Raw genomic sequence first — 245,648 nt, 5'->3', positions numbered from 1 at the left:
TGTTTATTTTAAAAATTAAGAAACAACACCCCACCCCCACCCCCTAAAAACAACAAAGAATGTGAAATCGTAGATGCTTCTAGAAACCATTTGACAGTTCCTCCCAGTGTTAGACCATATGGCCAAAAACTCCACCGGAAACTACAGTTTGTCCCTTCTGTCCTAGAAGCGTTATTCAAAGTAGTCAACGAATGGAAACAACCCAAATGTTCAACAGTAGATGAACTGATAGGCCCATCCTGGTATTTATATAAAAAAGAATATTATTCATGATGAATGAGGTTCTGATACCTGCTGCAATGTGGATGAGCCTTGAAAATACACTTAAGAGTAAAAGATGCAGGACACAAAAGGTCGCATATGGTGGATTCCATTTAAATGAACTGTTCAGAATGGGTAAAGAAAAAGTTGGTGAGTGGTTGTCAGGGGCTGGGGTTGGGGAATATAGTGGATGGGGTTGGGGAATATAGTGGATGGGGTTGGGAAATATAGTGGAGGTGGAGGGTGGGGGACCAGGAATGGGGCGTATTGATGGGTATTGGGTTTCTTTTGAGGTGGTGAAACTGTTCTAAAATTGAGTTAGTGATAGCTGCACAACTCGGAGAAAGCAATGGCAACCCGTTCCAGTACTCTTGCCTGGAAACTCCCATGGATGGAGGAGCCTGGTAGGCTGCAGTCCATGGGGTCGCGAACAGTCTGACACGACTGAGAGACTTCACTTTCACTTTTCACTTTCATGCATTGGAGAAGGAAATGGCAACCCACTCCAGTATTCTTGCCTGGAAAATCCCAGGGATGGAGGAGCCTGGTAGGCTGCTGTCTATGGGGTCGCACAGAGTCTGACACGACTGAAGCAACTTAGCAGCAGCAACAGCAGCACAACTCTGACTATACTAAAAACTACTGAATTGTATACTTTAAGTGAATATCATGATATGAGAATTTCATCTCAATAATAAATAAGGAAGAATGTTTTGGCGTTGTCCACTTTTAGTAAAGTCAGTGGGCTTGTTTTGAACGGTGTTAGGCCATTGAGAGGAGAAGGCAATGGCACCCCACTCCAGTACTCTTGCCTGGAAAATCCCATGGATGGAGGAGCCTGGTAGGCTGCAGTTTATGGGGTCGCTGCTCAACGTTCAGAAAACGAAGATCATGGCATCCGGTCCCACCACTTCATGGGAAATAGATGGGGAAACAGTGGAAACAGTGTCAGACTTTATTTTTTTGGGCTCCAAAATCACTGCAGATGGTGACTGCAGCCATGAAATTAAAAGACCCTTACTCCTTGGAAGGAAAGTTATGACCAACCTAGATAGCATATTCAAAAGCAGAGACATTACTTTGCCAACAAAGGTCCATCTGGTCAAGGCTATGGTTTTCCCTGTGGTCATGTATGGATGTGAGAGTTGGACTGTGAAGAAGGCTGAGCGCCGAAGAATTGATGCTTTTGAACTGTGGTGTTGGAGAAGACTCTTGAGAGTCCCTTGGACTGCAAGGAGATCCAACCAGTCCATTGTGAAGGAGATCAGCCCTGGGATTTCTTTGGAAGGAATGATGCTGAAGCTGAAACTCCAGTACTTTAGCCACCTCAGGTGAAGAGTTGACTCATTGGAAAAGACTCTTGATGCTGGGAGGGATTGGGGGCAGGAGGAGAAGGGGACGACAGAGGATGAGATAGCTGGATGGCATCACTGACTCAATGGACGTGAGTCTGAGTGAACTCCGGGAGTTGGTGATGGACAGGGAGGCCTGGCGTGCTGCGATTCATGGGGTCACAAAGAGTTGGATACGACTGAGTGACTGATCTGATCTGATCTGATGAGTTGGACATGACTGAGCGACTTCACTTTCACTTTTCACTTTCATGCATTGGAGAAGGAAATGGCAACCCACTCCAGTGTTCTTGCCTGGAGAATCCCAGGGGCGGGGGAGCCTGGTGGGCTGCCGTCTATGGGGTCGCACAGAGTCGGACACGACTGAAGCGACTTAGCAGCAGCAGCAGCAGGCCATTGAGAACTTGACAAAGATGGTGTCTTCATTAATGTTCTGAAGAATCCTTTGACTCTCTCTTCAGACTCGTACTAAGTGCTTTGCCAAGTCTTTCCTATATTCAAATTGAGGTAGAGTTACCAAATTTAGCAATAAATATATAGGACACTCACATCTGAATTTCAGATAAATACCTGTTTAGTATAAGTATGACCATGCAATATTTGAGACACACTTTTACTTTAAAAAAGTATTCTTTGCTTATCTGAAAGTCAGACTCAACTGGGTGTCTTTTTTTTTTTTTTTTAACTTTTTCTTTTGTGTTGGAGTATAGCTGATTAACAGTGATGTGAACTAGTTTCAGATGCACAGCAAAGGGACTCAGCCGTACATATACATGTGTCCATTCTCTTCCAAACTCCCCTCCCATCCAGGCTGCCACATAACATTGAGCAGAGTTCCCTGTGTTCTACAGTAGGTCTTTGTTGTTATCCACTGTAAATAAAGCAGTGTGTACATGTCCACCCCCAACTCCCTAACTATCCCCCCCGTCCCCACCCACCGTAACCATAAGTTCTTTCTCTAAGTCTGTGAGAAAGTGTCTTCTATTTTATCCGACAACTTCAAATTGAGGAACAATAAAAATAGAAAAGCAGAATCATCTCCATCAAATCTGTGTAACACTTCAGAGGAACTAAAGCAGGTCAGTTCCTCCAAAGTAAATGCCACCTAACAGGTCATGACGTGGGGTTGCCTGGCGTGCTGCAGTCCATGGGCTTATGAGGTGAGGTCTGCCCAGCCGGGACTGTATTCCAGGTAGTCGTAGAGACTCCAGCCACATCCTCTCTGACAGTTAGGGGAGCGCAAGTCTGTGCTCCTGCAGGTTCTCCTCTTCCCTCACCTACTACCCCTTTGGTCTGAGTCCCTTTGCACCTCCTTCTAGCCTCCTCTTCAGCACCCAGTAAAGCCTGAGTCCTCGTCCCCAGCTACCCCCTTGCCCTGCTAAGCCCCCTTTTTGGAGTGGAGCTGCCATTCTTCCAGATTAGTCCTTTGTCACTCTCCCTGCATCCCGGCTGACAATTGCCAGCCCCTCAGGAAGGAGGACTAAAGACCTTTTGAGCCAGGTAGTGAAAATTTGAACACTCCCAGGGAAGTAGTGTGTACACCAGATTCAGGAGAGTGATTTTCTATAGGGAGGGAGAGAGGAACTAGATGGAGAAGGTCTTGGGGTGGTTAGTTGCATATTTAACTTTTTTTTTTTTTCGGCCGTTCCAGGTCTTAGTTGCAGTATGTGGGATATAGTTCCCCAACCAGGGATCGAACCTGGGCCCCCTGCATTGAGAGCGTGGAGTCTTAGCCATTGGACCACCAGGGAAGTCCCCAGATACAACTTTTAAAGAGATGGAGCAAATATATGAAATCTCTTGGTGGAGGTACAGTGTATTGTTTCCTTCATATTTCTGTATGTTTGAAATATTACACAGTTAGAATAGGACTTTAAATTTAAAAAAACTATAAACACTTTAGAAAGTGTGGAAATATGTTAAATTATTTACTAAAAACTTAATTTATAAAAACAAACCTCAGGAGACTTCCCTGGAAGTCCAGTGGTTAAGACCGCACCTTCCAATGCAGGGGATGTGGTCCAATCCCTGGTTGGGAAGCTAGGATCACACATGTCTTGAGGCCCAAAACACCAGAACTTAAAACAGGAGCAATATTGGAACAAATTCAGTAACAGTGGTCCACATCCAGAATTTGCTGTATGACTCAGGGAACTCATGGAGAAGGAAATGGCAGCCCACTCCAGTATTATTGGCTGGAGAATTCCGTGGACAGAGTCTGTAGCCTGGTGGGCTGCAGTTCATGGGGTCGCAAAGAGTTGAACACGACTGAGGCAACTTAGCACACAGGGAACTCAAACTGGGGCTCTGTAACACCTAGAAGCATGGGATAGGGTTGGCGGTGGGAGGAGGCTCAAGAGAGAGCAGACGTGTATATCTATGGCCGATGCGTATTCGTGTATGGCAGAAACCAACACAATACTGTAATTATCCTTCAGTTTACAATAAATTTTTTTAAAAAAAGAATAAAGATGAAAAAAAGGTCCACATCAAAAAAATCTTTTTAAAAAACTCTGAATTGTATCATAAGATAAGACTTGGTAAAGAGAATAATACTTTGGCCACCTAATGTGAGTAGCCAACTCATTTCGAAGAGACCCTGCCTGATGCTAGGAAAGACTGAAGGCAGAAGAGGGCGACAGAGGATGAGATGGTTAGATGGCATCACTGATTCAGTGGACATGAACGTGGGCAAACTCTGGGAGATGGTAAGGGACAGGGAAGCCTGGCATGCTGCAGTCCATGGGGTCGCAAAGAGTTGGACATGACTGAGCGACTGAACAATAAAGGGAATAAAATCTTACGAAGGAGTGCTGTGTTAAAATATGTTAATCATTTGCTGAGAAATACCCAGAATTGGTAACAAAGAGGTGAGAAAGGACAAAAGAAGGTATTTGCTTCTGTACATTTTAATCCTCAAGGAGTCTATAATCCAGGAAGGAGAAAGTCACACACACACAGGAGACTAGGAACAACCACTGAACGGTACAGTCCGAGTTTAATGTCTCTGTGTTAAGTGGTTCAGAGTGGGTAGGGAGAGCCAAGCATCAGGCTGATTCAGAGGAAAGGAAAAGTGAACCGAACACTTTTTTTTTTTTAAGGAGTGGGAGGAAGCTTAGATGAAGACTCATATCTCAGGGTCCTGCATATTTTATATCCATGCTTTGCAGTCTTTTTGTCCTATATTGCCTTCTCAAAGAGAACCTGTTTAAGCATGCAATTCCTTTAAAACATGCATATAATTTTCTCCTCCCTGCCCTCCCCATCCCTCCCTCCCCAGCACACACACACACTGCCAGGCTTTTCATGTACTCTCAGAAAAGTGAAAGTGAAAGTCACTCAGTCATGTCCGACTCTTTGTGACTCCATGGACAGTCCATGGAATTCTCCAGGCCAGAATACAGGAGTGGGTTCTCCAGGGGATCTTCCCAACCCAGGGATCAAACCTAGGTCTCCTGCATTGCAAGCAGATTCTTTACCATGTGAGCCATCAGGGAGGCCCATCAGACAATCCACATAGAGGCACTGATGGCCTGTGGTGTATTTTCTCTGCTGCTGCTGGGGAGTTCCTTGTAGTGAATTCCTAAGCACCATGGCACACACCCACTCCCACTCGATCTGCATGCCTTCCATGCCCTCATCTCTCTCTTTCTCCTGTTCCCATTACTGCTTGGCTAAAAGAGCACAGGTGTCCAAACAGAGTCAAGATGATCTTGTTACTCCCTGGGCCACATGGGCCTGCTTGGCACATAGCCCCTGGGGAACGTCAGAGAGAAAGGAAGCTCATTAAAATAGCTTGTTGGCCTCCAACTGGCTTTCGATTAAGTTTGACACATGAGTCTAAGAATTTAAAAATTCTCCAGCCCTTTCCTAACGTTCAGTGGAAATAAAAATTGGTTGATTCAATTCTGGCATGCAAATTGGTGCTAGACCCATTTCCAATCTAGAAATAGTAATAATGAACAAGAAAACCTGCCAAGAAAGAAGGAAAGGTGTTTGTGAAATCTACCATGGTAACCTCTGACCCACCTTAAGACACACCATACATTTGGGGAAGTAGGTATCCTGGAGTCACCCCAGAAGTGACCCGTCATTACTTCTCTGTCCCTGGCCTTTCTTTTCAAAGAGTTGTTTGTCTGTGGCTGAGTGATCAAGATTTTCAAAATGCAGCAGAGTTATATGGTGAATTTGTGGATAGTCGCAAATATGACACAGAGACCCAGAAAGAAAAGGAGGAAAACTATTCAAAGAAAAAACAAAACAAAACCACTGATTGAAGAGAGGCAGGGGGTGGCATGAGATTAAGTGAGGAGGGTAAAGGAACAAAAATTAACCTCATTTAGAAACCACAAACAAGGGTAACAGTACGATATTCTGCACTCAGGAATGCCATGGCTACGTGGATATGTAAATATGGCACTAGAACAACAGAGCGTTATTGCCGCTGATATGGTACTCTTCAGAGGTACAGAGAAAAAGTGGGTGGGTCATGTGAAATTCATGAAATGCTTGAGGTGAACTCACTGTTGAAGTATTAGTCCTCTGTTTTGTTTGGTGTGTGGTTTTCTTTTTCCCCAATGTATTTTATAGATAAGTATTCCTCTGTGCTTTTTGTTTCTGAAAAGTTTGACTTTATTGTCATGAAGCTATAAAATATTCCATCTCAAAAGTTTGGTTTTGTTCTAAAGGCATTTTGCGAAATGCCCCTCCCCCTTTTGCCCACACGGACAAATATGCCTACATTTGCATACAGCACAGTACCTACTTACTCTCTGCACTGGTTAGAAAGTCCAGAAGTAAGAGCCTAAAGGAACATTTTCAGAATGAGTACATAATTCAGCTTCTAGCTTGTTAGCAGGAGCAAAAGAAATAAGGCCAAGAAGGACTAAAAAGTCTGTTGATGAGGAAGGAAAAAAAGCTCTGATCAGCATAAAAATAAGGAAGAGAAAATGAAGCTCAAGGAACCAAAACCTTCCCTGCTCAAACTTTCCCTTACCTCTTCCCCTTCACCAACGTACTGAAACTGTCACCTCCAACTCAACAACTTTTCTCAGTGTCATCCCAACTACCGTTTCTACTGAAAATAACTAAGTCTTATAAAACTCTCAGGCGGGAAAGAATAAAGTGTACCCATGTTTGCAGAAAAAAATGGAAAATATACTTATTTGGCCAATAAGCAGCTCTTTAAGACTAAGCTACCCCTTCTAAGAGATGACTTGCTAAGCATCGCTATTAGTCATTGACACTTTAGTATGAATGTGGTGGTGCTTTTTTTTTTTGGCCTCATACTTGCCACCTAAAGATTAGGTTTAGGTTTGGGAGTAAAGAGGAGTATATATACAGTTCTGAAGGATAGGCGTTCTAAGAAGGGGAGAGATCTGGGTAGACCTGATTGCTATGCTATGGCTTTGAGCTTTTAAAGAGCAGCCAAGTAGACCCTGGATGCCTGTGGAGGTTAGGACAGAGACAGATGAAGAGCCAACAGTTAATGACCAGGTACCTTCTTTCACAAATCTCCTGAGGATTTACCCAACAGACACACATAAGACAAGCACATTTTATTCTACCGACTCAAACCTGAAGATGCTTAAACTTACCATGGCACTTGTGATAGAGTAAGTAAAAAACAAAACAAAAGAAACTCAGCCTGCGTTTTTGCTTAGAAACTTAAAACAAAAAAAACCCACCTTCCATCAAAGTTCACTTTTGAGGTTGTTTCCAGTATAAGTTTTAGTAAACCCCGAGTTGTTTGCTGAATGGAAATCTGACAGGGCTCCTCTTCCAGGTCTTGCATTTTTAAGGAAAAAAAGATTGGAATCCTGGTTAATCCAGGAGGAAGCTTGGTTTTAGTACCTGTGACTTCAGAAGGTCAGCAGGGGACCCATTTCTTATTTTACGAAGTGACTTCTCCAAATTTTGCTTCAGTTTTCTCCATTTCTAAGAGAGAGGAAAAAAAAAAAAAGCAGTCAAATTTACCCCGGGGCCCTATCAGACTTACTTTAAAAAAATATAGAATTTCAAAATAATTTATTTCTTTTCGGCTGTGCTGGATCGTCATTGCTGCGTGCGGGCTTTCTCTAGCAAGCAGGGGTTACTCGGTAGTGTGTGAGCTTCTCGTTTCGCTGGCTTCTCTCGTAGAGCACAGGCTCTGTAGCGCAAGCTCAGTAGTTGTGGCACGCAAGCTCAGTTGCCCCGCAGCATGTGGGATCTTCCCCGACAAGTGATCAACCCAGCGTCCCTTGTATTGCACGCTGGACCATGAGGGAAGCCTCCAGACTTATGGCCCGCCAGATGTTTTTAAAAGCCACGAACTATTTATGAGGACTTAAGTATTAATATTTCCTATCTCTCAGTATTATCTACTGCTGGAAGTAAATACCTTTGACTCTTTCTGTCATTACTTCTAACATTACAGATATTGTAATTTTTCTATTTGGTATCACATATCTTTCCTTTGGGCTTCCCAGGTGGCACTAGTGGTAAAGAACCCGCCTGCCAATGCAGGAGACACAAGAGATGTGGGTTTGATCCCTGGGTCAGGAAGATCCCCTGGAGGAGGGCATGGCAACCCACTCCAGTGTTCTTGCCTGAGAATCCCCTGGACAGAGGAGTCTGGTGGGCTACAGTCCATGGGGTCCCAAAGAGTCAGACAGGACTGAAGCAACTTAGCATCATGCATCTTCATTTATTTTTGACTCGTTTACATGTTTAAGAATTTTTTACAGCATACTTTCAATTCCTTTAAAGCCTTCCTTATCTACACAAGAAGTCTTCCATTCCAGGATATATCTTTAAACCTTTTCACTTGTGATAGGGTTGTTTCCAAAAACATTTTAGCCTGAATATGGTTAATGTCAATCTTCTTTGGTCAATACAGTGTTACTTGAATGGGACAGCACCTAATTTTGTGAGAATATTAGGGGACTTTCCTGGTGGTCCAGTGGCTAAGACTCCGAGCTCCCAATGCAAGGGACACAGGTTCGATCCCTGTTCCGGGAACCAAGGTCCAGCATGCCACATGGCACAGCCAAAACAAAACGAAAAACCACAAACACAAAATGAAGGTAGCGTGCAATGTAGGCATGTAAGAGTCTTAAAAGGGTTTGGCGCTGTCCCTCTCCTGACACTCCTGCTGTTCTCACAGTGATGAGAGTCAAGGCATGAACAGCAGCCCCCCTCCTTCCACTTGTTACCAGCAGTCCATATGTGTCATTTCAGATTTTACAGATTTACTTTACATTTTGGCTCTCGCCTCTAGCTGTTTCTCTACAGGAGAAGAGAAAGTACTTTTGTCCTAAGTGACGCTGCCTTAGACCAGCCTGCCACGCTGTAGCGAGGCCAGCAAGATGGCCTCGCCCGGGCAGGCGCACACGCCGTCGGGGGCTGTGCACGGAATGCCCGTCGTCTGCCGCAGTGTCCGGCGCCTCTGGCCTCAGCGTGGACTCTGACCCTCTCCTCTGTGCCTCACCCTTGCCCCTTTCTCACACAGTTCCTGCCTGGTGTTCTGTTGTTCTTGCTGTTTCATGTTTTCAGACAGCGAGTCCTGAGAAGGAGTTATCCGTTCCCTACACCTGTAGGATTGTCTCAGGTTTGTTTTGTCTTGGAAAACTCCAGGCCTTCTGCTGTGTTGCCCTCCGATTGCCTCCTTTCCCGCTCAGCTCGGAAGGTGTCTGTTGATCAGCTCTGTTCTGGCTGCTGCAGGTAAGACTCAAATACAGGTGGCTCTGTTCCTGCCCGGTCACAGCTTCCAGACAGGGTCACACCTCCTTCATAGTAACCGCTACCCTCCCAACCCTCCCAACCCTCCCATATATCCACCTCAGAGGCCTGGAGGTAAGATGGGAGTGGTCCTGGCTGCTCTGCCCAACAGTTGCATTTCCTCCCCACCTCCCATCCCTTCGCTCATTCACACTTCTTTTCTCCCTAGTTTCTACCCCTACATCAAGATCCACTTCTGTCCTGGCCACCGAAGCAGCCCTTGACACCCAGTCCAGCTCTGCCTTCCTTCAGGTTGGGGAAGAGCTAACTGGGCATCTCTCCAGGTGCCGGCAGAGCAGCTCAGGCAATCAAAGTGCTAAGGTACCCGAGTTGCCAAGCTTTGAAGAGGCAGTTTGTTGGGGGCAGGGTTGGGGGGTGGGGATGGGGGATGAAGCTGGTGATGGAACTTCTCAAGGGAGCTGCCTGCCCAGATTTCCCTCTTGAATGTTTCTAGCTAACAGGTGGTCCCTCCACTGGAAGTAAATTCCTGGGTATTTTTACCCAACACCTCATAAACAAAATGGCAATGCTATTGGCTATGTCATACAACCAGGCGTATTGAATCATGTCCCCATTCATCAATTTGCCAAACAAAGCAGGTTGCTATCTGAGCTTGTTTGGAGAGAGGCTAACTATGGGAAGGAAGAAAAACTCAGGCATCTGCCTACACGTACACTGTCAAGATTTAAATGATAGATGTGCTCAGTGGTATCCAACTCTTTGTGACCCCATGAACTACAGCCCACCAAGTTCCTCTGTCCATGGGATTTTCCAGGCAAGAATACTGGAGTGGGTTGCCATTTCCTTCTCTAGGGAAATGATACATACAGGATGACTTGGTGCATTTTTAAGTGACCCTTTCCCTACATAAGACTGCACTGGCAGCATGGTTGACACTCTAGTCATTGTTATGAGAACCGCACTATAATGCCTCGGGGAGGCCTGTTGCACTGGAACTGAGGTAGGGAGGAGATGGAACCCAAGAGAGATGCAGAATGTATCCAGAGGATAACTGATTTATTTTTTTTAAAGGCATTTTATTTTTTAAAGTCTTTATTGAATTTGTTAAAATACTGCTTCTGTTTTATATTTCAGTGTTTCTTTTGGCATGTGGAATCTTAGCTCCCTGACCAGGGATCGCACTCGTATCCCCTGCATTGGAAGGTTAAAGTTTTAACCACTGGACCATCCATGTTTTATAAATCCATCCATTCATTTAAAAACACATTGAGCAGTTCTCATTAGGCCTTGTGCTGTATGCTAGACACACCAAGATTCACGAGGCTTACACGCTGATGGGGGATTCTCTATGTATGTGCAGGATAGTGTGTTAAGTGTGATAATAAAGGTACACATAAAATATAGAGGGGATCTAGGGGGTGTCTTTCCTGAAGAGCTCATTTCTGAGCCAGGTCTCAAAGGATGAGTATAAAGCAAGAAAAGATACATTTTCAAAGGCATCCTGGTGTGAAATTTACAATGGGGAACCCACACATAATTTGGTTTGAGTGTAATTCAGGCTTCTCAGGAGCTGGGAAGAGCAGTGTCAAGAGCTCGGGCCAAATGTATACAGGAGCTAGATGATGAAGCACATTGAATGTCTAGCTTGGGAGTAGGGACTTAATTTGAAGGTGCTTGGGAGCCACTGGACTTCCCAGGTGGCGCTAGTGGTAAAGAAAGTGAAGTTGCTCAGTCGTGTCTGACTCTGTGACCCCATGGACTGTAGCCCACCAGACTCCTCTGTCCATGGGATCTTCCAGGCAAGAATACTCGAGTGGGTTGCCATTTCCTTTTCCAGGAGACCTTCCTGACCCAGGGATTGAACTCAGGTCTCCCACATTGCAGGCAGATGCTTTACCGTCTGAGCCACCAAGGAAGTCCTAGTGGTAAAGAAGCTGCCTACCAATACCAGAGACATAAGAGACTCTGGTGGGGAAGATCCCCTGGAGGAGAATATGGCAACCCACTCCAGTATTCTTGCCTGGAGAATCCCATGGACAAAGGAGCCTGGCAGGCTACAGTCCATGAAGTCACAAAGGCTAAAGCAGTTTAGCACAGGAGCCACTGAGAGTTTAAGCAGGAGAGTGACAAATCTGGGGGAAATTGACTGTTTCACATGCAGTTGGCAGCTCCTCAGTATCTGTTATTTTATGATATTAAAAAAAGTAATTTTATTTACTTTTGGCTGTGCTGGGTCTTTGTTGCTGTGCAGGCTTCTCTCTAGCTATAGTGAGTGGGGACTATTCTTCATTGTAGTACACGGGCTCTTCATTCCAGTGGCTTCTCTTGTGGAGCACGGGCTCTAGGCATGTGGGCTTCAGTAGTTGCGGTTCCTGGGCTCTAGAGCACAGGCTCAGTAGTTGTGGTTCGTGGGCTTAGTTGCTCCGAAGCCTGTGGGATCTTCCCAGATCAGAAATCTGACTCATGTCTCCTGCATTGGCAGGCGGATTCTTTACCACTGAGCCACCAGAGAAGCCCCCGTACTTTTTTTTTAATATTGATTTATTTGGCTGCACCAGGTTTTACTTGCTGCACACAAGATCTTTGATTTTTGTTGTGGCATGAGGGGTATTTAGTTGCGGCTTGCAAACTCTTAGTTGTGGCAGGTGGGATCTAGTTCCCTTCCCAGTTAGATCAAATTTGGGGTCCCCTGCATTGTTGTAATATATGTATTACAGCAGATGTATATCACCAGGAAGAAATGGATGGGCAGATAGAATGCTAGACAGAGAAACTGAATTTAGAATCTTTCATTTATTCAATAGAGTTGAAAATATATTATTTAAGAGAGGTGGAAAACTAAAACTCTGTGTTTTCCACAGAAACTTTCCTTAAACAGATGGTATTTCTCTTTTTCATTTGTAAAAGTAAAAAAAAAAAAAAAAAGTAGCTTTTTATTTCAAAGTTAGTATTTGCCCATGGTTAAAATATCCCAATAGCAAAGAAGATTATAAGGTAAAAAGTAAAATTTCCAGACACACTTTCTAGAGTTAACCATTGTCTAGCCTTCCAGAAATGTTGAACACACTACAAAGAGTAGAAGTACCTCCCTCTCATTTTTACATGCTGCTGCTGCTGCTGCTAAGTCTCTTCAGTCGTGTCTGACTCTGTGCGACCCCATAGACGGCAGCCCACCAGGCTCCTCCGTCCCTGGGATTCTCCAGGCAAGAACACTGGAGTGGGTTGCCATTTCCTTCTCCAATGCATGAAATTGAAAAGTGAAAGCGAAGTCACTCAGTCATGTCCGACTCCTAGCGACCCCATGAACTGCAGCCTATTAGGCTCCTCCGTCCATGGGATTTTCCAGGCAAGAGTACTGGAGTGGGGTGCCATTACCTTCTCTGTCATTTTTACATAGATGGTATTAAATTACACTGTTGTGCACATTTTTCAATTAACAATATGTACTGGACATGACTCCATTGTCATTGAATGTGGAACTCTCTCCTTCCTTCAGTCTTGGTTTTCTTTCCTTTCTTTCAGAATGTACTTTTTGTTTTCCTCTTTATTTTTACTGCTGCTGCTGCTGCTAAGTCACTTCAGTCATGTCTGACTCTGTGCGACCCCATAGGCGTCAGCCCACCAGGCTCCCCCATCCCTGGGATTCTCAAGGCAAGAACACTGGAGTGGCTTGCCATTTCCCTCTCCAATGCATGAAAGTGAAAAGTGAAAGTGAAGTCACTCAGTCGTGTGCAACTAAACAATAAAAAAATACACAACTTTGATTATACATCTTTCTGTTCCTGTGTGACTGTTATCTGTAGGACAGATTCCTAGAAGAAGAACCTCTAGGTTAAGTATTTAAACCCTTGAATTTTGGCAGGTTACTGCCAAGGTTTCCTCAGAAAGAGTTACAAAGTATTTATTTCCACCAGAAATTTCCATTTCGTGTATGTTTCCTCACCAGACAACATGGTTTGTTATCACACTTTTAAAGCTTTGCCAACTCAATATATTAAAAATTGGTATCTTGCTGATACCTTAATTTGCACTTACTGAATTAGCAATGAGATTGGATATTCTTTGTGTATGTGGTGGGGCTTTCATATTTTGTTTTTTGAACTACCAGTTCATATTCTTTTATAGGTGGTTGGTCTTTTTCTTCAGATTTCTAAAAACTCCATATGTATATTCAAGAAATTATTGCTGATATCACATATGCTAATCATTTTTTTTTGCCCAGATTGTTGTCTCTGACTTTGTTGGTTGTATTTTTAATTCCATTTTTCAGTAGTCATATTTATTAATCATTTCTTTATGACTTCTGGATTTTATGTCATAGTTAGGAAAGGCTTTGACAAGCCTTTCCTTGTCAAGAAAGGCTTGTCATGACATGATTATACAGAAATTCATTGTTTTATTCTAGTACTTTTTACAATTTCATTTTTATATTTAAACCTTTTCTCCACCTTGGATTTATTTTTTATGTACAGAGAAAAATGGAGTCTGCTTTTATTATTTTTCTAAAAGACTGACCATTTATCCCAATGGTGATTATTGAATATTTTCCCTACTCATTTGGAATGCTCCCTTTATCATAAAGTTATTTCATTTGCACTTGGGTTCGTATCTGGACCGTCTACCTTTTTCCATTGACCTGCCTATTTCAGCACTGTACTGTTCACTGATGTGGTTTAGAATGCATTTTTAAAATGTCTAGTGGCTTTAAGGCAGTAAAAGCATTTTATATGATAATATTATTATGGCTGTGTGTCATTATATATTTGTCCAAACTTGTATGATGTGCACCACCAAGAGTGAACCCTAAGGTAAAGTATGGATGTTGAGTGATTATGGTGTGTCAAGGTAGGTTCATTCCTGGTTAAAAAAAAGAGAAAGAACCATTACAGTGAGCAATGTGGATAATGGGGGAGGCTATGCATGTGTGGGGTGGTAATAAATGGTAAGTCTGCATCTCCCTTCAAGTTATACACTTAAAGTTGCTCTAGAAAAACAAAGTCTTCTAAAAAATAAAATCAAAGAATTTAAAAACGAACAGCACTAACTTCCTTTCATTACTCTAGTCTCATCCTTTTAAAAAAATTTTTTTGTTGAAGTACAGTTTTACAATATTGTGTTAATTTCTTCTGTACTATGTATTCTTTTTCCTGTTCTTTTCCATTTTGATTCGTCACAGGACATTGAAGACAGTTCCCTGTGTTATAGAGCAGGGCCTTGTTGTTTTTCATCCTGTATATAGTAGTTTGCCTCTGCTAATCCCGAACTGCCAATCCTTCCCTCCCCTCCTCCGCTCCTCTTCGGTGACCACAAGTCTATTCTCTATATCTGTGAATCTGTTTTTGTTTCACAATATGTTGATTTGTATTGTGTTTTAGACTTCACATTTAAGTGGTACCATGGGGTATTTGTGGAAACTTCTAAAAGAGATGGGAATACCAGACCACCTGACCTGCCTCTTGAGAAACCTATATGCAGGTCAGGAAGCAACAGTTAGAACTGGACATGGAAAAACAAACTGGTTCCAAATAGGAAAAGGAGTACATCAAGACTGTATATTGTCACCCGGCTTATTTAACTTATATGAAGAGTACAGCATGAGAAACTCTGGGCTGGAAGAAGCACAAGCTGGAATCAAGATTGCCGGGAGAAATATCAGTAACCTCAGGTATGCAGATGACACCACCCTTATGGCAGAAAGTGAAGAGGAACTCAAAAGCCTCTTGATGAAAGTGAAAGAGAAGAGTGAAAAAGTTGGCTTAAAGCTCAACATTCAGAAAATGAAGATCATGGCATCTGGTCCCATCACTTCATGGGAAATAGATGGGGAAACAGTGGAAATAGTGTCAGACTTCATTTTTTTGGGCTCCAAAATCACTGCAGATGGTGACTGCAGCCATGAAATTAAGAGATGCTTAATCCTTGGAAGGAAAGTTATGACCAACCTAGATAGCATATTCAAAAGCAGAGACATTACTTTGCCAACGAAGGTCCGTCTAGTCAAGGCTATGGTTTTTCCTGTGGTCATGTATGGATGTGAGAGTTGGACTGTGAAGAAGGCTGAGTGCTGAAGAATTGACGCTTTTGAACTGTGGTGTTGGAGAAGACTCTTGAGTGTCCCTTGGTCTGCAAGGAGATCCAACCAGTCCATTCTAAAGGAGATCAGCCCTGGGTGTTCTTTGGAAGGAATGATGCTAAAGCTGAAACTCCAGTACTTTGGCCACCTCATGGGAAGAGTTGACTCATTGGAAAAGACTCTGATACTGGGAGGGATTGGGGGCAGAAGGAGAAGGGGACGACAGAGGATGAGGTGGCTGGATGGCTACACCGACTCGATGGATGTGAGTGTGAGTGAACTCCGGGAGATGGTGATGGACAGGGAGGCCTGGCGTGCTGCGATTGATTCATGGGATCGCAAAGAGTCAGACACGACTGAGCGACTGAACTGAACTGAACTGATGGGGTATTTGTCTCTCTTTTTTTGACATACTTCACTTAGTATGATAAGTGCTAGGACCATCCGTATTGCTGCAAATGGCATTATTTCATTCTTTTTGATGGGTGAGTGATATTTCATTGTATATGCACCACATCTTCTTTATCCATTCATCTGTCAATGGACATTTAGGTTGCTTCCATGTCTTGGCCATTGTAAACAGTGCTGTGATGAACATACGGGTACATTTTCAAATGTATCTTTTTGAATTATAGTTTTGTTTGTCTGTATGCCCAGGAATGGGATTGCTGGATCATATAGCAACTCTACTTTTAATTTTTTGAGGAACCTCCACCCTGTTCTCCACAGTGGCTGTACCAATTTACATTCCCACCAACAGTGTAGGAGGGTTCCCTTTTCTCTGTACCCTCTCCAGCACTTGTTATTTGTAGACTTCTTAATGATGGTCATTCTGACTCATATGAAGTGGTACCTCACTGTGGTTTTGATTTGCATTTCTCTAATAAGTAGCAAAGTTGAGCATCTTTCACATGCTTTTTGACCATCTGTATATCTTCTTTGGAGAAATGTCTGTTTAAGTCTCCTGCCCATTTTTCGATTGGGCTGTTTGTTTTTTTGGTGTGTGAGCTGCTTGTATATTTTGTAAATTAAGCCCTTGTTGGTTGTATCGTTTATTAATACAAATATTTTCTCCCATCCCATAGGTTGTCTTTTTGTTTTGTTTATGGTTTCCTTTGCTGTGCAAACACTTGTTAGTTTGATTAGGTCCTGTTTGTTTATTTTTGTTTTTATTTCTACTGCCTTGGGAGACTGACCTAAGAAAACATTGGTATGATTTATGTTAGAGAATGTTTTGTGTCTGTTCTCATTCTTATATTTCCAGATGTTCTATTCTCAAGTGCCAATAAAAGATGTAATTGTATGCTCTGTTTGTGTACAGTAACAATGGATGGTAAGATAATTTAATGAGTCAATAACCACTATGATTTTTTATTGTTGTTTTCATTTCCAGTATTGCAGTGTGAACAACATTGATTTCATATCTGATGTGTTTGTATGTACTATAATTTCTTCTCATGCTTCCCCAAATAAACTTTTGGCTCGAGACTGTTTACCAATGTCCCGGTGTTCACTCAGTCACTATGCTGAACTTTTTTAAATGCACAAAAACAAGCAGTGCCTGTTGAAAGGTGAAAACCCAAGGCATGTGCTAGAATGTGGGTAAAGAAAGCTCATGGCCATCCTGCCTCTCTGCCCACAGCCCCAAGTGAATGTGGGGTCCCAGAATTAGCCTTTGCTATCTTTTGCTCCAAGCCAGGTATCTCCCATCTGTGTAATATTTAAAGATGTATCATTTCATTCTTAGAAAAAAGAGAGTTACCAAGATCATTAAGGAAACCTTTGGATCTTAGTAGCTGTAGCCATGGTAGCTGAATTCTAACTCTTGTGTGGTTTACCGGCCCATCCTCTCTCTCCCCATGCCTTTCCCTTCTTGAAGTCCTTCAGCACTCAGAAGGTCTCTTGAAACCTCTATGAATCACAGGTGGAGGGTTTATAAGTGAAAAGCCAGAAAATTCAGAAATTACAGGCAGAGGCAAATGACGCAGTGGCTTATTGGCAAGCTCTGTCCTTCCCCATCATCATTTTCACCACCACCCCCTCTCCCCGACAGGATTTGAAAGTTCAGTGCTAGACATCCCCTTTATAGGGACCTGCCAAGGAATTTCTCAGTTAGGCTCCCAACTTGTAACTCTCCATCTTGAAGTTGCAGGTGAGTACTAGAAAACCTGGGGAAACAGGAACTGATAGACTCCCTCATAAAACATAATGAGAAGAGGTTTTGACTGGTTTACATGATCATAGTCCAGTGGTGCAGTGGTAAAGAATCCGCCTGCAATGCAGGAGACTCAAGAGACACAGGTTTGAACCCTGGATGGAGAAGATCCCCTAGAGAAGGAAATGGCAACTCACTCCAGTATTCTGGCCTGAAAAATTCCATGAACAGAGAAGCCTGCCAGGCTACAGTCCATGGGGTTGCAAAGAGTCTGACACGACTGAGTGATTGAGCATGCACGCACGCAAGAGAACAGTCCAGAGCCCATTACCCTATGAAGACTTAGACTCTTCCTTTGATGACCTTCTACGTGGTGACCTCAGATAGACCTCCTGTATAGGGGTAGAGATTGAATTAAATGATCTTCGAGTTGGGCTGTGTACGAGTCATGGAAAGCTTCCCCGAGAAAGCTGAGCCAAATCTAAAATGAGATGCAGTGAGGCACAACAGCGAGAGGAGAAGAGAAAACGGCATTCCAGGTGGAGGGAAGTGTATAAGCAAAGGCATGGTGATATGACGATACTGCGTAGCAGGAGCTACAGATAATTTAGTACCATATTTTCACAGTATCAAATGCCAGGTAAGACATAGGAGGGGTGATGTTGGGAAAGAAGTAGGGACTAGCCAAATTCTAGAGGTCCTGGTGTACCATGATCAGAAGCTTAGGTTTTAGCTTACAAATGTTTGAAGGGCTTTTAAACAAATGAATGACCTATAGTAACTGGGATAACTCTCTATATAAATATACTGATGAGCTTAGCAAAAAAGTATACAATGCAATTTTGTACTTGGCCTAATTAGTGAATGCTGGTGAGATTGTTGTCATTTATATGCTATGAGATCATCATATTTATTCTTTCTTAAAATTTGTATTTATTCATGGATGTCCTGGGTCTTTGTTGCTGTGCAAGGGGTTTCTCTAGCTGTAGTGCGTGGGATCCTCATTGCGGTGGCTTCTTGTTGCAGGACATGGACTCTAAGGTGTGTGGGCTCAGTGGTTGTGACACATAGGCTTAATTGCCCCGAGGTATGTGGAATCTTTCCAGACCAGGGATTGAACCCTTGTCCCCTGCACTGCCAGGCAGATTCTTTACCACTGGACCACCAAGGAAGTCCCATACCTATTCTTAGATTGACAAAATGTAGTCTCCACCTTAGCTTCTTAACCTGGATTATGACATAATTGGACTTATGTTTTGGAAAGATCTTCCTGCTAGTGTTGCAAGAGATCGTTTTAGGAATGTCGAGACTGAAAGGAGAGAAATAAGTTAAAGTACTGTTGGAATTGTCTAGGTAAGCCATGTCTAGGCTTAAACTAGGGCTGTAGTTAGAGACAACTATTGACAGAATCAACAGATTTGCTGAAAAAGTTGTTTTCTATAATGTGACAGGGCTTCTCTAGTGGTTCAGACAGTAAAAGCGTCTGCCTGCAATGAAAGGAGACTCGGGTTCAATCCCTGGGTCGGGAAGATCCCTGGAGAAGGGATTGGCAACCCACTCCAGTAGTCTTCCCTGGAGAATCCCATGGAAATGGAGCCTGGCGGGCCACAGTCCAGGGGATTGCAAGAGTCAGACATGACTTAGCAACTAACACACATACAATGTGGCAGCAATGAAAAATGTACTTCTCACGAACAGTCACAATTGACTGATAACCTCAGCTTCTCTGCTCTGAAATCCATGTCTGCTTCTTACTGAGGTCATGCTTCTCAAAGGCTGCTTCACGACTGAATGTGGTGGGGCCGGGAGGTGGGTGCAGGGGGTGGCAATGCTGAGAAAGACCCATTCCTGGGAAATGTGGGACTTCTCTCATGGGCAGTGTCAGTTCCAGGATGTTTCATCAGCTTTGCTAGACTTTCTTAGAACTGCACTGCAGTCTAAGATTCTTCCACTCCACCAACTTTCTCCTCTCCACTCCCCTGCCTTCTCTTCCTTCCTTCCTCCCTCTGCCCCTCTCTTCTTTCCTCCTCCTTCCATGACTCATAAGGGTCAGACCTGCATCACGGTCTGATGGCTCTCCCAGAGAATCTGAACTAAGTGGGGAAACTTCTGGGCTCTGGACCCACAATAACCTGGGTGTGACCCCACCATCCCTAGATACATGAGTTCAAGTGAGTAATTAATCTCTTGAAAGTGTCAGTCTTCTCATCTGTAAAATCATGATACTTATTGTAAGGATTAAATCAGTCGGGCTTATAAATTACTTACCACAGTATCTGGCACATGATAAGTACTTGGTAAATGTTAGCTATTCTTATTATTAGATATGGGGGATGAAAGAGAGAAGGAAATCAGGGGCAATTCTTAGGTTCTGTTTACAACATATACCCCAGTGGCTCAGTGGTAAAAGAATCTGCCAGCAATGCAAGAGTTGCAGAAGACCTGGGTTTGATCCCTGGGTCGGGAAGATCCCCTAGAGGAGGGCATGGCAACCCATTCCAGTATTCTTGCCTGGAGAATCCCATGGACAGAGGAGCCTGGCAGGCTACGGTCCATGGGGTCACAAAGAGTAGGACACCACTGAGCGACTAAGCATGCATGCATATCAAATGAAATGCTTTTTGTACAACAATTTAGCTGTTAAGTATGAGACAGCAAGCCCACTGCAAAATGTGACTTCACACGTGATCCTCCCCATTCCCAAACACGCTTACAGAGCTTAAGACAGAACCAAAATCCAAATCATAGACTGGAATATGGAGATAAAACTAACAAAACCAAATGGAAAGAGAACATGTAAATGCCTGAACAAGATTTTAGGAAATCTGGGCTATAAACCCGGGACAAGGAAAATTGCACTGAACAGTGGTTTATATGAAAAATACCATGGATTTTAGGTGAACTGCCAGCTCTCTGGAGCCAACAGTGCAGTTTTTTGGCTTGTAGAGAAATGGGTGTGATCTCAGGCTGCATAGTAGAAGTACAATACCCAATAGTGGGTAACCTCAGGTTCCTCATCTGCAAATTTAGGGGCCTGGATGAGATGACTTGAGAGTCCCATACAACTCATGATTTATGAGTCTGTGACTTAATGTCCTAAACTTGAATTCCTGCATTTTCGGGAAGTGACTACAGAAAAGATATATAGGCTTGATGAAAACAAATAATTCATTTCTCTGCTTAACTCTACAGCCCCAGTGCTCTCCAGTGGGAAAAAATCTTTTTTGCGTGCCGATGTCCCCCACAGAGCGCTCCTGAAGCACACGTGGCCGTGGAACAAAATTGCATACGTCTGTTTCACACCAGGTCAAGCTTTGCACAAAACTCTTTCTCTTGAGGTGGCAGGCTTGAGCAACCAGTTTTTCCTGAAGTTTGCCTGATAAATATGCTTATGATGAGCTGGGCTGTCGTTCTTCTATCTTGCCATAGCCTTGAAGGGCCCCTCCCAAGCTGACTGGCTGCTTATTGACATGGGTAATCAGGGATTTCAGACTCAGAGATCAAGGTCAACATGAAACCATGGCAAAAAGGACTGGAGATCCCTAGGACACAGGCCCCCTTACTAGGCTCTGCTGCCTTGGGGCTGAGGGAGGGCGGGGGGCCCAGCCCCCCAACAGGACAACCAGCGAGCTTGTTCCCTCTGTCCCTTGCTGCCATTCTCTTCTGAGTCCCCTCATCTTACATTTTCCAGCATTTTAAACATCTCTGGAGACAAAGACAGCAAAAGACAGCAATCATGGGAAAAGCAAAGCTTTAATAAAAATAGAATTCCAAATATTTCAGCAGGGCTCTCTTTGTCTAACTACAAGAGATTTAGAGAGTGGATCGAACAACCTGCATCTCCTTGTTCTGCAGTTGCCCAGGTGTATGCACCCCTGGGTCCCTGTCTACTCACTTGTAAAATGAGACGGAATCCCACCTGGCTACTTTGGAGAGTGGAGGAGTCATTTTAAGCAGACCTAGTTCACAGAGGACCCCTGACTGAGGCCTAGGATATATACTGAGTGGGGAAGGAATTGTGTATAGGCTTGGGGGTGAACCTTGTGAAGCCTGTTAGAAGGACCCTAGAACTTGAGTGTTTGAAGGACAATAACCAAGAATCGAAATCCCCAGACTGCAGGGTTCCTGCATCACATAAGTCCCTCCCAGGTATGGGCTGAGTTGCTCCAAGTCTCACTTTCTTCATTCTGTCAGGAAGAAGAGGTCACTGAGAGTGGGGCTGTGGCCAGAAAGATCAAGGTTTGGAAACAGAGGTAGCAGAAAGGCCAGAAGAGGAGTAGCCCCCGAAAATAGTAACAACTGACCACCCTGTTCTCTTTCCAGATCGGAGGGGACCAAGGGGCCAGGTAGCTACAGCATCTCTGGCTGCCTGAGAACCTTCCTCCCATCAGCAGCACAGCCACCAACTTGGGCAAGGAAAGAAAACCTTGGACAAAAAGAGGTAAGTCCAGGAAATGCCAAATTAGTTGGACTTTGGCAGATCTTTGTGGGATCCTTAGACCTTTATATTCTTAGGGGAGAGACCTTCCTTTTTTATTCTTGTATAATAGACAAAACCTAACACTTACCTTTGTAACCATCTTTGAATGTGTAATTCAGTGGGGAGACATATTTGATGACTTCAGTTCTATGCTGATGTACAATAGATTGTGTACTCTTTGCTGTCAAAGGTCCTTATTGGCCTGTGGAGTCAGACAGTAGGGTTCTATTGGTTAAGGTAGGTTTGTCTCCTGCAATAGGGAAACACCCTCAATATACCACATACCCAATGGAAAATTATCCAGAGGTCGTTTTTCATTGATATAGGTAAGATCTCACTTGCCGTTATGTCCCTTTAATTTGTATCTCTGTCTTGGCCCTAAGAACTTGTCCAGACCCGCAGCTTTGCTCTTGGGCCTGTTTTCTTTTCTTCTGCTACATTTTTGTTCTCAGCAGACTCCTGGCTTATTCTGACTATGAAAATCCTATTCTCCCTGGGATCTGACTTGTCTGCTCCTTCTTGGGTCCTGCATAGCTTTGGCATCAGATGCAATGCTCAGCCTCAGCTCTCTACCTGAGCTCCAATCCCACATCGCTGACTGCCTACTGGTCATTTCCTGTGGAATGTACCACTCATCATCCTGCCAAACAGATTGCGACAGATTGTCCAAAGCAGCCTTCATTTTTTGCCACAAACCAGCTGTTCCCGTAACCTCTCAGCCCTTGTCAACAATAGGCTAAGTCATTCAAGCAAGAAGCAAAGTCCTCTTTGATCTAATCTCCTTTCATTGCCCTCAGTCATTCAGTCCCCAAGAACAATCAGATATTCTTCCAAATATTGATCATCATTTCTATTCTTCTCTTCCTCCCCTGCCCCATGCCCATTTCTAGGTCATCACCACCTCTAATATCATCTACCACTCATGTCCACTCTTTCCTAATTCAGTTCCCTGTGCCAGGCCAATGCCAGACCTGTATTTATTCATTAAGTCACAGCTGTTAACCTTGAAACTCTTCCCTATTCCTATGCTATAGGCTTGCCCTTATCAGGCTGTTGTGTGTGTGTGTGTGTGCGCTCAGTTGTGTCTGACTCTTTTGTGACCCTATGGCTACATTTTGTCGGAGAAGGCAATGGCACCCACTCCAGTACTCTTGCCTGGAAAATTCCATGGATGGAGGAGCCTGGAAGGCTGCAGTCTATGGGGTCGCTGAGGGTCGGACACAACTGAGCGACTTCACTTTCACTTTTCACTTTCATGCACTGGAGAAGGAAATGGCAACCCACTCCAGTATTCTTGCCTGGGGAATCCCAGGGATGGGGGAGCCCGGTGGGCTGCCATCTGTGGGGTCGCACAGAGTCGGACACGACTGAAGCGACTTAGCAGCAGCAGCAGCAGGCAACATTTTGTAGCCCGTCAGGCTCCTCTGTCCATGGAATTCTCGAGGCAAGAAGCCATTTCCTCATCCAGGGGATCTTCCCGACTCAGGTATCGAATTGGCGGGTGGATTCTTTACCACTGAGCCACCTGGGAAGCCCCTGTCTGCATGCTAAATCACTTCAGTTGCATCTGACTCTTTGCAACCTTATGGACTGTAGCCCACCAGGCTCTTCCGTCCATTGATTCTCCAGGCAAGAGTACTGGCGTGGGTTGCCATGCCCTCCTCCATGGGATCTTCCCAATCTAGGGATTGAACTCACGTCTTCTGCAGCTCCTGCATTACAGACAGATTCTTTACCTCTGACTCACCGGGGAAGCCCTGGGAAGCCCCTTTCAGGTTGTTAAAATTTCTTTTAATTTGACCCCATTCTAGATAATTGCTTTGCCAGGCAGTTATATATTGTAATGGAAAGTTTGATGGATTTGGGATTAGTGGATCCGCTTTCAAACCCCAGCTCTGTACTCAGCAGAACCACTTGGAGGAATTCACTAACTCCTGGAGCCTTGGGTCCCCATTTGCAGAGTGGGGATAACTGTGCCCATGCCCTACGGAATTTCACAAGGATTTAATGAGATGGTGTGTGTAGAAGCAGGTTTGCATTGTGCTCAGAAACCACGTTTGAGCTGACTGCCTTGATTCAAATCCAGGCTTTATCACACAGTAACTATGTGACCTGGAGCAAGTTCCTTCACCTGTCTGCGCTTCATCTTTTTCATCTGTAAAATGAAGATACAACCAGTGCAATACTTCATAAAACTATAGTGACAATTCAGTGAGATAATGAATGTAAAGTGCTTAACATAGTGCCTGACACAACATAAGCTCTAATGGGTATAAGCTGTTATTATGTGCCAGAGACCTTGCACAGAGCTTGACACCTGATCAGCACTTAATAAACGTTTGCTAGATTTGTTGATGAATTCATCTTATGCCTGTGATCTCATTTCCTACTGATTCTTGCTATGGATGTTCTTGTGCACCTTGTCCTCCAGACAGGCTGACTACCTTGGCTTTTCATGAATATGTCTCCCACTTTTCTTGCCTTTGGTTATGGTACATCTCTTTTCTAGATTGTCATCATTTCTCTTCCCTGCCTATCCAAAGTCTTCCTATTCTCTAAAGTCCATCCTAAATCCTGCCTCCATGAAACTTGCCCTCATCGCTTCTGTACAAATTGATTTCTCACTTTTCTAAACCAGTGACCCTCAATTTAGTATCTGGTACACTTGGCCACCTCATGCGAAGAGTTGATTCATTGGAAAAGACTCTGATGCTGGGAGGGATTGGGGCAGGAGGAGAAGGGGACGAAAGAGGATGAGATGGCTGGATGGCATCACTGACTGGATGGACGTGAGTCTGAGTGAACTCCAGGAGATGGTGATGGATAGGGAGGCCTGGCATGCTGCAATTCATGGGGTCGCAAAGAGCTGGACATGACTGAGCGACTGAACTGAACTGAACTGAACTGAATACTCTTAGATGGGCTTCCAAGATGGCTTAGTGGTAAAGAACCCACCTGCCAATGCAGGAGATGTGGGTTCGATCCCTGGGTTGGGAAGGTCCCCTGGAGAAGGAAATGACAACATGCTCCCGTATTCTTGCCCGGAGAATCCATGAGTAGAGGAGCCTGGCGGTCTACAGTCCATGGGCTGGCAAAAGAGTCGGACATGCTTTAGCAACTACACAACAACAACAGTACTCTTAGGGGCTATTTTTTGTGTATTTGCTTTATGACTTCAACTAGTTTGGAAAATATTCCTCGGTCTAGCATTGTTTCAGAATACAGAGTAAGTGTAGTGAATATTTGAACTACTAGATGACCTTATCAACTCAGACTATCTCTTCGGATAATACACTTTTTCAGATTGTATTGAGGGTGGAATTTGGAGAATGGGACACATACTTAGTTGTCTGAGGGTAAGAAAGGATCTGGAATTCTGAAAAAGTTTCTCTTATCAACAGAGTGGCACATGAGGGTGGACAGATGAATGAGGGTAGAGTTAAGAGGCTCCTAGTAGATGAGATGGGCCTATGGCCTCTGGGCCAAAGCATTGGGGAAATTCTTGAGCCCAGGTGAGGCAGACCATGGCTGACACAGACAAGAAAGTGTCCCCATTCAAATCTGGTTCTTGCTGTGACAGGTTTTGCCTTGAACCAGTTTCTCAAGCCTCTTACATCTTTGTACAACATTTGCCCTATTGAGAAACTGGTTTTGCATGAAACCTCCCATGGCTCGGAGCAAGTCTCCATGACGGTGTTTGCATACCGTGGGGGTTTTACTCCTCCCCTATGTGCCAATAAGGGTGAAGCGGCCTTCAGATGACGTGATATGTAGTCCATCACCGCGTACTCCAAAACCAAGAATCTTTGAACTATGTGAAAGGTTCATACCAGGATTTCACAAGCCAGGAAAGACTAGTCTAGAAGGCAAGGTTAAGAACATTGTCTTTGCCCAAGTTCTCATGAAGCCTTCTCTGAGTACTACAGCCACATTGATCTCCCCTGTCTCCGGTTCCTGTTCTACTGGGTTGCCCAAAAAAAGTTACTACAGGTTTTTCCATATGATGGTATAGAAAAACCTGAGCGAACCTTTTGGCCAACCCAATACATATTGTCTAGACTACACAGTTCAGTCCTGGTTGTCTATTGTCTTCTAGAAATTGCTTTGTGTGTTAACAGTGAATTCCCTGAGAATGCAGACTACCTCTTGTACTTTTTTGCTGGCCAGTTTTCGATACAATTTAACCCAGTATGGGCAAGAGAAGATTCTCGACAATAAGTGTTGATGAATTTGTTTTGGGAAATGCAAATTCATTATAAAAAAAAAAAAAGTGGTTTCACCGAGGAAAATTAGAAGACCTGTTTTTTCTTCTTTTTTTTGGATGCCACGGCATGTGAAATCTTAGTTCTCCAACCAGAGATTGAACCCACATCCCCTGCATTGGAAGCATAGAGTCTTAAGCACTGGACTGCCAGGGAAGTCCTGAGCTGTTTCTTTTAATAGTGGTGGGTATTAGAGTCCTGTCACTGTTGGTGCCATTGTCAGTAGCAGCCTCCTTTCACAGGTAGAGAGTCAGGATGGTACAGGCAGGACTCAAGTTTTTAGTGCTTTCCCAGTTAGGAGAGAAAGATGCTCCCCCCCACCCCTCCCCAGTGCCTGAGACCCCTTCCTGATTGCCCTTTCCCTTCCCAACCATGAAGGTCATCCAGTGAGAGAGGGGAAGGGCATCAGACACTGGGGGACTCAGATCCTTTATTTTGTAGATGAGAAAACTTGGGGCTCAGTGAAGGGCACCTAAGGGTGGTGGAGAGAGGATGTGTAAGCTTTGGAGGCAGGCAGAACTGGATTCAAATCCCAGTGCTGTGCCTCTTTAGCTGTGATTGTGAGTGTCTCCTCATATCTTAGAGACTCAATTCCTCATCTTTAAAATGGGGATAACAAGGCCTCCCTATGGTGTGAGAATTAAGTGAGATAGTGTATGTAAACACAGTGCTTGGGAATAGAGATGCTCAGGACTTGTCGGCACTCTCTTGAATGTCCTGCCCAAAGTCATCAAACAGTTCAGTGCTGGCCTCTTCTGATAGTCAAGCTTAATATCCTTTCGGTTACATACTAAGACTAGCCTCTTCCCCCCTAGAAAATTAAGATCAATTATTAAAATTTTTAAAAATTACTTTCACTGTAGATTTGGACCCATTTATTTTGAGGTCATTTATATGCCGACAATACTTTGGCCACCTTACTCATTGTAAAAGACCCTGATGCTGGGAAAAATTGAAGGCAGGAGGAGAAGGGGATGACAGAGGATGAGATGGTTGGATGGCATCACCGACTTGATGGATAAGAGTTTGAGCAAGCTCTGGGAGTTGATGATGGACAGGGAAGCCTGGCATGCTGCAGTCTACGGGGTCACAAAGAGTCGGACATAACTGATAGACTGAACTGAAATGATAAGCCCACAAAAGTCCATATAGTCAAAGCTATGGTTTTTCGAGTAGTCATGTATGGATGTGAGAGTTGGACCATAAAGAAGGATGAGCACCAAAGAATTAATACTTTCGAACTGTGATGCTGGGGAAGACTCTTGAGAGTCCCTTGGACAGTAAAAAGATCAAACCAGTCCATCCTAGAGGAAATCAGCTCTGAATATTCATTCGAAGGACTGATGCTGAAGCTCCAATACTTTGGCCACCTAACACAAAGAGTCGACTCATTGGAAAAGACCCTGATGCTGGGAAAGATTGAGGGCATAAGGAGAAGGGGCCGATAGAGGACGAGATGGTTGGGTGATATCACCGACTCAAAGGACGTAAATTTGAGCAAACTCTGGGAGATAGTGAAGGACAGGGAAGCCTGGCATGCTGCAGTCCACGGGGTCGCCAAGAGTGGGACAAGACTTAGCAAATGAACAACAACAACATATACACTAGAGACGGAAGAACTTAAAAGACAGGGGTACTCAATTTCAGAGTGAAATTCAAAGGTATTGAGGTTTTAGCCATTTCCAACTATAGTGTTTGAACTCCTGGTGCTCCTAAAATAGGACTGATGGCCTTTTACCCCTTTAAACAAAAAAATTCCAGTCTCTGATATATTTACATGCTTTGCTTTGCAACTTGATATTTTTCACCTGTCTTTCTTAAGCCATAGTCTGCTGTCCATTCATCATCAATTGGAGCTAAAGTGAAACACTTTAGCTCAACACTGCTGTTGAAGTTCTTCTAGAGAAATAAAAAATGTGTCAGAAATGAAATGGATATCACTTATGAAAATTAAAGATTGGGACTTCTCTGGTGGTCCAGTTGTTAAGACCTCACCTTCCAATGCAAGTGGTGTGGGTTTGATCCCTGGTTGGGGAGTTAAGATCCCACTTAACTCATGGCCAAAAAAACTAAGACATAAAACAGAAGCAATATTATAGCAAATTCAATAAAGACTTTAAAAAAAGGATCCACATTAAAAAAAAAAAAAATCTCCAAAAAATAAAGGATTGAGCATAAACCTTTTTTTCCATGCTGGAGAATATTCGCTGCGATCAGTATTTCTTTGAAAAATTTTAGTTAGCTACTATTTATTGTGTTTGGCTGCAAATATATCTTTCAGTATGAAGCTGAATCAGGAGTAGACCAGAAGAAAAATCTTAGTGTGGAATACCTCCTAACTGTGACTATTACAATCTCCAGTTGTGGTTGCCAGCCCATCATTTGATGAATCAAATAGGTCCTGCAAGGCAGAGGGAAAAAGCAGGGGCAAACCTCCCTGACAGAGAAGGCAATGGCACCCCACTCCAGTACTCTTGCCTGGAAAATCCCATGGATGGAGGAGCCTGGTAGGCTGTAGTCCATGGGGTCGCTAAGAGTCGGACATGACTGAGCGACTTCACTCTTACTTCTCACTCTCATGCACTGGAGAAGGAAATGGCAACCCACTCCAGTGTTCTTGCCTGGAGAATCCCAGGGACGGCAAAGCCTTGGTGGGCTGCCATCTATGGGGTCGCACAGAGTCGGACACAACTGAAGTGATTTAGCAGCAGCAAACCTCCCTGAAGTTTCCTTTCTGTAGTCAGCAGAATAATGGCCTCTCAAAGTCGTGTCCTAATGCTCAGAACCTGTGACTATGAGGCCACATAGCAAGGGAGAATTCCAGTTGCTAATGAGCAGATTTAACAACGCAGGAGTATGCTGGGTTGTCCAGGCGAGCCCAGTGTAATCACAAGACTCCTTAGTGGGGGAAGAGCAGGAAGAGGAGAACCAGGGGAGAAGGCTGGGGATGTGAGAGGAACTCAATCTACTGCTGCTGCTTTTAAAGATGGAAGAACGGACCAGGAGCCAAGGAATGCAGGCACCTCCAGGAGCTGGAAAGGACAAGAAAATGCATTTCCCCTGGAATCTCCAGATGGGAACGCAGCCCTGTCGACACCTTGACTTTGGCCTACTGACACCCACTTTAGAATTCCAGCACTATAAGATAATAAAAAGGCTTCCCCCGTAGGTCAGTTGGTAAAGAGTCTGCCTGCAATGCAGGGAGACGTGGGTTTGATCCCTGGGTGGGGAAGTCCCCTGGAGAAGGAAATGACAACCCACTCCATTTTTCTTGTCTGGAGAATCCCATGGACAGAGGAGCCCAGCAGGCTACAGTCTTATGAGGTTGCAAGAGTCGGACTTGACTGAGCGATTGAGCGAGCAAAGATATTAAATCTGTGTTGTTTTCAGACAGTTTGTGGTTATTTGTTTACAGCAGCAATAGAAAACTAACAGTCTCTCCAAACAAAGGCCAACTGACCACCTTGCCCCAAAGATCCTGCCTTGCTGTTGTTCAGTCGCTAAGTCATGTCTGACTCTTTGTGTCCCCATGGACTGCAGCACTCCAGGCCTCCCCGTCCTCCACTATCTCCCGGAGTTTGCTCAAGTTCATGTCAGATCCTGCCCGGCATTCTGGAATTTCTCACAATCACGGGCAACAAAATTCCAAAGAGACTGAGACAGAGGGAGAGGCTGAAGACCAAGGTCAAGGGGGCGAAGGGGTCAGCAGTTGGTAGAGCATGCTTCTCATGTTTGGCATCATAAAGGAAGGAGAAGACATATAAATACAACTTATAACCTACAGGAAAGATGGGACTAAGAGCCATACTTGGTATTTATGTCACATCTTATAATGTGTAAAGAGTTTCACTTAATATTTCCATTTAATCCTCCCATCAGTTCTATGAAGTGGAAATTTTTATTTTATGTTTTGTAAACAAAGCTGAAGCTTAGGAAACTAATTTTTCTTTTTTCTTTTTTTGACCACACCACATGGCTTCTGGAATCTTAGTTCCTCAACCAGGGGTCAAACCCGGGCCCTCGCCAGTGGAAGTATGGACTCCTAGCCACTGGACTGCCAGCGGATTTCCTAGAGTTAATTTTTATAAAATCAGATAATAGTTAAGTAGAAGAGTCAAGAGTCACACAGATGTGATTCCAAAATCCAAATGTGTCACTACTTTGACATGTCTTACCTGGAGAGACATTCAACAAGGAAGTCAATTCTTACAGAGATCGCTCATTAGTCAAGGTAATTTCTCTAATAAATGGAGGCCATGGGGAGAGGGGCAGATAAAACTTTGCAGTGGGTCTCCACTCTTCATAGCTCCGCTTCTTATAAATATAATCTTCCTAGAACGTACCTGTTGTCAAAAACATCACTGGGCAGTGGTGACTACTCGCTGAATGTTTTTGCTTCACTGTCCACCATGAACCTAAATTTCACACGTCTAGACTATAGCTCAACCTCACCTCCCCCACCTCAATCCGACCTCCACCCTGACTTTCCTATTTCTTTTAAGGGTTTCATCATTAACCCAGTCATCTAGATTCAACAGCTATAAAAACAGTCACAGCTAACCCTTACTGGGAATACATTCCAGTGATTGTGCTAAGCATTTAGATGTCATCCACTGAGTCCTCCCAACAATCCTATGAGGAAGGTACAATTGTTAACCCTATTTTACAGACAAGGAAATTGAAGTTTATATAAATTGCCGAAGGTGACACCTTCCCATCATCTTTAATGACTTATCTTCTTCACCGTCCAGAGCTCATGAGTCACCAAGTCCTCCTAATCCTCCCTCTGAACTATTTCTTGTATTTGTTGCTTGCTTTCCACGTCCATTGCCCCGGTACCAGCCTTGGTTCTTTTTGACTTATGTCTGACTTGTCACTATAGCTCAATATGGTCTCTCTTGTTCTATGGTCCCTTTGCTCAGATCTTTCTAATATGCTTTGGTCAAATTAAGCCACCTAAAATCCAATTTTTATCCCACCCATTTCTCAGTTCAAACTTTTAAATTGGAGAAGATACATCCAAATGTTCCCAAAGGTTATCCTTGGACAGTGTGATGGTGACAATATTTTTTTGAAAAATTAAATAACGTCATTGTATTAAAGTTAAAAGAAAAAATGGTTAAAAACTATAGGTTGAAATCATAGGGCAAGATACATAATAAAGATAAGCAAACATTGTACCCTTTAAATGTGTAGGTCAAACTTCATTTGTTCCAGCATTGAAGAGTTCTCACTGATCATCTGACCATTCCAAATACACAATTCCATTTTTTACAGGCAAATCTTTGCATTTAAAAAAGTTACTGAAACCTACTTACTGTTTCCATAATTTATAAACTTCATTTCTACTGGCAAAACAACAAATGGATATGGTAAAAGAAAAGCTGAATCAAAATATCAACAAAGGATATAACAATAAAAAACTGTCTGAGACTAAATGACTAGAATGAGATGTTTATAGAAATTAACTAGTACAATGACTGGGCTGAGCAGGCACTCAGTAAATATTTGTTACCATTCCCTGGTAAAGGGAGCAAATGAGTACTGCTTAACTAGTAAGTTTAAGATAAGTTAACTAGTTCAATAACCAAGGAGCAGTGAAAGGCACTTCAGATTACTTATATATATTTGCAACTCATCTTCTTTATTAAGTGGCAATCTGTGTCATAACTTATAATGCCATTATAAGCTTTGAGGGAAGTTTTTTCAAGGAATCAGAGACCTTTAATGCTTTGCTTTTCAAAATAAAATTATGATATTTGTATTGTTGTTAATAATGAAAAGTGAGAAATCTAACACCTGTGTGTGCGTGCGTGCTCAGTCATGTCTGACTCTTTGTGACTCCACAGACAGTAGCCTGCCAGCCTCCTCTGTCCATGGGATTTTCCAGGCAAGAACACTGGAGTGGGTTGTCATTTCCTCCACCAGGGGATCTTCCCAACCAGGAATCGAACTTGACTCTTCTAAGTCTCCTGCACTGGCAGGCAGATTCTTCACCACTGTGCCACCTGGGAAGCCCGAAATAGTTGACCTCAGAATATTTTAGCATTCTATATAATAAAAAGAAAAAAGCTTACACAATGCTGAAATTGTATGTCAACATCTTGAGCAGTGTTTGCTCAAGTTCCATACTTGAAGTAAAATCTTAAGGATCAAACTCTCCAAATGTTAAGGCATAATGTGACCCAACCCACAGCAGTGAATATATTTTTCTATGTCAGTTAAATTGTTCTCAGTTAAATGTCAACCCCCACCCACCCCCACCGAAAAAAAACCCAAAAAACCCAACAACAACAACTTTTGTCTCTCTCCCAAGCATAGCCATTGAATAAGGTGATTTACATTTTCTTCTTTACACTTTTCTGTAATTGACAGACTTTTAGCAATGGACATATATTGCTTTATAATAGAAAATAAGGCCAATAAATGGAGAAGGCAATGGCACCCCACTCCAGTACTCCTGCCTGGAAAATCCCATGGACGGAGGAGCTTGGTAGACTGCAGTTCATGGGGTCACTAAGAGTCAGACATGACTAAGCGACTTCACTTTCACCTTTCACTTTCATGCATTGGAGAAGGAAATGGCAACCCATGCCAGTGTTCTTGCCTGGAGAATCCCAGGGGCGGGGAAGCCTGGTGGGCTGCCGTCTATGGGGTCACACAGAGTCGGACACGACTGAAGTGACTTAGCAGCAGCAGCAGCAAGGCCAATAAAGCATAATTTTGACTCTTGAGAGTCCCTTAAACAGCAAGGAGATCAAACAAGTTAATCTTAAAGGAAATCAACCTTGAATACTCATTGGAAGGACTGATGCTGAAGCTGAAGCTCCAATATTTTGGCCACCTGATGTGAACAACCAACTCACTGGAAAAGACCCTAATGCTGGGAAAGATTGAGGGTATGAGGAGAATGGGGCGACAGAGGATGAGATGGTTGGATGGCATCACTGACTCAATGGACATGAGCTTTGGCAATCTCCAGGAGATGGTGAGGGACAGGGAAGCCTGGTGTGCTCCAGTCCGTGGGGTTGCAAAGCGTCAGACTTGACTAGGCAACCGAACAATGACAATGAAGCATAATTTTAGAAAAGGAACCAAATTATCAATCATTCCCTGCCACTTAAAATAGAAAATCTAATTTTTTTGACCGAGGCCCTGTTGTAATCTGGCCCCCAAATGCTTTCCAGGCTTATTATTTATGTACTGTCGAATACAAATGTTCTGCTTCAGTTAAACTATTTCAAACACCTTTTCCCTGCTGTGTCTCCAACTGCATGTTTTCTCTTCCTGGAATGGGCTTCCCCTTCTCTTTTAATATCCCAGTTAACACTATTGTTCAAGATCTAAGTCTGTTCAATGTACAGCCTTTCCTAAAAAGGAAGGAGTCAGTCTGTAGTGAGTACCTGCCCTGTGGATTATGCAGTATGCTTGGTGTCTTCCTTGGTATTCATTTGAACCTCACAACAGCTCTGGAGAGTTGGTATGAATAACCGATGGTATCTGAATAAGCGATTTTTAGATGGGTTTTTCCATTTTCCAAGTAAGCGAGCGTAGGTCTCAATGTGCTCACTGGTTTTCTGGACTAAAAAATGACAATGTTCAATAATAATTCATTTTTATAAATGTAAGCAACACCTTTAGGAATAGTCTTTAGTAATTGAACCTCTTGTTCAACAGTGGTTAAATAGCAAGATAGAATATTCTGCTTGTGTTGTCATGTCCAGCTCTTTTGTGACCCCATGGACTGCAGCCCACCAGACTCCTCTATCCATGGGACTTGCCAGGCAAGAATACTGGAGTAGGTTGCCATTTCCTCCTCCAGGGGATCTTCCCCACCCAGGGGTCAAACCCATGTCTCCTGTATCTCCCGTGTTGCTAGGCAGATTCTTTATCACTGAGCCACCTGGGAAGCTCAAGGATATTCTGATTAAATAGCCAAATACCATTTTGATTAAAAAGTACTTTTTAAAATTTGTGTAAAGCCAGAGTTTAATGTATTGAAGAAAAAGGTCGAGTTCTCTTTAGATCACTGAGTTTTAGGACCATCTCAAATCATGACTATAAAGAAAGTAGAAATTAAATGGAATGTGAAAATAAACTAGTATCACCATGTTAATCCAGTATGGAAACAACCAGCTCCTTTGTACAAGGTATATACTGGGTTTTTAACCCTCATAACAACAGTGGAGGAAATTGAGGCGGTCAGTAGGATCTTTGTGGGATTAAAATGGTCTCCATCTGCCTGAAGCTGGGAAGGATGCTTTTCACTTCCTTTTAACAGTTTCTATTGCCCAAGAATGCACAGCTAGTTAGGGACAAAACTGGGATTAGAAGTTTCTGAAACGATAATTTCTATTTCACTGTTTCCACTTCCTTCCTTCCTTCTCTTTCCCTGGTGAACTCACTGCCATCTTGCCTCTGCAAGATTGTCTTTGGTGAAGCCATCCTCTTCAGAGTCACTTATTTGCTAAGTCAAAGGAAGACTTTTTTTTTTTTAACCTTATCTTTTTAAACTATTAACTCACTGGAAGCACACTCTTTCCTTTCTTGAAATGCTCTCTTCTTCTTAGCTTTCTGTAACAGCCACATCCACTGCTTTTCTTTCTACTTTTCTGTGTCTCTGCAATCTTGACTCAATCCTGGGATTACTCATTTTAAAAATCCTTGCCAAATTGATAAATGAAAAATCATCCAGTTTTTGTAACTTGCTGTGTCTGTTTACATATCTGCTACACAAAGATCAGATATACACTGATAACAGTGTTGTTGCTATTTGTTGGTTAGATGTCTTAATTTGACATTGAGGTTTTTCATCTCTTTCAGAGCTGGGACTGTATGATTTTGAACTCCTTCACCTCCCTCCTTTCTTCCATTTCCTTAAGAATGAGCATGTATTGGGTTGGCCAAACAGTTCACTCAGGTTTTTCTGTAGTCTCTTGTTTAATTTATTTATTTTTATTTTTTTAGTTAACAGGTTTTTAATAGGCAGTGATGCAATTCTTTTTTTTTTAATTTTATTTTATTTTTAAACTTTACATAATTGTATTAGTTTTGCCAAATATCAAAATGAATCCACCACAGGTATACATGTGTTCCCCATCCTGAACCCTCCTCCCTCCTCCCTCCCCATACCATCCCTCTGGGTCGTCCCAGTGCACTAGCCCCAAGCATCCAGTATCGTGCATCGAACCTGGACGGGCATCTCGTTTCATACATGATATTTTACATGTTTCATTGTTTAATTTAATTGAGTGAGATTGAACACTTAATTCCCATTGGACTTTTTTAAGTACAATATGTGGTCTGGATTTTCTGATGAGGAGCACAGAGCTCTGTACTGAATGACAGTAAACCTGTTTCTAATCCCAGTTTCATCCCTAACTAGCTGTGCATTCTTGGGCATGCCACTTAACCTCTCTGGACCTTCGATTTCTTATATATAAAGGGAGTGGGATGGTATCATGTAATGACCTAGGTATCTACTAGCTTTCACATCACATAGGTACAATTTTCTTCCCAGAACTTCCTTCAGAGGCAAACTCAGAATATTCTCTCCTAATTCTGACGGAATAGTGTCTCCTCCAACATAACATCACCTCTTTGAGGCAGAACCTGCTTCCATCCAGAACTGTAATTCGTTGTGTGGGGCACCGAGCCCTAGGACAATAGCAGCAGCTACTGTCCAAGAAGACACAGCCAAGACTTAAAGGTAAAGTAGGTCTTATTTGTGTGTATACTGATAAAACACTTTGAAAATCTGTTGAAAGTTAGGGATCACAGGAAAACATACATACGAATATAGTACACAATTTTAGGGGGCTCCTAGACCTTCTGAAGTCCATCCATGTACTTTGTAAGAATCCATGAACCCTAAGCTAAGAATATTTGATCTGGGAACATTAAAGGGATCCCTGCAGATTAAAAAAATTATCAAAAATGCTGACTTCCCATTGGAAAAGGAGCTGTAAAATGAAAAAAAATATGTACAGAATAATGCACTTTTTGTGCATTAGAAAGGCCTATGTGGTCTGGGTCCCAGTTTTGTACTTTTGAGCTCCACTGGCCTCCCTTTTGCTCTGGAAACATTACCGGCTCTCTACAAGTCACACTGTTTTTGCTGAACAGTCTCAGAGTGACCTGCTGCCTCTGCTCAGACCACAATCCCTGGTGGCTATCCTTCAGGCTTCAGTTCAAGTGTCCCCTCCTCCTAAATGCCTCTGCCAATTACCTTCAACTCCTCTTCAACATGCGCTATCACAACACCCAATTTCTCCTGTAGAACGGATCTTGTTACAGCCTTGGCTGTTTTTGTCTTCTTTTCCCATTAGAATGTTAGTTCCTTGAGAGATGGGACCTTGCCTCTCTTATTTATTCCCCGGGCCAGGGACAGATTAAAGCCCACAGGGGGTCTAAGCACTAAAGATTATGGTGCTCCTCTTCCATCTTTAATTCTAGCTAAAATATTTGGTGCACCTCCCTCATATTAAACTAACTAGAACCAATACTAAACTGTACATTTACATGTACTGCAACAAAGACAGCTTCTTCCCAAATGATCTGCTTCTAAGACCTCAGAGCCTCTGCTTTGCTGGTGTCCTAAGTACATGAGACCTTTGCCTGCCTTGGGAAATTAGCACTCACTCAACCCTTTAAACATACTGGACGAAGTTTTAGGTTAAGTTGGCTATGCCTACCAAAAAAACCTTGCTGGGATTCTGATAGAAACTGTGAAATCTATGTTAATTTTGGAAGAACTGACATATTTACTCTATTGGGTCTTCCAAGCCATGGATATAGCAAGTCACTCCAATTATTTAGGTCTTCTTTAATGTTGTTCATCAATATTTTATAATTCTCAGCATACAGATCCTGCACATGGTTTGTTAGATTTGAACCTAAGTAGTTTACATTCTTTGGAGCAATTGCAAATGGTATTATTTAAAATATCTTTGTTCTTGGCATGCATAGAAGCTGTCTTAGTAGAACAAGAAGGCAAATACTCTTTAGTGAAGTAAACTTGTTCAGTGTTAATTGCTGGACTAGTAACAAGCTATGTATTGAACCATTCATATACCTCTTTAATGTGCTTCTACATTTCAAATTTGGCCTAATTCTTAATTGCTACACCCCAATCCCTACTCTTATTAGAGGGGTCTACTCATCCCTCACCTGAATACCCTTTATGCAATCCATCTCCTTGTCTGCCCCGCAATTTCCTATCTATAATAGTCCCTCTGCTGAACCCTCTTGCACCAAACTAAATCTTAACGATCCTTCAAGCATGAAATCAAAGAGCTTCAGAAGATGCTTTCCCTGACAACCCAGCCAACATCACTCCTTTTCTCTGCTGGACTCTACTTTTTTTTTTTAATTAAAAAAAATTTTTATTTAATTTGAGGATAATATCTTTACAATATTGTGGTGGTTTTTTGCCATACAACGACATGAAGAGTTCACTGGACTCTTTAAACCAATATTGTATGCCACTCAATCATTAATTTGGTTTTTAATTGGTTTTAATTTGTGTTGTTTCCCTAATTAGATGATATACAGTGGGAGACTCCCATAATAGCACACACATGGAAGGTGCTCCAATTTAATTGCGTCAATGAAGAAAGAGGAGAGAGAGGTTTCAAGATGTGTCAGAATAAGGCGACTGGAGCTGCATGTAAAGAGGTCTTTCATCCAGGCAGGATCCAACTTTTCATCCAATAGATCCAGGATCTAGTCTAGGACAAGGATTCTCTCTCTTTTCCTTCCTTCTTTCGAATCTCAACTCCTCCAACCAAGCAGACTAGAGATGCAGATCCTCTCCAACTCTCTCTTGGGTAACTGTTGTGAAAACAGCAGGTCTACAGGCAGTCGAATTTTACGTTTCCTGTAAGAGCGTAGGTAGTAATAACTTTGGAGCTGCAGTAACATCCCCCGGCCACCAGAGGACAGCGTGCCGCGGAAGAGATCGTCTCGCCCCTGCAGAAGGCTTAACGAGGTCAAAGGCAGAGGCAGAAAGTCGGCTCTGCATCTATGGCCTTCAGCTTCAACTGCCTCAAGGGCTCCCTCGCGCTCCCCTCTCTAGATGGACTCCTTTTCCTCTTAAAAAAGATGGGCCGGAAGTTCCTAGAGGCTTACTCTAATACTGACCTTAAATGATTATAGAAACGAATGGGCTTTAGCTGCAGGATTTAAAGGCAAAAAAGAAGTATAGACAAAGTTCACTTTTCTAACAATCCTCACCCCCCAAACATGCTTCTCAGTTATTTTGGCAAAAAACAAACAAACAAACAACAAAAACAAAACAAAACAAAACCAACACACACACACAGAAAACAAGACGACAAAAAGCCTCAGGCAATGTCCAAACGGACATTTCCCAACAAAGATGTCTTCGGGGAACCAACGTCCCAAATCTAGTACATTGCAAATGGAATATTTTATTCCTACACACAAATTTTGGCTCATGAAGCAGTCCACTCGGAGTGTGCTTTTCCGTCATTAATCACATCTCTGTTATGTGATATCCACGTGAGTACTTCTCAGTAGAAGCAGCTTCATGCTCAAATGCTCAAAGAACACTAGAATAAAGCTCCGATTGTCCTCCTCAGTGATTCCAAGTCCTGGTGTGTCACCAGCTCAGGTCTCTCTTTCCCAAAGTGTGTAATGCCGTTTCAAAACAAAGCTATTTCAATCCAAAATTTAAAATGCACGAAGTGTGTAAAGTAAAATCAACTGGGGTCTTGCACCTCCCAAAAGGTGGTGAACCTCTGGTCTGACTTTCAGACGATTCTGTGCTGCCCAAGTACAGGGCACACAGTGCTTGAAAAGGACACACTTTTCAAGAGCATGTTAGGCTACTCGTGCTCGTTACATTTACAAATGTAAATAGAAATAAGTAAATAGAAGCACAGTAAAATCATAAATGTTAGGAGCATTCTGGTGGGGGCTTTCTATGACAAACGGAGAGCTGACTGCCTGACCACCTGAGCGTGATTTTTCTTAATTTACCTGTAACTTCTCTCTCCTAGAGCCCGCAGTGCCCTGCATTTTGGACTTTTCACTTTTAAAAGATTGCAATTCTCTCAAATCATTGTTTGCGTTTCTTCACCCTGGGGAGGCAGCTGGAAACAGCCCAAAGAGGAGGAAAAGGCTCTGTGCCTCGCTGGGGCAGGAACCCTGAAATACCTGTTGGGGCGCAGCCCTACGCGGCCGAGACCCGGCCCGAGGGTCGGGGATCCGGGGCCCCGGGGGCAGCCGGCGTGAGGGCGCGGAAGGAGGAGGCCGCGGGGCCGCCTCCCCCGGCCACCCGGCTCCTCCCAGCGGCGCCCGCGGAACCTGCCCCGGAGTCGCCGGGCCCCGGAACGGAACGTGACCCGACCCCTCCCCGAGCGGCCGCGACCAGGCGCCGAGCCGCGCTCCGGGTTCGGGCGGGCGCACGGCCCCGCCCGTCGCCCACCGCCCTGCCCTCTCCTGTCTCCTCCTTTCCCCGGGGCTCCGCTGAGTTCATTCACTGGGATTGGTTTCAAGTGACGCCATCTCTTTATTTTTAAACCAATGACCTCATCCGCGCTTGAAGTTTCCTGACCAGCGACTCTTTCTCTTTCCCCCCAACCCCCCACCCCACCCCACCCCCCGCCTTTCCCCCTCTTTCTGGGTATCTCTGTTTGGGGCGGGGGGGCTCTGGTCAGTTTTCCAAACGACTATCATCACCTCTCCCGACCCCCTTCGCGTCCCCCCCCCCCCCCACCTCCACCTCCCCAGGTTCCTCGCCCCTTTCAACAGTGTTTTTTCAAGGCTGATCGGGGGGTTGGTGTGGGGGGTAGAGAAAGAGTGAAGAAAAGTTGCAAACGTCTCCTCGCTTCCTAAGCCTCCCGCCCCCACCCGCCCCTCCGAGCAGGAGAAGATAATATAGTGAAAAGAAGAGGAGGCGGAGGAGAGCGCGACGGGACGGACGCGGGCGGGAGCGCAGCAAGCCCTCCCGGCTCCGCCGCGGCGCCTCGCGGGTCCGGGAGGCGAGGGGGCCCCGCGGGGAGACGCCGTGACAACTTTCGTTTCCCCCCGCCCCCCCGAGGGAGCCGCGAGGTCTGCGGCCCCGAAAGTAAGTGGGCGCGCGGACGGCGGGGCGGGTGGGCGCCGGGTAGGTAGGGCTCCCGCCGCGCCGGCAGCATGGACGCCGGTCCGCGCGTCCCGCCGGCGCTGCCCTCCGGGCGTCCGGGCCCGGGGTCGAGGGCGGGGTGGGGGCGATCGCGGCCCCGAGCGGCGAGCGCGTGGGAAGCGGAGGCGCGAGGGGTGTGTGGAGGAGGGGGGCCCGGCCCGGCCCGGCCCGCGCGGGGTCGGGGCGGCGGCGGCGGGTGCGCGGGCTCGGGCCGAGCGGGCCGGGCGGCCGGCTGCCGCCTCCAGGAGCCGCCGCCGGACGCGGTCCCTTCGCGGGCCAAGCTGCTCACTTCCAGGCGCGACTGTTACACAACTCGCCTGCCAAGAGGGGCCCCGGCCTGACTGTCCCCATTATCCCCAGCTCGCCTTCCGTGAGAGCGTCTGGGCCACCTGAGTGGTGACCGGGCTGCGCTCTTCAACCCACTCGCTTTTCCTCCGGGGACACCCCCCCCCCCCCGAGGCCGGGTGTTGGGGGGCCTTGTGCGCCAGGGACTTTTTCTTTATTTACACCAACCGTAAAACGTGAGAAAGGAAGAAGCCCCGGGAGACAAGCGAAGGTCTGTGTATATCATGTGCAGTTTCATGGAATGAAACACAGGGGAGGAAAATATTTGTGCAAAACGGAAGTTTTCAGGTGCAGCTGCGTTTATTTCCTTGAAATTACAACAGCAACTACACGGTTATTGTGTTTTCTCACTTGAGAAAACTACAAACAGATATTTAAATGAATGGATCCTGCAAAATCCTAAGGAAATGTATCAAACCTCAATTTCAGCCGTCCTAAATAAATCCTAGGAGTCTCAACTCGTTTGGAGAAAGCACACCTCCAATCAGACCGTGATGAATAAAGTGGAGAGAGGAAAAACCTGTTACATAATCTCATTTACCATGGGGTTGCAGTACCAGCCCCTGAAATCAAGGGGAAGTGAGTTAAGATGCAGGGTTTTTAAACCTCTCTGAAGGTTTTATTTACCCACTCTCCTGGCTGCCACTTGTGCTTTAAAAGATTATAAGTAAATACTCCGCTCTTACAAGGGAACCAAACCTATCAAACCTGTTTAGAAAATGACCAGGTATGTTTCTTTCCTTTCTTTCCTGTGTGTGTGTGTGAAATTTACCATCCATGAAATACCTTATGACTAGTATTTGGGGAACTTAGACTGTCAGAAAATGCCTCTTTAAGCCACTCATCTTTTGAGCGCACATAGGTGACAACTGTTTTCCTCAGAGGATTTATACCATTCTGAACTCCATCAAGAAAAGAGATTTTTGAAATTAAGGTAAATTTTTAAAAGAAGGAAAGAATTCTTACCAGTTGAATCAGTCACTTGTGAATTATTTATTTTTCCTTGAGAAATGATGTGTATGGGTGGACAAACAGCTTGGGAGGCCGTGGTTAATTGAGACTTGTGCTGCAGCCTGGAGAAGGTACATTAAAAAATTAAGAATTTGGGGCTTTGTTGGGGTATATTAGTCAAAGTGTGACTAGGCATCCTGAGTTTGTTTTTGTATTTTAAGTAAAGTTCTGGAACTTAACTGAGTTTGATGACTGTGAAATCTTGTTTAAAAAAGTTTTGGGGGGTTAACATTTAACATCCTATATAAAAACTTGGCCTAAAAGACACCAGCCCCAAAGTTGGCTTTTAGGTAAAATAATTTGTACTTCCCAAAGTTCTTTATGAGGGGCAACTGCAAAAATGAGTTTATTCTCAATTCTGCTGGTAATATGATGATTAGCATGAAAAAGAGTAGGTTCAAGCTCTATATAAATGTGCGTTTGAATGTAAAATAATTGAATACCTGTAAAGTGAAAACAGTCATGTAAAATTGAGGATTAGGGATCTCTTTGGCCAAGAGCTCAATGGCAGAAGCTGAAAAGGGGGAAAAGGAGAAGAATCTGTTAACCTAGTTCTTTTCCTTTTTCTTAAACATTAGAAAATCATTTGTGGAAGTGAGGCAGCAGCAATCAAGTGTGAGATTGTGTAGAATTTAGGCTGGGGTCAGAAAAAGGGGCAAGGTTGATGTATGAGTTTGTTTTGATGCTCTTTTCTATAAATGCCCGTATTGAGAATTTAATTTCATAGTTTTTGGCCTATGGGATTATATATTGACAAAGCTGACTTGCATAGCTGTTTAATGTTTTTCTATTTTTCAGCCAATCATAATAACCCACTAAATATAAATTTGCTAGAATTACCAGTGTAATTTATCCTAGAAACCCAACTTTTCCTGGAGTAGCTTTTAAAAAAAAAAAAGATTCTTCTATTCAGTGTTATTTGGACTGAAAACTTCATTAGACATTTTGTGTTATTACAATGCTTTTCATTCTTAAGCAAATGGTACTTTAAATTAAAGAAGTAAATTAATATAGGCTAAGCTGATTTGGATCAGAAGCCCAGGAACAGGGAGGAAATAAATCAGAGGAAACAGAAACCAGATTTTATGATAGTTTTCAACAGATTGAAAAAACGAGTTAAAGACTTCATAGGAAAAACCTCAGTTGGTATTTGATTGGCTTGTTGAAAAAACTGCATCAGAATTTAAAATTGAGACAGATATTCCACCATTGTAAAAGAAAATGTTACTAACAGTGATGGCTTAAGCAAAAACTTTAAAAAAGTAAATCTTGCCCAAAGCCACATGGTGTATTCCAAAGCCAGATGTCAAATTTTTTTCTGATTTTCTTGTGTTGTGGATAATCTGATATTTTTGTACATTTCATTTAGCCCAGATAACCGGGGTTTGGTTGGCTTTGTGAAGGGATGACCAGATTTAAAGAAGCAGGCTCAAGCTTTAAGAAGAGGCCAGTCTCATAAACAAGCTGACTGCAAAGTTTGAAATCTGATCAAATAAGTGACTAGAGGAAACAGGAGTGGCTCAGAAAGGAGGATCTAAGGCAGATTACCAAGGACAGGTACAAAGCAATAAGAAAAGCTTGCCAGGGCTATGATCAGGAAAGAAGGAAATGGGATCCATCTTGACATGAAAGGAAAAAGGCATAAAAAGAAAAAATACCCTTCAGTACCTCAGCAACAGGAAGAAAGTAATGAAACTCCAATTTCTTGATTGGGGTTAGATACTTCATTTGAAGGTATCACCAAAAAAGTCACAAGATTTTTTTTTTTGGTAATTACATACAAAAATTAATCTTGGAGGAGGGATGGATAAAGTGAATTATGAGCAGTTATAATTACATATATGAGAATGTAAAGCTTGAAGTTGCCAAAAATAAATTTAAACTAGAGGGGATCCACTGAAATTACAGTTGAGTTATTGGAAAGGGAGGGTTAGGTTATAAAAAGGTGAAACCATTAACTCAATTGATTTCTGGATTAATTATAGGTATGAGTCAGTCAAGCAGAACATTTATTAGTGGTAGACTGTGTATAGGTCCCGAGGTGGATACCGAAACTTAGGGGCACGAGTCCATGCCCTTAATGAGGATTATGAGAATTTTAAGGGAGCTATATACATATGCAAAGATAAACAGTTATCAGACAGCAGACAAGGGTGGCATTCATGGTATGAAGGAGAAGGAGATTGGAGGAATGGGAGATCTTTTTCATAGAGGAGGTAGAATTTGACCCTGACCTCAAAGGATGGTTAACCTGTGTATGGAGTAAAGGAAGGGGAGGGGTAGGGGGTGGCCATTCAGCTATCCCTTCATTCAGCAGATCTGTTTGGAACCTCTCCTGTGTGCTTGGCACTGTTCTCTGAACCCGGCAAAGAGTGGAAAGTAAGATAAGGTTTTTGCCCTTATGGAATTTACATTCTAGTGGGAGAAGGGCAATAAACAAGTAAACACTTCATGGAAAATCTGATGTCAGAGAGTGATGTCTTGTGAAAATAGGAATGATCAGAGACAAGGAAATTACAGAGTGCTAGTTACAGCCCTACTTATTCTGTGAATGACCTGTTTTGCCTGTAATATGCCTGGTGAAATGTTAATGATTTAACTTTTTAATATTTATTTGCAGCCCGAACCAATTTGAATAGACATCTACACAGTCATTGACTCCATCTTTAACCAATTTTTAAAAAGAAACCTACTTAATATTTTGTAGATTGAAGCATGCAGGCTTTGTGTTTTCAACTCCTTGTTAACAATTTTTATGCAATTCTGCTGCTGTTGTCTGCTAAGAACCTCATGTTTTTGCAGTGAGGTTAATGTCATTCTTTCCAGTTTACTTAGAGTTGTGATGTATTGGGCTGTATACTTAGATATATTCTCCATTAGGAACAGTAATCACAACAGTGCTATAAAGGGAAGCTAAACTCCCAGGACAGTTTGTTTTGATGACACCTTGTATGAGAGCACACAAAACTGAAGGTGGACAGAAAGCATAAGTCGGCTCTTCAGCGTAGTTAGCAGAAAATGAGGTCAAGGGTGACATTCCCTCCAGGTCTCGTCTGCATGGTACGTTTGGGCTGCGTTCGTTGCGCTCTGTGAACTTAATCATTCTCCTTACAGGTTGGTAGGGGCCTTAGTGGTCTCACTGGAAATATTATCTTAAACTTCTGCAGATAGTGGACCTGATACAAAAGTGTCGGTTTTGAAATGGGGAAGTCTGGACTCTGCAGTTGTCTGACTGCCAGGTTTTGTTGTTATTGACAAGATGTCCTTTATAGCATCAGCTAAAAAATTCCTTAGTGACTCTTGCATGTTTTGGAACACATTTATGAAGTACTTTTTAAGCATTCTTTAAGAAATGTGTTCTCTCCTTCTCCACTTTTTCTGTAGTTTTAAACTTCAAACAAACACAACAACAAAAAAACCTTATAGGTGGAATTGAGGTAAAGGATCCCAAAAAGGATTTATGTGCCTATGGAACCACATCTCTTAAAATTTTCTATATGCATCTGACCAGTTTTCATCTGCAATTCATTCTGACACACTTGGGATTAGCCTATGGAAAAGAAAACGATTTTCAGAGGAGGTGGGAGATTCTTTAGCCTTTCCTTGATTTCCTTCTGAATACGCCATTTATTTTTATTTTTTTTCACTTTCTCTTTTATGTTGGAGTATAGCTGACTAACAATGTTGTGGTAGTTTCAGGTGAACCCTGAAAGGACTCCGCCATACATATACATGTATCCATTCTCCCACAAACTCCCCTCCCATCCAGGCTGCCACGTAACACTGAGCAGAGTTCCCTGTGCTCTACACTAGGTCCTTGTTGATTATCCATTTAAAATATAGCAGTGTGTACATGTCGATCTTCAACTAAATACTCCATTTCGAAAAGAATTGTAGATGTAAGTGCTCTGAGTCTGTGATGTATATGATAAAAGCTAATGTGATGTGTAATCTTGAAAAGTATTTGGGAAGGACAGTAGAATTCCTATGTTTTAATGTCTGGGTGAGGAGTGGGCCAAATTGCAGGTTTTGCACTATAAATTACACTATAAATTGTCATGTATGTGGCAAGGTATTCATATTAAATTTGTCCATTCTTCCCCTTAAAATTAATGGGGAAAGTAATATGTAGAGACGTATATGTTGCTTATTATTTCACTGAATAATTATACACAAAAATACTACAGCTCATATCCTAAGATGTGCCTAGTAGAATTGACTTTTTTGACAAATGTTTGCTGAATAAATTGAATTGTCACAGGTAGTTTATTTTGATGATATTTGCATTGTATTTCTAGCTTAGAGCACTGTGTTTTTTTTTTGTTTACAATTATCTTTTTGTGTTTAATTAATTTATTTTGGATGTGCCATGTGACATGGGGGATCTTAGTTCCCTGACCATGGATCAAACCTCGGCCCCCAGTGTTGGGAGCACAGAGTATTAAAACCACTGGATCACCGGGGAAGTCCCGGAGCCCTGATTTTTGAGCTCTGAGTTGAAACCCGCAGGTGGTTGCCATTCAGCCTTTTGGTTACTGGGCCTGTTTGAGCGGTACTGTCACTCTGGAACCCAGGCCCTGACCTTAAACCTCCAGCCTGCCTGACCACGGGGCTGGCCCGACCCCACCTTTTCCGAAGGGGCAGGTGGTGGCTTCCTACAGTTCCTGCCCTTCCTGATCAGCTGAGTGTGTCCCCTTCTGGTCACTTCTCAGAGTACTGAGGTGTCCCCAGTTTGGCCTTTTTTGTGGTGGGTGTCTCTTGTCATTTTTGTCTGTTGTTTTGTTGGAGAAGAAGCACATTTCCCTGGAGAATAGTTCTTGACTTGATTTTGTAAACCGTACATGTATATGGAGCATTGTGTTATTTCTACTTCCTTCTTATCTTTAGCTGAAAATCTTGTATTACTTGTAACTGAATTGTTGAGAATATTTTGATCCTACAAAACAACTAAAAACTAATGAAGACTCTCTTTTTGGGAGACAATCGGGAAATTAGAACATGGAGTATGTTTTATGTTGAAGGGGGCATGGCAACCCTCTCCAGTATTCTTGCCTGGAGAACCCCATGGACAGAGGAGCCTGGTGAGCTACCGTCCATGGGGTCGCAAAGAGTCAGACATGACTGAAGCGATTTAGCATCGCATGTTTTAGGTGATATTTAAGAACTATAAAGTTCATTTCTATGTTAATGGTATTGGGGTTATGTTAAATTCTCATCTGTTAAAAAGATACATATGGGAGTATTTATAGACAAAATGAAATGATGCCTAATACTTGTTTTTAAAAACATCAGAATAGGCATACACACACATAGGAAATGAAATAATAATAGCAATTTTTTGGTAATTTTTAAGAGTACATGGGCGTTTGTTACAATTTTCTGTACTTCTATGTGTATTTGGAAATATCTGTAATAATTAGAATATACACATTACTGATTATAACTGTCAAATACTAAATTTAAATCAGTAAAGTTATGTGGTTAGACATTTGAGCTAATTGACTAATCAAAAAATCTCCACTTTGCATTTTCTGTGAGTTCTGCATTTAGCAAAAAAATTTAAGAATAGAGAATGTTTTAGAAATACAGTCACAAGGTTAAAACTCTTAACTTTGAGATCTTGTAACAATAACAGTATACCTGTACTGTATCAACTGTTTTGACATATTTTGTCTTTTATCTTCAGAACAAGACATGAATAACCCATTTCACAGATGAAGAAACTAAGACCTTAGATTAATTTATCCAAATCCCAAAGCGAGTGGACCTGGAGCAAAGACCTTCTGACTCATTCTCAGGTGCCTATTCTTTTATATACACACGCATATAAGCACTTTTTTTGTGGTGTTGAAAACCTAAGGTTTTCTAACATTTTGGCGTTGGGACACTTTTACATTATTGATGCCCCAAAGATCTTTTGTTTATGTGGACTATATCAATATTTAACATATTAGAAATTAAAAGTCTGAAATGTTTTAAAATACTTTTTCACTTAAAAATGATAAACTCATGAAAGGTTAACATGAATAACATATTTTAATGAAAAAAGTATTCCAAAACAAAAATACAGTGATAAGTGTGAGATGGTTTTATGTTTTGCCACTCTCTAATGCATTGCTTAATAGAAGACCACTGGAGTTTCATAACTGCTTTTGCATTCAGCCTGTTGTGATATGTTGCTTTGTTTGAAATATATGAAGAAACCCTGTTGATTTACAGATTCATAGTAGAGAAAAGGTGGGGTATTTTAGTGTCTTTTTCATGTAATTGTGTATATTCTTTAATATTCTAAGACTCAGCAAATGGTAGATTCTTTTTTTTCTCCCTTTGCCTCTTTTTTTTTTAGAAAGATGTTCTTAAGAGTTAGTTGTGTTGAATCTGAACATTGTCAATGAATTTTTTGTGCTACTCCGTAACAGAAAAATCTACTGGTCCATCTTGCACTTTGGACGGATCTTTGACCAGCTTGTGATTTTATAACATTGTACATTGGTCATTTAAGAAATAATCATTGAGTTCTACAGATCTTTCAAATATTGACACATCGGTTACACAATATTCATCAAATCACATTCATTAATGCAACCATTAATCTCATCCAAAAAGTCTTTAGAATTGAGGCGCAGTCAAGATTTTGGTATCCAGTTCAAGTTTTCCAAAATTCTAATTTTTTCTTGAAAACTCAAATTTTATCATCAGCAACAGGTATTGTCAGTTTTTTCCTTGAAGCCTCAGGCTCACTGTATCTACTTCAGAGAAAATGTCTGCCAAGTACCTAAGTCTGAATAACTATATATAATAATAAGTTGTCTCCCAGCCATTCTTTCAGCAGAAATGTATTCTATGGAAAAGTGTATAGTTCAGCTGACCACTCAATTGCATAAATGCTTTTTCTTAAGATGGCCATTGTATTAGGTATGTAGAAATGCTTTTTGTACATATTAGATATGATGAAATGCTCCCATTTCATCACACAGATTATTAAAAAGATCAAGTTCTCAAGAGTGAGATTTAATAATTAATAACTTTTACTATTTTATCAAGGACATTGTTAAGTGAAACTGGCTTTTTTAAAATGACTGATAGGAGAAAGAGTAACGTGGAAATGTATATTACCATTTGTAAAATGGATAGCCAATGGGAATTTGCCATATGGCTAAGAAAACACAAACAGGGGCTCTGTATCAACCTAGACGCATGGGATGGGGAAGGAGATGGGAGGGAGGTTCAAAAGGAGAGGATATATGTATACCTACGGCTGATTCATGTTGAGGTTTGACAGAAAACAACAAAATTCTGTAAAGCAATTATCCTTCAATAAAAAATAAATTATTAAAAAAAAAAGATTGATAGGGACTTTGCTGGTGGTCCAGTGGCTCAGATTCTGTGCTCCCAATTCAGGGAGCCCAAGTTTGATCCCAGGTCAGAGAACTAGATTGCATATGCCGTTCCTGCATGCCGAAACTAAGACCCTGGTGCAGCCAAATAAATAATATAAAATCAGTATTTAAAAAAGTGATTGACAGACAGTGAAGAATGTAATTCCTGCTAGTACAGTTTGGATCCTTGCCATAATTGATGCGAAAGTGCCAGCAGTTTTGCCCTTCATTGCTTTTGTGCCATCAGAGGAAATATCAGTATCGTAGTTTCAGGGTAAATCATGAGAATTTGAAATTGCTGATATAAACTGGTGCCTTGTTCTAACATATTTTTAGAGTAGTCTAACACAGACAATCTGTAGCAATAAAATAATGTTTCCATCTTAGCTGATTAACTTGTTGGGAAGAAGGAAATATGCTATTGTGTGGGATGAGCCATGTGGTCCTGAAACCACAAGGGCAGAAGATTAAGTAACCTCGGAGAGTGGTGGGTAAAGGGTAGACACAAAGGAGGAGTCGATAAAAGTGCTTTTGTGTGTGTGCTCAATTGTGTCTGACTCTTTACAGTCTTATGGACTGTAGCCTGCCGGACTCCTCTGTCCATGGGATTCTCCAGGCAAGAATACTGGAATATGTTGCCATTTTCTCCTCCAGGAATCGCCCGACCCAGGGATCGAACCAGCATCTCCCGTGTCTCCTGCATTGGCAGCAGAGTCTTTACTACCCAGCCACCTGGGGAGCCCAAAAGCGCTTTATAGCTTACCAAAAAAAAAAGAAAAAAAGAGCATTGGTTCTGTTGTTTTTTTTAAGTTATGAAAGCACTGAGCCCACATGTATCATTCATATAAATCTGTATATTCATACTTATTTTTATCTGTGCTCAAACTCAAGGTACTCAGCCATTTTATTCCTTGAATGACAGTAGGGGAGAGAGGGTGGCACACTTGAGAGAAGAGATGTTTGTGGCTGTTGTCTGTTTCTTTCAACCAGGGAGGCTGTGAGTGGAGGAGATGTTAGTGATCACAGAGCTGGTATAGGCAGAACAGAACTGGCTGTGGGCAGAGTGCAGATGAGTGTTGGGAGCCAGAGGAATATTGTGGGGTGAATACGGAAAAATGGGACCTAGGAAAGTACAGAGGTGGGTGCAACTGGGGTCATGGAGGTAAACATATATTTGACAGAGTTCTATCAAAATACAGTTAAAATAACTATTGAAATAGCTGTACTGGGTAGTCTGACTTTTAATGTCTTATCAGTATTCAAAGTCTATTATTATAACCTCTAAAGGAGAAAAGAGCAATGCCATGAATTTGGTGTAGTGCTGGTAAGTCTCCAGGCTTCTGTTATAAGCATCCGAATGTGAAAATATTGACTCGGCCACTTTGGGGGCTGTAAATTCAAGAATGAAATTTTATTATTTAATTTTTTACTAACAGTTATGATTAAGGGCTTTCCTGGTGGCTCAGTGATGGAGAAGGCAATGGTAACCCACTCCAGTACTCTTGCCTGGAAAATCCCATGGACGGAGGAGCCTGATAGGCTGCAGTCCATGGGGTCATGAGGAGTCGGACACGACTGAGTGATTTCACTTTCACTTTTCACTTTCATGCATTGGAGAAGGAAATGGCAATCCACTCCAGTGTTCTTGCCTGGAGAATCCCAGGGATGGGGGAGCCTGGTGGGCTGCTGTCTATGGGGTCGCACAGAGTTGGACACGACTGAAGCGACGTAGCAGCAGCAGCAGCAGCAGTGGTAAAGAATCTGCCTGTGATGCAGGAGACCTGGGTTTGATCGCTGGGTTGGGAAGATTCACTGGAGGAAGGCATGGCAACCCACACCAGTATTCTTGCCTGGAGAATCCCATGGACAGAGGAGCCTGGCAGGCTACAGTCCATGGGGTCACAAAGAGTTGGATACAACTGAAGCAACTGAAGCAGCAGTTATGATTAAAGGAGCAGAAGAGTTTAGTTCAGATAGATCTTATTCATTAGTTTGTTATTTATGTGATACTCATTTCCAAAAAGGATTTGAGATGGCACAAAGAAGGATCAAAGTCACAATCAAGAAAAAATATGATTCAAAGTCATGTTTCTTTCCCTTACATTTTGTCTACTGATGACGTTTATTTTAATAGGGTCATTGTTGAGATGTGCTGTAACTATAAAGTAATTGAACTGGTCTCTATTAATTATGTGTGGCTTCTCAGGTGGTGCTAGTGGTAAAGAACCCTTTTGCCAATGCAGGAGACAAAATGAGATGTGAGTTCGATCCCTGGGTCAGGAAGATCCCCTGGAGAGACCACTGGCAACCCACTCCAGTATTCTTGCCCGGAGAATCCCATGGACAGAAGAGCCTGGCGGGCAACTCATAGGGTCGCAAGGAGTTGGACATGTCTGAAGTGACTTAGTATGCATGCGTGTTGTTAATTATGAATATAATACTGTCTTTTTTTAGGGGCATGTATATGAGCAGAATACACACTTTTAATGGGAGTGATGTGGCAGGAAAATTACAACAGGGCACAAAAGATTTTGTTTCATAATTTCTTTTTTTTTTTAAATTTTGGCTGTGCCATGCTGCTTGTTGGATCTTTGTTGCCTGACTGGGAATCAAACCCAGGGCCCCTGGCAGTGAAAGCGCTCATCCTAACCACTGGAACACCAGGGAACTACCCAGAAAAAAGTTTTGTTTTTTTTTTAAATTCAGTACTGCTTTCAGCGGTAGTTAATAGAAAGACATAGAAGAGGCTTAAACCGTAAGCCATTTATTACTGTGTGGTTCAGAAAAGTTCAGGGAATTTCAGAGGTAGGTGTTCTCAGGCAATTCAGCTGCTCCGCAGTGCCCTTGGCCAGGTGGTCAGCCATCTTTTGCGTGTTTACTTACATCACGTCACAAAATGGCTGCCTCAGTTGTCGGCATCACTTGTCTTTCCGAGGTAAGAAGGAGGAAGTAGACAAGAGCCAGCAGTTCCTACTCCAGTGCTTGCCTGAGGGAGAACAAAATCTTTCCTAGAAGCTTCCACTCCCTTTATCTGTGGTGTCTCGTTTGCTTGAATTGTTGTCCGTGTCTGTCCAACAGGAGTGGGTACCGGGGGTGGTGTAACGCACGTCGTGTATCGTTTCCTAGGCTTAGATACGCTGCTCGCTGTCCAGGAGGAACCGGGACTCTTAGCAAGTCTGAGGGGAGATGTCTCTTGGATGGTTGGCTGTGTGTCTGCCTCAGATAAGCAGAAAAGAAAGCACAGAGAGTAGGCAGCAGCCTGCTACAGCAGCTTTCCTGGAGTCCAGAGACTGTCCTGTATGTGTTTCCTTCTTGCTCACAGATTCCCTTTTCTTTCTTATTCTAGTGGAAGGCTACACAGACTTGAATCCCAGTTCGTTGTGGAGCTAATTTAGAGATAGTTAGGTCTTAGCTTCCTGGGCTGTGAAATAATATCGTATTCGATGATCTTGGAGGTGTCTTCTGGTTCAGACATTCTTGTCTCTCCTTGTGTTCCTGTCTTTTGATCATTTCACCTTTATATCTTTTTTTTTTAAATCAAAAAAGTGGACAGGATTAGAAGATATAAAAGTGTATGATGTTTTATAGTCATCTCGATAGCTGGGCGGTGTGTCTAATAACAGTCTTGATGGAATAGAAGGTTAAAGCTAAAATTAGGTTTTGGCTTTTGGGCAGTTAAGTAATGTGATATTACTTATGCCCCAAATTTCCATCAAAGGTGGAAAACTAATTGCATTTTTATTTTAGTAGGGGATATATCCATATAATGTACAGAATCTGTACTCAACATAGCCCCAGTACCATGTCCTAAATTTAAGCACTAGTGGTTAAAACCTGGTAGAATACCCCCTTTTGCTTGTTGGGCATTTGTTCTTATTTGTTAATCATGTTTGCACTGCATATTTGCCTTAGATAAAATTAGAGGACAACTAAAGGAGAACGATTCCCTTCATTCATGGCAGCAGCTTGACTTGAATGAGGCACAACCTTTGTCTCATCTTGAGATAGATTCTACTGTGTTTCAGAGAGAGTGACAGTCTGGCTCTTCCTATAGAATTCCTTCAAGATTATATAAATTTGAATATACTGTGAGTTGAAAATCACATTCTCAGCTCTAGAAACTTGCAAAGCAATTAAACACTGCTTATAGAATAGGCTCTTGAAATGTTAACCTAAAAATGTATTAATCTTCTGTCCAACAGAAGTCTTATAGAAGGATCACAATGTTGTTTATTGTGGTTTATCAGTATTGGGAGACCCTGAAGATAAACATTATTAACTCTGGCATTTAAAGGGGCCAGAAGTCATTTGCAGTTTGGAATGTATTTTTAAGAATAAAATGGGTGTATGCATATGTATTTAACAGCTGCTTTAAACAACTTTAGGGACAGACAGCATCTAATTTTATTACTTTAGAATATCCAAATATCAGAAACCTTTCCTTCCATTGAAACCCTTTTAACTATGTAATTAAAGCAATTGTTTTCGTTTTTCATTTTGTGGATGACTAAGAGCCTCGTTAATGTAAATATTCAGGAAGCTTGATTTTATAGCTTCTTGGCTTTATAACCAACAATAAAAATCACGTACAGTGGAAAACCCCTTCTTCTCTTGACTGCAATCCCAACTGAAAGACAAACTCAAGCAATTTTTTCTGGCAGTGAAGTGACCTGTGTGACTGGCTCTTTAGATGTTGCCAGTGGCCATCTCATTAGAGGATGTAATTAACAGGACATTAATTTAAGGCAGTACAGTATTTGCTGGTGGGGTGGATTTCCAGTTACCAAGTGTTAATCAGTGTGGTATCCACTACCAGGAAGTAGTAGTTGTATACAAGTTCTTAGTAAAAATTATTGTGAGGTCATTGGAGGTATTTTATTATACAAATGACCTTGGTTCATGTATGGAGATGAGCACTTTGACTTCTGAGTCCAGTAGGCTTTTTTTGGTGGACAAAAGATTCATTCTTTTAAAATGCCAGTGGTCGTTGGCATGTTTCTGTCATTGGCATGAACAAGTCTTAGTGAGCAACTTCTGAGAGTGAGGTATTAGAAGAGATGCAAAGAAATATATGTAGCCTGTGGCCTTCGTCATCAAGGAGTTTATATCAATACTTGTTGCCAGGATCTCTTGAAAAGAAAGACAGCCATTTTCTTTTTGTTGTTGTTTTCTTTTTTAAAAAATTGTAGTAAAGGCAATGTAAAATTTACCATTGTAACCATTTTCAGATGTATAGTTCAATATTGTTTTGTGTATACACACTGTGGTGAAACAGATCTTTAGAACTTCTTAAATCTTTAGCATCTGAAACTCTACACAGTAGAGTATTTGAAATCTCCTTTCTCCCTCCCTCAGCCTCCGGTGAGCCCCATTCTGTGCTCTGTTTCCGTGAATTTGACTATCTTGGATAACCTCATATGAATGGAATCATCAGCGTTTAGCTTTTTATGACATATTTTGCTTAGTGTGCTGTCATCAGGGTCCATCCATGTTGTTGCATGTGACAGGATCCCCTTCCTTTTTAAAGCTGAATCTTATTACCATTGTACGTGTAATCATGTTTTGTTTATTCATCTGTTGATAGACATTTGGGTTACTCTTGGCTATTGTGAATAAGTCTGCTGGGAACACGTGTGTACAAATATCTCCTGGAGACTGTCTTCAGTTCTGTTGGATAAATACCCAGAAGTGGAGTTCCTGGGTCATATGGTAGTTCTGTTTTTTAATTTTTTGAATAAGTGCCATACTGTGCTATATAGCATTTATACCATTTCATGGGCTTCCCTGGTGGCTCAGCTGGTAAAGAATCTGCCTGCAATGCGGGAGACCTGGGTTCAGTCCCTGGGTTGGGAAGATCCCCTGGAGAAGGGAAAGACTACCCACTCCAGTACTCTGGTCTGGAGAATTCCATGGACTGTATATCCATGGGGTCACAAAGAGTTGGACATGACTAAGCGACTTTCACTATATCATTTCATAATCCTACTAACAGTACCCAAAGGTGGTACTTTCTCCACATCCTTGCCAGCACTTATTTTCTGTTTGTTTTTTTTTAAATAATGGCTTTTCTAAAGGTGTGAGGTGATAGCTCATTGTGGTTTTGATTTGCATTTCTTAGATGATTGGTAATGATGGGCATCTTTTCATCTACTTGTTGACCATTTGTGTATCATCTTTGGGGAAATGTCTCAGTCCTTTGCCCATTTTTTGGTCAGTTATTTAATTTTTTATTGTTGACTTGTAAAGTGCCATTTTCTGTTTAAAATATGAATTAGCAGAGTAGAACTGCTCATAGATCCAGGTGGTAATTAGTGCAGGGTGCAGAAATGCAGTGAATGGAGTGGGGTCACAGCAGAGAGATTCACCTATCTCTAACCATTATTAGTGCAGTCTGTTCTTTTTTTTTAATATTTAGTTTTTTTTGGCTGTACCAGTTATTAGTTGTGGCACATGGAACGTGGCATGTGGGATCTAGTTTCCTGATTAGGGATTGAACTCCGGCTCTCTGCATTGGGAGCAAGGAGTCTTAGCTACTGAACCACCAGGGAAGTCCCAGTGCAGCTTGTTTAATTGAGAGCTTTTACTCCCAACGAGGATTTGAGGTCTCAGATTCATCCTCCTCTTCCTCTTCATCCTCCTCATTACCTGTAAAACTAGGGGATGGACAAGATGATTACTGAGGTATCTTCCAGCTCTAAAATACTGAGTTTTGAGAGTACTGCCTTTTACCAACTGACCTCTAGAGAGAGATCTCCAATCTCCTTGGAACCTCATTAACGTCTGACTTCTAGACTAAGAAATCTTTGATGGCTAGTAAGCAGCTGTCCTCCAAAGGCCCATTGGATCTTGGCTAACTTTTAATCTCACTCCTTCGGGTCTTTATAGTGGTGTCACCCCCAGATTCTGAGCCTACAGGTCAGTTCATTGCCTGCTGCCGCACACGTCCTTCTGTGGGCATGCGGCAGGGTGCTCAGGCTTGGACTTTGCCCTGAGATATACAGTGTTGTTGTTTTTTAAGCCTGTTCACAGGCATGAGGAAATAGAAGCCAAAGTTCATTGGACAGTGTATTTGTTGTTGTTTTGAGCACATAGAGCAGGCAGAACTAGTCCAAATCTGGTGAATTCTCATTTTGGTAAAACTAACAATATTTCTGTGTTAAGTGCTAGGTTTAAAGAAATATTACCCAACTGATATGTTTATTCTTTGTCTGTGGTTTTCACAGTGATACTTTGGTAATAGTTTAAAAAAAAAAAAAAGGCAATGTTGATTGTGGTGGTTGATGTTGAAGATTACCATAGACTCTGCTATGACTTGCTTAGGATTACTTTTAGATTTCAAGTACTTGGTATTTTAAAAATATTCTGTATCTAATAGATACTGTCTGATAGATATCCAGTCTTCAGGGAGCTGATCTTAGTTATTAATATATGGAGTTATGTTATTGCCACAAGACACTGTGACTTAAAATGCTAATGGCAGCAGTAGCCTATGAGGTGATAAGGCAAACGGGCAGAGTTCAGTAAACCACACAGGAATGGGTGAGGAACAAGCGTGGTGACTCGGGAAGAGTGAGGTGCTGATAGTGCTCGTAGTAGAACCCAGGATATCTAGCCCAGCAGTGTCTTTGTCCTCGAACACCTGTGGCATCGCCTTTGCCTTCTGGCTTGTTGTCAGGTCTTGGTGGAATATTACCAGCCCCTTCTTTTGCCCAAAATACTAAATAAAGGTGTGTGAGCGGGCGAGGTAACGCAGGGACTGAGGCAGCTTCAGAGAGCTATGTTGTGAGAAGCTACAGAAATGTTCCGAGCCACCCAGTGTCCTTCTTCTTCTTTTTTTTAATGTTTATTATTTATTTATTTGGCTGCATCAGGTTTTAGTTGTGGCGTGCGTGCTAAGTTGCTTCAGTTGTATCCAACTCTCCCCCCTATGGACTGTAGCCCACCAGGCTCCTCTGTCCATGAGATTCTCCAGGCAAGAATACTGGAGTGGGTTGCCATGCCCTCCTCCAGGGGATCTTCCCGGCTCAGGGATTAAACTCATATCTTTTATGTCTGCTGCATTGGCAGGGTTCTTTAACACCAGTACCATCTGGGAAGCCCTTATTTGTGGCACGTGGCATCTTTAGTTGCGGCATTCAAGCTCTTAGTTGAGACATGTGGGATCCAGTTCCCTGAGCAGGGATCAAACCTAGACTGCACTGGGAGCACAGAGGTTAGCCACTGGACCATCAGGGAAGTATGCTGGTGTTAGTCTTAATCCCGATTATACAGTCCGCTCAAGGGTTGAAAATGCATTTTGTAACATTATGATGATTTCATGGCAAAAGTTTATCGAGGCCCTGAGGGGCTTGTCATCACCATCCCTCTGATCATGTCATTTAATTATGAAAAAACATAACCACCAGAAAATAGGTAAAGTGAAAAGACAAAACTAACGTGGTTTTTAATTAGTAGGCCAGAATCCATTAACATATTCATTTTCAAAAGGGTGTAAGGCTTTCCCTCCACATAGTAGCATTTCATGAATTTTATAATATATAAAACTATCACATGTTTTCATTATTCATCCATTTATTTCTGTTGCATGGGACATGTAACTTATTTCTATATACTTTGATTTCTGGTTTCTTAAAGTATAAAATGTTACTACCACATCAATATCATTTATTTAAAAAAGCATTTGATGGTAAATCTGTTTTTTTTGTTGTTTTTTTTTTGGAGCGTAGTTGCTTTACAGTGTTGTTAGTTTCTGCTGTGCACTGAAGTGAGTCAGCCACAGGTATACATATATCCCCTCTTTTTTGGATTTCCTTCCCATATAGGTCACCACAGAGCACTGAGTTCCCTGTGCTATGCAGTCAGTTCTCATCATTATCTTTTGTAACGGAAGTTCTTTTTCCTTCTAGATGTTTCAGAATCCACATACTAAACATCAGAGTGATGCATGTGGCTCTAGGACTGTGATTTGGTCTCCCATTTCTCTGATCTGCTTTTATTTGGTGGGGAAAGGCTTATTCGGAAGTGTGACTGAAGGGATCATACAGTTTTGGCTAGATGGTAGCATTTAGGCTATCATCAGACTTCATTTATCCATGTAACTTCTAATCTATTATTAGAGTAATGATTTGATCATTAAGTAAACTTTTCTAATAGGGAATATATGTATAAAAATGTTTTGATAGCTTTAAATCAGTTAATATAATTCATCTCATTAATTGTAAAAAGGTAGAAAAATCATGACTATGTTAGTCGATTCAGACAAACCATTTGTTAAAACCCATTTCATCATAAAAGAACTCTTAACAAACAAGAATAGGGACTTCCTAAACATGAGCCAAATTCTGTTGAGGATGCAGAGTGAATGGAACTTTCCTATGTTGCTGGTGGGGGTACAAAATGGTAGGCTTCTCCGGTGGCTCAGTAGGGTAAAGAATCTGCCTGAAATGTGGGAGTTCTGGGTTCAGTCCCTGGGTGGGGAAAATTGCCTGGGAGAAGGAAATAGCTACCCAAATCAGTATTTTTGCCTGGAAAATCCCATGGACAGAGGAGCCTGGTGGGCTGTGGGGTCGTAAGAGTTGGACAGGACTTGGTGGCTAAACCACCTCCACCACAAATGGTCCGCTATTGCAGAAAGCAGTTGAGTAGTTTCTCATAAAGATAAGCACACACTTACCATGTGACTCATCAGTCCTTCTTCTAGGTATTTACTTAAGAAAAATGAAAACTTAGGTTCACACAAAAACCTGTACACAAATGTTTATACAGCTTTAGGAATAATCACCCCAAACTAGAAAGAACCCAGATATCCTACAACTAGTGAATGAATATATACTTGGTGGTATATTCCTGCAAACAAACTGTTGATAAATGCAACAACAGGCATAAATTTTATAGGCAGCATGTTGAGTAAGAGAAGCCACCGTCAAAAGGTAATAAGCTATATGATTCAATTTAAGTCATATTCTAGGAAGGAAAGCTATAGGCATTGGAGAACAAGTCAGTTGTGGCCAGGGTTTAGGGTGGGGAGAAGGTGCTGATTACAAAGGAGTGGCATGAGGAGCTTATCTGGGCAAATGAAAGCATTGTGTCTTGGTTGTGGTGAGGGTTACATTATACAACTGGTCAAAAACTCACAGAACTATATACCAAAAAACCATGAATTTTGCTTTTTATAAATTAAAAGTAATATTTTTAAAAAAGTAAGTTTAGATACTAGGTCAATCTATGAAATCTGTATTTCTGTGTAACAGTAGTAACCAGAAAATGAAATTTTAAGAAAGATGACATGTATAGTAAGAGCAAAAAAATATCAAAACCTAGCACTAAATCTAATGAAAGATGTCTAAATCATTATATAAGCTGATTCTAAAATTTATATGGAAACACAAATGTCAGGAACAGTCAAAGTAGTAATGTTGATGATAAACAAAACTGCTGAATTTATACTGTTGGATAGTGGCTCAGACGGTAAAGCGTCTGCCTACAGTGCGGGAGACCTGGGTTCGATCTCTGGGTCAGGAAGATGCTCTGGAGAAGGAAATGGCAACCCACTCCAGTACTCTTGCCTGGAAAATCCCATGGACGGAGGAGCGTGGTAGTAGCTACAGTGCATGGGGTCGCAAAGAGTCGGACACGACTGAGCGACTTCACTTCACTATGCAGTGTAGAATAAACAAATGGATCAATGGAATAGAGGAGAAACCAGAAGCAGATCCACGTGTTTTGTTTTTTTTTTTTTTACACATGTATATAAAAGTATTTGTGTGCATTTGTGAAACTGAAAGTGATAGTTGCGCAACTCTTTGCAACCCAATGGACTATAGCCCACCAGGTTCCTCTATACATGGAATTCTCTAGGCAAGAATACTGGAGTGGGTTGCCTTTTCCTCCTCCAGGGGATCTTCCCAACCCAGGGATCGAACTCTGGGTCTCTTGCATTGCAGGCACATTCTTTACCGTCTGAGCCACCAGGGAAGCCCTTGTAAGTAATGTGTGTGTGTATGTGTGTATACATGTACATGCACATAGACACAATTTATGATTAAGATGACATTATACAGCATCATAAATGTATATGAGAGAAAAATCTTTTCAGTAAATGATCCTAAACTGTTTATCCATATTAAAAACAACCGATTTTAACCCCTACCTCATATCATACACACAGAAAAACTCCAACTGAATTGTAGATCTAAATACAGGAGGTCAAATAAAAAGGTTCTCAAGGTGCTCAACACGATAGTCACCAAAGAATGCTGAATAAAACTATAGTTACCACTACACAGTGACCAAAATAGCTAAAATTTAAAAACAAATAACCAGCACAGTATTGTAAAGCAATTATCCTTCAATTAAAAATAAATAAAATAAAACAAACATAGCAACAAAAAGCTTGAAAATATCAAGTGTCAGCAAGGATATAGAACAAGAACTCTCAAACACTGATGGCGGGAATCATGAATTAGTACAACTGTTTTGAAAATTGGTGGTACTGTGTTACAGCTGAAACTTGCACTGTGCCTCTGACCCAACAAATCCAGTCCTAGTTGTATACCCAACAAACATGTGCTTATGTTCACCAAAAGCCATGTACAAGGATGTTCATAGCGTAATTCATAATTACTCCAAACTGGAAATGACCCAAATAGTCCATCAGTATAAGAATGGAGAAATACATTGTTGTATACTCAATGAAATAACATAAAATAGGAAAAGCTATTGCTATTGACAACACCAAGGGCTCAAATACAATGTTGAAGAAAAGAGTTCAGACACAAAAGAGTTCAAAAACGAGCAAAACTAATGTATTGATAGGGGTCAGGATAGTGGTTACCTTTAGGATGGGAGATTAGTTGATTGGATGGGATATGAGGCCAACTTCTAGAGTTTTCTACTTGATCAGGATGGTAGTTCCAAGAGTATGCTAACTTTTTAAAAGTTCTTTGTACATTCATGATTTTTATGCTTTATGAAAATATGTTATATTTGAACTTAAAAAGTTTATGAAAAGAAATATTTTGAGTTAACCGTAGGAGTGAATGGCATCCAAGATTGTATTAGATTTTTTTTGCATTGTAAAGTTCATATTATCAGTGTTGTAAGATAGAAAATTATGTGTATCTACAGATACAAATAAATAAAGAGAGCTCCATAAATAAATATAGAGAACAGGCTTAAATTCTTTCCTAACTATATCAAGACATTCCTAGGCTTCTTGAGCTTTTTTTTTGTTGCTTTTATTGGTAGGGATAAATCTATTCTTCCTGTATCCCTGGTTTTTTTTCTCTTCAGAAAAGAATACACTGTTGGAAACTGTTCTGTATCAGTGCCTATAGATAGACATTTTTCTTTTTTAGAGCCCTGTGAAATATAATATATTTAGCCTGTCTATCACTCATTGACATTGAGGTTGTTTCTGACTTTTTATAATCACAGACACATTTCAATGAACAATATTTCACATAAAATGTACTTGAGCAAGTATATTTATCTTGGATAATTTATTGAAAGTAGAAGTTTTGGATCTTACAGTATGTATGCGTGCATTCTCAGTTGCTTCAGTCATGTCCAACTCTTGGCAACCCTGTGGACTGCAGCCCGCCAGGCTCATCTGTCCTTGGATTCTCCAGGCAAGAATGCTGGAGTGGGCTGCCATGCCCTCCTCTAGGGGATCTTCCCAACCCAGGGATTGAACCCGAGTCTCTTGTGTCTCCTGCATTGGCAGGTGGGTTTTTCACCACTAGTGCTGCCTAAATTATTTTAAACTTTTTGTTTGGAAATAATTTTACACTTAAAAGATCATCATCTACTGGTAACAGTTTGCTCTCTCTGTTTTATCACTTGCTGTTTCTCTTTACATATATACATGATACATTTTTCCATTTGCAAACAACTTGCACACATCTTGGCCCTCTGTCCCCAAGCACGTCCCTGGGTCTCCAAAGAACAAGGACATTCTTCTACCCCCAGTAGAGCTGTCAAGCCCAGTAAACTAGCGTGGACTTCATGCCTCTGTTCAGTCCATTTCTGTTCCCGTTGTGTCCATCAACCCAGCAAGGTTTTCATAGCACGGTCTCCCTCTAGTACAGGATGCAGTTGAGCATCAGATGCTATATTTACTTGTCACTTATCTTTTTAGTTTCCTTTTATTTGGTATAGTCCCTTGGCCTTTCTTTGTCTTTAAAAAAAAATAACTTTATTGGGATATAATTCACATGCCATAAAATTTACATTTCCAAAGAATTTGAGATAAAGCTCACAACTACAAAATTTATACTTTTCAAGTATACAAATCAGTGTTTTAGTATATTGACAGAACTGTGTGACCATCACCACTATCTAACCCTAGAATGTTTTTATCATCCTCAAATAATCCCTTCCCATATTAGCAGTCACTCGCTATCACCCTCCTCCCTGCCTTTTGTGCCTTGCTCCCTTCTCTTAGCTTAATGTTTTGCAAGTGTATCCATGTTGCTGCTGCTGCCGCTAAATCAATTCAGCCGTGTCTGACTCTGTGCGACCCCATAGATGGCAGTTCACCAGGCTCCCCCGTCCCTGGGATTCTCCAGGCAAGAACACTGGAGTGGGTTGCCATTTCCTTCTCCATGCATGAAAGTGAAAAGTGAAAGTGAAGTCGCTCAGTTGTGTCTGACTCTTTGTGACCCCATGGACTCCAGCCTTCCAGACTCCTCCATCCACGGGATTTTCCAGGCAAGAGTACTGGAGTGGGGTGCCATCACCTTCTCCGATTCATGTTGCAGTTGATATCAGATCCATTCCTTTCAATGACCGAGTCATATTCCACTGTGTGGATATAGACATATAGACTATATTTTGCATATCCATTCTAGCCCATGGGGTCACAGGGAGTTAGACATGATGGCGTGACTAAAACACATACACATTCATCAGCTGAAGCACTGTGGGGCCATTATAAATATGCTGCCATAAACATTCTTGTACAGGATTGTGCATACTCTCATATCTAAATTCTGACCTAGGCTTCATATGTCACTGTAGACTCTCTATATCTTTCTTGGCCATTGTTTTCTCTAGAGTTTAAGATGGATTACGAGTAGTTTCCACATCAAAAACCTGCCGATAAGGAGGGCTGACTGTATCTGTTTTACAGCATCATTTTGTTTAAGGGACTTGAGCATCCTAGGATTTTGGTATCCACAGGGGCTCCTGGAACCACTCCCTGTGTTTACCGAGGGATGCCTGTAGTCAGAGGAACAATTGCTAAGGGGACGTGGACTGGGCAGTTTGTTTTTTTCAAGTGTCTATAGACTGAAAAGCCTGAGGACCGTAGGTCTAGACAGCTAACTTCTCTTGTCTGTGACTATTTAGATTGCCCAGCTCCTGAGTGCTTATGGCCTTTAGTCTACCTTACTGGACCTTCCAGTAAAATGGACTAATTTTAATAAATTCCTCTTTTTTATTCTTCCTGCTTACACTTTGCGGGTGGACAGAATGCTGCTGGACTGAAGTCAAGTCAGTGTAATCTTGTCAGATAACTGTCAGAGTTGTAAAGCGGGTACCTCCCGTTCATTCTTCTCTGTGTTTGTATTTGTGTTGGGGAAGGGGACTATTCGCACCTGGGGTCTGAAGGAAGATGAACCGCCTCTTCCCTCCCCGCTTCCGTCTCTGCTAGGTCAGTACCACAGTGAGAACCAGCAGCCTGTCTGCCTCCTAAAGGTGAGTTTGTTTATATTTCCGGCAGGAAGCAGCCAGTCTTAGGGACCAGCTGAAAAGAAGTTGCCTCCAGAATTCGTAGAAGGGTCTTCTCGCTAGTAACGTCCCTGCTTCCCCCATACTTCCTGGGGCCACAGGTTGTTCGTGAATACAGCTTGTGTAGCATCATCAGAACTGGGGTAGGAGAGCGTCCAGAGTAAATATGTGCTGGTGGGATCCATCGCTGCCTCCTCGCTGACCACTAGACGTCATCCATGCAAGTCCTCCCATTTCCTCCTCTTGGAGCACCCCCATCCTGCTGAGCCTGGCAGATATTAATACCCGTGTACAAATTTTCTTTCTATGGCATTGCGTTTAATTGTGTCCTCCCAAGGTACCTGAGCAAAGAGGCTCACACAGACTGGGTGTTCAAAAACGTGTTCTGTGAATGAGCCCTGGGGAGACCCGAGGTTCAAAGGAGACAGTCCGTGAGCGCTTCCTCATCTAGTTTCTTCTATTGTTTGTTAATCAGCTATATCATGAACAAAAACGCTGGACTCTTGGTTGAATGCCACTTTTTTTTTTTTTTTTTAAAGAAACTGCTGGCAAACCTTGAGATGGGTGGGGATATCCTTTATTTAATGTAATATGGATGGTTTGGCTGGAGGCCCAATTCTTGGTGTCCATCATCAGCGTATTTAATGAAGTTTTTCAGGATTGGACTAGAGGGAGGAGTTACAGAAGACTGTCTGCGCTTGTAGTGGTGACTTGCCCTTAGTCATGGGAAATTCCTGGGCAGAGATGTTTAACCTGCGCTCACTCATTTGCAGGTGAACACTGAATTTACCTTGTCTCCTCCCAAACTTTTAAAACCTTTTTTGGATATATCTACATCTGAAAAAACGGGAAAAGATTGGAAACTGGGTTGCTTCAGCTATAAGCTGTTTGATTAAGCCACGGTGGGATTCTGTTTCTCAGCACACCCTCAGGGCCTTTTGCTGGGACTCCTAGTGACGTGTGCTCCTTTATTATTACTGGAATTCAAGACTCTGTGGCACTGACAGCTTGATCTATTACTGATAATATATCCAGAACATCATGCCTCCAGCAGATGTTATAAAACACATACCTCAGGAAATAGGTCAGACGAGTGACAGCGCTGTGTGCAGCGCCGTGTTTCTCCTTTGTTCCCTTTTAAACTCTGCCTTCCAAGTGGTCTGTCTTTTGTGACCCCTAGGAGGAGGTCAAGAATTCACCTTTAAGTGTTTGTGCAAAAAATACTGATGCCCACGCCCTTCTCCCTAGAGGTTCTGATTTATTGGTCTGAGGTACTTTGGGATAATTAAGAGTTGCCCAGGTAGCTTGGAGAAGGAAGTAGCAACCCACTCCAGTATTCTTGCCTGGAGAATCCCATGGACAGAGAAGCCTGGCGGGCTGCAGTTCATGGGGTTGCAAAGAGCCGTACATGACTGAGCACGCACACACACACACAGGTGACTTCATGTGCAGCCAAGGTTCAAAATTACTGTATTAACCAAAATACTCCTCTCATTGATCCTGTTTTAAGTTACTAGCTTTTTAGTGAATGTTCCAATGTACAAATATGGTTCTTCTGCATACTGTGTTCTCACAGTGACTCCATGACGCAGACAGACTTCCGCTTCCAGGGTTCCTCTTTCTTCCCTAGTGTTCTGTGAGGGCTTGTTGCCTCACTGTCTTGTTCTCCACTCTGTACATGGCTGCTTGTGTGACAGGCTGTCCCTGTGGTGAGACCACTTCTCTTCACAACCACACACGTCAAGCGTTGAAATGGGGCGTGTTGTTCTTCATCTTTTGAAATCTGTTCCCTTTCTTCTTTCTTTTGGTTGCACCATGAGGCATTCAGGATTTTAGTTCCCCTCCCAGGGATCAAACCCATGTACCCCTCCGTTGGGAGTGTGGAATCTTAACCACTGGGCCATGAGAGAAACCTCTGAAATCTGTTGCTTTCTGTGCCTAAGGAGCCCATTAAAATTTGCAAAATGTTTGGTAAGCTCTGTAGTGTTGTGGAAGGCTCTGTCATAGAAACTCAGGTTTCAGTTCTACCGTTGATGAATTGTGTGACTTTGGGCAAAATACTTCTCATTTTGTAAAAGGGATATTATTAACCTAACGGAAGTCCCACGTCAGATTAAATGGAGGTCCTGCTTCACCTGTGAGAGTGGAATGGTCTGGCTGACTGCTTGTTCCTCCTTTATCAGCTGCTACTGTTGCCATTATGTGCACTTTGAACACAGCTTTCACACCTTTATGCCATACAGGTGCTGCTGCTGCTGCTGCTAAGTCACTTCAGTCATGTCCGACTCTGTGCGACCTCATAGATGGCAGCCCACCAGGCTCTGCCGTCCCTGGGATTCTCCAGGCAAGAACACTGGACTGGGTTGCCATTGCCCTCTCCACCATCCAAGTGAGAGAGACTGAAAATCAGTTCACTCAGTCTTGTCCAACTCTTGGTGACCCCACGGGCTGCAACATCCCAGGCTTCCCTGTCCATCACCAACTCCCAGAGCTTGTTCAAACTCATGTCCATCGAGAGTCAGTGATGCCATCTTATCCTCTGTTGTCCCCTTCTCCTCCTGCCTTCAGTCTTTTCCAGCATCAGGGTCTTTTCCAATGAGTCAGTTCTTTGCATCAGGTGGCCAAAGTATTGGAGTTCAGCTTCAGCATCAGTCCTTCCAATGAATATTCAGGACTGATTTCCTTTAGGATGGACTGGTTGGATCTCCTTGCAGTCCAAGGGACTCTAAAGAGTCTTCTCCAACACCACAGTTCAAAAGCATCAGTTTTTCGGCACTCAGTAGGGCTTGACAGCTCATTGAATGTGAACATTGAGAGACACGAATGTGTCTTGAGAACAATGTTTTTCAAACTTAATAATGTATTTTAAAACAATCCTAAGAACCTTCTGGGGCATTTGTCAAAAATGCAAATTCCCAGTCTCCATTCCAGACTCTTGAGAATCAGCTTCAGGGGTGGGGTCTGAGTGATTATTTTTATCTTTTTTTTTTTTTTTTAAATCAAGCTCCTAAGTAATTCTTGTGATAAAACTGAGCAGTGAGCAGTTACTCTGTTAGGAAATTGAATATGGTAGGCGGTCAACAAATGAACACATCTATTCCACTAACCCATTTAATTTTTCTTCCGATAGTTTTACAGATCAGTCCTCAATCCTAGAATTTGAAACAAGCACTTTTTGCAGGAGAAAAAAATGAACATTAACTGCACTGTTCTTAGTCCTCTGTGATGCTTACAGGTGTTAATAGCAGTTGTGATAGGTTTCTCTAAACTCATTTAGGAATCTGGACAATGGGATAAAACAGTAGAGCTTTATGAACATTATCCTTAGGATATATGCCATGGACTGCATTTCAGAGGAGATGATGAAATTGGATATTTTGGTTTTTAAGTCATTGAACTACTTAATAGAGAATCCTGTAGTCTGCTTTATATTAAAATCACTTGTGGCAAGTCTACTGCATTTGTAATCATTTTGCTTTTAATTTTAGTTTTGAACATGCGGTCTTTGATACTGAAGGTCATTTGGAAAAGGAGCATGGCCCTGTACTATAACATATATACTTAGGTTGCTTTGTCTGCAATACATTTGAATGCCATTTGCCTTGAAACACAGTTGTCATAGAGATAGGTAATTACATTTTGAAAATCTCTTTCATTTTTTCATACTAATAAGTTGCTGTTGGATATATCCCATGATTCTGTTAATTATTTTGGTTAATGATGCCTACAAAATAATTTTCACTTAGCTAATATATAGAATGGCTTCCCTGGTGGCTCAGTGGTAAAGATTCAGGATCCCTAGATCAGGAAGATCCCCTGGAGAAGGAAGTGGCAACTCACGCCAGTATTCTTGCCTGGAGAATCTCATGGACAGAGAAGCCTGGTGGGCTACAGTCCATGGGGTTGCAGAGTCAGACACGACTTACTAACTGAACAGCAACAACAGTCTAAATCATAAGGGCATTTAAGGGCTAATGAAAATGTAAGATCCCAGAGTAATCATCTCTACTCAGGATGACCACGTATGAAATACCACACTGGAAATGTTTTCCCTCTCTCCTCCAAAATAAAACTGTTTTACAGTAGTAAATAATCAAAAGATTTTAAAGGTTGACCAGACACCCGAGTCCACGGATGACTACCTCGAAGCAGTCTTAAGCACTTAGGTTTACTCATTATAACAGCAACACACACACACGGCCTTGGCAGATCCTCCTGAAAAAAGAAAATGGATTAATGATAATGGGTAAACTTTAGAAAGGAAGAGGCTTCGTTTTAATCAGGAAGAGAGAAAGGAAGGTGACTAAGAAGAAGAGAGGGAGAGAGGGAAACGTCAAGGCTTCTGAGAACATGTAAGGGCACAGATGATGCTGTGAGGTGATGATGTAAGAGTCGAATAATAGGGAAGAGCTAGAAGGAGGAAAGGACGAAGTGGAGAAAGGAACTATGGGATGAGGATAGGCTCAGTCTGACTCCCATCTGGGGAGCATCTGGGCTGCTCTGCGGTCTCCTTCTGGGCTGTGATTCTTCAGCCCAGGTCCTGGCCCTGTCACCCTCTTTGTCCTGCAGTGCAGGAGACACGAGCTCAATCCCTGGGTCGGGAAGATCCCCTAGAGGAGGAAATGACAACCCACTCCAGTGTTCTTGCTTGGGAAATCCAATGCGCAGAGGAGTCTGGCAGGCTACAGTCCATGGGCGCAAAGAGTTGGACTTGACTGAGGAACTGAGCACAAGCAGCTTCCTAATACTGTTACTCCCCCGGCCTCAGGAGAGGAAGCAAGAAGACAGATTCAGTGACTCAGATTAGCCCAGGAGCCTGGCGGGATGCTGCTGCCCCTTCCCCAGCCTCCTTCCCTCTCATTCTTCCTTACCTGGTAGCCTAACTGCCCCAGAGGGGAATCTTGCACACTCCGGGGTTGGCAGAGAAGCGGGAGTCATTGTCTCGGAACCAACCCTGGAAATCCCCCACCACAGAGGAAATTCTCTGCTCACCATGCTGTTTGTGGAACCATTGTCCAGGGGTTCCCCGTTGTAACTTCTGTGTTGTGGGATGTAAAGTAGCTCCTCAACACGACTGCTTAGGGATCACATCAACCCTTATGCTGTGTCCTTGTCAGGGCTGCTTACTTAAGGCCTGAGATGCACTGATGGTGAGCTCATCATTTTGTTGCTCAGTTGCGTCGAACTCTGCCACCCCATGGACTATATAGCCCACCAGGCTCCTCTGTCTATGGAATTTCTCAGGCAAGAATACTGGAGCAGGTTGCCATTCTCTTCTCCAGGGGATCTTCCTGACCCAGGGATTGAACCCACATCTCCTGCTTTGGCAGCAGATTCTTTATCACTGAGCCACTTGGGAATCCTCGATCTTATCATGTTCTTAGTGAAATAATCCTTCGGTGTTACATGATCACAGATGAGGAAACAATGTGGTGGAGGATCTCTCTCTCTCCCTCTTTTTTTGGAGGATATGTCTCTTGTTATGACATTTTTGCATCTATGTAAAGGAGCTGAAATTAGGAACAAGGTATCCTGAGTTCTGGTCCACAGGTTTGTTTGTTTGTTTTAATAATAAAAAAAAAAATCAGTGCACCCTAAAGCCCACTTGTTTCTGAGCTCCTAGGGTTAGTTTTGGCATCCAGGGGAAAAGAGACTGAGCTGGCCTAGAATGGAGATGGTTGGCACGGAGAGACAGACTGGAGCCTGTGATGGAGGGTCTTGTGATTGTCCAGCTTTGCAGCTCCGGCTTTCACTGTCGGTGGAGCTGAGCCGGGGGCCGGCAGCTCCCCCCGGCCTGGCCAGTGTCCCGTTCTTGAGGCCCCAGGGTTATTTTTAGCTTTGGGGCCTTGGAAGCAGGTGTGGTCCAGGCTTGAAGGCCGCGTCTGGAATCTGTTCACGTCTTGTGCACGTCTGTTTTGGAGCTGAGGACAGTGGCGGGGCAGCTCAGAGACTTTGTTAGGAGAATCTGTGCTTTTCCACCGAGAGGAGTAAAAGTCACGTTGTGTTTCATTCGTGATGCTTTAAGTAGATTTGTTTTGGAAACTTTATAAATTAAAATACAGGTTAAGAGTGTTAGGGAATATATTAATTTTAAAGAGAAAGCTAGCTATGAGTCGTTTGCATACAGAAAAAACCTGTATTGAAAGAGTCATACCACAGCTGATTTCTTTTTTTTTTTTTTTAATATTGTTGGGCTTTTGAAAAACTCTTTGTATTGGAGTATATCTGACTATACTCCAGTAATATTTATACATGATGTTACAACAGTGTTGTGATAGTTCCGGTGGACAGCAGAGGGATCAGCCCTAGATATGTTGCTTTTGTTCTGTTGTAAAGTCATGTCTGACTCTTTGTGACCCCATGGATTGCAGCATGGCAGGCGCCTCTGTCCTTCACTGTCTCTCAGGGTTTGCTCAAATTCATGTTCATTGAATTGGTGATGCCATCCACCCATCTCATCCTCTGTTGCCCCCTTCTCCTCTTGCCCTCAGTCTTTCCCAGCATCAGGGTCTTTTCCAGTGAGTCGGCTCTTTGCATCAGGTGGCCTAAGTATTGGTGCTTTAGCATCAGTCCTTCTAATTGAATATGCAGGGTTGATTTCCTTTAGGATTGACTGGTTTGATTTCCTTGCTGTCCAGGGGACTGTCAAGAGTCTTCTCCAGCACCACAGTTCAAAAGCACAGACGTACGTATTTGTGTATCCATTCTCCCCCAGACTTCCCTCCCATCCAGGCTGCTGCATAACGTTGAGCAGAGTTCTGTGCTCTACAGTAGGACCTTGTTGGTTATCCATTTTAAATATATCAGCTGACCTCTTTTAAAAGTCCAGTTTTATAGTCACAAGTTTGTGATTTAAAATTTAATTTTATTCACCCCCCCAGCATTATTATTATTAAATAATCCTTTGTAAGTCCTTTTGTGAAGTAGAGATTCAGCTTTTTACCTTGAGGGTGAACCTCAGTTTTCCTGTATTGTTTATTCATCTTCTGTTTCTCCCAGGCTGCCAGTTTTCTTGACAGTGCTGTTAAGGAGGACTAGATCCACTGAGGACCCAGGTCTGCATGGATGTCATGCCTTTTTTCTAATTTTTTTCATGCATTTTCCAGAAAGAAAGAATGGGAAAGAAAAGAATGTAATACATATTACATTTACTTCACCCAAGCAAAACTGTTATGACGTTTTTAATATATGTTTGCGTGTTTGTATATATATGGGTGTTTGAGGTTTTGCTTTATCTACTGTTCTATACTTTTATTTTACTCTCTTTACATATCACGATCTTCTCTCATTGTTGGTTGTTTACTTTGATCATAACGGTGGTAATTTAGTCACTAAGCCGTGTCCGACTCTTGCGACGCTATGGACTGTAGCCCACTAGTCTCCTCTGTCCCTGAGATTTCCCAGGCAAGAATACTGCAGTTGCCATTTCCTTCTCCAGGGATCGTCCCAATCCAGGAATTGAACATGGGTCTCCTGTATCACAGATAGATTCTTTACCGACTGAGCTATGAGGGCTCTTTGTCAGGAAAGTATACCTTTTATATAGTGGAATTTTGTTGTTGAGGGGAGGGTGAGCTAACTGGTGCATGAAATAAAGATGATAAGTTTGTATTAGTATCACCAACCCTCTGCCTACAGCAGTCTGGCTTACAAAGGTCTTGTGGTGCGTATTGATACACCTTCTGACAAGGAGAGCTCCTTCAAAACATTTTCCTTTATTTTAATGTGAAGCTCCTTTAAATGATTTCCTTGTTGTATAGCTGTATTCAAACATGCATCTTGTTTAACGTCTTGATTTTTTTACTACATTCTGTGCTACAAAGCCAAGATTCTCTTACTAGATACTATATATTTGTGGAGCTGGAGAATTGTATTAAATTAGCATTAAGAGTCGGAGAAGGCAATGGCACCCCACTCCAGTACTCTTGCCTGGAAAATCCCATGGACGAGGAGCCTGGTGGGCCGCAGTCTATGGGGTCGCACAGAGTCGGACACGACTGAAACGACTTACCAGCAGCAGCAGCATTAAGAGTAATCTTTCTTGTTTAGTCACTCAGTTGTGTCCGACTCTTTGTGACCCCATGGACTGCAGCATGCCAGGCTTCCCTGTCCATGACCAACTCCCGGAGCTTGCTCAAACTCATGTTCATAGAGCCGGTGTTGCCATCCAGCCATCTTATCTTCTGTTATCCCCTTGTCCTACTGCCTTCAATCTTTCCCAGCATCAGGGTCTTTTCCAATGAGTCATTTCTTCACATTGCTTGGCCAGAGTATTGGGGCTTCAGCTTCAGCATCAGTTCTTCCAATGAATATTCAGGACTAATTTCCTTTAGGATGGACTGGTTGGACCTCTTTGCAGTCCAAGGGACTCTCAAGAGGCTTCTCCAACACCACAGTTCAAAAGCATCAATTGTTCGGTGCTCAGCTTTCTTTATAGTCCAACTCTCACATCCATACATGACCACTGGAAAAACCACAGCCTTGACTAGATGGACCTACGGAAAGTAGTGTCTCTGCTTTTTAATATGCTGTTTGAGTTGGTCATAACTTTTCTTCCAAGGAGCAAGCATCTTTTAATTTCATGGCTGCAATCACCATCTGCAGTGATTTTGGAGCCCAAGAAAATAAAAGTCTGTCACTGTTTCCATTGTTTCCCCATCTGTTTGCCATGAAGTGATGGGACTGGATGCCATGATCTTTCTTATTACAGTGTTTCTTTTCATTTCTTTGCCAGATAATGCACTAATACAGGAACCACAGCTTCTTCCTTTGTAGTTTTAAAGAAGGAACTATACTAAACTTTTTGTATATAAACTTCATATATATATATATATCTTAAATACATATATCTTTTAATATATGTGTCTTCTGTATCCATGTGTGTATATATATCTTCTTGTGTATATATATATATTTTTTTTTAATGCTTAAGTTAGAAGTTCAAGTGGCTAAAAATGCTTCATTTCTGAAAGATATAGTTCTGAAGAAAGACTGAACACCTGCCACATCTTTTTCTGGTGTTTAGCCCATTCAGCATTACTCTGATCAACATACATTCACTACCCTCAAGCCCTGACATAGAGAACTAGTCTCCCAGGCATCCATGTAGCCATCACTCACTTCCTCATGGTCTTTACTCAACCATCAGAGCAAGGCCTTCTCTGACTACTCTGTTTAAACTTTAACCGCACCCCCTTCCTTCCCTACTTAATTTTTTCTCCATAGCATTGATCACCGTCTTTCATATGATGTTTTGTTGTTGTGGTTTATTATGCATTTCTCATAATTAAATTAGAAGCTCCAGGAGGATAAGAGTTTTTGCCTCATTCATTTTTGCTGCATTTCCACACCAGTGCCTGGCACCTGTTCGGTGCCCAGTAACCATTTGTGAATTGACTGAATGAGTTGCAGTAGGCCTGACAGATGCTCAAGAAAACCAGGATGTACTAATTACTCCCCATCTTATTTTCTGAGTCTCCTTTCCTGGCTGCAGCCCACCTTTATTGCAAATATCCTTCCAAAACGAGTTCTCCTTAGCTCTCAGATTAAATCAACCTCTGGAGGCTTCATTGGTGGCTCAGTGGTAAAGAATCTGCCTGCTAATGCAAGGGACATGGCTTCTATCCCTGGTCCAGGAGGATCCCACACGCCTCAGGGCAGCTAAGCCCATGTGCCACAATTATTGAGCCTGTGCTCCAGAGGCCAGGAGCTGCATCTGCTGAGTCCTGAAACTCTAGAGCTTGTGCTCTGCAAAAACAGAAGCCGTCACAATGAGAGGCCAGCACACTGCAACTGGAGAGTAGCCCGAGAGCAGCAATGAAGACCCAGCACAGCCAAAAATAAACAAACAATAAAGCAGCCTCAGGCCACATTTCTCTTGCTCAGCCAGTCCATCAGGCATCCTTCATTCTCACTCCCTCAGGACCATCACTTCCAGTGGGGGACAGTCCTCGTTTTCAGGCAGGGCCCCGGAAGGAAGCATTAAATGCAGAGGGTGAATAGGGAGCCCTGTGGCAGGAGTGTGTCTGGGATGGATACCTGGTGTGGCCGCAGGAGAGAGGAGGGGAGCTCAGGTGGTCAGGGAAGGGGGAAGCTGGTGGAACAGGTGGCCGTGAACAGGAGGCTTCCATTGAGCCAGTGCCAGGAGCACAGTGGTCTTCATCAGTAGGACCTAGGTGAAGGCTTGTCACAGATCTGGACTCTGCCTGGGGGGGCCCACATCTGAAGCAGAGGCCTTGGATTTAGTCTTGGCAGGATGGCTACTCTTTCAGCCTGTATCTGTGGATCCTTGTTGTTCAGTCGCTCAGTCATGTCCAACTTTCTGCGACCTCATAGACTGCAGCCCACCAGGCCTCTCTGTCCTCCCCTGTCTCCTGGAGTTTGCTCAAACTCATGTCCATTGAGTCGGTGATGCCTGTAAACATCCTTGAGATACGTATAGACAGCTTGAGCCTCTCCAAGCATGGGTTCTTCCTTCTGCGCCGGGAGTTGCTACAAGGTGGTTGGATTTTACAGTGCTGACAAGTGTGGTCTCCATGCCTAGTTCTGTCTAGACAGTGATTCAGGTGACCTTTAACCCATTGCAGCCACCGCTAGTCAGGTTGCCACCTCTGCTTTGGGGTAAGAAAATACGATCAAGGCAGGAATAGGTGACTGAAAGACACGTTAAGCTCATACTGCCTTCTTGGTTTTGCTGAGCACAGTTTTTTGGTTTATTTTTGTTTCTCTGTTGAATGTATTTCACTAAATACTAGACCTCAGAATTTCTATCAGGGTTAACCCACAGCACATGAGGCAGAGTAGCTTTAACCAGTGTAGAACTAAGATGGCTGGAGTCCAGGACGGTCTTGCTTCCAGACATCATGGGCTGCTTTTTCCCCTTTTGAGTTTTTTCACTTTTTTTTTTTTTTTTTTTATGAGGGGTGGGATGGCATGGGAGGTGGGAAGGAGGTTTAAGAGGGATGGGACATATGTATACCTATGGCTAATTCATGTTGTTGTATGGCAGAAACCAACAATATTGTAAAGCAATTATCCTCAGATTAAAAATAAATAAATTTAAAAGAAAGGTCTATGTGAGGACTTTCCTGGTGGCTTGTTGGCTAAGACTCCAAGCTTCCAACACAGGGGGCCTGGGTTTGATCCCTGCTTAGGCAAGTAGATCCCACATCCTGCAAGAACCCACATGCCACAACGAAGACCCAGTGCAGCCAAATAAATAAATAAAAATAATTTTTTTTTTAAAAAAGAGGAAGGTGAAATTCTTTAAAAAAAAAATTATATTTGTAAACCGCTGCTGAAAGCCTATTTGGTGTATCTTGTTGCCTATTTCTTTAGTTTTATTGGAGGAAAAAAAAAATTAAGACCAGTTTGTAGTTTAATAACAATAAACTTCTCACCTGATTTTATCCTTTCCATAATTTCTCTGAGAATCTGAACTTGAGCACAAGTCCACCGAGCAAGGCTCAGTCTGGGGTTTGCTGTACGCACTTGGGCTGCTTTGTTCCATCTGAAAATTTTTATTCCTGTTGACGTCTTGAAGAGATTTAGGATAAGATGAACTTTTCGGTGTTGCAACAATCAAATACTGTCTTACCATCTTTTATTTTATTCATTTTTTAAAGAGGTTTTTCTTCTTAATGATGTATTTTTCTTTTATTATTTGGCTGCATCTGCTCTTAGTTGGGCGTGTGGGATCTTTGACCTTCATGTGGGATCTTTTAGCTGTGGTATGTGGGATCCAGTTCCCTGACCAGGGATCAAATGAGCCCCCTGCATTGGGGCACAGTCGTAGCCACTGGCCCACCAGTGAAGTCCCGTGTGTTATCTTTTAAATCCTCAGTCGCTTGGTGCTCAGTTGCTCAGTCGTGGCCAACTCTTTGCGTCCCTTTGGACTGTAGCCCGCCAGGCTCCTCTGTCCATGCAGTTTCCCAGGCAAGAACACTGGAGTGGGTGGCCATTTCCTTCTTCAGGGGATCTTCCCGACCCAGGGATCAAACTAGTGTCTCCAGTGTCTCCTTCATTGCAGGCAGATTCTTTACCTGCTGAGCCATCAGGGAAGCCCTTTTAAATCCTAATTGACACCAAAGATTTTGAGAGCAAACCTGTCACAGATGTGTTCCTGATCTCAGAGTGTTGACATTCTTCAGAAAGAGCAGCAAATGCAATATTGTTGGTTTCTGCCATACATCAACGTTTAGCCATAGGCATACATATGTCCCCTCCCTCCTGAACGTCCCTCTCATCTCCCACCCCATCCCACCCCTCATAAAAATTTTGAACTTAGAGTTGTAGCACAGGGTAAAGACTTGCCCAGAATCCTCTAGCTGCCAGTAAACGAGGTTGACAGCTATTGTTACCCCTCCCTCCACACCCCCTTGGCAGCCTCGGCCACTCCTTAGTCACCTGGGATCACAGAAAATCAGACGTGCCCGTAAAGGTGCCGTCAGAGAGCTCCAACTGGCTGCGGTACAGCATGAAAGGTGTAACTTATCCTCAATTCACCTTCATTCTTTGTTTCTTTGTTTCTCATGTCAGGGCTACTTTGACTAGACCTCTTCCTGGTAAGGAAAAGGGTCTTTTTCTGTCTGGGACTATAGACTGTGGTCATTGTGTCTGGAGTGACTGTTTTCTTCCTGGTGGACCGGTTGGCCGCAAGCTGCCTTCAGCTTCAGTGATTTGGGCTTTTGGCTGAAGGGAAACAAAGACAAGAGCTTTCTAACTCCGTTTTCACATTTTTGCCATCTTCTCTCTCCTTCGTGCCTGGATCTGCTAACCCAGATACTGCTCTGTCCCAAGTGTTGCACCATTGAGAGGAGCCAGCCCGGCTCCAAGGCTCAGACCATTGTCGGTGTCCGTTTGCTCCCTTTCTCGGGTTTCCACCTCCTGTGCTGCCTGGGCTACCACGTGGACCAGACGCATCACTGTCTCTGTGCAGCTTCGTTGCGGGAACGGATTCTTAGGAAAATGGGGTAACCCAGGAGTAGGAGCCCTGGGGAGGGCAGGAGTCAGGCCGTCTGAGCAGAGAACCTGCCATGGCTGTGAACTGTGTCCCCAGCCAGGCAGGACGCTATTCAGAAACTCCCTGGGTAGGTGCTTTGCAAACAGACGTTAGTTGGTCGACAAGGACAAATGCTCTGCTCTGATGTCTTTGCTTGTAGTAGACATGACTTTTGTGCTTGACTGCCATTTAGGCTGTACTAAAAGCAATGCATTCCTGTAATGAAGATGAGAAACGGAGAAACCGTGTGTTACGTGAAGCTGATTTGTAAGATGTGAGGGTGGACGAGGTGGTTCCTCAGGTGCCTTCTGACTCCATGTGTGTCTGGCTCTTGTGAGAAGGGGCACAGCCTGGCTGAAGCTGGACGAGAGGAGGATGGAGTTTCTCTGTCTTCATCTGCTGAGGGATGTCTTTCAGATTCCAGCTCCAAGGCAGCTGTGTTCACCGTTGGCATCTTTGTAGCATTCTCCCTCCTTCCTCTATGTGATGATGGGTTGCTTTCTGACTTAATCACTTGGGATTACTGAGATAATTTCATCCTCAAAGCAAACTCTGTGGGGTGACAGAGCCAATGTTATATATCTGTATTTTGTATATGAGGAGAATGTGGTTGAGAGGTTAATATGATTTGTCTGAAGTTAAGGGCAAGACCACTCCTCTCTCCATCCCACCTCTTCCTGCTTCTCCAGGCTTCAGCTCCTATTGGGTTGGCTAAAAAGTTTGTCGATCTTTTTAAGATCTTATGGGAAAACCCGAACGATCCTTTTGGCCAACCCAATAATTTGTAAGTCTGAGATTGGGGAACAGGACTCAGTGATGATTGAGAGGTTCTCAGTGCTCTCAGGACCCTTCGTCGTGTCGTCCTCTTTGCAACCGCATGGACTGTAGCCTGCTAGACTCCTCGTCCATGGAATTCTCCAGGCAAGAACACTGGGGTGGGTTACCATTTCTTCTTCCAGGGGATCTTTGCAACACAGGGATTGAATCCATGTCTGTTAAGTCTCTGGCATTGGCAGGTGGATTCTTTACCACAAGCCCCACCTGGGAAGCCCTGAGGGGTTCTACTATCAGTTAATCAAATATGAATTATTCAGTATCTTAAGTCATTTTTGGAACAGAATTTTACTTACTTGTAACAGTGTTAATTGAATATCTTATGTGCACAGCACTGTGGAGGTGAGAAATATAATACAAAACATCTGCTGTCAGATAGTTTATCCTCTAGAAGTTGAATGCCAACAGTGGATATCTCGTTTAGCGTAGCAGAGCATTTCCTATAAGCAGAGATGGACTGGGGAGATAGGAACAGGAGAATAGTGATGGTCAGGGTGAGGTCTAAGCGGTGGGCACAAAACTCCAATTAGTGTTAATAGGAAAAGGTCCATCTTAGGAATTTAGGAAGAGTAGGCAGACAGTCAAGGACAGGGAAACCATGGGTTCACAGAGTCGGACACGACTGAGTGACTGAATGCCAAAAGGATAGGAGGTGTCAGGGCCACTGTTTAGAACTCTGTCTGCTGGGTTGTTAGGTTCAGAGTCCACAGCGAAGGTGTGAAGTTTCCTGAGGCTGGGAGTCCATGAGACTCTTAAAAACAAGGGACAAGAAAAGGAGAACTGCGAGGTGCTGGGAGGGCACCAGGCCAGGGTCTTAGCTGTGGGTCTGCCGGGAGAGGAGCGAGAACATCACAGACCCCCGGCAACAAGTTCAACACTTGGTGTGACAAGCATATCGGTCATTCTGTCCCTCGTGTTCCTTAAAAGGTGGCCAAAATCTACAGAACCTCCTGGGTTACTGCCTTTTCTCCCAGAGGGCAGTTTAAAGGAATCTTCACAGCACACACACGCCCATTATCAGAAAAGACTTTTTGTCCTGATAACACGGGATTGCTAACCTGATCCCTGGCTGCTCTTCTTTGTGCTCTTTTCAAGAAATAAGCAAATAAAATGAAGGAAACCCATCTGGAATAAAGATACCCGAAGTGGCTTTTTATAGCTCTTTTTAATTTCGTAGCATAAGTCCATGAGTTCTGGGCCCCCAGGTGGTTATAATTCATGACTATGTCTTCTTTTGTCATCTCTGAGTTTTTATATTTTGAGGTGAAAGTGAGTTATCGTTAGTGTGTTTTCTGGAGCCATACCTGCTTGTCCTTTGTTTGTTTGTTCACATGAAACAGTGCGTCAAGTATGGAATTAGATTAATGGAGTAAATATTATGAATCATACAGTCCCTCTAATCCGCTGCTCTTTCTCTCCCTGACCCCCGTGTTTTGTTTTCCGTCTGTCATTCTCTCTCGGTGTAGGCTTTTCAGCCCCGTGGCAAGCTGTTGGAGCGAGGGAACAGAGGTAAAGAATGATGTAATGCACTGGCCGCCCCAAAGCATCTTTTGTTGGAATGGTTATTCCAGTCATCTCTTTATGAATCAAATGTGAGGGGCTGCTTTGTGGACGGAGGCCTTTGCGAGAACACATCAACGGGAAAGAGAAAGAGACATTCACTTGGAGGGCTCTCGCCGAAAATGGGTTTAACTCTGCTCTCGCCAGTCACCACCAGCCTGACCTCATACACTTCAGTACAATGGAGTGGCTGAGCCTTTGAGCACACCACCATTACATCATCGTGGCAAATTAAAGGAAGAGGTGGGAAAAGAGGACTTATTGTTGTCATGGCCCATGAGATGATTGGAACTCAAATTGTTACTGAGAGGCTGGTGGCTCTGCTGGAAAGTGGAACGGAAAAAGTGCTGCTAATTGATAGCCGGCCATTCGTGGAATACAATACGTCGCACATTTTGGAAGCCATTAATATCAACTGCTCCAAGCTTATGAAGCGAAGGTTGCAACAGGACAAAGTGTTAATTACGGAGCTCATCCAGCACTCAGCCAAACATAAGGTACATGCTTGCTTTTTTTTTTTCCCTTTTGAAAATAAATGGACATATTGAATGGGGATCTATTTTAAATGAAGCCCCCTTTTTAAGGGGAGAACGTAATTTGGGGAAGTTTTGGTTGCTTTTTTTAAACTTTGGTACTTTATGATATCTCGAAATAATTCACTAATTCTAAATAGTGTCCCTGCTCAGAATTTTTCTGAACTGTACAGAAAGGTGTAACCTGTTTTAATTTGATCACGTGCTGTGTTTTCCTGTTAATGCTAAAAAATTGTTTTATTAATTCAGTCACAAGTTATTTTTAATACATTTTATTAATACTCAATTAGTAATTATGTATAAATTATAATATTACATATGTGTTATTAATAATCAATACCTGAGCAATTGAGCATGCACAGCGCATTGTTTTTTGTTGTTTACAAACATAATGAAAGGGGGTCATTGTTTTCAAGTGCCCTGGGAAACGAAGTAGAAACTAATTATTTTAGAAGTACTTTTCATTTGTGGGAAGGTAATGATCAGAAGTTAAGGCTCTTCAAGGCAAGTTTTTCTTAGGATACCAGAATTTCACGTTGTGATAGGTAAGGCAGTTTCTTTTGTTCAGGAATAAAAATGAGTTCATGCTTTAGTTTTACTAAACAACTGGTATGTAACTATGTAGAAATCACTTTGAGGTGTTTCTTCCGCTCAAGAACCATTATGTTGCATACTGTTGTGTTGTACATGCTTTTCATTCCCTTTTTATAGTGTTATGGATTTAAAACTGAGGAGTTGTGAGCACAGTTACACACAAACAACATCAAGTTTGCCTTATAAAAGTTGATTTTCACAAGCATTTAAACCATTTGTATGCCTGGTTTATCCAGTACATTGACCAGGTCTCATTTTTATTCAAATATTTTTTAATATATTTAAAAAGCTTTTTTTATTTGGAGGATAATTGCTTTACAATGTTGTGTTTCTGCTGAACACACCAACATGAATCAGCTATAAATATACCTATATCCCCTCCCTCTGATATTCAGTTATGAATGAAAACAGGAGGCAGTTCACTTGCCCCAGTGGCAGCGGTTTGGAGACTATGTTCCTGGCCTTCCTTCCTCACAGCCTCACGTTTACGTTGTAGGTCGACCTTGACTGCAGTCAGAAGGTTGTCGTGTATGATCAGAGCTCCCAGGATGTGGCCTCTCTGGCTTCAGACTGTTTTCTCACTGTCCTCCTGGGTAAACTGGAGAAGAGCTTCAGCTCTGTGCACCTGCTCGCAGGTAAGGCTTGGGGTAGGAGTAAGAAGACTCAGGATCTCATGAATCCTGTAAGCGGGCAGGATTCCACAGTGAGCTCAAAGCTCTGCCCTTGATGGATGAAGCTTTGAGGTCATCATATTGAATGATTTATTTGTAGCTTTTGACTGATGAGACTGTTCTGCCTAACAGGAATACGGTTGTTCTTCCCCATTGGCCAGTGTATTTTTGATTTTGCTCAAATGCCTCTTCATTTGGTATTTATTAGCCAGAAAGCCACGTAGATCTGTGTGCCCGTACAGATGGCTCAAAGCCAGCTGCTTCTATCTGGGACTTTTCCTTTCACCTGCAATCTGTGAACACAGCGTAATCTGCAACTCAGCTCCCACCCCAAGGCAAGAACCCGACCAGTGCTCAATGTGAACCTTGGTTAAACTGGACTCTTGGCAATAAGATCGCCTGTCCTGGACATTTTGTACAACAAGATAGGAAGAAAATGTGCGTAGAATATTTCTTCTAATAATTAGGGGGAATATTTTCAAACTAACTTACATATTTTTGTGTGGTTTGTTTTCACAACTAAGTCTCAACTTGCAAATGCTAAGCAACCAGATGACTTTATAATGTACATGGTAAAGGCTGTTTTATATCTGCCCTCAAGGAGGGTGGTGTGGGAGTTCTGTCTCATTGAATTCCAAAGCCGACTGTTCATCCTTGGCTTCCCCTGTTTGGCAGATGGTCCTAAAGCCCTTCCACTCGCATGGTCTCCCAGAGCGGGGAATACAGTTTGACAGTGCGTGGTAACCTCTGCCACAGAGCTGCTGTGTGTACAGTGGGTTCTACCACGGTGATCAGCAAGCGTACCTTCAAAAATCTGACCCAAGGAAAACGAAATATTGACAGAAACGATCACTTTCACACCTTTTGTCTTTTGTTGGAAGGAGGTTCCGTTGACCTTGATCATGTTGGCAATTATGTGTTAGACATACAGGTATTTCAGTTGTCAGAGGAATCATCAGTTACGGGTGTGTTATCACTTTTAAACTCTCTGAAGGCTTAAATAAGATTTCTGTGTCTCCAGTTCCCTCTCACCAGCTTTTGCTGCTGTTCTTAAGAACAAGCGTAGTTTACCTGTCACTTTCAGGTCATCTGTTGCCATGTGTTTCCTCTGTGCTGTGGTTCTTTCCTTAAGTGAAGCCAGCGTGTCTCAGAATGTAGCTCTCAGAACTCTGTAGTGGAGAATTCATAGCACTATGAATGGTAGGTGCGCTCTTTTACTGGGAGTGTAATTGTGTTAAATCTGACAACTGTTACTTGTTGTTCAGTCACTAAGTCATGTCTGACTCTGTAGCCCCCATGAACTGCAGCACACCAGGCTTCTGTGTCCTTCACTATCTCCCACAGTTTGCACAAACTCATGTCCATTGAGTCAGTGATGCCATCCAACCATCTCATTCTCTGTTGCCCCTTCTCCTCCTGCCTTCAGTCTTTCCCAGCATCAGGGTTTTTTCCAGTGAGTCGGCTCTTCACATCAAGTGGCCAAATTATTGGAGCTTCAGTACTCTTGCTTGGAAAATCCCATGGACAGAGGAGCTGTTAGGCTGCAGTCCATGGGGTCGCTAAGAGTCGGACACGACTGAGGGACTTCACTTTCACTTTTCATCTTCATGCATTGGAGAAGGAAATGGCAACCCATTCCAGTGTTCTTGCCTGGAGAATCCCAGGGATGGGGGAGCCTAGTGGGCTGCCGTCTATGGGGTCGCACAGAGTCGGACACGGCTGAAGCGACTTAGCAGCAGCAGCAGCAACTTAAGCATCAGTCCTTCCAGTGACTATTCAGGGTTGATTTCCTTTAGGATTGACTGGTTTGATCTCCTTGCTGTCCAAGGGACTCTCAAGAGTCTTCTCTAGCACCACAGTTGGAAAGCATCAGTTCTTCAGCGCTCAGCCTTCTTACTGTTATAGAGTTCCACTGACCTCAGTTGCTGAGTTTAGGACTGCAGTTCATGCTTCCTGGGGCCACTATGTGGGACTTTACCTCGGAATCATATCGTCAGTACCAAGGTTTTTCTTAACCAGGGCACACCTGAAAAGTGATTATCCCACCTGGCTCTTGTTTCAGATGTTTTTCCCTGCGGGCCTCTGACCTGAAAACTTGGCTGGGCAGATGCTCCTGGAGGAATGAGCTCATGTCAAGTTTTAGTTACTCCAGTAACTTCCTCCCCTTTCTCCAGGAATATGCCCTTGTTACCTGGAAGGTTCTTATGAGCCACGTTCTTACCAGCTTTGGGAGGGGCATTTGTTGGAAAGCAGGAAGTGAAAGGACTCATTCTGATCATCTAGATCAGCCCTAGGGAGCTGTGGGCCTGTGCTGGGTCAGAACCCTCAGCATCTCCCCTTTGCACAGGAGATGTGTCCTGGGCCTAAACGGAGGCTCACTGAGGCAGCTTCAGGAACCACGCATGTGTATCTCCATGTCACCATCCACACCCCAGAATCCGGTATTTATCCTAGCTTCAAAGGTGGCTTCAAGGACTGAATGGCCTTGTCTGGGAGTTTCTGAGCAGCCAGATTTCTTAGGACACCTCAGAGAGGGTTCTGGATGATTAAAGGCCTCCCCAGCCATCCAAAAGCCTGGACATTCTCTTGGTTAGTGCATCTGTTCCTCAGAGTAGACAGAAGAATGTAGTTAGTGGAAGAGTGGTGGGGAAGGCAGGGCTGTCAGTTCTTGGCTCTTTTTTTTTTTTTTTTTGCCAAGGTCCAGATGGTCAGAGGACATCCCAGGGGTATGGGGTAGAAGGACACATCGACACGTGTTTCTTAAATAATTTTGTTTGGAAGGGAAATAACTGACAAGCACACTAGTGCCCCACAGGTGCTGCGGGAAATGACAGGGTCGCTGGAGACAGCTCTCACTACAGACTGCCCCGTGGTGCTTTCAGCAGTTAGATACGCTCGTTGGCTCCATGGCGATTTGATAATGGAAAGACAAAGTGGCTTCTTGTAGTAATCTCTCCATCACGTTAGAGCTTTTAGCTATTCTGAGATTGTTCAGAAAGAAAGTATCAGACCCGTGAGATGGCTTTTTATAGTCATTATATGTGAGGGGAGGAATTGTGGCCATTCACAATTGCTCCATTCTCCTTTTTGGGGCCACCTTACCCAGAGAGTCATGACTCTGGAGAAAGGGAACAAGAGGACCGCCCCAAGGAGCTGGTAGAAGTATCTTAACAAGCTTTTTCCCTCAAGCAAGAGGAGACCCAGACTTACCTATGGGACCTAGTTACATGGACATTAACAGTGAGGGCTTCCTGATGGTGGAAGCTGTACTGGAGCTCTGGGCTTAATTTTTCCGGATGGAACAGCAGGTCTGGCCCTGGGATGGGCTAGCTTGGTAAACTTTAGCTTCTCTGCCAGGGAAAGGGGTTCTGTTAAGCCACTTTGACAGCTGATTATCAGTAAGACTTTCCAATCCTGAAACTTTGACCTGATTCTGCAATGAACTCAGCCTGTATTGACTACATCTGTGGGCCTGATTGGCCAGGGACCTTGACCCTGGCCTGATCAACTTTCCCTCTTTTTAAGCCCAGCCAGTATTCTAAACCAGGTGATTAATATTTGATAGACATCCGCCATATGCACATCTTTGATTATTATCTTAAAATCTCATTTAAACCTGTGTTGTCTTTTTTATTTGTTAGCCTAACTCCCCTACCGGATTCTCTTTTTCAAGCTAAGGACCTTTCCTTGTTCATCTTGTGTTCCCCACAAGGCTAAGCACTTTTTCAGTTTTCAATAAATATCTGATATATAAATTAGCTCACAGCTCACAGGTAGGTTTAGACTGTTTGTATTCCATACGACTTATTTTTTTAGTTTAGAATAAGTGATTATGTTAAACAATGATAAAACTAATCAGAAAGTGTAGCAAGAACTTGAAGTATTTTGAAATAAATGATAGGCAAGTTACCTTCGTTCAGGTAAAGCAAAAATATAGCTTCCCTGGTGGTCCAGTAGTTAAGAGTCTGCCTGCCAACACAGGAGACACAGGTTTGATCCCTTACCCGAGAAGATCCCATTTGCCACAGGGAAGCTAAACCCACATGCCACAACTATTGAGCCTGTGCTCTAGAGTCCACGTGCTTCAGCTACCGAAGTCTGTGCACCCTGGAGCCCATGCTTCACAACAAAAGAAGCCACAGCAATGAGAAGCCCGCACGCCGCAACTGTCTGCAATTAGAGAAAGCCCTCTTGCAGTAACAGAGACTCAGTGTAGCCAAGTAATAATTAATAAATAAGTCTTTTAAGAAATACACAGCTGTTATGGGAAAGGTATCTAATACAAAAATGTTTCCATTGTTTAAGTAGATTTCAGCATGGCTTTAAGTTCTAATGAAAACCCTGGTACAATTAAGCAGTGCTTAAATACTGAACTGTGGCAAGGAACTGATAGCTCTAGAAGACCTAACGCCACTCACAGGAAGAGACACGGCCTCGGATCCACATGAATTGAGGCCGGTTGAAGCAAATGTTTATATTAAGTCAGTTCATTATTTAGCCACTAGTAAGTTTGCCAGTGGGCTTCCCTGGTGGCTCGGTGGTAAAGAATCCACCTGCCAATGCAGGAGACATGGGTTCAACCCCTGGGTTGGGAGGATCCCTTGGAGAAGGAATAGCAACCCACTCCAGTACTCTTGACTGGGAAGTCCATGGACAGAGGAGCCTGGCTGGCTACAGCCCATGAGGTTGCAAAAGAGTCGGACACAACTTGGTGACTAAACAACAACAAAGTCTTCCAGTAACCAAGCTAGCTTAAACCATAGCATTGTTTCACCTCTCAGAGGATTAAAGCATTTTACTGTGAGTTGTAGCCTCATCTTAGCCAAAAAGAATGAACTTGGATCCCTTTGGAAAGTTCTCCCTCATCATTGATGGGTATAAACAGTTGCCAATATTGACTTATTGATCAACTTTTTTGGTCTTGTTAACTTCCAGGAAACTCTCTAAAAGCTAATCTTGTTTCTTGGCCTTTAATTGTTCATCATATTACTTAATTCTACTTACCTTTGTCTATTATATTTCTAAGGGTGGCAGATTGAAAATAAATACATTAGGGAAAAAAAGAAAAGCCTCTGAATTTGGACATTTTTGTGTGTGCTAACATAATGGAGAATAAATGGGTTAATTTACTAGAAATAAAGATCAACCTATAGATAAAAATGCTCTTCTATTATTTCCTTCTCTTTCTTTGTTGTTGTAACTCTGGGTAAAAGCAAAAGGGACCCACAGCAGTTGGTTAATTCTCCAGCACTCATTTCTTCCCCTCCTCCCCCCAAACTTTAAACTTTGAATTTTTGTATTAGGGTATAACTGATTACAATGTTGTGGTAGTTTCAGGTGAACAGTGAAGGGACTCAGCCATACATATACATGTATCCATTCTCCCCCAATGGAGAAGGGAATGGCAACCCACTCCAGTACTCTTGCCTGGAGAATTCCATGGACAGAGGAGCCTGTACAGTCCATGGGGTCGCAAAGAGTCAGACACGACTGAGCGACACACACACACTCTCCCCTAAACCCCCTCCCATCTATGCTGCCCCATAACATTGAGCAGAGGTCCATGCAGCCCTCATTTCTGTTCTGTGATGAGGCACAGCATAGTCTTGAAGCAAAAAACCCTGAAGTTGAATCACAGATCTCAGCCCTTTCATTTATAAATGAGGAGTGACTCTCCCTGAGCTTCTCAGGTGGTGCTAGAAGTAAAGAATCTGCCTGCCAATGCAGGAGATTCGAGTTCGATCCCTAAGTCAGGAAGACCCCCTGGAGAAGGGAATGGCAACCCACTCCAGTATTCTTGCCTGGAGACTTCCATGGACAGAGGAGCCTGGTGGGCTACAGTCCCTTGGTTTGCAAAAGAGTCAGACACAATGGAGCAACTAACACTACTAATGACTCTCTCCAGCTCTCCCCAAGCTCAGTGTGCCCAGTCTTCTGGAATTCCTTGAGGAGGTTGGACTGAGAATCAGGGGTGCCCACTTCAGGTCAAGTCTGTGCTTTCTTTTCGTGGTAGCCCTCTCTCAGCCTCTTTGTGGACTTCAGAGTCATATTCAGAAGCAACATATAAAAATATACTGTATATAACATTTTTAAGCATTACTTTTTTTCAGTCAGGGGGAATCATCAAATAAAAGTCTATTCTGTTCTGAGCTGAATTATAACTCTGGGTAACGATAGAAGATACTCACCATGGAGGTCAGTGTCAGGTGCGGTGCTAAGGGTTCTTGGAGACATTTCGTCTCTGAACACAGTTAAGGTCTTCGATGAATGTCTGCTAAAGGCTAAGTATGTATTTCTTTGGTCCGATTCAGAGTTGCTAGTGTGGTTGGAGAAGGCAATAGCAACCCACTCCAGTACTCTTGCCTAGAAAATCCCATGGACTGAGGGGCCTGGTAGGCTGCAGTCCATGGGGTCGCTAGGAGTCAGACGCAACTGAGCGACTTCACTTTCACTTTTCACTTTCCTGCATTGGAGAAGGAAATGGCAACCCACTCCAGTGTTCTTGCCTGGAGAATCCCAGGGACAGGAGAGCCTGGTGGGCTGCCGTCTATGGGGTCGCACAGAGTTGGACACGACTGAAGCGACTTAGCAGCAGTAGCAGCAACAGTGTGGTTAGAGCTGGGAGCGAATAAAAATGTGCTTGACTCTTCATTCACTTCCACTTTAACAGGAATCTAGACTCAGTCAGCAGTTCTGTGTACAAAATGTGCAGCTTTCTACGGCCATACCACTCTGAACATGTCCGATCTCGTCTGATTTGGGAAGCCAAGCAGGGTTGGGTTGATGGGAGAAATGTGCCGCTTTGGTTCCGTGGCACCGGTTGCCATCCTTCCACGTGGAAGCAGGGCAGGGACTGAGCCTCCCACTCACACATTTGCTGCGTGTGCTGTTGCCACCATCTGTTGTCACATCCCACGTGGCGTTTCTTCTGTCCCCGTGTCTAGGGAGGGGAAGTCTTCAATCATTGCATTTTAGATCCTGCAGTAGCTGGTGAAACAGATTGGTGTTAATGGGTTCAAGTCAAAGTACCGCAGTTAGTCAGGAATTGGCTCTTCTCACGTTTAAAAAGCCGCAGTGACCAAGAGCCACTGAAAACAGACTAAAACTCGGTGCCGTTTCTCCCTGGTTGCCATGTATTTGCTGGCTCCGCTTCTCAGTTTGCATGCGATTATCCAGACTGGATCCCGTTTTCTCCGGTTGCTACCTGCCGCTATGGTAACAAGACAGCTGTGTCACTCACTAAGTGACCCGGACCTCAGACGTCTTGCCCGAGACTGCTTCTGTTCAACAGCTGGACTGCAGACCATGCTAGAGATGGTTCTTCACCGTGACACCATGCACAAGCCACCCAGAGGCCCCGTGGTGACATCAGTCTTCCTCTGACCCGATCATGTCATTTATGTCCTATCCATTCAGCTGGCCTCTGAGTGTCCGAGGGCTTCCGCCCGGGGGACAGGGTACTGGGAAAGCACCCGGCTCACCCCTGCACCTAAGAACACAGAGTTAATTTGGAGTCCCACATTTGAAGTGGATGAAACAGAGGTACGGTTGACAGCGCGCCAGGTGGTGAAGGACGTGACTGGGTGTTGTCTGCCAGGCTTGAGGAAGAGTTGGTGACAGTGGTGGAATTTTGATCAGACCTTGAAAGATGAGTAAGATTTGGGGGTGGGGGGACGGTCCTCGGTGGACTAACTGAAAGGAAGGGAAACGTGATTACAGATATTATGAGTGAACATTGGTTTTAGGAGTAGTGAGGAGACAGAATAGACTTTTTGTGACGGGGAGGAAGGGGAATTGAGTGGAAATACAGTCAGGCTGGGGTGGCCTGGGATGCCTTGGAGACTCGGTGACACCTGTTACCTCTCGGCCACCAGAGCTTTCTTCTGGCCTCTTTGCTCTGTGCTTCTGCTACCAACTCCAGCCAACACCAGCCCTCCAGACCTGCCCAGGGACCTCCTCACTGCTCACACACCCTGTCCACACTCTCCCCACCCCATTACTCACGTCTCTCTTTTATATTTTTAATGTACCCTGGTTTTATCACCCCCTGCTTTAATACGCATCAGCACTTGGGGGGTAAATTCCATAATCTTTCCCTGACTCCGAGGCCCTGCTGTGGCAGCTTCTGCCCGCCTTCACACCTTCGTCGCAGGCCCTTGTCCGTCCTCAGGTTGCTCTGTGTGTGTATTGTAGCTCTTTGGTCTCAGGTGCCCTAGCCCTGCAGCCCTGAGGCGCCCTCCTCTGCCCTCATGTGTCCCCCTCTCCCCCACATCTGGGTCAATCTCGCACTTGACTCACGGCAGCCCTCCAACCTCCCCTGGTCCCCAGATAGAGGTGCGTGTCCTCCGTCACACACACTCCTCTGGCCACACACCGTAGTCAGCTAATTGCTCATCTAATTGTTTGGCTGAAGTTTGTCCCGCTAAAGTGTCCATTCCAGAGATGGCCCCTGTCATGGTCACCAGGGTCCCGTCAACCCAGTCCCGAGTCCAGCTCCTGGCAGGCGTTCAGGGCACGTCTCTCAACCACGTGCAGATGCCACCAGATGCCTCTGGTGTTGTCTGGTGACAGTCGGGGCCCCCTTCCTTCCCCGATGCTCCACCACGTCCTTGGGGAGGCGGCACACTTAGCCCTAGAGGAGGCCAGCTGCTAGGGTGGACATAGCAAAGCGGGCGCACGGGAGGGCTGTTCAGGGTGGGTGTGGGTTAGAAGCCTGAGCTTCACGGGGGAAAGGCCATCTGGGCTCCGAGGAGCCCTTCTCTGGAGACCAGACTACTTTTCCCGTTGACTCAGAGCATTGTCTCCTAATGGGGGTGAGGGGTCTCAGGAGGCCCTGCCTGCTGGTGGTCACCCTGGGCACAGACAGCAGCCACTTCGTCTTCAGCCGGGTCAGTCTGTCGTTAGTCCAGCTCATCTCCTGAGGGCTGTAGCCCCTGGTCCCCTGATCCCTGGAGGTCAGCCCGGGGTCTGGAGGCCTGAGCCTGTCTCTTGGGGGAAGTTCCCTAGACACGACAGAAGCACCTGAGGACTCACCGGGGATTCTGGATGAGGCAGGCAGCATTTACCAGGTCGCCCTTCTGTTTTTTTTAACATCAGAGAAATGTTCTGCTTGTTCTCAGCTGCCTCACTCACCCTGAGGGTCCTCTGGGGCCTCGGAGGAGGAGTAGGAAGAGGTTCTGGCTCCCACCCAGGCCCACAGAGCTCTCAGCACTGAGTGGAATCAGGAAATCTTTTGAACACCAAGCATACACAAGATTTATGTCCATCAACAGCTATTCATTGTAACAAGAAAGGATTCAGTAAACATTTAGTTACATGCTAAGCACTATGCTAAATGCGGAGATGATTGCAAACAAGCGTGAGACACAGTTCTTACACACAGTTCACAGCATGTTATAGATGGAGAGATAGGTCACCACAAACACGGAATGAGAATTCACAGTGACCAGGTCAGTGGAAAATACTGCCGTGTGATGGCTGTATATACATTCATATATATATGTATGTATGTGCTTCCCAGTGGTAACAAATCTGCCTGCCAAGCAGAAGAGCGAGTTTAATTCTTAGGTCAGGAATTCCCTGGAGGAAGGCATGGCCACCCACTCCAATATTTTTGCCTGGAGAATCCCATGGATAGAGGAGCCTGGTGGGCTACAGTCCATGGGATCGCGAAGGAGTGGGATATGACTGAGCGACTAAACAACAACAAACAATGTATATGTGTATTTTTGGTCACTCTGCACGGCTTGTGGGGTCTTAGATCCCTGATCAGGGATGGAACCTGTGCTCCCTGAGGTGGAAGCATGGGGCTGTAACCCCCGGTTTGTCAGGGTAGTACTGTGGCTGTGTATTTTATAGAAGTTCTAAGTTGGCCAGACCATATTTAGATACACTGGTCAGGGAAGATTGTTTGTTTGTTTTTTAATACAGCAGAATTTTAAGAACGCAATAGAGTACTAGAATTGAAACTAGAGAGCAGCTCCATGGTAAGAGAGGATTGTATCATGAAACTTGTTTTGGTGGTGAGTGAATGTGGGTGATGAGAAGGTAAAATGTATATTCTATTGGTCATGGTAAGAAAACCATGGCATATGCAGCTGGAGAAGAGCTGTGATCCATGCTTGCCTCTGGTTCATAAGGACTGAATAGCCAGAGGTTGGGGATGAGACCACACAGGTGTGTTGCGAAAACAGGAGGAAGACGAGTGGACCTGTGATGTGGTGGGCGGAGTAGGGACAGTGAAGGTGGACAGTAGAGTGGGGTCAGAGGATGAAGGAGCTTGAGTGCCTAACCAGGAATTTTGGGTTGTATTCTATGGGCATTTGGGAGCACAGGTTACATTAAAACTATCTTAGGAGCTTAATTGGGCGACAGAGTGGAAGCCAGTTGGGGAAAGGACAGGCGGATCAAAGAGAAGTGTTCCTGAGTTTATCCAGTGATGCAGCTCAGAGCTCATGGACAGGGGTGTGGTGGGGGAGAAGGGGAGGCAGGGACAGACAGACAGACAGACGTCGCAAAGGCAAATTCGAGTGTTGCCATGCCAGGAGGATGCTGCTAAGGCGACTGGAAGAACGGGGCCGACAGGTACAGGGATAGGGAGTGAAAGAGAACGAGATATTGGCTTGGAATTTATTTTTTAAATGTCAATAAGTCTTTCAAGTGCAAATGCCCAAAAGAGGGTTGAAAATGTTAGATTGGAATTTGGGCCCTCAAGTTCCCAAATGCAACCTTGAAAGTCTTGACTTCAGGTGAACTAGAGCATGGCCCATTTGGTAAGGAATCCGTCTGCAATGCAGGAGACCCAGAGTCGATCCCTGGGTCGAGAAAATCCCCTGGAGAAGGAAATAGCAACCCACTCCAGTATTCTGGCCTGGAGAATCCCAGGGACAGGAACCTGGCAGGCTACAGTCCATGGGTTCGCAGAGAGTCAGACACAGCTGAGTGACTAAACCACCACCACCACCAGAGCAAAGGTGGTCTCCTGAACCACCTCAGAGGCCTACATCCTGCCTCCTCAGGAAGCCCCTGGCTGCTGTTCGCTCAGCTGTGTCCTCAAGTCACCGGAGGACCCAGCGGGTGGCCTCTTTGACCCTCTCTCCTGCTTACAGTGCTCACTGCCTTCACTCAGCCAAGGGTGAGTTCTGGCTATAGTTCCTTTTGATTGGTTGTTCTCACCATACTCTTCAGAACAACCTTTGTGTGAAGGGATTTATTAAGAGCCTGTCTAGCTCTGTGTGTGTGTGTTTTAAGAGAAAGAGTCTCTGGGCATCGCTGCTGCTGCTGCTAAGTCACTTCAGTCGTGTCCGACTCTGTGTGACCCCATAGACGGCAGCCCACCAGGATCCCCCGTCCCTGGGATTCTCCAGGCAAGAACACTGGAGTGGGTTGCCATTTCCTTCTCCAATGCATGAAAGTGAAAAGTGAAAGTTAAGTCGCTCAGTCATGTCCGACCCTCAGTGACCCCATGGAGTGCAGCCTACCAGGCTCCTCCGTCCATGGGATTTTCCAGGCAGGAGTACTGGAGTGGGGTGCCATTGCCTTCTCTGCTGGGCATCATTACGTATTACCAATTTGAAAGCCCAGGGACTTCCCTGGTGGTCCAGTGATTAAGATTCTGCGCATCCAATACAGAGGGTGCAGGTTCAAGCCCTGGTCTGGAAACTAAGATACCACATGCTGCTTTGCATGGCCAAAAAATAAATAATAACTTTAAAAACATCAGTAAAAGAGTTAAAAAAAAATGTCAGTCAGCATCTTCTGAGAACTCTTTTACTAAACAACACTTCAGGATTTTGCCAGTTGAATCGATCTAGATAACACTATCTTGAGGAATGTAAAATTTAGAAATTATGAGTCAAAGAACTCTGATAAGTTACATTCTTTTAGTATTTAGTGATTTTTTTTATGCTAGTATTTTGAAAAACTTTAATTCGTTTATTGTGTTGGGTAACGATGTTAATCCAAAACTTCGCTGGAATGTCCCATCCCTGCCGTGCCAGGTGATTGGTGGCTTTGTACAGAGGGAGCTTGTTGGAAGTGTCATTTATGGGGCAGGTTTCATGAGATGGAGGCTTCTTCTCAGGCTTCCTGGAGGGAGGGTCTTCACAGAAATGCATGTCTGCCCCTTCCTCTCGAGGGAGTGGAGGGGTGGAATAAGAGTTTAAAATGAATCCCAAATGCTCCACGTCATTTGGGATTTTTTTTTCTCTTCTGTGCTGCTCAGCAGACAGTTAACTAGGTAGGACATAGTTGCTGCTGATGCTGCTAAGAAAAGTGTGCTGGGCTCTCTGCCCTCCTGTGTGGCTGGGCTTCCCTACACCAACCTTTGTACACTGGAAAACACTGGAAAAGTACAGTTACTTTTGTTTTTTTTTGCTCACGCAGCTTAGTTCCCTAACCAGGGATCAAACCCATGCCCTCTCCAGTGGAAGCCCAGAGTCCTAACTACTGGACCACCAGGGTATTCCCACAGTTACATATTTTTGCTTGCTTTCTTTGCAGGTGTATAATTACATTGCGTTTCTTCTTTTTCGGAGAAGGCAGTGGCACCCCACTCCAGTACTCTTGCCTGGAAAATCCCATGGACGGAGGAGCCTGGTAGGCTGCAGTCCATGGGGTCGCTAGGAGTCAGATGTGACTGAGCGACTTAACTTTCACTTTTCACTTTCATGCATTGGAGAAGGAAATGGCAACCCACTCCAGTGTTCTTGGCTGGAGAATCCCAGGGACAGGGGAGCCTGGTGGGCTGCCATCTCTGGGGTCGCAGAGTCAGACACGACTGAAGCGACTTAGCAGCAGCAGCAGTTTCAACTCTCCATATATACTGTCTGCAGACCCCAGAAGAATTGTGACCATGCTTGAATATTTTTAAATGGTTAGAGAATAAAGTTGGCTGAATCAGACACTTCAGACTAAAAGTGCAAAGTAATTATTCTTAAGAGCAGTTAACGTGCTGGGTCGGCCAAAAACGTCATTTGGGTTTTTCCATGACAGTGTACAGAAAAGCCTGAACAAACGTTTTGGCCAACCCAGTACTTCCAAGATACACATCTCAACGTTTCAGTGTTTGATATTAGGGTTGTCTCCTTTGTGCAGTAGCAAAGCCCAGATTTTACTTTCAGTATGGAAAGAGCTGTTCTATACAGAAACAGGAATGCTCCATTTCAGTCCTTCACATACATTCTAGAATAAGTAGATGAATGGGTCATATTTATGTCACAGAAAAGGGGACTTTGTTTTACAGAAGGATTGAACTACATGAAAACTATATTGAAAAACTATGAGACTATGTAAACTGTGAAAATGATTTAATGAGTGGAAGTTAAATTTGCATGTGAATTTTTAGAAGAATGTGTTTCATGACGTGGAGTTTTGTGTAAACAGATTTCTGTACATAGCCATGGACTCTATCCCCAGTGTGGGAAGGGGTTGCCTTGAATCCCGCTTCACAGTTGGGCAGCTGTCAGAAGGTTAAGAATCTGCCTGCAGTGCAGGAGCTGCAGGAGATACAGGTTCGATCCCTGGGTCAGGAAGATCCCTTGTAGGAGGGCATGGCAACCCACTCCAGTATTCTTGCCTGGAGAAGCCCACGGACAGAGGAGCCTGGTGGGCAATAGTCCACGGGGTCTCAAGGAGTCAGACACAACTGGAGTGACTTAGTGCATACACAGCTGATAAAGCTCTTAGACCTGCTGCCTGTTTGAACTGAAGCATAAGTGAGCAGCCTTCTATTTCTTCCTGCAGTGAAATGTCTTCAGAATCATGGAGTTGATGTTTATCTCTGGTTTGACTTCAAGGATAGGGATACATTTTTAGAACTTGAATCTGAAAATTAACATCACTTATCTGTAGTACAGTGCTACTTTTGTTGATTATGGAAATATACTTTTAAGAAACACCGCTGTGGTTTATAACTGCCAGGGTCAGAAGGAAGAGAAAGATGACCAGTTAGAATTGTTTAGTGGTGTTTCTTTATGTATATTTTCTTTTACTTGGCAGTTTTTCTCCCTATGAAAATGGGATGGTAGTTAACATTGGCTCTTACAGAAGATTATATTTATGGTTGGAATTATGAAGGAGGTGTTTTTAAGAAGCGTTTTCTTGGCTGAGCGAGAAGAAAGCAACATACAAATCATGAATGCCTTTAAGCTGTACCAAATGTTTTCTCTTTCCAAAGTGATATGTATGTTTTTATTTATAAACATGCATTCTCTGGTGAATCAGTGGACATCAGACAGAATGTGGATTTTTAACATTGCAGTCTCTTTGGCTGTCTATCCAGAGCTGTAGAGGCCAGTGATGTCTGTATGTCTGTCTGCTGGTCTCCCTATCGCCATTACAGGCCAGGGTGTCTGCATATGTGTCTTCCTTCCTCTTAAAAACAAGCATTCCTAGCACAAGAGGCCCTAGTGGGTGCAATGTTCCGAGATTCAGGTCTGTCTTAGGGAAGAACATATGGGTTGTCTGACTGTTTTCTCCATTCCTAGACGATAAGCAGCATAAAATCCAAAGATGGGAGAAATTTGGCCAGATTGGACGGTTGACTCAAATCTTTGACAACTTTAAAAATTATTCTAAAACTGTTTTCAAGAGCGTGACAGCTTTCCAGTGCTGCTCTTACAGTAAACAAAGGGATCCTGAGCCAACACCGTGCCTTCTTGTCGTAATAGACTCTAACTTGGGATCCGGGGACCACAGAGCCAGGAGCGAGGGCCGGGACGTCTCTCTATTCTGTGTCTGTCATCCCCTTGTCACAGAAGGTTCACGTAGATGAATTGTACTATTCTCCTTGTGTGGATCTAGTTAATAGAGGAAGAGGGACATTTTAGACATATTTCAAAACTGAGTTGCTGATGAAGCCACAGATAGTTTCTCGAGGGTTTGGGTAGATCAGGAGGTGTCTCATCTGTGATTAATTAATGAAATGAAGCCAGGGTCACTGGAGTCCAGCGATGAATGAAAGGTCAGCGAATGGAAAAAACTGTCAATAAAGGTGGATGTCAGCAGAGTGGAACATTGTCAGAGATAAAGATCAGGGGAAATGCACTCTTTGCCAAGGTAGATTCCTGTGGAAGTGACCAGGAGTCCTGGTTTGGGACATTTCAAGCCAGACTGAGCACTGATTTCAATGAAATTTGTTAAGTATTTTAAGGCTGTTTGGGTTTGTGCTGCTAGAGATTAGTTGTAAACATTTGTTTAAAAAAGGGGGGGTGGTTCTGTTTGCCTTATGATGTGTTTTACCACGTGTTATTGCTGTTTTGTTTGGCTCTGGGGGGTTGTTTTGATGCTAAATAGTGGTTTGTTTTCTTTCTATTTTCTGTATTAGAGTTTTCTAGCGCCATACTCACATTTTACTTTTTTAGACCCACTGAAGTTAGAAGTGATTTAGGATAGCGTGAATGATAGAGCTGGACTTGGAACAGCCCAGGCTGGCCAGCTCTCACTTTACGATTGTTGGCGACTCTGTCCCCTCTGAACACAGTTTGATGGAGGGAATGGGCTGAAAGTCACCAAGACGCAGCCACAACCTCACCACCAGTTCACAGACTGCGATCGTGAGCCAGCCGTGAGCCCCTAGTCCATCCTGTTTTGTTACTGGACACATGTGACTCTAGCTTACAGAGTTCTTGTGTCTCTGGTCAGGTCTCCTTCTCTTTTCTCTGCCTCATCAACGCTTCTGAACCATGTGGCTTAGGGGGAAGCAAGGCTCTTCTGTCTGTTGGGGAGAGGCCATGGCCATTTCCAGCCTAGTGGAATAAGGCTAAAATGAGGGCAGGACCCCAGAGATGTCAGCAGACACGTTGCCCGCATTCTAGGCAACATGGCACGTAATTCCGTGGCATTTTAGAAATGTGGTCTAATGTACCCATTGAGAGTACAGTCTGAAGCTGGGCTGCCAGGGCTCACATCCCAGCCCTGTTGGTTATCAGTCTGTGCCTTTCTGAACCTCAGTTTCCTTATCTCTGAAATGGGAACAACCCAGGCACCTCCTTCAAGGTGTTGTAACGATCAAACAAAACTTGTAAAGTGCTTAGAGCAATGCTTGTCACATAGTACATGTTCAGTAACTGTAGGATGACTTGACTTATTTGTAAATATGATGACTTATAAGTTTAAAATGGAATTCCTTGGATGGTCCAGTTTCTCTGTTTTCTGAGAACATTTCCTAGACTCCCGTTTTGTTGGATTTAAATGAGAGAGACCAACCCCTGAACTGTTTTGAAGCCAGAATAGGAAAAAAAAATATGACAGCAGTTTCTTAGAGAAACACCGGAACCACAAAAGTTACTGGAAATTAAAATTTAAACCCATTCAATTAAATTGTAATCAGAATTGCGGCTGTCAGTTGCTGTGTTGGGTAAGCACGCGTAAGATAGGCCAAGAATGTTCAGATTCTTTAATGTTTGTTTTTATAAGAATTACTTGAGGGGAAAAAAACTCACCTTAAATGATTGTATTATGCCATTAAGAGACTGAAAAGGACAAAACATTAATAGAAGCAAAATTATAAATTCTGAATCATGACAGGCATATACATATGCTTGTATTAAAGGGAAAAAAGTGGACATGTTAGTTGCTCAAGTCATGTCCAACTCTTTGTGACCCTATGGACTGTAGCCCACCAGGCTCCCCTGTCCATGAGATTCTCCAGGCAGGAATACTGGAATGGGTAGTCATTCTCTCCTCCAGGGGATCTTCCGGACCTGGAGGTGGAACCTGGGTCTCCAGCATTGCAAGCAGATTCTTTGCCATCTTAGCCACCAGGAAATGCCTGTATTAACTGATCCCTTTTTGAGATAGCTGGTGGGTTATACTTTAAGCGTGGAAATTCCGACAATTTACTCTATTTCAGTGGTTGCAACGGCCTTATCTTGATGTTTCCTTAAGTGTGAGTTCCACCAGCTATTAAAAGGTATTAGGGGGAAAATGGGAGGGGAAATTCCATGGTCAAATAAGCTTGGGACCCAAAGTAAACCAGTTTCCTTAGAGGTTTTCAGGCTCCTCAGAGAGCTTTTAGTATGTGAGCTGTGAGTCTCCCAGGAGAAACGACGTGTAGCGTTTCATGTCCCAGTGTCCCGTCTGCCAGCTTCCTGTAGGAGGTCATTGCTCCAGAGCCCACTCTGGGAGATGCAGCCCTCGAGGCGCTGCTGCTTCCGTTCTGTTTCAGGTGAATCCTGCTGGGGTATAGCTGCAGACTAGCGATAGGGGAAGGCCACGGACGGGGCTGGGAACTGGATGTCTGATGCCTGTGCCCTGCGGGGCTTCCTCTGCAGGCACAAGCTCTCAGGCATCCCGACTGGCCCCATCCTCTCCGTCCTCTGACAGCTCTGTGAGGGGGTCTGATCACTGCTCCCAGTTTAGGAACAGGAAAACTAACAGCCAGAGGGCGTCATTCACTTGTGCAAACCTGACAACTAGGACGTGGTGAAGCCAGGATGTGAACTCAGTACAGGGGCCTGTGTTCTTCTTCCCTCTGATGTTCAGTCATGTGTGTGTGTGGTTTGTATGCCCTATGTGTATATATGTGTGGTTTATATGCCCTGTGTGTGTGTGTGTGTGGTTTGAATGCCCTGTGTGTGTGGTTTGTATGCCCTGTGTGTGTGTGGTTTGTATGCCCTGTGTGTGTGTGTGTGTGTGTGTGGTTTGTATGCCCTGTGTGTGTGTGTGTGTGGTTTGTATGCCCTGTGTGTGTATGTGGTTTGTACACTGTGTGTGTGTGTGTGTGTGTGTGTGTGTGTGGTTTGTATGCCCTGTGTGTGTATGTGGTTTGTACACTGTGTGTGTGTGTGTGGTTTGTATGCCTTGTATGTTTGTGGTTTGTATGCTCTTGTGTGTATGTGTAGTTTGTATGGCCTGTGTGTGTGGTTTGTATGCCCTGTATGTGGTTTGTATGCTCTTGTGTGTATGTGGGGTTTGTATTCTGTTTGTGTGTGTGTGTGGTTTGTATGTCCTGTGTGTGGTTTGTATGCTCTTATGTGTATGTATAGTTCGTATGCCCTGTGTGTGTGGTTTGTATGCCCTGTGTGTATGTGTGGTTTGTATGCTGTTTGTGTGTGTGTGTGTGTGGTTTGTATGCCCTGTGTGTGGTTTGTATGCCCTGTGTGTGTATGTGTCTGGTTTGTATGCCCTGTGTGTGTATGTGTCTGGTTTGTATGCCCTGTGTGTGTGTGTGGTTTGTATGCCCTGTGCGTGTATGTGTCTGGTTTGTATGCCCTGTGTGTGTACATGCCCGGGATAGGCTGGTGGTGGTGAGAGAACAGCATGTACAGTTGACATTGAGTTTTGTGTGGCTGGAAAGATATTTGGAAAGGGCAAGACATGAAATCCTCTGAGCAGGTGCAGACGCTGAGGACCCCGTTGATTCCACAAAGGAAGTGGGGTTTCTGTAATGGAACCTCCTACTCTGTCTCCCATGTTCCCATAAGAACTTTACAAGCAAACTGCTTATGAGTAAAAACAGTCCAGACCCCTGGGTTGGAGGCTCGGGATGGACACTTACATTTTGCAAGTGGACTGGTTATTGTCACTAACTTGCTGCCATCCAGCTGGCTGCACTGTGCATGCCACGCTAAGCACAGATGATGCACACGGGTGTCCAGAGGGTCCTGCTGACACTGCCCTGAACAACACAGGGGATAAAAAAGGTGATACTCTCCTTCTGCAGGTGCGGGTGTCAGCTCCCTGCACTGGTGCAGCGGATGAGGGTGTGTTTCATATGTATCCAGAAGGGAGGGAAAGGTGTGTAGAATGTAGCTCAAGGAGATGGAGGTAAATATTTAATGAGATTTTCAGGTCCCTTTTAAGGCTTGATTAAAGAGGTAAGAGTGGGACTGCTCTATCTTCTCAACAAGTGAATTGTTTTTTAATTTAATAGTATTAAAAATGGACACACTGCTATATTTAAAATGCATCACCAACAAGGACCTACTGTATAGCACAGGGAACACTGCTCAATGTCATGTGGCAGCCAGGATGGGAGGGGAGTTTGGGGGAGAATATATACGTGTGTACATATGGCTGAGTGCCTTTGCTGGCTACCTGAAATTATCACAACATTGTTAATCTGCTATACTCCTGTACAAAATAAAAATTTTTAAATATACACACACAGACATTCACATATTCTGAGTCTCTTTGGTTCCTGAGTTTGTACATAGTGAGGGCTGGATAGGGAGGGATTTATCTGAAAATGTATCAAAATGTATTCAGTTCCTGGGTTCGGATTTGCATCACAAGGAATATTTAGATTGGAAAAACCAGTGAAGACCTTATTCATCTTTTCTCTTCCCAGAGAAGGTGAGCGTCTTAGCCAATGGGTTTCTCGTCATTAACAGTAGCAAGATTGTGACCTAATAAAGGTCATGGAGTGGGTCATTATAAGGACAGGACTAGAAAAAACTGAATTCTTCGGAGTCCAGGAATCTTGCCCCAGGGCCTCCGTTTGTACCCTGAGCAGTTAGGGTCTGTCGGCCCTTGTTTATAATGAGTGCCCAGCAAAGGAACAGGAGACCCTGGAATCAACGAGTAATTATGAAACCCTCGATATAGAGAATATTTGTAAGAGTAAAGGGTGTATGTGGTATCTTTGAAATTAAAAATTTATATAGTAGGAAGATTTTAAAAAGTTCATTCTGAAAGAAACTTAAGTTGATCCACTGTGTTTTGAAGAAATAACACCTGGTCTCCATTGAGGATTTGTTATAGCCCCATTTTACTTCTGTTTGGTTATGTGCTGCTTACTTTCCATCCTCTTTAAGTTGCACAGAAAAGGACGGGGGACTTTCAGGGCCTGGGCGCCTTTCAAGGCCCTGCAAGCCAGGGCTGTTGCAGGCCTGTACCCCAGAGCAAGCAGCTGTAGCCAGGGATCCGTGTACGGCAGGATCCACTTGCATTTGTGGGATTTGCTTTTTCTTTTCAGACAGCTTTATTTGACTGGTTACCAGAAGGCTGATTTTCATCTCTGTGCCCAGCGTAACTTTACCATGTCTATCCTTAGGTGGGTTTGCCGAGTTCTCCCGCTGTTTCCCTGGCCTCTGTGAAGGAAAGTCCACCCTAGTCCCCACCTGCATCTCTCAGCCTTGCTTACCTGTTGCCAACATCGGGCCAACCCGAATTCTGCCCAATCTCTATCTTGGCTGCCAGCGAGATGTCCTCAACAAGGTGGGTGCTTTGAAAATATCCTTCATTGCAGGATTTCTTGACAGTAGCCGGAGAGGCACCGGTGGGCCATCCTTTCAGACACAAATGTTCTCAAAGCAACTCCCCAGCCAGCAGCCCAGCAGCCTTACCTCTTCCCCGGTGCTGTCGGCTGTGATGTTCTGTTTGCCGTCGGAGACCTAAGCCATTGTCAGATGTGCTGTTCTTACAGGTCCAAGAGAGCTGTGACAAGACAGGGATTTTCAGAAGTTTCGCCCCATTTTCTTAGATGTTCTGTTACAGTAACTGGCACACACAGGAAGGCTCATACCATCTAGATTATTTCACACTTAGAAATGTGTGCCTTTGCTGCATCAACTAGAAAAGAACTCAGAGTGGCTTGGATTGAGGAAGAGTTCATGATGACTTTCCCCTTCCAGAGGGGCAGGGGAGGGGGTCAAAAGATGGTGAGGATCAGCGCTAAGAGGATGCAGTGCAGACGCCCTGCCTGAGGTTCCTTGAAGCAGTTTGGTGGAGTCAGAAGAGGGAAGAACGTGAATCCTGGATGTAAAGGATGTGGGCCGTCCTGAGCCAGGTGTGCGCAACAGAGGAGCCTTGTTGATTGGCGGAGGCCGTTGTATTTAATGGCACACACATAACAGCAGTAGAACTAAGGTCTGTCTGTCTCACAGTTTATATGCTCTTATCCAGTGTTGCTAGAACACAGGCCCCTAATTGCCTGGAAACTGATCTGTCTCTAAACCTCTTATTTGGTGGTGGTTTAGTCGCTAAGTCCTGTCCAACTCTTGTGATCCTATGGACTGTAGCCCGCCAGGCTCCTCTGTCCATGGAATTTTTCCAGGCAAGAATGCTGGAATGGGTTGCCATTTTGTTCTCCAGGGGAATCTTCCCAACCCAGGGATTGAACCTCTGTCTCCTACATTGCAAGCAGATTCTTTACCGACTGAGCTACCAGGGAGGCCCTAAATGTCTTATTTATACCACCTCTAATTGAAAAAGCAGTCAGATCTTAATTCAGCTGCTGCTGATTTACAAGTGCTGCCTTCTTATGTGAAAAGAAATTTCTCCTTGAGTAGCTGAAAGAATTGGACTGGCTATAAAAATAAACTTCCAGGTGGGCTTGCTTTAGCACGTGGAAAGCAAAAACATCCTATCATTGGGCAGGAAGGAGGCATTCTTTTCACTACTTTTTTTTTTTTGCTCTTAAAACCCCTACATCTTCAAAATTTTGCCTGGATATCGTTGTTAATACGTCTGCTCTTACTATGAGGCATTTGAAATTTGATAGTGCATAGCTGCACTGAGCCTTTCTGGTGGGGTCATGATGTCTTTGAGCATGTGATTCTTATTAGTCCTCTTTGAGAAATAAGCAAACTATGGCACAGCGTGCATGCTAAGTCACTTCAGTTGTGTCCTACTCTTTGCGGCCCCATGGTCTGTAGCCAACCAGGCTTCTCTGTCCATGGGATTCTCCCGGCAAGAATACTGGAGTGGGTTGCCATTTCCTACTCCAGGGGATCTTCCCAACCCTGCATCTCTTATGTCCAATACATTGGCAGGTTCTTTACCACTAGTGCCCCCTGGGAAGCCCTTTGTCACAGCAAGCAAAATTAATTTCCTACAGTCAGACACATCCCTAGGGCAAAGCTGGAGATGCTTTATGTAATCCTCAGATCAGAAAATAAAATAAAATGAAGTAAAATTCCTAGTTATGGATCCTGTCCAGAATTGCCCTCTGTAAAACTTCACCAGTCAGCTGGCAGGCAGGTGATTTTACAAATAATTGCATTACGGGTCATTTTTGTTACTTTCAATATTCAATGAAATGGTACCTTGATTATGCTGCGTACCTTCTCCAGGTTTAACAGATGCATCAGTTAATGGCTGAGTGAGCACCCGCAGGGTGAGAGGAGTGAAACTGGAACCTGAAGTTGAGGTGGTGGGAGGGGGAGATAGTTTTCTATTTTTAATTGGCTTCTAAATGTCTGTATGGGAAACAGGATCCACCCATTGATGCCTTGAGAGGAAATGAAGACTGGGCTTATGGAAGCTGTGGTAAACAGCTTGAACAAGGTCGTTCTGCAAGACCCTGAGAAAGTGGCCTTAGAACCTACCTACATGCAGATGTGTGAGACATAAGGGTGTTCTCTAAATGGTGAATGGAAATGCCTATGTACGTAACCTCTGGATTCATAGTTGAGAAAACTCTTGGTGCTGGAGGCGATCTTACAGACCACTTAGCCTCCTTCATTCAGTAATGAGGAAACCGCTATTCCAGAAATGTTGCACGAATTCCACACCATCACCCTGTCAATGAGTTTTAGAACCAGACTTGCCTCTCTTTCTCAGGCAGCATAAACTCACCTTCCTGCTCCGCTCTCTGGTTTAAACTTTCCAGGAGAAATAGTGGCTAATTTCCAGAGCTCTCCAAAGATGGAGATTTTATCATCTTCTCTAATAGTGTATTCCTTTTTAGTCAAATTTAGAAGATGAAGTCTTTGAGAACAAACACCACAGAATCACTAATTTTATTAGTCTTCTTATTTATTTTTAACAGATTGCCACCAAAGTATCTTAAAAGCATGTCAGAAATTTTCTTAGGAGGATAATAGTGTTTAACATTTAAAATGCTAGGCTCAAAAAAGAAAATAAAGTGCTATACTCTTTATGTTACTGCATTTAACCCTCATAATAGGATTTAGAGGCAGGTTGGCCCTGAGTTGTATGACTTGCTTACCCACAATTCTGTGACTAGAACGTCATTGACTTCAGAGTTAGTCAGTGGCAGAGATCATTCTCAAACCTAATCTATTGTGGCTCTGAGTCCTGTGTTTATAGAACACCAGAAATCCTCATCTCCTGCAAAATGGAAATCTCCATAGCAGGCTGTTAACAAAGGACTGAGATTCTAATGGTCTATTGAATCTAATTGAAATTTGTTTCCCCTGCTTTTTCTACAGCATTGTCTATACCAGAACCATCCCACAGAAGTAGAATGCAAGCCACACATATAATCCAAAGTGTTGCAATAGCCTTTTTTTTAAGAAGTTAAAAAAAAAAAAAAAGGTGAAACTAATTTTTTAAATATATTTATCTATTTTTTATTTTATGACCGCACCACTTGACATGCAGGATCTCAGTTCCCCCGACCAGGGGTTGAACCCATGCCCCCTGCATTGGAAGCGCAGAGTCTTAACCACGCGACCACCAGGGAAGTCCCGTGAAATCAATTTTAATAACATTTATCACCCTATATCAAGAGTATTATTTTAACCTGCAATCAATATAAAACTTACTAGCACTTTACATATTTCGTTACTAGGTCTTGGAAGCCGCGTGTGTGTGCTGTGGTCACTGCTCCTCTTGCTGTGGATGAGCCACACGTGCCAGCTTCCCCCTCAGACCGCAGGGCCATACTGTCAGCCTGTGACCGTGTTCACTTCTGTCTCAGACGTGGCTCTTCTGTAGGAGGCTGTAGGCAGGCATCGGTAGTGAAAAGAGCACCCTTCCCCTCACACGTGTGCTTTGTTCCGACACTCTCCCCTCCTCTCTGGTCTTTGTACTGGAGTTCTAACAGGAATAGCAGTTGTACTAAAGCAGTTTGCAGGTGCCCAGTTCTTATCTGACTGACTGCGCTTGGAATCAGAGTCCTGTAGTTAAAATGTTCAAGACAAAAGTTCTTGATGTTTTCTCCTCCCTTATCAGTTAAAATTCCAGGTGGACTTCTGTTTCACCCTTACACACGGGGTGTGTGGTGAAGTTACCTACTGCACATTGTTCTTGAGCCTGAACCTGTTCAGCTTCTTCACCCGACTCAACTCTACCCCTCTTTCCCATTTTAAACAGGCTGCTGTCAGCCTTCTTTGGGCAGCCTCTTTTTTGTTAATATTTATTTGTTTATTTGGCTGCACCAGGCGTTAGTCACAGCATGCGGGATCTAGTTCCCTGACGAGGGATTGAACCCAGGGCCCCTCGCTTGGAGTCTTAGCCACCGGCCCACCAGGGAAGTCCCTGGGTAGCTTTTGTTTCAGCCTCCGACGTGCAGAGCTGGCTTCCTGTGCTGCCCTGCTGTTCTGCCATCACCGGGACTGCTGCCGCTTTCCCTGGTATTTCCACCTGAGAGTTAGGCAGGGGCCTGGATACCGTGTAGCCAAATACTGCTTTCCGGTATCTCTGTGATCTAGGAAGACAAAGGGCCATGTCATCAAGGCAGTCAGTAAAAATGTTTATTCAGTGTCCAGTGTGTGTAAAACACCATATAGAGTGCAGGTTGGTTAGACAAGACTTGGTCATGAGTCAGTGATTCATGAGTCAGGTGACTTAGGGCTTGAGTGAGGGCTGGCTTTGCACGGGGTGGATTTGCGTCCCAGCTGGTTGGCCTCACCAGGCAGAGCACCTGAGCCAGGTGACGGAATCCACTTCTGCACCAGCAAACTGAAATGCCTCCTGCCTCCTAATGTTCACGTGAGGCTCCAGTGACAAGGCATTATGCCAGGCTCTGATCACAGTTCCTGGTTTATAGGGGACTCTGTTATCGTCACCAGTGGGTGGAGTATACTAAGGTCTAGGGTGAGTGGTAGATACAGTGCGTATGGCTGGTTGAGGAGGGCTCGCTGGAGGAAGTAGGCCAATTCTGAAGGCAAAAGGAGTGGCGAATACAAACTTATTAAATTGACTTCAGAAAGAAAGATTACAGTCCCTTTAGGGTTGCAGTGCCTGCATGATTTAATGAGACCTCCGTCCTCAGCCTAAGTGAACATGGCAAACTTGACCAAATAGAGCAGTTTAATTAAGCTATATATTAAATCTATAGTCCATGTATTACTCCACAGTCTATGTCACAAGAGCACGGAGCCCAAGTTTAGAAATTAGTCTAACTATTGGGGAAAGTTTATTTCACGGTTTAAGAGAAAGAAACTTAAACAGGAAAAAAGTAGTAACTGCAAACCATAGTAGTAAAATGAAGATTTATTTTTTGACTCAACAAAAAATTATTTTTGAACATTTTCTTAATTGTGTTTTGAAACTAGAATCTTTAAAAAAAATTATTAGGGGGTCATCTTTTCTGCTTTACAGCTGAACCCTTTTTTTATACCCAACCTGCTACATTCAATGTAATTTCCCTTTGTTGTTGTTCAGTCACTAAGTCATGTCCAGCTGTTTTGTGACCTATGGATTGTAGCCTGCCAGGCCTCTTTGTCCTTGGGACTTCCCAGGCAAGAATACTGGAGTGGGTTGCTATTTCCTTCTCCAGGGGATCTCCCCCACCCAGGGGTCGAACCCACATCTCCTACATTGGCAGGCAGGTTCTTGACTACTGAGAAAACAGGGAAGCCTATAATTTCCCTACTGAAGGCCAATTAGGAGGAGGGACAGTTTGAATTAGTGAAAAATATACATTACAAGCTTTGGGGGTTGAGGTGTGGGCAACAACTTTATTGAGACATAATTCATACACTATATGATTCACAGGCTATTTTTTATTGAGATATAACTGACGTATAACATTATATTAGTTTCAACTATACAACATAATGATTAAATATTTGTATATACTGCTAAATGATCATAATAAATCTAGCTAACATACACCGCCATACATTGTTACACATTTCTTCACTCTCTTAACCACTTTCAAATATATAATACAGCATTATTATCTATATCTGTATGCTGTACAGTACTTCTCCATGACTTATTTATAACTGGAAGTTTGTACCTTTTGACCACCTTTCACCCTCCCCTCCACCGTCTCTGGTGGCCACCAGTCTCTTGTCTGTATCTGTGAATTCGATATTTGTTTGTTTTTTAGATTCTGCATGTAATGGAAACATATGGTGTATTTGTGTTTCTCTGTCTGATCTACTTCACTTAGCATAAAGCTCTCAAGGTTCATCTGTGCTGCCCAAATAGCAAGATTTCCTTCTGTTTTAAGGCTGGATAATATTCCATTGTATAATAATACCATGTCTTCTTTATCCCTTCATCTGTCAGTGGCCACTTGGGTTGTTTCCATGTCTTGACTTTTGTGAATTGTGCTGCAGTGAACACAGGGTTGCATATGTCTTTTGGAGTTAGTATTTTTGTTTCCTTCGGGTAAAGACTGAGAAGTGGAATTGCTGGATCATATGGTAGTTCTAGACGTCCCTGGTGGCTCAGATTGTAAGACAACCACCTGCAATGCAGGAGACCCAGATTTGATATCTGTGTCAGGAAAATCCCCTGAAGAAGGGAGGAATATCTACCCACTCCAGTATTCTTGTCTGGAGAATCCCACGGACAGAGGAGCCTGGTGGGCTACAGTCCATAGGGTTGAAAGAATCAGACATGACTGAGCGACTAAGCGCGTGGTAGTTCTATTTTTAATTTTTTAAGGAACCTCCATACCGTTTTCCATAGTAGCTACACCAGTTTATATTCCCACTAACTGTTTTAAAAGTAAGATTAGGTGGGACTTCCTTCCTAGTGGTCCAGTGGTTAAGACTGCGTACTTCCACTGCAAGGGGCCCAGGTTTGATCCCTGGTTGGGGAACCAAGATCCGGCATGTTGTGTGGTACAGCCAAAAAAAATTTTTTTTTAATTAAAAAAATAAGAGAAAGTAAGGGAACTAACATTTAATGAGACTGTGTATTGTGCATAAGTCACTTCATCCTCATAATAGCTTTACAGAATAGTTGTCATCAGCTCTATTTTTCAGGTAAGGAAACTAAAGCTGAGGGAGGTCAGTGAGATCATTTGGATAATGAACAGTCCCGCGCTGAGCTGTGCTCTCAGTTTCCTGGGACTGTACCTGTGTGCTGGCAGAAGGGATGGTGGTAGAGGAAGTTTATTAAAGTTTGCTTCTAGTGGTTTCTATCTTCTCAGAGCAGTAGGAACCAAGATCATCCACGAGCAGAGAGAGAGGGCGAGGGAGGGCGTGTGGAGGGTGGAAGAGAAAGGGCAAGGGGTGGAACGGCGTCCAGAGAGGAGGCCAGGAGACTGAGGGAATACGGTGTCTGCCGATGCGTGGGACCCAAGGGGCCCCCTTGGCAGTGTGGCTGAGTGTTTCTCTCAGGCCCGTCCAGCTGCCCAGTGCAGATGCAGGCTCGGGGGTGAGACAGATTTATCCAGACTTATTGTGATCTTGCCGAGTGAGTGCAAAGAAGTGACAGAGGGACACCGGAATCGAGGGTGAGGGACTTCCCTGGCAGCCCAGCAGTTAGGACTCTGTGCTTCCACTGCAGGGGGCACCGGCGCCATCCCTGATCAGAGAACTTAAGATCCTGCACTTGGTGTGGCTAAAAAAAATATTAAAAAGTTGAGGTTGAAAGTGAGGGAGGGATTCTAACTGTCTCTTGAGCAGTGCAGGGGTTAATCCTCTTACTGTTTATGGCCAGCCCTCCCCATCTGCAAGGTCTCTGCGTCCTCCAGTTCAGCACTGGCGGATTCTCCAATACGGCAGTGCCTGCATGCAAGCTAAGTCACTTCAGTCATGTCTGACTCTTTGCACCCCCATGGACTGTAGCCTGCCAGGCTTCTCTGTCCATGGGATTCTCCAGGCAAGAATACTGGAGTGGAGATGCCCTCCTCCAGGGGATCTTCCCCACCCAGGATCGAACCCATGTCTCTTAGGTCTCCTGCATTGGCAGATGGGTTCTTTACCACTGAGCCACCTAGGGAGCCCAGTACTGTAGTACTTACTGTTGAAAAATATCCATGCATAAATGGACCTGCGCAGTTCAAACCTGAGTTGCTCAAGGGTCACCTGTGTCATGACTGACCACAGAATTTAAGTTGGGCCCAGAAGGAAAGATAGACGTTGTAAGGTGGAAGGACAGAGGAGAGATGGTAGGAGCAACAGATTGTAGGTCCTGAGGGGACTGAGGGACTCCAGCCATGGTGGTGGAGGAGAGTAAGCTGGAGGGAAGGAGGTGCAGTCCTGCAGTGGTGGGTTGTATGTGGTTGTGGTTACTGGTAACAGCAGAGACCAGACCAGGCCCCGGGGAGGGAGTGGTCAAGGTGAGGTGCTCAGAGAACTCAGAGGCCAGGGTGTCCGAAGGGTATCTGAAAGGCCAAGAAGACAGATTACGTTATCCGTAGGAAACATGTATTAGCTAACTGAGCACAAAGTTGAGCTAAATATTAAACAGAGTAAGATGACTGCTCTCTGGAAGCCTCTGTTTAACTAGGGGACAAAGGACTGTTGAGTTGTGTATGCTTTCCACAACACATGGAAACAAAACTGAGTGAATGACATAAATTCCTCATCAGTTCAGTTGCGTTTAGTCACTCAGTTGTGTCTGATTCTTTACGACTCATGGACTGCAGCACGCCAGGCTTCCCTGTCCATCACCAACTCCTGGAGCTTGCTCAAACTTATGTGCATAGAGTTGATGATGCCATCCAACCATCTCATCCTCTATTGTCCCCTTAGGAAGTCACATTCACCTGTGAGTAAAAATAATCATTAGTTTGTAATACGTACACACTCTTCACACTTGTGGTTCCATCCCAGTTCTGCTCTCAGGAACTGTGACATAAGACACACTCTTGGGCACTTACATGCCCGGCCATAAGTACAATCAGAGAAGGGAACAGAACAGTCATGTGACTCCTCAGCTAACAGCAGCTGCTGACCCTCTGCTTGGCCGCCCAGGTGGAAGCCCCCCTCCTGGCCACCGTGGGCCCTGGGCTGCAGTGAGCCCTGGGCAGCAATGGGCCCTGGGCTGCAGTGGGCCCTGGGCAGCAGTGGGCCCTGGGCAGCAGTGGGCCCTGGGCTGCAGTGAGCCCTGGGCTGCAGTGGGCCCTGGGCTGCAGTGGGCCCTGGGCAGCAGTGGGCCCTGAGCTGCAGCAGGCCCTGGGCTGTTGCAGGGCTACTTGCCCCATTTGAATAGTCTGCTCAGCAGGAGGCAATTGTGTTTGTTCTCAGACTGTTGTACAGAGGCCAATGTACTTCTTATTATAATGATGTATATTCATGAAAGTATCACATACATGAATGAAATATGAATGGGGGAAAAGAGTTGTTTGTCTATGCTCTGAGCTAAATGTTTTCAAAAGATTCAGGAAAAACAAATTGCTCTACGTATTTTTTCTGTCTTAAGAGATGGGGAAAGGCAGCTGTAAATCTAGAACATTCTGTCCTGATTTATTAGTTTACTAGTTCTTGCTCTTTAAAGAATGGAAACTATAAGTGGTAGATGCGTTTGGTTGTAATTTTCTAAAGAACTCCAGTCAGCTAAGCTATTGAAAAAACAAAAACAAACCCAAAACACCAAGGTCCTGCATCAGAAGTTAGTGAATTAGTGTACATTTATTTGCATTAAAATGTTTTACGTATGTGTGTAACATCTTTAGTGATTTCCTCCTTTAACTCAGTTTTACTGACGTAGTAACTGCCACTTTTTTTTTTCTCATTTTATTTTGCATTTAAGTTGTTATCACTTCATTTCAATACAGTAATGTCCCCTTCTCCCTTAGAAAGTGTTAGTCACTCAGTTGTGTCTGACTGTTTGTGACCCCATGGACTTTAGTCCACCAGGCTCCTCTATCCATGGAATTCTCCAAGCAGGAATACTGGAGTGGGTAGCCTATCCCTTCTCCAGGGGATCTTCCTGACCCAGGAATTGGACCTGGGTCTCCTGCATTGCAGGTGGATTCTTTACTGTCTGAGCCACCAGGGAAGTGTGTCTCTCTTATGTCAGTTATAAATAAAGCTACTACTTACATGCATCTTTTATGGCATACTGTCTTATACATGGAGAATATTGGTGAGATATAAACTGTTGTGGGCTTGGATGACTGTTTCTTCCATGAGGTCAGAACTGCCCCCTTTTCATGTTTCAGCCATGCCCATTGGGCGCCCAGCAGCCTGCCTGAGGCCAGGAGATGTGCATGCCGGCAGCAGGGCCACGCTGTGATGCCCGTGGCTGCAACTGAGGCAACAGTTGGGAAAAAAGAGGCAAAGTGCAACTGATGAGTCTCCTTCGATAGCTTTCTAGTGTCCTGAGTTACTCCAAGAGTCTGTTCAGAAAGAACCATGCCCAGAGGGGTGTTCCTTTACTTTCTCACTGGTTACAGTTTAAAAGGGTAAAAAAGGATGAAACTATATTACTTCACTTGGTTAAACAATAAAAATATGTGTGTAGGCTAGTTACTTCACTTCATTGCTCCATCTTTGTTGTTTAGACGCTCAGTTGTGTCTGACTCTTTGTGAGCCCATGGACTGCAGCACGCCGGGCTTTCCTGTCCTTCACCATCTCCTGGAGCTTGCTCAAACTCCCGTCCATTGAATCGGTGACGCAATCCAACTATCTCATTCTCTATCGTCCCTTCTCCTCCTGCCTTCAGTCTTTCCCAGCATTCGGGTCTTTTCTAATGAGTCAGCTCTTCATATCAGCTGGCCAAAGTATTGAAGCTTTAGCGTCAGCATTAGTCCATCTAATTTGCTTTAAAAAAAAACTTCAGTGGACTGCAGCAATAAAGAAGACATATTCTAAAGATGAATATATTTGGATTTGACTTTTGACACTGGACCACTTGGTAGCTGTGTAACTTTGGAAACATGTAAACTTGCTAAGTCTTGGTGTCTTCATTTTTAAAATGAGGATAATGATAGTACCCATGTCAAAGGGTGGTTGTGAGGATTCAGTGAGACAGTCCATTTGAAAGTTTAGTACCGGGGCTTCCCTGGTAGTCTAATGGTTAGGAATCTGCCTGCCAATGCTGGGAACCCAGATTCGATCCCCGGTACAGGAGTATCCCACATGCCGAGGAGCAGCTGAGCCTGTGCTCCACAACTACTGAGCCAGTGCTCTAGAGCCCGCAAGCCGCAACTGCTGAAGCCCATGTGCCTAGAACCTGTGCTTTGCAACAAGAGAAGCCACCACAGTGAGAAGCCCGCACACTGCAAGGAGGAGTAGCTCCTGCTCACCACATCTGGAGAAAGCCTGTGCAGCAACAAAGACCCAGGGCAGCTGAAAATAAATAAATCAAAAAACTAAAAAAGTTTAGCACAGTACCAGGTACATAGTAGGCATTCAACATGTTGGATGTTGTTATATATCTACCATGCGCCATAATAGTATATTATTAATAGGCCTATAACAAAGGTGCCCTACAGATTTTTTTTTTTTTTTTTTTTAATTTAGGTTAAGTGGTCATTTCTGTAGAGTGTGAAAGTTGCTCAGTCATGTCTGACTCGTGACCCCATGGACTATACAGTCCGTGGAATTCTCCAGGCCAGAATACTGGAGTAGGTAGCCTTTCCCTTCTCCAGGAGATCTTCCCAACCCAGGGCTTGCACCTGCATTGCAGGTGGATTCTTTACCAGCTGAACCACAAGGGAAGTCCTGTGGGTGCTTGTCAGAAGTGCACGTGGTTCCCGTCTTTCTGTGGGGAAATCGTACGTGATGCTCGCTACGACTCGGTACACCTCAGAGTTGTCTTCGGTGAGCTCTGCCTGTGGTCTTGTGGTTGTATAGAGTGGGTGACATTGCCTACGTCAGCCTCTCTCCTCAGAAACGCCTGTGTCTTTACTGTTGGACTACTTTTCATTTAATAAAGCTTTGTAGTGCTGTTGACAGAAAGGAGAAGGATATGTAAAAAGATTCCTTTCTTTAAGGAGCATTGTTGAGAAAGGCCCAAAAGGCTTTTATCTCCAGCCCCTTGGTCGGGAACACTGGAGATCAGATGGTGGCAGAAAACCTTCAGTCATGTGCAGATGTCGCCATAGTAAACACTGAGATCGTCACAGCCCGACTGTTAGCCCCGCGGCAGCCCCTGAGACCTTCTGAACGTGAGGGTCAATCACTTTGAGCTCGCTTAGCTCCAAAAACTACTTCTTGACGTTGTTATCTCACAGTTGAGAGGGCTTCATACCTGATCTGGATTTGCTCAGTCTACCTTTTATGTAAAACAGAATATATTCATTGTGCCAAATGTGGTAAATGAAGGGATTAGGGAGTTAGCAGGAGGCTAAAAAAGGAAGAAAATGACCAAACAAAAAGATTTGTAGAGGGGGTAGCGTTCCTAGAAAAGAAGTGACCATGGTTGCTGAGAAGAGAATGATTTCAGGCTGAAAACATTTCCTGAGAGGCAGCAGCGGATGACTAAATGAAGTGTGTCATAGGCTTGACTGGAAAATGGCAGACAGGGATGATAGTTGAACAAACACATACCGACCACAACTACGTACCTGGTGCTAAAGGTAGAAAAACAAGCAAGGTTTAGTCCAAGATCTCAGTGCTTAATAGGATATATAAGAATTATCTGCTAGTGATAACACAGTATGCTCTGTATTTTACTAATAGCATGTCCAAAGTCCTTTGGACAAGCAGAGAACAGAATGGTTAATTATGCACCAATAGAAGGGTTCATAGGAAGGTTAAAGCAGAAAAGTGGTAGAGTCATCAGGAGGAATAGGGCCTTCTTGGAACTGGTGTGAACAACATTGAGGAAGGCTGGTGCACATGGTATGCTGGGTATTTGAAGGTTGTATGGGACAGGAGCGGGCAGTGAGACATGGTGAAAATGAGTGTGCATAAAACACACAGCCCCTGTTTAATGACAAGAAAGGATACTGTAGTTGTTGTTCAGTTCAGGTTTGGAGAGGAGAACACTGCAAATTTAAGAGATCTGTGGCAGCTTTTCTGCTCTCATGGTGTAGGCTGCTGGCTGAGCAGTGCCTGAGAATAGAGAGAAGGGGTGATGGGAGGCGTTGATGCTGCAAAGGTTTGACCACGTTTGGAGGGGAGTGGTGAGGAAGAGAAACGGGATGAAAGGATCCCATTTTTTAGCTCAAGTGTCTGGGTGGATATTATTACCAAACCCAGTTTTGGATTACAGAGAGGAAAGAAGAATTTGAAGCAGAGAAGGGAGAAAGAGAATGTGCTGTTTCTGAGTTTGAAAGTTTTGAGGGACATCTGAATAAAGATATCTAGGAAGCAGCTGGAAATATGGATCAAAAATTGAAGTGTGTGTGTGTGTTTATTTAAGAGTCATCCGCATGTAGAGACATGGAAATAGTCAGCCTTCAGAGAGAGTATTTAGAGCCAGGAGATGGCCCAGGACTGTATCTTAGAGAACAGTTGGGAAGGACTGTATCTTCCCAACATGTTCAGTGCGGGAAGAAAATGTTCATGTTGTGTGTGCATATGTTCTGAAGTCACGGTACAAACAAACAAAAGTATTCTAGCATACTTCCAAATCTTGTAAATCAATGCACTTATTCATGCATTTTGGGGATTACATCTAACATGGTCATAATAAATTTACATAGTTGCCAAGGAGGGGGAAGTCATAGTAGACTGTCATGGTTTAATTTTGTATTCTTTGTTCCACTTCTCTAGTAACGAAGATAATAGACAGTTGACCGTATTAGTGATGTGTGATTTTTTAAACAGTCTTTTTGCCCTTAAAAAGTTCTGCTTTAAAGCCTCGATTTAAAAAAAAGTCTTGATAAATGTAAAGAAACTTAAATCATATCAAGCATCTTTTCCAGCCACAATGCTATAATATTAGAGATCAACTACAAGAAAAAGCTACAGAAAAACAAACATGTGGAGGCTAAACAATATGCTACTAAACAACCAATGGATCATTGAAAAAGTCAGAGAAAAGTAAAAAGAACCCAGAGAGAAGTGAAAATGAAAACAGCGATCCAAAACCTATGGAATACAACAAAAGCAGCTTTGAGAGAGAAATGTATAGTGACGCAAGCTACCTCAGGAAACAGAAAGTCTCAGATAGCGACCTCATGCCTAGAGAAAGTAGAACAAACAAAACCCAAAGTTAGTAGAAGGAAATAAAGCATAAGGATCAGAGAGGAAATAAATGAAAGTGAAAGTCGATCAGTCGTGTCTGACTCTTTGTGACCTTATGGGCTGTACAGTCCATGGAATTTTCTAGGCCAGAATACTGGAGTGGGTAGCCTTTCCCTTCTCCAGGGGTTCTTCCTAACCCAGGGATTGAACCCAGGTCTCCCTCATTGCAGGCGGATTCTTTACCGGCTGAGCCACACAGGAAGCCCAATAAATGAAATAGAGGCTAAAAAAACAGTAGAAAAGATGAATAAAAGCTGGTTCTTTGAAAAGATAAACAAAATTGATAAACCTTTAGCTAGACTCAATAAGAAAAAAAGGAAGCGAGTTCAAACCAATAAAATCAGAGGTGACAAAGGAGAAGTTACAACTGATGCCACAGAAATAAGAAGATCCTAAGAGACTAGTGTGAGCAACTATATGCCAGCGAAGTGGGCAACCTGAAAGAAATGGACCGATTCTTAGAAAGGTACAATCTCCCAAGACTGAACCAGAAAGAAATAGAAAATATAAACAAATCAACTACCAGTACTAAAAATTGAATCAGTAAAAACTCCCAACAAACAAAAGTGTAGGACCGGGTAACTTTATAGGTGAATTCTAACAAACATTTAGAGAAGAGTTAACACCTATCCTGAAACTATTTCAGAAACTACAGAGGAAGGAACGCTTCTGAACTCATTCTCTGTGTCCACCACCATCACCCTGATACCGAAACCAGACAAAGATATCACACACAAAAACTTATCACTGATGAACATGGATGCAAAAATCCTCAACAAAATACTAGCAAACCGACTCCAGCGATATATTAAAAGGTTCAGACAACATGATCAAGTGGGATTTATCCCAAGGATGCAAAGATTTTTCAGTGTCTGCAGATACCATATCTACCACATTCACCAACTGAAGAATAAAAATCACATGAGTATCTCATATACAGAAAAAGCTTTTGATAAAATTCAGCATCCGTTTATGGGTAAAAAAAAAACTCTTCGGAAAGTAGGCATACAAAAACGTTGAAAAATGAAGTGAATTCCCTAGCAGTCTAGTGGTTGCTGCTGCTGCTAAGTCACATCAGTCGTGTCCGACTCTGTGCGACCCCACAGACGGCTGCCCACCAGGCTCCCCCGTCCCTGGGATCCTCCAGGCAAGAACACTGGAGTGGGTTGCCATTTCCTTCTCCGATGCATGAAAGTGAAAAGTGAAAGTGAAGTTGTTCAGTCATGTCCGACTCTAGCAACCCCATGGACTACAGCCTACCAGGCTCCTCTGTCCATGGGATTTTCCAGGCAAAAGTACTGGAGTGGGGCAATTCCATTTCAGGGGGCACAGGTTTGATCCCTAGTCAAGAAATGTGGGATCCACCCCCCACATGCCACAGCACAACCAAAAAAGGAGGGGGTGTTGAAAGTGGGCATAGAGGGACCATACCTCAACATAATAAAGGCCATATATGACCCCTGACATTATAGTCAACAGTGAAAGGCTGAAAGCATGTCCTCTAAGATCAGGAATAACACAAGAATGCCCAGTCTTGCCATTTTTATTCAACATTGTTTTGGAAGTCCTAGCCACAGAAATCAAAGAAGGCAAAAGGAATTCAAATAGGAAAATAAGTAAAACTGTCATTGTTTGCAGATGACATGATGCTATAGATAGAAAATCCTCAAGATGTTACTAGAAAACTACTAGAGCTCATCAATGAATTCAGTAAAGTTGCTGGATACAAAGTTACTATACAAACATAGGTTGCATTTCTATACTCTTAACAACAGAGTATCAGAAAGAGAAATTAAGGAAATAGTACCGCTAACCATTGCATTAAAAAGAATAAAAGACCCAGGAATAACCTACCTAAGCAGAGAAAAGACCTGTGTTCTGAAAACTGTAAGATCCTGATGAAAGAAATCACACAGCAAAAATGGAAAGATATACCATGTCTTTGGATTGGAAGAATCAGTATCGTTAAAATGAGCATACTACCCAAGGCAATCTATAGATGCAGTGCAATTCCTGTCAAATTACCAATGGCATTTTTCATAGAACTCGGACAAAAAAAAATTAAATTTGTATAGAGACACAGAAGACCCAGAAGAACCAAGACAATCTTGTGAAAGAAGAATGAAGCTGGAGGACTCGTACACCCTTACTTCAGACTATACTACAAATTTACAGTAATCAAAACGGTAGGGCACAAAAACAGATATGTACATCAGTGGAATGGGGTAGAAAGCCCAGAAGTAAACCCACACACTTATGGTCAATTAATCTGTGACCAAGGAGGCAAGAATATACAATGGAGAAAAGACAGTCTCTTCAATAAATGGTACTGGGAAAACTAGACAGCTTCATGTAAAAGAATGAAATCAGAATGTTTTCTAACACCATAAACAAAAATAACTCAAAATGGGTTAAAGAATTAAATTTAAGACTGAAAACCATAAAACTCCTAGAGGAAAACATAGGCAGAACAGACTTAGACATAAATTGTAGCAATACTTTTTTGGAACCATCTTCTAGAGTAATGGAAAATAAAAACAAACAAATGGGACCTAATTAAACTTTTAAAAGCTTCTGCACAGCAAAGGAAACCATAAACAAAATGAAAAGACAACCTACAGACTGGAGAAAATATTTGCAAATGATGCCACAGACGGGATTAATTTCTAAAATATACAAACAGCTCATATAGCTTAATATCAAAAAAGCAGCTCAATTAAAAAATGGGTATAAGACCTAAATAGACATTTCTCTAAAGAAGACGTGCAGATGGCCAGGAGGTATATGGAAAGATGTTCATATTGCTAATCATTAGAGAAACGCAAATCCAAACAACGAGGTATCGCCTCACACCAGTCAGGATGGACAGCATTAAAGAGTCTACAAATAATACCTGCACTGTTGCTGAGAAGGTAAATTGTTACAGCCAGTATGGAGAACGGTATTGCAGTTCCTTAAAAAAACTAACCATATGATCCTGCAGCCCCACTCCCGGCATATATCTGGAGAAAAGTATAAATAGAAAAGATACATTCACCCTAATATTCACTGTAGCATTATTGACAATAGCCAAAACATGGAAGCAACCCAAGTGCCCTTCAACAAATGAGTGGATGAAGAAGATGTGATGTATATATATAATGCTTGTGTATATATATACATGTACATACACACAATGGAATACTACTCAACCATTAAAAAGAATGAAATAATGCTATTTTCAGCGATATGGATGGACCTAGGCATTATCATACTAAATGAAGTCAGAGAAAGACATATCATCTGATATCACTTATATGTAGAATCGAAGAAAAATGATACAGATGAACCTATATGCAAAACAGAAACAGACTCACAGATGAAGAAAACAACTTTTGGTTACCAGAAGCGAAAGCTGGGAGGGAGCAGATAGATGAGGAATTTGGGTTTAACATGTAAATATGTAAAATAGATAAACAACAAGGACCTGCTGTATAGCACAGGGAACTAAATTCAGTATTCTGTAATAAACTATAAAAAAAGAATATGTAATATGTATAACTGAATCCCTTTGCTGTACACTTGAAACTAACACAATGTTATAAATTAACTATACTTCAGTTTTTAAAAATTCTGCTTTAAACTTGTCTTCATGTGTCATTGTGCTAGGTTTTTGGATTTTACCAACTGAATGAAATCTAATCGCTTCAAGGAAACTAGTCATTTTAATCCTAATGTTAAGTTTTTCTCTTTAAAAGTGATCATACTATTACATTACATCACTTTAATTGTTCTTTCCTTCCCTAGGAGCTGATGCAACAGAATGGGATTGGTTATGTTTTAAATGCCAGCAATACCTGCCCCAAGCCTGACTTTATCCCCGAATCTCATTTCCTGAGAGTGCCTGTGAATGATAGCTTTTGTGAGAAAATTTTGCCGTGGTTGGACAAATCAGTGGATTTTATTGGTAAGTAGCTCAAGTGGTATTACAAATCCTTTGGGTTATAGTCTCGTGTATGAGTATACCCTTTCCTCCCCTTTTCTCTCATTAGAGAAAAGGAACCTACTTCACAGATTTTTTCAAAAGTCTGAAAACAGACATGATGCTGCTTGTCTCATTCAGTGGCCAGGTGACGTGTGTATGCTGTGCTGTCCCTAAGGGACTGGCCTTGTGACATCTTAGCTAACTCGAACATTCCCAGGGTTAAGCCTGGTGGGATCTTTGATTACAGATTTGCGAGTGTTTGAAAATGGGTTAAACTTTCTGGGATTAAACTTGCCACCCACTTCATCAGATCCTATAAAAGACTTTTGGAAACGCTGGTGGCATTCCTTAACCTGTTTCTGCCTTGCTGCTGTGCTTTCCCCAGAGAACAGCCCAGTCCTGTGGAAACTAATCCCATTACATTTAAAGTTTTTATGTCACAAGATCCCTAAGCCTCCGTCTGTGTGCCAGCAATTTCAAGTATTAATAGTATTGGGTCTAATGAAATTCCAACACACACACTCACATTCGTGTGATCGGTCCTTGGCGATGACTGTGACAGGGTCTGGTCTGGATGGTACTTTGTTCTGCTCACTGGGCCCGTCAGCCCTGGAGCCTCCCAATTCCCAGCTTCTGGCACTGCTATGACATTTTTGGTGCCTTGAAATCAGGTCTGCTGGTAGGAAATCAGTGACGTTTACTTGAAATGTGGTTTTGATGGAAAATGGCTAAACCAACGAGATGGGTTCGTAGCTCCTGGGCAGCATGACTAGGTGTGACTCTTGATGTCCATGTGAGGAGTTTTCGTTGGTTTTCCCCCTAGTCATGAGCTGGAGCACCCTCATCCATAATTAAATACTCTTAAATTGGTTACCGAAAGGTTTTTTTTAAAAAAAGAACTGATTCCTTTTAAACAATGTAACTATGTAAATTAAGCCCCTCACTCTATCCTTTCATCTGTGAGAGGAATTTTCTAGACAGCGCTTTTGGAACTTAGGGTAATTCTGAAACAGATCCCCCTTTTCTCAAGAGTTCAGATGGCCAAGACTTCTCCTCTTCCATAGGCATGCATCCTGTGAAACACCAGACAGTAAATGGCTTAGATAATTTGCATGAAAATCATAACAAACAAAACTCCTGTAATTAATTTTTCCCGCCATTCTACTTATAGGAAGTATTCAGCATATCATTCAGTGTTTGCCTCTTTGAAAGACGACAGTTATAGTTAATGTTCCCATTAAATGTCACATTGATCTGGAGATAATTGGCTCTGGTTTCAGCTAAAAGTACGGTTTCAGAGTCTAAATTCAGAAGAAACCTGATTCTGTTAAGTCATGACAGTGTCTAAGCTTTAGGAGGGTTGGTAGGAAAGAGAGAACTTTGCCTCCAGCTTACTTTTCTTCGACTTCATGGGAGCTATTGGCCGCTTTTAATTCATACAAAAGGAACTTTACTATGTTCCAAGTTGGTGAGATACATACCCAAATATATATTGTAATTGTATATCTGAAGATATTTTTACTCACCAGTAGTTCACTTGCTTGGCCCTATTTACTGTTAGGGTCACCACCCTTTTCCCACCCAGATCATCCAGTGCAATACCTCCAGCCCACTGTGGAATTCAGCCTGTGTTCACTGGAGGTGCTAGTCTCCTCCAGGCCATTTAAAGCCTTGGTTAGTCATGGCAGAGAATATAAAGATGTACCCTCGTACAGGACTTAGTAACTTACAGGCTCATACTTTTTATTATTCAGATTAAATTTCAGTAAGTTCCTGGGTTTGTTGGAAAGGCTCAGGTTTGAGTGTTGCCTTTGCTTTTAGGAGAGGGAGGCAGAGGTGAGCGCAGTTGCCTGTCTGTGCCTGGGACCCTGACCAGGCCCCCAGGCCAGCTGGCTGTTGGTACAACTCCTGCCCCATTTCACCCACAGCAAACTCAGGGCTTTTGTAGGCAATACAGGGAGGTAATTAAGAGGATATACTTTGGAGCCAAACTGTATTTGAGTCCTGCCTCCCTTGGTTATCAGTTAAGTGATTCTGGGTGAGTTACTAAAATTTCTCTGTTCCTTAGTCTACTGATCTGATGACTGAAGACAATGTATTTATCTTATAAGGTATATTGTATACCTGTATATACCTTATAAAGATATTGTATAGATTAAAATAGATAATACATATAAACACTTTGCACAGTGTCCGACTTGTAACTGGCTCTTAAATAGTTCAGTTCGGTTCAGTTCAGTTGCTCAGTCGTGTCCGACTCTTTGTGACTCCATGAATCGCAACACGCCAGCCCTCCCTATCCATCACCAACTCCCGGAGTTCACTCAAACTCACATCCATTAAGTTGGTGATGCCATCCAGCCATCTCATCCTCTGTCATCCCCTTTTCCTCCTGCCCCCAATCCCTCCCAGCATCAGAGTCTTTTCCAGTGAGTCAACTCTTCCCATGAGGTGGCCAAAGTACTGGAGTTTCAGCTTTAGCATCATTCCTTCCAAAGAACACCCAGGGCTGACCTCCTCTAGAATGGACTGGTTGGATCTCCTTGCAGTCCAAGGGACTCTCAAGAGTCTTCTCCAATACCACAGTTCAGAAGCATCAATTCTTTGGTGCTCAGCTTTCTTCACAGTCCAACTCTCACATCCAAAAATGACCACTGGAAAAACCATAGCCTTGACTAGACAGACCTTTTTGGCAAAGTAATGTCTCTGCTTTTGAATATGCTATCTAGGTTGGTCATAACTTTCCTTCCAAGGAGTAAGTGTCTTTTAATTTCATGGCTGCAGTCACCATCTGCAGTGATTTTGGAGCCCAAAAAAAGTAAAGTCTGACACTGTTTCCACTGTTTACCCATCTATTTCCCATGAAGTGATGGGATCAGATGCCGTGATCTTCGTTTTCTGAATGTTGAGCTTTCAGACAACTTTTTCACTCTCCTCTTTCACTTTCATCAAGAAGCTTTTTAGTTCCTCTTCACTTTCTACCATAGGGTGGTGTCATCTGCATATCTAAGGTTATTGATATTTCTCTTGGCAATCTTGATTCCAGCTTGTGCTTCTTCCAGTCCGACATTTCACATGATATACTCTGCATATAAGTTAAATAAGCAGGGTGACAATATACAGCCTTGACGTACTCCTTTTCCTATTTGGAATCAGTCTGTTGTTCCATGTCCAGTTCTAACTGTTGCTTCCTGACCTGCATATAGGTTTCTCAAGAGGCAGGTCAGGTGGTCTGGTATTCCCATCTCTTGAAGAGTTTTCCACAGTTTATTGTGATCCACACAGTCAAAGGCTTTGGCATAGTCAATAAAGCAGAAATAGATGTTCTTTTGGAACTCTCTTGCTTTTTCGATGATCCAGCGTATGTTAGCAATTTGATCTCTGGTTCCTCTGCCTTTTCTAAAACCAGCTTGAACATCTGGAATTTCACGGTTCACATAGTGCTGAAGCCTGGCTTGGAGAATTTTGAGCTTTACTTTACTAGCATGTGAGATGAGTGCAATTGTGCAGTAGTTTGAGCATTCTTTGGCATTGCCTTTCTTTGGGATTGGAATGAAAACGGACCTTTTCCAGTCCTGTGGCCACTGCTGAGTTTTCCAAATTTGCTGGCATATTGAATGCAGCACTTTCACAGCATCATCTTTCAGGATTTGGAATAGCTCAACTGGAATTCCATCACCTCCACTAGCTTTGTTCGTAGTGATGCTTTCCAAGGCCCACTTGACTTCACATTCCAGAATGTCTGGCTCTAGGTGAGTGATCATACCATCATAATTATCTTGGTCATGAAGATCTTTTTTGTATAATTCTCCTGTGTATTCTTGCTACCTCTTCTTAATATCTTCTGCTTCTGTTAGGTCCATACCATTTCTGTCCTTTATCGAGCCCGTCTTTGCATGAAATGTTCCCTTGGTATCTCTAATTTTCTTGAAGAGATCTCTAGTCTTCCCCATTCTGTTGTTTTCCTCTGTTTCTTTGCATTGATCACTGAGGAAGGCTTTGTTATCTCTTCTTGCTATTCTTTGGAACTCTGCATTCAGATGCTTACATCTTTCCTTTTCTCCTTTGCTTTTCGCTTCTCTTCTTTTCACAGCTATTTGTAAGGCCTCCCCAGACAGCCATTTTGCTTTTTTGCATTTCTTTTCCCTGGGCATGGTCTTGATCCCTGTCTCCTGTACAGTGTCACGAACCTCAGTCCGTAGTTCATCAGGCACTCTATCAGATCTTAAATAGTAGCTGAATTAAAAAATTATATGAGAAGCCTTTTTTTTTTCTTAGAGGTGTACTCTGTCTCCTCAGTTATTCCTCCATTTTCACCTTTGTAACTTCTCCCCTTCATCCATTTCATTTGCTATCTTTTTTTTAATTAATTAGTTTTTCAATTGAAGGATAATTCTTTTACAGAATTGTGTAGGTTTCTGTAAGATATCAACATGAATCAGCCATAGGTATATACATATGTCCCCTCCCTCTTGAACTACCCCCCACATCCTTTTTTTTAACCTAGAATTGATAAAAGAAAAAAATAGGCAAAATTGAAAAATATATATATCTTTTTCTTATCCTTGGATTGTTGTAGTGGCAACCTGCTTTTGTTTTAATTTCCAGTTTTCCCCATCCATGCCTTCTTATTGCCCCTATTCAGCACCTGCAGAGGCTATTTAAGTGTCTCGGGTCCTTCGCCCGAGTTTCCCAGACTCTCCAGTGGCTGCTCCCCACCTCTGAACCTCCTGTTCAGTCCCTTCCCATCCAGCATGCACCAGGCAAGACTCTCTTCTGAGCAGTGGTCCAGCCGCACTGTGGGTCTTTGTTGAATGTTTGGCTTCTCTCCTCCAGGCCTATGGGCATTCCTTCCTTTGCCTTAAGAGACTCAGCTTAGCACACAGTTCTGATAAGAAATGTATTCTAATGAGCTCCACTTCATATAATCACTTTTTAATTAGATTTTTAAAATGCACCATCCAAACAGTTGTAATTGTAAAAGCAGTGTAAGTACCACACGGAAAATTTGAAAAGCAGAGAAGAGGAAACCTATACCCTCAACATCCTAACGCATCTGTTATCATCATCACTTTATTTCCTCCTTGCATTTTTCAATTTTTTTATGAAGATTACCTTTTAAAATATGTATCGGCCAGCCAGCCTGTGTATACAGGGTTTATACTGTGTGCTCAGTGTTCAGTACTTTGGGAGAGTGTTAGAAGCAAAACCCTTCTCGGCCCTTCGAGTCTAGTTCTGAGATAATTATTAAAAATGAGAGAATACTGTCAACATTAAAAAAATATTAAAAATATTTCAAGCCAGCCTATTTCCAGTAAGAATTTGAAGCAGCTTACAGGAAGAGGTTGGGACCAGAAGGTAACACACATTCACCCATATCACCATTAAAATGAGATGGAAGGTCAAGAACCAAGTAATACGTGGCTAGCAAAAGTACAGTAAAATCCGAATCAGAGTTCCTTATTGACATTGAGTGAAAACCTTGGCTTTGAGCTTCTCAGTAGCCAAGGTTAAAAAGGAGGTACTAAGAGCAGTCTAGGCTAAATACTGCCTAGTAAAGAGGAGGAAGAGAGCTGTGGAGGCCCAGGGAGCCGTGGACTTTGTGGACATGCGTTTATGTACCGTTATGTTGTACAGTGTGTCCTTCTTTCTTTGTTTCAATGCTGTCTTGTATCCCTTTGTTATTGTTTTATTGTGTTTGATTTCTCTATTTAAAGGGAGGCTGCTTGATTGTTCATGTTCTACCTCAAAGCCCTTCAGTGTTCTGTACATAACAAATAATACATCATGTAGGTTAGATGTTTGTAATATGTATAACAGAGGTGGTGAGGCTGGAGTGGCCTTGTATTATTCAACTGCCAGAGCAGAGTCCCTGGGATACCTGTTAATTACAAGAATATTAACATAAGGCTTGGTAAACTTTTGGTAGTTAATCAGTGAAAACAGGAATGAAAAGGGAAGTTGATGGCAGCAGGTAAGCACACAGGAAAACTGTTCAGAACTGAGGCAGGCATAGTACCGACTGAAATGGTGGTGGCTTCCAGGCTCTGGGGTAACTTCATCCTTACCCACGAGAAAGCTTTTAAAGCTCATCTACAGTGAGAGGTGGCAGGACTGTGAGATTGAATTTACTTGGTTCTTGGTTCTAACAGAGTCCTACCATGTTACGGGCAATTAGCATGACGCAGTGTGACAGTATGACCTCAGAGGTCAAAGTTCCCTTGGTCCTCATTAAAGTGACTTATGAAACCTGATTCACGGTGCACACATGGTTTCTCCATGAGTTCAGCAAATAAAGTTCAGTGAGCCACTTTATGTCGTAGCACAAAGTCTCCTGGAGAAAAATGGGGAAACTCTTTTCTATGAGGAAGATGGGTTCTGAGTTGGCATTTAAAGTTCTTGACGTGGCATCTTTTACATTTGATGTCGTGTCACTGTGACTAGGTCTCTCCCCTCCCCAGCGCCCTGCTTTTTACACAGTAATGTGTATTACATATGTTTAAAATGAAAAAGTGCTTTTAAAATTTAATCTCATATGTTTAAATCATTATTAGGTCATACACCTAAAATACAACATTATATGTCAGTTGATTCCTCAAAACTAGAAAAAGGTCTCTTACGTAATTAGCAAAAAGCTGAAGTGTCAGACAACATGGGTAAACAGAATATTAGCTAAAATCATAGGATTTTGGATGTTATTTTCTTTTATACTATTCTGTATTTCTGAAGTTTTCTATGCCAGGCAAGTAGAATCATGTGATCATAATCTATGATTTATACTCAGGGAGAGTAATTAAAATGATACATAATATAAAAAATGCAGTGAAATGTATTGAATGAGAGGTAACCTGGATTAGGGACAACTTGCTTATTAACACATGTGGGGACCTTCTCTGTTCTCTGTGAAAATGGTGGGGAAATCATGTTCCCCTACCTCCTTAAAAGAGTATTGAAAGGAAAAATAGCTAAGTATCAAGAGAGGGGCTTTACTTTGCATCAGCAGGTGAAGGACATTGTGTGAGTAAATGGAAACACCGTTTCACTGCTGAACAAAGTTGTTAGTGATCTTTTCTGAATTTGACTCCTACAGAGAAAGCAAAAGCCTCCAATGGATGTGTCCTCGTGCACTGCTTGGCGGGGATCTCCCGCTCCGCCACCATCGCCATCGCCTACATCATGAAGAGGATGGATATGTCCTTGGATGAAGCTTACAGGTGAGGGCAGGAACATGCCCTATGTGAGTGGCTTCTCCTTTGACCTGAATCCTCAGGAGATACGAGTGGGTAACCACGATTATTTTAGTTAACACTCTACAGGTGACTTGATTTTTAAATGTTTAAAGATTGGAGAAAAATGTATTTTTATAATTTAGCACTAATTCTACCCTCCCATGTATGAAGTTCATCCTCAGCTGCTTTATTGAGTTTGAAAAAAGTGAAGTGTGTTAGGCGCTCAGTCAAGTCCAACTCTTTGAGACCCCATGGACTGTGGGCCGCCAGGGTCCTCTGCCCATGAGGTTCTCCAGGCAAGAATACTGGAGTGGGTTGCCATTCCCTTCTCCAGAGGATCTTCATGACCCAGGGTTCGAACCTGGGTCTCCTGCACTGCAGGCGGATTCTTTACCATCTGAGCCACCTGGGAAGCCCTGAGTTTTTTTTAAGTTTAAGAAACAGCAAATCTAGAGATCTTTCCCTAGTTGGAGAAATATCATTTGTTCTAATTTACACATGAGAAAAAATGCTCCAGGAGAATACTCATTATAGAATTCCTACTGTGCTTCAGACTCTCTCTCGCTATCACTGAGGATAAAGTCCAGTATATGTAAGTATAAAACCAAATAATTGTCAAACTCCATTCACAATCTAGACTAGCCCAGTTTTTTTTTTTTTTTTAATGAAGTATAATTGATTTACAGTGTTGGTAATTTCTGCTATGTGGCAAAGTGATTGAGCTATGCAGGCACATATTCTTTTTTATGTTCTCTTCCATTATGGTTTATCACAGGATATTGAATATAGAAGGACCTTGTTGTTCATCCAGCCTATATATAATAGTTGGCACCAGCTAACCCCAAGCTCCCAGTCTTTTCCTCCCCCACTTTCCTCCCCCTTGGCAATCACAGGTTTGTGCTTATGTCTGTTGCTGTTTCGTAGATATGTTCATTTGTGTTTTTGATCCCACATAGAAGTGACAGCATATGGTATTTCTCTTTCTGACTGCACTTAGTATGATAATCTCTAGGACCACCCATGTTGCTGCTGCTGGCATTATTTCATTCTTTTTCATGGCTGAGTAATATTCGTGTGTGTGTGTGTGTGCGCGCGCACATCTTCTTTATCCATTCATCTGTTGGTGGACATTTAGGTTGTTTCCGTGTCTTGGCTATTGTGAGTAGTGCTGCTGTGAACACTGGTGTGAATGTACTTTTTGAAATTATACTTTTGTTGGAGTATATGCCCAAGAGTGGGATTGCTGGATCATATGGCAACTCTATTTTTAGTTTTTTGAGGAACTTCTGTACTGTTTTCCATAGTGGCTGCACCAGTTTACCTTCCCATCAACAGTGTAAGAAGGTTCCCTTTTCTCCATAACCTCTCCAGCATGTATTATTTGTAGACTTTTCAGTGATGGCCATTTTGACTTGTGGGAGGTGATATCTCACTGTAGTTTTGATTTGCGTGTCTAATTAGCGATGGCAGACATCTTTTTCATGTCCCCATTGGCCATCTGTATGTCTTCTTTGGTGAAATATTTAGGTCTTCTGCCCATTTTTTGATTGGGTTGTTTGTATAGTTTAGAAATTAAGCCCTTGTCAGTCACATCATTTGCAAATATTTTCGCTCATTCCTTGGTTGTCTTTTTGTTTTATGGTTTCCTTTGCTGTGCAAAAGCTCCTAAGATTGATTGGTCCCATTTGTTTATTTTGGTTTTTATTTCTATCACCTTGGGAGACAGTCTTAAGAAAACATCGGTACAATTTATGTCAGAGAATGTTTTGCCTGTGTTTTCTTTTAGTTTTATGGTGTCATGTCTTATATTTAAGTCTTTAAGCCATTTTATTTTTTATGTATGATGTGAGGGTGTGTTCTAACCCCTTGATTTGCATGTGGCCGTCCATAGACTTGCCCAGATTTTGCAGTGTATCGTTTTGACTGGGTTGCCCCCAGTCTCATTCTCCAGACAGAAGGCAGCCAATGCCAGCAGCACCAAGGACTGTGGTTGTGTTGAGGGGCGTATGAAGCAGAGCCCTCTGTGCATCTTGTTGGATAGAGGTGGATAGTCTCCATGTGATAACGGATCAATAAATATATGCACACAGAACCAGGCCTGTTGTAACAATAGGATTTTTTTTCTCAAATTGGAAAATTTGGAACAAAGAAATGAGCTACTCGAACAGCTTCTCACTGGCGGAAGGAAGTGGGGAGGCAGGAAGTAGGGAGGCAGGTCCTCCCCTGTGGCTTAGCCCCCCAAGGTCCTCCTGAATGCCACACAAACCAGCAGGAAAGGCACCCTCATATCCTCATGGGGGTCTTAGCATGAAGACTCTGTATTTACACTTGTCACAGTTGAGCCAGTTATTTCTGGCTTTGTTAATTTGCTTTAGGTTACATATTTCTAAGGAGTTTATTTTTGAGTTTTATCTTTCCTTCCTTATTTAAATTCTTAGGGTAGTTTCACTCCTTCATCTTCTGAGGCATGTCCGTGAGAGTCAGGGGCCACAGTCAGGGGCCACTAAAGAATGTATCTACTATTTCTGAGTCTTTGTTTCTGCAATGAAATGGAAAAGCTGTTTACTACTAGTTTTGATCCCTTGGTGACTCTTCTAACAAGGTGGCTACAGGAATGAATCCAGATGTTAGACCTGGTTTTGAATCCCAGCCCCATACTTTAATAACTGTGTGACTGGGGCAATTCACATAAGGACTGTATGTACCTCTGTGATGGAGGGTAGTTTTGAGGGCTGACTGAGCTAATACTCTTATTAGAGTGCATTAACATGCTGAGCAGACAGAGTCCACTGTGTGACTGGTTATTCTGTCCCATTAAATACAAAGAGCAGGGAACTGGGAAGTGTGTGCTTTGATGCTCTGGCCATCTGATACCCTCTCTCTTTTGGTCATTAATTAAAAATGTGAAATGTCTCGAAGTCACTGTGGGGACTCTGACATTGGTAAGTTGAAGGTGGCATGGCTGTTAAGCTATACTTCTGATGGGAACACCAGTGCTGGGGCAGGGTAGGGGTGAGGGTGTCCTAGGTGGTAAGGAAAGAATCATCTCTTACCAGCTGCGCTGGCAACACTGCGCATGCTGAAGTCGCTCAGTCGTGTGCGACTCTTTATGGCCCCATGGACTATAGCCCACCAGGCTCCTCCTTCCACGGGGATTCTCCAGGCAAGAGTACTAGAGTGGGTTGCCAGACCTCCTCCAGGGGATTGTCCCAAACCAGGGGTCGAACCCAGGTCTCCTGCATTGCAGGCGGATTCTTTACCATCTAAGCCACTAGGAAAGCCCGAGAAAACTGGAGTGGTTAGCCTATCCCTTCTCCAAGGAGACTTGCCAGCCCAGGAATCGAACCAGGGTCTCCTGTATTGCAGGTGGATTCTTTACCAGCGGAACTAACCAGGGAAGCCCCACTGGAGCCCTTAAGTCCTTGAAAACAGGGAGGACGAACCTAGAACTTTTGGGGCTGGGCTCCCTGCTTTCTAACATCCTCAGGGTCGTCCTGCAAAGCTCCCCAAGGCAGAGGCCCTCACCTCCCCCTCCACCCGCTCCCTGAACTTTTAAACCAGCCATCTTCCGAAGGTCTTGGGAGGACCTCTGATAATTATGTCTCACCTCTTCACTTACTGTAGCTTAATCACTTTAACAGGTCAGCTGTCAGATTCAAGCCTTTTTGGTTTTTCCCTCTCCTCACAGATTTGTGAAAGAAAAAAGACCTACTATATCTCCCAACTTCAATTTCCTGGGCCAGCTCCTAGACTACGAGAAGAGGATTAAGAGCCAGACTGGGGCCGCTGGGCCCAAGAGCAAACTGAAGCTGCTGCCCCTGGAGAAGCCAAGCGAGTCAGTCGCCGGGCCCGGCCCCGTGGAGGGCGCACAGGGGAGCCAGCTGCCCCCGGGGCCGCCCCACGGCCGCCCGGCTCCCGCTCTCTCCGAGGGGGCGGGGCCCCGGCCTGCGCCCCCCAGCACGGCCCCCGACGACGGCCCCCTGGTCCAGGCACTCAACGGGCTCCACCTGCCCCCAGACAGGCTGGAGGACAGCGGCCGCCTCAAGCGCTCCTTCTCGCTGGACATCAAGTCGGTGACCCCGACGCCCGGCGGTCTCTCATCCCCCGAGGCCGCCCTGGAGCTCTACAAGCCCGCCACCTCCAGCCTGGAAGGCGCGGGCAAGCCCTGCCAGTTCTCTCCGGTGCAGGAGGTGTCGGAGCAGACGCCGGAGGCCAGCCCGGACAGTGAGGAGGCCCCGCCGCCCCGGCCCTCTGACGGCAGCGGCCAGGGTGCGCGGCCCCGGCCGGGGAGGCCCCTGTGGTCGCCCCTGCACCGCAGCGGGAGCGTGGAGGACCGCGGGCAGCCCCGCTTCCTCTTCGGCCTCTCGGCCAGCCAGCAGCACCTGGCCACTTCGGCCACGGGGCTGGGCCTGGAGGGCTGGCACTCGGATCTCCTGGCCCCCCAGACCTCCGCCCCGGCCCTGACCAAGAGCTGGTATTTTGCGCCAGAGCCCCCGCACTTCTACTCGGCCTCGGCCATCTACGGGGGCCGCACGGGCCACCCTGCCTTCAGCTGCAGTCAGCTGCCCACGTGCAGCGGGGACCCCGGGCATTCGGTGCGCCGGCGCCACAAGCCCGGCGACAGGGCCGACTCCCGGCGCAGCTGGCACGAGGAGAGCCCCTTCGAGAAGCAGTTCAAGCGTCGAAGCTGCCAGATGGAGTTCGGTGAGAGCATCAGGTCCGAGAACCGGTCGCGGGAGGAACTGGGCAAGGTGGGCAGCCAGTCAAGCTTTTCAGGCAGCATGGAAATCATCGAGGTCTCCTGAGCAGGAGGACACTTGTGACTCCCGTGGACAGGGCTTGTCTTGTTCACGAAAACTAATTCCCTGTAAATCTGAAATATATATATGTACATATATATTTTTGGAAAATGGAGCTATGGTGTAAAAACAACACATGGATCCACACCATTCTTTTGTAACATCTGCAGTTGAGAGAGCAGCTAATACTTCTCTCAATACAAATGGAAGGGCCCAGGCCAGCTTTCCCCCAGACACGTGACACAGTTCTATGCAATGGATTGCACATCCTCCCGTTCGTACTAGATTGAGTTCTACTTGGAGTTGGAGGACGGAAGCCCCCTCCGTTCTCTTGTTGTGCTACAAAGAGATCTCAGATCCTAGTCCTGTCTGGTCCCTTCCGTAGTGCACCTTAGCGCTGAGACTGAGCCAGCCTGTGGGTCGGGCGGGGAGACCCCGTTAGGAACAAAACCTAATGGTAAATCCACAAGGAACCATCATGTCCAAAGCTGATGCACAGATCCAAGCGCACCCGCCAGCCGCTGAGCTGGCCAGCGTCATTCTGCTGACCGACCATTAGGGGGCCTTGCCAAGACCTACTTTAGAGCAACCCCAGTACCTCAGACAAAGTCGGGGCTTTCACCACTACCAGGTCTGGTGGCCCGGTTTCTAGGCATTGTGAACAGGTAGGTAGCTAGTCACACTTTTTCACCAATTCAGACGGCCTCTGCAGGCATTTCCAGTTAGGCCTGGATGGAAGTGGTCCGGCTCCTCTTCTCGGCTTTGTGAAGAAGGAAGGTGAAGCTATCTGAGATCAACTGAACAGCCAGGAATCTGGCAGCATCATGATTAAGCTAATGTTGGGAGGCTAAATGAGTCTACCTCCCTCTTTCTAAATCAAAAGAACTGTTCAAGATGGGCTTGTTAATCCTGGGAACTAACCTGGTTTCAAGCCAGATGTGAATTTATTTGGTAGCAGAGCAGCACCCCCTTCAAGGTCTCAGCCATGCTAGGTATTTTCTATTTTGGTTTCACTGCACAGAGGTATTTTGTGAAAATGGAACAATAAAGTGGAATTTTATTGCAAACTACCAAGAGGCAGAAAACTGTGGAAGGATAAGAAGATCAAACTACTGAGGAGCAGCAGGCAGCTGTTATTTTCTCAGTGGGTTTTTTTCCCCCTTAGCATGTGATGAAGGTGGTATTTTCTACGATTTCCTTAGGCTTTCATACTGCTAGGGCTGAGAGGCTTTCGTAAGCCAGGAATGCTCAGAACTAAACAGTATAGAAAGGTGAGGAGGAGGCGGACAAATTTTGTTTCATCGCAAACAGAATGGAAAGACACACCCACACTATTCTCAAACTACCCCCGGCATTTTTTAGTAGAAGGGACACCAAAATGGAGCGGGAACAAGTGGTCTCAGTCCGTACCTACAATCACTGTATGGAATCAACCCTGGCAGCTGAAACTAGGTGATTAGAACAAGTAAACAGTGATAGTACTTACCTGCTTTTAAATTTCCTGGCTTGAGTTTTGTCAGCTACAGTCTGGTCCTGTTTTGAAGCCTTAATTCACGTCAGCAGCTTTTTTTTTTTTTTCCAAGGGTGGTGGGTGGGTGTTCGTGTTGTTCTTTACTGTAAGTGTAGCTAGTTGCTGACTCATATCTCAGGTTTTTCTACGTGTGAGAAATGGACAGTCCTTTGAGTCGGATGTGACTTCATGTTTCTTACGGTGACTGCTAAAACCAGCATAGAATGACATGATTCAAAACTGACTTGATCGTGACAATTCTGAGCTTCATAGAACATAACTGGTTATGCACAAATAATGGGCTGTGATCTGGGTGTAAAATGGAGTGAGTAAACTGTAGGGAGTGCATTGTTACCATACTGGAAAGGTTCTGCTAAGTTTAGCTTTTCTCTGTACATGCAAATTCTGGGTGTAATCAGACCCAATTATCAAGGTTTCACACATTGATTTTTGATGTGTTATGTACACACGCACCAACCGTGTAACAGCTCCCAGCTTCCAGAGTCTGGTCACAACTGTGGAACATTTTTGAGACGTGAAAGCAGTGGCTCCAGTGCTGTATGTTTCAGGAAGGTTGTGGGATTTGGTTTTACTGAGATCTTTGGGCTGAACTGGCCTTCCAACCTTCAGGATTTCTCTTGGCCATGGTCCCCTTCCTTCCTGTGACCAGTGTGGTCCTGTGCTACAGCTTTTAGTTCTTGGTCACTAATGTCAAATAATCTGGAGACTTCCCAGCTGAGGAGCCAGCCCTGGAGCCACATGGGTGTCCATGGCCCCGGGTGGCTGGTTCTCTGCACCGTGAATCGGAGGGGGAGCGCTGGAGCCTACCAGATGATACAGAATGGTGATATTAAACAGCAGAACTAGACTTCGATGTGAGAAATGCTGGAAAATGGTTTAGGACATTTGTAAAGTTGGGTGGGAAGATGTATAAATGTTTAATATGAATATAGTGTTCTTTTGGAGTAAGGCAAGCTGTTGAATGGTTACAATTGTGCATTTCTCATTCTGATGTGTCATGAATGTTAATATGATGAAATAAAATCAAAACTGGTACCTGTTTATACATAAACATGAGAAGGGACTTCTCTCTGTAGCACGTCCAAGGGGTTAGGGAGGCCATAGTGGAGCCTGGCCTGCTGGCCTCCCATCAGAGGGTTCAGCTCAAGGTGAAATGCTGAGTCTTCAGCCTGTGTCACAGGCTCCACCTTGGACAGGGAACGCGTGTCAGAGCTAACAGTCTACTGCCGTCATCTTCATCCTTTCATGGGTACATCAGATGCACACTATGGCATAGAAACCTCAAAGGTAAACATTTGCTGACTGGCTGAATCCAGAATGGTGCAGGGTAGGAAGAAAAAAGACAAACATTCATGGTGCATTTTGTACACTTTTAGAATTCTTGTAGGAAAAACCAAGGGAAAGTAGTTATTTCAAGATCTGTTCTCCATCCTTGTCATGCACGTCCTAATAACCTCTCTGCTGCTACGTGATGACACCAGGCACGACGACTCATGAGACAAGAAGCTCAACCTCATAAGGTTGTTAGGCACAAAAAAAAAAAAAAAATGATGCATTAAACGAATAAAGCATTTACCTTCAGTGCAAGCAGACAGGATACTGATGACACTGATAATCACAGGTGACATTTCAGTTGGTTGTGAAAGGCTTCTGAGTTAGACTTAAGGAAATTTAAAAGTAAGAAGGACTGGATGGAGTGAGTGAAGACCAGAAAGAGATGTCTTGGCTAGGACCTTGCCAAAAAGTGGAGGTGGGCGTGGGACAGAGGAACAGAAAGACAAAGTGTTAGTCACTCAGTTGTGTGTGACTCTTTGTGATCCCATGGACTGTAGCCCGCCAGGCTCCTCTGTCCATGGGAGTCTCGAGGCAAAAATACTGGAGTGGTTGCCATGCCTTCCCTACCCAAGGATCAAACCCAGGTCTCCTGCATTGCAGGCAGATTCTTTACTGTCTGAGCCACCAGGGAAGGCATAGGAATAAATCTGCCTTAAGATGTAAGGTGGCAGGAGGGAGTACGTCCCTCGGTGAAAGGCTTTGGATGGGAACTTATAGGTGTTGGAAGGCCCGAAGGTCAAGCCAGTTATGACTTAGACAGACTTGAGGGCCTCTTGGGGACCACCAGCCGTAGCCGTAGCAGGCTGGCATTGAAAGGCTAGTTGGGTGTGACATGACCAAACCAGGGCTCAGGCTAAGGGGAAGCAGGGTAGGTGCAGATGTGAAGGGTCAGGCGTACACAATGGGACAAGCGAACAAGAACTTCATCATCAGGACCCTCACTGTCATTTTATCTTAGATGTTCCCGTCTGGTGGTTTACCTTTTCTGACACTAAGCAGAAATGTTTTCGGTCTAGTCAACAAAATTTAGGTCTAGGGGCTTTTTCTCTATAAATATTACTCTTCTGCTTCTCTCAATCAAAGAGGAAAGTGAGTTGTTTCTTGCATTGTGTGTGGCTCATTCATCCTTGTACAGCAAAATTATACTTGGTTATTATCTTTGAAATGTTGCAAAAATCAACCATGAGAATCACCATAGCACCAACTTGGAAGAAGTTTGCAAGTCAATCATATTGTTGCAGTTTACATACACAGATACCAAGCTGGTTATCTATATCAAAGGAATAAAAACAAGTTTCAATCCTTTGGTTCTGGCTAACACACTGGAGTCGGTTCAAAATGCTTTCTTGTAGGACATGCAGAATATGACTTTGGAGGAGGGTGTCACAAGCAAACAGGATAACTGGGAGAGGGTTATTAGCTCAGTGGTGGCCTAGCTTCTCTGGTCAGGGGAAGTATGACAGTTTCAAAGACTGTATTAAAAGCTTTTAGCATAAATCTTGCTTCACTATTTAATAAAAGCAACAGGAATTTGCCTTGATTGGTGAAGAAAATTGAATCATCAATAAGTTCCATCCTGTCTTATGTTGACACTGATGACCCTGAACAAACTCCTTAGAGTAAAGGACACACACACACACACACACACACAGCCAGCCCACCACATAAGTACTGCTTATACTAATAAGCAACTAGATTTAGTTGCCCAAAAGGTTTTAACATTATGGTTTGAAGCATGGGAATAATTAAGTTTTCTGGTTACCCTTTCCTTCTGTAGTCCCAACATCTGCATGGGAGGTACATGCCTCGTGTGTGTGCAAGAAATTCAGTGTTACCGACCACAAACCAGAAAATAACAATGACATCTCTTAGGCACTGTGTAGCTCTTAACAAAGGAATGAAAGTCAGAGTGAGGGGAAAGCAAAATTACTTCTCTCACAATTAAGAAAAAACCTACACCTAAAGATTCCACAAGAAAACATTTCCCTTCTCTCTACTCTGCCCTTCAGTTTTTAGCATCAACATTTCAAGTAATTTCTGACTGAGTACTACGTATCTGGGTTTAGCTGAGGGGTAAACAAAATAGGAAGATAAAATTTTCAATTACTCTAGGAAACAGCAAACCCATTACATTCCCAAAATCTGTTCAAGAAAGTAAAGCATTGAGGAGGAAAAAGTAAAATGTTACCAGTCAGGGTTCAATCCATAAAGAATCGTTAGGAATGATATAGAATAAGGAGGTTGTTCAAGAGACTTACCTTAAGCAATTAATTACAGGAGCTGGTCAGAGTCCTGGTTCAGCTGTGCTGGATGGGCGGTGGGGGATGGATGGGGTGGTGGGGATGGATGGATGGATGGGGTGATGGGGATGGATGGGCAATGGGGATGGGTGGTGGAGGATGGAGGGATGGGCAGTGGGGGAGGGATGGGTGGGTGGTGGGGACGGAGGGATGGGTGGGTGGTGGGGATGGAGGGATGGGTGGGTGGTGGGGATGGAGGGATGGGCAGTGGAGGATGGAGGGATGGGTGATGGGGATGGATGGATGGGTGGTAGGGATGGATGGATGGGTGGTGGAGGATGGAGGGATGGGTGGTGGGGATGGATGGATGGCCAGTGCAGGATAAAGGGATGGGCAGTGGGGGATGGAGGGATGGATGGGCAGTGGGGGATGGAGGGATGGATGGGCAGTGGGGCACGGAGGGATGGGTGATAGGGATGGAGGGATGGGCGGTGCAGGATGGAGGAATGGGTGGATGGGCGGTAGAGGATGGAGGGATGGGCATCGGGGGATGGAGGGATGGATGGGCAGTGGGGGGCGGAGGGATGGGTGATAGGGATGGAGGGATGGGTGGTGGGGGAGAGCCAGGACACCTGAAGCCTGCAACAAGCTAGAACCAGCATGTTTCCACCAGAACCCACGCTGGCCTCATCCCTTCTCTAAGCCCTCATCCTCTGTGCTGCAGAAGACCTAAGGAGATGCTGGTGCTCATACCTGACCCAAGATGCTGAAAAGCTGAAGGCAGAGTTCTGGGGAGCTGGCCTGGCTGCTCCCCACACCATAGGTGCAACAGATCCCTGAAAATGTGCACGAGATGCAACAGGGCCTGACCGACAGTGACTTTCATCACGCACACATGTATGTTGCTTTACTGCCACTAACAAATCTCATGCAAATTTCTCTTGTGGCCAACCCTAATCGAAAAGGGACAGGGAAGGGAATTCCAGGAAACGTAGTCCAATTTGGCCAAAGTTGCCAAAACCATCTGCAAAACCACACTGCAAAACCACCACATACCATAAATATTAAATTAACTAGAATTATTTCAAAACACATCAGATCTGCCTATTGTTCTTACTGCCTCTTCCCAGTAATGAGTAGCCTGTGGACCCAAATCTAAGTTAATACCATGTTTTGTCTAACATCTTTATAAGAAGGAAAAGAACTGGATGGAGAGCTGGCTGGCAGAGAAGTTTTGCACGCGGTGTGAGGTTGCCTTTTTGCCCCCTACAAACGATCTCAGCTGCGACAGAACAGTGAGAAAGCACTGTCCTCACAGGCTGTCCTCATAGGCCTAGTGACATGGTTTGTCACTGTGTTATATGCTTTTTACTTATAAATTGTATTAAGTGCAGTGAGGATAATGGGACCTGATGCCTGAGCTGTTCTTACAGCTCTGTAGACAACCAGCCCTTCCTTCTTTGAAGGCTACAAGCTACTTGGTGTTCAGAACCAGGTTCTGATATCACAGGAACTCAAAAGACAATGACGGTGAGGGCTGAAAAATGCCACGTTTTGTCAGTCTAGTGGAAGGGAAGATGAGAATGCCTCGTATTTTTTTCAGCTTTTCTGCCAGTTTGAAGTTAAAAAAAAACGTGAAGTTAGGAAAAAGGGAGTGTTTATGTAGCCACATCAGATACTAAAATGTATTATGAAATTTTAATATTAAAAGTGTGAAAAAAAATGCATGAAACAGTATGAAGACAAAGATCAATGGATTCAAATAAAGTCCAATGCCAGATTCTCAATCACATGAAAACTTAATGCACGAGAGGAACACTGCCACGTGGCGGTGGGGGGCATTAGTTAACAAACACTGTGGCCTCCCCATCTGTGACGTTTCCTAGAATAACCTTAGCTACCCAACAGGCTTCTAAAATTACAGAACATCTTTCCTGATGTGAACTCTGATGAATTGCTCTAGAAATGGTTTAAAGCCCCACTAAAATCCCGACCATCAAAGGCATTTATAAAGACAAGCTTCTCAGGTCCCCCAGAGTTGGTGCTCTGGGACAACCTAGACGGACAGGGTGAGGAGGGAGGTGAGAAGGGGCTTCGGGAGGCAGGGGGACCACAGGTATACTTGTGGCTGATTCACATTGATGTATGGCAAAACCCCCACAATATTGTGAAGTAATTACCCTCCAATTAAATAATTTAAAAAAAAAAACCAGGAGGGAATAAAACTTGGGAAAAAAAAGAAAAACAGCTTCCTTCACGAGAACGGCCCCCAAACCTCTGACCTCTGCAAGTCTAGCTCCCCATTCCCAGCGCAGGGCCTCCAACCCCTCCATGGCTCCCTCAGGCCACTTCACCTTCCTGGGCTGGGTGTCTACCCACTTTCCTCATGGTGCAAAGAAATGGTTCCCAGGAGGGTGCCCTCCGAGGAAGGCAGACACCCTCTTGGCCTCTTCATTTGGCTCTGGGTTCCAACCTGTCTTTCCGGCTCCGAGAGAGTGAACCATCTTCATATGTTTTGGGCCTTAGAAAATTCTAGAAGCTGTTGATTTTTACACCATGTTTAAAATTTTAGAAAATTGTATTTTCCATTGAGCTTGGGATGTTTATACTTAAGCCATCATGCAGCTGTTTTAGGCTCTACATTTTACTCGGGGTTCTAAGAACCTTACAGGATAGTGTTCGATCAAATTTGATCAAAATCTGATTAGAAGAATCAGATGACGTTTACCTGAGAGATGCTAAATTAAGTGGGATCAATTTTAACCTTATAAATATACTAAAGGCTGTTTGGACATATAAAAAGTCACGCTCTGCGGTTTGAAGAAACCTCGGGAGCCCCGTGGGCCCCAGTGATCCCCCTCTATCCCCAGCTCCTGGTCTCCGTCTGCCGGCCTGGGTCGGTCCTACACTCCATTTCTCGGCTTCTGCATCTTCTCTTCCACTAGAACCTTTATAACATGCAAAGGACTGTGCTAAGAACTTCTGTGGCTCCTCAAATTGCTTCATTTCCTAAACCCCCAGAGAAATTCAGCAGCGCTTGAGTTGTTTTTTCTCTTCAGGAAAGAAGGGCAGGCACTACACAGCCCTTTCTGTATGCAGACACAGTGTCTGGCCCGGGCAGTGGGCCCCGTGGATGCCTGCTGGGTGCGCGCTCTTCCTCTCTGCTTCACATGTCTGCGAAATTAGTAAAGCAATGCTGGCTAAAACCTGCTTCAGAAACTGGAGTCCTGCCAACGCTGATGTCACAAGAGGAAACCTAAACTGTGTTTGCATCAAGGAAACCCATTATCAGTAGGAGATGAACCCAACCAGGCTGTGGAAAGGGAGGCTTCAGCTTCCAGTGACGACACAGCAGGGACACCCTAAGCTGACACAGGAGCGATGCCAGCGCCCTGCCAGGCTGGATAGAGGCTGGCTGTGATGGAAACATGACACGCACACCTGGATTAAGTTAGCTCTTTATGTATGCAACCTGGACAGCCTATGGAGAAAAATGTCACAGAGGCATCAGGGACACAGGGCTTCCTCAAATCTTCTTCCCCTTCTCTTCATAGTTTCAGTCTGCAAGCTAGATTAGATAATATACACTGTCAATTAAAAAAAAAAAAAGCAAACTAAATTAAAAAAATAACTCCCAAGGCAGGGTTCTGTACAGAATTCCTAAGAGTTCAAATATTCCCACTTCGGAGACCATGGAGGGCAGGTTGGTTGGCTTTGCAGGGGAAAGCGCATCAAGGGGAGGGCTGGAGCATCACAGGTCTCCAGGGCAATGGACTGCCTCCTGTGCCCTTGGGGAGCACCACACTCCCCTGACCTAGGTCACCTCCTGTGTCTCTGGTTCCAAAGGCCCCGCGGCCCTGGTGGTGCCGGGGGGCTTGGCTACAGCCTGAGCTCGCGGTCGGGCTTCACACTGAAGGGCTCCAGGCGCTCGGCCTCGGGCAGCAGGCTGTTGAGTCGCTCCAGTAGCGGTACCGTCTGGTCGATGCCCATCTGGATGCGACGCAGGATGGCCGACATCTCATTGACCTTCTGGATCTGCTCGGCGTATTTGGCATACCTTTTCTGGCGCTCCTGCATGAAGCTAAAGAGGGTTTCTACAGACAGATCCATCTGCAGGGGCAAGAGAAGTGAGACACGTTCAATCCCGTGGAGACAAGTCCCGGCGAGAGGATGATCGGGCTGGGGGGGGGGGGGGGTGGGGGGGGGGGGGCTGGGGGGGTGGGGGTGGGGCTGGGGTGGGGGTGGGGCTGGGGGGGGGGGCTGGGGGGGTGGGGCGTGGCCAGCAACAGGTGCGGACCACGGGCCACGTGGAGGACGACCAGCGTTCCTGGAAGTGGAAGCCTGGGGGACGAAAACCTTCCCGAATGTGGCTGGAACCCTCTGCAGGGGGAGTGAGGTGAAAGCCCCCAGGTCCCGTTCTGGGTGTGTAAGCCACTTAGTCCTAGGTGAGGCCCAGGGAGTTTCTAGCTCTTTTTCTCTATAGAAAGAATCCTGGGCTGGGAAATTAGGCAGATGGGGTTTGACTCTGGCTCTGCCATTGGTATAGATGGAGAAGCTCTATAAGTCAGCAAAAACAAGGCTGGGAGCTGACTGTTTGCAAAATTCAGACTTAAAGTGAAGAAAGTAGGGAAAACCACTAGGCCATTCAGGTATGACCTAAATCAAATCCCTTATGGTTATACACTGGAAGTGAGAAAAAGATTCAAGGGATTAGATCTGATAGAGTGCCTGAAGAACTATGGACAGAGGTTCGTGACACTGTATAGGAGGTGGTGATCAAAACCATCCCCAAGAAAAAGAAATGCAAAAAGGCAAAATGGCTGTCTGAGGAGGCCTTACAAATAGTTGAGAAGAGAAGAGAAAGACAAAGGAGAAAAGATATATCCATCTGAATGCAGAGTTCCAAAGAAAAGCAAGGAGAGGTAAGAAAACCTTCCTCAGTGAACAACGCAAAGAAATAGAGTAAAACAACAGAATAGGAAAGACTATAGAGATCTCTTCAAGAAAATTAGAGATACCAAGGGAACATTTCATGCAAAGATGGGCACAATAAAGGACCTAACAGAAGCAGAAGATATTAAGAAGAGGTGGCAAGAATACACAGGAGAACTATACAAAAAAGATCCTAATGACCCAGATAACCACGATGGTGTTATCAGTCACCTAGAGCCAGACATCTTGGAGTGTGAAGTCAAGTGGGCCTTAGGAAGCATCACTACGAACAGAGCTAGTGGAGGTGATGGAATTCCAGCTGAGCTATTTCAAATCCTAAAACATGATGCTGTGAAAAGTGCTGCACTCAATATTCCAGCTAATATGGAAAACTCAGCAGTGGCCAGAGGACAAGAAAAGATCAGTTTTCCTTCCAACCCCAAAGAAGGGCAATGCCGAAGAATGTTCGAACTACCACACAAATGCACTCATTTCACATGCTAGCAAAGTAATGTTCAAAATTCTCCAAGCCAGGCTTCAACAGTATGTGAACCAACAAGCTGGATTTAGAAAAGGCAGAGGAACCAGAGATCAAATTGCCAACATCCACTGGATCATAGAAAAAGCAAGAGAATTCCAGAAAAACATCTACTTCTGCTTCATTGACTACACTAAAGCCTCTGACTGTGTGGATCACAACAAACTGTGAAAAATTCTGAAAGAGATGGGAATACCAGACCATCTTCCCTGCCTCCTGCGAAACCTGTATGCAGGTCAAGAAGCAACAGTCAGAACTGGACATGGAACAATGGACTAGTTCAAAATTGGGAAAGGAGTACGTCAAGGCTGTATATTGTCACCCTGCTTATTTTTTTGCAGAGTACATCATGTGAAATGCCAGGTGGGATGAAGTACAAGCTGGAATCAAGATTGCTGGGAAAAACATCAATAACCTCCGATATCCAGATGATGCCACCCTTATGGCAGAAAGTGAAGAGGAACTAAAGAGCCTCTTAATGAGGGTGAAAGAGGAGAGTGAAAAAGTTGGCTTAAAACTCAACATTCAAAAAACAAAGATCATGGCATCTGGTCCCATCACTTTATGGCAAATAGATGGGAAAACAATGGAAACGTGACAGATTTTATTTTCTTGGGCTCCAAAATCACTGCAGATGGTGATTGCAGCCATGAAATTAAAAGACGCTTGCTCCTTGAAAGAAAAGCTATGACAAACCTAGACAGTGTATTAAAAAAGAGACATTAGTTTGCCGACAAAGGTCCTCTCGTCAAAGCTGTGGTTTTCCCAGTGGTCATGTATGGATGTGAGACTTGGACCACAAAGAAGGCTGAGCGTCTCAGATCGATGGTTTTGAACTGTGGTACTGGAGAAGACTCTTGAGAGGCCCTTGGACTGCAGGGAGATCCAACCAGTCCATTCTAAAGGAGATCAGTCCTGAATATTCATTGGAAGGACTGATGCTGAAGCTGAAGCTCCAATATTTTGGCCACCTGATGCGAAGAGCCAACTCATTAGAAAAGACCCTGATGCTGGCAAAGACTGAAAGCATGAGGAGAAGGGGACAACAGAGGACAGGATGGTTGGATGGCATCACCGACTCAATGGACATGAGTTTGAGCAAGCTCCGGGAGACGGTGAAGGACAGAAAAGTCTGGCATGCTGCAGTCCATGGGGTAGCAAAGAGTGAGACATGACTGAGCGACTGAATGACAACAATTGCCACTTGAGTTGCTAATACTCATCCTTCCTGTCTCAGGTTTCTCATCTGCAAAAATCAGGGGACTGATGGCAGATTTGCAGGGTTGTTGGGAGGACAAAATGAGATGAGGTATGCTAACATACCAGCTCCAATACTTTGGCCACCTGCTGTGAAGAGCTGACACATTGGAAAAGACCCTGATGCTGGGAAAGATTGAAGGCAAAAGGTGAAGCGGGTGGCAGAGGATGAGATGATTGGATACCATCACCAACTCAATGGACATAATTTGAGCAAACCCTGGGAGATAGTGGTGGCTTCCCAGATGGCGTAGTGGTAAAGAACCCGCCTGCTAATGCAGAAGACATAAGAAACGTGGGTTTGATCCCTGGGTCGGGAAGATCCCCTGGAGGAGGACATGGCAGCACACTGCAGTATTCTTGCCTGGAGAATCCTGTGCACAGAGGATCCTGGCGGGCCACAGTCCACAGGGCTGCAGGGAGTCAGACATAACTGAAGCGACTTAGCAGACACACACCCATGCGTGGGAGACAGTGGAGGACAGGGGAACCTGGTGGGCTGCAGTCCATGGGGTCACAAGGAGTCGGACATGACTTAGGGACTGAACACCACCACCACCCCAGCTCAGGGCTCAGCCTAGCACTGAGGACTTTTACAATTCACTTGGTCCTCCGTCCTTGCTGTGGAGCACAGTCAATCTACATGAGCTGCCGGGAGGGAGTGGCACTCTCTGCCAGAACCACAAATGTCAACCAAGTCAAGTCAACACCATGAGAGGTAAATAGAGGACTGCTTCATGCACCCTCCCTCCAGTCAAACAAATTTGGGGTTCTGGGCTCCCCTTCTGGGATCTCTTTTCCTCCCTTGATGGGGTTCTTTGGAACCGATCATCTGGATAAAAACAGGGACAGTGTACCACCAGAGTGTCAGATGCCCGTACCCTTCCTCTGCACAGTCCCACATCCACTCCCTCTCTGCCTGCTGCTGTTCCCTGACCAGGGAAGAAACAATCACACCACCAAGACTCAAGTTTCTGTCTCAAAGCGCAGATGCTCCCTTAGTCCTTCCTTCTTGTGTCTCCCAGGCAAGGCCCTTCCTAGCCCTGGTATCAGGCAAGGTGCTGGCAGACGCTCAATGCTCGTTTCCGCAGAGCCTGCGAGCATGGTGTGATAAAGACAAGCACAAAACACTCTAACCTCTAAGAAGGCCTGGCCTTCACTCTCTTGCCACTGCTCCTGACGACTAAGCCCTAACCCCTACTGTAGTATGTACCCATGAGCCGACTAAGCCCTAATCCCTACTGTAGTATGTACCCATGAGCCGACTAAGCCCTAACCCCTACTGTAGTATGTACCCATGAGCCCCAGGCACAGACTTCCTCTAGCATATCTGACACAGCTTTAGGCATTGTCAGGATTAATACAATTTGGAAGCTTTACCACTTTAACCCTTTCTATTCTGTATTGGAGTACAGCCGATTGACAGTGTGGTGAGAGCTTCAGGTGCACAGCAGTGACCCTGCCCTGCATCTTAGCATCTGGACAAACTGGAGCATCTTTACCTTTCCCATTTTTATTCTGGCACTGAGATTCCAACAAGGAAGCGTAAATACAACACAGAGACAGCAGACATTTACTGCCACACATCATGTGCGGTCCTAGCGATACGGATATTGAGAATCAACTGTTTACACCCACACAGCAGACTGTGTACATTAACATGACTTTTCTCTTCCACTCTCTTTGTTAACATGACTTTACTATTCTAGGAAACTCAGGCCCAGAAGGAGAAATGTTGCACATAACCTTGTTTCAGGAACTTTCAGCAAAACGATTTAAGTTCAAGAAAAAAACTATTGGATTTTCCCAACAGAAGAGAATGACTAGTCCTCATGACTGTTGCCTCAAAACCCTGGCCTTGCTGTGACCACATGACTAAGGACTAGTCCGCGGCTTGTACAGGAGGAAGTCTCTCATGGAGCTTCCAGGCGTCTTCCTTAAAAGTTAGCAGGCCTTCTCCTCCTCTTCTCCTTCATCCCTTCCCTCCCTCTGCTGATGCTCAAAGGCAGATGCAGTCCTCATGGGTCACAAGAATAATGAAGGTCACAATCCTTGGGTTGGCACAGCGGTGAACCAGATGAAGTCTGGGCCTATGAGGACTTTTGCCCAATGCAACTTGTACCAGGAATGGGAAAGAACAACAAATTTCCATTCTGTATGAGCCACTGTAATTCCAGGTCTCGGTAAACCAGTGGGATTTAAACTTACACTGAGAGAATGAATGTGATAGAGTCCCTACCCTTAGAACTTTCTGTTTACTCTTAAATTCATACTTTAAAACTTGCCCCACATATTCACACATTGTCTGTCACTGGTGGTAGTATATTTCAAAGGGCAGGTGAAAAAGGAGATAAGATTATTTGTGCAAGTACAAGCTTTACTAAGACATGAGACATCTGTAGAAGGGGTTCAGACTCGTTCCAAATACCTGATGTGGATTTGCCCATCTGGCTGGTCCATTGCCAGCAATGGGTCCAAAATATTAGCAAATCAAAGCAGCAATATGCAAAATGGACAGTATATCATTACCAAGTGGGGTTTATCTAAAGGATGTAAGCTTTCTCAGCATCTGAAAATCAAAGTCATTTTGATATAATAAAGATTAAAAATCACAATCATTTCAAATCAATGCAGAAAAAGCACCTGACAAATTCAATTATAAAACATTTCAGCAAATTAGGAACAGAAGGAAACTCCCTCAGTCTGACAAAGGTGTCTATGAAAAACCAACACTTAACATCATAGTTAGTGGTAGACAACAGTTTTCTCCGTAAGAGCAGGAATAAGGCAAGGATTCTTTCCCACTCTCGCCACTTCTCTTCAGCATTATACTAGAGATCCTAGACAGTGCAATAAGACAACCAGAGGAAATAAAAGGCACAGGCACTGGAGAGGAATAAATAAAATGGTCTTAATCTACAGATGACATGATAGTGTGCCTAGAAAATCCTATGGATACTTAGACCCAAAACCTAATAAAACCAACAAGTGAACTTAGCAGGGTTGCAAGACACACAGTTAATATACAAAATCAATTGCATTTCTACATATTCGCAGTGAACAACCCAACAATGGAATGAAAAAAAATATATAAAACTTAACGACTGCATGAACATCAACTTAGAGAAAATGTCAAAAAAATACATATAAGACCTGAACACTGATATTACAAAACGCTGCTGTGAAAAATTAAAGGAGATCTCAAAAAATGGAGAGGTATATACCATGTTCATGGAAGACTAAATATCAAGATGTCAATTTTTACCAAATCGATTTATAGATTCATTTTCAATCTAAATCAAAATTCTAGATGGCTCTTTTTTTTGGGGGGGGGGTAGGGATTTGATTGGCTGATTGTAACTAAATAGAATGGTCAAAAGAAGTATGAAAAAGAACCAAGTTTGGGAAGCTCCCTGATGTACTGTGGTTAGGATTCCAGGCTTTCACTGCAGTGGCTCAGATTCAATCCCTGGTTGGGGGACTGAGATTCCACAAGCTGTGCAAGGTGTGGCAAAAAAAAAAAAAAAGGCACAAAAGAAAGTTTGAAAGACTTATAGTACTTGTTTCAAGACCTAATATAAACCTACAGTAATCAGAACAGTGTGGTAGTGGCATGGAGACAGGCACATATAGACCAGAGTAACTGAAACGAGTGCAGAAATAGATCTAAACATATGTGGTCAGTTGACTTTTTTTTAAACCAAAGTTTCCAAGGTAATATACTAGAGAAAAGAAAGTTTTTCAACAATTTATAGAACAACTAGATATCTATACAGAAAAAAAAACCCTGAACCCCCACATCTCACTCCCTTCACAAAGATTAGCATGAAATGAATCACAGGCCTAAACACAGAATCTAAAACTATAAAACTTTTAGAAGGAAACACAGGAGAAAAACCTTTGCTATCCTATAGAAAGCAAAGATTTCTTAGGTCCGAAAAACATTAACTATAAAAAAAAAAAAATGGTTAAACTGATCATTGAAGTTTTAAATTTTAAAATTTTTAAAAATTTAAAAAGAATTTTAAAATTTCTCTTCGAAAGATATCATTAAGAAAATGATAAGGCAAGACACGGACACAGACTATTATATATATTTATGTGTGTGTGTGTATATATGTATATATACGCACACACACACATATATTCAGAATATGTAAAGACCACTTACAACTCAATATTAAGAAAAAAAAAATCCAAGTTTCTTTTTTCTTTTTTTTTTTCAGGAGAACTGACCTGGGCCTTTGTCTCATTAAAACATTCATTGAATTTCTAAAGAAAATCTGCTTTTAAGATCTTTTTGCATGTATGCTTAATCACTTAGTTGTAATCCAACTCTTGGAGACCCTTTGGACTGTAGCCCGCCAGGCTCCTCTGTCCATGGGATTGTTCAAGCACGAATACTGGAATGGGTGACCATTTCCTTCTCCAGGGCATTTTCCTGACCCAGGGATCGAACCCACATCTCCTGAGTCTCCTACATTGCAGGCAGATCCTTTAACCGCTGAGCCATCAGGGAAGCCCTAAAAAGGAGAATCAAGATCCCTTCCAGGAAAGTGAGCCTCCAACTGATCAGCTGAATGTCAACTGAATTTATTATGAAGGAAAGGAGGGGAGCCCCTGGAAATGTCTGGGAGCCCAGGGAAAGCTTGAAGTAGGTGAGCTTGCCGGAGGTGAGCTTGAAGTAGAATCTGGATCTTGGGTAAAAAAGTAAAACTTGCCTGAAGACTGAATCCATGGGCACTGCTAAGTAAGGTGGACTACAGATCAGGAAAAAGAGAAGCTAGATATTAACCAGACAGCATTTTCCACAGAACTCCCAGGGGGAAGCCCCCACACAGTGTGGAAAGAAGACATCGTGGTCAATGGCCATATCACTGTGAAGACACTGCAGGCATTTTGTCCATGATCAAGATGACCCTGGATGCCACCCCTGTCTATGCTATCTATGTCTCTAGATAGCTACTGCTCCCAGATGAGAAGTGGCTACTCATGACACCAGCACCCACGGGGCTGGGCACTTCACTGGGGAGGGACCTGTTTCACAGATGCTCCCGTCCTTGCTGAGCTGGGGTGGCAGAAAAGCACTCGGTGGTTTTCAGATCCATTGGTTTAAACCCTCAACAGCTGACCTCCTAAGGTTTTGCCAGAGCTTTCACCTAAGGTGTGAACTGACCATCCAGACCCTGCAAAATGACCTGCTCAGACATCTGAGGCATTTCTGAGCTGGAGCTGCGTGACTCACAAGTCACTCTGAGAGCAGTGGGCTTCTCTCAGAAGTTGGGCATGGGCTTCAGGAGAAACAACAAAATAAAGGGTTACTGTGAGCACGTCACCATTCTAGCTTTACGGCTGACTGTATATAGCTTGCAGCTGAAGACAGTGCTGTCAGACAAAACTGGGTTAAAATCTCGGTTGTGCATATGACTGATCATCTTTGTGACCTTGAACCAATTACTTAACCTCTTCGACCTTCAGTTTCTTCACCTTAAACTAGGCATAATGTTAGGACTTACCTCATGTGATTAATGTGAGGAATAATGAGATAACACACACAAACACACAGAAGAGCCCCAGATAAACACATTACCAAAAACATGAGAAATGAAAGAGAAACTATGTCTAGAAACCTCTTTCTCATGAGAAATGGAAAAGCAAGATTAAGTAAATACGGGCAGAGAAAATGATGACCTTTGAAGATATCCACGTAGGCGCACGTATCTCTGTTTTATAAAGCGCCTGGTGGTGCAGTGCCTGAGACTGTGCTCCCAATGCAGGAGGCCCGAGTTTCATCCATCATCAGGGAACTGATCCCACATGCTGCAACTAAGAGTTCTCAGGCTGCAACTAAGACCCAGTACAGCCAAATACATAAAGAAAGAAAAACATTAAAAAAAGGAATTTTAAAGGCGGGTGAGCAACTTTTATGCCTCATCACTATTACACTATCTTCAAGGTTTACACAATCACTCAAAGGACAATCTACCATTGCGTTTTTTGCTGGTAAGTTTTATTTTTGTTCTGAGCTTCTGCTACTGAAAATCTTACAACACAGTCACATTACTTACCCACCAAGTTTCCTTACAGAAACATTTCACACTATGTAATAACTGAAATCATTATTTACCTACAAGTCCTTCCGTATGTTTTTGATTTATATGTTCAGCCATGAGAATGAGTTACTATTACCACTGTTTGGTGCTACCAACATGGTAAAATAAAAATATATACATATACTTGCATGTATATATACATTTTTCAAAAAATATTTTGAAAGCAAGCAGAAGAGCTTCAATAGACGATATCCTCTCTAGCGAGAGTACAATGCTTCAAAAATTATTTTTTTAAATTTCCTGATAGAATAAGCTTTGATGCTAGTTTGGGAAAGGTAGGTCATCCCATGGAAGATGTCTAAAAGCTTCATGGAACTTCCCTTTCAAAGTAAAGATAACCTTGTCAAAGTAGTGATACATACTTCAAGAGTAAACAGCCCTACGTTAGAAAAAAGATGCATGACAACAGCAAGAGCTTCAGAAAGAAGAGTGTACATCTTCTAAATTCTAAAACCCTAAGCTGTAGAGAGGTTCAAGATGGTAAAAAGAAAATTTAACTTTTTCACAGATCAAAAGAAAATGATTAGACAAACCGTGTTTCACAGTTAACAAAATTCAACTCTATACAATCAACAGATTATTGCTTTTCCTCCTCTTCTTAAGTTACTTAAGTCTTTTTAAAAAAAAAAACTGTTAAAAAAAGACTGCTTAAGGACTTAGGACTCACCTGGTGGTCCTGTGGTTAGGAATCTGACTTGCAATGCAGGAGACACAGGTTTGATCCCTGGTCTGGGAACTAAGATCCCACATGCCTCGGAGCAAGTAAGCCCACACACGGCAACCAGTGAGCCTGTGCGCCCCCAGCACACGATCGCACACGATGCAACCAAGACCCAACGCAGCCTCAATAAATATTTTTTAAAAAAGATTGCTCAAGAACTTGAGACTCTATTTTAAAAAGTCACTCATTTTTTCCATCCTTTAAAAGTAATGTTCAGCTTTTAATGTGATGTCTCAGTTAACTTAAGCTTTAAGGTCAATTTTTATTTGGTCTCAAATAGTCCACGTTCTCTGTATTCATTCTGCCTTTAAATTCTGGTTTCCCAAGTTGGTCAATTTAGGAATATGGAGGTTGGGAGCTAGAGGCCACAATGGGCTGAGGCCAGCGAACCAAGGGCTTTCTGCCCTCTCCTCACATTTCAAATCCAGTCCCAGCTTTGTTCCTTTGTATAGATATCCTTCAGCACTCCCAAGTGTAATGAATACGCAGGGGTACACAACTCTGCTCTTTTATTATAATTTTTGTTTCTAGCTAGAGGGGTGAAATGGAAAACTGAGAATTCATTCTAGTTTACATATATCCAAATAATGAATTCTCAGGTGTGTAACAATCTATAGGGATGTGGCCAAGCCTTTAATGTTTTTTTGGAGATGGGCATATCACTGGTTTTTAGCAATGCAGGCTTACCCCCCAATCCTTGACTTGGCTAATAATTCACTACCATAGAAAGACAGAAGTCAGAAGGCTTGAATTTAAATCCTACTATCTGTGTGAGCCTGAGTTTCTACTTCTTAAAAATGGGAATAGTAATACCTGTCCATCATCCACCTATTATTTTACAGTAGTGTTATGAAGATTACAAATGAGACGATATATTGAAAATGACTTAAAAAGAGACCAGAACTATAAAAATGTAAACTTATATTATTATAAGAAATACCATCAGATGGCCAAATCTGTTTGGAGATCTGTTTTTCATAAGTACTAACATAAAACTAAGAAATTCCCCAATTATATGATCACATTCAAAAGAAGCTGCTTCAGTGCTTTATAAAAAGCTTCACTCTTTCTCCCATTCTGAATCTCAGAACTACTGATTGTGATTAGAGAGCAGCTGACATAACCAAGTAAATTAGTACTGTCCCAAGGGCAAAATCTGGGGCTGCAAACATACAGCTTGAAATTCTGTCCAGTGGGCACAGAGAAAGGTGCTCAACATCTTCAGTCACTAGGAAAACGAAGATCAAAACCACAAACAGCTACAACTTGACACTCACTAGGATGGCTGAAATAAAAAGCTAGGCAGCAAGTGCTGGTGAGGACGCGGAGAAACTGGAATCCTCATGCACAGCTGGTGGGAACGTGAATGCTACGGCACACTTTAGTTTCTCCAAGAATTAAACACAGGGTGACCATTAAATACCACACGACCCAGCAATTTTATTCTTTGATAGATATACTCAAGAGAATTGAAACAGCTATTCACAGAAAAACCTGCAAGCAAATGTTCATGACAACATTATTTCATAATACTCACAAAGCAGGAACAACGCAAATGCCCATCAACTGGGAAATGGATAAACCAAATTGTGATATATCCATACAACAGAATAGTGCTTAGTCATAAAAAGGGAAGCGATACTGATATAAGCCACACCATGGATGAACTCTGAAAACACTATATTAAGTGAAAAGCCAGATACAACAGGCCACACCATATGATTCCATGTATGTGAAATGCCCAGAAAAGGCGACTCACAGAGACAGAAAGGAGATTAGTGGTTGCCAGGGGTGGGAGAATGGGGCGTGGGGAGTGATGGCTAATTTATACAGTGCTTATTTTGGGGGGTGATGAAATGTTCTGGAATTAGATAGTGATACTGGCTACTCAAGTTTGTGAATACACCAAAAACCACTGAAGTGTATCCTATAAAACAATGAGAGGTACCTCAAACTCAAGTTCTTAATCATTGCTTGGAACCTTCCTTCAGTTCAGTCACTCAGTCGTGTCCAACTCTTTGAGACCCCATGAACTGCAGCACGCCATGCCTCCCTGTCTATCATCAACTCCTGGAGTCCACCCAAATCCATGTCCATTGAGTCAGTGATGCCATCCAACCGTCTCATCCTCTGTTGTCCCCTTCTCCTCCTGCCCTCAATCTTTCCCAGCATCAGGGTCTTTTCCAATGAGTCAGTTCTTCTCATCAGGTGGCCAAAGTATTGGAGTTTCAGCTTCAACATCAGTCCTTCCAATGAATATTCAGGACTGATTTCCTTTAGGATTTGTTCTTTTTAAAAATTTTTTTGTTTTATTTATTTTTTAGCCATGCCACATGGCATGCAGGATCTCAGTTCCCCAACGAGGGGTGGGACCCACATCCCCTGCAGTGGCTGTGCCGAGTCTCTAACCACCAAGCCACCAGGGAAGTCGCATTCCTGACTTGTCCCTGCACTGAACCCGTAATGTCCACCTTCCTAACGTCACTCTGACTGGAAGCATCTTCTGGAGGTCTTTCTTCAGCTTTAAGAACCTGACGCTGTGGCTTCATTCTTGAGCTTTCACACATCTGCTACCTCCTGATTTTGCCTGTGACCCACATGATCAGCTATCTCCACTTCAGAAAATGGACTGCCCCTTGCTGTCAACCAAAGTTTGGCCCATTCTAGCCCACCATCATCCATCCATTCTCACTGGGATTCAGACAGATTATAAAAGTGAGGGTTTCCTAGGTTGCAACAAAAACTCTTCCAAGTCAACTCTATGGTTTCTGGCTTTCTGACCCTTCTCCAGACGACCATCCCCGAAGAGGACCGGGAGCTCTCTGTGGGAATCTTCTCCGGGTGCCACCCTCTTGCACAACAGACAGATGACAAGCAGATGTTTTCATCAATTACGCCATAGGCTTGATGACATCAATTACCACACACTGGATGTTCTGATGTGACTATTTCCAAAGGCAATTGTTTATGGTGACTCTTACAGATAAGAGTAAACTCTTGCCACTTATTCTCACATCACACCTTTGATCTGTAAGTCAGACAAGCAGGGAAATCCTTCCCTGGCAAATCTCAGTCCACAAGGTCTACCAAAAACAGGAACTGAAATCCATACTAGCTGGACTGTTTCTTGCAGTAATCTTGTACATCATATTAGGATAACTAGGAAGGTAGAACACAATATATAATTTAGTAATCCCCTAGATATTTTAATGAATGTAATAAAATCACATAATAACAGGGACTTCCCTGGTGGTCCAGTGTTGAAGAATCCACCTTGCAAGTGCAGGGAAATGGGTTCGATCCCTGGTTGGGTAACTGAGATTCCATCCTGCAGAGCAGCTAAGCCCACACACCACAACTACGGAGTCTGAGCATCACAACTAGAGAATCCATGCACTGCAACAAAAGATCCCGGACGATGCAACTAAGACCTGACGCCGCCAAATAAATAAAAGTATTTTTTAAAATAAAATAATGTTTAACAGTTACAACCACTGCCCACTGTGGATGCACACTCTGTTGCTTCAGTCGTGTCCGACTCTTTGCAACCCCGTGGACTGCAGCCCCCTAGGCTCCTCTGTCCATGGGGATTCTCCACGCAAGAATACTGGAGTGGGTTGCCATGCCCTCCTCCAGGGGATCTTCCAGATACAGGGATCTAACTGACGTCTCTTAAGTCTTCTGAAGTGGCAGGTGGGTTCTTTACCACTAGCGCCACCTGGGTGAGTACCAATTAAATGTCAGGCACTGTACTATATACCACAGATACATTATCTTTATTTCTCACAAGAGGCCTATAGGGAAAATAGTCTTCTACTAGAGCTGCAGAATCAGGGGTCAGAGATCATAAAATGTGTCCAGGGTCACACAGCTCATCCTAGCAGTAAAGTCAGAATTCAAACTTATGCTTTTTAAGCCTAATCTCCCCCTATCTTTTCTTCAGAGCCCATTAATTCAAATGATTCACTTCAATGAAATATATACCATGTTGGGCCACGTGTTCAGGACCTTCTTGATACCCTTGACAGATGCATTAATATGGCAATTTTCACAGTTTTCCAGTAGAGTGAAAGGACACTTTTGTTCCTAATTTAAGCACCGCCATTTCTTTTTTTAATAACAAGGAGAACAAGCTGCCAGACCTAACACGAACATTCACAAAACAAAAACCAAGAGGAGACCAAAGGGAATACACTATTTATTAGCAGATAAACTTGAGTGACATTTTCTCTGGCAAAGTCTGCTTGTACATTTTGTACTCTGACATTTCACTTATACAAGCATTTCACAATCCTTGACTTCACCGAGGGGGCTCAGAACATGGAGTTTTAGCACAGCAGGGGGCCTCAGAGATCATCTCGTCCCACCCCTCCTCACTTTACAGAAGGAGGCCACCCCGGAGAGGGTCAGTCCACACGGCACGGACTGCCGGCGCCAGGGCCGGACTCCAGATCTGATCAAAGGGCCGCCCCACCACACTACCACCAGCTTTTCCACAGTGAGCTCTACCTGGTCAAACGGACTGTCAGTGTGTGTCACAACCATGACCTAAAACAGGAGTTTTCCAGATTCACAGACACAGAGGACAGACTTCGGTGGCCAGGAGGGGAAGGGGAGGGATGGATTGTGAGTTTGGGGTTCAGTCCAGTTCAGTCGCTCAGTCGTGTTCGACTCTTTGCGACCCCATGAATCGCAGCACACCAGGCCTCCCTGTCCATCACCAACTCCCGGAGTTCACTCAGACTCACGTCCATCCAGTCAGTGATGCCATCCAGCCATCTCATCCTCTGTCATCCCCTTCTCCTCCTGCCCCCAATCCCTCCCAGCATCAGAGTCTTTTCCAATGAGTCAACTCTTCGCATGAGGTGGCCAAAGTACTGGAGTTTCAGCTTTAGCATCATTCCTTCCAAAGAAATCCCAGGACTGATCTCCTTCAGAATGGACTGGTTGGATCTCCTTGCAGTCCAAGGGACTCTCAAGAGTCTTCTCCAACACCACAGTTCAAAAGCATCAATTCTTCTGCGCTCAGCCTTCTTCACTGTCCAACTGTCACATCCATACATGACCACAGGAAAAACCATAGCCTTGACTAGACGAACCTTTGTTGGCAAAGTAATGTCTCTGCTTTTGAATGTGCTATCTAGATTGGTCATAACTTTCCTTCCAAGGAGTAAGCGTCCTTTTAATTTCATGGCTGCAGTCACCATCTGCAGTGATTTTGGAGCCCAAAAAAATAAAGTCTGACACGGTTTCCACTGTTTCCCCATCTATTTCCCATGAAGTGATGGGACCGGATGCCATGATCTTCGTTTTCTGAATGTTGAGCTTTAAGCCAACTTTTTCACTCTCCACTTTCACTTCCATCAAGAGGCTTTTGAGTTCCTCTTCACTTTGTGCCATAAGGGTGGTGTCATCTGCATATCTGAGGTTATTGATATTTCTCCCAGCAATCTTGATTCCAGCTTGTTTCTTCCAGTCCAGCGTTTCTCATGATGTACCCTGCATAGAAGTTAAATAAGCAGGGTGACAATATACAGCCTTGACGTACTCCTCTTCCTATTTGCAACCAGTCTGTTGTTCCATGTCCAGTTCTAACTGAGATTTCTCAAGAGGCAGGTCAGGTGGTCTGCTATTCCCATCTCTTTCAGAATTTTCCACAGTTTATGTGATCCACACAGTCAAAGGCATAGTCAATAAAGCAGAAATAAATGTTTTTCTGGAACTCTCTTGCTTGAGTTTGGGGTTAGCATATGCAAACTAGTACATACAGGACGGATAAGCAACATGGTGCTACCGTATAGCACTGGGGGCTATATTTAATATCCTGGCATAAACCATGATGGAAAAGAATACAGAAAAAGAGTGTATGTGTATAACTGAATCAGTGCTGCAGAGCAGACACAAGACCGCAAACCAACTATGATGATGTGCGTGCTTGGTCTATACTTCCATCATAAAGAAATACATATATAAATAAATAAAAGTTTCTCAAGACACCATTTCCGGCCAAAAGGAAAATAAAAGCCTATTGTGAACTGATGTCAAACTCAAATGACAGGGTCCAATCAGTCAAGCGTCTCCACGTCTGTTAGGAACAGGAACATGCTCAGGTGGCCTCAACCTGCAGCTAGGAGGGTCTCACTCCCAGTGGCACGCATCTCTGTGTCTTGGAATCACAGAAGCCTCCTCCTGCTCCTGAGTAGTCACCATTTCCTGTTGTGCAAGCGACAAACAATGGGCAGACGGTGGCCAGTGTTTCCATTCATTACACCACAGGCTGAATGGCATCGATTACCACATAATGGACATTTCACAGTGACCCTGCTTCCTTTGTTCAAACAATGTATCTAAGTGTCTCAGCAAAGGAACCCATTCTATTTGGGTCTTTAAGAGAATGAAAAGAGGAATCTCAGGAATAATTGCATCACTTTGCCCCAGTAATGATTTTATGACTTGTCCAACTTCCCATGTGCCTTCTTACCCTTGGAGGTGTTATGTCCAGGCAGGATGAGAGGGAAGAAACCTCAAAACCTTTAGGTGGGTCTCAAAACTCAGTACATCAATGTCAGGCGGATCACCCCACACCCGGCTGCCCTGCCCTGGAAATGGGCTAGAAAGTGACACTGAAAGGCAGCCAAAAAGGAAGAGAAACACATCAGGGTCAAAATCAAAGCTCAAGGGCAGAGACTCCATTCCTCCCTCCGCACTGGGAGACTCTCCCTGGACTCTACAAAAGTGCAGGGCCATAAACATCCAAGAACAGGGGTCCCCAACCCCCGAGCCCAGAACGGTATTGGTCCATGGCCTGTTAGAAACAGGGCCTCACAGCAGGAGATGAGCAGTGGGCAGGCAGGCAAGCCAGCAAAGCTTCACCTGTGTTAACAGCCGCTCTCCATCACTCACGTTACTGCCTGGGCTCCACCTCCTATCAGATCAGCAGTGGCATAATAAACATAATCAACTTGAATCACCCTGAAACCATCTCGCTCTCCCCTGCCCCGCTGGTCCATGGAAAAATTGTCTTCCACAAAAGCAGTCCCTGATGCCAAAAAGGTTGGGGACAACAGTCCCAGAGGATCTTCTGCCTCCCTGGGAAGTCCCTGTTCTGCTTTCTCTCTCATTGAAGCCCCACTTTCCGTAGCCCTCCCGAGTGGGAGAGGGGCAGCACGAAACCACTGTCCAGCTTCCCCGACGGCGCCCCTCTGTTCGCCTTCATTTCTGCCACAGTCCTCTGAGATATTGGTAAAAACCCCTTTCTCAAAAAACTGACTGATCAGGAGCCTGGAAAAGTTAGCCTTAAACCGGCAGAGCTGGCATCTCCGCGATGGATACGTGGGGTCTTCAGGGTTATTTTCTTAAGTGTGGCTGCGTCCCATAAGGACTGTGTTTGAAATAAAAAAGGGTGCTATGAAACCATGGAAAGAATACTAGAAAGGAATATGGGATCAGGGAAAGAGAGCATTAAGTGTGATTAAGGAGAGGAGTTGGGGAGTAAAAAGCCTTTGGATAAAGAAGTAAAGACAGGGACTTCCCTGGTGATCCAGTAGTCAAGACTTCATTTTCCAATGCAGGGGGTGTGGGTTCAATCCCTGGTTGGGGAGTTAAGATTCCATTGCCTAGTGGTCAAAAAAACCACAATATAAGACAGAAGCAATAGTGTAACAAATACAGACTTTAAAATAGTCCATATTAAAAAAAAAAAAGAAACAGAAAAAGACAGTAGAAAAAGCAAAGGCTCTGGAGTCTTCCATGTGGGTTTCAGATTCGGATTTGAGTGTCCGGCTCCACCATTTAACAACCACATGCCCTTAAATGTTTGCCTTTCAGGTCTCTGAACCCTGGTTTGTATCTGTCAGAAGTCTATGACAAGGTACATCGAATGCCTGCCCTAGACCCGGCGCAGGGTAAACACGTAAAAGACATTACAGTGGTCTTACTATTACGATTCTTACTCCCACATTAGGAGAAGGGCCGAAGGAGCCCTGCTAATAGACGGAAGTGGGTGGATGTGAAGACAATCTGGCAGGCACACAGTATAACCTGGACTCTCCTTCCCAGTGTCCAAGATTATAGGGAAATAAAAGTAAGTTTGTATGACCTAAGCAACACATTCACTATTTTAAAACCTGAGCTAAGGCAACCAACCACTGTAAAACTGGGTTAATAATGTGCTCTATCATCCCCTCACTTACGCAAATTGGACATGAATATAACCCTTTCTCTGACTTAGAGAACAGACTTTGGAGGCAGTGTGCAGGTAAATATTTTACACCTAACATCCTCTATGCTATGCTTGGGGAAAGAACCAGAGATACCCAAGATGAGACAGTGATGATGCTGATGATAAAGTTTATACTAACATAATCATCCGGTTGACCTCAAGTGACACCAGAGTCTGTGCTCTTAATCACTGTGCCAGGTGACTTCTCCTGACATGCGAGTGCCTGGCACAGAGTCCGGAGGCCCATGTCATTGACACCTCAACTCCCCTACACAGGCTCATGCAGGGAACACTTCCTCGGCACGAGGGGAGAAATGAGGCAGAGACCCCTTGTCCGGGCAGAGCAGGAGTGTTTTTAGACAGGCTGTTGGCATATCCGGAGGGGGATGGAGATGCACCGGGCAGAGATGGGAGCAGAGTCCAGCAGAAGGGAGCAGACAGAGGGCATGGAGCGAGAATGGAGACCAGAGGAACACCCGAAGCGAGTGGATTCTGTGGCACACAAGTGTGGCAATTACAAGACGGAAAGGCAGGTATGTGGTGCAGGGAGTCTTGGTCTCAGCAAGGGTGAAGGAGAAAATGGCTGATAAAAGACTGAAATAATGCCATTTGCAGCAACACAGATGGACCTGGAGGTTACCAAACTAAGTGATTCAATATACACACTACAATATATAAAATAGATACTGTATAGCACTAGGGACTAGACTCAATATTTTGTAATAACCTATTAGGGAAAAGAATCGGAAACAGAATATATATGTATGTATATGTATGTATAACTGAATCACTTGGCTGTACACTTGAAATTACTACAACATTGTTATCAACTATATTTTGATAAAAAAATTTAAAAAAAAGAAAACAGCTGAGGTGTACTAGGATGCTTCCCTGATAGCTCAGTTGGTAAAGAATCCACCTGCAATGCAGGAGACCTGGGTTTGTTCCCTGGGTTGGGAAGATCCCCTGGAGAAGGGGAAGGCTATCTAATCCAGTATTCTGGCCTAGAGAATTCCACAGACTGTATAGTCCATGGGGCTGCAAAGAGTCGGACTCGACTAAACGACTTTCACTTTCACTTTGGGCTATGATGCGGGAATAAATCCCTACTAAATGCTATTTTAATTATGCCACTAACGCTCATTCTTCTACAGTAACATCCTGTAAGAACTCCATTGGTGGTCTTACTGCATTTTAAAGAAATGACTTTTACTCACTAAAAGAATCCTTTCATTTACACAGCTCCTTAGATTCCTGCAGAAAGCTTGCATCTTCACTGTCCCATTTGCTCTGGAATGCAAGTTGGCTGTCGCCTTAATTTTCTGCAAGAGCAGCTCTAGCAATGGTTGGATACGTCCATGGACAAGTGTCAAGCTCTCTACTCATGTGCAGAATGAGCCCTGGGGAGTGAGGCCAGGATGGCATCTAAAATCTCATTATACCGGGATTACCCCGGTGGTCCAGTGGTTAAGACTCTGCGCTCCCACTACAGGGCACATGGGTTCGATCCCTGGTCAGGGAACTAAGATCCCATGTGCCACATGGCAAGGCCGAAAGAAAATAAAATGATGGAGCATTTTAAAAAATAAATTAAAAAATATAAAAATCTCACAATACCAAAATACAGTCTGTCAACAAGAGCAGAAAAAAGTTAACTGTTGTCTCAAGCTCTAGGGATACTTCCTCAAGAAAACCTTTGGGAATCCTTGAGATCTGAAAGAATGAGAGATTTTTTAAAAGGAGTTTGGCTCTGGAAGTGTCCCCCCAAGAAACAATAGAGACAGCAAACGAGTAGGTACTGTGACTGTCATTGGTTGGAACACTTGTGATAACTTTTAGGTGTAGACAGTTGTGAGGAAGAGCCCTCCTGGCTTGCTTTGTACTAGCCAAGAGGTCACTATATCAATGGTTCTTTTCTAATAAGACCTTCTGGGCCTACCCTACCTAAAATTTACACCCCACTGACATTTCAAATCCTTTTTCTTGCTTTCTATTTTGATTCTTGGCATTTTTCTTACATGTGATATGTAAAACTACTTTTTTCATCTTGTTTATTATCTGTTTCCTCAATGGAACGTTAAGGTCTATGAGGAAGGGAGTCTGTCTCTTTTGTTCAGCAATACATCCTTACCACCTGGAGCAGAGCCTGGCCCAGAGCTGAATGAGTTCAGAAACGAAGCGAACATGGAGAGGTACATGCATAGAACATTCTGAAAAGCATATTCTTATCTCAGTGAGTGAAAAAGCAGCAGCCAAGGAGACAGAACCCTAATAAGGCTCATATAAAAGAGAAAAAGAGAAGAGAATTACTCCAAGTTGGGGGAAAAAAAATGTGCGTTCAAGATAGAGATTCATTAAAAAGGAAAACAAAACGAACCAGGCTAAAAGCAAATACTGGTCATCTCATCACTAAAGTTAGCAACCATGGCTAACTGTCATATTTGCCTCTAATCTTTTGAAAAAAGAGATTTAACATATCTGAAATCCTATTAACTACATAATGTGTATTAATTTTTTCCACTTAATGATTTAACTGTTTGCTTAATATCACTTGATTTTCACTGACAGGAGGACCTAATCAAGTGAAATTTACTTGGGACCTTGGGGCCTTGCACCAACCCCTGTGAATCTCAAAGTTAGAATGAAGATGCAGTTTAGAATTATAAGTTCAAAGATGGCACAGAGGGGCTTCCCTGATAGCTCAGTGGTAAAGAATCCACCTACCAATGCAGGAGACACGGGTTCAATCCCTGGTCTGGGAAGATCCCACATGCCACAGAGCAACTAAGCCCATGCACCACAACTATTAAGCATGTGCTCCAGAGCCCAGGAACTGTAGCTACTTAAGCCCGAGCACTCTAGAGCCTGTGATCTGGAACAAGAGAAGCCACTGCACTGAGAAGCCCGCACACTGCAAAGAAGAGTAGCCCCCGCTCACTGCAACTAGAGAAAAGCTCACACAGCAACAAAGACCTAGCACAGTCAAAAATAAATAAAGTTACAAAAAAAAAAGACTAGAAAGAAATTAAAAAAAAAAAAAAAACAAGATAATGAGATGTTAAAAATGTAGCCCCAAACCACCCTGGGCACACGACAGACTACATTTCCCAGCCTCCTCTGGAGTTAGCTGTGGCCATGTGACTGAGTTCCAGCCAAAGTGACCTGCAACATTTATAGGTCTGATCTAGGAGAACCCTGCATCTGTGCTACTCCGCTGTTTTCCCCTCCTGCCAACTGGAATGCTATCAGCAATGTGGCCTTTGGATATGGCAGGGCCATAAAACGGGAGGAGCCTTGAATTCCTAACTCAATGGAGGAGTCACCTGCTAATCAGAAACATCCACCCTGAATATGAGCAAAAAATAAACTTCAGCAGCATTTGAGCCATTACACATTCTTGAGTCTATTTATAGCTGCAGTCTAGCCTACATTTACCTAATGCGTGGCTGTGTGCTTAATCGCTCAGTCGTGTCCGTCTCTTTGTGACCCTTTGGACTGTAGCCTTCTAGGCTTGTCTCTCCATGGGATTTTCCAGGCAAGAATACTGGAGTAGGCTGCCACTCCCTCCTCCAGGGGATCTTCCTGACCCAGTGATCGAATTCACATTTCCCGTGTCTCCTGCACTGGCAGGCAGATTCTTTACCCCACTGAGCCATCAGGACATTTACCTAACAGAACCCTCATAACCTTTATTTTCTGTAACAGAATAAGAAAGCTTATCAGTCACTATGACAAAGACATTGACACATGTGAAGAATATATTAACTTGTTCATTTAACAAGCATTTATTAAATGTCTACTATGTGCCAGGCATGTGCTGAGCATCGCAGCTACATTCAAATGTATTAACACATTATTGATCGGGAGATTTTTGCAGAAGCTAACACCTGTGGCTGGTGATTTATTTTGCAAGTGAAGACTGAAAGTCTCCAGTCAGTAATGTTTGGGTAACAAAAGACCTATTTATACATCTCTGGCCAATAATGTGTTACACTTCCTTATTTTTCTTCATGAAAGAGGCACAGGACAGGACTGTCTTTCCCTGGTCCTACTTCCAATTCCGTTACCATGTGCCCGGAATACTGCTCACCTGCTGGCTTATAGACTGCAGTTCCTCTGGCTTTCCTCACGAGAGAGGTGGCTGAGGGGCCTCCAACATCACCCATCCTCGCAGGCTGGAAAACGAGCTGGGGAAGAGAGTGGAGTGGGGCTCTGCGCCTGGCCCATGAGGCCTGTACTAGGAAAGCTGGCCGAGCCGGCTGTCCGGGGGCACGACTCGGGCAGCTGACCTGGAGGCAAACGGGGCTGCTGCTCACACATGCTTCACATCAGTATCCAGAGCCTGAATGGAGGGGAATCTCAAAGCAGTCTCATAATTGGGTTTTGCTCAGGCCTCGCCAAAACACACAGGCCCACATTTCCAAGAGGCGAATAATAAACTTGATTGGGCCTTTGTCCAGGATTTCTGCCTTTTGGCAGGCCAGCGCTGGTGCAGAGGAAGTGAGGGGCCAGGTCTGAGGAAGTGCTGTACGGCGTCCCTTACAGCCAGATACCCCAGAATGTGCCCAATCCCTTAGCTGGATTTCCTGCCACACAGGGGACCAGCTGTGTTTCTTACTGGAGAGAAAGGCTGCCCAAAGGACAAGAAGGGAGCACAACTCTGTCCCAAGGGCTCAACCTGAAATTCACACCAGGGCAGCCTGTCAGACAGAAAGGAAACCCGGAACGTTCCAGAAATGCCTCGCCCTCAGCCTTTCAGCAAAAAGAAACCCAACATTTCAATGCTCTTGTCAAAATTTATAGCTTTAACCAATGCTGCCAAACCCATTTTATAATGTGAAGTCGAGCAAGCAGTGACCAATGCCAGGGTATGTTTAAAAGCAGCAACAGGAATCTAACAGTGTTGTCATTGGGAGGACATTTGGTTCAAGGTGGCAGGCAAAGGGTAACATCCTCACCTGGCCAGCGCTCACACAAAGCAGGCTTCTTGCTGAAGGGGCTCAGAGTGAATGCTAACACCAATTTAAACACGGATTCTCTGCAAACTGTGAGAAACTCACTTAACCTTGGTCAGCCTCTCCCCCAGCCCCATGGGAGGAAACATGGTACAGGAAGTCAGGTCAAATACTTGGAAAATGGCTCCAGCTGGGTCTCAAACATTACAGTATTGTCGACTGAAAGAAATCCCTGCCCAAGAACAAGAGCTCACTCCTTCCAACACTAGTTGAGAGCCTACAGCACGAAAAAGGAATAAAAACCCAATGATAAGGTTCTGTGGAAGTGGAATGTAAGTACTAAGGTAAAGCAAAAAAAGAGGATGGGAAATCAGATTCATCTTCTATTGTCTTAGTTATTAAGTCGGAGAGAAAGCTTGGACAAACCCCCAATAAACTCAGGGACCCTTAGTTTTCAGTGTGCCATGAAAGGGCTGAATTAGAGAAATTTGAGGGTGTCTTTATAATCCCACGTAATCATGTGGCTTAAGTGTCCATCTGAAAATGCTTCATTTGGATTAATGTTAAGGGAGCATGCTTTCAACACAGATAACGAAACACACAGAGGCTACCAGAATCACTCATGAATTTAGTTTTAAGGCCTTTAAGCAAGCACACAGAAACTGTAACAAAGGTAACCTAGCGGCTTCTAAACCGTGAACACATTCCCTCGCTGACGGCAACGGGCGGAGGCAGAAACGAGATCTAGGTCGGTGACTGTGAGCCGCTCAGTTGTCTCAACTGTGTCTTCCTTGTGCTTCCTTCCAGGTCTTTGCCACTGGCCTCCCTCCCCACGTCCCCGGGCCCTACGGAAAGCCCTTACGTTAGGAGGATGCACGTTCCTTTCTTCCTTAGCTTTCAGTAATCCCGATTTCAGTGGAAGATGTGACCTAAAACTGAAAGTGTCTGCCTGCCAACCTGAGTCCTTAACTAGAAACGATGAGATACCAACAGAAATCACTGGAACAATCAGAGGCGAGACATTCACAGCTTAGAGGCCGAGGACCACTAACGTGCCACATCCAGCTTTGCATTTCTCATGGTCCACACTCCACAGGCACCAGTTTGCTTTTTACAGAGCAGAACAAACAGTTAAATTAACTACAAAAACTCCAGACAGCACATATCTGTGGCATGAAGGAAATCAGGCAGGGCTTTCAGACTAGGTTAAAAATGATGAGTCGTGCCTCTGTGTAGTTCTTTGTGATACTCAGGTTGGTGAAAGTACTTAAGATGAGTCAATATTTAGGCTGCTGCTGGTATCAAGAAAGTTCACACAGGCCAATTCAGAGCATTAAGGTTAGGCTTTTCTCTCTCAGTCATTATTTTCTGTTGTTATTTTTTTTCTATTAGTCATTATTTTTATTCAAAACAATAACAAGAGCTAATACCACAGTGTTTATTATATGGCAGACATGGTCCCATACTTTACACAGAGTAACTCATTTAACCCTTACCAGTCAATGGGGTCGCTAAGAGTCGGACACGACTGAGTGACTTCACTTTCACTTTTCACTTTCATGCATTGGAGAAGGAAATGGCAGCCCACTCCAGTGTTCTTGCCTGGAGAATCCCAGGGACGGGGGAGCCTGGTGGGCTGCCGTCTATGGGGTCGCACAGAGTGGGACACGACTGAAGTGACTTAGAGTAGCATAGCATAGACCTTTCTGAGGCAGACTACTATTTTTATCCTCATGTAACAGAAGAGGAAACAGGCTTAGAAGAATCAAGTCGCAGGACTTCCCTGGTGGTCCAGTGGCCAAGATTCCGCACTCGCAATGCAAGGGGAAAACCATCCCTGGTTGGGGAACTAGATCTCATGCACGTGTCAGAGCTGAGAGTTTGCATGTCACAACTAAAGATACCACGTGTCTCAACTAAGAGACATGCCTCAACTGGGCACAGCCAAATCTAAAAATAAGAAGAATCAAGTAACTTGCTCGAGGTCACACAGCTCATTAAAGGCAGTGGCAGGGTCTGAACCTGGGAATGAGGCTCTGGAGTTCGCACTTAGAACCACCACACAGAACTGCTCACAAAATCAAGGCCCGAGTTCTTTCCACCTCCGCTGAGCCCGCAATAACTCCTGGACTCATAACTGTGCTACTACTCAATAGTCACTCTCAACAAATCCTCTCCTTCAGAAAAAATACACAGGCTCCTCAGGTGTGACTGGTCTGTGCCCGGTGCCCTCTTTTTAAAAACCTGCCTAGTTCCCCCTGTTCTTTCAAAACAAATGCCCCCAGGGCTCTTGCTACCTCAGGGGCCTCACTCTCAGAATTCACCTTGTATCCTTTATCCACCACCTCTTCTCTTCTATCTCTTCACCCTCAACCCACTAGCCTAATATACTACCCATAAAAAAAACACCAAAAACCCCAAATCTCATTTGATCTTCATCCACTTTTAATTCCATAGTATCAATTTCTGCATCTGCATAACGAGGGCCTTGGACCAGAAGCTCTCTCAGGTCCTTCCAGTTCTGACATCTGCTTCTTACCAGAGAGATTTCCTGGAACAAGTTTAGTTTCTCCACTGTCCCTCTGAAGCCCCAAGTTAATTGTCTTCTGAGACTCTCAGCTGGTCCCACAGCTGGCAACACTCTCCTTTCTCCATTCATTTCCAAATCCCAGTTTTCCTAGAAGACGTGACTTTAGCCTCACCCAATCCAGAATATTAGAATCTTGAACTCTCCCAGGCCTTCGGTTGTGAACCACAACTGAGTGCTCCACAGTGATGGCACCAATCTTTCATCTTACTGCTCTGTGTATCTTCGTTCCCTCGCCTAGATGAAGCTCTCAGCGAGCAGGGGCCATATTACGCTTCTCTATCACCCTTAAAGCCCCTCACTCTAGGTCAGTTGACAATAGCTGCTCGGCCATGCTGGCTGGCTGGCTGAGGGTCATCCTGAAGCTACTAGGGAAACTAGTGGTCAATGGACAAGACTCTCTAGTGTGAAGGAAGACACCCCTAGCTTTCACTCCTCTCTGATAAAACAAATTCCTATCAACTTTTTATTCAAGAGCATCATCCAAATTTAGCAATAGGAAAGCCCGGCTAACTTCTTGGTTTTCTTCTATCTGATTCAGCAATGGTTACAGAAACATTTCCCTCTGAGCCAAACGGAAGTGATCCCAAGCACTGCAGCTTTCAGGGCTTCTGGCTGATCCAGGTTCTACTTCCACTAATACACATTCTCCACGGTTATTAAGTTCCTTGACTTTTCCACACATATAGCATTATGTTACTTCCTTACACTTGCAACCCAACTTCCAGGAAACATCTGGAATAATACAAGCGAGCTGGTGTTTGATCAAAACGACATCCTCTGCTTTATTCCTTTGGAAGTGACTAATTTCAACCCTGGGGTTTGAAGTGAGTGCACACAGACACGTGTGTTTCAGGAGTTTGCACCAAGAGAGATGACACGTCTCCAATGAAAACCTGCAAACTGTGCTCACCTCTTTGGCCCTAAGAGAGCTAACGAGGCACTGCTCGTACCGGGCCTGCTGTCTCTGCTTGGCAACAATTCTGGCCACTACTGACGGCTCCAAGTGAATTCCAGGGCTCCTCAAACGCAGAATTTTAAACTTAGTTTACTGTCTTTAATGAACGCTCCACAGCACTGGTGCTCAACCCTGGCTACTTGTGAGAATTATCCAGAGCGTGTTCATGAACACCAAGGCCTGGCTTTCTCCCTCCCCCACCCACCTCCCTTCAAAAGTTTCCATCTAACTGGTTTGGAGTGAAATCAACATGTCACTTAAAAGCATCTCAGCTATACTGCATGAATGAAGGTGATATTTTAAGTATGATAATGGCACTCTGGCTGTGTTTTCAAAAAGGAGTCTTTGTCAATGGAAAAACTGGTTTAAAAAAAAAAATCTCCATTTAGTTAATGGTATTGTACCAATGTGAATGTCCTGGTTTTGTCATTGTGCTAAGGCTTTGTAAGATGCTCGCTTTAGACAAAATAACGAGAGGCATATAAGGGATCCTCTGAATTATGCTTTGAACTGTTCTCTAAGGCTGAAAGTAATTCAAATTAAACAGTTTTTTAAAGGGGTCCTCTATTTTTAAAGATAAATATGCTTAAATATTCATGAATGAAATAATATGCCTGAGATTTCCTGCAAAACAGACCAGCTGGGGAGGTGGAAGGGAGTGAGTGGGGGTGTGGATGAAACAGGGGTCTTCACAAGTTGGTGCCTGTAGCAGCCAGGCAGGGCAGTAGCAGCAAGGACAGGAAAGGCCACAGTATTTGTCCACTTCAGTGTGTGTGTAAAGTTTTCCACCACATTTACTGGAGTGAAAATTCCCAGGTGATTCTAACACTCACTGGGGCCCAAGAAACCACTCTGGAGTTGAAAGTGTGGTATAATGAACTCTTTCTGTCCGGTACTATCACCTACAAAATACTTTGCCCAGATCTTTGACAGTGAGCTAGTCACTTAATCTTTCTGTACCACATTTTCCTAAACCATGAAGTGACAGGTATGGAGTAGAGGACCCTATCAAAAAGAAGACAGAAAACAGTAAAATGTTGATTTATTCTAAAATCTGAAAACTAATGACATGGTTAATTTCTAACACAGTCAAAAATGGTAAGGTCTTATGTCTACAGAAGCATTTCCCAAAGAAGGCTCTAAAAAACACCACTCCTGGGACTTCCCTGGTGGTCCGGTGGTTAAGAATCTGCCTTCCAATAGAAGAGACTCAGATTCAACCCTTGGTCAAGGTACTAAAATCCCATATCATGCAGGGCAATTGGGCCCACATGCTGCAGTGAGGAGCCTGCATGCCAGAATGAAGATCTGCACGATGCAACTAAGACCCAACGCAACCAAATAAATACTGTTGTTGTTTTGAGAGAGAGAGAGAGAGAGAAGTCAGAGGGTATGTGTACTGTGAAGATGCTAAAGATCAACTTTAAAAAAAGACTATTCATATAAGATGCTAACAGATGCTACCCAAGATAAGGGTTCCGAAATCAAATAAGTGTGAAAAGTGCTTATGTTCTTTACTGTAACATTGCTAAGAACTTTTAATAAGATAATATGCATTGGGACTTTCTGAGGATGGTAATAAAATATGCAAGAAGTCTGACCTTCTTTGCATGGAACCAGTTTTACAGAACTTATCTTGGAAAATAATGCTCTAGACTAGTGGTCCCCAAATCCCATGTAATGGAGAATCGCGTTCATATCATTCAATAAGTTTATTAAAATAATGATTCACAGACCACATGCTAGGCCTACTGGAGAGGAGAGAAGAATTCAACACTAAAACTAACAAAAAAATCCAAGTGATTCTAATACATAGTCATGTTTGGAACTTCAAGTTCTGCCGACCATAATGTAGTAAAATAAGTCTAATATCGAAAAGGCCACATGCATGCTGACCAATAAAAAAGGTCATATTTAATACTTTTCCATATAAAAGCCGTTAGTCCATAAGAAAAGCATATATGCACACAACATTCTATGGAGAGTAAATAGTAAAATAATGGAGGCATTGGCACATTTACATCTATTAGTAGAGCTAACGACTACTTCGTCATCTCAAGGATGTAGTACTTCTATGACTAACTGATCATTAATTTGCAGTGATTCTCCACTTTTTCCCTGTGTGTTTCCTCATGTCCATGTTCTCCTGCCAGAGTCAATGACCAGGACTAATTTGTTAAATGCCAGGAAATGCCATTCACATAGGTGGTTTCTCCAAGTTACAGCTCCTTACCTTTTCTTTATATGACATCACTTCAAGGTATCAGAAGAGAAATTTCTTCTTGATTGAAAATTTTTGTAAACATACTTACTTATACCTTGATGCTCCCAGAGCTGTGTGATGCGCTGGCCCAGTCAATGATATATTTAAATGTTTAAAAGAAGTATCCACTTATTGTTATTCATAATTACTTAACATGCGTACCACACACTCTTTCATTTACTAAGTACTTTCACATGAATTATCTTGTGTCTTTCTTCACAAAAACCCTGTGGGTTAAGTAGGCACAATTGTTTTTATTTAACCAATAAGAATCACTGAGCTCTTCCTGCTAACACAGTGAAAAATATAATTGAGGAAGATGTCAGATGCTTTGCTCTCAAAGAACTGATACTCGACTAGAAAACAAAACATAAACTACACACAGGAAAGAGTTGAAGCGTCAGTCAAAGCAAATTAGTATGGCAGGACTTCACACATGCTAACAACAGTTAACACATACTGAGCAATTTAATCTTCACGCAGCCCTTCAGGAAGGTTACTACTATTAGACCCATTTTTCATATGAGGAAACTGAGACCAAGAGAAGGGAGGTAACCTTCCCAAGCAAATAAATGGGGAACCAGGATTCAAACTTCAGATGAGTCTACTCCACAGACCACTCTTTTCCATCACCACATTTTACTGCTGGGAAAGACAACGTTCCCAAAGTCATGGGGACAAACGTTAAGACACTGAAACAGAAAATGACTACTTCCCAAAAGAGTGGGGTCAGTGGTGCTACACCCCAGGAGAAGAGGACTCAGGAGTACAGGGAATCACGAGACTGAGTCAGCCATGCTACTTTCTCGCAATCCATTACCTCTTTGATTCGTTTCACCAAAGCGTTCTGATCAAAAGCAACGGCCTCAGCGCACTGATGGAGGTGGTCCTGATAGCGGAGACAGAGCTGCAGCACTTGCTGAGAATCCAGTTTCTCCAGTTTGGCGTTTGTTGGGGAAGTCTGGCCACTCAACAGCCCTTCAAAGCAGAAAAAAAAGAAAAAAAAAAAAAAAAAAAACACAAATGAAATGAAAAATTACTAGTAAACTTGTGAATAAAGTAGTTTAATAACAAGTTCGTGGAAGACAGAGTAAGAGGTTTAAATTCAACCTTGCAACTTTTGTAGCAACTATCATTTAGGGAGGGTCTAGTACGAACCAAGCACTTGGCAAAGTGCCTCCTGGGCGTTATTTTTCAGACTTATAATTGCCCAGGAAAGTAAATGACCATTAGCTGCATTTTACAAGTGAGGAACCCAAGATGCAGAGAGGTCAAGTAACTTACCTAAAGTCACACAGTAAGTGGTTTCTACAAGACACAACACCTGACCTTATGGCACTACTTTAAGATATTAAGAATATAAATCCCTTCTTGACCAAAAGAATTGTAAAATGGTTGTCTGAGAAACAGAAGAAAATATATATAAGGAAACTGTTAGGAGGAAATACAAACATGAAGACATTTAAAAGCTGAGCAGGATGTCCACTAACATGCCATAAGCCTCATCCTTTACATTTTCTTCCAACATCAATTTAGCTGGATAACTATTAAATTCCCTTAAATTTGAACAGGACATTATTTTTCAAAGCCTTTCACACAGAATTACCTTACCTTTCTTTAAGGTGTGTAGACCAGGATAATTATTAGCATTTACAAAAGATGAAATATCAGAGCTTAAATGACATGGCAAGGGTCACACAACAAAGTTCTGACTAGAACTCAAGTCCCCTGATTTCTGATCAAGTGCTTCCTTCCAACTCAAAGGTTCACAAACTTTTTGGTGTCAGGACACTTTGATCCTCCCAGAAATCATTGAGGACCCCAAAGCACTTGTGTATGTAATTTAAAGCAATATTCAAAGCTGTTAAAAATTAAAACTGAGCAGAGGGAGGAGAAGGTGAGACAAATCGAGAGTAGCACTGAAACATACGCATTACCGTATGTAAAACAGATAGCCAGTTAGAAGCTGCTGGTGTAACTCAGGGAGCTCAATCTAGTGCTCTGTGACAACCCAGAGGGGTGGGATGGGGTGGGAGAAGAGAGGGAGGGGACACATGTACACCTATGGCTCATTCATGTTGATGTATGGCAGAAACCAACACAACATTGTAAGCAAATGTCCTCCAATTAAAAAATGAAAAAAAAAAAAAAAAAAACAACCAGAAAATTCTTGAACACTTATCATTTTTTAAAATAATATTACTCAGCTATTAAAAAGAATGCATTTGAATCAGTTCTAATGAGGTGGATGAAACCGGAGCCTATTATACAGAGTGAAATAAGTCAGAAAGAAAAACACCTACAGCTCAATTCCAGAAAAATAAATGACCCAATCAAAAAATGGGCCAAAGAACTAAATAGACATTTCTCCAAAGAAGACATACAGATGGCTAACAAACACATGAAAAGATGCTCAACATCACTCATTATCAGAGAAATGCAAATCAAAACCACAATGAGGTATCATTTCACGCCAGTCAGAATGGCTGTGATCCAAAAGTCTACAAGCAATAAATGCTGGAGAGGGTGTGGAGAAAAGGGAACCCTCTTACACTGTTGGTGGGAATGCAAACTAGTACAGCCACTATGGAGAACAGTGTGGAGATTCCTTAAAAAACTGGAAATAGAACTGCCTTATGATCCAGCAATCCCACTGCTGGGCATACACACTGAGGAAACCAGAATTGAAAGAGACACGTGTACCCCAATGTTCATCGCAGCACTGTTTACAATAGCCAGGACATGGAAGCAACCTAGATGTCCATCAGTAGATGAATGGATAGGAAAGCTGTGGTACATACACACAATGGAGTATTACTCAGCCATTAAAAAGAATACATTTGAATCAGTTCTAATGAGGTGGATGAAACTGGAGCCTATTATACAGAGTGAAGTAAACCAGAAAGAAAAACATCAATACAGTATACTAACGCATATATATGGAATTTAGAAAGATGGTAACAATAACCCTGTATACGAAAAGAGCAAAAGAGACACTGATGTATAGAACAGTCTTTTGAACTCTGGGAAAGGGAGAGGGTGGGATGATTTGGGAGAATGGCACTGAAATACGTATAATATCATATATGAAACGAGTCGCCAGTCCAGATTCGAGGCACAACACTGGATGCTTGGGGCTGGTGCACTGGGACGACCTAGAGGGATGGTATGGGGAGGGAGGAGGGAGGAGGGTTCAGCATGGGGAACACATGTATACCTGTGGCAGATTCATTTCGATATATGGCAAAACCAATACAATATTGTAAAGTTAAAAAATAAAATTTAAAAAAAAAAGAAAGAAAAACACTAATACAGTATATTAATGCATATATATGGAATTTAGAAAGATGGTAACGGTGACCCTATATGTAAGACAGCAAAAGAGACACAGATATAAAGGACAGACTTTTGGACTCTGTGGGAGAAGGCGAGGGTGGGATGATTTGAGAGAATAGCACTGAAACATGTATATTACCATATGTGAAACAGATCACCAGTCCAAGTCCTATGCATGAAACAGGGAACTCAAAGTCGGTGCACCGGGACAACCCTGAGGGATGGGATGGGAAGGGAGCTGGGAGGAGGGGTTCAGGATGCGGGACACATGTATACCCATGGCTGATTCATGTCAATGTATGGCAAAAACCACTACAATATTGTAAAGTAATTAGCCTCCAATTAAAATTAATTAATAATAATAACCCCATTATGTGTTCATGTAAATAACATATTTTAAAGGATATAACTACTTTCCCAAACAAAGAAGTGAGAAGAGTGGCATTCATTTACATTTTTCTAAGTCTTTTCACTGTCTTGGCTTCATAGCAAACAGCTAGAGTCTAAGACGGGCTTCTGCATTTAACATGTTGCTATTTTACATTATGAAGCCTCTGAAAAACTCTACTGTACACTCCTATAAGAGGATGAGAGTAATTAACAATCATCTAAGTATTACTGTGAAAATAGTTTTGACCTCTGAGAATCCCTACTGGGAGCCTGGGGATCTCGGGGACCCCGTTCCACACCCAGAGCAGTACACTCACACCAGAGCCAATGGCACAGTGCAGATCCGAAATAAACATGACAAGCGCATGCGCTGGGCACCATCGGGATGGACTCGCACGCATCCAAGCTTGTCTTGGGAAGCCTTCCCCACTCCTGCCTCCCAACCACCAATGTCAAACCTCCACTGGTTCTGAGGAACCGGGACGTAAGCCAAGTTCTTCATCCCCTAAAGAAGCTGGAGGCTGCCTGACCGGAAGGAGCTGTTCCAGAGAATTCTCTCAGCTCCTCCTCTGGCCTGACAGAATGAAGGCTGCACCCCGCAGGGCCCTGCTCCCCCACCTCCACTGCCGACCCTGGCAGGAGACAGCCTGGAGCTCCTAGGAGCCTGCCTCCCCACAGGAGCTTTTGACAGGGTTGACTTTGGCAGAAATAAGGATTTATTTTTTAGATCTGACGTTTTTATTGAGATCCTGTGTACAAGACCTTGTGTATTCCTTTACCTAACTTCTCCCAAAGGCAACATCTTGCAAAGTTATAATACAATATCACAGTCAGGACACTGACATGGGTACGACCCACTGATCTGCTCAGATATCCCCACTTTTTTTGGACGTTTGTTTAGCTCTGTACAGTTTTTTCATATGCCTAGGTTTGTGTATCACTACCACAGTCAGATTCGGAGCCATTCCAACACCCCAAGAAGTTCTGTTGCTTTTTATAACCACAACTACCCCTCTTCCATCCTCAGCTCCAACAACCACTAACCTGTTCACCATTTCTAAAATTTTGCCATTTCGAAAATGTTCAAAAAGGGAAAAATCCAAAATGTAACCTTTTGGGATTGACTTTTTTCACTCAGCATAATCCCTCAGAGATTCATTTACTTGTGGCATGTATCAGTAGTTTGTTCATTTTTATTTCTGAGTAGTACTCCATGGTATGTATCACTCAGAGTTTGGTTAACTATTCACCTGTTGAAGGACATTTGGATTGTTTCCAGTTTGGGGCTATGACAAACAAAGATGCTATGGACAGTCGCCATACGGGTTTTTCTGTAAACAGAGATTTTCATTTCTCTGGGATGAATGCCCAAGAGTACAATTGAAAAACAAAACAAAGAGTACAGTCAGCAAAGATAAGACCGGAAGCTGACTGTGGCTCAGATCATGAATGCCTTATTGCCAAATTCAGACTTAAATTGAAGAAAGTAGGGAAAACCACTAGACCATTCAGGTATAACCTAAATCAAATCCCTTACGCTTATACAGTAGAAGTGAGAAATAGATTCAAGGGATTAGATCTGATAGACAGAGTGCCTGAAGAACTATGAACAGAGGTTCATAACACTGTACAGGAGGTGGTGATCAAAACCATCTGCAAGAAGAAATGCAAAAAGGCTAACTGGTTGTCTGATGAGGCCTTACAAATAGCTGAGAAAAGAAGAGAAGCGAAAGGAAGAGGAGAAAAGGAAAGATATACCCATCTGAATGCAGCATTCCAAAGAATAGCAAGGAGACATAAGAAAGCCTTCCTAAGTGAACGATGTAAAGAAATAGAGGAAAACAACAGAATGGGAACGACTAGAGATCTCTTCAAGAAAATCAGAGATACCAAGGGAACATTTCATCCAAAGATGGGCACAATAAAGGACAGAAATGGTGTGGACCTAACAGAAGCAGAAGATGTTAAGAAGAGGTGGCAAGAATACATAGAACTATACAAAAAAACTCTTAATGACCCAGATAACCATAATGGTGTGGTCACTCACCTAGACTAGTCATCCTGGAGTGAGAAGTCAAGTGGGCCTTAGGAAGCATCACTGCAAACAAAGCTAGTGCAGTTGATGGAATTCCAACTGAGCTATTTCAAATCCTACAAGATGATGCTGTGAAAGTGCTGCACTCAATATGCCAGCAAATATGGAAAACTCAGCAGTGGCCACAAGACTGGAAAAGATGTTTTCATTTCAATCCCAAAGAAAGTCAATGCCAAAGGACGTTCAAACTACTGCATGATTGCACTCATTTCACATGCTAGCAAAATTCTCCAAGCCAGGCTTCAACAGTACATGAACCGAGAATTTCCAGATGTTCAAGCTACATTTACAAAAGGCAGGGGAATCAGGAACCAGTGGAATTGCCAACATCCATTAGATCATCAGAAAAGCAAGAAAATTCCGGAAAAACATCTACTTCTGCTTCACTGACTACGCTAACACCTTTGACTGTGGGAATCACAACAAACTGTGGAAAACTCTTTAAAGAGATGCGAATACCAGATCACCTTACCTGCCTCCTGTGAAACCTGTATACAGGTCAAGAAGCAACAGAACTGGACATGAACAATGGACTTGTTCAAAATTGGGAAAGGAGTATGTCAAGGCTGTATACTGTCACCCTGTTTATTTAACTTCTATGCAGGGTACATCATGAGAAATGCCAGGCCGGATGAAGCACGAAATGGAATCAAGATTCTCAGGAGAAATATCAATAACCTCCGATATGCAAATGAGTCCACCCTTATGGCAGAAAGTGAAGAGGAACTAAAGAGCCTCTCAATGAAAGTGAAAGAGGAGAATGAAAAAGCTGGCTTAAAACTCAACATTCAAAATACAAAGATCATGGCATCCAGTCCCATCACTTCATGGCAAACAGATGGGGAAACAGTGGACACAGTGACAGACTGTATTTTCTAGGGCTCCAAAATCACTGCAGATGGTGACTACAGCCACGAAATTAAAAGACATTTACTCCTTGGAAGAAAAGCCATGACAAAACTAGACAGAGTATTAAAAAGCAGAGACATTACTTTGCCAACAAAGGTCTGTTTAGTCAACGCTATGGTTTTTCCAGTAGTCATGTATGGATGTGAGACTTGGACCATAAGGAAGGCTGAGTGCTGCAGAATTGATGCTTTTGAACTGCGGTGCTAGAGAAGACTCTTGAGAGGCCCTTGGACTGCAGGAAGACCAAACCAGACAATCCTAAAGGAAATCAGTCCTGAATATTCATTGGAAGGACTGATGCTGAAGCTGAAGCTCCAATAGTTTGGCCACCTGATGCACAGAGCCAACTTATTAAAAAAGACCCTGATGCTGGGAAAGGCAGAAGGAGAAGGGGACGACAGAGGATGAGAAGGTGGGATGGCATCACTGACTCAATGTACATGAGTTTGAGCAAGCTCCTAGAGATGGTGAAGGACAGGGATGCCTGGCGTACTATAATCCATGTGGTTGCAAAGAGTCGGACACGACTAAACAACTGGACAGCAACAACAATTGCTGGGTTGCATGACTACTGCACGTTCAGTTTTATAAGCAACTGCCAAACATCTTTCTAGAGTGTCCATACTGAGAAAATGTGGGATTTTTCAGACCACTAAAATCTCCTAATGAAGGTATCAATGGCTACGCCACTACTGACAAAGAATACAGTTCCTGGAAGGCAGACTTGGGAAGAAAGGCGCCTAGAGCACTTTGTTGTCAATTCAGGACTGAAGTCGTAAAAAGACTGAAGACAAACTGTGAGAAGAGGAATTAAATGATTTTGTGCCATCAAAAGTGGGCCAGGATTAAAAAAAAAAAAAGTGGGCCACGATAACACAAAGACCATAAAGGAAACATTGATATATCCAAAAGATAAAAATCAAGATTCCTCATGGCAAAAAGCAGTGTAAGCTAAAACAAAACAAAAAACCTGCAAGAAATATTTGCTACATGTATCATAAAGGGTAAGCTTCCTATTAGATAAAGAGCTCCTAGAAACTGGCAAGCAAAAAATCAGCAAAAGCAAGATGGACAAAGGATATGAATGGCATTTCACAAAAAAGTAAATACCAATGCCACAACTCTTAAGATGCAGAAGTTCACTCATTATAAGAAAAATACAAAAGAAGATTTCACTGGAAGTGCATTCTTCTCTTAAACTGGTAAAAATCCAAAAGTGTGATTAAAAATTCTATGGGTGGAACTATGAGGAAACAGGCATTGCTGATTTGTATGTAAGCTGCTAATGTCATCATAGAGGGTGATTTGGCAACGATATCAATTTATGCAATTACAAATGCATAAAGCCATTAATGCAGCAATTTCTCTAGGAATTTATATGTTAGCACACGTGCTAAATGATGTATCATTATTTAAATGATTATTCATTGTAGCAGTGACTATAATAATAAGAGAGCGAATACCTCAATATCCATCAAGGGAGCTTGCTATCAGTATCAAGGTACATCCATAAATGGTATTACAGGGCCACAGAAAAGAATGAAGACGGTCTATGCATGTGTGTGTTAGTCACTCAGTCATGTCCAACTCTTTGTGACCTCAGGGACTGTAGCTCACCAGGCTCCTCTGTCCATGGAATTCTCCAGGCAAGAATACTAGAGTGGGTAGCCTCTTCTTCTCCAGGGGATCTTCCAAACCCAGGCATCGAACCCAGATCTCCTGCATTGCAGGCAGATTCTTTACCATCTGAGCCACTAGGGAAACCCAAGGTTTGTACATATTCACATGGAAAAATCTCCCAAGGATATGACATTATAAAAGACAGGTATATAAAAAATGAAGAAAATAAAAACTTTTTTCATTTATGTATAATGTCTGTAGTACTTATTTTATACCCCTATTGTATTTATAAGACTCTCTTAGACAGTTAAATGTAAGTGGTAATTGCCCGAATCTCAGTCAAGCTCTTGAATTAAAATATAAAGATTTAAGTATTTTGCTGTTCATTGTGTAATTGCTATTGGTAGTTATTAAATAGTCTTTACCATATTTAAATAGTTTACTTTAATTATCAAGAATGGAGGACTTCCCTGGTGGTCCAGTGGTTTTGATTTCAGGCTTACAGTGCAAGAGACCTGGGTTCAATCCCTGGTCAGGGAACTAGATCCCACATGCTGCAACTAAGATCCGGTGCAGCCAAATTAATTAATTAATTAAAAAAAAAAAAAGAGTGAGCTGAGGAAATCTTCAGGAGGAGAAAGGCTTCTCAGGGTCCCTGCTCTGCATTCCCATATATACTTCAGAGTGAGGCCTGCTCTCAGCCTGCACCTGCTCCTCCAAGGTGAGTGAGGAAGATTCCAGAGCCTGCCCTTAAGAGTGGCGGGGAGGAGAGCTCCAGCCAGGGCTGGCTCATGGCACCAGAGGCTGAAGCAGAGAGCCTCCAAACCAGCGACAGATCTTCAATCAAAACTCTGACCCTTCTTCCTACAAAAATGAGGGAGGTGGGGGGAAAGTTTGCTAAGCCTAGAAGGTACCCTAAGGTGTTCAAAGGAAGCCGCTCAGCAACTCCAAGGTCAGAGAAATCACACTTGAAAGGACTTCCCTGGTGGTCCAGTGGTTAAGACTCCATACTTCTAAAGCAGGGGGCATGGCTTCTATCCCTGGTTGGGGTACTAAGATCCCACATGCTGTGTAGCCAAAAAATAAATAAATAAAATAAAATTTAAAAAAGAAAAAGAAATCACCCTTATAAACTGCAATTACACCCTCCCCTAAACACCTAAAAACAAAGCTCAGGTACACAGGTCTATTATCAGAATGTGCTTCTGATATAGAAGGAATCTCTGAAAATCAGCCCATAAATCCAGCTCCAGGACACAGAAGGAGCAAGACAGAAGAAAAAAAAAAAAAAGATGGGCCACTTTTTCTACTCCTGAAGTTACAGAGCTCCAACAAGACAGACGGTTCTCAAGTGTCAGGAACTCAGCTCCCCCATTCTGATGCCTGCACCCCTATATCTTCTGATGAAAGGAGAAGAGCAGACAGAAAGCTGGGTACATTCAGAGATGGTAAATTTTTTCATTTGCAGGAGACCATATACTGCCTGCCCTCCAAGAGGTTTTAATTTGGAATACATGTTCATTTTTAAACATTGTTGATGCTTTAACTGTGTGCTCTCCTGCTCTGTCAACCTCTACCTGAACTCAGCCAACTAGCACCCCTCATTCACATTACCTGCCTGGCCTCTGAGGGCCTCTAGGCTTATCCCTCTATTTTCAGTCTTACTTACCAACTCTGCTGCTGCGTCACTTTAGTCGTGTCCGACTCTGTGTGACCCCAGAGACAGCAGCCCACCAGGCTCCTCTGTGCTTAGGTAACAGACAATGAACCCTATATACCCTTGAAATGATCTTTTGTAGAGTTTTATAAATGCTCTTTATGGTTAAGTCTTTTTTCCCTTTTTTAAATTTTATTACATAAACTTTCAAATATACAGAAAAGAAAAACTATATACCCAAATATGATCTAGAATCAGCCACTGACATTTTATCACATCTATTAATACTTCATCCTTTTGTTGTCTTTTCCTAAGCCATTAAAAAATTAGCAGTCATGACACTTCATCCCTGATATTCTATTTTTTTATGGATTTATGGTTAGTTTTTCATGTTAAACAAAAGTTTCTAAATTATGTCCTCCTTACTGTGTTAGGGAACAGGGCCATTACCCTCAGCTGTCTAACTCTTCTTTAGCTTAACACAGTGATGTACACAAAGTAGATGTTTATTGAACTGAAGACGTGATTTAATAGATTCCATATTTGCAAATGGTAAATACTGAGGCATACTCTAAGATCCTGTTGAAACCACTCTGTTTATACAGGAATGAAGAGTGGGCTCTGGGGAATGGGTGAGGACCACGTCTGAGTATTACACAGATACAGCAACTTGCCATTTGTACCTACCTCTCTGTGTAAAGTGTTGAGTGGAAAAACCATCAGGGTTAGAAATTTGGAAAAGATTTTTGCTGAGAAATCTTTTTCTTTCTGAAATGTCAGGTAGGAAAAAAAAAGTTTTTCAAAAGTATAGTACAGAGCCATATGGCTATTAACCTAAGCTATTACCAAGCTGAATTCCTTAACTTTTAAAAACTTAGTTACTTTCAGGAGTAGAAATCAGTACTATGAGTAATAGCACTCAAATTTGGGAAACAGCATAACAAGCGTCATTTTCTTCTGCAGAATCCAGAAAGCAGAAGCTATGTAACTTTGACAACAGCTATTGTGAAGGTACAACTAAGCAACAGATTTAAAAAAAAAGAAATCACCTCCCCACAAAATCAAAGATTTTTTACACTATTGGTCACAGAATATTTCAAAGTCAAAAGTACATAAGCCATGTGTATTATTTACCTAAACTCTAGATCCCAAAGGCATTCAGGTCTACAAACACCTGCCCATTTAAACAGGACCTTTATGATGTACGTTGGCGATCCGTTCTTTTGCAGTATTCAGAAAAGCGTGCCCTCTATGACTGGTTCCCTGAGGAACTTTTATGTCCACCTCAGAGGCACACCAATCTCACTCAGGAGAAGCAGCCACCCAGAATGGCTACCATTATTGTTTTGGTTAATCCATGTGGCAGAAGACACTGCAAGTGCAGACAGCCCCAGTGTAACACCCAATCTATCACAGTTTTCAGTGGAGAGAATGCTCCCTCCTAATAATTTCTACCAGAGGTTCTAACTACCAGAGGGCCAAGAAAGAACTTGCTCATTGAGGTACTGCTACATACACACTAAATGTCCGTATCCCCCCAAAATACATGTGCTGAAACCTAATGTGAGAGTATGAGGAGGCAGGGCCTTTGGGGGTGATTAGGTCATGAGGGTGGAGCCATCACGAATGGGATTAGTGCCCTCATAAAAGAAACCCCAGAGGGTGAAATTGATCCATTCACCATGTAGGACACAGGAGAAAGACTGCCCGTTGTGAATCAGGAAGTGGTCCCTCACCAGCACTTTGATTGTGGACTTCTGAGCCCCCAGAACTGGGAGAAATAATTTTCTGCTGATTGAAGACATCCAGTCCATGATATTTTGTTATAGAAGCCCAAATGGACCAAGACAGGGAACATGGGGAAAGCTGATTTGAGTCCCATTATTTATGAACTGTGTAAACTTAGACAATTTACCTTATACTCTGAGCCTCAGTTTTCTCATGTAAAACTGGGATAATAATCACTTCCCTTTCAGGATTTACCTAGCATACAGTAGGATCCTGGTAAATATCTGTTCCCTTTCATCTTCCCTGTCTTAAGACTCAGGAGGTAAAGGGGTACTCAGGCTTGGGGGGAATCAGCAGTAGGGCACAGAAAGCATTTCACCCCTCCAGGTTCAGGCACCCATTTGTCCATGGTCAATACCCTGGTTTATGGTACTAAAGAAACAAGAAAAGAGAATGTCAACAACCCAAAGCAGATATAACTTTTGCAAGCATGATCAGTACCTACAAATGAGACACCTCACTATCTTCAAGAAATCCTATCCTCTAGAACTTAACTTAGTTTTTTACAATCTCCTCCACTTTTTCCTCCCAAAGAGTTAAGTAAAGGGTCAACTCATTATCCTTCTTCAATAGTCTCCAGGCTCAAAGCCTTGCACTCTTGTTGAACTTACAGGGCAAGGAAAGGAGGCAGCTTGACATAATGAAGCAAAGTATAAGCTTTAGAATCAGACTGACCTGGGAATTTGAATCCAGGAATTGCTATTTGACTTCCCTGGTGGCTCAGAGGTTAAAGAGTCTGCTTGCAATGTGGGAGACTCGGGTTCGATCCCTGGGTTGGGAAGAACCCCGGGAGAAGGAAATGGCAACCCACTCCAGTATTCTTGCCTGGAAAATCCCATGGATGGAGGAGCCTGGTAGGCTACAGTCCATGGGGTCGCAGAGTTGGACATGACTGAGTGACTTCACTTTCACTTTTCACTTTCATTGCTGTTTACCACCTGTGTCATGGGAAGGTGGATGCTTAACTTCCCTGAACTCAAACCCTTCATCTGCAAATTAAATACTACCTACATTAAAGGAGTGCTGAGAGAATTACACCAAGGTACGCCTGCCATAGTGTAAGGCACAGAGTAGGCACTCAATTCATGTGAATTTTCTCAATGTCCTCAATGTCCCCAAGTCCCCAACTACCAACTGTTGCCATAATCAAATAAGCAGGGCCAGCCCTACCATATACGAATATCTGCTAGCACCGCCTTCTATACATACTATATACATCAGGACTGTGGAGAATAACAAAAAAAGTTATCTCCCTCCTCAGGCAGATTACCAGAAGCAGCAAGACTTAAATACAAAGAACACAGAGGTGAACAAAAGTAACAACAAAAGCCAGTTCAAAAATGGGCAAAGGACTTAAGTAGACATTTCACCAAAGACACAAGGATATCACTAAGCACATTAAAGATGCTCAATATCACTACTCATTAGGGAAATGCAAAAAAAAAAAAACCCCCAAAAAACATAAAAACCACAATGAGATCCACTTGTAACTAACATAGCAGCTATTATCCAAATAACAGAAAATAATAAGTTCTGATGAGGATGTAAAATGTTTTGAAAACTATGTTTCAAAACATTGCTGAAACTGAAACCCTTAGGGATTGCTGGAGAGAATGTACAATGGCACCCCCACTGTGGAAGACAATATGGTAGTTCCTTGAAAAATTAAACAGAGAGGATTCTGGGAAGATGGTAGAATGGGATGCACCAGGAATCCATCTCTCCACCTAGACAACAATTGCACTGGCAGAATCTGTCTGATACAACTATTTTGGAACTCTGGAGTCTACTGAAGGCTTCAACTTCCAGGGGAAGGTCTGGATGGTAAACTGTGCTTGATTTCAGTCACTTTCAGCCTTTTAGCACAGCAGCATCTTACCATCCCCAAACCCCTATGGCAGGCAGCGGCGAACAACTTACACACAGCTTGTAGGAGCCAGGGTGGGCAATAAGGAGCCGGTCCCTCCAAACACCAGGGGTTCCTGTTCTGATCACAAAGGGCAGACACGGAGGCCGTGGCCACTCATGGTGCACACCTGCACTGTTGAAAGGCCTCTCACCCTCCAACTGAAGTGATTTCCGGGGACTTAAAGTGCTGGCACCTTTTTTCTTCCCTTTCATTTTTCTCCTTTTTCCCTTTGTGGAGCTAGATATTGAACATGGGAACATTTGGAGCTAGACACTGGCCATGAGAACAATCAAAAGCAACCACATACATGGGAGAAGTCAGAAATTCACTGTGTATGCCCAGGAAAGGTGCAGGCTTAGAAAAGATCTGAGAAGCCCTGATCCTCAGCAGAGAGACAGCACACTAGCAGAATACAAAGTTAACACAAAAAAATCAGTTGCGTTTCTATATACTAACAATAAACAATCCAAAAAGGAAATTAAGAAAACAATTACATTTAATGAAGTATGAAAAAAGGATACTTAGGAATTAACCAAGGAGACAAAGGATCTGTACAATGAACACTGAACAATGAACACTGCAAAACACAGGTGAAAGAAGTTGAAAAAGACATAAATAAGTAGAAAGACAACTCATCTTCATGATCCAAAAGACAAGATTATTAAGATATCAACACTACTTAAAGTGATCTACAGAGTCAGTGCAATGCCTACGGAAGTTCCAATAGTTTTTGCAGAAATAGAAAAGTACATCCTAAAACTTATATGGAATCTCAAAGAAACCTCAGTAAGCAAAACAATCCTAAAAAAGAAGAGCACAAGTGGAAGACTCATACTCTGTGATTTCAAAACTTACTAAAAAGCTACAATAAACAAAACAGTGTGCTACTGGCATAAACAGACATACAGATCCATGGACTAGAATAAAAGTGAGTGTTAGTCACTCAGTCTTGACTGACTCTTTGTGACCCCATGGACTGTAGCCCATCAGGCTCATCTGTCCATGGAATTCTCCAGGCAAGAATACTGGAATGGGCTGCCGTTTCCTTCTCCAGGGGAACTTCCTGACCCAGGGATTAAACCTGGGTCTCCCGCATTGCAGGCAGACCATTCACTGACTGAGCCACCAAGGAAGACCTAAGGAATAGAACAGAGAGCTCAGAAACAAACCCTCATGTATATGGTTGAATGATTTCCTACAATGGTGTCAAAACCATTGATGGGGAAAGGAACAGTCTTTTTAGGAAATGGTGATGAGAAAACTGGATATTCACGTGCAAAAGAATGAAGCTGAATTCTTATCTAACACCACATACAAAAATTAATTCAAAATGGATCAGACTTAACTATAAAACTCTTTGAGGAAATGACAGAAGCTTTACAACATTGGATTTGGCAATGATTTCTTGGCTATGACATGAAAGATACAGACAACAAAAGATAAAATTCTCGATTTCATGGAAATTTAAAAATTTTATGCAACAAAAGGCACTAACAACAGAGTAAAAAGGCAGCCTACAGAATGGGAGACAATATACGCTAATCATATATCTGATAAGGGGTTAACATTTAGAATACATTAAAAAAAGACTCCTAAAACTCACATTAAAAACCAAACAGCTTGGTTCAAAAATGGTCAAAAGACTTCACTAGATATTTCTCCAAAGAAGATATATATAAATAGCCAATAAACACATGAAACAGTGGTCAAAATCACTAATCATATGGGACATGCAAATCAAAACCGCAGTAAGATACTACCTCCCATTCATTAGTAAGGCTACTATCAAAAAAGCAGAAAGCAATAAGAGCTGGTGAGAACGTGGAGGAATTGGAACCCTCCAAAGTGTTTTTACAATTGCTGATGGGAATGTAAAATGTGTAGTACAGTCACTGTGGAAAATAGCATGGCAGTTCTTCAAAAAATTAAAAATTACTGTATGATTATCAGCAATTCCATTTCTGAGTATATACCTCAAAGAACTGAAAGCCAGGACTGAAAGTGGTATTTGTACACTCACGTTCACAGCAGCATTATTCATCAGAGTTAAGAAACGGAAGAAACTCAAGCATCCACCATTAGGCTGATGGATATGCAGAAAGTGGTATATACATACAATGTTACATCATTCAGCCTAAAAAGGAAGGAAATTCTGACCTACGCTACAACATGGATGAACCCTGAGAACATTATGCTAAGTGAAATAAGCCAGACACAAAAGGGCAAATACTGTATGATTCCACTTACATGAGGTACAAAGAATAGTCAAATTCATAGAGAAAGAAAGAAAAAGAATGGTGGCCAGTGGCTGAGAGAGGAGATAATAGGAAGTTACCCTTTAATGGGTACAGAATTTCAATTTTGGATGATGAAGTTCTAGAGATGGATGGTGGTGATGTTGCACGATAATATGAATGTACTTACTGCCACTGAAATGCACACTCAAAAAGGGTTAAGATGGTAGGTTGATTTTCACTTTCGCTCAACAAAAATATTTCACAATACCTAATAAAGTGGCCAAAAATGTGTGGCCAATAGGGAATAAAAGGAAAACTATAAAAGGATAAACCAAGGGAAAACATCTAAGTCTCATTTCCTTCTCTGAAAATTGATTGAGTTGAACCATGTTTGCTTCTAAGTCTAAACTTCAAAAATTCCAAGTTTCTCTGCAGAGAGAGACAAAGTATTATTCTAGACTGCTACACCATGTTTCTTTTAAAAAAAAAAAAAAACACACAAAGTTAAGACTAATTTAGAATTATCTGCAGAAAGGAACATATTTAAATTCAGAAGACTCTTACTCTGAGTACGAAAATAAAAGATAATGAAGGGGGAGAACGGACACATGCATGTATATGGCTGAGTCCCTTTGCTGTCCACCTGAAACTATCACAACACTGATGATCGATTACACTCCAATATGAGATAAAAAGTTAAAACAATAATCAGAGAAATGCAGTCTAAAGAGTTGACTCATTGGAAAAGACTCTGATGCTGGGAGGGATTGGGGGCAGGAGGAGAAGGGGATGCCAGAGGATGAGATGGCTGGGTGGCATCACTGACTCGATGGACGTGAGTCTGGGTGAACTCTGGGAGTTGGTGATGGACAGGGAGGCCTGGTGTGTGCGATTCATGGGGTTGCAAAGAGTCGGACACGACTGAGCGACTGAACTGAACTGAACTGAACTGAACCAATGAACATACATAGTTTGGATGCCACAGGTTTTCAGTGTCTCTCACTGAATGAATGCAGAAAGCCCATTCTGTCTCCCTCCTCTGAAGAATGAATGCCAGCCTGTACACTGGGCACCTGGGTCCTCCGTGCAACTTGGCACCAAGCATCCACAACACCCGGGTGTGCTCCACTTACTGAAACATCGACACCCTCAAAATGTAGCTTTCCAGACTAAGTAAGATGGGTTTTTTGGGAGCACCAAGGGCTTCTTCCCTTTCTAAAAGAGTTTGCTTTTAAGGAACAAAGTGTTCTTTTAAACACTAGCATCTAACACTTGATTCCACTGACACTTAGTTTGAGGTGTGTGTACACAGCTCCTCACAGTACAGACTCTGCAAGGGTCTTTACAGAGTCAACAGCAAGCACAATGGGGACCTGAATTTTTTTTTTTTTTTAAGGTTTTCAGAAAGATGAATCACAGACTTGCTTTATACAAAAACAAATGAAGTACTAAGAAAAGGATGCAACGAAAAAGATATCGGAAATATTAATGTCAGGACTTCTTTGTTCAGAGGAGTCACCTTTCTTGTTGGTGTTAACTCATGGCTTCCTTGAAGGATTACATACGCTGTCCCACGGATTAGGGGACACATTGAATAAATTGTTTACACTGAACAAAACACCCTGAATGGACAGAATGTTCCCACACTCACTAGTAGCTTAAAATCCTCAGGCAATACTGTTATAAATTAACAGCTAATTTCTAAGAACAAGATGGATTTTAGAGAAAAACTGATTTTTTTCCACACAGGAGGCCTACTAATAAGGAAAACAATCTTGATTTCTACTCAGTTTATCTACAATTAACAGGAAACAAAAGAGTATTTTTTCCCTTAACACAGAGAGTTACGACCCAAGGAGCTGGCAATAGGCAAAGAATCACACCTGAGAGCCTAGTCACCTATTATATCCAAACTGAAGAGTCAAAAAGCTTCTTTTTTTCCCACCTGCCCTGCAGCCAGAACACAAGCCCAACGGCTGAAGTTCCATCCATCTGTCCACCAGCTCCAGCTACTAAATAGGGAGCAAATGTTGCAAAACAGGGGCCTTCCAAGAGGTCCATTCTCTGGTTTCTGGAGAACCAGTGCTTCTTAGGAAGCAACGGAAGCAGAAAGAGTGGCCAGTCCAGTCTCCACGGCCAGCCGTCACTGTTTGTGGTACAAGGTGTGTCGAGCACTTGGTCGTGATAGCCACAGTGACCTCACCAGGTCAGTTCTGTGGCCGGATTTTGGCCATCTGCTTGAGTAGGTTGTCCAAAACCTGATTTCAGAGTTCTTCAGGAGATTCTGTAAACCAGTCACTGTCCTTTCAGTAAATTCTTTCTCGGCTTAGATCAGATGGAAAATCTGACTGATACACTTCAATTTCTCTATCAGTAAAAGGGGGGGGGGTAAAACTATGTACCTTGAAGCCAGCTGAGAGGATTAAACAAGATATTGAAAGCCCTTTATAACCACGTAGTATCAAAATTTACTAAAACTTAACTACATGGCAGGCACTGTATAAAGCATTAAATTTCAAGAAAAACAACAGTTAACATTAATGATGGCACTCTTTTAGACAAGCACTATGCTAAACATATTATATGTTTTAATTATCAGAACGACCTTAGGAGACAGGTTTTAGTACCTTCTCTACTAAGAAAGTAAATAAACAGTAATAATAATCATGACAACAAACCACAGTGATGGGATTAACAAAGAAAAAATACTGTAAATTAATGATTTTTGGTGTCAGAAATACTACTGTAATTTAAAGGAGATAAAAGCCAAAACATGAGAGCTGTAGAGTTGCCAATTCTTGAAATTCTCGTGTCCTAAATTTGGCAACTCACTTGAGGAATTAATTTAAAATACCATTTCCTTCTGATTTATGCTTAAGGCAGTTTTGCTTATGTGAAACTTGGTTATAGTTTGGAGTCAAAATGTTTTCAGCCACAACATAGCTCATTTATAACTAAATCTTATTCTTCAAGGAGCTGGAGCTCTGGTTGAAGATTCATTTTGGGCAGTTATCATAGCATCGTTTTTGTATACTGTTATCGACCTTCTTGCTTTCTTTCCAGTTACTGGGTAAGGCCCTTGAGGAAGGAATCATGTACTTTTGTCTCTGAAATTCAGACCCAAGGCACATAAGTAGCTCACAGATATACACAAAGTAGTACTCCATAGATGTCTGCTGTTTCATATACTGAGGAATGCTCACTTTTGTATGAATTCTGCAAACACACAATTGGTACCCCCTTGGGCCTTGGCTGAAGCTCCCAAATTCTAGAGGCTTGAGGGCTCAGTCACTCCATTCCATTTCCTCAAAGCAAAGTTCTGATTTAAATTTATTTTTCCCTAGAGGGGTGGAATGGGAGTGGGGAGGCCGGCTCAAGAGGGAGAGGATGTATATATACAGTTATGACTGATTCACGTTGTACAGCAGAAACCAACAGAACACTGTAAAGCAATGATCCTCCAATTAAAAATAAATAAAAATTTAAAACCAATACACTATTCAGGTAAAAAAGAAACTTTCAAGTGTGCTTGCCAAAAAAAAAAGAAAGAAATAAAATTATTTCTCATGAGAGCAAGAGACGCACATTCTGTTCATATCTCTCCAAAGAAATGAACTCATTCCTGCCTCTAAAGTAAACTTACGTCACCCGTATTGAAAGATATAGGCTCCTCTTGTGCAAGCAGTACATGAGACCTTAATCTGTAAATCACTTGACTGCAGTCTTTTGAAAATTCGGCAAAGGCAGGTCTATGGAACTACAGATAAAAGTGATACCAAAGGTCAACAAAACCGCAGATTAAACTCTGTTCTCCTCCCCTAGCAACTACTGAAACACAACACACTCTGTCCTGTCATCACTCAGTCAAAGCCTGATTGATCTAGTGTAATTAAACCATATACTCAGCAAGTCCCCTCCTTGGTCTCCTGACCCTTGGTCTCAAGTTCACTAAGGTGACATATCTGGATCCCAATGTGACCACAAATGCAAGGTCACTATGACAGGGCTGAGAGTACGGGGTTCCACATTCCCAGTTCATCAAGCCGTGTGCGTCACTCCCTTTGTGGTAGAAGACACCCAAGTTATAAAAATTCAGACTTTCCCCACTACCCCTAAAGCACACAGCTGTGAAAACATCCTTCTTTATGGAACATATCAGCTGACAGCATTCAGAAAAAAAAAAAAAAAATGTAATTATTTGTGACTTTTTCTCACCCTATGCTTCAGTTTCCCCAGAGACAGGAAGGAGCCCCATAGGGCACTAGGGAGAGATGGCCTATCATAGGAAGGAAATCCTTGGTGTGTCCAAACCACGGATGGAGGAGCTGGGGTTATCAAATGGGAAGCAAGCAGAAGCAACACACGTCCGATAATCATGCCACACTACCAATACGATATCCCAACTGGGTAAGCCAAAGATGCGAACATCCTTTAACAGAAATACATCTGATTTTATGATGTAATTAAAGAAATATGATGGTAAAATTAATAGAAATGTTACAGAGACAGACTTGCAAACAGGTTTGAGAATTAGACCCGAGTTTAAAACTGGCACTACCTTTAATACCTATGTGACAGAAAAAGTCTTTAAACCTCTCTGAGACTCAGCATTCTCATTTTCCAAATAAGGAAAATGCCCACTCGAAGAGGTTAGACAGGTTTTAAAGGAAGTAATACATGTAACACCTTTGTGGGAAAGAAAGAAAGATAAAAGTTGCTATTATTATTAGTGGAAAAATGAGACTATATAAACCAAAATCTCTGCTCATATGCAACTTAGAAATAATAATAAAATGAATAGTCCCTACAGACACTTTGGAACTTTTCTATTAAGTATAAAAATATGTGGAAGGTTCTTCTAGCCTACCTGTGTTCACATATGTAGTTTTCACTACTAAGTCAAGATAAAGCTAAATTATATCTTGGAAAGAAACAAGACGAAAAGTAGGTCAAACATATGTTTGTTTTCATATTAGTTATAGTAAAAGCTAACAAATAAATAAAGGTGAAGAATTTCCAGCAATACTTTTAGGGAGCCTTTCATTAAAAAAACAAATGAAATGGTAAGTGAAAGTTACAGAAAATCAAACTTGGGCTTAAGTGACAGAACCACATTCAACTAACTAATTAAAGTTGAGCAATAAGGGAACAGATTGCCTTGTGTTGCAACAATCTGCTTGGAATTAGATATTTAGCAAATCAAACCTGTAAGTCTAATTCAATGAGATAGTCTACAAAATACACTCAATTTAAGGACTCTGCAAGTAGAAGACTGGGCGATAAAATTTTAAAAGTCCCTCCCAATTCTAAAATTCTATAAACCTTGACACTACAATATACAACAAACTCTCTGCTGTCCATGGTCAGGTAGAGTTCACCCCTAAAAGTGAAAGTCATTCAGTCTTGTCTGACTCTTTGCAACCCCACGGACTGTAGCCCACCAGGCTCCTCTGTCCATGGAATTCTCCAGGCAAGAATGGATTGCCATCTTCTTCTCCAGGGAGTTCACCTCTAAAATCATCCCTATTAACAGAAAGATTCAGATTCAATTAAAGATTTGCCACTCAATTCAAGGGGCTTCTCTGGTGGATCAGTGGTGAAGAATCCACCTTGGCAGGTGGATACAGGAGACACAGTTCGATCCCTAGGTCAGGAAGATTCCCTGGAGAAGGAAATGGCAACCCGCTCCAGTGTTCTTGGGGTTGCAAAGAGTCACACACAGTGACTTAATTCAAATATAAGAGAAGCTAAATTAACAGATCTCATGACACCCCTGTTTCCTCTCTCAACTGATTTTTTTTCTTCTGTATGGATATCTTTCTTATAATCTCTTTCTTCAATCTAACTCCACACACATATACTGACCTTTTCTAGAAGTCTATCCCAAAGAAACAACCTGAAATGCATAAGATTTTTATACCAAGACTGTTTACTGCTGTATTATTTTAATATCAAAGATGTCCTCTAAGGGTAGAATGCTTAAATTATAACATTAATACAAAGAAACGTTATGCAGCTATTAAAATAGTGTTTTAAAATAATAGCCAATGACAGGAAATGCCACAATATAATTTTAAGTGAAACTATGATACAAAATAAATTTAGCATGATTCTAATTGTAGAGTAAATGTATATCACATATATGTTTACAATACAAGGAAATACATAATAAAATGTTAACAATGGCTATGTCTAGGTGGCGGAATTTTTAATCTTATTTTTTGAAACTTCTGTTTTCTGAACTATCCAAAATAACTATGTATTCACTTTGTGATCATAAAAAGCAACATTAATTGTTAAAAGTAAATATGAGCAAAGTAACCTGTTATAGATACCTTGATTCTATAACTCTGAGATGAAAACAGTTCCTTTAAAAGGAGGAAGGCTGATATAAAAAAATAAGTTTGCATCTGTTGACCCATGTTTGAGCTGGTTGCTAAGCACAGAGCTGTCTTTAAATGAATCAGTAAACAAGGAACAGCTGGGACAATATCTAGTGTGATTGAGGATGCAGAACAACAGGAACTCTCATACACAGCTAGTAAGGATATAAATCGACACCATCTTTGAAGAGTTGACTATATCTAGTAAGGTTGAAAATACCTGTGCCTTTCAGTTCAGTTCAGTCACTCAGTTGGGTCCGACTCTTTGTGACCACATGGACTGCAGCACTCCAGCCTTCTCTGTCCATTACCAACTCCCAGAGCTTGCTCAAACTCATGTCCATCGAGTCAGTGAGGCCATCCAACCATCTCATCCTCCGTCTTCCCCTTCTCCTCTTGACTTCAATCTTTCCCAGCATCAGGGTCTTTTCCAATGAGTCAATCAGGTGGCCAAAGTATTGGAGCTTCAACTTCACCATCAGTCCTTCCAACGAATATTTAGGACTGATTTCCTTTAGGATTGACTGGTTTGATCTCCTTGCAGTCCAAGGGACTCTCAAGAGTCTTCTCCAACACCACAGTTCAAAAGCATCAATTCTTTGGCACTCAGCTTTCTTTATAGTCCAACTCTCACATCCATATATGACTACTGGAAAAACCATAGCCTTGACTAGATGGACCTTTGTTCACAAACTAATGTCTCTGCTTTTTAATATGCTGTCTGGGTTGGTCATAGCTTTTCTTCCAAGGAGTAGCATCTTTCATGGCTGTAGTCACCATCTGCAGTGATTTTGGAGCCCAAAAATATAAAGTCTGTCACTGTTTCCCCATCTATTTGCCATGAGGTGATGGGACTGGATGCCATGATCTTAGTTTTCTGAATGTTGAGCTTTAAGCCAACTTTTTCACTCTCCTCTTTCACTTTCATCAAGAGGCTATTTAGTTCTTCTTCACTTTCTACCATAAGGGTGGTGTCATCTGCATATCTGAGGTTATTGATACTTCTCCTGGCAATCTTGATTCCAGCTTGTCCTTCATCCAGCCTGGCATTTGACATGATGTACTCTGCAGATAAGTTAAATAAGCAGGGTGACAATATACAGCCTTGACATACTCCTTTCCTCATTTGGAACCAGTCTATTGTTCCATGTCCAGTTCTAACTGCTGCTTCCTGACCTGCATACAGGTTTTGCAGGAGGCAGGTAAGGTGGTCTGGTATTTCCACCTCTTTCAGAATTTTCCACAGTTTGTTGTGATCCACACAGTCAAAGGCTTTGGCATAATCAATAAAGCAGAAATAGATATTTTTCTGGAACTCTCTTGCTTTTTTGATAATCCAATGGATATTGGCAATTTGATCTCTGCTTCCTCTGCCTTTTCTAAAACCAGCTTGAACATCTGGAAGTTCACGATTCATGTACTGTTGAAGCCTGGCTTGGAGGATTTTGAGCATTACTTTGCTAGCATGTGAGATGAGTGCAATTGGGTGGTAGTTTGAGTATTCTTTGGCATTGCCTTTCTTTGGGATTGGGATGAAAACTGACCTTTTTCCAGTCTTGTGGCCACTGCTGAGTTTTCTAAATTTGGATATTGAGTGCGGCACTTTTACAGCATCATCTTTTAGGATTTGAAATAGCTCACCTGGAATTCCATCACCTCCACTAGCTTTGTTTATAGTGATGCTTCCTAAGGCCCAGCTGACTTTGCATTCCAGGGTGTCTCCCTCTAGGTGAGTGATCACACCATTGCGATTATCTAGGTCATGAAGATATTTTTTGTATAGTTCTTCTATATCTTCTTGCCACTTCTTAATATCTTCTGCTTCTGTTAGGCCCATACCATTTCTGTCCTTTATTGTACCCATCTTTGCATGAAATGTTCCCTTGGTATCTCTAATTTTCTTGAAGAGATCTCTAGTCTGTCCCATTCTATCATGTTCCTCTATTTCTTTGCACTGATCGCTGAAGAAGGCTTTCTTATCTCTCCTTGCTATTCTTTGGAACTCTGCATTCAAATAGGTATATCTTTCCTTTTCTTTTTTTTCGCTTCGCTTCTTTTCACAGCTATTTGTAAGGTCTCCTCAGACAACCATTTTGCCTTTTTGTAAGGTCTCCTCAGACAACCGTTTCTTTTCCTTGGGGATGGTCTTGATCTCTGCCTCCTGTACAATGTCACAAACCTTCCTCCATAGTTCTTTAGGCACTCTGTCTGCTGCTGCTGCTGCTAAGTCGCTTCAGTTGTGTCCGACTCTGTGCAACCCCATAGACGGCAGTCCACTAGGCTTCTCTGTCCCTGGGATTCTCCAGGCAAGAATACTGGAGTGGGTTGCCATTTCCTTCTCCAATGCATGAAAGTGAAAAGTGAAAGTGAAGTCGCTCAGTCGTGCCCGACTCTTAGCGACCCCATGGACTGGAGCCTACCAGGCTCCTCCGTCCATGGGATTTACCAGGCAAGAGTACTGGAGTAGGGTGCCATTGCCTTCTCTGGCACTCTATCAGATCTAATTCCTTGAATCTGTTTGTCACTTCCACTGTATAGTCATAAGGGATTTGATTTAGGTCATACCTCAATGGTCTAGTGGTTTTTCCCACTTTCTTCAATTTAAGTCTGAATTTGGCAATAAGGAGTTCATGATCTACTCGATGGCAATTTATTCCTAGCTACATACCCTAGAGAAAACTCTCGGACTTCCCTGGTGGTCCAGGTGGTTAAGAATCTGCCTGCCAATGCAGGGGCAGAGGTTTGATCCCTGATCCAAGAAAGATTCCACATACCTCAGGGTAACTAAGCCCATGTACCCCAACTACTAGGACCGAGCTCTAGAGCCCACAAGCCTCAATTACTGAGCCTGCACGCCGCAACTATGGAAGCCTGAGCACCCAGAGCCCACGCTCTGCAGCAAGAGAAGCTGCCAAAGCGAGAAACCTGAGCACCACAACCAGAAAGCGGTGCCCTGCCCACCTGCTGCAACGAGAGCAAGCCCTTGCACAGCAACGAAGACTCAGTGCAGCCTAAAACAAGACAAATAAATTGTTTAAAAAAGAAAACTCTCACACATGTGCACAAAGAGACGTACAGGTGCCCTCAGAAAAACTGTTTACTAGTTTAAAAAAGTCTGAAACTCCAAAATTAACAGGACAATGGATAAACTGTGAAATACTGGAATACTATGCAGCAGTGTAAAAAATAAGGTATATCAACATAAACAAATATCAATAATATAAACCAAAAAAAAAGTTGTAAATGTATATGAAGGAAACATTATACAATGCACTTCATACAGACACAACACATTAAAGAATGTATTAGATACTGTCTGCTGCTGCCAAGTCGCTCCAGTTGTGTCCAACCCTGTGCGACCCCATAGATGGCAGCCCACCAGGCTCCCCCATCCCTGGGATTCTCCAGGCAAGAACACTGGAGTGGGTTGTCATTTCCTTATCCAACGCATGAAAGTGAAAAGTGAAAGTGAAGTCTCTCAGTCGTGTCTGACTCTTTGCGACCCCATGGACTGCAGCCTACCTAGAGACACATAATATTTGGTAAAAAGTAAAGCAATGGAAGAAATGCATGGGCATGATAAACACCAGTCAGATCAATGATTCTTTGCAAAGAGAGAATATTAAGGAAGGTTAAACAACAGTGAGGGAGGCTTTAACTTCATTTGAAATAGTTTTTTCTCCTGGGGGCAAAAAAAAAAAAAAAAGAGAGAGATCTGAAGCAAATATATCAAAATATTAAAGTTTGACAAAGTTGGTAAATAAAGACTCGGGTAGTTGCTATTTTTGCTACATGCTAAGATATATCACTCACCTAGAGCCAGACATCCTGCAATGTGAAGTCAAGTGGGCCTTAGAAAGCATCACTACGAACAAAGCTAGTGGAGGTGATAGAATTCCAGTTGTTGCTGCTGCTGTTAAGTCACTTCAGTCCTCTCCGACTCTGCACGACCCCATAGATGGCAGCCCACCAGGCTCCCCCGTCCCCGGAATTCTCCAGCCAAGAACACTGGAGTGGGTTGCCATTTCCTTCTCCAATGCATGAAAGTGAAAAGTGAAAGGGAAGTCGCTCAGCTGTATCCGACTCTTCACGACCCCATGGACTGCAGCCTACCAGGCTCCTCCACCCATGGGGTTTTCCAGGCAAGAGTACTGGAGTGGGGTGCCATTGCCTTCTCCGGAATTCCAGTTGAGCTATTTCAAATCCTGAAAGATGATGCTGTGAAAGTGCTGCACTCAATATACCAGCACATTTGGAAAACTCAGCAGTGGCCACAAGACTGGAAAAGGTCCGTTTTCATTCCAATCCCAAAGAAAGGCGATGCCAAAGAATGCTCAAACTACCACACAATTGCACTCATCTCACATGATAGTAAAGTAATGCTCAAAATTCTCCAAGCCAGGCTTCAGCAATGCGTGAACCATGAACTTTCAGATGTTCAAGCTGGTTTTAGAAAAGGCAGAGGAAGCAGAGATCAAATTGTCAACATCCACTGGATCATGGAAAAAGCAAGAGAGTTGCAGAAAAACATCTACTTCTGCTTTATTGACTATGCCAAAGCCTTTGACTGTGTGGATCACAAGAAACTGTGGAAAATTCTGAGAGAGATGGGAATACCAGACCACCTGACCTGCCTCTTTGGAAACCTGTATGCAGGTTAGAACTGGACATGGAACAACAGACTGGTTCCAAATAGGAAAAGGAGTATGTCAAGGCTATATATTGTCATCCTGCTTATTTAACCTATATGCAGAGTACATCATGAGAAACACTGGACTAGAAGAAGCACAAGCTGGAATCAAGATTGCCAGGAGAAATATCAATAACCTCAGATATGCAGATGACACCACCCTTACAGCAGAAAGTGAAGAGGAACTAAAAAGCCTCTTGATGAAAGTGAAAGAGGAGAGTGAAAAAGTTGGCTTAAAGCTCAACATTCAGAAAACTAAGATCATGGCATCTGGTCCCATCACTTCATGGCAAATGGATGGGGAAACAGTGGAAATAGTGTTAAGACTTTATTTTGGGGGGCTCCAAAATCACTTCAGATGGTGACTGCAGCCATGAAATTAAAAGACACTTACTCCTTGGAAGGAAAGTTATGACCAACCTAGATAGGATATTGAAAATCAGAGACATTATGGTTTTTCCAGTAGTCATGTATGGATGTGAGAGTTGGACTGTGAAGAAAGCTGAGCGTGGAAGAATTGATACTTTTGAACTGCGGTGTTAGAGAAGACTCTTGAGAGTCCCTTGGACTGCAAGGAGATCCAACCAGTCCATTCCAAAGGAGATCAGTCCTGGGTGTTCTTTGGAAGAACTGATGCTACAGCTGAAACTCCAGTACTTTGGCCACCTCATGTGAAGAGTTGACTCATTGGAAAAGACTCTGATGCTGGGAGGGATTGCGGGCAGGAGGAGAAGGGGACGACAGAGGATGAGATGGCTGGATGGCATCATCGACTTGATGGATTTGAGTTTGAGTGAACTCCAGGAGTTGATGATAGACAGGGAGGCCTGGCGTGCTGCAATTCATGGGGTCGCAAAGAGTCGGACACAACTGAGTGACTGAACTGAACTGAAGATATTTCAAACGAAAAAAAATTTTTTAGGTAGGAGCTGGCAATCTCTATTGAGGGCAAGGCTCTCTATCCACATCCTTAAACTCTTTTGGGTGTGAAAATTAATAAAGAGAAACCTCACTAATATGGAGTTGGGAGGGGGAATTCTCACGTGGTACCCACTTGACATCAATCACAGGAAGAATTGTCAATTTCAGATCTCAACTCAAGAATCACCAACAGGAAAGTACCACCAACAGGAAAGAATCATCTATTATAGGACCAGACAGGAAAAGAGGTACACTGCAACTCCTACAAGAAATTAACTACCCCAGCAATTCAACTAGTGAGAAATCATCACCACCCTGAACTCTCAATTTTCTCCAATGGACTTTCATTCCAAACAACACTTTCCAACTTCCTTTTTTTTCTCTCTACAAAGTAACATTTTTCCCTCACCTTTATTTGTAAGACCTGGTTTTTGCAGTGGCTTACTTGTCCTGAATTCCAATTTCCTACTATTCCTGAATAAACCCATTTTAGGGGTTAAATAACTGACTTTCATTTTTAAGGTCAACATTACTTGGTGTGAGAAGTGGGATCCAGAAATGAACCCCCCAAAAAGTTCTGAGGCTGGTAAGTGAACAGAGCCAACTGGGCCCACTAGTTTCTTACCAACCTTGGAGTTTCAGGGCCAAATTCAAGTTTAAGGTTTAAGGTTCAAATACAAGTTCTCTTGGATTTTGAGCTTTGCTGTCTTTGCATTTTCAGTTCTCCAGGCTTTATTTGGAATCTGTTTATAGGCCTTATCCTTTCTGAGACTACTATTGGGCTTTTGGCCCAATTCCTTTAGAAACGGGGCTCTTCCTGTTGGAACTATGCTGGCTTTTGATCCAATTCCTCTTGAATTAGGCTTTTCTTATTGAAACTGGTGTTTAGGAATTTTTCTTTTTGCTCTAGAGAGAAACATCTAAGAAATCAGATCCCAGTCATCAAAATGCTTTGAGGGTGCCTCCTCTTTGGCAACCTTAATCAGTTTTATGTTTTAAAACTACAGTCCTGCCTCATGCACATTTCTAATTAAATGGAACCACTTAAGCTGAAAGTATTAATAACTGAGAACAAAAATGGCCACCTTAGAGAACTTTCAAACTCCCCAGACTTACTTTTCTTAAAACAGAATTGGACAGCCATGGCTCTAAAATGGTTAAAACTGAATGAGATGCCTATTTTGATTGGTATTTTGAGGCTTTCAAATGCTATCAAGAACCTAAAACTGCCTCTCTGCAAAATGCAAATTATAAATTAACCGAGGCAAACAAAGAAAGAAGGAAAAAAGGTTCCTGAGGTCTCTCTTTCACCTCCCCTACTTTCTTTGACTCTACCTCCAGGGCCCTCATGCCCCTTTCCTTCTGCACCTCCACCTCCTCCACACCCTGTTTCCAAATTCTAATTCTTTTGCCACACTTCCCCTTGAGCCTTTCTCCATTTCCTCCCCTTCTGAGCCTATCAGAATGTTCCCCTTTAACTCTTCTGAGGATCCAAATAAATCCCAAGTATCTTATGTTCCCTGGGCGAAGGCCATGCAAGCCATAGTCAAAGTGTTTGCTAAAGTAACCAAGAGGCTGAGACCTCTTAGAATAGTTTTATCCTGAAATTACTTTCCCCCATAAGGGGGAAGTAATTCTAGAATTTGACAGTAACAACTAATATCGCCAACCAAATGAACTAAATGATCCTTTGACATCTTTTATTTGCTCCATTTCTGATGGCACTACAGCGGAATCTGGGGACACTAATCAATTGTCCCTAATGGATCAGCTGCTATCCTCCTTATGGGCAAAATCATCAACTAATATTGGCAGAATTCACAGTTCATCTCCTATCAAGATTCAAAGAGATCCCTCAAAACCTCTCCCAGAATTAACCAATATCTTGAAGAAAAAAAAAATAAGACATTTAATACATCAAGCCCATAATAGAGAATTATAAGGCCCAGGGCCACAACAGTATCAATACTAGCCCCTGTAATACCCCCATTTCACCTGTGAAAAAACCCAATGGCCAAGGATGGAGGTTTGTCCAGAACTTATGAGCAAGAAACAATACGGTTATCCCCTGACAGCTGGCTGCTCTTAGCCTGAACATGCTACTGACATTCATTCCACTGAAAGCTTATTTTCCATTCCAACTGATTTATGCAGTGCATTCTTTAGTATTCCAGCTGATAAGGCGAACCAATACCTTTTTGCTTTCCCTTGACAAGAAAGGCAGTACATCTGGTTATGCCCCAAGGTTTTACAAAGTCCCTCTTATTTTTCACAAATTTTGAAAGCTGATTTAGATGATATAGTTTTTTGCAGACTCGACTTTGTTACAATACATAGATTATTTGCTTCTCTGCTCCCCTTCTCAAACCTCTTCACGAGAAGACGGCATCCACCTGTTAAAACCCTTGGCCTTGCTGGTCCAGTGGTCAAGAACCCGCCTGCCAATGCAGGGGACACAGGTTCCATCTCTGGCCTGGGAAGATTCCACACGCCGTGCAGCAACTGAGCCAACGTGCCACAACTATTGAAACTGCACTCTAGAGCCCACGCTCAACAAGAGAAGCCACTGCAATGAGAAACCCATACCACAACTAGAGAACAGCCGCCCAAGCAGCAACCAAGACCCAGTAGAGCCAAAAACAAACTTTAAAAATTTCGTTTAAAAACTTTTGCTTCCTACACCTGTGACTCAATTTCTGTTTTGTAAATAAGTTCATTCGTACCATGTTTTAAGATTCCACATACAAATGATATCATATGGAATTTGTCTTTCTCTTAGTTTTCGATCAGCTTTAAAATTTCATGACAGTACCTATTACTGCCTGTGATTATGCTTAGTGCAAACTTACGGTTTCTATGAGGGAAGACGGAGAGGGATAAACTGAGGGATTGCAAATGCAAAGTGAAGTCACTCAGTCGTGTCCAACTCTTTGCGACCCTATGGACTGTAGCCCAACAGGTTCCTCTGTCCATGGGATTTTCCAGGCAAGAACACTGGAGTAGGTTGCATTTCATTCTCCAGGGGATCTTCCAGACCCTGGGATCGAGCCCCAGGTCTCCCACATTGAAAGCAGACTCTTCACCGTCTAAGCCACCAAGGAATCCCAACCGAGAGACTGGGACTGACATATACACACTATATAAAACAGATCACTAATATGGACCTACTGTACAGAACAGGGAATTCAACACTCTATAATGACCTATATGGGAAAAATGATCTAAAAAAGAGTGGATATATGTATAACAGATACACTGTTACACACTTGAAACTAACAACGTTGTAAATCAATTATACTCCAAAGAAAATTATTTAAAAAAAAAAACAAACACAACTTTTGACTTTGAGGGGGCTTAAAGTCTCCAAAGAAAAATAACAGTTTGCTCAAACTCAGTTTCAATATTTAAGGCACTAGATCTCAGAACAAGGACTACATTTGGATCCATGGTTAGTCGAATGCACTAATAGCACTATTAAGACTCAACAGGCAAAATCTGTGAGGACTCTTCAACTACTTTGGCCAAAAACATTACCACTGAACCTTCTAAATTTCAGATTCACAACTTTTGGAACTAAAAGGCTCTCACCTTTTGATACAATCATGGGACATCCAATGTATCTAGCCCCTGCCCCTTTTGATATGCAGCTGATAAAAGGAGATATACTTCAATACCATAAATGTTTAACTGCTTCTATTAAAAATAACCATCTTTGGGGGACTTCCCCGGTGGTCCAGCAACTAAGACTCCGTGCTCCCAATGCAGGGGGCCTGGGTTCAAGCCCTGGTTAGCAAAGTCGATCTCACATGCCACAGTTAGCAGTTTACATGCCATAGCAAAGACTGAAGGACCCATGTGCTGCAACTAAGACCATCTAATAACCATCTTTGGTAAAGTAATATTTTCACAGCATGCTCTCAGGAGATGAAGATCTTAAACATCACACCTCGTAACCTGGAATTTTGTATACTGAAAAAGACACTTCTAGAAAGATTTTCTTCAACCTTGCTGGAAAGGTAAGGTTCATCAGGGTTTGGTGCTTTCTTTAAAATGTGTCACGTGAATTCAAGACGACACAAGAGTTGGTTAGCAGTACCTGAGAGAGTCTTTTAAGTGAAAGTATTAGTCACGTCCGACTCCTTATGACCCCATGGACTGTAGCCCGCCAGGCTCCTCTGTCCACGGAATTCTCCAGGCAAGAATACTAGAGTGAGTAGCCAGTCCCTTCTCCATGGAATAGGGGCTTTTAGGAATATGTGAAATTGGTCATCAGGTTGCCCAAGGCTGCATAGTATTTTGGGAAGATGGAGGCAGGGGTGTCACATACCCCATGCAGTCTGCAGTGTTACCTCCAGGCGCCTGCAAGTCCTAACAAAAAGGATGTTTTGCGTTTGCTATTACTGGGTTGCAGGGACATCTTCACTCATACTTGCTACAGCCTTCTACAGAGCCAAAACAGCTACAGGGGCCATTCTTCCCTGAAAATGAGTCAAGGCGATTACACAACCCCCTCCCCAGGGATCCGTGCACAACAAGCTCGCAGGGAGTGTGGGAAGAGCCCCAGGGACCTCTCTCTCCTTCAGCAGTTCAAGTTCCAACTCAGATGCCTTCTGACAAAACAAACATGGCTTTTCCATCATAGTAATGTTTCTGTAACAAGTAACTCATTCTCCCACTCCTTCTCCAGCTTATTTTTTCCCCCTCATTCTTTACCCTTTGCCTGAAATCCCTCCTCCCCACCATGTTGTACTATTTGTTTGGAAAAAAATTTTTTTTTCGGAGCTGCTTCTTGCCAAGTGTGACATCAACTCATTCTTATTTAGTGATGTCCAGTGAGAACTCGCTCTTCCTAAACGTTTACTCATTCTGAAGCCAGATTCCTAACTGCATTTTGTTTGCCCTGTCGCTGTTTCTGATGCACTGGCTATCTTCTGAAGCAAATGACATAACACCTCATTTCTATGACCTGAGGCACTGTACCTGAATACAGAGATTTTTTTTCTAACAGCTTCAGGAAGACAAAATATAGTCTCTGTTACTAAGAAGGTAAAAGAGAACTTGATAAGGTAACATGATCATTTTAACCTCCCTGAAAACAATACCACTGCTTTCAGTAACAAGAAAGAACTATCAATATTAAAGAAAATGCGAGCCCCAAAAGTCTATTCCAGGTAAAGAATTTTTGTTACTTAGGGGGAAAAAGAGCAAAACTGGATATTCTTTAAAACAGTAAGATATGCAGACACAGAGAACAGACTGGGGACGCAGAAGGGGAAGGAAAGGGTGAGACGAACTGAAAGCATAGCATTGATACGCATACGCTATCATACGTAAAACAGCTAATGGGAAGCTGCTCTATAACTCAGGGAGCTCAACTTGGTGCTTTGTGACAACCTAGAGGGGTGGGAGCGGGGAGGAGGGCAATTCAAGAGAGAGGGGATATAGGTATTGTTCAGTCACTCGTGTCTGACTCTCTGCAGTCCGTGTGGACTGCAGCACATCAGGCTTCCCTGTTCTTCACTATCTCCAGGAGTTTGCTCAAACTCATGTCCATTGAGTCGATGATGCCATCCAACCATCTTATCCTCTGTTGCCCCCTTCTCCTGCCCTCAATCTTTCCCAGCATCAGGATCTTTTCCAATGAGTCAGCTTCTTGCATCAGGTGGCCAAAGCATTGGAGCTTCAGCATCAGGATATAGATATACTTATGGCTGATTCATGTTCTTGTATGGCAGAAACCAACACAATATTTAAAACAATTGTCTTCCAATTAAAAATAAATTAAAAAAATAATAAGACAGATGTATTATACTACTTCCTGCTCAACATCACTCTGGCAAGGCACTACTTAATGCACAATTTTGAAAAGCCAACAATTTTATTTGTTGTAATTATTATATTCTACACATAAAATAGGGCTTCCCAGGCGGCACTAATGGTAAAGAACCCATCTGCCAATGCAGAAGACTTAAGAGATGTGGGTTCAGTCTCTAAGTCGGGAAGATCCCCTGGAGAAGGAAATGGCAACTGACTCCAATATTCCTGCCTGGAGAATCCCACAGACAGAGGAGCCTGGCAGCCTACAGTCCACAGGATTGCACTGAGTCAGACATGACTGAAGTGACTTAGCACATACATAACACACACATAAAATAAGCTACAATTCAGAATTATTTTCAGTTAGTTTGCTGGAAAAGTCGGTGCTGGTATTCCTAAAGTGTGTCCAACTGTGATGGAACTACTGAGCTATGTAAGGTACTAATCATCCCTCATGAAATCGTTCTTAAAACCCTTCCCATTCCATCCATTGGTTAATTAAAAGATATGATTGGAAACAACATTAATTCCCTCGCTCTCCTTCCTTTGGGGAATATGAGCAGCTAACCTCACTTAATTATCAGAACACAGACGGGAACTCCCAGTGTGGGTTGGTCCTGGGCACGACTGCCAATTCTGTCACATTCCAGGACTTGCTGACTAGGATGGCGCTGAGGAACCTAATCCACACACAAAACGCATGATGATGCTCACATTTTCCTGGTGCATTGTCTAGGCTATCAAGGCATTTTTTCCAAGGCACTCAGACGTACTTTCAGAGGGGTCCCTCATAGCTCAGAAGTCTAGATAGACAGCTAGATCTGTCTGGGGGTTTCCAGCTCTCAGAGATGCCAGGTTTCAAATAAAAAACAGGAGAGGAATAAGGAAGTGTATACCTTCCCGGGGAACTGCAACTATTTAACAAAAACAAGCGCAAAAGGTTTATAAAGTAAAAGAAAATCATAGCTTTGCGAATGTGTATGTGCTCACGTGTGTGTGTGAAGTCAGCCAGAAAAACACAAAGGAAAAGGCCTTGAAAGTTGTAATTATAGAAGATTGTTCAGGTGACTTCATCCCACCCACATGCTTTTTATTTTCCAAAACTATGACGAGTGCTTTTTAAGTTAGTGCTCCGGAAAGGCTGCAGCTGTTCGGCGCAGATTTCAATGCTCAGTGAAGAATAATATTTTATCAACATAAAGGTTCATGGCTTCTAAATAAGGGTGCAATTTCCAACCTGAGCACTGTAAATTCTCACTCTGTTTGAAGACACAGACCCAGAAGAGTGACTAGGTCACTCTGAGCAGTAAAATAATAACCTCAACAGTCATAACCCCCCCAACTCCTACCCAAGATTTTTAGCTTGCCTTTTACAAAACGTCACATCTGTGTTCACGCACATCAGCATGGAGGCATTTGCCTTGACTGAACTCAATGGACCCACAGCCAATCAAGTCAGGAAAACTGAGCAGATTTTGTTTTTGTTTTAGCTGTGCCATGCGGCATGTGGGATTTGTAGTTTCACAATCAGGGATCAAACCTGCGCTCCCTGCAGCAGAAGCACAGAGTCATAACCACTGGACCACCGGGAAGTCCAAACAGAGCCAACTTCGAAAGACACCCGCGCCTCCACTCCCTCCTCCAACCCCCGCCCTACCACCTCCTTCTAAAGTGTCTTCTCCAGGACTAGATGGGGTGCTAGAACGGTGCTCAGCCAGGGAACGTTCTGGTGCAGTACCGAAATGCCTCTCCTGGCTGTGGTTTTGCAGGGCCAATTTAAAAGAGGAATTTCCCTTCCCAATTCTGTCACTTCACTCTCTCCCGGTCAAGAGACCCTACGGGTATTTTCCCTTTTATTTATTTCCTGCATCTAATCTGTCAGGTCCTGTCATTGCTTCCTTGAAAATGTCTCTCAAATTCGTTCTTCCTTCCACTGTCCCCATCCCAGTCTGGACTTTCATCAGCTCCTCAAACCTAGAATACTACAGCAGCCTCGTAACTAGTGTGTCCATCTCTGGTTACTGCCATACTTAGCATCCAAAACACACAGCTCTCAACCTGCCAACACCCTGTTCCCTATTGCAGCGAATATAAAACACCAACTGCTTCTTACAGCATCACCTCCAAATTCCTCTCTCAAATGCGTTTCAAGAGCACCCATGATCTGGCCATGGTTTCGCTTTCAGACCTTACTTCTTACTCCTCCTTAGGATGCGTGCACCTTTCTCTTTGCTCAAACGTTTCTTTCACTGTCTCCACTCCAGGTCCCAAAAAGCAGCAGACTCAGGCCCACTTTGCTCACACTACCCATCCACCCAGGAATTCCTCCCACCCCACTCCCCCGCCCAACAAAGCCAACACATCCCACCACAATCCTGCCTGTTCCCATAGGCGCAGCTCAATTAATAACTCCTCTGCATGCCTGTTTCCTAGCACCATTGCCTGCCTCGTCCAAAAGTGTGATCAAAAGAACTGGGTCTTTGGATTATGATAGACCTAAGTTTCGATCTCTGTGGAAAATTGATCAAGTTGTCTACTTTCTCTTTCTCATAGCTCAACTTTTTTACCTACAAAATGAGGATGACATTAATGCTTCTTTCATAAGACTGTTTCGCAGATTAAAAAAAAAACCCAAAACATTCTGCATGGAGACCAACTAGTGTAGCTGCGTACATGGTACAAGCACCCCACAAATGGTAGGTATTATAACATCACACTATACCATATGAGCAACTATGCTTGTCCGATTCTAGGCTCTAAGTCAATAACTGTGCTTTGAATTTTCTACTGCATTGTTAAACTATCCAGGAGCAAAACCATCACATCCAATTGCATCTCACTTATTTAGTAATTTCGACTCCCTAGAGAGCCAAGAAAACAAGGAAAAACAAATAAAATGGCTTACAGGTTGCCCAGTTGTTATAAATACCCCACATTAATGCCTATGTTTTTTATTAACAGGAAGCCCTTCAGATGGCCCCTGAGGGCCTATTGATTTTTATTTTGGTTTCCAAGCTGACAGTAGCAATTAGGAGGTGGCTGCTATTTATCAGCAAAGGAGATAACAGAAAAAGTATAAAAAGTAAACATACACACCTGATCTGTACAAAACAGTAAACAAAATCAAGTCTAGCAACCAAAGCTTCTGTTCTAACTCAGGTATTTAGCATATATTGTCTCAGAGATAAAGTATCTCAGAGATAAATTTCTTTCTGTTAAAAAATACAGAAACATACAAAATTAAAATGATGGTTGTCTAATGATCACAAATATTAAAAAGTTAAAGGAATGTTTTGCATGACTAAAGCAATTATTTGTCAAGTCCCTGATAGGTACCAAGTAAATATAACACATAAGCCATGCTGCTTACATAGATTAATCCTCCTAAATGGGGCTCAGAGATGTTAAGTGCCTTTCCCAAGATCACATGGCATGTGTGACATTTTCCATCCCTGAGCTAACTCCAAAGTCAGCGTTCTTCTTCCATCATGCCACACTGCCCCTCCATGCCCTTGTGAATTGTAAGAAGTGACCCTAAGTTATGCGAGAAGATCCTTTCAGTTCCACTTATACAAACCTAGAAATGGAGAGTTCATGACTTCGTGAGACAGCTTAGTGGTTATGAGCACAGGGTTTCAAGACCAGCCAAATCTAGGTTATGAACAGCTGTTTCACTACTTTTTAGCTGCACAATACTGAACAAACCAGTTTCACTGAACAGGTTTCCTTATCTATAAAATGGTACTAAAATGTACTCATATGACAAGGTTGCTGTGAGGATTAAATGTGAGAGGCTGCATGAAAAGTGCTTAGCTCACGGCCTGATATACTGCAACTGTTTAATAAAGAAAGTCCTTTACATCAAACCAAAATCCACCTCCCAATCACTTCTCCCCTTTGACCTCAGTTCTGATCACTGGGACTTCAAAAAGATCTAATGACACATCTGCTCAGCAGCCATTTAGTATTAAAAGAGAGAGTAGGGATTTCCCTGGCAGTTTTGTGCCTGCTCCTCATGTAGGGGGTACAGGTTTGACCCCTGGTCAGGGAACTAAGATCCCACAAGCCGCACCGTGCAGCCTAAAAAAATAAAACACCATAGCAACTATACTTCAATTAAAAAAAAAAGTTAAGTCATTTAAAAAATTAATTTTTAAAAAATATTAGAAGAGATGTATTCCCCTAATTCATTTCTTTTCCAACCTAAAAACTCATATCTGCTTCAAGACTTCTTTACATGACAAGGTTTCCAAACAACGCCCTTCTGGGTGTTTATTCAGGATATACCTTAGCTTATAAACACACACCTTAAATGCAACACCCAGAACACTCTCGCAGGTACAGTACTCAGCCGGAAACTATCACTTCCACGTCCGCATCTTGCTCTTGCTAGGAAGCCCACTGAACTGCCGTTGGCCAGTTCTCCCACACCCTGTCCTTATGCGACTGACTGTTTTCCATCTAAATGCAGGACTTGACATTTATTGCTTTTAAATGTCATTGTGGTTTCAGCCCATCTTTCAAGTCTGCTGAGATCATTTTGAACCCTGGATCCCTGGGTCTGTCCTCCATCATGTTAGATAGTCCTTCTAACATTTTATCATCTGCAAGTGTGATTAATATGCTTCTACCTCTTTAAGGGTAGGTGACAAATCTTTACTGAGTTATACAGTATGCCCAGAGTCCTCTGATAGGAGCTAAATAACTGATACAATGTTGAATAAGAAAGAAAGTCAGAACCTTGTGGCATCTTATTTGTAATCTTCTTGTGCACTTATCTTGAAAATGTTTAGTCTGCAAAAGACAAGGCTGATAAAGGCACAATAGTCCATATTTTCAAAGGCAGCGAGCTCTGCAGGTACAAAGAGTTCGCATCGGATAGAATCTTACAGTGACCCAAATTTTGGATTCACCTTCCCTCTTTGAATTGCCCCACCTTCCTTCATCCCTCCACGTTTTAGTGAAAATACATTTTTCTATGTCTAAGCTTCCAGCAACTCTTCTGTGCTAAAGAATTATAGATGAGGCTACAGTCCATAGGGTTGCAAAGAGTTGGACACGACTGAAGCAACTTAGCACGCACACACTCGAAAAGACCCTGATGCTGGGAAAGACTGAGACCAGGAGAAGAGGGCAACATAGAATGAGGTGGTTGGATGGCATCACCGACTCAATGGACCTGAGTTTGAGCAAACTCCAGGAGACAGTGAAGGACAGGGAAGCCTAGTATCCTGCAGTCCATGGAGTCACAAAGAGTGGGACACGACTTAGTAACTAAACAACAACAAAAACCTCTTAGAATCTTCATGTCGAGCCTAGGAGTTCAGATCTGAATCTGGCTGTCAGTATGGAGCAACCCAATCCTTTAAGCAGGAATCATGTAACTTGAGCTAGGTTTAAAAAAGATTCTCGCAGGAGGTGTGCGTAATTAATTAGAAAGAATTTAAAATGCTCATTTAAAATGGATTTGTTTGAATGGGCCTAGGGGAAAATATCTGGCTAGGGATAGTTAGTGGCTCAGATGGTCCACAATATGCCTGCAATACAGGAGACACAGCTTTCATCCCTGGGTCAGGATGATCCCCTGGAGAAGGGAATGGCAACCCACTCCAGTATTCTTGCCTGGAGAATCCCATGGACAGAGGAGCCTGGTGCACTACTGTCCATGGGGTCACGAAAAGTCGGACATGACTGACTGACTAACACAACAAAAACATACTTCTTCTGTTGTTTTTAATTTTTTAAATTAATTTATTTATTTGGCTGAGCCGAGTCTTAGTTGCCGTACATGGGATCTTTGTCTCCACTGTGGCATGCAGACTCTCAGTGTCATGTGCCGCAAGTAAAAGATGGCAAATGCTGCAGCTCAGATGTCACATGCTGCAACTAACATACCTTCTCTTTGAACCTGTAACATGTGTCTCAGCAACCTGTGTCCCGTCCCCGTGTTGGAAAGAGTAAGTCATTGAGTGTTTTCAAAACAAAAGGAGGGATCAAACAAAGCCAAAATAAAGAGGACCCAGATCTGCAGCTTCTTGCCAGGATTTGCTGTAAGTCGGAGGAGGGCTGGCTTCAACTTGCTAGAAGAATAGCTTAGTTGTCTAACCAAAGGGAGTTAGGCTCATATCTGGGAACTTTTTTTTTTTTTTCATTTCCATCTCACACTTCTGATGTGTGGGACTGCCTTGATATTGTGTTTCCATCTCTTCCAGTACATTGGCAGGAAATGGAAAGAACAGCAGAAAGATAAAGCCCATCTGGCCACAATGTTAATGTTAGTCTTCCTCTCTGGTCCTTGGACCAGACTTCCAAATGATGCATACCTTCTCTTATATGTGCCACTCATGACTCCGGTTTCCCTTCCATAATTACTCACACCTTGCCTATTTTTCCTTACTGCACTACTGTGGAACAGTGTCACAGTGGTTTTACTAATACCCTTATCTACTACTGCTCAACAACCACATCCAAAGAAAACAGTAGATGTCATGATGAAACATTTTAACTTCTTTAGTGACAGATATATTTCTTTTGCTTTTGAATATTAACTATCCCTGGCTAGCAGTTACTCTTTGTTGATTTCATGTAATCTAAATTAGTGGCAGCCATTGACACTACTAGCCTATTCAGGTTTGGGGCGAGTCTTAAAATAGGGTTTTTTTCTCCCCTCAATGGTACATACAATTCTTATCTCTCTGGTGACTCTCACTATGTGTTTGGAAAGCATGGTCCTCAATATGGTTTAAAGTCTCAGGAAAAACACCTCAACAATTTAAATGAGTACTGTAATTATATACATACGGTTACACATAGGATATCATAATGAATTCTGCATCAGTGACATATATAATAAAACACAGTGCTAAGAATGAGACTCAATAAATTTTACAATATTGAACATCACCTCTCACTAATTACATGTAACATGGCAGTCTCTTTATCCCAAAGAACACTAAATAGAAATTAAAAAACAACAAAAAAAAATATATATATCCTTAACAGATGGCAAGAGTTCTGTGTCTGTTGACTGTAATATGGCTTGAGCTCTTCTCTGGCTCTCTGATGTGGGTCCCATTCTGTTAAGATTCTTCAATGACCTGAATAAGCTCCTGCAAAGTCTGTTAATCGTGGAGATCCAAAAACAGCCTCAAGAAGTTAGAGACACAGCTACATCTGACACTGAACTATGGATGCGTGTAAAGTCTTTCACTGAAGGCTCAAATGATTAGCTGGAGAAATACAGAAAGAGGGAGGTATGGCTTCATATTAGCACATTTGAAAGAGGCCTTAAGATTTTAGATGATTCAGTGCGACTCCACTGCAAGAGGCTGCCACAAGGGCAACTTCAAACTTGGGCTGTCTTAAAAGACATACAGTATGCAAAGCAGGCAGTAGGCTGGCCCTCACCACTCTATTCAGTGCTGGGGGTCACACTCGAAAAGGGAAAACGGATGTTTGAGTTTCAGTTCAGAGGGCTGGAAGAGGCAGTGCCATTTTATACAAGGAACTGAAACTGTTTTGTCTAGAGAAGAGCCTGGTCTATAATTTTTAAACGAGCACGTACGACTTTTATGGTCAGATTAAAAGACATTTCCACTTTGGGTTAAAAAATATGTAAACAATGCCCTGTGTTAAAGAGGATATTATGAAACTAACATGTCCAGGCCCTGCTGGTTTTACTATAAATTGGCTTATTAAATCTTTGGAAAACAATCCTGCCATGCGTTGTGACAGATGTGAAACTGCTGTTATAGTGGCTTCACACACAAAACATGGTAGATTCATAGGATGGAATATTGATCAGCAACAAAAAAGGAACAAACTACTGACATAACCATATGAATGAATCTCAGAAGCATTATTATTAAGTGAAAGAAAAAAAAAAATCCCTGACTCAGGGATTTTCCTGGCGGCCCAATGGCTAAGGCTCCACGCTCCCAGTGCCAGGGGCCTGGGTTTGATCCCTGGTCAGGGAGCTAGATCCTACATCGTGCATCTAAGAGTTTGCGTGCCGCTACTGAAGATCCCACATGGTGGTGGTTTAGTCGCTAATCTGGACGAATTTTGCAACTCTATGGACTGTAGACCACCAGGCTCCTCTGTCCATGGGATTCTTCAGGCAAGAAAACTAGAGTAGACTGCCACTTCCTTCTTCAGGGGATTTTCCTGACCCAGAGATCAAACCTATGTCTCCTGCATCGCAGGCAGATTCTTTACCCACTGAGCCACCAGGGAAGCCCTTAAGATTCGGTGCAGCCAATTAAAAAAAAAAAGCAGCAGCAGCCAGACTCGAAAGGCTGCATATCGTATAATTCCATTTAAACAATATTCTAGAAAAGGCAAAACTACAGGGGTAGAACCACTATGGTAGTCAGGTGAAGAGTAAAACTGACTGCGAAGCAATACGGGAGGAGTCTGGGAGAACGATAAAGCTGCTTCATATCTTGACTGTTTGGGTGGCTATACAACTGTATAGATACGTCAGCACACTCAGAACTGTATTTTAACATCAGTAAATTTTACCAAATTTAAATTATATCTTAATTGAAAGAAAAAGGGGGAAAAAAAGAGAAAATCTTGAAGGCAGCCAGTAAAAAGAAATACACTACAGAGAGAAGAACAATAAAAATTGTCTTTTAAAAATTAAGAAAAAAGACTTGTTCAGATCAACAAAAACATTGGTAAATTTTACCAAATTTAAATTATATCTTAATTGAAAGAACAAGGGGGGAAAAAAGAAAATCTTGAAGGCAGCCAGTAAAAAGAAATACACTACAGAGAGAAGAACAATAAAAATTGTCTTTTAAAAATTAAGAAAAAAGACTTGTTCAGATCAACAAAAACATCAGTAAATTTTACCAAATTTAAATTGTATCTTAATTGAAAGAAAAAGGGGGGAAAAAAGAGAAAATCTTGAAGGCAGCCAGTAAAAAATACACTACAGAGAGAACAATAAAAATTGTCTTTTAAAAATTAAGAAAAAAGACTTGTTCAGACCAACAAAAACATATTTCCAACAGATCCATACTATGAGAAACGCTAAGGGGGAAGTTCTTCAGGCAAAAGTAATGTGATATCAAACAGAAACTTAGATCAATACAAAGAAATACAGTTCTCCAGAAATGGCTGAAATGAAGGTAATATGAACTACCTTTTCTCTTATTTTCAATAGCTCTCAATAATGATCATCTAAAGCAGGGGGTCAATAAACTATGTTATAAGGGCCAAATCGCACCCTCTTCCTGTTTTTGTAAGTAAAGTTATATTGGAACACAGTAACACCCATTCCTTTATGTATTGTCTATGGCTGCTTTCATGACAGAGTTGGGTAGCTGAGACAAAGACCAGATGGCCTACAGTGCCTGAAATACCTACTATCAGGCCCTTTATACAAAAGTTTGCCACACTTGGTCTAAAACAAAAATAGCAATGTATTATGGGTTTACAGCATATGTCAAAGAAAAACGTTTAACAACAATAGCACAAAATGTGAAGAGGAAACTTAAGTATAAATACCTTCCTGTGATAAAAACTCTACACTTTGTGTGAAGCAGTGATTAATTAAAGACGTGCATTATAAACCCAAAGGCAACCACACAAAAAGCTTTTAAGATTTTAATGATATGCCAACATCGGAGATAAAAACTGGGTCATAACAAGATGTGATTAACGCTAAAGTAGAGAGGAAAAGAGGGGGAAAGGATCAAAGAATAAGTTAGTAAATAGAAAACAGAAAGGTGAAGAGTTTAATCCAATCATGCTGAAGTTGTATCAAATATAAGAAGGTTAAAGATATTATTTAAAAGACAGAGATTTTTCAACATGAGTAAGAAAGCAAAGTTCTTTTCAACATGAATAAGAAAGCAATAAGAAATTTAAGAACAGAGTTAGATTAAGAGCAAATGAATGGGCTAGGCATGATTTCTTACTATAGTTAAGTGAGGTGATCAACAAGTCCTCTCCATAAAAAGCAACTACAAAGCTGGACAAATTTTTAAAAAACAATCACTTTGAAGCTTGAGAAATCAACCAAAGGCGTACAATAATCTGAGAAGCATTTATGCCTAAAAACAGAAGAACGTGGACAAGAACAGTGGGAATCTGTGGCATTCTAACCTGGAGCTTCTCCTATCCCTCCTGCCTCAGTTGAAGCAGATGTTGTGCCAGAATGGGGCAGGTTGAGAATAAGCAATTATTCTGTTGCAGGAGAAAGAGGTTCACTTGATTTGGAGCAGCGGGTAATACCCATGCCCAGTGACGGTGTCAGCAGAACTCATGATCTCAGAGACGGGCACGTGGGAAGGGCTAAAAGCTCTACCAGCCCAAGGTAATGGTCATGATGGCACATGTGTTCAGCTGCTCAGCTGTGTCTTAGTCTTTGAGACCCCATGGACTGTAGCCCTCCAGGCTCCTCTATCCATGGGATTTCCCAGGCAAGAATACTGGAGCAGGTTGCCGTTTCCTTCTCCAGGGGATCTTCTTATCCCAGGGATCAAGCCCACATCTCTCGCATCTCCTGCAGTGGCAAGCGGATTCTTTACCATTGATACACCTGGGAAGCCCTGTGGTCATGACTGGGGCAAGTTTATTCCTGGCTAAGGCTGCATGCATTTATAGCAAAGATCCAAGAGGGTCTCAGCTCAGTTCACTCAGTCATGTCTGACTCTTTGCGACCCCATGAACCACAGCATGCCAGGCTTCCCTGTCCATCATCAACTCCCAGAGTCCACCCAAACCCATGTCCATTGAGTTGGTGATGCCATCCAACCATCACATCCTCTGTCATCCCCTTGTCCTCCTGCCCTCAGTATTTTCCAGCATCAGGGTCTTTTCAAATGAGTCAGCTCTTCACATCAGGTGGGCAAAGTATTGGAGTTTCAGCTTCAACATCAGTTCTTCCAATGAAAACCCAGGACTGATTTCCTTTAGGATGGACTGGTTGGATCTCCTTGCAGTCCAAGGGACTCTCAAAGAGTCTCCTCCAACACCACAGTTCAAAAGCATCAATTCTTCGGCGCTCAGCTTTCTTCACAGTCCAACTCTCACATCAGTACATGACCACTGGAAAAACCATAGCCTTGACTAGACGGACCTTTGTTGGCAAAGTAATGTCTCTGCTTTTGAATATGCTATCTAGGTTGGTCATAACTTTCCTTCCAAGGAGTAAGTGTCTTTTAATTTCATGGCTGCAATCACCATCTGCAGTGATTTTTGGAGCCCAGAAAAATAAAGTCAAGAGGGTCTAACCAGTCACAAACTCTTGGCTGAAAGTGAGGCTGTATGTATGCCAAGAGGACAGGTGAAAGGACCCAATGGTATGCAAAAGATGGGAGAGTCTTGAAAATGACTTGAACTTTGAATGTGCTCCTTACCCACACTTCACGGCAAATAGATGGGGAAACTGGAAACGGTGGCTGACTTTGTTTTTTGGGGTTGACTTTATTTTGGGGGGTTGTCGCAAACAGATACAACTGAGTGACTGAACTTACCCACACAGAGATCCATTAACAGATGACAGAAACCTTACTGGATCAAGGTGGCTGAATATAATCTCTCTAATCACTGGCTGACTAGCAAGCCATGGAAACATAAGGACAATCCCTGGGAAAGCAGACTTAAAAACAAGTTTAAAAAGAAGCAGAGACATCAGTGGCTACACATCCCAGGGAAGAGAGATTTTACAGGTTTAGCAAACATATTACGAAACAGAGAAACAGTGAACAAAGAAAAACTAATAATATGATATGTTAATTAGCTTGAATGTGGTGATTATTTCATAGTGAATATGTATACCTAATTAAATTATATACTTCAAATATACACAATATTTGTTAGATATTCCTCAATTTAAAAAACAAAACAAAAATCCTGAGATCAGAACCCAGAGCTGCTTAAATATCTCATCAAAAATGTCTAGTTCTCACAAAGAAAATTATTAAGACACAAGAAACAGCAAAGTGTGACTCACACTCAAGAAAAGGAGAAGCTGATAGGAAACGTCTGAGTATCACAGACACTGGATACAGCAGACAAATATTTCAAAGAAGTTACTACAAATAAGTTCACAGAACGAAAGGAAATTAAGGGGGAGAGTAGGGCAGCAATGAATATACAAATAGAGATCTCCCATAAGGAGATAGAGATCCTGGAGTTGAAAAGTACAATAGCTGAAATAAAAAATTTTCCTAGACTAGTTCAACAGTAGTTTCGAGATGGCAGGAGAAAGTGTCAGTGAAACTGAAAGCAGAAATTATCCAATCTTAGTGACCAACCTAGATAGCATTTTGAGCATTACTTTACTAGCGTGTGAGATGAATGCAATTGTGTGGTAGTTTGAGCATTCTTTGGCATTGACCTTTCCTTGGGAATTGAAATGAAAACTGACCTTTTCCAGTCCTGTGGCCACTGCTGAGTTTTCCGAATTTGCTGGCATATTGAGTGCAGCACTTTCACAGCATCATCTTTTAGGATCTGAAATAGCTCAACTGGAATTCCATCACCTCCACTAGCTTTGTTCGTAGTGATGCTTCCTAAAGCCCACTTGACTTCACATTCCAGGATGTCTGGCTCTAGGTGAGCGAAAACACCATCGTGATTATCTGGGTCGTGAAGATTTTTTTTGTACAGTTCTTTTGTGTATTCTTGCCACCTCTTCTTAATGTCTTCTGCTTTTGTTAGCTCCATACCACTTCTGTCCTTTATTGAGCTCATCTTTGCATGAAATATTCCCTTGGTATCTCTAATTTTCTTGAAGAGATCTCTAGTCTTTCCCATTCTGTTGTTTTCCTCCGTTTCTTTGCACTGATCACCGAGGAAGGCTTTCTTATCTCTCCTTGCTATTTTTGGAACTCTGCATTCAAATGGGTGTATCTTTCCTTTTCTCCTTTGCTTTTGGCTTCTCTTCTTTTCACAGCTATTTGTAAGGTCTCCTTAGACAGCCATTTTGCTTTTTTGCATTACTTTTTCTTGGGGATGGTCTTGATCCCTGTCTCCTGTACAATGTCACAAACCTCCGTCCATAGTTCTTTAGGCACTCTGTCTATCAGATCTAACCCCTTGAATCTATTTCTCACTTCAACTGTATAATCATAAGGGATTTGATTTAGGTCATACCTGAATGGTCTAGTGGTTTTCCCTACTTTTTTCACTTTAAGTCTGAATTTGGCAATAAGGAGTTCATGCTCTGAGCCACAGTCAGCTCCTGGTCTTGTTTTTGCTGACTCTATCAAGCTTCTCCATCTTTGGCTGCAAAGAATATAATCAATCAGATTTCGGTATTGATGATCTGGTGATGTTCATGCACAGAGTCTTTTCTTGTATTGTTGGAAGAGGGTGTTTGCTCTGACCAGTGAGTTCTCTTGGCAAAACTCTATTAGCCTCTGCCCTGCTTCATTCTGTACTCCAAAGCCAAATTCGTCTGTTACCCCAGGTGTTTCTTGACTTCCTACTTTTGCATTCCAGGGTAGGAATTCTCTTCAGGGTTTTAAAAAAAGTGACAACAATTGGTGACTTGAAGTCACCAGAAGAAATGAGGAACACCAAAAATAGTAAATGTGTGGGTTAATATAAAAGATTCTATATATATATGTTTTTACTCATTTATTCTAATGTCCTTGAAAGATGTTAGTATTTTAAAAGTAGTAAATTTGACAGTGCATTTTGATGTTTGTGATATATATTAAAATATATTTATGTTTTTAACATGTTATATCATAGATAGATATTATATATAATCACACAAAGGAGAATTAAGAATGGAGCTATACTGGAGCAAAGCTTATATATTTTACCAGAATTAATTTAGTATTAATCTGAAGCAGAGTCTGATAAATTAAGATGCACCACTAAGGAAACAACTCCAAGAAATATACAGTTTAAAAAACATTAACAGGAAGTTAAAATAGTACAGTAAAAAAAAATACATATTTTACAGGAAAGGAGGCAATCAAGGAGGAAATAAAGGGACAAAATTGACAAGAAGAGAATATATGGAGAAGAAATGCAAAAAGGCAAATCAATGTCCAAAAGGGAGAGTGTGTCAGACTGGATAAAACACAAGATCCAACTACATGTTTTCTATGAGAGACACCCTAGATTAAAAGACACAAGCTGAAAGTGAAAGGATGAAAAGAAGATACACACTGTACAGAGGACTTAATGGAGAATGGCTACATTAAAACCAGATGAAACAGACTTCAAGGCAAAAAGTATTAACAGGGAAAAAGAACATCTCATAATGATAAAGTGACTACATTAGTAAGATATAATTATAACTCTATTTCACACCTGAAAATGCAGCAAGAAAACAGGAAAACAACAGAGAAAATCAGTAATATATGACTTACTTCACTTTAGAGATCAACAAAACCGATAAAACTGTAGCCAGAATGACCAAGGAAAAGGGAAAAACAACTCAAATGATCAAAATCGGCAATGTAAGAGGAACATCACTACTGACCTTATAGAAATTTAGAGGATTAAAAGGGATTATGAAAAACTTTATGCCAATAAATTAGATAAGTGACAAATTTCTAGAAAGACAAAAAGTACTAAAGCTGACTCAAGAAGAAATAGAAATCTGAACAGATCTATACCAAGTAAAGAAAATCTCAGGCCTAGGGGCTTCACTGTGAATTACATCAAATATTTAAAGATAAAATAAAACCAATCCTTCATAAACTCTTACAGAGAAGGAAGGAGGAAGTACTTCCCAACTGATTTCAAGAATCCAGTGTTCCCTCATAGCAAAGGAATCACAAGAGGAAGAAAAAAACTAGAAACTAATCCCTTATTTATGCTAGGCCCCTAAACTCTGATGTCCAGATATATCCATGTAGATTTTCCTCTTATCTTAAATATCTAGAGCACAGAAGCACAAATATTTGAAAGTATACTTTTTTGATAATTTAAATTTTTTCCCCAAGGTTATAAGTATAGAGGTGGCCAAAAAGTTTGATTGGACTTTTCCACAACATCTTATGGAAAAACCAGAACAAACTCTGTGGCCAACCCAATAATAGATAAGATTCCTACACTGATTTATTGCACCCAACAGCTCTACAAACACGAGATGTTCGTCCACTGTTGTTCTGGGCCCACAGAGAACCTGAGTAAAGATGATGAAAACACATAACAAAGGCTCATAGGCAGAATGCTATAAGAAATCGCTTTTTATTGAAAAGCAACAAAGGGACTGATGGCAAATCCCTGGGAAGTCTCATTAGATTACTGTGAACATTCTGCAAAGGGGCACTGAGGGCATTAAACTGCAGTCTGAAGAGCCAAAATTCAAGTGACCTTAAAGGCCAAGACATTGAACAATTTTATGTATTAGCTACAATATGTCTACAGGGGTTAAAATGGACTTAGGGTCTTCAAAAGCTCTACTTCCCTGTCTTCAAGGGAACTCACTCTTGACTTAAGCCATCCTAGTAGAAGTTCATCCTAAAAATTCTACAAGGTAGGAGACTGTAAAACTTCCAATATCTGAACTCTCAGTAGAACACCTAGTTCAAACATGGAATTGCAATCTTTAGTAAGCCATCATTATGTTTTTAAACTTTAAATATTTAAAATACCCTTAGGAAAGTTGTATAGATTCCTATCTGCCCTTTAGAGCTTCCTCTAATGTTAACATAGTACATAACCATAGTACAGTGATCAAAACAGGAAATTAACATCAGTACAATACAATCAACTAAACTACACACCTTACTCACATTCCCATTTTTTTTTTTTGCTAGTGTCCTTTTCTGTTCTGGGATCCAATTCAGGACCCCACATTACTAGGTCTCCTTAGTTTCCTCCAGTTCAGTTCAGTTCAGTTGCTCAGTCGTGTCTGACTCTGCGATCCCATGGACTGCAGCACGCTAGGCCTCCCTGTCCATTACCAGCTCCCAGAGTTTACCCAAACTCATGTCCATTGAGTCGGTGATGCCATCCAACCATCTCATTCTCTGTTGTCCACTTATCCTCCTGCCCTCTATCTTTCCCAGCTTCAGGGTCTTTTCAAATGAGTCAGCTCTTCGCATCAGGTGGCCAAAGTACTGGAGTTTCAGCTTCAACATCAGTCCTTCCAATGAACACCTAGGACTGATCTCCTTCAGGATGGACTGATTGGATCTCCTTGCAGTCCAAGGGACTCTCAAGAGTCTTCTCCAACACCATAGTTCAAAAGCATCAATTCTCCGGTGCTCAGCTTTATCAGTTTCCTCCAATCTATGACAATTCTCCAGTCACTCCTGTCCTTCATGACTTTTGACTTCTATGAAGAACAGTAGTCAGTTACTTTATGGAGTGTCCCTAACATTTTTTTCTTGTTTAATAATACTATTAACAAGAATCTTTTATTGAGGGTTTACTAAATATCAGGCACAATGCTGAGCCCTCTATCATCTTTCTAAATAAGTGTTTTTAACAGACTTAACAGCAGAAGCATTTTAAAAATCAAAGAGTAATCACCTTTAACTCACCTTTCTTCAAGCACTAGTGTTCTGTAAATTACAAAGCATAACCAAACAGATTATTATTCCCCTACTGCAATATCCTTTCATGTTCCCTACCCCGCTAGAAAATATTAAGTCCAAGTATAAGCCTCAGATTCAGAGCCCTTAAGTTGTTAATCCGTCTCAATCTTTACAGCCCACATTTTCCTACCCATGAACCCTGGTTCATAGCTTTCTTCATTTATACCTGCCCTCCTTTTTCATCTCAAATACCTTTTCTTGAAGACACCTTTAATCACTGCCCCTAGCTCCCAAGAGCTACTGATCCACTGAAATCCCATTGAATTTAATGACTACACTAGTCATTTGCTACATATACACCACCCTGAGCTACAGGCATATGTTTTTGCAGACTGTCTCCCAAATCAGGCTTTTTGAGAGCAGGATGTGTGGCTTCCTTTCCCTTTGACATCTCCTATATATACTACCTTAGGGGTTTTCCAAGGGGCACTAGTCGTAAAGAATCTGCCTGTCAACGCAGGAGACCTAAGAGACACGGGTTTGACCCTGGGTCAGGAAGATCCCCTGGAGGTGGGCACAGCAACCCACTCCAACATTCCTGCCTGGAGAATCCCATGGACAGACGAGCCTGGTGGGCTATGGTTCATACAACTGCAAAGAGTCAGACATGACTGAAGAGACTTAGTACATACTACCTCAATGCTTAACATCATTTACTGAATACCCACCAACTGCCAAGCTTTTGGTGGTGGTTTAGTTGCTAAGTCATGTCCAACTCTTGCGACCCCATGGACTGTAGCCTGCCAGGCTCCTCTGTCCATAGCATTTTCCAGGCAAGAAAACTGGAGTGGATTGCCATTTCCTTCTCCAGGGGATCTTCTCAACCCAGGAATCAAACCCAGGTCTCCCACATTGCAGGCAGATTCTTTACTGACTAAACTATAAGGGAAGCCCAAAGCTTTTGGGAGCCACTGAGAAATTAGAGATGATTAAGACACAATCCTAATTCTTCAGAAATTTTTGATGTAATAAATATTTGAGTATAGTGACAGACTGAACGTGGAATTTCTCTCTAGAAATTTAAGGTCACTGAAAGTTTCCTGCAGTAGTAATTTTTTTCCTGTTCTGTCCTGATAAGCAGTAAAATAACTAATTAGAGATCACTGATGTGTCACAGAACATGTATATTTTCCAACCAGCCTGTGCTCGAAGCAAGCCGTGACCTGGTTTTATGAGAAATCTAGAGGAGCTACAGAGTCAACTTAATTAACCAAAGGCTTTTGCAAATATTGCCACAGGTTGTAGCAAGGCTTAACCAGCTTGCCAACTGTTTTAGTCTAGTGACATCTAGCGGCAAAAGTATCAAAAACAACACTGCTATAAATTAAACCACATTACAGGGAAGCCATCTTAAGAAAACAAGTAGCAAAATATGAGAAAGAACTATGATACTTACCAGCATTAAAAAACGTTTTAATGTCTCTTTTGCCTATTTAATTATTAACCCCTCTCATTGGAATTTATCATTTTTTCCTTCTCTTGAAGCTATGCATGGGTGCTCAGTCACTCAGTTGGACCTCACGGACTGCTGCCTACCGGGCTTCTCTGTCCATGCATTTTTCCAGTCAAGAACACTAGATAGGGTGGGTTGCCATTCCTTCTGCAGGGGATCTTCCTGACCCAAAGATCAAGCCCGTGTCTCCTGCATCTCCTGCACTGCAGGCAGATTCTTTATCACTAACCCATCTGGAAAGCCCATTCTTGCAGCTGCTTAAATATTAATTTTGACATAAAATTTACTGAAATAAATGATACTAATATTTTAATTATGTTAGAGAAAAGCCCTCAATTTAAAAGACTGAATGAAGAACAAAGAAATCCCCAATGGTTGTATGTCTGTTGCAAAAATCTGGAAAATCAAAACTGCATTTTTATTTCTACACATTTGTCTATTGACAATTTCACATGTAAGTAAACATGTTTAGAAACTTTTGTTACTGATTTCCATCTGCCTATATAAGATAAATAATTATCCAAACTCATTTTTTTAAATATCACTTTGCATTTCATTGAATTTCTATGAAACTGAATTTTGGTAGAGATAAAAACACTTAAACATTATCAAAAATCTGTGACTTTTAACAGATTCTTCTACAAACAATGAATTACCAATGAATTTAAAATTTAATGCACAAGTATTAAATGTGAATCACTGTTTTAATAATTGATTTCATCCCAAAATAGTAAAAAACCTAGTAACATTTTCCAAAATACCTTTTTGATAACCACATCTCTTTAAAAAAAAAAGATGTCTAAATCATTTAGTTGAATGATCTATTAGTTTTTGTGACTTCAAGTAGGACTCAAGGTCATAAACTTTGGCTCCTTGTTTTCCAAAGTGTTGTTTATGAACCCATTTCAGAATCCCTAGCTCAACACACAGATGGTTGTCTTACATCTGAACCTACTGATTCAGACTCCCTTGAGTTTGGGGGCCCTAAAATCAGCAATTTTTAAAAAGTTTTTCCAGGTGGCTTTATTATGCATAATAAAGTTCTGGAAATAATTACTATCAAGACCACAAATATAAATTCTTCTAAGTTGTTCTGATTCTAGTCAACCTTTCTGGCCTCTTTCAGACACAGTACGTTGTTCCATCCTTAGGTTTTCTGATGGTTCCAACCACTAGGTTCACTTTATTTACACCGCTTACCATGTGGGTCACAATTTATCTGTTAACAATATATTGGGTTGACCCAAAAGTGTGTTTGTGATTTTCTGTAAGATGTAACGGAAAAACCCCAGTGAACTTTTTTGGACAATCCAATAGTTTTCCCTCTATTGGGATTGATATATATACACTATTGATACTATGTCTAAAATAGATAACTAATGGGAACCTACTGTATATCACAGGGAATGCTCCTCAAAGCTCCCTGGAGACCTAAGTGGGAAGGAAATCCAAAAAAGTGAGGATATATGTATATGTATCGCTGATTCACTTTGCTGTACAGTAGAAACAACACTGAAAAGCAACTATACTACAATAAAATACTTTTTAAAAGACAAGAACAGTATATATATCTTTAAAAAACTATATATATATACATATATATATGCGTGTAAATGCATATTTCCCTCACTAAACCTGTGAGCTCTTCATGGGAAGGAGTTATGGTTTTTATTTTTGTGTCTAGCCCAACAATATCTGACCAACAGCAAGAGCTTAATGAATTTGGTCAAATGAATAAGCAAACGTATGAAGTATACAGTTTTAAAAAAAAGCATATGGCTTCCACTTGTGCTCAGAGTGAGAAACCTTATGTAGTACCAATTCCAAATATGATTAAATGAACATCAAAGTAATGTCTAATAATCAGTTAAAATTTGGAGGCTGGGAGAAATCGAATTTTTTCAAAATTCTGTGAACACCTTTTAAACTTTGACTTTCCTGAAAAACCATTTCAGTCTTAAAATGCTGGAGTGTTTTAAAATAGAAGAATTTTTATATGTGATTTCTGGAAAAAAAGAAAAATTGAAAATGACTAACAAAATTTTATACTGTTCAGCCTTAGACTTTGTCTAGGCTGTCACTTAGCAGAAACTACTGACAAAACTAGAACCTTAAAAGGAAATATATACTGTATACCCATCTTCAGTGTCATATTCCAGGGTAAAAGGCTGACTCAGGCAGGAAAAGTTACTGCTCAGAAAAAGAGATCCTTCGTTGCCGTTCAGTGGCTAAGTTGTGTCCGACACTTTGCGCCCCCATGGACTGCAGCCTGCCAGGCTCCCTGTCCTTCATCGTCTCCCGAAGCAAAGGGTATATCCTTGGGTTCTAGCTAAAGTAAAATAAACCATGTATATTTTGCTTCAAATCATAACATAACACAAATTAAAAGTTTAAAGAAATAGAATAGAATGAATAGTCAGTACATAAATTATCTAATAATTATTCCAGTAAATTAATGTCATATGGCTTAAAATTAAAATCAGAATTTAATCCACACACATTTGGGTAACCTGCATACATTGGGTAAGAACAGAAAATTCAAGCCGTATGTTTGAGATGTAACTTTAGTCAAGAACTCTTTAGGCATCTTTTACTTCTTTTTAGTAAGTTAGCCAAAAAAGTTCATTCGGGAAAAATCTGAGTGAACCTTTTGGCCAACCAATATTTACTTGAAAGATTTTAAACCATGAATCCCCTCCTTGACCCTGTATTCTCAAGGTGGCTACCTTCCATTCATTTCTGGAAGCCCAGCTAAAGTGTTACTTCCTCTGTGAAGCCTACCCTAAATTCCCAGGTGAAATTAATGAGTCTCTCCTCTGTGCGTACCTAGTCTGTTGGGTCCTGGCCAGTATCACACATACTATAACACTACGAGTTATTCACCTGTCGAAATAGTAACCAACAAAATGACACGCTCTCAAAAGGCAGCAGCTGTGTCTTACACTCTTAGTACCTCCGCTCTCTGGAGGACTACTAGAACCCGGACAGGAGTTTACCAGGATTTTCCAGAAATGAATGCCCAGTGTAGTTAATCAAAAGCTGTGGGCAAGAGGGGCTTAAGTAAAACGAAGAAGTGGCAACTGACAGAAAAACACGGATTAAAAAGCATCTTTGGGGAGGATTTCTGCTCTGTCCATGAAGGATTACCTGCTATTATGCCTTCCATAGACAGCTAGAAAACCAGAGAAAATACACAAAACACTCTTTTCAGATATTGTGTAACAGGCAGTGCGCAACTGTGAGCCCCATGAGAAGGGAGACAAGTGAGCTCTATCACTTCCCCAGCTTCCTGCTGGAAGGCAGCTCCCAGGATGCAGACCAGGGAGGAAAAGCAGCCACAATGAGTTGAAGAGGGACAGAGCTCGCCAGGACGAAGGTGTCTAGCACTTACAGGACAGAAGATGGGAGGGGAGGGTGTTCCATAAGCACACTCAAAGAGTGCACCGGGCACCCCCAAACACTTGGCACTAACCTATGAATTTATGGGCTGAAATTTCACAAGGCTGCAGAAAGGCCCAGGACAGCAGTAAGCCAAACAATTTCTGAAACTCACATAGGGCTCAGAGTAGCTCATGTTCCCAGAAGCCAGAGTGGAAAGATGTCATAATACACGAGGCAGTGGGTAGCATGATCAGAAGGGTACTGCCTTAGGAGGGAGGCTTAATAAACCAGGCTAGGCTGCTCTAGATGAGCCTTAACCAAACTCAAAAGCAAGCCTGCTGCTGCTGCTGCTAAGTCGCTTCAGTTATGTCCAACTCTGTGAGACCCCAGAGACGGCAGCCCACCAGGCTCCCCCATCCCTGGGATTCTCCAGGCAAGAACACTGGAGTGGGTTGCCATTTCCTTCTCCAATGCATGAGAGTGAAAAGTGAAAGTGAAGTTGCTCAGTCGTGTCCAACTCTTAGCGACCCCATGGACTGCAACCTAGCAGGCTCCTCCGTCCATGGGATTTTCCAGGCAAGAGTACTGGAGTGGGGTGTCACTGCCTTCTCCACAAAAGCAAGCCTAGAAAGAACCAAACTGATGACAACTTATGCCAGAACCAAGTCCAACATCCTTTAAAGGAATCAAACAAAATCCAGCACCTAAAAACAAGATTTACAATGTTTGGCATACAGTAAAAAAATTTCCAGACATGAAAAAAGTAGGAAAATGGGAAAATGTGACATGGGAAAGCTCCTCGTTTAAGAAAAAAGAAAGATCCAGAAAGGATAGACTGACAAGGGTTAAGAGTTAATATAACTCTCAAAAAAGAGACAAACAAACATAAGCATGATAATCGAAAGCTGAAAAACACGATTATCTGAAGTTAAATACATTTCCCCTCATAGCTCAGTTGGTAAAGAATCTGCCTGCAATGCATGCGACCTGGGTTCGGTTCCTGGGTTAGGAATATCCCCTGGAGAAGGAAATGGCAACCTACTCCAGTATTCTTGCCTGGAGAATCCCCTGGGCAGAGGAGTCTGGCAGGCTACAGTCCATGGGGTCGCAACAGTCAGATACGACTTAGCGACTAAACCACTACCACCACCAAAAATACATTGGATGGGATTAAGGGCAGCATAGACACAACAGAAAAAAAGACCACTGAACCTGGAAACATAGCAATAAAAACTATCCAAAGCAGGACAGAAAGAAAAACAACTAAAAAAACAAAAAAGGTGCAACAGTGACCTGTGAGAAAACACAAGGCAATGGCACCCCTCTCCAGTACTCCTGCCTGGAAAATCCCGTGGACGGAGGAGCCTGGTGGGCTGCAGTCCTTGGTGTAGCTAAGAGTCGGGGACGACTGAGAGACTTCATTTTCACTTTTCACTTTCATGCATTGGAGAAGGAAATGGCAACCCACTCCGGTGTTCTTGCCTGGAGAATCCCAGGGACGGGGGAGCCTGGTGGGCTGCCGTCTATGGGGTCGCACAGAGTCGGACACGACTGAAGTGACTTAGCAGCAGCAGTCAAACATAGAAACTGGGAGAGGCAAGAATAGGAGAAATACTGAAGAAATAATGGCCAAAGTATTTGCTAAAAAGCTATAAACCTACAGATCAAAGACCATGTTGAGCCCATAAGTATGAATTCATCCTTTTCAATATATATCAGCTCAGTTCAGTCACTCAGTTGTGTGACTCTTTGTGACTCCCATGGACAGTAGCACACCAGGCTTCCCTGTCCATCACCAACTCCTAAAGCTTGCTCAAACTCATGTCCATTGAGTCGGTGATGCCATCCAACCATCTCATCCTCTGATGTCCCCTTCTCCTCCTGCCTTCAATCTTTCCCAGCATCAGGGTCTTTTCATATGAGTCAGTTCTTCGCATCAGGTGGCCAAAGTATTGGGAGTTTCAGTTTCAGCATCAGTCCTTCCAGTGAATACTCAGGGCTGATTTTATTTAGGATTGACTGATTTGATCTCCTTGCAGTCCAAGGGACTCTCAAGAGTCTTCTCCAGCACCACAGTTCAAAAGCATCAATTCTTTGGCGCTCAGCTTTCTTTGTAGTCCAACTCTCACGTACATGACTACTGGAAAAACCATAGACTTGACTAGACAGACCTTTGTTGGCAAAATAATGTCTCTGCTTTTTAGTAAGTTGTCTAGGTTGGTCATAGCTTTCCTTCCAAGGAGTAAGCATCTTTCATGGCTGCAGTCACCATCTGCAGTGATTTTGGAGCCCAAGAAAATAAAGTCTGTCACTGTTTCCATTGTTTCCCCATTTATTTGCCATGAAGTGATGGGACCAGATGCCTTGATCTTAGTTTTTTGAAAGTTGAGTTTTAAGCCAACTTTTTCACTCTCCTCTTTCAATATATATATGAGTAAATATAAAATTAAATACTGATGTTAATGTGTGAGTTTGTATATATACACATGTGTATATTTCCTGCTTAAACACTGAGAAGGTATGGAAGTGGTTTCTAAACACCCCTCTCCACTGAAAGAACAGCACTCCTAAGAAATACTCAGTTCTAGTGCTGGGGCCAGGGAACATTATATTGTGCCAGAAATTTAAAATATGCTCAAAGAATAATGAGCGCACATGTAAAGGACACAGGAAGCTAAACTGATGGTATTTCAACTGGCCAAATTTGGAGCATTTTGAGACTGAAAATAAATAGTCATCCCTTGGTGTCCATGGAGGCACTGATTCCAGGACTCCCACAGTTACCAAGTCCCTGGATGCTCAAGTCATTTATATAAAATGGTGTAATATTTGTACATAACCTATGCAGTACTCCCATATACTTTAAAACATCTCTAGATTACTTATAGTATCTGCTGCTGCTACTGCTAAGTCGCTTCAGTTGTGTCCGACTCTGTGCGACCCCATAGACGGCAGCCCACCAGGCTCCCCCGTCCCTGGGATTCTCCAGGCAAGAACACTGGAGTGGGTTGCCATTTCCTTTTCCAATGCAGGAAAGTGAAAAGTGAAAGTGAAGTCGCCCAGTCATGTCCGACTCTTGGTGACTCCATGGACTGCAGCCTACCAGGGTCCTGCAACCATGGGATTTTCCAGGCAAGAGTACTGGAGTGGGGTGCCATTGCCTTCTCTGACTTATAGTATCTAATACAATGCAAATACTATGGAAATTTATGCAAATGATATGTAAGTAGTGGTGCTGGTGCTCAGAAAAATTCAAGTTTTGTTTTTTGGAACTTTCTGGAATTTTTTTCCTGAATATTTTCAGTCTGCCCTTAGGTGAATCTGTGGGTGTAGAACCCACAGATGTGGAAGGCTGAATGTAATGACTTTAACAGATCATAACCCACTGAATAAAATAGGAATTCACTGTTCCACACTGACTTAAATAAATGAATAAATACTGGGGAGAAGAGAAGGGTCTTCCTTACAGTAAAATGCAAACCAATAAACGTAGAAGGAATGATAAAGTCAGAAAACCACTATTTGGAAACCATCACTGTATAATGAATTCAAGCAAGAAATATCAATGGATAGTATAACTGGTGAAAGAAATGGTCTTGAAAAACAAAATTACACAGTCTCACAATATCTCCTCAAAAACATAGTCATCATAAAAGAAAAAAGAAAGAAAAAAACCTTATAACAATAATGGGCAAAACTGACATTCTTATATAAATAAAAACAGAAAGAATTTGCTTCCAGCTGACCTGCACTGTAAGAAATGCTACAAGAAGTTCTTCAAACTAAGAACAAATATCATCAATGGATGCTTCAGTCTACAGGAAGGGATTAAGAATTCCTGAAATGATAAGCACATGAGTACATATTCTATACATAGGTTTTCTTCTCTTAATTTCTTTAAAAGATATTATTTAAGGGTCTTTAATAAAAGGCACAGACACACCTTCTTAGAGACTTCATGCAAAGAGACAAGAACAGATACAGGCACAGAGATTTCCTGGAGCACGGAACAAAGTGAGGTTGCTCTCACAAATCTTCTCTATGGTTTACAGTGACCATTCTCCCGGTATGTCCCACTCTTCTGAATAAGACTCACACTTCGCTGGTTTACGGCCACCTTTAAAAGGTTAACTGAAGCGCTATTCCACATACAATGTAACAGGTAATAAAGGAATGAATTACCAACATTTCAAAGATAGTACCTGGGGGGAACTATACTCTTAGGATCAACCATGGGTCTGGAGGTCACTCAGAGAAGACTGGGGCTCTGATTGAGACTCACCCCTGGCTGACTCCTTTGTCACTCCACTTTCCAATGTGGAGGTGAGGCCTGGCAGGTGGCAGAGGCAGGTCTCTGATGCATGCCAGGGCCAACTTCCTTTATTATTTTATTTGTCTGGCTAATAGGTGGGTGAGTGAGAAAGACATGAATAAACTGATCATTTGAAATCCAGCTCCCTTGTGTTCTTCATATCAACCTTTTCCATCGATTCATGCTTCTCTCAACATGAATAAACTGATCATTTGAAATCCAGCTCCCTCGTGTTCTTCATATCAACCTTTTCCATCGATTCATGCTTCTCTCACCTACCATCTTCCACTTAAACTTCAAGCACTCTCTCTCAACATTACCCATGATTTCAGAACCTTCACTGCTGTTTTTCGAGATTTTGCTCCACCAAGGAAAGCCTCAGGCTCCTTTTAATTGTCAAAACCTCCTTCATGTATATCATCTTCTTAACAACCAAGCACAGACCTCCCAACAGATCTGCTTAGTATCACTGAAGCTTTTACACTATATATGTTCGTAATAAGACTGTCCCCTTCCTAGGCAACAAGACAATATTATGTTTGTATCCAAGGTCAGTTGCAAAAACATCATATGTGTACACACCATCATGTCCTCACTCCCATGCGCATGTATTTATCACCAGGAGTGAACAGTCTTATAACTTTGATACATAAAACATCAATATTGTATTTCTCTCGTATTTCATTTCTGTAGAATGACATAAAAAAACTGAGATTCATTAAAAAATAGGAGTGGTTGAATTTTAAGTAAGAAGTCCTCTGGGAATCTAATTTGCATCAAATCTACATTTTGCTTTTGTGCTCTGTCTCAGTCATTTGTGGCTACATTCTAATTTTTTAATTTCTGCTTTTCTCTTAAGTGTGTTACATTTCAGAAGAAGCTGCTACTTCAGAGACTTCTAGGAAAGAAAGGAAAGTCTTTAGGTTTTAAAAGAGGAACCTTGCTAATGTAATGTTACTTGGCATTTGTGTGGAGCATAAATTATACCCTGCGATGTTTACCCAAAAGGGTTAAGACCAAAGAAAGAATCTGCTTGCTTATTAAAAAAAAAAAAAAAGAAAAAAACGCACACATTACCTCAGTCAGAGAATCCAAACTCGCCCAGGCACAACCTCCGCAGATCACCCACCAGCATTAGCACTGTGTCAGATGACATTACAGAACAATACTGAACTCTGTGCAGGGCTTGAATATATTGTTTCGAAAGAATACACTGTCATTAACTTGAATAAAGCTTTCTGAAATCAAACCTGTGGGTACAGCCCTCACTGTGTGGCCCTTTTACTACTTTGAGAAACAGCCTCATCCCGAAAGCAGCAGAGGAGGAAAAAAAGAGATTAGGAATAAAGGCAACAGTGATGAGTCACCCCTGCCCAGTCCTGCAGGCAGATGCGGGGCTTTATACCAGGCGGAACAATGTCAAAGCAGGAGGCTCAGGACTTCCTTCCCTGGTGGTTCAGTGTTTAGGAAACCACCTTCCAATGCAAGGGACGTGGGTTCCATCCCTGGTCGGGGGAACTAAGATCCCACATGCCATGGGCCAACTAAGCCTGCACACCACAACTAAGACTCCACACAGCCAAAAGTAATAAGTAAATAATTAAAAAAAAAAAAAGGCAGGAGGCTCTGTAAGGAACAAGGCCTCTAAAAATCCAAACCAGCTGATGTCCCTCACCCTATTTCCCTTTACAGCCTAGTGATTTTTACCATGGGTTTCCCTAGAATTGGAAACTGAGTTGTCTTTTTTAAAAAAAAAAAGTATAACTAACTTCTAATACTATATTTGTTTCAGGTGTACAACAGTAATTTGATATTTTTATACCTTACAAAAGATGACCATGATAAATCCAGGTACCATCTATCAACACAGAGAGTTATTACAGTATTACAATTATATTCCTGATGCTGTGCTTTACACCCTGGGACTTGTCTATTTTATAACTGCAAGTCTGTACCTCTTAACCTCCCCCACAACTCCCCTCTGGCAACCACCAATGCATTCTCTGCATCCATGAGTCTGAAACTGAGTCTTATTCCACATACAAAATAGTTAAAACTCGATATCCAGATGCCAACTTGAGATGGCAGTTCTCTAGGCCATGAACTGAAGCTCTCTAAATGCCAATGTTTAATCTAGAAAGTGGAAAGAACAAAGGACATCCCTGGCGGTCAGGTGGTTAGGATGCCGCACTCCCAATGCAGAGGGCCCAGGGTTCAGTTTCTGGTCAGGGAACTAGATCCCACATACCGCCGAGGAAAATTCTGCATGCTGCAACTAAGACCCACTGCAGCAAAAGAAAGGAAGGAAGGAAAGAAAAGAAGGGAAGGAGGGAAAGGGGGAAGTGAGGGAAGAAAGAAGGGAGGAAGTGGGGAACGGAAAAAAGGTCACACATAGTATGGGAGGTAAGGATTAGCTACAATTACTGTTAATATCATGACTATACTTACTATTTCCACCCAACCGTCTCCCTGGCCTACCTTTTCTAATCACTGTTCGAGACGTTTCTTCTTCACGAGTGAAGCACAAGCAGTAACTTAAATATTCACTGGCTTTTTTTTGTTTCCTGGCAGCCTGGCCACTGCCTCTTGTTGCCATTTCTGTTTTCACATCGCTCTCAGCACGCTCATAAAGTGATTTTTCTACCTTCAGTAGCCAAATCCCAAGATTCCTCTTAACTATAAGCTACTTTTCATGAGCGTTCCTCTCTCCAGCACCTGTTCTCAATGATCTCAACAACCAAGGTTCGAAGAGGTGAAAAATAAAGCCAGGGCAACACAGCCAGTTGGAAGCCAAGTCCCAATTAAAATCCAGGTTATGGAAGCCTTGTAAACTGTTGGTGAGAATATAATTTGGTGCAGCCACTATGGGAAAACAGTATGGAGGTTCCTTTAAAAACTAAAAACAGTACTACCATACGATCCAGCAATCCTGCTCCTGTGCATATATTCAGAAAAAACAAACACTAAATTGAAAAGATACATGCACCCCAATGTTCACAGCAGCATGATTTACAAGTAACAAGATATGGAAACAAACAAGTGCTCATCAACAGATTACCGGATTAAGATGTGGTAATACATACACACTGGAATAGTAGCCTTAGAAAAGAATGAAACACTGCCATTCGCAGCAAAGTGGATGGACCTGGAGAATATTATGCCTCATGACAGAAGTCAGGCCGAGCAAAGACAAATGCTGTATGACATCACATATATGCAGAATCTAAAAAATAATAAAAACGAATGTATATGCAAAACAGAAGCAGATTTACAGGTGTAGAAAAAAAACAACTTGTAGTTACTAAAGAGGAGAAGAAGTGGGGAGGGACAAATTAGAAGTATGAAATTAACACATGCAAACTATTAGACATAAAATAGATAAGCCACATGGATACACTGTATAGCACAGGAAATTAGGCCCATTATATTGAAATAACCTATAATGGAACATAATCTACAAAATACTGAATCATTATGCTGTACACCTGAAACTAACAGACTACTGCAAATCAACTACACTTGGATAAAAAATAATAAAATCCAAGGAGCAATGCAACCACATCCAGCTGTGTTGCATTAACTGCAGTGCACTAACTATTCACTCCCAGAGTTCCCAGGGACGATTTTAAATCTGAGGTTAACTTGCCTTAACACCAAACCTTCTTGTAGATGCTTCCCATGCTAGTCAACTTATGAAGTATGAGTTAGTTCAAATGCTCAAAGAAGAAACAGTTATTCCAGAAAAATATTAAATATTCTCAAAGTTCTGGGTTTTTTGTTATTTATTTTTTAGTTTTTTGTTTGCTTTCAGAATTTCCCTGAAAAGTTGACTCATTGGAAAAGACCCTAATGCTGGGAAGGACTGGGGGCAGGAGGAGAAGGGGACAACAGAGGATGAGATGGCTGGATGGCATCACCACTCGATGGACACGGGTTTGGGTAGACTCTGGGAGTTGGTGATGGACAGGGAGGGCTGGTGTGCTGCGATTCATGGGGTTGCAAAGAGTTGGACACGACTGAGCGACTGAACTGAACTGAAAGTGGGACAGGGGCTTCCCTGGTGGCTCAGACAGTAAAAGAATCTGCCTGCAATGCAGGAGACCCGGGTTCGATCCCTGGGTTTGGAAGATCTCCCCGGAGAAGGGAATGGCTCCCCACTTCAGTATTCTTATCTGGAGAATCCCATGGACAGAGGAGCCTGGTGGGCTACAGTGCAATGAGTCACAAAGAGTCAGACACAACTGCGTGACTAACACTTTCACTTCTTAAAGTGGGGACAAAAATAGATCACACAGGCCTCATCCAGTTCTATAAATGTAAGATGTTTTCTGTATTATACTATACCAGGTTAAGTAAACCAGGGTAGGTCAACCAAGTCATTTATAGTTCCTCATTTTTTGTGAGGAGAGGAAGACAGAAAGACTTTGGGAGGAGAGAGGGCATAGTTCACAGGAAGAAGAGGCATGATCAGGCTGACTGTGAGCAGCAATACTTGCAATTCCAGAAGCGATCAAGGACAGAACACAAGTGTCCACCTCTAAGTTTCTAAAGATAAAGGTGTATCTTTTAAATCTGACTGCACAAGGATACATGAAGATGGGAAATTCATTAATGCTGGCTTCTCTGGAGAATCACATATTCCTTAAAACAACAGAAACTAACGAGAAGATGGGTAACAGGATACAACGTGCTGTTTTGTGTAAGAACCAGACGAGTTTACTGAAGTCTAACACTGAGGCCTGCGGGGGAAGACTGAGAGCTTGTATTTCCTCATCTATAAAGCAGATGAAGTACTGGGAAGAATGAGATGGTACATGGACCATTTATAAAGCACCATTTGGGTTTATTTTTGTTTTTTAAGGACAGCGTGGAATAGTGTAACTAGTAGATTTGACATCAGTGATACAGGTTGAAGTTCAGCCTCTCTCTGCTACTTGTCTGATCAGGCACAAATCATTCAAACATATGTAATGATGTAAGAACTAAAGAGTTAATATATCTGTTGTGTAGGGGAAGGAAACTTTTAATATAAATAGTTCTATAAATGTAAGATGTTTTCTATTATACTGGACCAGGTTAAGTAAACCAGGGAAGGTCAACTAAATCATTTATAGTTCCTCATTTTTTGTGAGGAGAGGAAGACAGAAAGAGTAATTCTTATAGCAGAAATCCCATTCAGTTAAGAGAAAATCATTGGTCTTTGGGACACTCACATATACTTTTTAAGTGTGCTAGCCGCTCAGTCCTGTCTGACTCTTTGTGACCCATGGACTCTAGCCAACCAGGCTCCTCTGTTCATGGAATTCTCCAGGCAAGAATTCTCAAGTGGGTTGCCATGCCCTTCTCCAAGGGATCTTCCCAGTCTTTCCAGGTCTCCCACATTGCAGGCAGATTCTTTACCATCTGAGCCACCAGGGAAGCCCAGAGTGACCTATAGATATCAATTAAGTATAATTGTTCTATTGTGTCAGTTAGGATCTGTTACTTTACTAACTTTCTGTCTGGAAGGTCTATCCCTGATGTCAGTGGGGGACTTACTATATTCAATATCCTGTAATAACCTATAATGGAAAAGAATCTGAAAAAGAATATACTCACACACAAACACATAACTGAATCACTTTAAAATATACCTGAAATTAACACAATCTGGTAAATCAACTATACGTCAATAAATTTTCTTTAATGCAAACCCTTACCTTTCAAAAGTGGCTGGAAGGTTGGAATCTCTTGCAACTTGATGACATCAGGATCGTTGCTGACGTTCCTTGAGGCCTGGGAGCCTTGAGCTACAACCACAATATCGTCCATCTTGGCTCTATGCTTAGCTGGAGAAGGGGTCACTGAAAATAAAGTTACATCGCTCAGGAGTTGCATGTTATTTAGCCACCTCTGTCTCAACAAGGCTGTTTTCACTGTAGTCATTAAAAAGGACATTCCTACACACAAAAAAATGCTAACTGTACTTACCCTGTGGTGGGGGCTGGAGTAGGGGAGATGAATTACAGAGGACCTGTTTTCTATGGTGTTAAAAAATCCTCAGACTTTACAGGAACATAAGCTATCTATTGGAGAAGGAAATGGCAACCCACTCCAGTATTCCTGCGAGAATTCTATGGACCAAAGAGCCTAGTGGGCTAACGTCTGTGGGGTCACAAAGAGTCAGACACGAATAAGCAACTAACACACACGTGCCATCTATAAAAGTGCTTTTGTAACTAAAAGTTTATGCAACACACAAAATAAGCAGATTGTTTTTGTTTCTTTGATCCTCCTGATGTTTGTCCCTATTTCCCAATGAGAAAATAAGGGTACAAGATTTAGCTGTGACTTACTCAAGGTCAACAGTGCTAGAGACAGAGTTAAGAAGGGAATGGGAGGTAAATGGATTATTGGTATACATGGCCCATCCCTGCCATGCTGGGGTTGCAAAACTGTAGCCACCCTACCACAGTAAGCCTGGTACATTGAATAGATCCTAGTTATCGCAAAAAAAAAAAAACAACAACCCTGAGTGTCAACCCTAGATGACCACACCAGCCTCCTCACCCCTTAAAGTCACAGGGCAGAAAAAACCAGTGGGACAACGGTAGGCTGAGCCAAAATTAAGAAATTTGAAGGACTGATAAAGAGGCAGATCAATTTCAGGTTTCTAGGCAAATGTAAGCCATTTAGAAGAAAGTGATTTAAGGACGCCCCAGGCCAAGACATCCTGCGTTCCCAAACATCTTCTGGTTGGGGAAAGAATGAATCTTTATTGTTTTACACTCTAGAAGGTAGTATTTGCAGGCTTACCATAATCATGTCTCAAGGGTTGATCCAAACATGCCATAGAACCATCCTGCCTCCTGCAGGCTAAAGTCCCTGGAGGCATGGCCTTCACTCTTAGAATCTCAGCTGCTTTCACTGCTCTTCAAGAAATGTCTCTTAGCCTCTTTTGGTAATTTATCTAATGTTTTTACAAACCTCAAGCCAGAAATCTTTCCTGGGACAAAGTGATTCCTCTATCCCCAGACTCCAGAGGATAACAGACTTCACTAGATTCCAGATAGCCTCTACTGCTGCTGCTGCTGCTAAGTCACTTCAGTCATGTCCGACTCTGTGCGACCCCGTAGACGGCAGCCCACCAGGCTCCTCCGTCCATGGGATTTTTTCAGGCAAGAGTACTGGAGTGGGGTGCCGTTGCCTTCTCCGAGGTAGCCTCTACTGCTTGTCTGTAAAATGGGGCTACTGAGAGGATTAAACATGAACACATGTGACGCACTTAGCCTATACTATTTGGCAGCATTGGTTAGTATGCTCTGGTACTGGTCAGAACCCATGCTGTTGGTTAGAAGGCGAACAAGCCTATTAAAAAGACGACATACTTCTTGCAAAACATGATTCTGGCCTGACACAGAGGCAAGAAAGTAAAGGATAACAATTATTACTGTATTTGTTATAAGATACTGCATTCTGGATCTTCCAAAGAAATAAAAATGTAGCCATAGATATCGTTCACAGTTAAAAGCTATCTCAATCTAGCCCCCAGAATGGTCTGAACTAGCCTTGAAGGTCACATTTCAGTGTGGAATACCTCTAACTCTGTTAACTTCTACATTTCTGAATTACACGTCCTACCAAGGTCAGAGCAGTCCTATTTATGACCAGAACTCTTTTTAGGCCCCAGTTATAAGCCAGTTTGGATTAACCACTCCAGAGCTTATTATCCAGGGCAGCCCCAGTGGTTTTAGGGTTTGGTGTGTAGCAAATAAAAAAATAAAGGTGAAAACGATCCTCAATTAAGCATCAGCTGTGTGAGTGCTCACTACATTACAGGAACAAAAATCGTCCCATTTCTACATTAAACTCGAAGAGAAATCTAAAAAATACGGATGCGGAAAGAGTAGGGCAAAACATCAGAACTTGCCTTCATGGCCAACTTCTATATGAGAAAGAGAGCCGAAACACCTTCCGATGGGAAGATGCAGTTTCTGGACATGTTCGCACGCAAGGGTTCAAAGCGATTGTACACCTGTCACACGCCCCTTCTCAAAAGGAATTTCTAGGACCCATTTTTAAGGAGGAATCTGTTCTTTGAGGTTCTATGACCCATCCATTGTGCGACCCCAATCTCACCCTGACAGTCATGAATATTAAAGCCAAATATTAATTAGATAGTCTTTCAAGGAGTAAGCTGCAGCTGAGACGAATAGCTGTTTTGAAAATCAAAAATGGGCTTGGGCGCCCACGCTGGTTTACCTTGCAATCACAGCACTGGTTCCCATCAGGGGAATTAAGGCTAGGACAGATGATGGCTTTTTTTTTTTTTTTTTTTTTTGCTTTTTTAAGGAAAAAAGCACAGCGAGGGCTTTCTATGCGTTCCCGTCCGCCGGCCCCAGTCCCCAGCAGGCTGGGAAGGCAGCCCGCCCGGCATGCAGGCAGGGCTGGCTGGAGAAGGGTAGAATTAGTTAGGACACCGACCTGAGGAGTTCAGATCGTTGGGTCGGCTCTCGGCCTCGGAGCTCTGCTCACTGCCCATGATGCCGGCAGCGGTGGCAGCGGAGGAACGACGGAACGGGCGGCGACCGCTCAGGCGGAGGGGCGACAGAGCAGGGACCGGGGGACCGAGATGCGGAGGCTACACCTGCTGTGATATAGGGATGGTGCGCCCAGCCCACGCGGGGGCGCGGACGGTGGGGGACGGAGAGGCCCTATTTGGGGAAAGGCTTGCAGGGAGGCACCGCGGGGATGCACGCCGCTCGCCCTCCCGCCTTCTTTGGGGAAAGCAAAGGCAAGGAGGCGGGTGAACGCCGGGAACCAGCCACGCCTGCGACCGGCGGGCGGCGCCGCAATCACTCACTCGCTCCAGGGGCCGCAGGTTCGTTCCTTCCGCGACGCGGATTGGCAGCGACGGCTGCGCTCGGCGGTCAGTTCCGGGTTAGAGTGCCCCGCCCCCTGCCCGAGGGAGGGCCGGGAGACGCTAGCTACCCAGTACAGAGGGCGCAGCCTTAAAGGGCCAGATCGCCTCAAATGCAGAGCCGCTCCTAAGATTGAGTTGGTTCCTATGGTAGGGATGCGAGTCACCTTTAAGCATCATCTACACGCTAGGCAAGATACCTCTATAGTTGGAAATTTACTAGTAGGTTTTTGAGGGGTTTGTTTTTACCTGTGTTTGCGGTTTTTTTTTTTTTTTTTTTTAATGTATTGCTCTTTTTCATTTTTTTACATGACATTTGTTTATATTTATTTTTGGTTGTACTGGGTCTTCCTTGCTGCAGGAAGGCTTTCTCTAGTTGTGTGGTACAGCGGCTACTCTTTACTAAGGTGCCTGGGCTTCTCATTGAGGTGACTTCTCTTGTTGCACAGCTTGGGCTCTAGATCATTGGTTCAGTAGTTGTGGTGCTTGGGCTTAGCTGTCCTACAACATGTGGGATCTTCCCAGACCAGGGATTGAACCCCTGTCCCCTTGTATAGATTGGCAGATTCTTTACCACTAAGCCACTGTGCTATGCTTAGTCACTCAGTCCTGACCGACTCTTTGCGACCCCATGGACTGTAACACACCAGGCTCCTCTGTCCGTGGGGATTCTCCAGGCAAGAATACTGGAATGGGTTGCCATGCCTTCCTCCAGGGCATCTTCCCAACCCATTGATCTAACCTAGGTTTCCTGCATTGCAGGCGGATTCTTTACCATCGGAGCCACTAGGGAAGCCCTTTTGATATTTTTAAAAATTGAGATGTAATTGACATACAACATTATATTAGTTTCAGATGTACAACATTATGACTCAATATTTGCATATGTATGCTGCAAAATTTTAAATCCTCTTTTACAGATGGAAAAAGAGAGGTGCTGGATAGACTTAAGTTTGGAATCCACAACATCAAAGCACAAAGTTCCTATTTTAGTTCCCAAAGCTGGGAGTTTGGCAGTGGCAACCATACAAAAAATAAAAAATAAAAAAAAAAACACTAGATGGTGAAGGAAGGAGCTGGAAATGAGAGAAGAATGAATAGAAAATGCTGATTCTTGGGTTAGGGTGTTTGTGCATCTTCAAAAGAAAGTGGATGCCACAAGTCTACTTTCTGGGAACCTTGACATTTACCCACAGGCATTCTGAAAGTAGAAAAGGCAAGAAGGAAGTAGAGATAATGTGTAACAGAGACTGTCAACTTTGGCAGGTCAAGGATGTCAAGGTAGCAATGCTTTCCCATTCAGGAGTTGGGTGGCTATTGCATTTTCAGAACTTTACAGATCATATTGTTTCACAAAATTTTAGCTAATGACCTGAGTTTTCAAATAAACTATGATTTCATTATATATATATATATATTTACAAATTGAGTCAAAATCTAATTTTTTTAATTTTTAAAAACTTTTTATTTTATATTGGTGTATAAGCCAATTGGGCTTTCCAGGTGGCACAAGTGGTAAAGAACCCTCCTGCCAATGCAGAAGACAGAAAAGCTGCGGGTTTATCCCTGGGTTGGGAAGATCCCTGAAGGAGGGGCATGGCAACCCACTCCAGGATTCTTGCCTGGAGAATCCCATGGACAGAGATGCCTGGTGGGCTATAGTTCATAGGGTTGCAAAGAGTCAGACACAAGTGAAGTGACTTGGGCGATTAACAATGTTTTAATAGTTTCAGATGGACAGCAAAAGTACTCAGCCATACATATACACGTATCCATTCTCCCCTGCAAACTCCCTTCTCCTCCAGACTGTCACATAACATTGAGCCGAGCTCCCTGTGCTGTACAGTAGGTCCTTTTTAGTTATCCATTGTAAATATAGCAGTATGTGCATGTCAATCCCAAACTCCCTAACTATCCTTTCCCCTCTGGCAACCATAAATTCATTCCCTAGGTCTGTGAGTCTGTATCTATTTTGTAAATAAGTTCATTTACATTGAAGTGATAAAAGTATTATTAAAGAAGTATATTAAAGAAAGTATATTAAAGAAATGATAAAAGTATCATTTAGATTCTGCATATAAGAGATATCATATGATATTTCTCTTTTCCTGCCTGACTTACTTCACTCAGTATGACAATCTCTAGATTCATCTATGATGCTGCAATTGGCATTATTTCATTCTTTTTAATGGCTTAGTAATATTCCATTGTTTTATATTTTAAGCTCATCTGATGCCCATAAACAGATAACCTCTTCCTGGTAACTAGGTTGTAAGTGGTAAAGCTAGGATTTAGGATTCTCTGATTACAAATCTCATGCTCTTTCCTTTGCTCACCATTACAATACAATCATCCCTTGAGATTTATATAAACCACCAGGCTGATGGAACTGAAAGAGGTCTTGCCTGGGAAATTCCATGGACAGAGGAGCTTGGCGGGCTACAGTCCATAGGGGTCCCCAAAGAGTCAGACACCACTTAGTGGCTAAACAACAGCAACAATGCATGTGGGATCTTAGTTCCCTGACCAGTTTTTGAGACCATACCCACTACACTGGAAGGCAAAGTCTTAACTACAGGACCACCAGGGAAGTCCCAAAGGGTTTATTCTTGATCACACAGCTCCTGAGTGATAAAACCAGGGTTCATGTTTTCTAAAACTCATTATACCTCTATCTACTCCAGACTAGCTCCTTCTCCTGTGTCTTTATCCTGCTGGGCACTCCATGCCAGAAGCCTTGGAGGCTCCCAAGCCAGAAATCTGGTTAACCTCACCACCATATCCAACCTGTCACCACATCTGAAAAGCCTCTCTCCTTAATTTATCTTTTGTCTCCATGCATAGTTCAGGGCTTCTTGACTTCTTTCATTTCTTGGAAGGCAGGAGGCCTCTGGCCGCACTTCCTTCAATGCATCATTCATGTGACTGGCACAGAGAATTTTCTAGAATATTAGTCAGGTCTCTGAACCTGTCACTGCCCTACTAAAAAACCTTCAATAATCCTCATGGCTTCAGGATAAAGTTTCAAATTTAGCATATGAGAACCTCATTGCCCTGACCCCAGAGCAATGTTCTATTCCTTTCTATACAGTCAAACTTCATGCTGATCAGGATGAAATTCCCTGAATAGTCAGGCTGTGTTTTCTCCATCTAGAATATTCAGCTTTTCTCTGTCCATCTCATTAACTGAACTTCATCCTTCAAGGTTTAACTTAGAGTTGAAAACTTCTGTCCACACAAAACCCTGAACACAGGTGTTTATGGTAGCTTTATTCATAACCGCCAAAATTTGGAAGCCACCAATGTATCCTTCCCAATGGGCTTCCCTGGTGGCTCAGACAGTAAAGTGTCTGCCTGCAATTCAGGAGACCTGGGTTTCGACTCCTGGGTCAGGAAGATCCCCTGGAGAAGGAAATGGCAATCCACTCCAACACTCTTGCCTGGAAAATCCCATGGACAGAGGAGCCTGATAGGCTACAGTCCATGGGGTCGCAAAGAGTCAGACTCGACTGAGCGAAGAAGCTTTTAATATATCCTTGGTAAGTCACTTCAGTCGTGTCTGACTCTTTGCAACCCAGCAAAGAACTCCAGCCTGCCAGGTTCCTCTGTCCATGGGATTCTCCAGGCAAGAATACTGGAGTGGGTTGTCATTTCCTTCTCCAGGGGATCTTCCCCACCCAGCGACTGAACCCACAGCTTTTATGTCTTCTGCATTGGCAGGCGGGTTCTTTACCACTAGAGCCCTGGGAAGCCCAAGGTATCCTTAGGTGGGTATATAAACAACCTCTGGTCTAGACATTGGAAGAGAAAGATGAAGAAACACAGAGGAACCTCAAGCACGTATTAGAAAGTGAAAGAAGCCAGTCTGAAAAGGCTGCATGCTGTATGACTCCAAGTACATGACATTCTAGAAAGGCAAAAATTTGGAGATAGTAAAAAAGACTTGTGTTTGCCAGGGTTTATGAAAAGGGGAAGAGATGAATAGGCTAAACACGGAGCATTTGGGGGGCAGTGAAAATACTCTGTAGAAAACTGTAATGGTGGATACTTATCATTATGTATTTGTCCAAGACTACAGAATGTACAACACTAGGGATGAACCTAAGGTCAACTATAGACTTGGAAGGATTTTGATGGGTGAGTGTAGGTTCATTGTACATGCATGTGTGTGAGCTCCATCGCATGGTTGTGTCTGACTTTGCAGCCCAGTGGACTATATAGCATGCCAGGCTCGTCTGTCTATGGGATTTTTCAGGCAAGAATACTGGAGTGGGTTACCATTTCCTACTCCAGGGGATCTTCTCAATCCAGGGATCGAAACTGTGTCCCTTGCATCTCCTGCATTAGCAGGTGGATTCTTTACAGAGCCACTTGGGAAACCTGTGTAAAAAATATACCTCTCTTCTTCAGGATGTTGGTAATAGAGCAGGCTATGCATGGGTGGCAGAGAAGGCAATGGCACCCCACTCCAGTACTCTTGCCTGGAAAATCCCATGGATGGAGGAGCCTGGTGGGCTGCAGTCCATGGGGTCGCTGATGGTCAGACACGACTGAGCGACTTCACTTTCACTTTTCACTTTCATGCATTGGAGAAGGAAATGGCAACCCACTCCAGTGTTCTTGCCTGGAGAATCCCAGGGATAGGGGAGCCTGGTGGGCTGCCATCTACGGGGTCGCACAGAGTCGGACATGACTGAAGCAACTTAGCGACTTAGCGATGCATGGGTGGGGGCGGGGCCTATGGGAAATCTCTGTACTTTCTTCTCAATTTTGCTATGAACCTTAAGTTGCTCTTTTCATACTGTTCACGGGGTTCTTATTTTCTTGGGCTCCAAAATCACTGCAGATGGTGACTGCAGCCATGAAATTAAAAGATGCTTGCTCCTTAGAAGAAAGGTTATGACAAACCTAGACAGCATATTAAAAAGCAGAGACATTACTTTGCCAACAAAGGTCCATATAGTCAAAGCTATGGTTTTTCCAGTAGTCACGTATGAATATGAGAGTTGGAACATAAAGAAGGCTAAACACCGAAGAATTGATGATTTTGAATTGTAGTGTTGGAGAAGACTCTTGAGAGTCCCTTGGACTGCAAGGAGATCAAACCAGTCCATCCTAAAGGAAATCAATCCTGAATATTTATCGGAAGGACTGATGCTGAAGCTGAAGCTCCAATACTTTGGCCACCTGATGTGGAGAGCTGACTCATTGGAATAGACTCTGATGCTGGGAAAGGTTGAGGGCAGGAGGAGAAGAGAGCGACAGAGATGGTTGGATGGCATCACTGACTCAATGAACATGAGTTTGAGCAAGTTCCGGGAGATGGTGAAGGACAGGGAAGCCTAGCGTGCTGCAGTCCATGGTGTTGCAAAGAGTCCAACATGACTGAGCAACCAAACAACAAAGGTGCTCTTAAAACACAAAGTCTTAACAATTTTTGAACTTATGCACTCCTCCCAGAAGCCCAGATTAGACTTCCTAATCTGAGCTTCCTTAGCTAGCTTTTTCTATTATAATATGTAGTCTTTACACAATCATTAATTTACCTGTGTTTCTCCCCACCGAACTATAACTGAACTATACGGATGTGTTTCTCCCCACTGAACTATAACTGAACTATAAGGATCTTGAAGGTAGGTGTGTAGCCGAGCAGGACCCTCTGGGGCCTTTCCAGGGCAGGCCCCTCCCCGACATCCTCTGTGGTAATTCAGGCATATTTCATGAGGTTTTCAGATGCTAAAAACCACCACCAATTTCTTCCAAATAGAAGAAATTAACTACTTTGTTGGGGGCCGGCGTGAGGCACTCCACCCATGGCAAAGGTCATGAGGAAGGAGGCTCGACATACGCAAAGGCGGGATCAAGCCACAGGAGTCCCCCTGGAAATCCTCGACCATCTACCCCCATAACCAGAGCCTGCCTACTTTACTACTTTGTGCTCTCACTTACACCTCTGACTTTACGGGGGGCTGTCCCCCACCACCTCTTTCAGAGAAGGAGTTAACTTAGAGCTCCAGTTAATAATTCCTGGGTGTGATAAGAGTGTTTTAACCTACAAACACCTCTGAAGGTTCTCTAGCCTGCCTGACAGGCTTGTCCGGCCACATGTGATTGCTCACAGCCTCTCAACTGTGAGAGGCACGAGATGCTTTAAACCTTCTAAAAACAGGTTCTTTAGAGAAGTTAGAGAATTATTAGCATAAGTATAGTGGGCTGATTAGAAATTGTATTGGTGAAGGGTTTTTCATTTGTTGAGCCAATGTTTACTGCTAAGTCTCCACATCCCCTGCCCTTACACACATTAATGAATATATAGAAGAAATAAGTATTAACCTTTGATATAAATCACATTAGACCTTAGGGTAAGTAAATTCTTTCCTTAACTAAAACCCACTACACCCTCACCCTATAGGAATGTAACTTTATTTGGGTGGCGTCTGTTTTAAGAATAATCACCCTTGGAGAAAAAAGTGTTCTGGTTGACTGACCACTGTCACAAGGAGAGGGTCGTAAATTGTCAGCAGGCCCCCCTGGCCAGAAGGTGATGTAACACCCCTAAGACCTCTGTATACATTTGTGTGAAGCACTTGACTTTAATAAAAGTCAGGACTGCTGTCCCCACATGACTTTTGTATAACATCTCAGTGTATAAAAACAGACTCTGGAAAATAAAGAATTGGGATCAGTTTCTTGAAATACTGGTCTCCCCATGTCTCTCTCTCTCTCACTCTGGCTGAGTCTCCATCTGGAGCGCAGAACCCGCCATGCTTACTAATTATGCCTGGGCTTCTAAGATCCAACCGGGGAGGCCTCAGTGTCTCCTTTCCTTCGGGAGAACGGAAGGATGCCTGCGGCCTACGTAAGTGGTGCAAACTTCTTGTCTTGAAGTTTTATTGGTCTCCCGCGTAAACCAAGCTACTCAGCCTCTTTTCTCTACTGAATTTTCCTACTGAGCTATCCTCATTCTATTACTCTTTATATCTTTGATGAATGTTTAAATAGTCGCCGAAGCCGTCTCCCCTTTGAATACCCTGGATCAGCCGGGGCTGGACCCCAGCACTACTTGATGATAGTCAGCAAATAGCTCTTAATCCTTTTGGCACCTAAGGATTGATAATGTTACCTCACCATCAACCAATCAGAGAAATATGCCCAAACGATCACACACCCTGGGACCCTCCATCACCTGGCCTTTAAAAATGCTTTGCTGAAATACTTTGGGGAGTTAGGGAATTTTGGTGGGGGTCGGGGGGCACAAGCCACCTGTTTTCCTAGCATGGCCCTGCCATACACCTTTCTCTGCTCCACACTCCAAACTCTGATATTTTGGTTTGTTTGGTCTCACTGTGCGTCAGGCACATGAACTTGTGTTTGTTAACAGATCCGTGTCTTATTGGTCTTTAATTTCCCAGTGCAAGTGCTTAATGTATATTTTCTGACTGCTGCTGCTGCTGCTCCTAAGTCGCTCCAGTCGTGTCCGACTCTGTGCGACCCCACAGATGGCAGCCCACCAGGCTCCCTGTCCCTAGGATTCTCCAGGCAAGAACACTGGAGTGGGTTGCCATTTCCTTCTCCAATGCATGAAAGTGAAAAGTGTAAAGTGAAGTCGCTCAGTCGTGTCCAACCCTCAGCGACCCCATGGACTGCAGCCTACCAGGTTCCTCTGCCCATGGGATTTTCCAGGCAAGAATACTGGAGTGGGTTGCCATTGCCTTCTCCATTTTCTGACTAAAACACCTTAAAAAAAATATGCCTCTACATAAATGGAGAGGTATGTATTGGCAGAAGAGGATTAAGACTCTTTTCGTATACAGTGGAATATTGTTATGTGTGTGTCAGTCGCTCAGTCGTGTCCGACTCTTTGAGACCCCATGGATTGTAGCTCGCCAGGCTTCTCTGTTGATGGAATTCTCCAGACCAGAAAACTGGAGAGGGTTGCCATTCTCTTCTCCAGGGGATCTTCTCAATCCAGGGATCGAACCTGGGTCTCTTGCATTGCCGGCAGATTCTTTACCATATGAGCCACCAGGAAGCCATTACTCAGCCATAAAAAGGAACAAAATTGTTCCTTGTAAAGACCTAGATGGACCTAGAGACTGTCATACACAGTGAAGTAAGTCAGAAAGAGAAAAATATCATATATTATTGCATATATATGAAATCTAGAAAAATAATATGGTGGTTTAGTTGCTAAGTCGTGTTCAACTCTTGCGAAACCATGTAGCCTGCCAGGCTTCTCTGTCCATGGGATTCTCCAGGCAAAAATACTGAAGTGGGTTGCCATTGCCTGCTCCAGGGGAACTTCCTGACCCAGGAATCGAACTCGGGTCTCCTGATCTTATTTACAGGGCGGGAATAGAGACACAGACATAGAGAACAAATGTATGGACACCAAGGGTGAAGGAAGGGGTGGGATAAATTGGGAGATTGGGATTGACACATATACACTATTGATATGTGTGTGTGTGTGTGTGTGTGTGTGTGTGTGTTGCTCAGTCATGTCTGACTCTGCGACCCCATGGACTGTAGCTCTCTAGGATCCTCTGTCCATGGATTTCTCTAAGCAAGAATACTGGAGTGGGTTGCCTTTCCCTTGTCCACACTATTGATATTA

The 245,648-nt window shown here is 42.9% G+C and overlaps 2 protein-coding genes and 1 long non-coding RNA gene across 5 annotated transcripts; 1 reads left to right on the top strand and 2 right to left on the bottom strand.

Annotated features, from left to right (window-relative positions):
• Positions 1-37,884: 37,884 nt before the first annotated feature.
• Positions 37,885-39,920, bottom strand: LOC113892497. Its single transcript, XR_003511072.1, has 2 exons — positions 39,482-39,920; positions 37,885-38,180 (listed from the first exon to the last, which is right to left on the bottom strand). It is a non-coding gene; the product is annotated as an uncharacterized LOC113892497 (long non-coding RNA).
• Positions 39,921-40,024: 104 nt separating this feature from the next.
• Positions 40,025-133,647, top strand: DUSP16 (dual specificity phosphatase 16). Of its 2 annotated transcripts, none has more exons than XM_027541372.1 (8): positions 40,025-40,394; positions 47,494-47,605; positions 79,217-79,807; positions 80,934-81,072; positions 101,105-101,268; positions 118,855-119,014; positions 126,123-126,246; positions 129,950-133,642. In XM_027541372.1, the coding sequence occupies exons 3-8, from the start codon at positions 79,580-79,582 to the stop codon at positions 131,064-131,066; spliced, it is 1,932 nt and encodes a 643-aa protein (XP_027397173.1). In that variant the 5' UTR covers positions 40,025-40,394; positions 47,494-47,605; positions 79,217-79,579; the 3' UTR covers positions 131,067-133,642. The 2 variants fall into 2 exon arrangements, with proteins under 2 accessions (XP_027397173.1, XP_027397174.1); XM_027541373.1 differs by lacking the exon at positions 40,025-40,394 and adding an exon at positions 40,959-41,523 and having other exon boundaries at positions 129,950-133,647.
• Positions 133,648-139,608: 5,961 nt separating this feature from the next.
• BORCS5 (BLOC-1 related complex subunit 5) lies at positions 139,609-237,066 on the bottom strand. 2 transcript variants are annotated; one of them, XM_027541371.1, is made up of 4 exons: positions 236,978-237,066; positions 233,835-233,978; positions 169,532-169,689; positions 139,609-140,276 (listed from the first exon to the last, which is right to left on the bottom strand). In XM_027541371.1, coding segments are annotated over exons 1-4 (534 nt in total). In that variant the 5' UTR covers positions 236,979-237,066; the 3' UTR covers positions 139,609-140,045. The 2 variants fall into 2 exon arrangements, with proteins under 2 accessions (XP_027397172.1, XP_027397171.1); XM_027541370.1 differs by having other exon boundaries at positions 236,599-237,018.
• Between the last annotated feature and the right edge of the window lie 8,582 nt (positions 237,067-245,648).

This window comes from Bos indicus x Bos taurus, chromosome 5 (assembly GCF_003369695.1).
Source record: "Bos indicus x Bos taurus breed Angus x Brahman F1 hybrid chromosome 5, Bos_hybrid_MaternalHap_v2.0, whole genome shotgun sequence".
In the NCBI taxonomy this organism is placed as follows: Eukaryota; Metazoa; Chordata; class Mammalia; order Artiodactyla; family Bovidae; genus Bos; species Bos indicus x Bos taurus.
Note: the sequence above shows the minus strand (reverse complement) of the source record. Positions and strands in the feature narration are given on the sequence as shown.

Coding starts and splice junctions, on each gene's coding strand:
- DUSP16 (XM_027541373.1), top strand. CDS start 79,580: ATGGCCCATGAGATGATTGGAACTCAAATTGTTACTGAGAGGCTGGTG. Junction 101,269..118,854: donor AGCGAGATGTCCTCAACAAG/GTGGGTGCTTTG, acceptor TTCCTTCCCTAG/GAGCTGATGCAACAGAATGG. Junction 119,015..126,122: donor CAAATCAGTGGATTTTATTG/GTAAGTAGCTCA, acceptor TGACTCCTACAG/AGAAAGCAAAAGCCTCCAAT.
- BORCS5 (XM_027541370.1), bottom strand. CDS start 236,656: ATGGGCAGTGAGCAGAGCTCCGAGGCCGAGAGCCGACCCAACGATCTG. Junction 233,979..236,598: donor CAACGATCTGAACTCCTCAG/GTCGGTGTCCTA, acceptor CTTTATTTTCAG/TGACCCCTTCTCCAGCTAAG. Junction 169,690..233,834: donor CTTCCAGCCACTTTTGAAAG/GTAAGGGTTTGC, acceptor TCTGCTTTGAAG/GGCTGTTGAGTGGCCAGACT.